This window comes from Euwallacea fornicatus, chromosome 27 (genome assembly GCF_040115645.1).
Source record: "Euwallacea fornicatus isolate EFF26 chromosome 27, ASM4011564v1, whole genome shotgun sequence".
Lineage (NCBI taxonomy): Eukaryota > Metazoa > Arthropoda > Insecta > Coleoptera > Curculionidae > Euwallacea > Euwallacea fornicatus.
Window position 1 is genome coordinate 1,863,961 of NC_089567.1, and position 230,968 is coordinate 2,094,928.

General features: G+C 35.2%; 8 protein-coding genes across 30 annotated transcripts; 5 read left to right on the forward strand and 3 right to left on the reverse strand.

The window, feature by feature from the left end:
• The first annotated feature begins 2,529 nt into the window (after nt 1–2,529).
• On the forward strand, nt 2,530–4,015 carry LOC136347262 (uncharacterized). The gene is made up of 4 exons (XM_066297111.1): nt 2,530–2,651; nt 2,713–3,065; nt 3,117–3,353; nt 3,417–4,015. Exons 1-4 carry the CDS (start codon nt 2,588–2,590, stop codon nt 3,984–3,986), a joined length of 1,224 nt encoding a protein of 407 aa, XP_066153208.1. The 5' UTR covers nt 2,530–2,587; the 3' UTR covers nt 3,987–4,015.
• Nucleotides 4,016–11,372: 7,357 nt separating this feature from the next.
• REPTOR (repressed by TOR) lies at nt 11,373–26,333 on the forward strand. 2 transcript variants are annotated; one of them, XM_066297104.1, is made up of 12 exons: nt 11,374–11,528; nt 11,914–12,101; nt 12,628–12,783; nt 12,841–13,026; nt 13,082–13,177; nt 13,289–13,435; nt 13,494–13,653; nt 13,714–13,853; nt 16,348–16,542; nt 16,785–17,033; nt 17,582–17,704; nt 18,672–26,333. In XM_066297104.1, the coding sequence occupies exons 1-12, from the start codon at nt 11,512–11,514 to the stop codon at nt 18,782–18,784; spliced, it is 1,770 nt and encodes a 589-aa protein (XP_066153201.1). In that variant the 5' UTR covers nt 11,374–11,511; the 3' UTR covers nt 18,785–26,333. The 2 variants fall into 2 exon arrangements, with proteins under 2 accessions (XP_066153202.1, XP_066153201.1); XM_066297105.1 differs by lacking the exon at nt 18,672–26,333 and having other exon boundaries at nt 11,373–11,528; nt 17,371–17,594.
• Nucleotides 26,334–26,598: 265 nt separating this feature from the next.
• Nucleotides 26,599–37,914, reverse strand: sw (short wing). 15 transcript variants are annotated; one of them, XM_066297078.1, is made up of 14 exons: nt 37,758–37,914; nt 37,122–37,434; nt 36,588–36,721; nt 35,726–35,758; nt 33,402–33,422; nt 32,634–32,681; nt 29,864–30,010; nt 29,602–29,806; nt 29,351–29,551; nt 29,174–29,291; nt 28,364–28,580; nt 27,958–28,133; nt 27,635–27,901; nt 26,599–27,319 (listed from the first exon to the last, which is right to left on the reverse strand). In XM_066297078.1, the coding sequence occupies exons 2-14, from the start codon at nt 37,415–37,417 to the stop codon at nt 27,188–27,190; spliced, it is 1,995 nt and encodes a 664-aa protein (XP_066153175.1). In that variant the 5' UTR covers nt 37,418–37,434; nt 37,758–37,914; the 3' UTR covers nt 26,599–27,187. The 15 variants fall into 15 exon arrangements, with proteins under 15 accessions (XP_066153175.1, XP_066153173.1, XP_066153172.1 ...); XM_066297076.1 differs by having other exon boundaries at nt 29,864–30,034; XM_066297075.1 differs by having other exon boundaries at nt 35,726–35,791.
• Nucleotides 37,915–38,584: 670 nt separating this feature from the next.
• Lon (Lon protease) lies at nt 38,585–46,865 on the forward strand. 2 transcript variants are annotated; one of them, XM_066297058.1, is made up of 14 exons: nt 38,585–39,030; nt 39,417–39,590; nt 40,715–40,871; nt 40,939–41,293; nt 41,351–41,480; nt 41,538–41,842; nt 42,403–42,632; nt 42,729–42,921; nt 42,980–43,138; nt 43,456–43,660; nt 43,715–43,880; nt 44,340–44,526; nt 45,229–45,418; nt 46,356–46,865. In XM_066297058.1, the coding sequence occupies exons 1-14, from the start codon at nt 38,716–38,718 to the stop codon at nt 46,506–46,508; spliced, it is 2,919 nt and encodes a 972-aa protein (XP_066153155.1). In that variant the 5' UTR covers nt 38,585–38,715; the 3' UTR covers nt 46,509–46,865. The 2 variants fall into 2 exon arrangements, with proteins under 2 accessions (XP_066153155.1, XP_066153156.1); XM_066297059.1 differs by having other exon boundaries at nt 38,587–39,030; nt 41,008–41,293.
• Nucleotides 46,866–48,311: 1,446 nt separating this feature from the next.
• Nucleotides 48,312–77,597, forward strand: LOC136347249 (myogenesis-regulating glycosidase). Of its 7 annotated transcripts, XM_066297060.1 has the most exons (13): nt 48,312–48,495; nt 48,553–48,643; nt 48,727–48,981; nt 55,235–55,293; nt 64,890–65,040; nt 65,100–65,298; nt 67,977–68,217; nt 68,283–68,606; nt 68,657–68,769; nt 73,649–73,943; nt 74,006–74,594; nt 74,651–74,846; nt 74,901–77,597. In XM_066297060.1, the coding sequence occupies exons 3-13, from the start codon at nt 48,748–48,750 to the stop codon at nt 75,020–75,022; spliced, it is 2,523 nt and encodes an 840-aa protein (XP_066153157.1). In that variant the 5' UTR covers nt 48,312–48,495; nt 48,553–48,643; nt 48,727–48,747; the 3' UTR covers nt 75,023–77,597. The 7 variants fall into 7 exon arrangements, with proteins under 7 accessions (XP_066153157.1, XP_066153159.1, XP_066153161.1 ...); XM_066297062.1 differs by lacking the exon at nt 48,553–48,643; XM_066297064.1 differs by lacking the exons at nt 48,312–48,495; nt 48,553–48,643; nt 48,727–48,981 and adding an exon at nt 54,848–55,012.
• Nucleotides 77,522–218,550, reverse strand: gukh (GUK-holder). The gene is made up of 8 exons (XM_066297057.1): nt 218,005–218,550; nt 121,895–122,000; nt 117,897–118,065; nt 103,556–103,752; nt 103,341–103,496; nt 103,227–103,286; nt 100,698–103,075; nt 77,522–79,472 (listed from the first exon to the last, which is right to left on the reverse strand). Exons 1-8 carry the CDS (start codon nt 218,291–218,293, stop codon nt 78,226–78,228), a joined length of 4,602 nt encoding a protein of 1,533 aa, XP_066153154.1. The 5' UTR covers nt 218,294–218,550; the 3' UTR covers nt 77,522–78,225.
• Nucleotides 218,551–222,431: 3,881 nt separating this feature from the next.
• Nucleotides 222,432–224,054, reverse strand: snRNP-U1-C (small ribonucleoprotein particle U1 subunit C). Its single transcript, XM_066296969.1, has 3 exons — nt 223,706–224,054; nt 223,478–223,637; nt 222,432–222,705 (listed from the first exon to the last, which is right to left on the reverse strand). Exons 1-3 carry the CDS (start codon nt 223,838–223,840, stop codon nt 222,548–222,550), a joined length of 453 nt encoding a protein of 150 aa, XP_066153066.1. The 5' UTR covers nt 223,841–224,054; the 3' UTR covers nt 222,432–222,547.
• Nucleotides 224,055–224,926: 872 nt separating this feature from the next.
• Nucleotides 224,927–229,870, forward strand: LOC136347203 (ras-related protein Rab-9A-like). Its single transcript, XM_066296961.1, has 4 exons — nt 224,927–225,102; nt 226,249–226,491; nt 226,554–226,751; nt 226,804–229,870. The coding sequence occupies exons 2-4, from the start codon at nt 226,309–226,311 to the stop codon at nt 227,077–227,079; spliced, it is 657 nt and encodes a 218-aa protein (XP_066153058.1). The 5' UTR covers nt 224,927–225,102; nt 226,249–226,308; the 3' UTR covers nt 227,080–229,870.
• The last annotated feature ends 1,098 nt before the right edge of the window (nt 229,871–230,968 follow it).

The window sequence follows — 230,968 nt, forward strand, 5'->3', positions numbered from 1 at the left end:
TCATCAAAATTTCAACAGACAAAAGGTGTAAGATTAAGATGCCTTGTTCGCCTGATATACCATCTTTATGGTACACAAATAATCCAATTGAGTGAAAAAAATTAAAGATAAAACAACGAAACCCCATGCTTAGAAATCTGCAAGAAGTTTATTTAATCAAATAATTATGTACAGAGTATTCTAGTATGGAAATTGAAGTTTTATATTTAAGCTTTCTTGCTTTATATCCAGTCGTCGTTTTGAAGACATTTTTAAATTCTGTGGGGCACCAAAGCAGCTATTTTCAATTAATACGGACTGACTCAAATAAGCGTGGTGTTCAATCGTAGTTAGATCGCCCTGTACATAAAATACTTACATAACTGCTTAGGTAACGAAATATACATTTTTGTTTTTCTCAGGTGAATCTTTCAATTAGGCGCAGCATCGTTTTTCCCTTCATAATTCGCAAATCCAAATAAAACTGGAATATTGAGAAATATAAAGAAACAAGGACGAACTAGATTATAAATATATAAAAGTAAAATTCAAATTCTATGGCATCATAAGAGATCACAGACGGAGTTTTACTGCATATGTTTTATAACCTGAACTAACCTGAAAAATATGGAATATTATTGTGGTGCTGACCAGTTTACTCACTCTACGATGCTACGAGTAAGAATTACATTTTCCGCACGTATGAAAACTTTTAGTGAGGGATACTTACGTAGGTCAATAATTTTCTATTGCCTTTTGTTTTGTGGTCTTATGAAAATGTCTATACACAGGACGTTTCATTTAAAATAACACAAACGATATTATACGAAACCAAGCATAAAATTTAAAAAAGTTTTAACCAAACATGGCTTATTATGAAAAGGGACGTGCAGTGCACATAGGCAAATTTTCATTCAAGATCCCTTAAAGGGCATTTCACGACCACCTTTTTTTAATGGAATTCTCAAAATCATAGTAAAAATGTCTTTTGAATATTATCTGTCGAACAAAAAAATCATGTTTTCACTAGAGTGCACTCGTAGTTTTTTTGAGATGAGGCTAATTATTTGTTAAAATTGTTAATTTAAATGTGAAAATGGAAAACTATTCCTTTATTCTTCAAAAATTTGTACTTACCGCATAGTTTAGAAGATATTCCTGCATATTACCATAATTCCTGAAAATGAATAGGACTTTATGATCCAGTCAACAGCCACGCAGATGACCTTACTTAATGCCATTCGACTTCTTTCTTTGAGAATATCTTAAAGAAAAGTTGTACGTTCAAGTTCGAATAACACCGAATATTATGAATAACTGTATTAGAAGTATTTCAGGATCGTTTATTATGAAAATTGGAAAATGTCTCGATGTATAAGGTCAACATTTTGAGCATTTGTTCGACTGATAAATGTTTAAAAGTATTTTTACTATGATTTAGGGTTAATTTTTAGAATTTGTGTATTTTTATTTTCGATTAATAAAGTTTTTTCCGTATTTTTCGTCATGTGTTACTTCAAGTGTGACCTTCAATTTTTGTTGGCATCTAAAAATCGAGAAATTTAGAGGAAAACTTTTCCAATAGAAAATATTTAAGTTTTGAAGCTCTTTGTAAATTTACAAAAAAAAATTAATGTTTCATTAAAAAAAAAGTTGACCTTGAAATATCCTTTACATGATCTTGAGGAAGAATTGACTTATATGGGTTACACGTCCCCTTTCATAATTAGTAATGTTTCTTTGAAACTTTTTTGATTTTATATATATTTTCAGAGATAATCGTTTGCGTGGCTTTACCCTGTATATTTATGTATTTGTAAGTAAAAATTTGTTAATTAATATTGTTTAATAAGACAAGCATGTTGGGGGTATAAGTTTTTTTGTAAGTATACGTTGCGAGGTGATGGTAGAAAAGACTGATACCTGATCAGTCTACTTCCTGTACAAGTAGGAATGATCAATTTCAGAATGTATGAACATTTTCTGTAAACTTGAAATATAACCGTTGATATTATTATTTAAGACAGTAGCAGCAGTTGCTACTGTTGTAACTGTTTCCACTTGTTTGTCTTCTGTTGAACACACGTCTTAAGATTTAAAGTAGACATTTGGGTCATAATAATATACTTTAAAACCTTGATATATAATATAGTATTGCCAGCTATCAGTCCTGATGTTGCCAATAAGAAACTTCCTCAAGTTTAACTCTACACCTAATTTCACATATGCCATGAAACTGTCTTAGAAACAACTGTAAGAATTGTTCTATTCATATCATCACCTCTCTCCCGATTGGAAATTTTAAGACATATATCGAATTAGATAAGTGTATGAGACATTCTCTATAGGCAATAACTTTGACCCAAATCAAAGTATAACGATACTGATGGAAAAACGTCAATTCAAAACAACACATTCAACAACCTAATCGATATTCGTGGTGTTTATGAAAAGAAGATACTTGTCCTATAAATATCACCGAATATGTCCCACACAATGTCCTGTAGATAGGTATATCTCTATAGCAACGCCACTAATAAACAACTTCGATCTCAGACTGAAAATTATTCCAGAAACAAATCGATGGTATCCACTGTAGGAGTAAAAAATGTCTCTGGAAAGTGATTTGATTCTGAAACCAGACCAGGAAGACGAAGATGTTGGATGCTTTTGTAAGTACTAAAACAGCAGATTAGCAAAAAACATTTAGTTAACAACCAACTTTGGGCACAGTTCTTCAGCCAACATCCTCGCCCTATAACATTACAGAAAAAGTGCAGCAAGCTAACTTTTTTCTATTCAATTCCACTCCTCAAACCTCGAGGTCCACCAAAGTGAAATTTCGCGACGAGCTTGTTTCCTTTGAACCTGATTTGACCGATGATGACGTCAACAGCATAGAGAGTGATGATCATGTAGATGATTTCCCATCAAGCAATGATCCCCATCAGGTAATAAAATTGGACCAAGACAACGTCCCGTATAATACAATTTTAAGAGGAGAGGTAGACATCTTTGATATTGAAGAGGAAATTGACGAGGCAATAGTGGAGGAACTAATTTTGTCGGATGAAAATTTCACTGAGGTAAAATGGCTTAATTTCGAAGTATAGGTAAACTATACTAGCAAATTCCAGAATGAATGTCCGAATGAAACTAAAAAGCCTATCCTATCTCCTAAAGCCAACGAGTTAAATATTAAAAAATGCACGAATTCTAATTCAGGGGGCTCCAAAAAATATTGTAAAAGGAGAAGACGTCCGCACCGAGAACTTAGACAGCAGCAAGTGCGTTGCAAGGAGCATTGCATTGAGAAGCTTGATGCGCATTTACTGATGTCTATAAAGAAATTGGAAATCCACGAAAAGCCTCCAGTATGCAGTTTCTAAATCAATTTTTAATTCTTCAAACATGATTTTCAATTTATCAACTTTTAGCTCAATTTGCCACCTCTCCAACTTCATCAGCGCAAATGTTGCGACGACATCAAACTGGCGAACTCTGATAGAAATTTGCCCCATTACAATGGATCTAGATCAGAATATGGGTTGAGCTCTCGCCAAATTAAGAACAGAGACAGGTACACCGAGATGATTCGTCAGAAGGAAATTGCGAGACGAAAACTGATAGAAGATTATCGAGCTTTAAAAGTGCAACAAAACGAACAAGTCTTTTGCCAATGGTTGAGAGAGGTATCAAAAAGGAACAAAGAGAGAATTCAGGGCGTAAAACACTCAGGAATTAGTTCAAGGTTTCGTGATTTGTCTTACGGCAACAACTCAAATTTTACTGATAAGGGCATGGTGAAATACGAGAATAAAGGGCGTCCCAAAACTGCAGGATTTGTTCCGAAAACAAAAAAGAAAAAAAGACCACATTCAAGTCAATCTTGTGTTTATATAGAACTGTCCCCTAATCTTTTGAATAAGGGAGTACACATTGGCGACTTGCTCATAACCAATTCCAAGGAGTTAAGCAAAAAGTTCCATATTTTAACAATTTCATAACTACATTAGCATTTTTTCTACAACAATATGTTATTTTAATCAATGAACTCGCTCTTCCTTACCTATGAATACAACTTTATATATTACATTTATTTGTGCGAAATTTTAAAATCTCATAATAAAATCCTTATTATGTAGCAACTTGTTGTTCCCGTATTTTTCTTTTGTCTACGTTTTTAAAACTAATAAATTCTGAATTTTCCATGTCCATTTTAAAAGACACTTTGACAATGTTTCACAACAACCGATTTACCACATATCTAGAATGACTCAAATTTAAGCAAACTTCATAACACTGATAACCCTGATTAACGTGCATATACTGAGAAATTATAAACTTCTTCATGTATATCGTAAAGGACACTTTGCTCTTGCATTATTTCACAAAAATCGATTGACTGAGTATCAAAAATAACCTGAATTCAACCAAACTTGACAGAAATCATGCTCCTAATGTAATGTACATATCAAAAATTCTGTACGACCTATGTTCATTTTACAGGACACTTCCCGCTTACAATATTTCAGAAAAAACCGATTAACGAGACATCTTGTGCGACTCAAATTCAAACAAACTTGATGGTAATAATGACCTTGATGAGGTATATATACTGCTATATTATGAACTTCTCATATTCCTTCTAAAGAACACTTTTCTCTTACAGTATTTCGGAAGAATCGATTAGCAGAGCAAAAAAATTACTTAAATTAAAGCAATCTTTATGATAATGGTAAAACTGATGCGGTACATATGTTGATAAATTATGAACTTCTCATGTTCGTCTTAAAGGACAATTTCCTCTTACGATATTTCAGAAAAATGTATTAATCCGGTATCCAAAATATTCTGAAATCGACCATTCCAGCAAAAATGGTGCCTCTGATACGATATATTACTGTTAAATACTAAACTCTTAATGGCAAGGTCAATATGTAAAATGTCGGAAACGAAATATGATTTGATAATACCGTTTATAGCGTATTTAGTCTTCAAAAATAAGAACTTTTTTTCGATTTAATCCATTTTGTACCTCTCACCGTTTCGGAGATAGCAATAGTGGCTGTCTTTAAAATAAACATCTTGCAAAGATCATTAATATAGACGTTATTTCGGACAGGCAAACTAAAAGAAAACTATAATTAATTGAATGATGATACTTCGCCATCTAGTAGAGGACCTGAATGACGCTTTTAATACATAGGAAGGGTTTTGTACAGTCCTGAAACCATTCATAATACTATATCAGGATAGATGGCGCTCCAATAATGTGCGCCTCTAAAGTGCCTAGGTTGCCCACTTTAACGTATTATAAGGAATACTAATATCAGAAACAGCACAAAGATCAATCCATGAATTATGTTCACAGGAATAAATAATCACATGTATTTATATTCACCATTCACTGAAGCACATTAGCAAGCATGCAAGAATGTAATTAATCAATCAAATAACTTAAAAAATATATGTATTCAAAATACAAATCGAACGTACTGGCAACCATGTGCTGAAAAACGCGCCAAGCTCATGTGATCAAAACGACTGACGTATGTTGCCCAGTGGAACAATATCTATTTTCACAGATATAAAATAAACATATTTTTTTTCTCGCGGTATTTCCACCTTAAAATAACTGTAGGAGCTAGTTATACATTGCACAAACTTCGTATTTTATGATATTTTACTTAAAAAATTAGAGTTATTAGGATATTTTTATTTTCTATTCGAAGGATATTTGTGATTGGCTTTGATAATTTGATCCACTGCATGGCACACGGCGCCTCTGTCTGAACTTTGCATGAACTGCTCAAGGTCATTGTAGTAAGTAATTGAAATAAATAGATTATCTGGCACTGCTGCTTATGACGTCAGAAAATTAACAAGGTTTCCTCCAATAAAAATTAAAAGGCCGTTGTAAATCGAGGTGTCCATACTCTGTATACCGTTCAAGTGTGTTATTTTCGCGAATTTCGAGGTGTGTTGTCGTTTTGAAACTGATTTTACAACAAAAATATACTCTGCCACTATCGATGTTTTGGTTGCCATTTTGATCAAAACAGAGACCTCGATGCTGATTGGTGCGTGGTGCGCTATCGCGAAGGTTATTGGCTACGTATCAGTTGACAAAGTCCATGTGACCTTTCAGCTACTTCCGTGGCCTCTCGATTTTTTGGCAATTTTGCTAGGAATACCGCAGTGTCTTAAGCTTATTTTGTGCCCCAAGAGTTTCCTTCCAAAGGTAGAAAAGTGTGCAATATAACGTGTTCAGTGACAATATGGTGCAAACCTACAATCGTTGATTATTGCAGACTCATTATGGTGTCCTAACCAAATATCTAGACTATTTTTAAACAGATATTTCATCAATTTCAAGGTTTTTTCGGTAAGTATTTGATGCTTCCTTGTTCAGTTTTGTTTAATAGCTTCTAGGAATTTTTGGATGTTCAAGCGTCGGTTTTTCCGCAGAAAATTGGCCAAAGAATTTAAGCCTTGTTTACACTTTAAAATGTGTCCCTTTTCCAAGAAGTATCGATTACTGGCATGTTTTGTAAACATTGCGTTTAAAAGGGACTCGGGCTACACACGGAATCAACTGAATTGTTTTGTTTACCTATAGAGCAGTTGAATGAGGTATGAATTCTTTCTTGTTTTCGTTTCGTATGTTATTATGAACGTTGTTATTCATTTCATTTGGCTTACTGCCTTCCTTAATGTATGACTAACAACTGTGATAATTGGTAGTAAACAATTCTTGGAGGTGTGTCCAATCTGAATTATTGGTAAATTAATAGTCAAAGGCATCTCTTTTATTGAACCTGAATCCCCCATTTCTTGCATGTTTTTCATTTAGTTTTCTTGGAATTAAGTATGGGAACTAAACAGGGATCTTCTCTGAAATCAATATTAAGACTCCGTGAAAAACTCCTCTGATAACTGCAACAAAGAGGTATGATGCCAATCCAGGAAATTACATACATATGTGGGTAGTGGATTTTATTTTTGTTGGGAATCGAAAGTTGCTAGAATTGGCCAAAACTTTACTCTGCGTTCATTATTTCTATTGAAATAGAAAAACATCTCTGTTCTCACTGTTGTCATATCTGTAAAAATTGTTTCTCTGGTGATGTTATTAGGAATTAAAAACCTGGCCTTATTCTCCTCAAGTAGATTGTCGGTAATAGACACTTTGCATCTCAATTCCTCTAATAAAACTACTGTTTTGTAGCTTTTTTTTTAAAGTCTTATTCTTTATCCTATTTGAAACTTAGGTTGACACTGTTTATTTTACATTTTTATTTGAATTTTTTTCACAAGTTGACACTTATCTGGATCTTGCTGTAAATAAATTCCTCTTTTAAGTGTAAGAACATTTTATAAATTTTTTATATTGAAAAAAGTTGATATTTCTGTATGTTTACTAGTCCCGTCACAACGTCCTTGTGTTTCTTGATGGTTATTATGCCATAAATTACTGTTCTGTTAGGTAATATGTGGTTTGGCTGTGATCTAAAAGAAATGAGGCTATTATTTAAATGAAATGCATACCACATCAATTCATTTGTTCATAGTGGTTTGGTGTTCTCGATGAGAAAGAATTTTTATATAATAACACCAGGCATCTTGTCTAGTTGTTCTACTGGATACTGTTGACTGCATTTCAAGATTAGCAATTTGGTGATTTAAGACTACTTTTGAGATAACTTTTCACAGAATTTCTTCGAGTACAAGTTTGTAATATCCCATGTATTTCTATAGCAGTATATTAATTTAATTTTAATCGTTTTTATCAAAGTTATTCTTAGCAATCATTAACAGTAATGTAAATCATTACAGAATTCACACATTAAACAGAATAACATTGACAATAACTAGGTTCTGAAATTGTTTTGCTACTGTCAAGACTACATTGGGAATGAAGTGGAATTATATGTAAAAAAGTTTCATAGAGAAAAGTAAACTTATAACTTTCAAAAATCAAAACCAACAACATGAAAGCCATAGTAACTCGGGTTAAACACTCGGGCAATTGCCTATTAATGCAGGTTTTCTTGAATTAATTAATAATTCCTTTAACATTGACAATATACAGTTGTGGTCATAATTATAGCAACTTTAAAAAATTTTACATAGTTTAGCCATAATGGCCTAAATTCAAAACATATTTTTAGAATATGTTTAATACACGACTGATGGTGTTTAAAATGAATAAAAACAAAACAACATTTCGTATATAAAAATATAAAAAAACATTTCTTTAACGCTGGACAAAAATATAGCAACTTTTGGAATGTATTACATTTTATTTATTACAAAAACTAATCAGATAATAATTGTTTTTAAGTTAATATTTTGTGTAATATCCTTTCTGTTGAATAACTTCTATATATCTTCGTGGCATTGATTCTATTAATTTGTTAATATAATTGATGTCAATACTTCGCTAGGCTTTTTGAACTGTTTGAAATAAATCCTTCAAATTTGAATATCTTTTATGACATAATTGATTATCATTAGAATCCCATAAGTTTTCTATAGGATTAAGGTCTGGAGATTGCGATAGTTAAGGAAAAAACTTCAATCTTTTGCTGTCTAAACCATTCTGACACAAGTTTCGATTTGTGCTTAGGGTCGTTGTCTTGTTGGAAAATATTTATTATTGGTATTATTTCATCAAGATAAGGTTGTAGATGATTCCTTAATATATCTCTGTACATAAAACGATCCACACGACCTTTTATTTGATGAATCAGACTCATCCCAAAACTAGAGAAATATCCCCAAACCACAATCGAGCCCTCACTACATTTTACAATTGGTAAAATAAACTTTTTGTTTAAACTTGTACCTTTGGAACGTCTAACATACGATGGTCTATTACTTTTAAGTAAATTGAATTTGAACTCATCGCTGAACACTACCAATTTCCACTGCTCAGGTGTCCAGTTATGATGATTTCACGCGAAAGCTAAGCGAACCTTTACATTTTTATTTGACAACAATGGTTTTTTCATAGGTCTTGTACCATATAATTCACTCTTGACCAACCTTCTTCTCACCGTTTTGGAATTGATATTCTCAAATATCATTTCTTCTAAATTTGATTTTTTTTGTGTGGATGAGAGAAATGTATTATTTTTGGACATTCTTATTATACATCTATCAGTGTGTGGTGTTGTTTTCCTCACGCGTCTTGAATTTGTTGAGGCTGCTACATCTCCTGTTTGTTTAAATTTTCTAATAATTCGCGACACAACTGGTGTATTCAAGCAGAAACTCTTTGCGATATCAATTTGCTTTTCTCCATTTTCATAGCATTAAATTATAATATTTCTAAGTTCTAAGGAAACTGTTTTGTCCATGACCCACGGTGAAAATCACAATATAAATGTACTAAAATGAAAAAATATTCTTTCAAGTGCCCTTGGGTCAATTCAATGCATCAAATTCTAAAAGTTGCTATATTTTTGTCCAGCGCTAAAGAAATGTTTCTTATATTTTTATGTACGAAATGTTGTTGTTTGGTTTTCATGCATTTTAAACATCAACAGTCGTGTATTAAACATATTCTAAAAAGATGTTTTGACTTTAGGTCATTATGGCTAAAATATGTAAAATTTTTAAAAGTTGCCGCAATTAAAACCGCTACTGGACATATATGGCATCATTTTATACAAAAATGAAGAAAACTGAATTTTCTTTCGTGCTACGTTATAAAAAAAAAACACCATTCTATTTGAAAATATTTAAAAAATTCAAGTTGAAAAGGTGAAAATTTAAGTTGTTATTGTGAATACCCTGTATGTATTTTTGCCTCAATAAATAATACCGCCTGCCAAGGTGATCTTACATGAAAATTTATCCTAAATTTATCAAAAGCCAAATTAAGCTAACGGCGGCATTAATGTTTTTATGAGGCACTGTAAATGTCTAATATTTCTTTAAAAACGTCATAGCCTTGAGCCGTTGCATCCCACGGTGAAAAAATCTAGGAACTAACACAGAATAAAAAGAAGGTTCTGTTACATGAAAAAATGCAGAACACCCTGTAGGGTTGTCACTAATTTTATCAATTACCTCCGTTAGCCCCATATACGTCCCCATAATAAATTTTTTATGAAATCGCAGCGAAGCTCAGGATTTCGAGGGGCTTTTAAATGGACACGAGGTATATCATTTCACATTTCATATCGAATTTAAATCTAAAACCGAACCAAAAAATATTGCTTATCATCATCAAGTTTTAGACCCCAATTGTCCTTACTTAATGTATCATTCTCAAATCGTTTATTGATAAGTTTCCCGCCTTAGGAATGCATCAAACTTAGTTTTCAATAGAATATAAAGCCGGTAATATTAGAAGTTGCTCATGTAGATAAGTTATAAAAATAGATAAGGTTGATAAAAGGAGAAACTTTATTTAGACACAAAGCATTTTTAGTTAGAAATAGTTAGAAATATGTTTAATCTACTCGTGTTAAATTATAATTAACTTAAAAGATTAGATTGATTCAAATTCGGGTTTCCATATAATGAGTGAAATGAGGAATCTTATTATGTTAGGATCTATTTATAGCGTTCTTTTTTCAAAGTATGTAAAATTCAAGTACGTAGAGAGAATAAAGGGCAGACTTCATAAATGTAACATTTCTTTTTTCTGAGATTTTCATTCAGTGCCTATACCCTGCCTCTGTCAATTTCTTAATCTGGTTTCGATTCATTATTTTTTCGTCGTAAGAAAACACTCTTAATCGATTTTTAGAGACATTGTAACTAGATTTTTACCAAATTTCGTTGTTGTGTCGCGTGTATGATCTGGGATGTGCTAGATCAGTTAATCACCTACTTGAAAATCTAAGTATGCGCTTAAATCCGAACAATCTCCCATTTCACTAGCTACTTTCAAGGTTTGTTTCATTGCAGCTTGCCAACTGAATCCATCTGCAATAATTAAAATATTAATACTACATAGTATCATACAATATAGTATTCTGTTTGTCATTAAGGAAATGATAGGTGAAATCAATTAGCAACATTGTCTTGAACTTGACACTGATCTTATATTCATGTCTTATTCCCACAAGTTTAGTATTATTATTTTTATTAGCCACGTGCTTGCACTATGATATCGCCTCTGTATATAAAAAAGGAAGATTTATCCCAAATGAATTTTGAGCAGTGTTTAAATAGGTCTTGTCAACATCTGCTTTATCTCAATTATTAAATAAATATATGATAAATATTGATATGATAATTATTTTTATAGCAAAGTACCGTAATGTCTGCCTTATATTTAGCTTAAGCTGAAATTCTGAGGCCCTTTATATTAATTACAGATTACCCACAGGTGACTTGTTTATGTGTAGCAGAAAATAATAGAAGTGCATTTAGATAATTGCTTGCTGGTATATTACAACAATTCGGGATATACTAGGGACTTAATTATTGTTCTATTAAAAACTTTGTTCCTTTCTGCTAATTTGCAATAAAAGCTATGTTGAAAACCGGTTTAAAGTGTCGAGAAAATTAATGGAATTCCACGTAAGGTATGCAGAACTCAAGCCATAGGCATTACGTTCATTACTCTACTCAACTTTATTAAAATATATGCGATATGCTATTATAATATTATTGTAACAAACACTACATAATGCTAATGGTTCAATATCTTCAGGCGAAACAATAACACAAGTTGTTTTGGCTGCGATCAATGATAATTCAACTATTTTCTTATAGTAAATAAGACATTTTCGGCGCTAACATGCTTTTTTACTTATAAACAAAATTATTCTCAAAATTAAAGTCACCTTTGAGCTTAAAAATAATTTTAAATGACGCTTAGTGATTAATTCTGAGAAGAAAGATCGTAAGATCACAAACCACTGCATATTAAACAATAAGCGGCGAAATAAATAAATAATATTTTTATAGAACTATGGGTGATTTTCACGACTATAACTTGGATCCAGGAATTACAGTGAAGCAGGAACCAATCAACGAAACCAACGTCATGATTACCTCAGCCTCAGTCCCTATTCCGGTTCGTAGGGATCTCCCAGACTATAGAGATTATATTTTTGAATTGGAGAATTCACAAAGTCCTTTGTATGGAACTATAGGTAAATCCCACCTTAATTCTACACTTCAAATAGTGATGCGTAGCGCATTTTAGTGTTCTGGCAAGAATGGCGCCGTAATGATATTTACCTAATTTTGGCGCCTATACTAATAGTTTTTATAATTAAAACGACTATATTTCATATTTAAAAGGGTATTTGTGGTAAAATGAATTTCAATTCGCAATAAGTTATGAAGTGAAAAGAGATACCTCTACTAAACGATTCAGTTAATTGATGGAACCAACAACAATGGTTGCTATAGTTCTACAGACACGAGGTATAGTTTGGATTTGTTCCAAATTTCTGTCATTTGGCTCAATTTTTGTTAATAAAATACTTGCGAGCCATGAATTGAGAAAGAAAAACAAGGCGCTTTCAATTGGTCCTCTAAAACTACACTTCTTCACCTATTTAACCGGCTTCATAACTCCGCTAATTATCCAAATCCTTGTTGCGAGTAACAAAGAAGACTCGTCTCGTAAACAATTCTTCTAGAAAAACTCCACAAGTTAATATGATGTTTCAGGATTTTCATCGGACCAAACTCTATCACCAACAAACACATATGACACTTACTGGGAGAATCGTATCATAACTAATGAAGAAATGCTCAAGTCTGAAGCGCTTATACACATGGATGAAGACGATATCTTTCAAGTTGATAAAGCTGATCTTATACAAGGTAGTGATTTGGTTTTATATATCAGCATTTCAGTGGTGTGAAACATTGCTATTATAGGCCCCACATTAGCAGAATTGAACGCAAATGATGATAATTTCCTGGGAGACTTGAACTTTGATGATTTATTATTGCCTAATGACTCCAATTACACAACTCTGGAATCTACTTCGAGTCCCTATAGTTTCAACATTGGGAATATGACTAATAATAATCAGTTTATTGGGGCCTCCTCTTGTCCTCAAGGTAAGTACTTATGTTTTTTTTATCAGTACCTTAAATGTATTTCATTCTTAAATAGGTTTGATGGTTTATAAAGATTTAGACGCAGCTTCGGGAACTACCAGTGGGAATTTTGATGTCAGTCCTAAGACTCCTGTTTCTGCTTTGTCTCCAGGTATTTATACATTTAAATTTAGTGGTGTCTTTGGCACAGTTCCAGACGGTTTGTTTTATTTGAAGTTTGCACTCAATTAGCCTGTACTGAGTTCAAAATTGGAATTTCCAGGAAGCCCTGCAAGTTCCAGTTCTTCTATTTTAACGTCGCAATCATCCCCCATGCGGTCGCATAATGCGCAACCCAAACAAAGTACTCTTCATGATCTACTTATGCGGAAGGACAAATGTGAATCTTCACCTGAAAGATCACTATTGGGTAGCTCATACATGACAAATATTTATTCAAATTTTCTATCTACTTTTTTCGGTTACAGGCCAATCTGTACCCTCCACAAGAAATACCTCTCTCCACTCACCTAACTTGAAAATCTCTCGAGGCCAAGCATCGAGATTGTCCTCCTCTGCTCCCACGCATCTTGGCCTTGAACAAATATGGCAGAGGCGGGAACCCCGAAAGCATTTGTTATCAACTAGGTATGAACAACGGTTTGGCAGGCATTTTGATGGGTATTTGAATGCCAATGTCTGTATTAGTTCGTTAGCCGAATGTGGTTCAACTTCGTCTCTGTCAACTGGTGGCATTCTCAGTCCGGATCTTCACGATTATTCACACGATGAATATGAAAGCGATGAAGACAGTGATGGACATTATGAAGATTATTCGTCTGACAATAGTAAGTTCAGCATTCGTTTTGGGCGAAAAGTGATGTTTACCTATATCGCTTTGCGTACTGAATATTCTTATGAATAAATTATGCATTATTAATTACCACTTTCAGGTTTAAGAAAAATTTGAAGTTTACTGAAATATCCTTTAAATAGCGGAAATCAGTAATATTTCAAGGCTAAATGTATCGTACATTATTTCCTGTATGAAAAAAGTAAAAACGGTTATAGATAGACGATTTTACCCAGAATACGATAGTATTCTTTAAACAAATTATTATTCGTCATTTCGATGATGGTGACTTCTAATTTTTGAAAAGAAAATATTACACACAGTATAGGGTGTTTCATTTAAAAAAATTCACTCGAGATCGAGGATTTTTGTGTGAAATTCACGTGCAGATGATATAATCCGAGTAAACTAACTTACATCGTATTTTTACAAGTAATGAGATCATCAGCTTAGGAGCAAACTACTATTGTTGGCGTTACTGCGGTTTGTTGCGATGAAAAAATCATGAAATGATGTTAGAATGTCAATTTCCGTGCCACTTTGCATTCGGCAGTGGTTTTTCTTGCTGAATGTAATTATATTAGATTTTGCAAAGCGAACGAATATTCTCTATGTATTATTTAAAGTGTCAAACTTCGAGGTAATCGTCAAGTTTATCAAAACACCTAATTTGTTCTAATATTTTGAAATTGTAGATCTATTTTAATACTAAATCGTCTTTGTACTAATAGTGATGTAGTTTTACAAACGTATGATAGATTCCAGCACGTTTGGGGAATAACAGGCACTTAAATTACATGATAATGGCTGATATAATTTATTTTTAAAAAAGCTTTAGCTATTGATGTAAATCAATGTTTATGTACTATGTATAGTGGCAGCCATAAAATTAAGAATACCCACTTGTTTTTCTGAAATTGAAATACATTGATAAAATTTGGCAACATAATAACTATGTTCTTTTTGTATATGGGAATCTTGAAGCTCTATTGTATAAGAAGTTACGGAATTCCCATGTTTTATGAAAATACTATAGCAGTTAGCGTATTTCAAGTATCGATAGATAGCCTACACTAAATTAAAAATGCTGCTGCGTTCAGCACACCTATTGGTGATAATTTGTGAAAGTTTTTGTAAAATTGAAATTTTGAGTACTAATTAAATGTAGAAAATAGTAGGAAAATAAACAAGTTGCACATCAGAGCTTAGAGAATTAATTATTAGTTCAAAGTCTTTTGGGATGTCGTATAAGAATATTGCAATATTACTATAAAATGCACTAAAACAATCATTTTTCATATGATTAAACCTTTTAAGGAGCATTAAACAACATAAAACCTGCCATATAAAAAAATAATTCTAGCAAATCGGAACCTGGAATAAATTGACAAATTGTGAGACTTTCTTGTTAAAATCCCATGTTGACGGTGGTTAATATGCAGAAAGAATTTTCCCAAAAAGTGTGAAAATGAAATAAAAACTCTGTATCATTCGTTCAAACAACTAAACGTCGTCTGAATGAAGTCAATTTATACGGACGAGTCGCGTGTCAAAAACCGATGATTTGGAAAAAATCGCACGACTACAATACAGTATGTTGAAGATCATAAAGCATGGCCTTTGTACTAGCGAAAATACGTTCTTTGATCTGATGATCATACAAAAATCCATCAGACGGAATCAGATGGAAAACAGTATATGTTGTATCTTTCAAACCAAGATTTATAATTCCAAGTACACCACAACCACAGTGAAATATGAACGTGGATTAATTAAAATTTGCGGATGTTTTTTCTTGAATAAGTCTTATTCATAAAATTGAGAGTATAATGAATCAATTCCAATATACGAACATTATGGAGATTATTGCTACCGTATGTCGAAGAGAACTGACCTGTAATTTGGACATTTTAACAAGACAACAATAAAAAACATACGGAAGCTAGATTCGTGCTTGGTTCAACGAAAATCCCGTCCCTTCTAAAATAACCTTCCTGTAGTCTGGATTTTAATAAGACTGAAAATTTTTAGAACCTTGTAAATAAGGCTATGAGATCACAAAACGTCTAAAATATTCCAAATTTATTCGACGCTGTTAAGCAAGTGCGGTACTCTATTCTTAGGGAATTTGTCAGACACTAATAGTCTATGCCGAAAAGTATTTTTTTTAGTTTTGATTATTGCAATATTCTTAAAATTGGCATTATTGACTTCTCTTACGATCAAATAAAAGTCGTTAAAAAAATTAGGGATTTTTTAAGGTTTACTTCCAAGGAGTTATTTTTTCTATTTTTTTTATATGTCGTTCTCAGTTTTATGACCGCTGCTATTTATATTTTATTTCATATCGAATAACTAGGCGACAAGAAAAAACGCTTTTGTGAATGCGGGTCCTTTGCGTATTATATGTAACTTACTATGCAATAAATATTTAATTTTTCCATATACTTTCATTTGGATGGCTCTTCAGATCTATATTTATGTCATAGATTCTGATGACGACGATGACAGTCCTAAGAGTTCCAAGAAGGAAAAATATTTCTGGCAGTACAATATCCAATCCAAAGGACCGAAAGGCCAAAGATTAGTCATGAAGTGCAAAATGGAGGATCCGCACGTGCTCAATGAAGTTACCGATCCAGTGTTTAGTCCAAATTGTTCGGTTAGAGGCATAAAACACAGTGGTAAGTTATTTATTACCGAGTCAGAAACGTAATAAAAATTGAACAATTTTAGAAAAAGAAATTTCTCTGATTATTCACATATTTAACATCGAGTAAACATTCAGTAAAACATATAGTCAAGAAAGTTGTGAAACATCAGCGTAATTGTTTTATGAAATAAAACTATAATCTTACAACTTTCTTAACCTCATCTTTTGTTAAACGGTTTATGCAAACTAACTCATTGAAATACCAAACGTCAGGTAAGGCACGTAAAGGTGACGGAAACGATCTGACGCCAAATCCACGTAAACTCTTTAACATCGGCAAAGAACTCGATAAACTTGGGCGGACAATCAACGACATGACGCCGGTGAGTGAGTTACCCTTCAACGTCCGGCCGAACTCTCGAAAAGAGAAAAATAAATTGGCCTCGAGAGCCTGCCGACTGAAGAAGAAAGCTCAACACGAAGCGAATAAGATTAAGCTGAGCGGACTTGAACATGAACATAGTAAGTACCAATCCATAAAAGTTTTTAATGGTTTGAATGTTATTGTAAATTTACCTAGAGGACATAATTTTCATAATAACTTTGTCGTGGGGACTCGATTTCGCTTATGTTCTTCTTTTCTGTTAAACTTACTCTATACAGGCATCCCGTATTTTTATGGGAGTCATCTCTTTTATTTTGTGAACCTCCGTATGGTCCACTATGGATGTGTGTATTGAGTATGGATCATTTTGGTATTTTGGACATGTTAACAGTAGCCCAAAATGTCGAAATAACAGCTAGGCGCCATTTTATTTAGTTCGATAAGGCTACTTCATTTAAAATATTTTCAATATAGGGACACTTCAGTTTATACCGGAACTACACCCCAAAGTTGCAATCACATAAGTGAAACACCTTAAAGTAACACTCGTATAAATTTAACTTTGGGATTGGAAGGATGATTGTGATTCTCATCTGAAGTGATGATTCTCATATCTACTTTGCTCAGATGGAGAAACTTCGCAGATTGGTAAATTAATAGATTAGTTAATAATTTCTGTTTTCAGGACGGTATATGAATACCATACAGCAATTAAAGCAGCTTATCGCCGTCAAAGTGAAAGAACATAACCCTGAAAGGCGAGAAGAAATGGCTAGAACAATAGACAAAATTAGTAAATCATGTATAAGTAAGTATTACACAAGTTATCTATATAGATACATGTATGCATAATATACACTCGAACTCTGTTATAAAAAACACGAGACCAGAAATTTTATTCGTTATAGCGGGGCGTTCGTTATATCTGATTCTAGTTAATATGTATATGTACATACATATTATGTTCGCATTAAAAATCCTTATATGTTGTTTTTTTTTTGTATTTGTCTATACATAGTTAAGACTTGTATACCAGTTGAAACGAAAAGAAAGGAAAAAAGAACTCATCTCTTTTATCTATACCTATTTAATACAGTGTAATACATCATATTACAACTACATACAATCATACTATTTATTTTATACTGTAAAATAAGCAGTTATTTTATTTTGCATTTTGTTTTTAATAAGAGAATGTCTTTCTATATAGCCATATAATTTGTTAAAAATCGGTTGTTAGCAAATCGTTATCCATTTTGATATATTCTTCTAGATCACATTATTATGCTTTCTAACCCACTCTGTCAATGGAACATCTCCTTCGTCATCTTGATCCATGAGTTCCTCTTGCTCTCGAAAATCCAAAATGGCGAAAAAACAATAACAATTTAATACATGGGGATTCACTTGTGTCGAAATCATTCCGACAAAAAAAATCCCTAAAACTAGCCTAATAAATTCTTCAGGATGGTCTTTTCAATAGATATTAGTTCGTCATGATCGATTGAACTTACGAATTATTCTTCAAAAAGCGTTCGCTAAAATCGATTTTCGTTATAACTGTGTTCGTTATTCCGAAAGAATAATATGTAATTAAATAGACACTCTGTGCATTCCTGACATTTAGTTTGTTAAAGGTGACCGTTCGTTATATTCCAGGTCTGCGATAACCGAGTTTGAGTGTACAAATTTAATTTTATAATTTAAAAAAATTGCATTTGTTTCTCTAATACTAATTCTGATATTATCTCACTAGAAATGTAATTTATTTTTAGGAGGAAAAGTGGCAGGCTGTTCCACCGATTACGTAAACAGGGTCCTCGACAAAATCAAAGCAGGTAGCAGCGGTAACACCGCTCTGGCCACTAGTTTTACTGACGACTTATAGACTGTGCTCACTCCTGTGAGTACATCTGAATCTCTTCGAGATAACTGAATTCGTAGGTTACATTATTACTCAATTCCTTCAGTTTCGTTTTAAGTCATTGGTGATCTCGATGATTCGCATTGGCGTATGTTCTGGCAAAACAAACTGAAGGAATTTGAAAACATGCGAAACAGAAATCCACTTGTACAAATCACAAACTAGTCAATATAGAAAAGGTCTTGGTAAGGTGCATTGTTCTCAGAATGAATTTTTAATGCGAACTTGTTGGTCACGCCTTAAAGACTGACATTGGTGAGTTTAAACGCCGATTTGAATCGTCATAATATTCAACAAAACACTGCAGTTCCTTGGTTTAAAGAAATAGTAATTTGCCACAGCTCGTAAATATGAAGACTGCGTTATAGATGACGCTGCATGGACCGTACTGCGTACCTTATTTTGGCCATAATATTTTTATACACTACAGGTTAAGTGCAAAACTATTTTAATAATGTTAAGCGCGCTATATCAACGGATGGTTACGTATTAACTTTTAATGTGTCTTGTTGTGATGAGCGCTTTGACACTGATTAATAAAGGAAAATGGACCAATTTTCACAATAAAAAATTGGTGTGATTTTGTATCTCCAGCCGCTTTTCTGCTTTAAAGTATATTTGTATATATTTTCTTACTTTATTCTTGAAGCGTTTGAAAAATAACTTAGTTGGGATTACATGAAATAGAGATATAATTCATAAATAGTGGCATTTCTACTTGAGCCTTTTAAAAGTCGCGTCTAAGAGAAAGTATTTTTTTTAAACTTGATTTGAAGTTAATTTATTCGTTTTTATAATACTTGTTCTATCTGTATATTGTACTAGAGCAGGTTTCTTAGTAGCAGAAAAAAACTATATAGGGAGTTTTGCAGTAAGGATTCAATTTGAACTTAAAGTATCGAGATCATTATTTCACTATAATCAATTATTTTTACCCAAAAAAAGCATGACTATTAAACAAACAGTCAAGTAGTTTAAATATCAGAGGCTGGTCTTGCATAATCTCGTGTGTTAATCTGTTCAGTCAGATATCTGATGGTAAATAATTAACGACTTAATCAATGCCCTACATTTAGGGTTTACTATCTACTGCCAGGTTTTTTTTAATGATAACCCGTTACAATATCTTGGCAGCAGATACCATTAAAATACTTTCCGCAAATGTGCGCTTGTAAAAAAAAGTTGAGGGTTACTAGAACATAATGTTTCAACTTTCTAAAAATATGCTACGAGTAAGCCTTTGCTTCTTAGGAATCAAAGTAAATACGGCATCAATAAAATATAAACGATTAATCGATTTTGGATATTATTTTAATGTAAAACTTTATTTAATTAATTTTAAGAGCATTTCTGCCAAAAAAATTTCAAACTTGCCCCTTTGTGTCTCTATTAAATTAAGGCAAATTTGCTCAATTAACTTCTTAACAAACGGTGTCTGGGGAATAAAAAAAGTCTCACAGGTTCCAGGTTTTTTTTATATAAAAATTTGCAAACTCTTTTTTATTACTTTAATGCTTCGACCTCCTACCACCGAATCTAACTTTTATTAAAATAGATACGTGTAGCAATAACATAAATTTCTACTTAAAATCGTATGCGGTTTCTTTGACACATTTACATTTAGAGTGAAAAGAAGCAAATACGATTTTGCAAATTTTCATTTTTTGTTTCTTTCGGATATTTTTGGAACAATGACGAGTTTATTTTTTTCATGCAATTTTCTTATAATTGAACCGGAACTGAATTTTAGCTATTTCTCGATGCATTAACAATTGCTCAATTATCGCCATGATTAATTTTTACTTTGTTCGTGTCTTTATCATAATCAACTTTTAGTTAATTCCGAAGAGAAAACGTTAGGAGGCGAAGGACCCGGTCGGGAAATCCAAATATTTGTACATAATAATTTAAAAGTGACTTACTTTTGGCTTACTATTTCCAACATTTTTTAGCATGTTTGTGGTTTTGTCGAAAATCAAGTATGTTTCGTATGATATGCAATATTCTGAATTTCAACTTTTTGAGATAATGATGTTTGAATTATGCAGAAAATGGGGAAGGGAGGTCACACGGGGTAAAAAAAGAGGCCCCAAGACTCTAACCGTAGATATGTAGTACTTCCCCCCTACCCCCTCTATACTATTATTACTATTTTGGTGAAATAGTTTTTACATCTAGATTTTGACTTTTCTAATTTGATTTTTTTATCGAATTTTTAATTGAGAATCTTATTTAAATTTTTTTCCGAGCTAATTCGGAAGTGGCGAATCTCGAAAGTGAAGTGCAAAAATTGTCATTTTTCAAATGTGTCGAAAACGTTCAAAAATTGAAATAACGATATATAGTATACGAAATATAAATCCAATTTCCAGTAAAATCCAAAATTACTATAGTTTACAGGATTTTTTCAAATGTTCACGTTGCCAATGAATTTGGTTAGAATTAGCAACTCTGCACTCATGTTTGTTATTGCAGAACTGAGACCTCATTCATATTGGCACCGTTCAAGCGATTCGTTACCACGACACGTTTTTCGAATTTTTTTCCACAATATATTTTTTATCGAGCTATAGATCAGAGAAATATGAAAACACCTACATTTAAAATTGATTGTATGATTTTTGTCGTGCGGTGACGCTTCACTTAAGTACTGCCAATATGTTCGAGGACTTAGAACAGAGTTTCGCATTGATGTTAACTGTTTTTATCACTATTATCTTTCCTTTATTAGTCATTGCTATAACGGAACAAATCATATTTTAATGTTTTATGATTATATCTTGAACCTTTTAGAATTAAGAAACCAGCGAATGAATTTATGGCTTCATACACCCTGTAAGCATGTTATAGAAAGACGTATTTTACTTGGCCAATGTCAAGCAAATTATTGCTAAAACTTAAGAAGTCGGTAGAGCTTAGAGTTAAGGGTAAAATGTGATTGATGTGGTGAAGTCAATTTTGGCATTTTTCTAAAAAAAGCAACAAAAAGAACAGGGATTCAGCTTTAATGCGTAAGTAGATGTAGATTTAGAAACTACTTATCAAAGGAAAACACCTGAATTTAATTTGTAATTAATAAGTCTAAAAAAATTAAGTCGTTGTGTTCATTTTGTGATAAAAGTCGTAACATAAGATGATTACAAAACAACTGGGAGCCGGCCTCACGAGACTTGTACAAGTTTTGCTCCTTAATGAAATAATAACGATTATTACATATTTACTTTCTACGATGCATAATCTTATATTAAGCCAAATTAGGTAACAAAATTATTAAAAGGTGCATTATATTAAAGTAAAACAAAGTTGGTGTTGCTCTCCAGCAGTACCGGTGATCATATTTGAGTGGTTCCACATCACCCCTATGAAGGCCGGCTAAATGTGAAAAAAAAAATCGTTTTCGGAGCATTTAATATGTCGTAAACGAAGCTGCCATATTATTTTCATATCGAGGTATTATGAAAAAAATGTAAATTGGTTAAAATTATAAATCAGGAATGTTAACAAAAATGGCCGTGTTAAAGGTGGCAATAACCAAACAACTCAAATAAGAGAGTTCTGGACGTTGTCAAAATCACTGTGTCAATGATTGCGGAAAAGGCTGAGATAGTTATTCTCAAACAAACTGAAAACAATTCTAACATTAAAGCTCTTCTGGGCTTCCGCACTTCTTTTCAATACGCTCATTTAGTAAATACGTTTTTATCCCTATAGTTCTACAGCGTTTTAAGTTTCTAAAAATTTAAAATGAACACAGAAAGAGAAAAATAACAAAGCTCAAACCGTTACGAAGTTGCAGATCCTTTAATAGTAAAAGAATTGAATTTCTATTCACCATTACCTCGAATTCCACAATGCCATTTAGGCGCGTATTGCGTTTACCTCCTCCTCGCCACCTGACGACGTATACCAACTGAACGTATTAATTTACAAAATTGAACCAGATTAAGTTGTCGCCAAAAGACAAAACGGCTGATATCCAACGTTAAGCAGTGATCCATCGGGATGGTCAAAATTTTCTCGTGGTTGTTACACTTTTTAAAGTTTTCCTGCTTGTATATCGCTATGGAGCGTGATCGGATATTTCGAAATAGGACTTAGACCACGTAACCTACGCTTAAAAATTTTACTGATTTGTTGTATAAATTATATGCAAGAAAATGTCGCGTTAAGGAAATACAGTTGAGATTCCCGTATCCGAACCAATTGGGAGACAAAAGTATACGGTTAGCAGAATATTCGGATAACAGAAAAATGTCTTTTTTTTGCATTAAACGTCATTTATTTAAATAAAAACGAACGAAATTAACAGTTTCTCTTAACATTTAAGTATCCAATATCTTTTTAACCACTAAATAACACACATTTTTTTTATTACAAGTAGTTGTGTAGAATTACATTCCTGTTGTGTCTCAAACCGTTGAAGTCATTTTTTAAATGACTAATGATTCAATATGAGTAGGTGTATTCTCATCATTACTATTGTGTTTATCGCACTGAAACTATCGCATTAAATTATTATTGTCGCAATCTCATACTGGTAAATTATGCAACGTTTTGACAGTTTCTTGAACTTCTACTTTTACTGTTCCTTCTTGTTCGCCAATTTCTTCAATTTCATGCATCAAAGTTCTCTCCATGCTCTTTTAATGTGGTGCTTTGAACATTGCTCCACGCATTTGCCACCATGTAACACCATGTAAAAACAGTCTTTAATATATTTTTTTTATTGCTTTATCACCCCCTCTCCATTCGAAGAAAATCTAAACAGATTTTTTTTTAGCAACTTCTTTATAGTCGTTTGGAGATTATCCCTTGATCTAATGACTGCACGAGTGAAGTTACATTAGGTGGAAGAAACATAACTTTTATAAATTCTATTTTTCTGTTTAAGAACGTCACATGTAAAATGCGATTTAGCATTGTCCGTCAGCAAAACAGTTTTCTCGTTGTTACCTTTTTTCATTGGTGTTCTTTAGCCTTTGATATGAAATCCTTTTCAAACTGTTTAACAAAAAAGTTGCTGTCCATCTAAGCATTTGTCTAATTTTTTATAAGTAACAGGCATTCCACCCATATTGACATGTTTAAAACAGGGCGGATGGCTACTTCTTCCAATGATCACAATTGGGAGTTGATGGCGTCCGGTAGCATTTGCACAAAGAAGTGCGGTGATGCATTATTTACTAATTTTGCGACCGGGAGCCGATCGTTCACTATAAGAAACTAACGTTTTCTGTGGTAGTGCTTTTCAATGTATTCCCATTACATCAACATTGTAGATATTTGTTAATTCATATCTTCCATCATTTAAACATTTGTAAAAGTCTGTTTTGAAGGTTTTTGCAGCAGTACTATCCACCAAAAGTTGTTCTTCACAGATATCCAGCTGTCGAATTCCATGACGTGCTCTGAATTTTACTAACAATTAGTGACTAACTAAATGGTTTTCCTTGTAAGTCATCGTTGAATTGTAGAGCTTTTTCACATAACATGGTCCAGGGATCGGCATTCCTTTGTCTCTTTGTTGACGAAATCATTGGAAGACGGCAGCGTCTACAATTTTATTTTTAGGTTTTGTTAAGGTTTTTCTATTGGTACTAGCATCCTTTGAAATCTACATTTTGTGTTTATAATTTTCAATATCCTGTTTCTATTTTTTAATATATGTTATTGTAGATTTCCCAACACCACGTATCCTTGTTAATTTCATGGCGCTTACCCCATTTTCAAGATCTTTAATTATTTTGTTTTTATAGTTAAAACTGCACGTTTCCCTTTATTTGCCATTGTGTTCTGCTTCCGACTATATATGTTTACATTTAGCCAGTGGGATACAAAAAAGTACGTTTTTATCATATAAATCTAAATACGCCACGAAATAACAGAACATACCGATAATAGGAAGTGCGTATATTAGGATATTCGGATACGCGAGTCTCCACTGTACAATATATCGAAGTTACTTTTTTCTCAACTTTTCCTTTATAGATTACAACCTAATAAAGGAGATTGTGCAAGATGAGTTAATTATCTCAAAAACCCTATAAAGTTTTTGAGATAATTAGCTCATTTTGAGCATGGGTTAGTTCTTATCTTCAGAATTGGGCTTGCCCGGTGGTGAGAACAAACAGGGTCATGGTTTTCTTGAGGTTACAGCCCCTGTATCTCTCTGGATGTGTTCGTGAGGCACCACAGAGAATTCAATTTTTAAATCGTTCAATTTAGGAACTTATTTGTTTTGTTTCTTTTTTGTATCTAACATCGTTTTCGAGTTATTTACAAAATTATCACATAAAGCATGTTTCGTTTGATTTGTTATTTGTTTCATGTTTCAATTACTTTAAATCAAATTTTGTACTTTCTTGAGTTGACCACATATTATAAGATTGAAACTAGTTCAACGGTTTTTTTTTCAAATTTCTGCTAGGAAAAAATTAATTAAAATTCAAAACCCTGTATTTCCTCATGGGCGCATTCTGCGAATGTAGTTTGTATAGAAAATCGGTACTACTTTTCGGAGTAGAATACGTAGGTTAAAGTCCTGGTGCAAGAAAAACCGGATACTCTGTATGCGACTTTCGAAAAATTAAAGGTCATTCAAATTAGTTGAAGCTGCATGTTTAGATTCAAACAAATTTATCATCAAATCGAGGAAAATTCCCTCGATTTCGAAACAATGTTTATTTGCACGTGTTTTCATGTTATTTTAATTCCTGTATCATCTCAACCATTGGCATATCGACTTTGAGTGCATTTCAAGGCATACAATAGTGACAGCGACTTGGAATCAACCAATTTGTCGCAATTCCGTCAAAATTCTCCTTACCAAAAAAAAAATAGTTTTGTGAAAAACTGGCTGTGCGAAAGATAGTGATAGGTTTTTAGGTTTTAAGAGTTACGGTTAAGGTTTAAGAATCGTTATATTTTATAACTTAGGCGCCAAGTAAAATACAGTAACGGTGGTTTCGTAGAGTAGCGCATGTGTATCTAATCGTACATCTTATTAAAAAACAAATATGAAATGTTAATGTGTCGTTGCAACGTCCAAGAAGAATCAAAAGTTTGATAAGTTTTTTTTTGTAATAAGTATCAAACTATGTACTTGAATCATTAGATTTTAGTAAATTACCGTCACTCAGCGACCACTTTGGATCACAATCTGCTACCGTTTTCCATGATATCTTGCTTAGGTTATTTCCGGCCTTACTATCAACTTTTGATATTCGCGTCAGCTTTGTTTATCCAATGTGGTTGCCAATAAGGTCGAATTTTCGCTCGACTTAAACCTAGCGACGATAGCTACTACGACATGAAGTTGTTAAACAGTTTTAATGCTCCTTTTTTTTTATTGAATGAAAGAAGTTACTGTTATTTTCGTTCATAAGAATAATCTTTAAATAGGCTTCCTGTAAGCTTTTAATTATGTCGGTGTGTTTTTTAAGTTTATATTATTATACTTATATAATTTTTGTCCGAATATTATCCATTATTAAAAAATATGTTTTAATGACTACCTAAATTGTTTTCTTCAACCTTAACTACCCAACTATACAGCTTCTGAACCTTCCGCGGTTGTGTGTATCATAGTGTCATCAGTGGAGTTAATCAATGTGGACATACGTACGCTCACAGATTCACGCTTAACCACTGGAAAAATAGTAAATCGATGTGATTGTCTAGTTTTAAAAAAACAAATGGCTTCTTGTGCTTTGGGGCGATGCATAATTGGTAATGCAACTTTGGCACGAGGAATAGGGCGTGTAATAAGATTCCACCACTCATAATCAATGCCGGTTTAATTTAAATAAGATATGTACACGGAGGCACAAAATGCATTATAAAACAAACATAAGTATCAAAAAAATCACTAAATTTTACTTGTTAATAATAAAAATAAATTAGCTATATACAAGCACATTTAACAAGGAAGGAAACAGTAAGTAAATATGTAACAAAAACGTTTGAAAAACAAGCTCTTTATTTTTTTTTGGATAGGTAGGTATTTCTCTTTTCCGGGTTATAATATAGGTACGTTTAGATATATATTTTCTGAATTAATGTTAGAGACGAAGCACATTAGTAACTAGGTACTTGGATGGAAACAAAACGTAATTTAGAGCCTAAAATAATGAATGAGTAAAAAAATGACTTTTTGATTCTTAACAAACGATAAATCCTTGGAACAACACGTGATCACAATGCCCTACGGTCCTCGTTTATTTCAGTACAAACCGTAAAGAAAGGCATTAATCTAATGATTGATGAGTTTATGTCTACGAAAGGGACGTCGAAGAAAGCCCGTTGAGAATTAATTTTAATACGTCACTAGAGTGAGTTAACGGGTGATTTCCTAAAAGCATTCAAGCATTAAAACGAGGTGTTTATGTTGGACACCGAAAAATTCAATTTCTCCAACTCCTCGTCCACTTGGTTGTTCCACAATTCCTGCGTCGTGTAGAGAAATTTGTTCCATTCATCGTGCCTTGGATGGGCAAAGTTCTGTAAAAAAATTAAATTGATTAGCGCCTAATACTATTACACAGGGTGCCTGAATACCCCGTGTACCATGCTCTACCGGATATAGTACAACTCATAGTAAGTCGATTTAAGTAAACTTGCTTTAAGACAAAAGTTGGTAATAATGGAGCTATAGGATATCGAAGTTGAAGAAAGGAATCCGATTTTCTTTAATATATTTCGACTTTTTATTACCCTTAGACACACGAGCTCTCTCCCAATTCTCTATTAATCGCACGAAAGGAATTTCGGTTCACATTTGATTCACTCTTGTAGAACTTATTTATCGGTAATTACCTCTGCAACATCGTACACATGAATTCGACCCAAGTTATCCCCAACGGTGACGTGCAATCCAGATGGCGTCCAGGACACCTTGTTTAAAGCCGGCATTCCTTCCACTGTAACGCTGGCCGCCGGTACTTCGGTGTCCTGATTCAAGTTCCATAGATCTAAACGACCGCTGCAATCAACAGCGGCGAAAAGGGCAGGATGCACCGGCGACCATTTCACGTCCAGCACGTAATCGCCGTTATCATCGAAGGAATAGATTGGTTTGGAGTCCTAAGGATATATTTTGTTTCAAGTTTGTGTAGGCCTGAAGTCGTCACTCCACATACCTTTAAGCTCCATAACTTAATAGTCCAATCCAACGAGGAGGTAAGAAACATGTGAGAAAAATCGATTCCCCCTTGGACCGCGTTTACACTAACCCCAGTAATGGGCCCTTGATGACCATCGTAGGTTTCTGTTATGCCTGCCTTTGTTCCGTGCCGGCAAGCTGAATATGCCGCCCCTAATTACAAGATTAAAATTTAAACCAATGACCACTATGAATCGCAGATTTTTTTCTGATGTATCTAATGAAATATAAAATAACAAAATTATCAAATGTAATAGAAATAAATAGAGAACGGAATTGAACATTTTACTTAAACTATGTAATAATGTTGTATCTAGCTGAAGTCAATGATTAAACTCGCCATATCAACTATTCCACTAAGCGCAAATTTCAGCACAACAAACCTTCCTCAGATCCCACCACGAAATTATTGACGTCCGAACTAGGAAAGTCCAGACAGGTCACAGCCACGGGTTTGCCCTGCATCCGGTGTAAGTCGAGAATTTCTTGAGGTTGGCCCAACATATCCAAAGACCACGAACACATCCTACCATCAGTGGAGATGCTGATCAGATTGTGCGCGTTTTGGGTCCCCACCACCGACAGACAGTACACTGGATGCTAGCAGGTAAGAAAAACAAAACTAGACACCTTTAGGGGATTTTGATTCATGTTTTCAACTAAGCGATAATTTAAACGTTCCAAACGAAACTTTCAGACAGATTTTTCAAATATGGCTTAACTGATTTTGTGAAACGAAACAGAGTTAGATAGGTCCATCCCAGGGCTATTATACAAGGGTAGTTCATGTATCATACTTTACTTAGCGTAAGACAACCACTATTAAGGTTGACAAGATCCTGCATTTTGATGAAGTTTTACGCAACTTTTGATAATAAATTTTATGCGACAGAACATGTACGACCCCATTGAAGTTGTCAATCTTGTCCCAGGACCTTTTTTTGTTCCTCCTAATGTTGTTAGTGGAAAAACACTTCATGCAACATTTCCAAAAGTCCGAAATTTCCAAAAAAACGACATTTTGATTACAACGTACTGATTCCTGATTCTTGGCTATGAAACTTTCACAAACTGAAGAATTTAAAATTGAATGTATGACGAAATAGTTTTCAGTATAATTATGTGTTTCGCTTTAAAAATGCAGTTGAGCCGTTTATCATCAATTTCGTTTTAACGCTTTTATTAAATTATACCGTATGCGCACTAGCCGATAATGGAGTTCTTTGTATGGGCGTCCTCTTTTGCACTCTATTGTCCCACAATACAATTTGTCCAGAATAGGTACCGCCCAAAATAAGATTCGGATGAAACCTACGAAATTCCGAATACAAAAGGCTAATGAATGCTACGAAATGCCAGAGGTAACTAACCTTGCAAATGTAGCTGATAGCACGGCACTTTGACAATGGAAAATATACTCAGGAGTAGTTTTCTTAAATTTGGTGTTCCAAACTAGAACTACACCGTCCGGATCGTTTGGTGATTCTTCGTTATTATTATATGACGCCAAAAGTAGCTCTGGAAACTGCGGCGACCAGTCTAAAGATGTTATCGTTCGGTTTTTGGACCATCTGAAGCCAAGATTCAAGAAAAAAGATTTTGCGAAAGCCGAGTGAAATACCTCTCATCGAAAAACGTTCTATTGAAAGAAATCCTTTGATGGCACTTCTCGTCTAAAGCCTCTTCTCCAATGCCCGAATAGTCGGTATAAATGTCCACAGTCTCGCACAATGCCCTCTCCATTATTTGACCGGCTCGGTCCACGAAACGCTGGAACTCCTCGGAGAGAATAATCATTTGTTTCTCTTCTTCACTGAGTTCCCTAACTAATAGCAAACTCATTGGATACACAACAATTTTAACACTAACGGCTCACAACTCACTTTCTTTAACTTCCTCTTTTTTCGCTTCTTGCTCCAACTGGGTGACTGCCGGCTGAACCTCTTTGACCTGGGGTAGCCCATGGGGGAGGATGCCTGGGGGCAGTTTGCTGGCCCCGAGGTGTGGCAGCGAACTTTCCTCGTCCTCTCCTTGTGGGTCGCCATACGTCAGAACTATAGGTGAATATTGGGCGGGCTCTTGGGCGCATTGGCGCCAATTTGTAACATTCACACTTGAGGTCAACTATCCAGAACGGTTTAATAAAAATGCGAATATTGAGGATTGAACCAACCGAAATAATAAGGTTAGTTACGATCCAACCGGAATGGCCAAAATACAAAAATTTCGTGAAAAAAATTAAGGGTTCGTTTCATTTAAGAGACTCAATTAAAGATTAAAGAAGAAATAGAGTTTCAACAATCTATTTTAACATGCTAAAATTGTTAGAAATAGTCATACTAGCTGTCTCATAAAAAAAAATGAGGAAAGCTGTAATTCGGTTATTTATGGACGAACTTTGACGAACTAAAAACCAAATAGAGTGATTGTTTTGTTCAGATTAGCAAATAACGTCAAAATTTATTTTTTTAAACTCAACTTCTGCTTCAGGCATCAATTTTAGAATTGTAACTAGAACTCTGTATTTTTCTGAATTTGATGATGTGAGACAAGTTAATGTTAAAATAGTTTTAAACTAAAAAAATAGAAATATCTGCATGGTCATGGGGCTCTTTGTGTTATCCTGTGGCCATCTACATTTCATTCCATTTTATTCCATTATAATTCCTTGTGCAACGGTGCCTAGCGCCATTAGAACCCAGCGAGAAGGAACAAGATAAAACCACCGGCTCTTTCACCGGACTTTTGTCCGTCTGATTTTTAGCTATGGGGTTACCCTCAAGATAAAGTCGATATTACACAGCCAAAAAGTCGATATTTTCAGATAAAAATTATAAATGCTTGCTAGAGAATTGTAGCCAATTCTATCATAAATGCTGCGCATGATATAATAAGATGGAAATCATGTGGTCAATGTGGTAGTAGTCAATTGCGCAATATGTTTAGAAATAATAATTTGTTAAAACTACAGATAAATACGTTGGTAAAGACAAAACAAAAATCCAATTTGTAACATTCAAGACAATGTATTAGATACATGTTTTCAATGTTTTTTTAAATTTAAATATAGTTTTAACACTAACTTGTCATACGTTGTTAAATTCACAAAAATACTTTCTATCAAAAAACGTAAAAAAATAGAAAGTTCTATTTAAAATTCGGAAGTTGCCCCCTGAAGCAAAAGTTGAGTTCAGAAAAAACATTTTGACGTTATTTGGTTGTGCGAACAACATAATTTTATTTGGTTTTTAGTTCATCAAAGTTCGTTGATAAATAACTGAGATAGGTTTACTAGTTTTTATGGAACAGCCTGTATATAAGGACTTGTATAAAATTTTAGAAAAACCAAAATTATTATGAGTAAAGCGTTCTCGCACCGGTGTCACGTCACACAATCCAGATGTGACCAGGCAGCGACTTGTAATAAATTGGAGACAAAAGGAGAAAGTTGGCTTTCACCCGTCTTTAGCGTCTTTATATTACCTAAAATAACCATATTCTGCCCCATATGCCTATCGTTGCAGATAATAAAATGCGCCGTATGACGTCATAACGGTAGCCTTCCCGTAACATATCGTTTGCTTGCTCGTTTTAACATTTAGTGCGTGATTGTGTGAACTCTGAAATACAGTTTTCTAAAATAAGTAAAAAACGGTGGATTTACTATTGAGATAAACAAATTAAGTGTTAAAACTTAAACCAGCAACTTGGCAAAATTTAATTAGTTGTTTTTATCGACACTTAGTGGATTTTAAATGTGGTATTTTGCAATAATGCCTCATGCGACACCGATCTAAAAACGAACAGCATCCGTCGATTGCTACTTTGTACTCTTGCTACTAATTCTTATTACGAAGTAAATAAAGGTATTCCGCTGTGGAAGGTTACAGTAAATCGGCCGTAAAAGTCCTTCCTAGATAGTTGACCTTTAAATTTAAAAAAAAAACATGCAGCACAGACTACCTTACAGAAAGCTGTACATTCGCTTATAATTAATTATGCATTTATAATGATGAGAACAAAAATTATGGCCAAAGAATGGGAACCACTCGACATATTCCTGAAACTTCGCTATCTCTTCAACCCGATCATACTAAATTGTATTTTGAAAGGAGATCAAGAGAATAGCGTGCTGGACTTAATCATTCCGCTCAGCGATTCATTTAGTGTCGATCTTATGAATAAACATAAATAATTTTGAATCAAATAAAACATACATTCCGTCTCAAACTCACACAAACCGCACATTAAAAAACAGCATTTCAAGCAAGTGTAAAAGGATATCGAAAGTCGGGATTGACTTAAAAGTACGGGACTGTAAAACAAGGCAAGAGGAAACATTGACCCTTTGCAAGCAACCTTACTACAATTACGGAAGGGCCCTTGTATTAGTCAATACAGTGTTAATAGTAATGATACTAATGGGTGAATTTAAGACATTGAACATTAAGCAAAAGTCTATAAGCGAATTTAATTTGGAAGGAATGATTGTTTTTGAAGGAAATTCTTTGAACAAGTCTTCAGAATGCATGGACATGTTTTGTTAGCATATGCCGCAACTACGCAGGCGAATAGAAAAGTTTATTAAATAGATAATTACCAAGTAAACAAACACCAAATTGACGTAACCTTAAGCTATGCGTAGCCACCTACCTGTGAACTCATCTTCCCACTCTAAACCTGGGTTTAGGTTGTATTCGTCTGCCGTAGGTGGGAGTAAAAAGAAATAGTTAAAATTAGGGCTCAAAAATCAAATCTCTGATTGGAATAATGTTTGTTGTATTGAAAAAAATAATGCTCGACTTACTGCACAAATAAAAATAAGTTATTTCACTGGAAGGTATCAAGCGAGACATCATTGGTGCACGTATTGACTAACTTATTTTTTCTTGTACTTCAGCCTCGTAAATATGTCCACAAATGATGGCTTTAATCAATATAAAAGTGGTGCCTTAGAAGCCATAATGACTACAATGTTTACTCCAACATCTTAATAAAATAATCCACATGCAGTTAGTCGGTTAATAGATTAACTTGTACAATTCTTGCAAATTGAATGGACCGAATCATCAAAAAAATCGTCAGGACAACTGCGTTCGTTCAATTTGCAAAATCACCGAGTATAAACTTAAAATGTACAAGCTTTTAATTACGCAATCAGATCTCCCAAACACAAGAAACACAACACAACCCTGTTTATAAAACATTCGGCATTATGCACGTGTAACTAGGAAGGAGCTACGGAATTTAGAGCTGATGGGGACTGACACAGGAGTGGATCTTCACATAACGAAGACACAAGTGGCATTTGAATGATTGCCAAAATAGGTGGTAAATAGAGAGTATGGTGTCTTAAACGTAAAACTGGCAAAAAGCGAAATCTGGCTCGACAAGCAAGCTGTCCAAAATCTAGAAACTTACCGTAGTAGTCTGTGGCATGAGCTATAGGATTTAAAAAAAAAGAAACTTCAGTTAGAACATTGCGGAACATAATTAACTACTTATCTCTAAAATAATACATTTTTGTTGGTAATTCTAGGAGATGTTATTAGTTTCCTCGCTAATTTACAAGTCAGACTAAGTAGGTTTTCTTAATTGGCAATTTCTGTTTATAAAAAGGAAATCTACCTACATCTACAAATCTATTGTAGGGAATAAGGCAAGCTAAAGTGAGCAGCAAAAAGTGGGAACCTACAACAGACTACTTCTAAGCTAGTTAAAAAAATGCAAATTTTCGCAATTCTTCAGTTCAAATCTACCATTTGACAAAACATTTGAAAATGATTGCCACTCAAAGTCCACGTTTCTAACCGATGATTTCCTAATAGAATTGGAAATCAAACAAATGTTTACTTATTAACGCTAATGGACGAGGCGCCAAAACCACAAATATCTCTTCAATCATAAGCCCATAGGAATTAATGTACTGCAACATTATCACGGTAACAATAATTTTGGAAAAGTAAGATGGTTTTTACTCCCTAAGGTGTAAAACTATCATCTTATACCTGCAAATGGAGGTATAAAATTGTATATTATGCCCGGCCATACAAAAACGAACTTGAATGCTAAAGTAAAGAAGAAAATTACTGTAATTCGTTACTGTTAATCATTAAATATATATTTTTGGATTTATCCCATGAGATAATTAAAAATAATTAAAACTTTATCAAAGCAATTTACTGCTCTCGATGACATAGTGTCTTTAGATCTAAAATCTGCTGTTTGTTTTGAGCAACTACCGTCAAAAAATTCTTAAATCTTATTCTAAAGCATCTTTTTATAACTTGAATCAGTTTAAATATAGGGACAATACCTTGTACCAATTTGACTTCAAAACGTCTCTGTGGGGTATATAATACAGATTCAAGGACCAAAAATTGAATGTCTTTTATACGGTACCAGTATTACCAGTCCGGCACCAATGAAAAGTGCGAAATCAGTTAAAATCAGTCAGTGATCACTTTAAAAATATTAAAATGCCAATTTTCCTAACCAATAAAATTATCAAATTAACTTAATCAAATCAAATTCGTAGGAAAAAGTTGAGATAAAATACGTATTAACAAAGCGCTGTTTTAGAGTGGTATTGGACATTGCAATTATTAATTTTACAACTAATTTTTAGCTTTGGAAAAGGAATAAGTGAGTTACAAAATAATAATTTGGCAATGCTCACGTTGTCTATATGAACAGTGCGTTCAAGATTTAGTAACTGGAATCTCAGAAAATAGACGAATGATGATAAAGATGTTGCAGGTAATTATGTTAGTAACAATGATTTAATTATCAAAATGAAGCGACTCTAGATACTTAAATTTTTGGAGAAATTTTGAGGCAACCAATATGATAGATTTTCAAAAATGGTTATATATCGTTTAAATAAAAAGATGATCGAATTCTATAAAAACTCGCTTTAAGGATCTCTGAGCGAAACACTCTTAGAAAATAAGAAATTTCAAAACAACGTCTGTTTTCGAAGTTTCATAAAGAATAAACATAAACCTCTCTAGCTATAAATACTCGTTACACGAGATATTTATTACCTTATTTTCCGTTAAAAATTAATCATTTTCGAATTGTAGTTCATCAAGTATCACACACCTAAACAGAAGCTGTGTCGTTATTCTGGTTTGTAAATATTTCGTGTGTATATTCAATTAATTCGTGCAATTGTCTGTAAGCAGTTTATAATTTCTGAAATATGACCTCTCCACATCCTTAACGGTACACCCTATACAGAGCGTTTTAGTTTTAATCTGTGCTCTTTTTCGGACTGTTATTGTACAATTTCCTTATGAGAACCCTGTATGTTGACTTCATAAACATTTCTTTTAGTTATATTAAAATTGTAACGGTGCTTTTTTATTTGTTATCACGTTAAAAGCCAAAAAATCTAACACAAAATTATTTGCAGCCATGCATTTACAATAAGAAAGACAATGCTCCTAATTTCATGTTTACATCGCATGCTGCATGACTACCTGCTCAGTTTGACGTTGACAAATGGACATAATAGTTTTATCACACCTACACTTTTTCCACTAGCTTGAATAGTAGCAATGTGGTCATTGTTTAAACTATCAATTATATCCCGATCCCTATTTGTTTTTTAAATACATTTTTTGTATGAATGATTTTAGGAACTTTAGTTAAATATTTAGGTGAAAGGGAAATTGTTTTAATATATACAGCGCGATACATATAAAAAGCTATATACAATGCTGTGCAGGGTGAGGGCGTACCTTTACGTGGTCTCCACCAATCCTCCATATAGCCTTTAAGGGGTGATGACGATGCAGAAGAAAATCCTTGTTAGCAATTACGATATAAAACAGTAATATCGCTACTATATTAGTTGTTCATAATTATTATTGTTTAAAAACTTTATAGTGTGTTTCAGAGAACAACAAGTTTCATTTCTTTATTGAATGTGTTTCCTTGTCTTTTAACTTAATAATTGAGGTTTAGTCCTGCTTTTGCTAGACTTATGTTTAACTTTGGATTTTTCCTTTTTCTAATATGACAGTTTCATGAACTATGAAATGACAGAATATGAACAGTACTACTTACAAGATCCTTTTTCAGAAAAATCCATATGAAACTATGTAATCCTAATATTATAAAAAGCTTTAACACCTCATGATTTAAACCTTTTTAAAGAAAATTGAATAGAACAAAAATTTAAAACTAGGGACCAAAGATAAAAGAAAAATGAAGATAACTGAGTTAGTGACAAATGACAAGCCATTTTTTTACAAATAATTATTGAGTTAGTAGTAGCAAGGAGTATCTCAAAATAAAACTAGTCACCAAAATATCAAAATATGTAATGCATAAAAAAAGAATTACCAACAAACAAAATTTAATAAAATTAGGTAGATAACCCAATATATATATTATTCGCAAAATAATAGGAAATGAAAGTTTAGTTTTGACATCTTTTACATATTTATCTGACATGTAAGAGCTATGGACAGAAAAAAATTAAGATTCCATGACCTACTACTTTGCCAATAAAAAAAAACTGGATAAGATTTGAAAACTCTCAAACTGGACTAGAAAAAAAGAGTACTTAAGTATAAGAAATATGTAAACAAAACTTACCATCACGTAGTTCATGGCCAGTTGCAGTAGTTTGGGTTTGTTTGGTATAAAGGACAACTTCTTTAGGAGGAATGCTTGTTGTTTGAACTGGAACCACGGTAAGATGTGGGGTTTTCTTCTTTGCAGCAATAACACTTTAAAACAAAAATGAAATTGAAATTCTCTTTGGTGTGATGATATCAATGACGAAAGTTACGCTGAAATGATCCAATTTATTAATTCCTTATTATTAATTTATAATGCTTATTTTTAATTTATAATTCATGAAATGATTTAATCAAAGTCTTAATATGTAAAAATATCATATTGACAATTGACTAATTGGCAATTTTCTGGCAAAATGACTATTTACCTTGTTGCTCTGTGCATGTATTAAGAAGTATTTTGCTAATTCTTAATTCCTAAAGGTCAAAATTAAAAAACATTCTTGGGAACTTTACAAAAATTAGGAATTAAGGATGGTATAACATATTATAAGTCATTAAGGTTTTGCAACTAAGAATAAAGAATTAAATTAGATAGACCTGGCCTTACTTATTTGGTAAACTATTCATTTGCAAGGATGCATCGGGTGTATGGTTTCTGCTTTGCTCAGGGGTCAGTGAATTTAAAGTTGAAATGCTGGAGTAAATTTCTGATAGTGGAGCTACTCCAACTTCGCTAAGCATCTCATCAATGTCTCTTCTATCACCGCCAACCCCCAGATGGGCACGATCCAATGTCTCCTTAACATCTTTGGATTCCTTTTCTCTCCTTCTTCTTTCTTTTTCATCTCGAATAGCCTGAAGCTTAGCTTTTTTACGCTCTAACTCAGCTCTTCGATCTGCCATGCTTGGTTTTGGTCTATCTGTAAGTAATTCCATATTTCCAACACTAATTTCAACCAACTTTATCAGGGAAACCCTGTAGAGTAGGGAGTGAAACCTCTGAGTCACCCAGAAACAGGAAAAACAATTAAAATGGTACTGAGCTTGCGTTATCCAGAAAATCAATGAAAAGTGGAGTGAGGCAAAAGTTCAGTGCCGGATTTAGCTGGAAAATCGTGACTAAAGAAAGAGGTTTTACAAAAATTAGTGAAGAGTAGTCAGTACGTCATTTACGATACCGTTATTTCAACTTCCAGTGGAAACAGCAAGTAGTCATGTAATGAGAGCTTGTTAAGTTACTTACCGTTTAAAAAAGGATACTAGTTAAGTAATGGTTGCTCTGTAACTTGCGTATGCAAGCCAAATATTAAAATTTTAGAACCAATTTTTTTTATTTTCCAACGCCCGACACATCGTCCACCATCTTCGTTTTTCGATGACGCAATGTTAGAATCGTTAGATGACAGAATGACAGTGCAAATCAATGTCAAAAGTCAAGGAAAAAAAAACAAATTTTTAAAAATTGATGAAAGGCAAATTCGGTTATCCAAATAAGGCGCACTGAGTGCGGCGGTATCTTTGGCGGATGTACTGATATTTTCTGCATGAGTCCGTCTCTTTGTAAGAAGTGAGGTGTAGTAAACAATCTGAGCGATTTTCTTTCACACGTGATTATAATTATATAAGAGACAAAAATTATCTATAACTGTATAAAAAGACGGCCATATTGCCGCTGTGGGGATGCCTGAATTTGCCATCTGTCAAATCTTACGAGAATCACATGCGAAAAAAGAACCCTTTATTCAGTCTGTAGCTTGCGTATCTATGTGTGAGAGTGAGATCGAAATTAGAATCCAATGAAATGCGAAGTCAATAAGATTTTTTTAATGCTTGCTCTTAAAAACACATATGCTCCTAGGGCTCGGCTTAATGTCATTTTTAAACTGTAATGATATGGTAATAATAATGACAAGAGTGGGTATTTCGGCAGACCGACAAAAAAAGATCGATAAAAAAATTTAAGAAACAGAAATAGAAAAAGAGTAAAGAAAAGGTATAGAAATGTTTTACTACAGGTGTTTACTCGTACTACTCTACCTACTCTAAAACGGAACATACATTGAGACATTTGAATTTCCTAATCTTTAAAAATTTGAGGTTATGTTGGCAAATTTTCTAAATCAATCTCGAATTTTAGTTGTGACTGATTTCTGCTATTTAGAAATGATTTTCTAGTTTCAAAATACATACGTAAATACATAATGAATTTTCTTAAACTTGGGCGAAATCCTAGGCTTACGGGCATAACCACAAACTTGATGCATTACACTAGTAATTTCCCTACAGCGGTTTTCAAATCCAGACAACTTATGACTGGAAATGTTTTGCCTTTCCGTGGAGTCAAGAGGACAGTGTTTGAGCTTCCCAGGAGTAGAATATTCAATAGACATTTATTCCATAGTAGGTCAATTACATGTGTGCGATACTTTGCTTCCAAGCCTGATGGAACTGAAGATGTATCTCCTGAAGAAGAGCCTTATAATTCCCAGTTGCCAGCAACTGTAGCTGTGCCTGAGGTATGAGTTGCCACTAGCTTTGTTCTCTATTGTGAAACTTTTACTATCATTTATTAGTTAAGAATGCATATGAAAGCCACTTTATTGATTGCTTTGGTCTTTCAGCTTTTAATATTATTTAAATTTGAACTGGTATAATTTAGATGCATTTAAGAATAAATATCTGAGACTGTAAGGCAAGATACAGGATGTAGTTCATGAGTTATCGTGATAATTGTACACAGTGTAAACCTTTTTTATTACAACAGTGCACTACCCTTTAAAAGAAAAAACATAGTTTAATTCTATGAATTATTGCAGAAAACTGAAAATTTAGTTTGACAATAAAAATTAAACTTATTATAATGCAAGTGTTTTTAATACAAATTTATTGTTGCCTTCTGTAGGTATGGCCTCACGTGCCAGTAATTGCAATCAGTAAGAACATAGTCTTTCCACGTTTTATTAAGCTTATTGAGTTAACTAATCCCCAGCTTATTGAGCTTATTAGAAGAAAAGTGAAATTAAATCAACCTTATTGTGGAATTTTTTTAAAGAAAAATGAGGAAAATGAAACTGAGGTGAGTAACAAAATAATCTAAAGTAAGTAAATGTTTAATTGACAAACTGCTAACTGAAATGTTATTTAACAATAATTGCAATATGTTGCATCATATTTGCACTCATTTTACACCTCTTTATTATTAAGGGGATAACTGGATTTAGCTGCAATTTATCTAGATGGTATGGTTTATCTAGGTGAAATATGGTTTACAAATGGATTGGTACAACCAGAGGTCCCAAACTTTTTATGAAATATAGACATAATTGATTTTTCATAAAATGTTTTATTGCTTGGCATCATCAGTTTCTCCCATAGCATGTTGTAGATGTTTTCCTAACTTCTACCTGATGTGATTTGAAATTATAATTCACATTTTTGCCTATTGTGATTTTGTGCCTGCCTAAATTAGTTTTGTGTCATTATTGTGGGGTAAACCACAGTTTACAATCCTCTATATTAATACCTACTAATTTCTTGACCAGTAATTGTTTATATCTACTAATATGCACCAATATGTATTTATTAATAATTACTAATACATATTAAGACTTCTTCAATACTGACTAATGCATTGACTAATCGCGAAAACGACCTCCCATTTATCCTGATAATTACGTTCAAAGTATATCCAATTTGTCCTTATGAAAAAAAAATGACAAAATTACGAAAAATTATTAGTTATTGGCATAAAGGTTATAAAGATAAAGATTGGTGATGTTACAATTCCTGACAATATGGCGAGGAGATTCTCTTCTAAGCATGTTTGACTACCTTTTCATTTTGGGTACAATTTAATTATGGCCTGGAAAAAGTTTCTTTTAACGGGTGAATATACAAGTCGCTCCATACGACTTCTTCCACAAGGGGCCAATAATTTGGTAATTTGTAATTTACTATAAAAGACGCTAGACTTCAACTTAAGGTTGAAGTCTGACTGAGGTTCTAAATTTTTTTATCTATACCGAAAAACCGTCAAATTTTGTTTACAATAATATATTACAAGCAAATATTTTGATATTGATTGAAACTAGTGTTAACAAAGGTTATAAAGAGTAATTGTGTTGTATCAGATTCATGATCAATTAGCACTTTGCTATTCTGACATTTGATTCTTTGGTTTCTTTATTAATATTTCCTTAGGTTGTTAACAATACTGACGAGGTATATAAAATAGGAGTATTTGCCCAAATTCATGAGATGCAAGATTTAGGTGACCGGTTGCGGCTTGTTGTAATGGCACATAGGCGAATTAAAATTACTGGCCAGATATTTGATAATATCGACGAGGAGCCTAAAGGTAGGCACACCTCTAAGTTACTCTACATAGGAGTTTGAGAATATTGATTTTATAATTTCCATTGTAGATGTCGGGAAGTCAATGAAAGTTCACTTCCCAGCATTCAACACAACAGTTAATGTCCCCAAAATTTCAGAGGAAACAGACTCTCGAGGGCGTAGAAAGAACCGTGCCAATCGTATTAAGAAATCGTATCCTGAAATAAGAAGCCTAGACGAAAAAAACAAAACAGAAAAAGTCCCACAGGAAACTGACGAAACTTCCAAGGATGGCACTACGATTCCTGGGGTGGAGCCCCTTTTGATGGCAGAAGTAGAGAATGTGGTACATAATAAGTTCAGGCAAACAGAGGAAGTTAAGGCGTTGACTCAAGAAGTTATCAAAACAATTAGGGATATTATAAGTCTAAATCCTTTATATCGGTAAGAGTATTTTTGGAGGTTATAACAAATTCCCTAAAGTCTTGGTTACGCTTTCAGGGATAGTTTGCAGCAAATGATGCACCAAGGACAGAGAGTGGTAGATAACCCTGTATATTTATCCGACTTAGGCGCCGCTTTAACCGCAGCTGACAGTAAAGAGCTGCAAGAAGTCCTTGAAGAAATGGATGTGAGATCATTTAGTTCTTTCAATATCTCAATATTAGCTAATATCATATTTTTGCAGATTGCAAAGAGATTAATGTTGTCTTTGTCCCTTCTTAAAAAAGAATATGAGCTCTCAAAATTGCAGCAAAAAATCGGTAGAGAGGTGGAAGAAAAAGTGAAGCTGCATCATCGAAAATATATTCTGCAAGAGCAGCTAAAAGTCATAAAGAAAGAATTGGGGTTAGAAAAAGAGGATAAAGATGCGATTGGGGAGAAGTTTCGGGAGCGAATTAAAGATAAAATTTTACCTCAAGCTGTTAGTGCTGTGATAGAGGAAGAACTGAATAAACTTAACTTCTTGGAAAGTCACAGTTCAGAGTTTAAGTAAGTAAGGAGCTCATATCGGAAAAGTTGTTAATATTTGATTGATTATAAATACTCATAATCCGTTAAATCAGAAAAAAGTTTCCCATTCCGTAAAAAGCACTGTTATCGCTTTAATTTAAAGGCACAATACAGATGCTTACATAACTCATATATATTGTCTAAACATTTTAATTTTTTCGATTTGAAATTGTTTCAAAATTAACTCGTTCATATATAATTAAATTCAGTAAAATATTTTGTATAAGAAAATGGTGTTCTATCTAAAATTATGCAGTTGACACCTAAAGCAGATATAGAGTTAAGAAAAAATAAATTTAGAAGTTATTTAGTAGGCTAAAAAATATCATTTTAGTTTAGTTTTATTAACTAAACTAAAAATGTTAATAAAGTGTTATATATTAAAATCCATTCATAAATTACTGAGTTATAGCTTTGTCGGTTTTTTTAGGCACTCTATATATAAAATTATGGATGAATTGTACATATAAATAAAATTAACATACCGGGTGAATAGAGTGTCATTAAATTCTAAACTGTGCGTGTTACTTTTTTTTCAGTGTAACAAGAAATTATTTAGATTGGCTGATGTCTCTACCTTGGGGTATTCAAAGCGAGGAAAACTTAAACATTCAAACCGCCTCGGAAATATTGGATCAAGATCATTATGGAATGGAAGATATTAAACGGAGAATACTCGAGTTTATTGCAGTTAGCCAACTTAAAGGAAGTACGCAGGGGAAGATTTTGTGCTTTCATGGTCCGCCTGGAGTCGGAAAAACGAGTATAGGTGAGTTTGTATGATCTTTTCAATTTATTTGTGTTTTAATTCATTAATTTCGCGTGGCAACCTTTCGTACTTTATCTAATTTTTAATATTTAATAGCCAGATCTATTGCACGTGCGTTAAATCGAGAGTACTTCAGATTCTCAGTTGGCGGCATGACCGATGTAGCTGAAATCAAAGGTCATAGGCGAACTTACGTGGGTGCCATGCCTGGTAAAGTTATACAGTGTCTCAAAAAAACTCGTACTGAAAACCCTCTCGTTTTAATTGATGAGGTCGACAAAATTGGAAAGTACGTAATAAACTCTTTTCATTTCAATATGTTATTTTATCACAGTATCGTTATTCAGGGGCTATTCGGGCGATCCCAGTTCGGCATTACTAGAACTGCTCGATCCGGAACAAAATTCCAACTTTTTGGACCATTATTTAGATGTGCCCGTTGACTTATCGAAAGTGCTGTTTATTTGCACTGCCAATGTGGTTGATACCATTCCTGAACCATTGAGGTAAGTATGTGCTCTTGCACAGATACATGTGCAAGTTTATTTTGCAGATTTTTTTACTAAATTCGCTTTTGCATGAAAAAAATTCATAAGAAATTATGGTTGAAAATTTTAACGTTTTTGTAGAAAAATAATCAGTGTCATAACAGTAATGTTTAACAAATACAGTTTCTCGTTGAAAATAAAACTTATTCATTTAGATAATAAATGAAAGTATTAGAAGTTTTTGTTAGTCAACATTTATATCTGACGATACGAAAATTAATTTAACATTTAAAAGTAAACTAGTAGGGCGAAACGTGATAAACAACAAATTTTAGGGACCGTATGGAAATGATAGATATGTCGGGCTATGTGGCCGAAGAGAAATTGGCAATTGCAAAGCAGTACTTACTTCCTCAAGCCATGCGGGACAGTGGTCTCAAAGATGACCAAATTAAAGTGGAAGATGATTCCTTGAATATTCTCATACGAAATTATTGTAGAGAGAGTGGTGTTAGAAACCTTCAGAAACATATTGAAAAGGTTAAGGATTCGCATCAATCCGTTTAATAGTCAATGTTTTATTTTATTGTGCAGGTGGTTCGGAAAGTTGCCTACAAGATTGTAAAGGAAGAAGCTCAATTCATCGATGTGGGGTCTAATAACTTACAAGAATTTGTAGGAAAACCTGTATTCACACACGATCGGATGTATTCCACGACACCACCTGGAGTTGTGATGGGTTTAGCATGGACTGCTATGGGTAAGTATTTCAGTCAATTGCAAATATAAAAGGTTGGTAAATAGAACAAGAATGACCCAATATTTATTGAGTCATTATTCAAGAACGAAATAATGATTTTTTCAACGAGTGCGGAGTGTGATCTATTCCCATAAAAAATTGCCATTGCACGTACGACGCGAAACAGAATCCATATAGTAATGGTTAAAGCTCACTTCCCCGTACGCATTTAAGTGTGTGCAATGTAGCTGTAATCTATATTCAAAGACTTGCTAAATCTATTTAATAATTCGTTCCCTTAACATATAGTTTTAACAGGCACTGATAACTAGTGTAGCTTGGATGAATCATGAATTGCATATTATCATATCCTACTATCGTACTATTATAGTACTTTTAACTTGTTGCGTCAACTTTTTTAAAAGTGTATTTGAAGATTTAGATTTCTGAAATGAAGCATTTATGAGTGTATGTTTACAGGGGGCTCTACTTTATATATAGAGACTACTACTCGAAGACAACCGTCCTCTGACAAGGACTCTGAAGGGAGTCTAGAATTAACTGGGCATTTAGGTGATGTCATGAAAGAATCAGCTAAAATAGCTTTAACTGTAGCCAGAAACTTCTTAACTAAACATGACGCTGGAAATAAATTTTTGATAAACGGGTAAGTACTAAATGCGAACAACAGAGATACTATAAAGTGATCATAAGGTTGTCAGGAAACAGTTGGGGAGATCCAGTAGCACCGTGAACAGATCGCAACTTAAATGCAACGAAACATATCCATTCTTTTGCAACTTTCAACTACAACAGTTTTGTAACTAATGGAATTTCGGCCGAATCACACTTGACTTCATTAAAATGTGTAGCTAGTGTCGTCCTATCTCACCATGAGCATATTGTGATACAAGTTACTTATCGTGAATCACCCTGTGTACTACATTGGATTGTCGTTGTAAAGTCATAATCTTTTATGTAACTTTTATAGTTTTTAGGGGCATTTGTCGAATTCGGAAACTTTAACTGTTATTATATATACAGGAAAAACATTGCATTTCGTTGAAACCCAAGCTATTTAATAAGATAAGAAACATATAAAACAGCGTACTTAATTGAAAACTAACAATTGATTTATTTGGTAACAATATGAAGGCTTTAGTACATGTGTAACGTGCCTCGTTGGAAATCATTGCTGGTTTTAGCCTGGTTGATCCTGTTGCACTTATCGTATAATGACGAGTTATGTTGACTTAGACCTACTGCGCACTTAATTTTACTTTTATTGTGTGCAGCATTTCGTCATTTTATCTATCAACATAATTAGCTAATTTTTATTTTATTTTTCTGATAATGTTGACATTTTCAGTCATTTGCATTTGCATGTCCCTGAAGGAGCCACTCCTAAAGACGGCCCAAGTGCAGGATGTACGATAGTGACCGCCCTTTTGTCACTGGCAAAAAATAAACCGATTAGGCAAGACTTGGCTATGACAGGAGAAATTTCGCTAATGGGGAAAGTATTACCTGTTGGAGGCATTAAGGAAAAGACTATAGCTGTAAGTTTTAAATATAGGGTTTTATCAGAACACAGCGATTACAAGAGATTTATGTTACTTTCGCCGCAGAACGATTGAAATTGAAGAAAAGCAGGTATCCATTACAGATTTTTCAAGAATTATGTTTCTAATGTGCAGTGTCCTAAGAAAAATGAGACACAGAGTAAGGGTCTTAAGTAAAATGTTGCAAGAATTGAGAACAGTGTGTTTGTGAAGAAAAATTCATCGTGATGTTATTTTCACCATTGTGAAAGGTAAAAAATGTATACCTCAATTATTTCAGTCAAGCCTATAAAGTCTTGCCCCAAATCAAAAACAGAAGTAAATCCTTTATCAATATTGAAAAGGATATTTGAGAAATTGAGTGTTCCATGAGACGAAAATCATAATTTGATTTGATGAGACACGACGGTTCTAAATATCTAATAATTTATAGGGTATCAAATATATGTATATGTGTCCTAAGAAAATCATAATTACAGTTAATAGCGGTTTAATTATATGCAGAAAAAACCTAAATTATCCTACTAGATTCTAAAGTAAAACACTGAGAATTATTACATCTGTACGATATATGTATGTTATAATGTATAATTTTAGTAGTACATTTTAAGCTTACATTAAAGAAACGAAAAATCAAAATTTAAAGTAATATATTTATTTCTTACAGTTCAGTCAGGGGCGATTTGAAAAGCTATTATGTTTTGATAGTTTCGTTTTTTAAAAAAGGTTCTCAACACAACGTGGTCATGATCAACTTTGAATTTACTGCATCAACCTATTCTTTTTGGGACGCTTCACATATGTATATATTGTCACATATGAAAATATGCCACTGAGATTCTTATCGAGTGAACTTAAAGCTGTAAGCTGTGTCCTGACCAGACTCCTTGTGCTTATCTCGTGTTCGAGTATAGCATAAATTTATGGTTTCTAGGCGAAAAGGTCTGGTGTAAAATGTATAATTCTTCCCGACGAAAATAAAAAGGATTTTAATGATTTGCCAACATTCATCACTGAAGGCTTGGAGGTGCATTTCGTCAATCACGTGGATGAAGTTTTTGAGATCGCTTTCCAGGAACCAGTTTAATTATCCAAAGATAAGTTTGTTATGTATAATAAATAAAATGTCTATCGGATCCATTAATTTGTTCACAACATTTGTATTTTTTGGAAGATTGGAGGCATAAAATCGTAAACGAAATTCAGATCTGTCTCTGGACAAGTTGTTTTTATTAAGTTGCATCTTTAAGATTTATTCCTCCGAGTTAGGTAAGGTTTACGATTGATTAATAAATAAAAAGAGAAAGGCATATGTCGTTTTGTAATTACATAAAGACTGTTCCTAAGATTGAAATATGTTTTTTATGAATTTTTGTACATAATGTACGTAAGGTGATAATTGTTATTATGTGAGCATGAAGATAAATGAGTTTTTTTAAAATAATTTGCCTTTATTTTCATTTAATGGAATTTTATGTATATATCCCAAATCGCATGTTTCCTTCAATTTTTTCAGTATCCAGTCCAAAATTTGTTAGCACTAAAAAATGACCCTATAATAAGATTTAACCACGAACAAATAATAATAATAAAAAGTTTTCCTTCCCATATGTTCACGTGTATTCAAAAGAGCAAAAAGGTATTAATGTGGAAAACATACATTCGACGGAACCAAAATCCGCGTAATCGGCCATTGTAGATGCAATCATATGCACTTAAATAGACAAACATGAATAGCGTTGTTGATAACACAGGTTCGATGCCCAGTTGGGTATTTTTTTGTATAGAGAGTGTAGAAAAAATACTAGCTAGAAAACATTTTAACATGCTCCGGTTGGGGCTCGAATACAATATTTCACGCTCGTGTATTAAGAATAACTTTCTTTGCTTGTTAAGTAATATGTTGTTTTTATGGGTGTCTAGTAATATGTAAAACATGATATCTTAATTGAGATTGACGATTTACAGAGTGATCGTTGTTTTTCAGTCAGTACCCGATTTATTTTTCCCAACATGTTATATTGTGGATTGGTAGTTATATTGCAGCTATAGTGACTTAGGTACTTTTAGACAAATCTGTAGGTATTAACTCACATTTATTATATATAATTTAGTAAAAAATCTTTCATCTAACGTAATAGTAGTATGGTGTAATTTACTGGCAAGAAAATGTGTAGTTTCTAATATTTGGTAGTTACTGGTAGCTTTGATATGCAATTGTACTTATTCGCAGCAAAATATTACCAGATTTTTTTTAGGCATTTGGCGGTCTTTGTATACATAATCCCATAAAATTTGATAAGAAAAGAATAGGTAACTGTTTTTTCAAATGTAAATTAGTTAATAATTTTTATCATTAGTGGGTTTATGTACTTTTGCAAGAGTTGCACCAGTATTAATAAGAACAAAAATGCATTTTAAATAGATGGCTCTCAATAAAGCGTAGAATGCTAGTAGAACAAATTACCGTAAAACAAAGAATCGTAGAGCGACAATTAAATATGTAGATTAATACTCATTGATATTCGTATTTAGAAATGCAGAGTCGTGTGAAGTCGGACACCTCTGGTTAATAATTTCTATATAGGCGTTACAAATTCTTATTTAAGCGGGAAACACTTATTTAATAAAGGCAAAATTGCCCATCTTTCGGTGTAACTTAAAATCCTTGAATTTTTCTCAAGTTTTGTGTAAAAATTATAAAGTGTGTTATAATATGTGTGCGTGTTGCGTTCTATATTGGTACCGAAGGAACTTTATTTGTTGCTCAAACACAAATATCTTCGTATCTTACGCAGATTAATACCAATAAAACAATAAAATCGTTCAAGGAATTAAAGGCTTTGCAAATATTTGAACGTAGGTAATATTAAATTGTAATTTAATACATTTACACAGTCTATATTCCAATCGTAAACGATATCGAAATGTTGTAGATCCGTTTTTGGTTAGAGATTTAATTCAAAACCTCTTTCGAGTTGAACTTAAAACTTGTAAAGTTTATTTGCAACCACGTGATATCACCCGTGGAATACATTCGAACCTCGTTAACACATTAACAGAAAATATAACAGGTATGTACACACCTTTGAATATTGTCACATATTTAGCATTCTTCCTTTAAACCTCAGTAGCTAAAAACGCCAATCATATTGAATCTTCCAAATTGTTACCATGAACAATTCGCAATATATGGTGCAATAAAAATAGATAATTCACCAGGTTAGTTCAAATTTAGGTAATTAACAAACTAAAATTAATTAATAATAAATTAAAAATTAGTTGATACTTTTGTTTCGATGTAGGCGTATAAGTAAGCAAGAACTATGTCGAATTCTGACAAAAAAATCATGGAAGACGGGACGAAGACGCCCCTGATTATGGTCGAGGGACCTTCCCGTGAAAATTTACGGGATATTCCGTATGCAGATGGTGAAAGAGAGTTTGAAGACGGAGATGACGCTTCGCGAAGAGGAAGTTTGACTGTTAGTCACAGAAGAAACAGCGTGTCTTTGCCTAATTTAGAAGATCTAAAAGTTTTCACTCAATTACATCAGGAGGTAAGTTTTCTGAGATAATTAAGGTAAACATTGTTATGCATATTGATATGAAGCGGAGGGACTCCAGTCCAAAAAATGTTCATCATAAAGTCCATGCGTAATGAATTTGGATCCATTCTACCCATGAGATTAGTTTGGTTATTAACGATTGTTGATCATCCCTTGGGTAATAAACCATTTTTGTTTATATGTATAATTACATTGGAATAAAAAAGGTTCCAATTAAGTTGCACTTAGTTACAGGGCAACATTTATTGCAATATTTGACTTTTCAATGAAAAAAAAAAAATTCGACATGACAAAGTTTAATAGATAGAGTCGATCTAAAAATATCGTAAATGGATAATATGAACCGGGTTTTAGATGAAAATAACCGTGAATACCATACGTTTTGATATGAGCATTTTATACATTTTCACTTCATGTTTTTCATAATTTTTCGATAATTTTTGGAAATTTTTACACTTAAAGAAAAATACGGCTTCCATTCTAACATAGCTGGACCGAATCGTACTTTCAAATTTTTTAAAACAACTTCAAACAGCTATTTTAAACGCCTTCAATATTATATTTTAAGTCGAAAGTGTTCTTTCTTTATATCCAAAATCTTGAAAAAAAGTTGTGGGTAACGATATATTTACTAAATCACCGTATAAGGGCTGAAGTGGAAATCTGTAAATTTGCAGTAAATACAAAGTGAAGAAAACTAATATATATTTAGTTTTTGAGGCCATTTAATAAACAAAATTTTTAGATTTTTTTCTTTATTTTTTTCTGGCGTTAATACTTAACACGGAGAAAATATTAAAAATAAAAAGAAAAATTAATTGAAATTTGTAGCGTTTAAAACTTCGTTGTGCATGTGTTACACTTTCAATATTTCTTTTGTTTTTTGTTAACACTTACTACAGTTTTTAAGGAATTCATGTCCAATTTTTAATGTATGCATACCTGCAGGTTTTCTGAGTCATGTGCAAAATCTATTGGGTAAAAATTCTTTGGTGTCCGGTTCCTATTTACCACTCCAACATTTTCGTGTGGCAGGACACTGATCAATCATTTCTTGATATCTGGAATTCAAGTTCAATTTAGCATTCGGCTTGGCCATTTTGTTTCTTTGGTATATCTATCAGTTTTTTCTTTGAGAAAATAAGAAGAATGGAAGAGAAAATAATGAACAATGGAGAATATTTTCCTCATGTTGCTTTTAAGTTGATATATTAGGATTGAATTGTGTTTTCTATCTTATTTTCACACGTAATGTCATGCTAAGAAGATAGGATGGTATTGAACCCGGGGAATCATCTAGATATAACTTACAAAAAGAAAATAGCTGAAGAAACAATATTTAGAAAGTTTTATAAGGGTTTCTTGAAACAGCAATTTCCTCACTCTAAATTTTACTCTAAAAATATTTATTTACCTCTCTACTAATGTTATTCGCAATAACTCGAATAAATAGGTACAATGGAATTTTTTTTTGTTAAAACTTCTCAGTCTCTATTAGTATATTGGATTTTTAAGAACTTTTCTATCAAATGACTCCACTCTGGCACCTGATACTTTCTTTTCGAGTTTTCTGCAAATTGGCATCAACAGTTTTAGCGCCTGCGCTTTGCACCCCTATTATTCAACGTTGTCTGTGATCCCCCGTATCCGCAAACATTCAATTTAAGGCTCCTACAAAAATTCTAAAACGAACGAAGTGTCCTTGAGAGTATTTGCGAAACTATGTAATGATCGATCTATTATTTAACAATCTGAATTTATTTATGTTGCAATGTGGAAAATTCCGTTCTTTGCGTTTTTAGTGGCAAGAGCTCAGAAACGGCTATAGATATGGAAATATTGCCATCGACAAAAAAGTGTCTAAATTCAGTGAAAAGTTCAATTTTCGTGTAACTCACATGGTTGATGGAGTGGTACAAAGAAGTTTGAGATAGTAGCAAGGCCGTCCTTTTTTTACTTCAATTTTCAAGATAATGAATTCGTGGTGGAATTTTACCACAATAACTTTAACTTCACCTCAAAAACTGCACCATCAAGTTTGTATTTAAATTGGACCTTTGAGTGACCATCATCAGTTTTTAAAACAGATCCATGATTTTTTCATAACTATTTAGATGAACCGTTTTCATTGTGAGTTCAACCGGCACAAGTTATCGTTGAATTACATTTTTAGTTGTTAGTCTAAAAAATATTTTATATGAACCTGTATTTCTCAGAATTTAATACTTAATGAAATTTTCAACTGGATACATGCTCGTTCGATTTTAGTCTCTAAATGTTTTTTTGTCCATTTATTATTAAACTAACTAGAGGTAGATAGTTGGTAGTTTAATGTTACTTTGTAATTCAGAGATTTTGCAGTGAGTTTAAATAATTTCTTTATTTCGGTACATTGCGCTTTGCGTTATTTGACCAATGGTGTTTTTGCGTGTGGAAAAGTATCGCTTTCCACATTTAAAACAACTGTTAAATTTGCTAGGGATTTCAAAACAGAAATTTATACTGTTTTATTAATAACAGGGTGCAATTAGTGCATTGGAAATAACTGGATACCTTTATAAATTATTTTATTAAAAAATTATTGGCTGATTTGCATGCAATTTTTTGCAAAATACTAGCACATCAAAAAATGTCTCAGATTTTTGGCACTGCTCAATCAAGAATTTCTTTTTGCTATTTTCACTTTTTGCAACAATGCATTGCTCGATGAAAGTAATTTGACATTTTAAAAGGAGAATAGTTGGATCAAAAAGGGTGAATGATTAAAGCTCCTGCTCCGATTCTGGAGTCGTTTTCTCTCAAATTAAAATTTCAATAGAATCAACCCATTCAGAGTGGTTCGTGTTGTCATGAAATGTCTATAATATACAGTGTGTCCGGGTTAAGGATTTAACACTTTCGTAAAACCTTTATTTCTTAATCGATTTTGACGTTTTTTTTTGTTAATTAGATATTCAAAATGCGCATTCGTCTAATGGATACGATCCCTCTTTACCCATAATCATAACCAATTGCGTGCATTTTTATAGGATTAAACTTCGGAAAATACTATTAGGGCTTTTTTGGGATAAAAACGAAAACAGATTCTTAATTAGAATGACCTGAAACTTACCTGTTCCGATTTTCATTTTTCTACTGTACAGGATTTTCGAGAAAATCAATAAAACATGTTTTTTACGTAAACAAATTTTAAAATTGGCAAAAAAATTTATTTTAACAATAATTAACTAAATTTTTCTACGTTTACGACAAATGGTGCAGTATCGACACAAAATTGTAGAATATGGAGTAATCAGAACCCGAATTGGATAATCGAATGTAAACGACAGTACTCCTTAAAAGTAAACGTTTTCTGTGATATCTTAAATCAAAAGATTATTGGGCCATATTTTTCCAACGAAAATTTGAATGCAGCTCGTTTCCTGAGGTTCTTACAAAATGAGTTTAGTGACGTACTTGATGAGCTTCCCCTGGGTTATCACTACAATTTACATTTACAACTTGATGGAGCGCCCATTCATAATGCGGTTAATGTGAGAAATTGGTTAAATGATAATTGATAATTTTCCCAATCGCTGGATCGGACGAAATAGTCCTCTTATTCGTTGGCCACCACGATCTCCGGATATCACACCCATGGATTTTTTCGTTTGGGGAACAATAAAAAATCAAGTTTATGGCACAAGACCCCGCACCCGAGAAGAGCTTTGTGCGCGTATTAGAGAGACTTGTCAGAGCATAACTCCACAACAACTAAGTAAAGTACTGAGAAATAATCGTCGACGTATTGAAAAATGTATACGAGAATTTGGGGGGTTGATTGAAAATATCAAAATTTAGTTAATTATTGTTAAAATAATGTTTTTTGCCAATTTTAAAATTTGTTTACGTAAAAAACATGTTTTATTGATTTTCTCGAAAATCTTGTACAGTAGAAAAATGAAAATCGGAACAGGTAAGTTTCAGGTCATTCTAATTAAGAATCTGTTTTCGTTTTTATCCGAAAAAAAGCCCTAATAGTATTTTCCGAAATTTGATCCCATAAAAATGCACGCAATTGGTTATGATTATGGGTAAAGAGGGATCGTATCCATTAGACGAATGCGCATTTTGAATATCTAATTAACAAAAAAAAAATGTCAAAATCGATTAAGAAATAAAGGTTTTACGAAAGTGTTAAATTGTAATGTACCCTTAGGCTACGCCTATGAATTTTCACTACCTTAGTGGTATGTCCAGGATGGTCATATGTCGGGAACCCATTATCTTCCAATAAGGGTTACCCTTTATAAAAACTTTCACTCCTCTTCCTCGTCAAGACGAAAGTCTAAAGTATCCACATTTTGATAAAATCAGACTACAGCTGCAACACCCTCGTAAATTATCCTTTCTTACCATTGTCTTGACTTTACGTGTTAAGAATTTCGAAATTTACCATCTGTGGGTTATCTTGCTTATTGCCTAAAACCGGAGCACGCCCATGGGTACTGACCTCCATTTTTTTTAGTACTTAAGATACCCCCAAGCTTGTAACAACCCCCATTTTTTAATTATGACGATACGAATGATATAGCTCGACGCTCCCGGAATCTTGTAAAATCCCTCATCCTTAACTCTGGACTCTCTCCATTGAAATGCCTGTTAAAGCCCAAGATCTTTAGTTTTGAAACGATTCAGGGTTGTGTGTGTCATAACGAGTGGAATAAAATCTACTAAAGTGTTCCCGAGTTTTGTTTCACGAGTTCCATTACAAAATCCTTAACCCGGACACACTGTTTATACAAGTTTTCCATTATTTTCATTGCCAATATAAGGAAGTTCGGTCAATGTTCAGTAAACTCCCCGTATAAGAGAACCTATGATTGAGATGGGATAGTCTAGTTTAGATAGTTGTGCGATAAGACACACGCTGCGTTCGTAGAAGATCTAAGGTGTAGAAAAAGCTTGAAATCGTTAATAGTGAAGTAGTAGAGAGTCAATTCAGTATACCGGAATTCATTGAATCCATGCACGCAACAGTATATTTTTAAGGATGATCCCGGTTCATTCTACAAAATAATTTTCTTATAAAGTTTATCTCTATCTGGAGCTGTATCATCACCACCGCCCAGTTCTTGAATCATCTAATTAAAAAAAAATTAATATTTATATGATAATATGTGTAAAAAATGTAGCAAACAATAGAACTTAAACAGACGTTAATTTAATGATTTCCTCAACATTTTAGTTAACAAACTGATTATATTACACGTCATTGAGATTACAAATACAGGTACCGACAAAATATTTATCGATTTTATCAAAATTGTAGAGAAAAGCTGATTCATCTTGTAATTAGAAACAGCTTTGTGCAGAACGAAAGATGGGTTGAAGATTATTTTCTTTTCATTACCGTTAATTACGGATATTAATTATTTATTTTTCAACGACTAAGAGTTTTTTACAATCGCATCAATATCAGATTGAGCCTTTTGGATTGCAGGACATATCACATTTACTTTTCGGGAATGCGTTGAGCTGAAAGGTCAATGTTGAAACGGCTCGTTTGGGGATCAACATAAAACGTTTGGTACTCAAAAGGGTTTTGTTGCTCATATTCGAGCAATAATTTTTGTTGTTAATAATAATTCGTTTCGTCTGACCCCATATACGAAAACACTTGTGTATTATTAATATCTGTTGGAAGTCACTTGAATCATAGTTTGAAATGAAAACGTCGTTTATCTTTACGGGTTAATGACGGTCAAACCGCTATAATCAAAATATCACTCAATGGTTTTATTTGTTTTCATAAACAAGACCTTTATATTTATGCATACATAAATGAAATGCTTTGCTCGCTCTCTCTCTTCATGAAACGTGTCTTCATATGAAATGAATTCTCAAATACGACCAGTCGTTTCTTCTCCGAGACTCCTCCGTGGGATTAATATCTCTCGAAAAACCGGTAATTATGAGGAAATCCCGGTCGGTCAGTTTTAGTGGCGTAGTTGGGCTCAATGGTTATGAAACACCAATTAAGGTAACACGTACCTAAGTATCAAATACTAGTCGAGTTGTGACGATTCAAAAATAATCATAATAATAGGTCAATTATAAAGAGATTTACTTAAATACAGGCAAAATCAACACCGTTGTGTACGTTCGAGAGTGAATTCAAGTGACCATCATACGTTTGGGTTTTCTTAAATGAATTCAGAAGAAGAGGACTTAATTTTGAGGTAATTTTTTTATCTCCTTTCAGGTCACTATTTTGAATTCTCAGAGTGACTTAGACACTGACGATGAGTACGGAGGCGGACGGTGAGTACTTGCTATAGGGGACCAACTTATTAAACCACATTTGGCCTTCAAAACAATTTTTTTCGACCAAAAACGTAGTTTCGAAATTAGCTCATCGTCTAAAAAGTATTAGGTCGTGTAGTATGAAATGAGTAGAATTGAATTGAAGCTTTAGTCATTTTTTCTTCATATGAAATGTTTTTATTGTCAATCGAAATATGCACCGCCATTATCGATACACTTCTGCCATTTAACGGGAAGTTCATTGATTCCCCTGCTGTAAAAGCCCGCAGGCCGGGAGTCGATAAACTCGTGGAAGGCAGCTTTGACAGCCTCGTCGGAGTTGAATGTTTTTCCTACCCCCAAGAAGTTATCCAAATTTTGAAAGAAGTGGTAATCAGTGGGTGCTAAGTCGGGTGAATACGGTGGATGACGAGGAGTTTCCAATTCCAACTCCTGTAGCTTAGCCGAGGTGACTTGTGCGATGTGTGGCCGAATGCAACAATAGCGGTGCGCTTCGATTGACTAATCTTGGCTGCTTAACCGTCAGTTGCCTCATCATTTCGGTCAGTTGTCGGCAGTAGGCATCAGCCGTAATCGATTCACCAGGTTTCATGAAGCTGTGATCAATGACACCAAACGGACACCATAAGCTTCTTTTGATGAAGATTTTTTTTCGCACAATGTTTTGGTGGTTCATCTTGATCCAACCACTGCGATGAACGTCTGGTATTGTCTTATAGGATCCATTTCTCATCACAAGCAACAATCCGATTCAAAAATGGATCGTTATTGTACCGGCACAACAAAGAAACACAAGCTTCGAGACGTCGTTCTTCCTGTATGTCGCTCAACTCATGCGGTACCAACTTGTCCAGCTTCTTCACCTCACCAATTTCAGCCAAATGAGTCAACATTGTTTTTGTGGTTACACTGAATATTAACGAAAATTCGAACGCACTTTGACGTGGATTCGCTTCCCTCATGGCTTTCAGATGATCGTTATCCACCTGAGTTTGAGGTCGTCCACGTGGTTCATTTGTTAGGTCAAAATTGCCAGAACGAAATTTCATGAACCAACGAGATGCTGTTTGCTGTGAAGTGACTTCAGTACCAAACACATCATTAACATTGCGAGCCGTCTGAGCTGTTGTGGTTCCACGGTGGAACTCATATTTCATTAACGCACGAATTTCACTTTTTTGCATGGCTGCACAGAAATTTTTATTAAAAAAAAAGTTTTCAATAATTTTTAACGCTTTAAACTCTGATCGAAAGAGGAAGAATGTGCCTTTTCCACATAATAAAGTCAAGTCAAAATATGGATTTAGAGTGAAGTTATTCGCAGTTGAATGTGGCATTTGGAGAATCTGCTCATTTCATACTACACGACCTAATAACTTGCTTGATCATATGTACCATTGTTTTCGTTCGTTCTGTTTGAGGATAATGCCTCACATACGGGTAGGTTTTGTTGCAGTGGTAGAATTGCACACTGTTCTTAGTTGAAACTACACTGGATCGCAAAATCTTGGTGCCTGTCTATCAAATGTATACAGGGCGTCCCAAATAAAGTGAGTTCCATGGGGATTATGGAAGCGGTGAGAGGTACAAGGTGACTCAAATTGGAAAAAAGAAGCGCATTTTTGTGCCCATTCAGAAAATGTCCTAAATTTAAATATATGGGCAGGGGTTGTCAAAATATGAGCAAAAAACTGAAAACTGTGATTTTCGAAAATCATAAATTATGAGTACACTGTTTGAGTAACTTGTACCAAACTTGGCAGTTCGTCATTATCGACAACTGTCAATTGAATGGCGTTTTCAGATTTTTTCCAGGCTTTCTAGATTTCGAGAAATTAAATTCAACTTTTTTATTTCTTATGGCCGCCATATTGGATTTTGGGGCCATCGAATAGACAATAAAAAAAGTTTTTTAACGCCCTTGGACCTGCCAAAATAAGAAAAATAAATAAAAACATTTTTCACCTTAGTAGGCTTAGAAACAAGTACTTTAGTGTTGCTATGGATACTTTCGTTACATTGCAATGTCAACAAAAATTTTAGGTCAATTTGATTCAAATTTATTTTTTTAATTTTATATTTACTTTAACAAAAAAAAACGCTAATACATGTCAGCTTTGATAGGGAGGGAGGCATCATTTGGTGAAAAAGTCGTTTCCGAGATGTCATCCCTCTATTCCTGGGAAGCACCTCATTGATATCTTCAAATTGGAAGAGGGGTTGTGTTTGAAAGATAACTTTATTCTGCATATGGCGAAGCTTTTATTTTTTATTTTGGTGCGTCGGTTTTGTCGAAAATAAACAAGAACCAAACCACTGGGCTGTAACTGTGGACGTTATTGTAATGAATGTTGAAAGTGTCCAATTAGATCAATCAAAATGTCTCGACGTTCCAATTTTTCCAATAACAATGATATTTCTAAGATTTCATTTAAAATTGACAAATCCTATTTTTTTTAGATATAATTTATTGATGTTTTCCTCCGCATTTAGTAGTTTCAGTATGTATTTCTTGGCAGAACATCATTTTGCAGTTAATTCAATTTTGAATTCGATCAATATGGTTTACACATTATAAAAGAGAATCGAGATTGTGAGTCTACATTAGAAAAACGATAATTCTGCAAGAGCGGCAGCTAGTGTCTTCCACTTGGATCATCCCAATGAAATAATATAACAACCTTATGTGTATAAGCTGTTAATGAAATGCAATGAAACTAGTTTCGTCCAAAATCAAAAACGCGAAGCTGAGCACTCGATGAAAAATGATGAAGTCCGAATTGCGGTTCTGAGACGTTTTTAAATAGACAAAAAACCATCTATACGAAAAATTGCTGAGGAATCCGGCGATCCAAAGAATATTATCCATATAATTTTAAAAGAAGTAAAATTCCATCTTCATATCATAAAAACTAGTGCAGGAATCGTATGAGGATGATCGAGTGTCTATCCGAATTTTGCGACTCCCTTAGTAATATGTGAGCTTTAAATAGACATTTGTTATATGATGCAATATATTCCGACGAAGCTTCGTTTTATTTAAATGGTGAAGCAAGCATATATAACTGTCGTTATTGCAGTGACGTCAAGCCTCATTTGTTGCTAGAGACCTATATTCAACAACCTCAAAAATTAAACATTTGGGCACAGATCTTGGATGACCACATTGTTGGACCATTTTTCATTCCAGGAAACCTATATGGAGAAAACTATCTACAACTTCTACAAGACGCCATATTGTTCATAATAAGTGAAATACTTGGACAAGATCCCTGCTTCTTACAACAAGAATTCATGTGTCGACAAGATGAAGCGCGTTAACACTACAATACTGCTGTTCGACAATTTCTAGATGAAGATTCCCCTGGAAGGTAGATCGGCAGAAGAGGTCCAGTGGAGTAGCCCGCGAAATCTCCTGAGATTAGTCCCCTGGATTTTTCCTTATGGGGACATTTGAAGAACAAAGTCTACGACACAGTCTGATTTCCTCGGGAAGTTATGTGCCCGCATTGTCGAAGAGTGCAGGTTAGAATGTCAACAGAAGTGTTAGTTAATGTGCGAGGATATTTTGAGGATCAACTGTACATGTGCATGGAAGTCAATGGACATTCAACATTTCTTATGATGCAATAAATAAAATACCAATAAAAATCGTTAAAATCAAGTTATTTGGTTTTTGTTTAATTGCTTCAAGAGGACAAAAATAAAAATCAAAAGCTTGATCATGTAGAGAAAACAATTACTCTTCAAGCAAAGTATAACCCAACCCTTCTTCCAATTGGAAATTTTCAAAAGGGTGATTCGCAGGGATAGAGGGATGATATTTGGAAAATAACTTTTTCATCTAATGATGTGTCCCTTCTTATCAAAGTTGACAAGTTTTACGTTTTTTTTTAACAAAAAACAGACAAGATATTCAAGGTGGATACTTTTCCTTGGGACCCCTTGTATTGAGAAATGTATGATGTCAAGCTGGATTTATACAGTGCGTAGGAAATACAAAACATGGAAACATCATATTTTTTTAACTCTCTGTACCACTCTTACGCATCCATTTGAGTTAAACCACAAAAGCCAAGTCAAGAGTGAAACTCTGAGGAAAGGGGATTGTCGGGAGTCCGTTCTTTTCTTGCATCAAAATGTACAAGATTGTCTTTGTTGTGGTCAACACTGGACATGATGCGTTTTCCAGAAATCGCATTGAACACTGCATTGACTTCTGATTTGCAAAATAAATTAAAAAATCTTCAATTTTTTAAAATAAAAAGACACTATTTATTAACCCATTAGCGCCCAGTGATCTATATATAGATCGCAGAAAATAAACAATCTTTATGACATAAATTTGTTTATGAAAACAATTTTTATTGGGACATAAAGTTAGCTTATGCAGGTGGTTAAGTATGCAGCGAGAACTGCATTCGTACGATGGTCTTCAGTTAACATTTTGTGACAAATGTAATGTTACCTCGTGTACTCTTTGCTTTCCTAATTGGCACAATGAGTAGACCTGTACTTACAGTTTATTTAGTTTTTGTATTTTTTTTATTAAATAGTTTTTGTATTTTTTTTTTATTAAATAGTTTTTGTAAAAAATAAAATTTATTAATTTAACGCCTGAATAATTTAACCAAAAATAAAATTAAAAAGTATCACCTTTTTTCTTAAAAATCGCTGAAAAAAAAGATACATTTCAAGATGAATTTTCAAATATGATGCTAAAAGACTAATTCGTGAAGAAAGCAGGACTTTTTTCCACAATCAAAATAATTTGGGCGCTAATGGGTTAATTTCGCAACTAGGTAGGATATGAAAGCAGCGATTTCCATTTCGTAACAAAGATGAGAAATGGAACTAGTTACGTCGATTATCGTCCGACAAAATGATAAAATCGTATGAATCTCGGTAATTTGGTTGTGCGACGGCTAATAACGAAATGTTACCAATTTGTTTAATTTCATTATTAATTGATTTTTCATTTTGTTATTATTTTGTTTTATTATTGTTGTTGATGGGAATAATGTGATTTGAAAAGCGGCTCCTGAAGTTAAGTGAGTGGAAAATATTTGCTGAGATAATAAAATCGGCGTCAGAGCTAAACAAACACTTAAAACAAAAAAGCGATAATCAAATTAAACAACACATTCCTTGGACGAAATAATTCTGAAGCTAATAGTAATTCGAAGGCAAATAGACACTACCATGCGTGATTGCTTTAGTAATGTCGATTTGAATAATATTCGGGAAAAATCAATTATTCAGTAGCCATGTCAACAGTAGAGCACCTCCAATTTGGTCTGGACAGCGGCACAACTCTGTCAACAGCTCATATTTAATTTTTTTTTTTTAATTCTCTCCTAAGTCCTATTGATTTGTTAAAGCACATGACCGCTATTCTTGTCACCTGGCATGGTCTAGTGTAAGAACCCTTATCTTACACATTCTTACTTATCTTGACACACTGATGTGTATGTGTCTCGTATGCATACAGAGAAATCACTACCTACTGTCGTATTTTCTGATAAAACTAATCCATTAAGTTTTGATCAAATACACGCATGTATAACCAATAAAAATTATGTAGATGTGCACCCTATAAACATCTGTGGTTTTTGGGTCGAATTACCATTTTTAACACGTAAGTGCAGGATGCGGCAATAAGCGTTTTCAAGTTTTCGTGACTGACTTTTATTAAAAAATATATTGTTGATAATCAGAGGTAGAAATAGTACTCTAGTGATACAACCGCAATAGTTCATTTTCGTGGCGGATTTTTCGTGAATAAAAGTAGTACAAGGAGATATGGCCTTGCAGACGCCGTACACTTTGCCCAAATTGGTAATACCTCAGGAGGAAGAGGATGCACTTTTAAGGTAATTGTGAGTATTTCACGAAAGAGCACTTCTTTAGCTTTGTTCCAATCAAAATTATTTAAGGCGGTTAAAGGGCAGCATTGCTGCACTCGTCCGTCTTGTCATTGCCGTGCGATTAAGGTCTTAGTTAAATATACATAGTCAGTCATATGTACATGTATAAGGTGTCTAGCCGAGTGCTCATTAGAAGTATTTAGATAACCGCGAATGGTAGAAAATAACAATTTAGCGTAACACGGTGGGACGTCCGGAACTACCGGAAATCGATTACGACTTCGTCGTTTCACGTAGAACGACTGCGTTTTTAATTTTTTCCATGATTCCATGTTGAATTTCAGGTCGATTTTATGGAACACACTGCCAACCTAAAACGTCATCTTCCGGAAAAAAAATTATATGAAAATTGACAAAAAAATTGTGTAAAAAAAATTGTTACAGTGGAAATCAAAAACATAGGACAACAAAGCTTTGTCAGTAGGAAGGCCACATATTGCACTTAATTCTTTTCAATTTCGGTTTTGATTATTATCTACAGGGTGGTCTGCAAATAAATGGAACTAAATCTCTATAAAAATGGTAAAAAGTCATTTTCTTCAAATGGGACACCCCCTATTTTATTACGTGGGTTGGAAGTCAAACTGGTTCTGCCCTCAATTGTGTAACACATTTCCACTCTTATATCGGAATCGTTTTGAGTTATTTCCGTTATGATCAGGTATACTCAAGGACAGAAGTATATTTGGAAACAAATTGAACAATCATTAAATTTTTCTATCGCTGTTCGAGATATGACGTCATTGGTCATTTTTTTAAAATGACAACCTCTGTTTTTTATTCAAAACATTGAAGAAAATATGTTTTAAAGTACGAATCGTGCTAAAATGAGGGGGAGACATTTTTAAAGAAAAACAGCATTAATTTGATTTATAAAATTTACAAAAAAAATTATCAATTGCGATATTCACACTGAGCTCCTTTCCTTGCCTAACAATAAGCAAGACGGTAAATAAACTCTATTTTGGGTATATATCTTTTTTTGGTAAATAACCTTTGAACCTTATCGACGAGGTCTGAGGTTATAAGTCCCATTTCTTCACAAAGCAGTCTTTTCAAATCGTCCAAATTTAAGACCTTCGTGGAATATACTTTGTTTTTAAAATATGTTCAAAAAAAAAAAGTCGAATTGCGTCAGATCAGGAGAATCAGCTGGCCACTTTATTGTTCCTCTTCATCATCCAAACGGACGATTTGGGAAACGTTCGGTTAAGTACGCGTGCACAGGTGCTGCATAGTGGGAAGGCGCTCCGTCTTGATGAAACAATAAATTGATATTTCGCAGATCGGCTTATAAAATAACTAACACTGGGTATAAGTCTTCTTGAAGAAAACTTAAATACCGTTTTCCAGTTGAAGCACCGTTGGGAAATTAAGGATTCAGAATTCTATCGCGTATTACGGCACACCAAACATTTACTATTTGAGGGTGTTGCTCATGAAAACAATGTCGGTTTTGCTTGTCCACGTGGCTGTTTAGTAATGCGACTTCATCGGAAAAAATTACTCTTTTTACGAAGGTTTCATTTTTTTTAGGAATTTGTTCGCAGAACTAATTCCGATGATAGAAATCACCTTCAGAGACCTCATGAATTAATTACACTTTGTACGGATGATATTTATGAATTTTCAATGTTTTCTTCGCAGCGGAAGCGGCCTTATTAAACGAAGATGAAACTACCACTGTAAACGGAAAAATGTTTATTGTGGAATGTCGATCTTCTTGCACTTCCATCAAAATATTAAATTTTTCGTTTTCCCATATTGAAAATCGACCAGTTTAAGGTAGTTCTTGGACATGTCCAAGTTTTCTAATCTTTTTTCCAATTAAAAAAAAAAATGCTTTGTTTAACTAGCTGTGAATCAGGATGTTAAATATTTCTACAGCACGCATTTTGTCTCGAATATCGATCATATACCATAATATGGACAAATTTGTCGAAGAATAATTCATTAGTCCATCAAGGGATTGCGGTTGACTTGAAGTCAAATTACGAACATTCTTGTTACGTTACCTAAAGGCGAATTTACACGAAAATTAATTATGAACTTATGGAAGCGACTGCTCCGAGATCAAAGTATTCCATATATTAAAAATGCACACCACATTTAAATAAACACATATTGATCCATAATATTAATGGAAATCCTTCAAAGCTACTAAGCTCGAAGCACTTGATGACGTTACTTAATGGTAAACGAAAATCACATCGAACAGCTTCTTAATATGAGTTGTTTGGGTCATCTTGTGATCTTCCGAAGCGTGACTTTCGTATTACTGAGACCGATGATTGAGCGGACGTTCCTACCCCAATGGACAACTTCCGCTAGGATGCAGTAGGTCAACTAACAAATAGCGGGACGAAACGCTAGACGGGAAACGAAGTCCAGAAGGAGGGACATGAGGATGGTAGCTGGCTTATTGATTAGCCACTATTACGTCCTACGATGTAGATATCTGATAGGGCTCGCCGAGCACCATGGGTGCAGGAGTTGTCTTGCAGATGACAAGACATCCGGGCAGGTCTTGGCAAAGTGTCCATCTTCAATGCGAGCCCGAATAGTAATCGTAACAAGTAATCTATTTATCCAATGAGATTGAGGAGTTGATTCTTAATACACCAGCCAGTTTCATCAAGTCGATGGAGCTACTCGAACTTCACTTAGGCGGGGCAATTGATGATCTGATGATTGTGCAAATACGCTTTTTTGTTATTTTATAACTGAGAAGGTTCGGACTTTAGCATTATTCAACTACAGAAACTAATTGTGAAAATACTATTGGAATTATTCCAGATTATCGCGATCATTAGTATGCCAGCCCATGTATGATTAAGAAAAGTGTGACTTGTGGCTAGCGGAGATGGACACACAAAAATTTTTAATGTACCTATTGAAACCTTTTTACAACTGTATTTAACCAAACAATTAACATAATTAGCAGAAAAAGGTGATAATCATGATACCTCATGTGAATTTTACCATTTTTCAGTTGCAGTTCGGTTCTATACTTACATCCGTACTTACAATCTGGTCAAAATTGTTTACAGAAATGTATTCCCAAATTCAGTATTTAAAAGTAGACAATTCTACCATTTGGAATATTCCTAAAACCTACATTTACGGAGATTCCAATGACGAGAATACTGATACGGAGAGTATAATTAAGTAAGGTTTGAATCTTTTTCTTCTGGAAAAGTGATTACCAATAATTACCCTGTATATGATTACTCGCGGCCACTTACCTTACTAGACGTTCGTTTCTTCTTCTCTTAACAAGGTAATAGCCAAAATTACGTTATTTATTAATGTTCTTATTGCATTCAATAAGGCTTATCTTGATAGTTTCCGGACATTGCTCTTAAGAGCCCATTAGGTCGGTTTGGACGTTGGCCGCGTCCTTCCTCACTAATTAAGCCGGAGAAAGTGGTAATTTCTCTATTCATCACTGCACCAACTATTCATTTGATCAATAAAAAAACATTCACAATTTACATTTACAGTGTCGTTGTTGTGCGATTTTAAACTTCTAGGGTTGAGACTCTTAAGCAATTTTCTTATCATATATAAGTGGTCTCGTCTGAAATGGAAAAGAAAAATCAGTTTGTCCATAGAGAAATTCTGTAATCATTTGGGACTGTGTTAATACCTACACTTATATTTCAGTGGGCCCTCGAGAAATGTCAGAAGAAAATCAGTGTTAAGTCCGAAAATGCTGACGCCTCCCGACCCTAGTGACTTCGTAGGGGGAAATTCTTCAGGAAATTCCATCACCTCTGTCAACTCTTTGGCGAGTTTACTTAAAGAAAAAATACAAGTAAGTTGTTAGGAAAGCTCATTCTTCGTGTATGTACTTAATGCGATCTCGTTTTGCAGAACTTACCTCAGACGATACGAAAAAAGAAGTCGAACGACTACAAAATTAAGGTTTTCGTCATGTTGCTGTTCATCACTATTGTAGTCTTAATATGTTGCGCGTATTTCCTCTACAATCAAAAAGTATTGGCAAAAGCTTACTTCGAAAGGATTAAGTTTAACAAAAACAAACGTCTTATGAAGATTTACAATAAGGATGGTAAGCAGATCTAATTAATTACGAAAACACGTCGACTTTTCATTTCTGCCAGGCTAACCAGGCAATAATTCCTAATACATTCCACCAGGATTTTGCACCTTATTGCAACGTTAATGTTAAAAGTTTGAAATATTGATAAGTTTATATTAGAGAGATAATTTTATAGATTGCCATTTCCTCCTTAAAGCATAACAACAAAAGGGGATCAAAGCACCGAGCCATATTAGTTGACATTTTGGTAGTCGCGATCGCAATCGTTAACATTTTGACATTCACTGTCGCCATAGTTAACATTGAAGTGTTCATGATCACAAACTATTTGGAATCTTTCAGGAAAAAATTGGGTTAATAATTGAATTATCCAATGCTAAATGAAAATAGAATTTCGCCAAAATCGTTTAATCATTACGTCCCCTAATAAAACAATGTTCGGCATAAACATATGGCTCATGTGCAAAGCAAAATTGTGATGTTTAAATCCTATCTATTTGTATTGGGTTAAACGCACAAATTAGTCTAAAAGTATGGTGTATTACCGACGAGATAATTATATCGATGTGATACGAGGATAGTCCCAGAAGTATTCGACCTGACCTATACCAGGTTCCGGAAAGGTTGAAAAAAAAGCAGAATTTCCCATTTAAGTCCGAAAAGTTAGGGTCCAGAAGTGACAATGGTGAAAATTATCCAGAAAATTCGCGAAATGCGAAATTTTTTAAGCTCTACAACAACACACCAGGGTTCTAAAAATTAAAAAAAAAACGCTGTACATTTGCTTCACCCGGTATGTCACGACAATAGGTTACCGGTAAATAAGTAAAGTTGGAGATTGTGGAGGGTCTGGCCCGAAAACAGCTATCACTCTGTCTACCAGATTGTCGACGTTAGTTCGCTCGTTATATTGTGGAAAAGATCGAAAGCCATTATCAAACTTCCTATTTTCTGTTCGAGTATCGAAACATTTCTCAATGTCCATCGGATATTTTTTTCATTTTTATTGCGTATAACGTTTATGTCCTGAAATGATCTAAATTTCTTGCAATTCCCTGTATATTATTAGATACTTAAAAATGTCGCCTCAATTTTTTTCAACCACATAAATAATTTTTCCCTTTTGCTTATTATACAGGGTGTCCGGATACTCCCTGCACAACGCTCTATCAGATATAGTACAACTCATAATAAGTCGATTTAATTAGATTTGCCTTAATACAAAAGTTGATAATAACGGAGTTACAGGGTGTCAAAGTTGAAAAAGGAAATCAGATTTTCTCTAACATATCTTTTGACTTCTTCAAACTAAATTCACGAAATTTTGTATTCAGGGGTTTTTTGGGATGAGAAATTCAAATTTATAAACGATTTTGATGTATCTTCTAGAGGGCACCACAAGCGACCATTGGGACACTTTTAAATCGTCAAAACTTTTTTCTGCTACAGTGTATGTAATATTATTCTCGAGCCTGTTGTGACGCCAAATCGATTAAATGGACAAAGTTATTTGCACTTTCTTCAAGAAACTTTACCGGACTTGTTGGAGAACATACCGTTATTAATTCGTGATGGCATGTGGTTCATGCTAAATGGGGCGCCTCCACATTATACCCTTAATGTTAGACAATATTTAAATAATGCATTTCCTGCGAGATGGATCGGAAGGGGAAATGACGCTCCACTACAATGGCCTCCACGATCTCCAGACTTGACGCCATGTGACTTTTTTTGTGGGGTTTTTTGAAATCAAAAGTTTGTTCGACATCAATTGGTCATATTCAAAAGTTTCGTAATAGAATTTTCAACGCAGTTAACGATGTGAGAAATAGGCCAGAAGTTATGCAGAGAAAGCACTTTATTTTTTTGAAAAGAATTAATTTGTGTATGCAAGAAAATGGTGCGCATTTCGAGCATTTGCTATGAAATTTTTGTAATAAAATGCTTTGAAATAAAAATTGCATCTATTGATAAAATTGCAAATATCCTTTAAACAGTTGGCCTTAGCGACATTTTCACAAGTATACCTTTTTTAAGCAGAAAAGAAGGGTAAAAGATTTTTCTATTCGAAATTGACATACACTGTGGCAGAAAAAGTTTTGACGATTTAAAAGTGGTCGCTTGTGGTGCCCTCTAGAAGATACATCAAAATCGTTTATACATTTTGAATTTCTCATCCCAAAAAACCACTGAAAACAAAATTTCGTGAAATTAGTTTGAAGAAGTCAAAAAATATTAAAGAAAATCTGATTTCCTTTTTCAACTTTGACACCCTGTAGCTCCGTTATTAGCAACTTTTGTACTAAGGCAAATCTAGTTAAATCGACTTATTACGAGCTGTATTATATCTGATAGAGCGTTGTACAGGGAGTATCCGGACACCCTGTATATAGACGATAAACCCTGCGATACAGAAGAACATGAATGATGCTAATGAAGTTTAAATAATAAAATCTTCTGGAGAGCTTTTTGTATTTTCGAAGATTAGACGTTCCGAAAATGTTAAATTTTAAAATTGCACCGTATAACGAAAATCAAAACGTAATACAAAAATCTATATAATATGTACAATATGATACAGTCGTTCGATTAATAAAAAGGTAGCGACATGTCCAAGATAACGAAAATGGGGCCTCCTACGGAACTATACACCCTGTACAATATCTGTAACGTCACAAAAATTCCAGGAACCGAACTTCTGAACGCCCGTTTGGGCACCACGATAAACTACGATAGAGTTTTACCGTGCTTACCTCAAGATGAAAGGCATGATGGCTCAATTTGTCTCGAATGGATGGATCGAGCAAGACTGTATCTCGGATACTACGTTCTGCGAGACAATGTCAAGTGCTACAATCTAAACTGGATCTCCCTTAACGAGCTTCTCTCTCCTACCGACTGTATCGAAATGACTCCCGGGGTGCATTGGTAAGCCAAGTAAGCAATGCGTTGATTGATCAAGATACGTCTTAACTCTGAATTCGTTTTTCTAGGTATGGAGGAGGTCAAACCCGAGAGTCAGCCTGGCCGCTGGAAAAAGCTAATCACGACTTTCACCCTTTCGTAACTGGTGATGAAGAACGTACCGAATGGGGCAACGTCTTGAAACGTTATTTTATCAACTCCAAAGGGGCTGCCGTAATCGTAGACGAGAAGACTCCTTTGTATGTCTCAGTTAAGAATAGCACCAAGAAGGAGTTGTGCCTTAGTGCCCGATACGATGATTTTACCTTCGTGAATAAGTTTACATTGACCCCAGAGCTGAATTACAGCATCTGTACTGCGGGCAATATCACCCATCTACATTCTCAATTAAGGTGAGTGAGTTGAGATTAACTTTGAGTTGAGCTGAAATCGTTTATCTTAGTAAGAACACTTTGTGGGACGGAGTGAAAAAAGAAGATTTCGATGTCATTGAAATTTTACTGAGCGAGCCTGTTTGGGAAATTACCACTGATGAAAAAGAAGCTTTTACCGAAGGTAAATGAACATAAAGGACATTTTCGAGATAATGTGTTCTGTAAAGTATACAGAGTGCTAACGAATACGTTTTAAGCACTTACAGGACAAACAGGGGGATTGAAAATTTACCAACTTCTATTAATGAATTCATATGCGGAAACTTTGGATCACCTTAATTTTTTTTTTAAGTAAACGTCATTTTTTTTAATATCTGTTGTCAATTTTGACGTACAAAACTTGTCAGATTGACTAAATTTTTGTAGCTTAATTTAATTGTGGACGCATTATGAATGAGCGCACACTCAGCGATTCCGCGAACATGATGTTAGTTTGCGGCCAAGCTCACTGTAGTGGCCAAAGAGCGCAACAGGTCTATTTAGCTCAATTTCCTAATAGGTCAAGGCCATCGCATAGAGCGTTTGACAGAGTATTTCAGCGATTGCAGGGAACGGGAACGGCACCGGTAAACAGGGCGAACTAGTTTAGAGAAATCGTAGAATCATAGAATTTGACGAAAAGGTGCTTCATAGAATTGACCAAGATCCATCAAGTAGCGCTCGAACTATTGCAAGGGACGTGTCAGTTAATCATGTAAGCGTCTGGCAAGTTTTGAGATAACAACAGTTGCACCATCATCAACCTCAACTAGTTCAAGCACCAAGTCCAACCGATTATGCAACACGTACCATATTTCTTGGTTGTTCGCGCAACGTTGTCAGAACCTGAATTTGCAGAATATCTTTTTCTGACGAAACAATCTTCATCAAGGAGGGTATTTTTAATTCTCGCGAGAGTCATATTTGGGCTAACGAGAATTCTCATGGTATTTGGTCCGTCAACTTTCAACGCAATTTCGGAGTCAACATGCAGGACCAATATTGTTGATGGCCATTTAATTGGATTGTACCTTCTTCTACCTTATCGCCCTCATTTACTTGAACTTTCTGCAAGAGATCTTGCCCGAATTGCTGGAAGAAGTGCTTCTGGAGATTCGTCGCCAGATGTGGCTACAACAAGGTGAAGCACCAGCACGCTATTCGCTGGCCGTTCGAGAATACTTCAATGAAAAATTCAGTGAAAAATAAGTTGGAAGAGGGGGACCAGTTGCATAGCCACCATGCTCTCCCGATCTAATTCCACTCGATTTTTGGCCGTATGAAGAATCCTGTTTATGAGACTGCTGTCGGACCGGAGGAAGATCTATTGCCGCGTGCAAGACCTGGCATCTTAGAAAAAATGTATTAAAATATGATACGTGATGTAATGAGTGAATTGAGGTTGGTGGCCGCAATGTTGACCAATTATTCTAGTCTTTGACAGATTAATAAGTTGTTGTGAGCATTACCTGCCGAGTTTGATTGATATGAGCATCATTAATAAATCTAGCCATGGCTCGAAAACGGTGCGTTTCCGCATATGAGTTTATTAATAAAAATGAGTAAATTTTTATTCCTTTGTATGCCCATACACTTATTCATTAACTACTTGTAAAGAATGCTTGTATGGAAAATAGGTGGAGCATTTTAAATTTTCGTTCGAAGATTTTACCATGAATCATGTTAAAAATATCGCACTTTTCAGAGAATTGGGACGAGGAATTCTTAGTCTTTCAATATTTTTCATACTGACATTTCCCATACTTTAGATCTGTTTATTTTCTGAAGAAGGTGACTAATTTGTCACCGAGACGTTAAAGAGAGTTTTCGTCCGAGACCTCAGTAAGAAATGAATTTTATTCTCAATTAGGTTTAATTGAGAGTACTGTGTAATTTCACCATGACAAAACCCATTTAAGTGCGTGCGATGGTCAAAAAAATGCATTTGTTGGGCAACTTTCGGAACTACTGGTGTGCAGGGTCATTCAAACTCGACATTTTACACAAAAACGTATGGGTTTAGTAAAGTCATTTTCTCACCCCATTTAATAAGGGGACATCAGCTAAAATAGATGCTAAAGATATTAAAATATGGAAAGGGACGGTCGGTGTCGCGACGCCGACGGTATGTTTTTTTCAAAAACATACCTATTTGGCAAAAACGCGAACATGGATACATTCTAAACAAGTTTTGCATAAAAACTTTTTATTCACTTAACAAATCAATATATATGCATTTGTTATCAAGTACCTGATATGTTAATATGTATTTGTTTATTTGTAATTTGAAAATATTTCTTTTCACGGCTAATTAGTTAAGTTCATTGTTATTTTTTTTATTTGAATAAAATGTTTATTTAATAAATAAGTTTTAAAGGCCTATCTATATTCTCACATTTTCTAATAAGCGGACACCTCCTACAAGCGGACAAATTGGAGACGACTGCTGGTGTCCGCGTATGGGAGAATTCACTGTGTTTGTTTCTGCTGTCGCTTTAGAATGATCAGAATTTTCAAAAGCCTTTATATAAAAAACTAGTTGACAACATTTTTGAAAAAAAAGTGCTTCTGAAAAAACTTAACGTCAGCGTCGCGACGTCGTGGTTGCTTTCCATATATTGATGTTTTTAGCATTTATTTTAGCTTACATCTTCTTATTTAATGCCGTGAAAAAATTGCTTTGCGGACTTACACCTGTTCTTGTATAAAAATGGATGAAGGGTCGAGTTTCAATGATTTTCTCTCCAATTTGAGACACTCTAATTGGAGGCTCATCATTGGAATCTCGAAATCTACACTCACTTTCACATGAAATGCACCACCCAGTAATGCTAATAATTAAGTCTTGTAACTTGGGCAAGATAATGCTTCATAATGGAGTATCAAATGATCAGACTTTCAGTAAAAAGGTACAACATTTGTTAATTAAGAAATTAATAATGAGCGACATCGCCTCGTACGGCAATGCAAGCACGTACTCTTCGCGGCATGCTTTGCGACAAATGATCAATATCCTCTTGGGGTATTTCATTCCATTCTACCTCAAGATGATGTCGTAGGTCATCCACATTGTTTGGAGGCCTTGGTAAATTTCGAAGACGGCGACTCATCATGTCCCAAAGATGTTCGATGGGCGATAGGTCCGGTGACCGTGCAGGCCAAGGCAGTATTTCCAATTGTGCTTCTTCCAGGTATTGTCGAGTAATGTTCGCACCATGTGGTCTTGCATTATCCTGTTGGAAAATGCCATTTGGTAATGTTTGCACGAAGCGTACTAATACTGGCCTCAGAACATTGTTAATGTAGCGACGTGCGTTTAGGGTGCTTGGAATGAACACAAGAGAAGATCTTCGACCGACACATATCGCACCCCAGACCATAACATCAGGTGTTAAAGCTGTGTGGCGCCTTTCACAAAATTGCAAATTTCTTCTTTCATCTCGATATCGTCTGACTCTTCTACGACCATCATTGATCCATAAACAAAATCGCGACTCGTCACTGAAGACGATATTGTTCCACTGATGACTCCAATCAACTCGTTCTTGACACCAGGCCAATCTGGAAGCTTGGTGTTGGGCGGTTAGTAGCAGTCGTAGATTTGGGCGATATGAATGCAGGCCAAAAGACGAAACTCTTCTGTAAACTGTTGCTATCGACACCCGACGATTTAGAGCTCCCATCCAATCTACTGCAACAGACAATGTTGTTTGAAATCGATCACCAATGGCCATCCGTCTACGAAGTCGATCTTCACGTGAATTGCTGCTACGGGGAGAACGTCCAGCTGGACGATGTTGCTGAACCCTTTCTTCAGACCATGAAGACCATATTCTCGCAATCGTGGTGCGGTTCTGATTCGTTCTTCGGGCAATCTCACGGAAAGAAAGTCCACCCTCCTTCATGCCGATAATTCGCCCTTTATCAAAATCCGAAACGTGGGAAAAATTTCGACGCTGTCTCACTGGGGGCATCTTGAGGTGTCTTGTTCACAGTTCAACAACAAAATAAACTGATATTTCCATGTAAATATTACTTTATTTATTTACAATTGAATAAAAAATCTAAAAGATCAATGACAAAAAAACCACCAGCATTCTTTCTTTTTTACTGAAAGTCTGATCATCTGATACTCCATTATGAAGCATTATTTTGCCAAAGATACAAGACTTAATTATTAGTATTACTGGATGGTGCATTTCATGTGAAAGTGAGTGTATAAAAGACACAGTGTTTTATTGAAGCAAGATCGCTTTTTTGCTTATCAAAAAGTTCCCTGATGATAAGACAAATTCCAAGTATTTAGTGTATTTCTGCTCCTCAGTATTGGAATTTGTGGGACGACACTGGTTTTAACCCCAACTGACGACTTGAAAAATCGTTTTTATTGGTTCCTGATGTTGAAAATATATTTTTAAATAATGACTTCCTCTATAAAATGGCCTAGTGAATTTTTTATCTCATGTTGAAAATTTTCGTCCCTTTGTTCCTAAACGATCTGCACAAATAGCGAATTTCGACTTTAAAAGAACACCCTGTGATGGTGCTTTATAAAGAACAGTTAACTTCGGCTGAACCATATGTTGGACGAGGGTCTGAAAATGGCAAGTTTCGAAAGTCAATCGATAACAAGATGGTTCGAATTCGTAGCTCACTGTTGAGATCTCGAAAACTGGAAGAGATAGGTACTCCTTTAAATTAGGGCGAACTTGGAAATTTTGCGGTCGTGAACTCATCTCTAGATGCATAATTGAAATAATCGGCAAAACCATCGAAAATGGTCTAGAGCAAAAGTTAGGATAGTTAGGTTTCATTTATGTTCAAGAAATTAAAACAGGAGTAGATACGAAGACCACGTGACGTGGTGATCTTTAAACACATTTAAATGGGAACTGATACCATTCTTGTTGTGAATCTTTATCAGATGTTACTTCTGTCGAATACGGTAATTATTACGCAAATCCAGTAAGGCAAAAAATGACCATCACCTTTACCGGTAAACGTGTTCTTCGTGCTTTCAGAAATGGTGTCCAATTTCACGAATGGTATAATTGGATTATTAGACCTGCAATTCAAATTAGGCCATGTACTTTTGAACAGTTTCTGGCAAAATCACGCTGGTGATTTTGAAGTGGACATCGAACGATTTCCTTCAATAGATAAAATTATGAAAGTGGTGACGAGGCGAGGCTTCCGCACGGCTTTCACCGTACAGCCCTTCATATCTACCGAAAGCATTAACTTTGCTGAAGCTGTGGAGCGGCGCCTGTTGGTCTTGGAGAGGTTCAGTGGAAGGGGCGTTCCAGCACTCACCAGGTGAGCTCTCGCTTTTGCATCATAACTTGGAAACGAGAACCGTTTGTCCCTGAATTATGTAGCTTTAAAACGACGCAGAGCGCCGGCGTTTTGGATATCACAAATAATAGAACAGTTCCTTGGTTGATAGACAAGCTGAACTCGATAATAAACAAATACAAAATCAATGCGTTCTACTTGGAATTAGGAACTGCTTACGATATGCCACATTACTACCAATGTGAGAAGCCCTTGGCAAACCCCGATCAGTATAAAACCCTATTCGTCAATAGCATTCAAAATTCTATCAGTTTGTTTGGAGTCAGTGATGCAGTTGAACTTCCCCGACCACCTGCATTTGTTTCGCTTCCTAAGGTAGAATCAAGTTGGGATGGGTTGCGAAGGGTTGTGCCCACCATACTGACTTATGGGATCATTGGGTATCCGTTTGTTATGCCTGGTGCCGTGGGCGGCGATTACAACTCCATAGAGTCGCAATTGGCGCAGCTAAATGGAACATTTACGGAATTGGAAGATCCGGAGTTGTATATAAGGTGGATGCAACTAGCATCTTTCCTTCCCATTGTCAGGTTCAACAGACTGCCTAATAGTTACGGAGATAAGAGAGTTCTGGATATCGTCATAAGTCTGACATTTCTAAGGCAAAAAACGGTTTGAAGCATCTCTCCCTTTGTCTAAAAGAATCTTTAGTCAGCGAAATGTTTCAGGTGAAGCCAGTGCTGAGGAAATACGCACGAGAATCCCTTAACTTGGGTCTTCCGATAATTAGGCCTTTGTGGATGCTCGACCCGGATGACCCTTTTTGTCAAACTGTGGTAGATCAATTTTCTATTGGAAAGGACATCATAGTGGCGCCGATTCTTTATCCAGGAGTTAGGGTGCGCGAAGTCTATCTTCCGGCAGGTATGTTCAACCACTTGCTTTAGGAGGAGGGTTGAAAACAAGATAGAATTTTAGGAGTTTGGAAAGAAGGGATCCGGGGGAGCTTGAGGAAAGGCAACAGTTGGCAACACGATTACAAAGTTGAGGTGGATCAGGTTGCCTATTTTGAACGAATGCCGGATGATACGCGTTTTTAGGTTTAAACCGTCGTATTTGGATCAAATACCGTGCGGCTCAAATACCAACCTGTTAACTTTTTAGTAAATTATTATTTCTTAAAAACCCGAAATTTGCATTAAATACGACAAAAAATACTATCTTTTGACATTAAAAAAAAATTTATCTCGAGTTAAGTTACACCGCAAGCTAAAGGTATATTAAAACCATGTTTAATCGTGTAATTCGATATCAAATCGATCAATTAGTAATTGAGAAAATAAGCTATAAATAAACGCAAAAAATGTAATACAAATTCAGTTTCATAGTACATAACAAATTTAAGAAACTTGTTTGTTGATAGTAAATTAAGTAAATGAAACGTTCAAAATTGGCGCCATTTTGCTCCTTACAAAAATGTAACCTGCCTTACATTAACGAAGGTTTGTGAGTTAATGGATCTGCAAACTTGTAATTCGACGTTGCAATCGTGCCAAATTCTCTGGTGGCGTAACCGGGGTCTTTGATTTAACGTAGCTCTATAAAAAGTCCAGAGGTGTCAAATCAGGAGATCTTTTCCTTCTGACGAATGCATACCTAACAAATTATTAGTACTTTTGAACACTAGTTGAATTAAACTAATTTATTGTGCACAATAGGCGTCAAAAACTATTTTTGTCGCACTTAAGAACTACTTCACAACGATCAGACTTCCAACTGCTCACTGGAAGTTGTGAGGAAAATTATGTATTTCTAACGGGTAAGGGCGGCTTTATCTTAAGGTCCTAATAGGTTTCACTTGTCCATAGCGCCAGGCGTCTTTGTACAAGGATAATACAATGGCATAACATGGAATGAAATGCAGATGAGCACAAGATAACGCGGATGACCCCGCGACGATACAGGGGGCTACGTAAGTCCTGAAATTTTATAAAAACAACCGAAAATTTATTTGAATTACATTTTTGCGACATTTATTTTTTTATTTATGGCTCTTTTCTTCAAAAAAGAACACAACGATTCTAAATCGCATTACACCATTAAATGTTGTTTCGAAATACCTTGAATTTTGTAAATGCGTAATTTAACTCATGTTTCAATTTAAAAAAATCGGCAATTTTGACCTACTGCTGAGGTAAGTAAAATTTTGAAAAATAACGAACTTGAAAAGATTTTTTTTTTAAATTCTATTTAATACTGCTTTTGAGTTTTTTCGAAAATAATAATTTGTAAAAGAGCTAACAGGGGGGTGGTAACAATTTAGAACCGCACGGTATATTCAGTTGGTTAAATCAATAGCCATAACAACGTAAAACAATGTTCCATCATATGGAGCACTTCAGAGCCAGACGATTAAACATGTGATAGTGTCCCGATAATGGATGGTGTGTAATGTGAAATAGCATATTATCTGTCTAATAGAGGGAATAGTGTTTTCATTCAGAATCCTATTATATTTGACGATTCTATTATAAATATCTAGTAACTATATAGAAGGGGAGTAAATCTGGCTCTGGAGCCATCTCTGGTGAAATCGCTTCTCAACCGTGTAGCATGTACCTGTTGTTTCGCTTGTATGCTTGAATTCCGCAGCTTAATATTATATTTCAGTTATGAAAATTAGAACGTGATTAATGGGTATCACGGAAAAATATGTAAATTATCGTTAGATAATCTTGCCTAGAGGCTATCTGCTACTGATAGTAATAGAAGATACTCAATAGGATCAATAGGGAGAAATATGGACATAATCCCTTCATTATCCTAAAACTTAAACATTAACTTTGTTGTTAAATTGAAAAGTTTACATTGTAACACGTTTATATCATGTTTGAATGTAACCAAAATTGGGCACTTTGTAAGACAGTCGAGGAGTAGGAATTGCAACGCAAAGAAATTCCTAGATGGTTTCGGAGCGCAGGCGCGGCTGATCTGATTGAGTCCGTTTTTCATTAAAATTAAAGCCCAAAACTGTTGCAGATCTTTAAGCGACGTTTTGAGATGACAATTTTTTTTGTTCAATTGCTGCCACCAGCTAAAGTGCATAGAAGCAGTTTTCTTCTAAATGGCTGCCGAGCTCTTTCGAAAACACCAGGGTTGTGTTTAACGTACGGTACTTCGGAAGAGAAGCGATTCCAAGCACCAACGCATACACCACATGTTTGATGGTCAATGGGTCGAATCTCTCATTTACTCAACGATTCATTTTCGCGATGTAAACTAGATCAAAAGTGTTTAAAGCGCTCCATCGTGGTCTTGATGGTTGGCGGGCCGGATCCCCATCCACTTGATGGTTGACCTTTCCAGTTTCAACTGGACCAAAAGCACGAGAAGCGCGCTGCTACGTGCTCGATTGTCACGTAGGTACTTCTTTCTTATTTCGACTCGAGCAATGTTCCTTTAGATTTGCGCCCTGTGTTTAGGAAACTCACCCCGTATAAAAGTTTTTTCAATAAGTAAATGCAGATTTACTTGTTGAAATGTCTCTTTAAACACTTTTATTAAGACAGAGAATACCTGATTAAATATTTAAACTATGATAATATTCAAACAAATTTTTATTGTTTTCTATGTACAAAGATGCAATATATTAACCTTTATGGTAAATAATACTAGTTTACAATATAATTCCCATCTGAAGAAAGTAATGGCAATCCGTTTTAGATTAAAAATTATGTAGGGGAAGCTATAACTTTATACATTGTTAACGTGACCAAGATCACGTGAAGGCGAAATGAATGCTGATGGTAAGTACAGTACACACAGACTAGAAATTTCCTTTTGACAGTAGGCCTGAAAATCCTAGGAATACTTAAGTAAAGTAAAGTCATATTATTTGATTATATAAAATACTTATATAAATAAAACTTATTTACAAGGCTATATGAAAATACTGCAACAGTCGATTTCTCTTAAAATATAACTACACACCTGCTATGACGAATCACAAGAGTGGCACCGATAGAACTCCTGGTAAGCAAGGGAATGACAAAGATTTTGTTATTGACAAACGTGTCTCTTCTGAACTGAAACCATTTAGTCAAATCAGCTTTCTAAACGCATAGCTGCTAATTTAATTAATTATCTAAAATTAAAACTTAAACAACTAAGTCGGTACGCAATTAAAGAAATTTGTGTCCTTGACCAGGAATTTTACTGGACACCGTTACCTATGATCAAAAAAAAGACATCAAAATATATAAAAGGAATATGTAGGAGATTTTATTTGAAGCTTTTTCCTATCTTAAAACGCAGTTTCTAAAGTAGGAGGGCTTTTTTTAGCTGTCGAACCTTCTTCATTGCCAAAAAACCTGGCCCTTTGGACAGATATCCTTTCGCTTACAGAGGCAATCCTCGTATCCTTATTTTCTACAATTGGTTTAACTTCACCACTTTGGCTTTTCAAACTACGTTTCTCCAGAGAACTCTTAGAGGCGTTGCTACTATTGTCATCTTCTCTGCAATCCTCCAAGATAGTCGAAGAGAGAACATTACTCCTTGGATTTGCGAACCGCCACTGAGACCTGGGACTCAGAATTTTATTCGCTGGCTTCACAGTTCCTCTTTCGGGACTTCCCGGAGGATTGTAGATTTTGCGATTCACTAAACTTCTGGGCGAAGCACTTAGGTCTAAAATTGTCATGTCTTTACTGGGATGAGGATGGCTTTCTTTTTGTTTCTCCATTTGCTCTTTGGAGAGCTTGAGTTGCTCTACTGCAGATAATTTCTTGTTTCCCGACAGGGAACTGCTTTTTTGCAATAGCAGTCTCTTGAAGTCTAAAGTCGAGGTTTTCTTCATGCCCTTGCGATCGTTGCACGTTTTAGGCTCGTTGATCGGGGATAATTTATCGATATTAGCAGTGAAGTCGATATACTCTCCCCTGGAAGGTGACGCATTGGCTCTCGATCCTATATATCCAGTTTCAACGCTCATTTTTTTCGGAGTGCTCGTTTCAACTTCCATCACAGGGGGCGAAGCCCTATTTACGTTATCCTCAATATTCAACTTCTTTTTGGTTTTATGAATAACTGCATATAGTTCATCATTAGACCTCGTGCTTCGTTTCGGAGATAAGAGCCTGCTCTCTAGGTTCTCTGCAGCTCGAATTTGGGAAGGCGTTGAAGATTTAAAACTTCCAACATTTCGAGGATCAATTGGAGATACTTTGAAAGACTCCTCCTGGGTAGAGTGTTCTGGGCTACCATACTGGCGTGCATTAACAGGAATGCCTATTCGGTGAATCAAGCTTTCGTCACTCATCTTGGATAGGCCTCGAGTTATGTCGGGAGTCACGCTCCGTTCTGGGGGAGGATCATAGGGGAAGTACTGTGTCTTTTTAGAAGGCAGTGTTGAGTAAAACGGGGTCCCTCCTTGTCGATAGTCCGGTTGTTGGTAGTAAGACTGGGGGTGGTAGTAGTAAGGTTCGTTGTCAGCGTACCCAAACATGGTAAGTGTTGCGTCTTTGGGGGAGGATGGAGGTAGTACGCCTTCTGCAAATAAAAGTTCCATTTAGCACGTGCGGAAGTTGTCATTGAAGAAGTTATAAGTAACTACCTCGCACTCTACCTTGAAAAAAATCATGCTTCTATCGTGCTTAGAACAATACGTTTTTGGGGGTGAGGATGTTTTCGAGAAACGTAAAAATTTTGCATTGGAGCAAAATGTATTTTTTTACTGTTACATTAGGGTGATTCGTAAATATTGGAAATACATCATATTATATTGCATGAAAGTAAGGCAAAAATTTAGTGTGTAGGGTAGAACAGCCAAATGGAATAAATTCATATCTCGACATGTGTGAAAAAATATCGAGAAACGTCAATTTTAGATGCTTAAATTACATCCTGTAACATAAAAATTTCTCCCCTCAATTTAACTCCCTTTGCGTGAGAGTTGCAACCCCCAAATTTATAAATTTCAAGTATGGGCTTGTGATACCTCAATTCAAATATTTTTCACTCTTTATATAAAACTCCTACGGTGATAAACTTTATTGCAAAGAAGTATAAAAAGAAAAATCATGTACCTGGCAACATTCTCTACAATGAACAAAAATCAATCTCACTCTTCTATGAAATGTTCAAAATGCATGGTTCGAACCTGTTTGTAGTATCTTAACCGTAAATAACAACGTCTTCAACACATGCTCTTTACATATTCCCACAAGACAAACTCCGATGGAGTAAGATCAGGTGATCGTGCTGGCCATTCTAGGGAATCCTCGCTTCCCTAACCACCGATTTCGAAAAATTAAGTCGAGCTACGTTGAGACTGATTGGTTTTGTTATTTTATTACATTATCACCAACAAAGTGGTACTAATTAATAAGTTTTTGTTTTTTGTAGCGATTTTCGTCAATTACACGAGTTTTTTTTTCTATTATTCTTTCAAATTAAATTTTAAATAGAGAACGAGAAAACGTTCCAAAGAACATATCACAAACTCAAATTTTTAATTTAAAAATTGGGAAGTAGCAATTGGCACACAAAGGGGGTCGAATTTAAGAATGAAACTTTTACGTCACAGGAGGTGATTTCAGATTTTAAAATGTCGAAAAATGCAGATATTGAATTTATTCCATGTGACTGGTCCACCCTGTGGATACAGTTTCGTAAATGTTTCACTTTAAACATGGGCAGCTCAGAATACATAATTAATTATTGTGAAATATTCCATCATGAATATGCGATGGGGACGATGATGACCAATTTTGATGGTAATTTTTTTGTCATAGTGCAGGCTGGATAAACAAGTACGATAATAACTAAAAAAAAATGGTATATTTTGTTGTTTTTTTGTGATAGTAAGTTCAAGAATGTTATACCTGCGATAGATCTTGCAGTTTCTTGGGGCCTGTTTATTACGAAATTAGCAGCTATTTATTTTAAATCATAAAATTAATTTAATTAAAATTTAAATTAATTTTATGGTTATTAAATTAATTAAAAATTAAAAAAATTTAACATTTTTAGTACTTTTTCAGTTAAATCAATTTAAAGTAAAGATCGATGGAAAAATACGCTTCTCAAAGTTCTCAATAAATTTACAAAGTATTAATTAAATCGATTGAAATCTTGTCCGATTAAAAACAAAGAATGGTTCTATTAGAATATATTTTTTTTTATTTTAAAGGAATTTTATACAAGGTGTGAAAAAGGGTCAAACTTTTCATATATAAAGTCCCCCAAACTAGATTTTTTTTTTAATAAGACACCCTATTTCTTTCACTTCTCCTTCTTCCATTAAATTTGTCGAAGATTAAAAGTATACTCCAGTTGAACCATCCTTTGTTTTAATTGAATAAGTTTTCAAACGATTCAATTAATACTTTGTGAATTTATTGAATGTTTTGAGAAGCATATTTTTCTTTCGCTTTTTACTTTAATGAACTCAAAAGCTGCTAAAAAAAGCATATTTCCTACACTATTAAATATTTATAATTACAAGGGGAATTAGTATCCGCAAAAAAATACAGTGCATTTAATTTTAAAAAATGTATTTTTATCACACCACGGTTTTCTGAACTACTATGTCACTTCGAAAATAAATAAAAAAATTTAAATTCGTGAAAAATTGAATAATTTTTATATACAACTTTTTTTTCTAAACGGCTTTTCACATACAGTAGTGAACCACCTTGCACGGACCCCTCTTGTACACTTTTTTGTTCTTTCTGAGGGACAAGGAATTCCGTTAACTCAGTATTTTTAATAAACGTAATTGTGTTTATGCCTAAAGAGCGAGAACATTTTTCAGAAATATATCCAGCCTAATATGACTCGACCTCATGTTTTACCAGATAAATTTTGCCTTCGTGCTAATTTAATCATCATTAATACCAATGAAGGAAAGCATTCAACATCAGCAATAAAAAACTTATGGCTTTTGTTGTTTTGCTGATTTTTCGTGTTTTAAAATTTAAAAAAAAATCACGTTATTTAAATACAGGGTGACTCTTTAGCAATTAGTTTGGTACCTTATTCTTGTCTCGCTCTATAGCGCTCTAAATTGTAACAGTCCCTTATTAACTTTTTGACATTTTATTTTTACAAACGGCATTAAATCGAATAAAAAATACAATTTTTGACGTGTTTTTGCAAAAAATGCATTACAAACTCAGTTAAATATTACTTAAACAGTGAAAAAAGTTGTTAATAGAAAATTGGTTGATTTTTGATTTTGTGTTCGATGCTGCATCGCGCAACCAAGCGATGCAGATGAAATTCAACACATACGTTGAATAGGCTCGTTTCAACCAGCCAGGAGAAACCGTTCAATAACGGTTCAAAAACGCTTTTGGGTAACTCGTGTTATAGATTAGAACTTGAAACGATCAATACGTTTGTCGAAAAGGGTTCTAGAACCTTTGGGAGAGAGGTTCCTGGCGGGTTGGAAGAAGTTTAAAGCTCGTTTTGTACTGTAGCTCTCCACTCAAGCAAATCTTAGAATTTAATACGTTGAAAAGTATCATGCCCCTGATTTTAGAAGAACATGTGCGAGTGAATTTCACGTTTTGGCCGATCAACGTAGAAAAAAATCCATTTTCACTCTCACATATTCCTATAGTATCAGGGTCCAATGAGTTAACACTAAAATTAATTGACGCCACGGTCTTAAGCATTCAAGTCGGTGTTGTGCTCATTTTACTGAGCGTGAACGTCGCTTGACCTAGTATCTAGTATTAAATGAGCTTTATTGTAGGTAGATTTGATGTATGAATTTACGATTGACTAAATCACGTCGTACGTCTAACGGAGTACAACATAAATGAACATTTTTGTAGGCAAAAATTTTGAAGTCAATATCTCAAAAACTACTAGAGTTGTGGGCAAAATACGAAGAATTTGATTACATTATAAAAATTTAATTGATAAATTTAGCCAAACGGGGACCACTATGTATAAAAGGCATATAGAAAAATTCTAAAATCTCTCAACGTTTTTCAAAATTAGAAAAAAAATTTTCTTTACTCGAACCGTTATGGAGCTACTGATTACGAAACATTTAAGATTGCGAGCATCATCATCTCAAAAACTATTGGAGGCAGGGACAGTACATGCTTCAGAAAATAATTTAGAATCATCAACATATAGAAGAAATGGAACAAAATAGTATGTATCTCACATGGTAAGAAAGTTCTGGCCTTTAAACGAGGAAACATACTTAACCAAGGAAGCATTATCGTTATCATCATTGAATTGAGAGGTACACATAACCACCCTGTATTATATATATGTCTTAGTTTTTCTTAATTAAATTCTGGATTATTTGATCGTTCCCACGCTTTTAAAACCATGCATGCACTTTTTGGCTACCCGTGAAATATTTTTCAACATTTAGGAATCACCTTGTAAATTGCATGCTTAAGCACGATATATATAGAGTGAGTTTTTTAAGTGAGTCTCGTAAATATCTCTAAAGTTATCAGTTTTAAAAGAGAAAGCTTCAAACAACGGAGGGGTTGCATGAAAGGGAAAAATTTTAGCATTATCACTGTTTCGATGCAAGGGCACCTTCAGGCACGAATCAAGGTCAATTTTGTTTTTTCGAATGAAAACCCCACATTTTTTGACAGATTCTGATTTATTGTTGAAAACAAACGTGTTTTTCCTTGAAAAATGTGTTTTTTTTTTTATATTGACAATTGTAGAGCAAATAGATATTTTATCATTTTGTTATTTTACAGTTCTACTTGCTAAAAGGTTCAAATAAATTTTAGAGCAATAGACATTTTAAAATGGCAGTGCGCTTTTCAAAAGATGAAAAATTTGAAAACGTTTTTGCTTAGGACGAATCAGGTCGAAGTTTTGCTGCAACTATGTAACTTTATACCGAGCGTTTCCTACAACACATAGTTCCATCTTGGACTTTTGTCAGTAAAATTGTGAGTTCCTTTCGAGAGATAGGAAGAGTCGAAACACAAACATGAAAAAGAGCACACTCAAAGACTGTTGTTGGAAATGAAAACAATTAAATTGATACTTTAGCTACAGTTGCACTTGATCCTACTCGCTACCTGGCTGAAGATTCTGGTGTATCAAAGCAGGATTTGCGAAATTTTGAAAAATCATAAGCTTTATCTTTATCACTTCTTTTTTCATGAAGAACTATGATATGATAACGATTTTCAAAATAATTCAAAATCGAGTTGCCTTTTGTACTCGGGCTTAAAGGAAAATCAGACAAAATGATTTTTTTTTCTCGAATGTACCGTTTTCGGACGAATCTTGATTTACAAACCATGAGCAAGTCCACGGACATACCATGCATTACTGGGTTTTTGAAGATGCCTGTTGGTTGCGAGAGGTGGAAAGTCAGCGTTCATGGACGGTAAACATTCGGTGTAACATTGTGAATAAACATTTAATTGACCCTTTTTTTCAAAAAATAAAATAAAATTGACAAATTACCACGTGGTATTAGCATGACGGGTGCAAGCCCATTACGCAAGTGGTCGAAAAATTTGGATGAAATATTTCTCCAAAAGCGGATTGGTTGTGGTGGTAATGTTAATTGGTCACCGTTAGTGGCCAGATTTAAAATTTCCAGATTCCTTCCTTTGGGGATATATAAAAGAAGTTGTCTATGTCGAAGAGTCAACAACTGCTTAACATGAAAAAAAGAATAAGAGGGGCTTATCGTAACATTCCACCAGAAATGTTTTTCAATATCCAATAGTCGTGTAAAATGAGACTCGCTAAATGCATTGAAGTAGAAAGACATCATTTTGAACGTCTATTTTATTGTATTGGTGAAATATTATCTTTTTTAAAATTCTTTCTGTTGAATGTATTGATCTAAGTATTTTTCGTTGAAAGAAAAATTCTTTAAACAGTGCAATTGGTTCAAAACTATCAATTGAATAAAAAAATGTGAAAAGTAAAAAAAATATTTTTTTTCAACAATAAATCAGAATCTGTCAAAAAATGTGGGGTGTTCATTTGAAAAAAAAAAAAAAAAAAAAAAAAAAAAAAAGAAAGAAAGAAAAAAAAACAAAGTTGACCTCAATTAGAGCCTGAAGGTGACCCTAAATCAAAACAGTGATAATGCCAAAAATTTCCCTCCTTCATACAACCCCTCTTTTATTTAAAACTTTTCTTTTAAAACTGATAACTCCCGAGATACTTACGTGACACGCGTAAAAAACTCACCCTATATAAATTAATGCGGTTATTCTTAATACCAATAACATACAAAGAAAATTGTGGCTCACCTTCATTCTAGCGATGTGTCAAGTCAAGGAACTTCCCATCTTCTTACATGCAAAATACACTCAGAATGCAGTGTGAGAATGGTTAAACACTAAACTCCAAAAGCTTACCCTGTGCCTTTTGTGACGAAAATCGATGGTGTGCTTTTGCAGATGAAAAGAGACGTGCACTGTGCTGGTTTTCGTTTTATTCAATTGAGTGCATTTTTGAAATTAATTTGAAATTGTTACGTATTAATTTTATGGGTTATTTTGTTAGTGAACAGTAAGAATGTTAAAATAGTTCAAAAACAAATATAAGGAATGTTTTTATTTAAAAAAATACAAATCAAATGGATGTATGGAAAATTGGTAAAGACAATAATCATGCTACGTAAGGTATTTAAAGCTTGAGTGTGCATTGTGCCCCTAAAATTACAAACACACAAAAAGCATGTAACAGGAGCAAATTTCGATGTTTGTAAGGGATATCTCGGTACCTGCAGGAGCAGGTGAAAAGCGAATAAGGTATTCTCTATACGTTTTTTTTTGGAAATGATTCTAGTAGAGTGATTACAAATTTCCTGTCGTTTTTGGTTTTCGAGCTAAGTAATAACTCGATTTTGGCAATATTAGATAATCCATGGTTATTAAGTTATGATGGTATTTTTAAATCCGATCTTAAATTTCCATTATTTAGTAAATTTGAGACATAATCGGATAAGGGCATTTTTTCTTTACAAAATGAAATGTGATTGGTTTGAAAAAAAAAATTATTGCATTTTAGGTATAGCGATTTACTTATTCGTAACGCATTTGATCGGTTGTTTTTTTTTTTTTAATTAAAAAACCGTTGAAAAGTCTGTGCTGACGATTCGGCCTCATTAATCTCAAAATTGTCTTATAAAAGCCAAACAAAATATCATATGCTGATATTTATTCGAACGAATCGTATCTCAAACATTGCATCCAAAACATATTCAAAATCGGCATCCTAAGAGAAAAATCGATAACATCATGAAATATTCCAAGGAAACGAAGACCGACAACTTGCAATACGGGAAATGGTGAGTTCGTTCACATTAAGATTTTCAATATTGAAAAATTCCAGTCCTGCTTTAAATGATTCATGATCGGACAAACTTTCTTTTAGATTAAAAAAAAAAAAAAAAATCTACGAAATTGTCTTCTTTCCGGATCCTGATTGAAATATATTCGGAAAGCAATGTCAAAGTTACTGCTACTGGGCATAAAATACCTCAACTTATCATATTTTTCCAAGTTTTCACAAGACTTTTTGAGGATGTACGAGATCGAGTACCAGCAGAGAATTTTAGGTAATTTCTTAACTGAGCAAACAAGCAAAGAAGTGCATTATGGATAGGTAAACCGCTATATCTATTGTATATGAAGCTTATTTTCGTTCAAAAGGGAGCATTGGCCTACATTTTCGACATTTTAGGCAACTTTTAACGAATCAAGCATTTTTAACCGCTTTTAACTGTTAAACTTATTAAAAAAAAATTGGGGATGCTCTATTTCATGTGCCCACTCTATCTCCTGTAATTACCAAGATATTCTACATAAACATCGAAATTGACCCACTTTGTACATAATGTAAAACCATGCAACACACAAACAATTATGTACACACAAATATTTACATATACATCAGTCACTATTAGCTAAACTAAAAACTTTTATTTAACACTAAATATTGGCTCATTGTTTATGGGAGTATATAAATATTAAACTATTTGAACCTAAATATTGAATGAAACTTACAATCTATTGTGCTAAACAGATATAAACATCTAAACCTATTCGTATTGCACCCATAACGTTAAATTATAACCCCTCAATATACCTAATTAAAAGCACACCTTATAATGAGGTAATCTTGTCCACACCCAGTTTGTGTTGTCCAAAACCAAAGTCTGACTTTTAGTATTTCTTATAAGAGAATTAGTTAAAATGAAAAAATTTTGGAGGGAGAAATGTGCACTTTTGGACCATGTGAGAAGTGAAAGCACATCGTGCCCTTCTTGTAAGATAAATGGACCAGAACATGAGAGAGCTGTACTAGGTTGCAGGTAATTTTGTACTACATCGATTTCTTTTGAATTCCTCTTTGAATCAAAAAGCTGATTTGCTAAAATTCCATAAATCTCTCGAACATCGTTGTATTTTTACTTAAACTTACTCAACAATGTAAAGATACTAAGGTAAAGAATGTAGAATATTCAGTACAAATATGTACAATTTGAGAATTTCCCAACCCTGCGCAATTCCAAGGAAGAATTTGGGGATGGAGGGGTGTAATTTCATCGATTTGGCAGAAACAGTATTTCCCTCTTTACGTTGCATCAGAGCCGTATTCCATTTTATTTGCAAATTATAATGGTCAAATCAGCAATGTCATGCACTGAGGACAGCAATGGTACGAAATACGGGGTGTCTGCAGCGGAAACAAGTTTTTTTAAATTCTATTATACATTTTTCGACCCAGATTCTCTGTGGTTCTGCTAACGCTCAGGTCTTCATGTTTGATTTGGTTCTGTTTTTAAGATTGGCAGTTCTTCTTCAGAATTGGCAGAATTATAACTCGGAGGCCCTATCGTTATACCTACAGTCATTAAAAAAAGCATTCATACAGCCGGAAAAAAATTCTGTAAACCGTAACTTTTGACTGATTTTGTTCAAATTTTGTATAATGAAAATTCAAACCGAAACCCAATTTGCGTAATTGAGCAACTTTTGAAAATTTAACTTTTAGGGTGCTTTCCAGCGTTTAAAAAAAACTCTTGCAGAGAGGATTTTTTTTCATATATCCTGAAAATTTGATCAAAATCGAACCGCAAATAAGGGAGTTGCAGCTTTTTAAAGTCGTCAAAAATGTCAAAGTTTCGTCATTTTGCGCGAAAATCGTCACTCTTTGGCGTTTTTGAAAGGCTGCAACTCCCTTATTTGTTGTTCGATTTTGATCAAATTTTCAGGATATATGAAGAAAAATCCCCTCTATAAGAATGTTAAAACCACATTGAAAAATTTCCACCGCACAAGAAGTTTTCAAAACGGAGTTTTTTTTAAATGCTGGAAAGCACTCTAAAAGTTAAATTTTCAAAAGTTGCTCAATTACGCAAATTGAGTTTCGGTTTGAATTTTCATTATACAAAATTTGAACAAAATCAGTCAAAAGTTACGGTTTACAGAATTTTTTCCCGGCTGTATGAATACTTTTTTTACGTGACTGTATATAGTTGGCTAGGCATGAACATTTGGGAGACCCTGTATTGAAAGCAGTAAATCTTGAGGGTGGATCGATAAGTTTAAAATGTCGCAAAAAATGCGCTTTTCGATTATTATTGTCTTTTCCTGTAATCTCACAAGCACCAAAACAAATTTGTCGTCGACTGCTAGAAAATTGACCTTTTAATAACATCGAACAGGCTGTAAAGTGTCTGTTTTATGTCCAAGCTGTAGAGTAACACTTTTACTGTTTCCCTGTCTAGACATTCAATTATTTTCAATACTGGCGTATTTGGCTGATAAACAACAGTAAAAGGTTTTTTTTGCAAGTAAAAAATTAAGTACTAGTAAAAAAGTAAGTAATTTCAAACACAAGAATTATGCAAAAATGAAATACAAATGAATTTTAATGATATTAGTCAAAGAATGAAATGATGCGTTTTACTTGGAAGAAACGCACATTGAATGCCTTCGCTCATCTCGTACTTTCGTTTTGAACTCAAAAATTAACATCACTCCGGTAGTGAATTTCCTACTTTTTTCCCTTGGTAAACGAATAAAAGATGGCTGTGAGAGTGTTAGAGAATGTACCAAACATCTAAATGCACTTTTTATGGGGCATTCAGGATTTGGAAGCCTTCCTCATACCCTTAAAGTTCGTCGCTTTACATACAGGGTGTCCCAAATGTTTTTGTCCAACCAACTCTGCATCAACAACGAAATCAGAGCGTGGAATTGGTTAATTTCTGCATTTCTATGGAAATTACATTATCGACGAAGTTACGAGGAATTTGAATAACTGGGCTCAGATCGTTTCCATAGAACCGACGAAGTCAAAGCAGAGCACGGCTCAATTACTTACTTTCACCAGAAATTATTTTGGTGGCAAAGTTGTCGAGAACTAAAAAAACAAGCTTCAACTTTGTTACTTTAAAATATTTGGGTGCTTTTTGGGCTTTAAAATATAAATTAAAAGCTAAACACGTAAAACACACTTTCCGCAAGAAATTAGTCAGTAAATAAGTGAAATTGTACGTTAAAACTGCATTTTTTTCAGATATGATCGGTTTTACTTGACCCTTAAATACAGGGGCGGAAAAAAGTTTAGAAACTTTTTAATTTGAAATTTTTGTTGAAATGTGTTTTTTAAGAGATCCTCGTGTGCATAAAAGGCTTGTTCGCTAGTGCCATTCTTGTACAAGTTGTTTAATGTATTGGATTGGTGTATGTTTATCATTGAGGCAACACAATTTTCTTTTCGTTGGCGAAAATTTGAAACTTTTCATTCACGTTACTTTTCTCAGTATATAAAAATATTTTGGGTGAATTGACAATATTAATACTACAAGACATGGGTACAACTAGCCTTATTTCAAATTATTTAAAAGTTCATTAATTTGATTGAAAATGGCCAAAAACAAGTTTTTATTGCCAAAAATCTGAAAATTAGTAAAAGTATCATATCGAAAATTATAGCTGCTTTTGGTAATGAGCGCAGAAATCTTATAAGGCACAAAAGTACAGGGCGTCTGCAGAAAACTACCTCTGTAATTATAGAGCGATAAAAAGAATTTCCCAAAAAGACCCTAGTAAGACAGCTCGGGAGATTAATAGCGAAATTTATCTCCAATAGATCGAAAAGACTGTAAGATGTCGACCATGCAGTAAGGGCTTATTTGGAAGGGTTGTTGTTAAGAAACCCGTATTATCGAATAAGAACATTAAGGCTCATTTAGAGTTTGCTCAGAATCACTTGGACTGAACCTCTGAAAAATGGCGTACCGTCTTATGCAGTGACGAAAGTCAATTTAACATACATATTCGAATGCAATACTGTGCAAAATGACTTACAAGTAAAAGATACGTCAAGTACCAAGTACTAACACTTAAGCATGAAGACGGCAGTGTTATAATCTGAGGCTGTTTTAGTCGGTCAGGTACTAGAGCCATTGTAGAATACAAGGACTGGACATAATTTAATAACGGGATGTACAGGGTAACCCATATGTAGGATCTACTAGGCAAATCGACCACCCTGTACATAGTTTTTAATTGTATTGCATTGTATATTTTGATTAGGTCAAGACTCTATCGGAAAGATGGTAGATTGTCAATAGAGTTAGGGTTGGTGCGCGAGAATTCCCGCAGAGTTACTTTGTCGGCATCGGTATTACGTATGATAAGCTTTGTCGGCCCTAATGATGCAGACACAATTACCGCCGACGAAGGACTTCTTATCAGGTTCAGCACCACGATCCAATGTGGCGGGCAGTGCACGTGGTGTCGATGGCACCCCTAAGCAGGGTACGCCCATGGTGCGCCGTCAGAGGGTTTAGTATTTAAGACTTTCCCGAAGACGGGGAATTCCTATTCTATTCCAACTCCGATTCCTGCTGATATTTCGATATTCGATCGATTTTAAGGTGAAGACAAAAGCCGCGACCACCCTCATAAGCACAGCTTTAAATTATACCCAAGACTAACGAAATAAACATATACATATATGTATGGAATAATATATACAGGGTGTTTCAGAATTATGGTGACAAATCGATAGAGGTAACAGATTATCGAAAAATAAATATAGTTTACTTAATAAAAGATCGTCTTAAGACCTGTCATTTCTGAGATACAGGGTATTAAAATTCTACTGAGACTGTTAAAATGAAAATTGGTGTAGGTATCTGTGTTTCGTAATCCGATAAATTTGATGGGCATAATTAAATTTTTTACATAATAGAGAGCGCTAGTTATACAAGTATCATTACAGATTTTCATTCAAAATTTTTTTAAACTTAGATTTATCGGTAAAAAGAGTTCAAGAATATTAAAGAACTGTAAATTCTGCATAAAAAAGTTATTCTTATTAAAACACTCTAAAGTGAACGGTTGTCCAGGAATATGACAATTATTGTCATATCGACTTTAATTAACCATCGTGCGTTAGAAGCTACTTTAAAATGGAGTACACTTTTCCGGAGTTGACTGATATGGTGCTTATTCATGGTGAAACTCAAGGTAACGCAAGAGAAGCGTAGTAGGATGGCCTCCTCGCTCCCTTGATTTGACCCCCCTGGATTATTTCCTTTGGGGTCACTTGAAGGGTTTAGTGTACACGAAACCAGTAATAAATATTGAAGAATTAAGTGAAAGAATTTTCAGTGCTTTTAATGTGATTCGGAATACCCCAGGAGATTTCCAAAGGGTACAACAAAACTTGTTACGACGGTGCAATTTATGTATTGACCAACGCGGTCATCTCTTCGAACATTTACTGTATTATTAGGGTTTATTTCATTGTAGTATTAAAACCAATGATAGAAAAACCTTTTCTTCTCAAATAGAAACCTATTATTTTTTGTCTTCTTCTGGACTGGCCATCTCTTTTCACATACCACTGTATAAAAATGTGGGGAGAGAGGGGTTGAATTAGGGAAATTTTGAAATAAAACGTAATTATGTTCGTAATATTAGAATTCTTTATTTTACGTGCACCTATGGCTATCGGTCTCATTTTTTGCTGATTATTGAAAAATTGTTTATGTTTATTGACAACGTGCAGTTAAAATGGTATAAGATGGTACACTTAACCAAAAAAGAACGTGTCAATATTTTATTAATGGTCGGTTTTGGACACAGAAGAAGAACGCAACAGACGGTGCAGGTGCTTTTTAATTATGCTTATCCGAACCGAGATTCTACTGTCCAATCTTGTGTTTCCAAAGTAATAAAAAAATACAAGGAGACAGACAGGGCTAAACTTAAGACAGGTCGATCGAAATCAGTGACTGATGATAATAAAGCCTTAGAATTACTATTGAAAGTTTAAGACAACCCAACAGTATCTACCAGAAGAGCTCGAAAGGGATTATAACGTGTTTCAAACTTGTGCTTATAGACTTCTAAAACTGGAAAAATTTCATTCGTACGAGGTACACGTATTACAAGAACTTTCCGAAGACCATTTGGATGAGAAGTTACAGTTTTGCGAAACTTTAAGTAATTTGCGTCAACAAAATCCACATTTTTTGCCCAAAATTTTGTTTCCTGCTGAAGTAACTTTTATGTTGAATGGATCAATCAATAGACATAATTGCCGATATTGGTTGCAAAGGAACCCTTATCGGATGATATAAAATCAAATGCAATGTCCTCGAAAAGTAAACGTTTGGACAGGCATTCTTGGTAATATTATAATTTTTCTTAGAAGAAATTTTAACAGCGGAGCGGTATTTAAATCCGTCATTCCAGAATGTTATTCCAGCAGTAAAAGTCTCTTATCGAAATCAAAATGATATTTGGTTTCAACAAGATGGGACCTTGCCCCACTATACATTAGAAGCGAGAAATTCCTTAAATAATGTTTTCTAATAGATGGATTGGGAGGAGAGGAGCAGTCGAATGGCCTGCTCGATCACTTAACTTAACCCCCAGTGATTTTTTTATGGGGCGACGTAAAGAACAGAGTGTATATAGACGAAACAATTTAGACGACCTGAGGGCTCGAATAAATAATGCATTTCGGGGAAATAAGTGATGAAACGTTGGTAAATGTAAAGTAACATTTTTTGCAATGACACAATTTATGTGTCACAGGTAATGGTCAACATTTTGAGCATTTACTGTAAATTTCAATAACTAGCAAGAAATAAAACCGATAGTCATAGGCGCACGTAAAATAATGAGTTCTAATGTTACAAACATAATTGCATTTTATTTAACAGTTTTCCTAATAGAACCCCCTCACATTTCTTGTAATGGTATGGAAAAAGAAATTTCCATTCCAAAAAAAGACCAAAAAATAATAGGTTGCCATTTGGAAAAAAAGTTGGACATTCCAGACGTGCGATTATGAGATATAGATAAATTTCATGATCATCAATAAATGCGAAAGCAATAGTCCCAAAAATGTTGTTTAAATGTTTTTTTTTCTATCTCAAATATTTCAAAAGACGTAATTATTCCACTCAAATGGCTCACCCTGTGTTAGAGAATATGCGAAGTATGAAATGCCTCTTTGTTGGAAATTCCAACAAAATAATGACCCAAAACATACAGTAGTGTACAAAGTTATAGCAACTTTTAAAAATAGCAAATATTTTTCTTAACTTTACAAATTATGAGCAGTTTATAATGTGTTTTATATACGACCGGTCAAAAAAGTATTCGTCCAAGCAGCTGCTTATCTGATTTGGATCGAAACAAATCAAAGGAAAAATTATATATATTTTTTTGCCTACAAATACTTGTAGGTACGTGGACAATATGTTTTTTAGACCTTTGTTGGTAGCATTAAAAATGAGCCGTAAAGGGCAAGAGTGTCTCCAAGATATTCGAAATTTAATAATAAAGTTACAGAGAGGAAAAAAATTGATAAATCAGTAAAATAATTGATAAAAGTCGTTCTACAGTGCAATATGTTATTAAACATTACAAAAAACTGGAAGTGTCATTAAAAAAAAACGAGGAAAAGGCGAAAAAAGAACTTAACTCTGCGAAAAGAACGCGTTTTTATTTAGAAAGTTAAAAAAAACGAAACAGAGAGCTCCTACCTGGATAATACACATGGCGATGGAAACAAGGAAGAAAGTACACTCAGAAAACGTACGAAGAGATTTGCGATCTTCTGGATTCCACAGAAAGATACCCCGGAGGAAACCGTTTATATCAAAAATAATAAGCAGAAACGGTGGATTTTGTCAAGAGATATGTAGAAAAAGATGAAAGTTTTTGGAAAAATTTTCTATCCACCGACGAGAGCAAATTTAATTTATATGGATCTGATGGCAAAAGCAAAGTTTGGTGTAAAAAGAACACTGCATTCGATCCAGAAAATATATGCCCTACAGTTAAACACGGTGGCGGCTACGTTATGGTTTGTGGTGAGGGTGGTGAGGGTGGTGAGGAGGGGGGGGGGGGACAATGTCGGCGGCCGGGGTTGGATCTTTAGCATTTATTGAGGGCAATATATTGACAATTTGTGTGCTAACACACCATTATGTGTGCAGAACTTGGGGCTAAATAAGTGGACTTAACAATAGGACGACGATTCGAAGTATCATGCACATAATATAAAAATGTGGATTGCTTATAATGTGCCAAAACTTCTTGATCGTCCACCAGAATCCCCAGACCTGAATCCAATCGAATATTTGCGAGATGAGTTGGACGGGAAATTCCACTCTCCTGAGGTTCAAAAAAAGATTACAAGTCGGGAATCTTCAGAAATTGTTTTTACAAGAACAATGGGAACAAATTTCCTTTAAAACCACAGCTAATTTGGTATATTCAATGCCTAGACGACCGAAATAAGTTATTTTAGCCAAGGGAGGGTTCTACAAAGTGTTAAATAATCCATTACTTTTAGCATTAATGCGTTGTATTGGCAGTGCACGAATACTTTTGTGATCCGTTAGAAAACGATATTTTGTTGATTGATGTGAATTCTTATTTTATGTTTTGTAATTTAGTAATACTAAAAGAGATAATTTGAGCCATTTCACACGTTAGATATGTCAGTTTTCAGGTAAAATTTCTAAAAACCTTCAAATGAAAAAATTGGATAGTGTATGAATTCTTTTGTGCCTGACTGCAAGTCTACGTACACCTAGCAAACTCGTATAATTTTATAGTTAGAATCACAATCCAAAGAACATTTTTAAACGTAGTGAAACCTTTTCATAATTGATCACTATTGGTGATCAAAAATTTCGATTTCGATTGATAGGTTGAAAAAAGAATTAATATCAAAATTTCCGATCTCACTACAGGGATTAAAATCAAGGGAGGGGGAGGGGAGATGGGGGGTGGAGATGGGGATGTGGAGATGGTGTGGAGGGGGGATGTGGTTGGAGAGGGGAGATGTAGATGGTGAGGGGAGATGTGGATGAGGAGGGGAGATGTGGATGAGGAGGAGAGATGTGGATGAGGAGGGGAGATGGGGAGGATGTGAGGGTGAGGGGAGACGGGGAGGGGAGGGGCGAGGGGAAGGGGTTAAATTCAACTGTTTTTACTACGTTTATCTACTTTTGTCCAGGTGAATTCCAAAGATTTATTTTTTTATTGACAATAAAGTAACTTTACCAACATTTGTTTATTATTTCTTATAACGTGTTTTGCGACAAATAACATGCATGCATAGGAAACCGATCAATTAACATATGCGCGATTTAATCGAAACATTCGGTTTGTCTATCTACTTTTGGCCACTACTGTATGTATTTGCCCTTAGATGAAGATTTATCCACATCAACAATATCTAAAGCCACATAGAGAAATCGTCCCTACAATACAAGACAATTTATTCATTTTGCTGATAACTCACGCCTGAACAAAAATAATAAAATGGTCAAAATAAGACCCGTGTTGACTGTTCGCAACAAAAGCTTCCAGCAATTCGGAATTGGTCACTCACGTGTGTCTATCGATGAGGCAGTGGTGAGGTACTTCGGACACCATTTGTCGAAGCAATTTATTAGGGAGATGCCAGTAAGATCCAGCTACAAAGAACGGACGCTTTGTGGTTTTACGGGGTAATGCTGCAGTTTTGACGTTTACTGCAGTGTTAAACCCTCTAACACTTCAGGCCGAGTCCAGAAAAAAAGTGAGAACCACCCCTTGGATCTAGATTTGTGTTGCAGCTACTAGAAACCGTTGAACATTCCGTAGACCGCATAGTGCTTTTTGATAATTATTTAAAGCGCCATAGCTTACTGAAAATGCTACGAGAAAAAAGCTTCGGAGCACCAGGAACTATTAGGGAAAAAAGGGACAAAGCACTGCCATTGGTTCTATAAAAATGCAATGAACAAGAAGGAGTGAGGATATTTTCATCACATTTTTTACAAAACCAATAATCCATTATTTGTCAAATGGAAAGATGACAGTGTCGTAACCACTGCAGCCAATTAAGACGGTATCGAACCATTGTCAAAAGCAAAGGGTTGATCTTCGGTAAAAAAAGAAAAGATCGATGTATCGCAATTCCACCTCTATTCGAAGTATAATGCTTCTATTTGGGGGTGTCGACTTACTAGATCAAGCAGTGAACAATTATTGAATCGCTATCCAGGGTACAAAATGGTGATGGCCTATTTTTACCCATGTGGTGACTACGACACTTGCAAGTGCATTGAAAATTCATAGTTTCAACTCAGAAAATTGAGTTGATCTGTTAGGTTTTATTCGGAGCTTTATAAGACACTATCTCAGGTGCTACACTAAATCGGGTTATTCAAAAGCAAAATCATCTACGTGTATTGTTAAGAGTATCGGAGATCATGACAACGGTCACTTTCTAGGAATATTAGAAGAACAGTCATGCTGTGCTCAATGTCGTCTAAGATCATGGTGGAAATCCATTAAATGTAATGTATTGGATTATTCTGTATTGGAAGTAATTGGTATAACCCGCTTCTGGGAGGCTAACACATGTTCATATACATACATACATATGTTGTTTCTTAAAATACCTAAAATGAATCTCACTTATTATCCATTGGCTCGAGCATTCCAAATTCATCAGCTAGAGACGACAATAAATGTTTTTTAACGTTATTTCGATTTTCAATTTTTAGTAAGTTGATATCACACACGTGCCCACTGTATCCACACCAGAACGCCTACAGTGGTGGAAAAAAGTATGGAAACTATTCATAAACAGGTTTATTTTTCCCTTAATTGTGTACGATCTTCCAAAAGTGCGGTTTGTTTCAATTGAATCTTGTTTCAACAATGCCCAAAAGAACATATTTCTCGTTTAACTTGAAACAAAAAGTTGGAGATTTATATCAAATGAAAGAGAAGAAAAGTGAAATTGCAAGATCTCTTCTGATTAGTAAAAGTGCTGTGACGAAGACAATAGCCAAATTTAAGAAGCAGGGCAGTGTAGAAAACTTGCCCAAGACTGGTCGTCCCCGTAAAACCACCCCAGAAATTGATAAGGCGGTATTAAGGATTTCAAAACAAGATCCAAGGAAATCTGCTAGACGAATTACTGCTGAAATTTCGGAACAGTTTGATGTTCAAGTAACCAGCAGAACGATACTAAATAGATTAATTAGTGAAGGACTTCATGGACGTGTTGCAGTAAAAAAACCATCATTATCCAACAAGAATCGAAAGGCTCGAAGACTGTTTGCGAGGAGTCATCTGCATTGGAGCAAACAACAATGGGATACGGTCTTTTGGGAGCGATGAGAGCAAGTTCTGCTTATTCGGATCCGATGGAAGACAATATGTAAGGCGTCCCACAGGTGCTAGATTTAAAGCAAAATATCAAATTTCCACCCTGAAGCATGGAGGTGGTAATGTCCAAGTTTGGGGTTGTTTTTCGAGATCCGGCGTTGGGCCGATCGTTCTAATTGAAGGGCGTATAGATCGATTTCAATATAAAGACATTCTAGAGAACAAAATGTTACCGTTTGCAGAAGAAGAAATGCCGATTAGATGGGTTTTTCAGCAGGACAATGATCCCAAGCATTCTACGAAGATAGTAAAAGAATGGTTTTTGCAGAAAAATATTACCAAACTTGAATGGCCATCTCAGTCTCCAGATCTGAACCCAATTGAACATTTGTGGAATATTTTGGATCAACGGATTCGAACCCATTCAAATATCAAAAATTTGAAAGAACTCTTCGAAATAATTAAATTGGATTGGTCTAAAATACCAAACGAGACGCTTCAAAAATTAATAGATTCTATGCCCAAACGATGCCAAGCAGTTCTAGATGCTAATGGTTACTCTACAAAATATTAATCACTTTTTTGTCGTAAAATGTGTTCCTAAAACGTAAAAGTTTCCATACTTTTTTCCATGTAAATTTTGAATTTATTTTCTACAGGGCGTACTTGCGAATGAAAATTTTAATGTTATTGTTTAAATAAATGAGCAATATATCTAGTTTATATTTCAAGTAATGGTTCTTGCCTATATTCCTCAATGTCTAGTTTAAACGCAAAATTCAAAAGTTTCCAAACTTTTTTCCACCACTGTATATATTTTCTTTGGGTTTAAAAAATATATTTGATATATTTTTTTATTATTTAAGTTTTGAGCAACCTTTACATTACAAATACCGAATATACGACAATTACTTAAACAATTTTTTTTAGGCACAAATGGGTTAATTTCTCGAATCAGATAGAGGATCTTATTATTAAAAAATATCGCCAGGGAGTGAAGCAGATCGATATTGCGAAGCAGTTAAATTGAAACAAAAGCGTTGTTCGCAAACAAATAAAACTGTGCCAAGAAAGGGGATCAATCGCAAGCAAGCCCAAACCAAGATGTGCCAGAAATTCGAGTGCTGCTCCAGGTAAATTAATTAAAAGGTGTTGTTTGAAAAATTCATTTTTAACTGCATTAAAAATGAGTATCTGTATGTTTAATGGGGTCTATTACCAGCTGTACAATTGGAAAATAAATACATGCTAGAAGCCCTACGAAAAAGCCTTTTATAAAAAAAAAATCGTCGTTCTCGTGTGGTTATTACCATAGAACGTTTAAATCGATTTTACAATCAATGGAAACAAGTGCTATGGTCAGATTAAAGTAAATCTAACATTTTGGGCTTTGATGGCGTAAAGTGATTAGAAATCCCTAATAGTAAGAGACACAACTCCAACTATACTATACCAACTCTTAAACATGGGGATGTTGCGTGGGGATGCTTCTCTGTCCATGGGATAAATAATAAAAATAGAACGAAATATGGATCGACATCAGTATATGGACATTAAAACAACAAAACGTTACCATTAGCCGAGGAATCCCCATCTTTAGTTTGGAAGTTGCAGCACGGTAACTACCCAAAGCATACTGCAAAAGTGGTCAAAGAGTCTCTCGAAGCAGAACAAGTGCTTGTTATAAAATGGCCAGCTCACAGACCGGATTTAAAAGCCATTGAATACAAATGGGAACAATTGGAATGCGAAGTCAGGCACAAACGCCCGGAAAAATATGCAAATAAAGATCAGTTATTTGTTGCTCTGTTACAAGCTCGGTGTGAAATTTCCGAAAACAAAATCAAATCTATGTTGATCTCAATGTCCCGAAGATAAGCGGAGATGACAAAGAACAGAGGATTTGCTACCAGATATTAAAAGAAATATATGTTTCGTTAATTTTCATAAAAGTTTCTCCAGTTATGTACTCTAAAAGAATAAATTTCTCTATTTTGTATGATAAAACCCTCATTCGCTTATTCATTTGTGCGTTATTTAATTTAAAGATTAACCGACATACTCATAAGAAATTCCGATTAAGGAATGTTATACACAATCGTAAGTAGGAATGAAAATTAAAAAGTTTCTCCACTTTTGGCCGGCACTGTATCGATGAGTTTAATAAATTTGACCGACTTAGATGCATTTTGCATTCTTTTCATGATTCTTGGCAATATTGCGGCCATATGGCACTTTTGAAACAGTTACACAGAATTTTCACTGCTTTAACCTACATGAAACTCAATTTGACCGATTTGGTCGAATCGCGGCCGTTCGGGTCCGGCTGGATGACCCCGCCCGTCCAGATTTGAAATTGGGGCACCGATCTTACAGGTCGAAAAGGAAACGATCTAACTTCACTAACAATGGAAAATGAGACACGTTACTGATCTAAGAGAAGTCGCACAGGTAACCCAAACATAGATCAAGCAACATAGATAAGAGCAGAATATCTCTTTTGCATGAAGACTGCACTCGCAGCACACGGAGGATCGAGGGGGTGCAAATATAACCACAATCGTAAAGCGCATGATTTTTTAAAAAGGGGGGAGGGGTGCATGAAGGAAGGTGCCTAGGGATGTTTCATGATAATTATTTTTTTTATTTTGTAACCTGATCTACCAAATCTCCGTATCGGCCACAGAGGCGTTTAGTACTCTCAAACAAGTCTCGTCATTGCCTCTGGGAATGGATACCGGCTTAGGAGAGTGCAACAGCATCTTCTGCGCATGCGCTTGACTATACATGATGTGCTTATGGCACATTTTAGGTGATACAGTAGGAGGGTAATTGATCTCTTGTTGAAGAAGCTCTTCTTCAAGCTCCCTTTCAAAACTATCCTGCTCGTCACCATCCCCAGCATTACTCGAGGCTATTTTCTCGTACTTGATTATTTTTTTTGGAGTGATAATAGCAGTATTCGCTAACCTGTAGCTCTCGCGTCTTCTGATCACCTTATCCGACTTATTACCCACCATTGCCGCTTTATTATTACTACTTAAACTATTTACAGACATTTTGTTTGGCAGTAAAATATGGCCTCTCTTACCTCTAAAATCTTTCGGCGACAATGGGCCTCCTGGGGCTTGGACGTGTACGTAGGCACCCTTAGGACTCAAAGGGCGCATTTTGGGACAGGCTGGTTGCACTACTGCGGAAGGTGTTCGGACTATTTCAGGCTGGTTTCCTGATGCTTTGATAATCACTTTATTCCCTGAGGTCGGCGACATTGGACGATTAAATTCTGTTTGAGGAATTAGCAGCTTCATTTGCGATTGAGTGTTGGTTACTGGACGGATTGGTTTCGTAGTTCGAGACATTTGAGGGCTTTGCTGGGCTATGGGTTTAACAAATGGACCTGGTTCAAAGGATGTGGGTGGCTTGCGGCGGCGCAGACTATCGGAGCTGTATACTACTTTGCCTTCTGCGTCTAACATAACGCGGGCCCCTTGACGACGTTTTCTTTCCAGTGAAGAATCTGCTGAAGTACTGGTGCTAGACACGATGTTATTATTGTCCACTACCGGGAGTTCGTTCAACGACACGTATTCGGTGTCCTTTATCTTCCCACTCAGGATGTTTTTCAGGTTCATGTTCACTAGATCGTCAGGGGTATACTTCTCGTTGTTGTTGCGCACATCTGCAAGAGTAACGTACTCGCCCAACATATCCAGTGGCTCCTCTGGCGGCTTGGGGCTCTTGCTGCGTTCCCTCCTCGACGCAAAACTCGTTTTCAATCTACCCAACATGTTGTTTAAGGGCAGAAGGCTGGATTTAATCACTGGTTTATTATTTGAAGGATTTTCATTTACATTGTCGGCTTTAACAATCACACTGCCTCCACTTGGTGAAGGAGCTCGTATTGGTTTCATGGTATGTTCACCATCGCGCTCATCTACATGCTCTACGGTCACGTAACCCGTCTGGTTGTTAATATTCACTTTAACGCTAGTACTAATAAAGCGCTCATTATTCTCACTGGGAAACGCGTTTTTCAAGTTATTGACCTCAATGTGTTTTTTATACGACGAGTTACTGGAGCTCTCGTCATCGCTCTGCGAAGGAGTTATAGCGCACATTGAAGGTATTCTACTAGAATTAATTGTGGTTTTCACTCGAATTCTCTCAATCCTTTCGGGCCCTTCCATGTCGGAACTCTCAGAAAATTCAAAGTCTGATCCGCTTCGTAACCCATTAGGACTAGAGACGCTCTCGATGGGAGAGCTGGAGGTATTGTGCCCGCTATCAGGAGACACATCTCCCCCATTATTGGAAGCCTTGTGTATCACAGCTACCACGGTGGGTTTGTTCGAAGGAGCTGGGCTTCTCTTTACAGTACCAGTCTTTTCGCTGTTATCCCGTTCTAGAGAGCTTTCCGAACTCTTCGGTTTATTTGTAGAAAGTTTAGACAGAGAGCTCTTCCTTTCAGGTACTGCAGGTCCTATAATTAGGCTCCTATTACTCTCTGCTGCTCTCAAAGTGGTGCACACGGTACCTGCAGAACTTGTGGTGGTAGAGGTAGATCCTTTCCCGAACAATTCGTATTCGTTTTCTGCAGAGAGCACAGTGTTGTTTGAGCCTGAATTGGAAAAGGCGCTAGTGCTCTGCAAAGGGGTCGATGGCAAGTCTTCTTCTTTTAAAGTCTTTAGTCCACTGTCCATGTGGAATGAGGTGTAGTATCCTTCGGTATCACACGAGTAAACCGAATCGCCATCCTCGTGCAAATCGTGTATTATATCGGGAGTAAGAGTACTTCCTTCACTGGTTACACTGCTGGAAGTATCAAAGTTGAATCTTCTTCGGGAGTTTACAGAGCTCGGCGGATGATTTAGAGAATTGCTGCTGGTAGCTGCTGAAGTGGTGCTTCTGGGATGAACAGTAGACGCAGTGATTTCTGAGCCTATGGATGCTCTACCACTTTCAGAGCTTGCGCTCCAGTTGCCACTTGAAGAATGCGGCTCGTCTTTGTTGCCTTGACGTCTCTGTCTACGTTGCAAAGAACTATCCCTTAATTTCACCGCTATACTCATCATCGAAGATAAAGCACCACTCGTTACTTGCAACGACTTTTCAGAGCTAGAAACAGACGAATTTCTCTCGTGTGATTTCCTATCTTTATCCAAATCCCTCCTTCTCTTCATAGTCACTGTTTCGTACAAGTTAAAGTCATCCAACCCATCCTCAGACATTTTACTCTTATTACTTCCAGAACTAATTTCGTTTTTATCTCCGCTTTTGTTGCGGAACTTTTCATACTGGCTTTTGCCCCACTGCTTAAGACTGTTAAATCTGGATATTTTCATTTCTGGATAGTCCTTCTTGCTGGCAGAGCGCAAAAGATCGCTACTCTTACTTCGAGGCACGGTCGCGGGTTTAGAGGTGCGCGTTTCCGTGAGGTCTGCAGTGTCGGCCAATTGAGGATCATCCCTAAGAAAGTGATTCGTAGTCAAAATGTTTGTGATTTGTTAATTAGTGTGAAATATGTACACGGACCAGAGCTGCATGCTGATGGCTGATGATATGACCGTATTATTCACACTATACAAGTTTTAGTAATGTCAAGATTAGTAACACTTACCCAGCTGTTAGTGCATTTTGAATCTCTTTCTGGTCAGTACCTGCTAAAGTGTTGCGTCTCCTGAAAAGAAAGTTTATAAACAACCCTGTAGCTTTCTGAAATCTCAGAACAAACCTGTTTCTAGGTCTCCTTGTCCTCCCTCTTCTTCTGATGGTGTCTATATCCACAGTTCTATTAGGGACTTCCCCGGTCATCAAAGATCGCCGTTGTAGGGACATCCTATCAAAACTTCTACCAGACACGTCAACGGCCACAAGTTCAGCAGGAAACCTGTTGATCAAATTCCCTCATTAATAAGTTCAGTTTCTTTCAGTCGTTTTTGTATATACCTTAAAGCTACAACTTGAAGTTGTTCTTCTGGGGATGGAAGCTTATGGTCAATACCTTCGTCATCGGACCCGATAGTACCGTCCCGCTCGTCGTCACTTAATGCGCTGGTGATTCTGGTAGCGCAATTGAGTCCTACAGTGATGTCTCCCACGGCTTCGTCTGATGTCCATCTGCGAAGGTCCTCGACAACTGCTGGCTGCGAGACAGAAGGAAATTATATTGATTATCAACGTCATTTTATTCGCGATTTACTTTTTATATAATTTTATAATTGTTAACGTGACTTGGAAACTATCCGAAGAAGGAAAGCTGACCGTAACCTTCAGTAAATAAGGGTACATCCCAGGCTTTGTATAAAAGTGCAAGATGTATTATAGTAAGCATAGGTAACATCTAATGCTAAATTGTATGTTTAAGTTCAAGAGGATTTAAGTATTATGCGCAGGTATCTGCCAAGCATCCAACTCGTAATAGGTGATAAGTCTATGTACATTCAAATGAGAGTTCATAGGAATTTTTATCTTAATTTATTCTATAGCTCGATGAAATTGTAACTGTGCTAAGATAACCCAAATATTTAGTTTTGCACATCATTTCGCTTTAACAGCAGATGTCTCACCGAGCAGATACTGCAACACGGGCAAATTTCACGTTTTTGTAATTGTTGGTTGCTTTATTAGATTTAGCACATTTAATACTTAAGTTCAGTCGTTCAAATGGCCAAATATTAAGTTTGAGTAGAATTGTATATAATAAAGAAAAAAATCAGACACCCACACTGCAGGTCCACAGAAAGGACGCAATGTCTCGGTCCAAGGGAAGAAAATCACTTCTCAAAATACGTAAATTTAATTATAGATGATCGCTTCCTCTCCTCTACGAGATGATTGGAATGACATTCTGGAATACTAATTATCTTTCAAAGTTATATTCGGAGTATACTTTCCAACATTTCTCAGTGCATCCTTATCTTGAAAACACTATATAGGAAATGACCAAAAGGAAAGTGTCTACCTTGAATATCTTTTCCGTTCCTTGCTAATGAAAAACCACGTGAACTTTGATAAGGAGTAGAACATCATTTGATAAAGAGTTGTTTTTGGAACATCATCCTTCCGCCCCTAAAAACTACACCCTTCAAATTTTCAAATTCGAGGAGGGTTGTGTTACACCTCGTTTAAAAGGTAATTTTATTCTCTACATAATCGACGTTTTATTTTCGATTTTTGTGCGTCAGACTTGAAGAAATGAGGCAAAAACCAAAAAACCTCGATTTTACCCATGAATGTTATTGTAGTGAATTTTGAAAGTGTACAGTTACATCGAAAACGTCTCTACATCACAAATTTCACAAAAACAGCGACATTTCTAACATTCCATTTTAAATTGATAAACCCTAGTTCTTGGAAATTTATAATTTATTGATGTTTTCCCCCTCGTGTAGTGGTTTTAGTGCTTCGTTGCAAGACATCGCTTTGGACCTTGTTCAATTTTCAACTTGGTTAAAATGGCTGACACGGTGCAAGAAAGAATCAAGATTGTGCGTCTGCATTACAAAAATGATAATTCTGCTACAACAGCTGCTCGTATCTTTAATTTAAATCATCCTGACAAACTGGTATGCCACCCCTATGCATCTAAGTTGCTAATGAAATTCAATGGAACTGGTTCTGTCCAGAATAAGAAATACGAAGTTGACCGCTCAATGATAGGGAATGAAGAAGTCCAAATCGCGATTCACGTTCAAATGGACAATAGAATATGTGGACGAAAGATCACGGAGGAGTCCGACGTTACAAAAAGTACTGTCCATGGAACTTTAAAAGAAGTAAAATTCCATCCTCATAATATATGTTATGTCTGTGTATATTGAAATAATATACTTATAAAACTAGTACGGGAATTAAATGAGAATTATTTCGATCCTTTAGTTCTATGTCACTTTTAAACAGAGATTTGTTCTATAATACAAAAGAACATTTTCTCATGAATGTTCATTTTGTTCAAAAAGGTGAAGTTAACAGAAATAACTGTTGTTACTGGAATGACATCAATCCTCTTTTCTTATGAGAGATCCATACCCAACAACCTCAAAAACTTATCGTTTGAGAAGTGATTTTGAATGGTCACACTGTTGGACCATTTTTCATTCCTGATAACTTAAATGGATGAACTATCTACAACTTCCATAAAACGCTCTATCCCCCGGAATAATTGGAATACCTGAACAATATCGTCCTCTCTTAGAACAAAAATTGCTTTTTCAACAGCATGGAGCGCCTCCACACTACACCGTTATTGCTAGACAATGTCTAGATTCAGAATTCTCGCGAAGATGTATTGGAAGAAGAGGTATAGTGGAGTGGCCTGCGAGATCTCCTGACCTTAGTTCTTTGGATTTTTTCTTGTGGGAACATTTGAAGACTAAAATCTGTGACACACAATCTGATTGCCTCGAGGAGTTACGTGCCCGAATCGTCAGAGTGCAGGTCAATAATATCAGAAATGTTAAACAATGGGCCACGATGTTTTGAGGATAAGGTATACATGTGCATGGAAGTCGATGGAGGTGACTTTCTACATTTCTTAGGATGCAATAAATAAAATATCAGTAAAAATCAAGTTATTTGGTTTTGGTATTTCCACAAAACGGAAGCACATAAATAAAAAATAAAAGATTGACCATATATAGATTAAAATCACCTTTGGAAGCGAGGTGTAATGCAACCCTTCTTCCAACTTGAAAATTTCAAAGGGGCGGTTTCGAAGGGTAGGGGAATGAATTTCTAAAACAACTCTTTCACCAAATGATGTCTCCCTCCCCATTAAAGTCGACGAGTCTTTGAATGTATTTTTTTTTAACAAATAACAGAAAATTTATTCAAGGTGGACAATTGTCCCTGAGTCACCCTGTATTGCAATTAAAAATATGCATTAAAGATTATAGTTTTCGAACGTGTTATGAAGTAAATGTATGTTAACTGAACATAAGTAATCGAATAGAGTGGCTAGCCGAATTAGGATGACGGAACTTGATGTCATACGCAAGATGGAACAACTTGTTGGTACGTCTGGTACTTTTATTAAGTTTATAGTTTTCGTATGTCTTAATTAACAAGAATTTAGAATATCCCAAATTTTTCTATGCCAGTCCTCGAAATCATCAAACTTTTATTTCATTTTTTTAAAATAATTAAATTATAAATTATTCAAATTTAATTTTAAATAACTTATTAACTTCTAGAAAAATTTTGATAATTTTCTATCTTGATGTCTCATAACATGGTCCCCATATGATGGTCCACTACCTTAACTCAAAAACGGTAAGGTTTAGAAAAAAAAAATTCATATAAAAATTGTTCAATTTTTCATAAATTTTGATGTTTTAATATTTTCGAAGTTACAGGATGGCCCAAAAAACAGTAACATAACAAAAATACCATTTTTTAGTGGAATACTCCATATTTTACTAAAGATACTAATTTTGCTTGTAATTACAAGTGTTTTTTGCAAATTTGCAATATGTTTAGCAGTTTTTAAGTTAATTCAAGTTCAAGATTGAAAGAAAAATGAGCTTCTGACAATTCTTAATAAATTCATAAAAATTATTTTAATCGTTTGAAAATTTGTCCAGTTAGAAATCAAAAGCTCTTCTACTAGTAAATTTTTAATTTTAAAGAAATTTTATACAGAGTGTCCAATATCAAAATTTCCACATTTCACGTGCCTCACACTAGACTGTTTTAATCAGACGCCCTGTATTTTTTAATGAATTCTTCAGGAGTGTAATGAATGCTCTTAATAAATAAAGTAAAAAATGCTTAGAAGTCAGTGACGGTATCTTTGAACGTTTGTTAATACAATGCTATAATTAACATGTTAATTAATGAAATTTCATATGAAATTTACGAATTTTTTATAACTTGTAAACAAATAAAAATCATATAACAAAATTTGAGTTTTCTAATAATACATTTATTTTTGATGTACAATATGTTCCTGAAGTTGGCACGATCCTCTCGAGTCACGCTGAATATGTTATTCACTACAGCTTAAAAGGATTTGGGTATCCTCATTTTGCAGTATTGTTTAACTAAAAAAATAGTGTATATATTCACTTTTAATACATTTAATTACTTCTCTCCAGCACAGTATTTTTTACACAAAAATTTAGTGCAATTAATATTATCTTGAGGAGGCTATTATCTACGAAATCATAAATTTAAATAAAATCGTTAAGGGGCATTAAAAAAAATCAGTTGCAACTGAAATTAAAAATGATTTGGAGGGAATATTTGTTTTTTTTACTATTATTCCGGATAGTAATAATAACGTTGCATTGTTGACGATTTGGCATGACACATTGAAATTAAAGTTAATATACTTAAGTTTTCATAGTAATTAAGTCGTGCGAGAAATAAAGTGTTAAAAAATTAAAAATAATGTCTAAAAGAGAATAGACATCAAAACATGTGCGCTTCTAGTGGTTTACCACACGAGTGGCAAAAGCAACCGACAAATTGCCAGAGAATTGTATTTTATTCTCTCTATCGTTTACTATTTTGTAAAAAAAAACAAAAAATTAACAATTTTCTAATCAAAGAACGGAGTGAGAGACCAAGAGCGAGTACATCTGCAGATGATCGTGCAATGGCAGTGATTAGAAAGAGAAAAAGACATAAAACAGCTCCAGAAATTTCTGCAGAAATAACGATTAAGCGGTCAATGTCGGTTAGTGTTTCTGCGATAAAATGTAGCCTAAAGGAATGTGGCTTTCATGGACGAAAATCTATGAAGAAACTCTTCTTACGCAATCGGAACAAACAGAATCCATAACAATGGATCTGGGAACGCCAACATTGGACTGGAACAAAATGCTATGGACAGATGAGTCTAAATTTGAATTGTTTAGTTCAAGAGGATGTGTGTTTGTTCGTATGCAGACCAATTTTTGCACGTGCAAGAGAGGAGTGTCTCCTGCCTACTGTTAAACGTGGAGGTGATTCAATCATGGTATGGAGCTGTTCTGGTTGCCCAGCTGTAGGTGGCATCGCGAGAATCGAAGGGATTTTGAGAAAAAAAGGATGCCGCGACATTTTAGAAAGTCACGCTATACCTTCTGGACTAATTCTTTTAGATAAGAATTTTGTGTTACAACAATATAATGACCCAAAAGAAAAATGCAAATTATGCGAAGAACATTTACACGATTTAGAAAAGAAAGGTATTGTTAAATTAATGGTTTGGCGTCCTCAGGGCCCAGATTTAAATCCAATTGAATTATTGTAGGACAAATTACAGAGAAAGGTCCGCCAATTGGCCTCCACATCAACCAATGACTTGTTCAATAATTTAAAAGCGGCTTAGGACGGAATAACACTTAATTCTTGAAAAAACTTGTAGCATAGATACGCCGATTGTGCGCTGTAATAGTTCAGTCATGAAGAGGACATATAGATGAAGCGTCCATTCAATATATACAGGATTTTCCTCAATTTTTTTAATATGTTTCGAATTAGTTAACTTATGAACAAGATTAATCAATAGAAAATTATGTACTTTTATGAATTTGGGTGTCAATTCTGATGAAACAATAGATGCCCAAATACTTTTGAGCGGTGGTGTGGATATAGTATACCTAAACCGGAGAGATCTTACATACTTAGCCGATTATTATTATAAATCGCAATTTTTTCTATTTAAATTACCCGCTACATATTTATCTGGTAACTTGTTAGTAATGTGTAAATTTAAAATGTAATTAGAGAATAGAATTTCATAATTGCAAGTTGATTAAATGATAAAAAAGAAAATAAAAAATATAAATATAAATATTATCCTTGGTTTTGCAAGTTACGCAAATTGAAAACTTGATAAAAGTATTGAAAATGTCATAAATAAAAAATTATCCGAAACAAAAACGTATAAAAATTATTTTTTTATTCACATTTTAGATATAACTGATATAAAAAGTAACAGGATTTTCTATTTTTTTTTTATTTTAATTTTCGAAGAAAACATGTACATTTAATTAGCAGGTGTACAAAAAGAAACTGAGCATCTTTCGGTGAAATTAAGCTTCATTAAAAACGTAGTTATTGAAATATTAGTAATCGAAATAATTTCCATAACTGTCTATGGTCTTTTGCCATTTACTGGGTAGATGATGGATATCCTCGTGATAGAAGCTTAGTGCTTTCGACGAAAAATAGTTATCGAGCCATTTTCGAATATCTTCAACGTTAAAGAATCGTTGGTCAGCTAAATGAGACTGCATGGATCTGAACGAGTGGAAGTCGGAAGGAGCCAAGTCTGGAGAATACGCCGCGTGCTGGAGTATTTCCCAGCCTAACGAGAAGACGAGTTCCTCGGTCGGTTGAGCTGTATGCGGACGAGCATTATCACTTTCCGACTTCCTTGGCCCGTAAATGGGCTTTTTTCCTCCAAATTATCGCTTAATTTGATCATTTGGGCCTGATAACGGTCAGCTGTAACAGTTTGACCGGGTTCCGGAAATTCCAAATTTCTCGAAAACTACTGAATAAAAGTTAGTTAATTTGGATATCATTATAACGAGAATCGAAAGACCTTTCAAACAAGGTGCTACTCGACCATACTTTCCATTTAAGATTTTAAGGGTTTAACTCACCCCGGCTAGAGTGTTGAAGTGAAAGGAGCGAGTATTCGTTTATAATGTGTCCCCCTCGAATATAAAGTTTACGTATCCGAGCATTTTTCAAATATACATTTCTAAATACCCGCAAATGCCTATGTTTCGTTTTTAATGGGCCACCCTGTATATCGAAATTTTACAACGTTTTCAATCTAAGACGTTACGGATGCTTGTTAATGCACCATGGTATGTTAGCAACAGTACAATTCACTCCGACCTCTCAATCAAAACACTCCGAGAAGAAATAGAGAGCTACTCAAATAACTACATGCGAAGATCAGATCACCACCCAAATCACTCAGCCATAAATTAACTGGACACAGCGACATACAGGGTGTCCTCGAATTACGTGGCCAAAATAATACCGCAGATTTTTTGAGTGAAAATAAGTCGATTTAACCTAACTCCCCTCAGTCCAAAAGTTGATAATTATGGAGCTACAGGGTGTTAAAGTTGAAAAAAAAATCACATTTTCTTTAATATCTTTCGATTTCTTTGAGTTAATTTCACGAAATTTCATATTTGAGGGTGTTTTAGGATACGAAACTCAAATTTATTAACGATTTAGTTGTTTCTTCTAGGGGGCGCCACAAGCGACCATTAGGACACATTTAAATCTCTGTAACTTTTTCGTGCCACGGTGTATATTATTTTGGTATTTAAAAACCTTTTTCCCTACCTTTTATACTTAGAAAAGGTATACTTTATTGACGTCGCTAGAAGCAACGGTTTTGGAGAAAAATGCATCTAAGCCTGATGATGCACGCAAATTACCTTAAAATTATTTTCCGTTAAAAAAAATTAAGTTTTTCAAAAATAATTATTAGTAAAGGTATAAAAATAAGTTTTCAAAATCAGATATTATTTTGACTATTACAACGGCAAAGTCCATAAACTAACAGCATATCCACCATTTCAGAATAAGTGAATTTATTGGCCATACTTATGGATATTTACAGGAACAAGAAGCGAAACTGACAAGAAAAACTGAGGGCTAAATAAAAAAACTGACATTTGAGAAACAAATTCAAGTGTCAAAATGTCAATTAAAAACATAGCCAACTGAGTTATTTACTTAAAAGCGCCAACGCAAATATGCAGCGCATTAGAATTATGCGTTTTTCTCCAAAACCGTTGCTTCTAGCGACGTCAATAAAGTATACCTTTTCTAAGTATAAAAGGTAGGGAAAAAGGTTTTTAAATACCAAAATAATATACACCATGGCACGAAAAAGTTACAGAGATTTAAATGTGTCCTAATGGTCGCTTGTGGCGCCCCCTAGAAGAAACAACTAAATCGTTAATAAATTTGAATTTCGTATCCTAAAACACCCTCAAATATGAAATTTCGTGAAATTAACTCAAAGAAATCGAAAGATATTAAAGAAAATGTGATTTTTTTTTCAACTTTAACACCCTGTAGCTCCATAATTATCAACTTTTGGACTGAGGGAAGTTTAGTTAAATCGACTTATTTTCACTCAAAAAATCTGCGATATTATTTTGGCTACGTAATTCGAGGACACTCTGTATACAACCAGGTTGAAGAGATTCAACCCTCTAGATTTGCCACGTGGATTCAACCAAGTAAGGGACTGAAATGTTGGTCCTTTTACTACACCACTTAGTACTATAATCTGTAATTGCCAGCATAGATATTGAATGTCCAATATATTTTTACCTTTATTGTGACAGATTGTATCTCTACAAGTAATTTAAAAAAAAAAAAAAAAAAAAGACTTCAAGTGAAAAGCACTGTATTTCAGGTGGACTGTTGGTGGGCCACCCTGCATATGGCCAACAGTTGATAATCCACCAAGTTTTGTGAGCAGAAAGCCGCCATGTGTTAGTGTCCTTATGACTGCATTTCAGCGGGAACGTACTCGTCAAGTGTTATTTTCATGAAGGCGCTTTGTGAATTTACAATTTAATGACCAGGTCAACAGAGCTAATGATCTGTGAATAAGTGCATTGAAGGAAGTTGGTGAAGATCTTCAAAAAGTTACAATTTTCTGTATCCTCAAACGTATTGCCCGCTCCATCAACGAGAACCTCATTAAAAAAAAATCCATAAATATCAATTTAAAATTCTAATCTGAAGGCAAGCGTGCTTCATTAACACGAAATGGTAATTAAACGAAAAATGTCTTTCATAAAGACGGTTCTGTTCTACGTCATTTATCTAGAGCGACCCAAAAAGATAGAAATTTCATTAAAATAATGGACTGAATTTTGATATGTAATTCCCGATTCTCATAAACAGAACAGAATTGTAAACAATTTTTCGTGTAATTGAACCAATTTACACGGATTCGCTTCTCCTCGCGGCGCACTTCCAAGGCTCAGGTTTATTTGAAGAGGTTTATTTACGAAGAGTAAGCGGCTCCGAAAATAGCCTTTTTGAACTTATAACATTTCAGATGCAGGTTCAAGATCATTGACACCTTGATACGCCTTTGGGGATTTCATTGGCTCTAAATTAACGAAGTAACAAATCAATTATCTACATGAGCTCTTACATCTCTGTTCGTATCGTTGAAGACCAATCGCGCTTGCCGGGCATCGGCAAGTGGATACATGTGTTAAAGTTTGCCGGATTACAAATGGGCCTCATAAGCAAGTGCTAAATCATCGCTTATATTCTCAGAAAAATTCGGACCCAAATGAAAATAGATCGACTGAAATTGCGAACTGCTTTAAGGCGAACAAGGAAGGAACAACTCATCTATTTTTGCGCTCTGTGGCGCCTGACTATCGGCTGGAAATAATGGCCCTCGATTTCCGGTTCGGTTTTTAACAAAAATACCCAGCAGAAAACCACTTTAAATCCATAGGTGGAATTTGCACGAAGCATTTTACACTGTACAGGGTGTCCGGACACTCCGTGTACAACGCTCCATCAGATACAGTACCGAGCAAAAGTGGAGAAACATTTAAATTTTTGTAATATTTTAAATAAGTATTAAAAATAAAAACATATTTTATTTTTTTAAACAAGTACTAGATAAATGTAACTTAAAAGTGAAACAAAAGAATTTTTCCTACTCACAATAACATTATACTGAGTGATATTTGAAAAAACGACGAGCAAAAGTAAAGAAACATTATGAAGGAAAATAGATAACTATAAAACTAGTTAACATTTAGTAGAGTGGCCTTTATTTTTGATAACCTCTAAACATCTTCTTCTCATGGAACCAACAAGTTTCTCAATAGTTTCCTTCGGTACAGTGTTCCAAGCTATTTTAATGGCCTCAAAGAGTTCAGCACTATTTTTGAATTTTTCAGGATGTTGGACGCGGATTTTTTGATCGATTAAATCCCACAAGTTTTCTATGGGGTTCAAATCGGGGCTCTGTGCCGGCCACTTCATGACTGTAACTCCTTCGTCTTCAAAAAATTTTTTTACAATTTTTGCCGTACGCTTCGGATCATCGTCGTGTTGGAAACACCAACGTAAAGGCATGTTGTCTTCTGCATACGGCAGCATTGTGTCAGCTAAAATCTCCAAGTATTTGTATCGATCCATGATTCCGCTAATTTTGATAATAGGTCCCATTTCCCAACCAGAAAAACACCCCCATATTTGAACATTTCCTCCACCGTGCTTGATGGTGCCCAAAGTATACTTCGGATCGGAACGTTTGTTAGCAGGACGTCTCACCCATAAAATACCATCCGAGGAATGCAAATTAAATTTCTCTTTCATCGGAAAATAATATGGTATTCCACTTTGATTGGGACCAGTTTCAATGATCATGTGCAAATTGAAGTCGGGCGGTCCGATTTTTCTTTGAAATAAAGGGTTTTTTAGAAGGGTTTCTTGCCGGAAGGCCACCCTCCTTCAGACATCTTCGAATTGTGTGAACACCAACATCAATATCGTCTAGTTCAGATCTAATACGTACTGCGGTAAGAAATGGACTTTGCTTTACACGATTTATAATTTTCTTATCAGTCTTGGGTGTTGTTTTTCTTGGTCTTCCAGTTTTTGGTGGACTTAATAGAGATTTTCGTAGACGATACAACTTAACAGTTTTAGATATAACCGATCGATTTAAGTTGAACTGCTCGGCAATGGTCTTTCGTTTTATACCGGCTTGGAACATCGATATTATTAATTGTTTTATATCTAACGACAAATTGACACCTTTGGGCATTGTCACAACATTTACTTTTCGGCAGTAACACTGAAACATCAATTGGTCACTTTAGCACCTAAAGGTTAAAAGGGAATTTCAGATTTGTTTCTTTATTTTTGCTCGTCGCCAAATTGAAAAGAAAAAGTTTATCAGTAATAAAAAAAAAAGAGAACAAAAATAAACGATCTATTTGCTTTTTGGTGCTGGTAGTAAACAACCATCGTAGTCATATTTGGAAAATAAATAATAAGAATATATTTTTTATAATTCAATAAACAGTTTCTCCACTTTTGCTCGGTACTGTATATGTAGTACAACTCATAATAAGTCGATTTAACTAGATTTGCCTTAGTACAAAAGTTGCTAATAACGGAGCTACAGGGTGTCAAAGTTGAAAAAGGAAATGAGATTTTTTTTAATATCTTTTGACTTCTTCAAACTAATTTCACGAAATTTTTTATTCAGAGGTTTTTTGGGATGAGAAATTCAAAATGTATAAACGATTTTGATGTATCTTCCAGAGGGCACCACAAGCGACCACTTTTAAACCGTCAAAACATTTTTCTGCCACAGTGTATGTCAATTTCGAATGGAAAAATCTTTTTTCCTATCTCTTCTGCTTAAAAAAGGTATACTTGTTAAATGTCGCTAAAGCCAACTGTTTAAAAGATATTTGCAATTTCATTAACAGATGAAATTTCTATTTCAAAGCATTTTACTACAAAAATTTCATAGCAAATGCTCAAAATGCGCACCATTTCATTTGTATTGTAACTTAGGTTTCTTGTTGTTTCCATGAAGTCGAATCCGGACAACTAGGACAATAGGTAATGACGAAGCTATTTTAAATGGAGTCGAAGAAGATCCGAGAATTAGTACCAGACGGTTATAAGACAACTTAGCAGTTCCCAAAAGTACAATTCACGAAGTTTTGAAAGAACAATTATTATACCCTTCCCATGCCCAAAAGGCACACGATCTTTTACCGATCGATCTTGGAAGGCGTTTAGCTTTTTGTCATTTTATTCAAAATCTGCAGGTCCATAATCCGAATTTCAGTAAAAAAATTCTCTTCACCTACGAAGCTTGCTTTACTAGATCCGGCATAACTACCACTCACAATGAACATGCTTACAGTAATGAAAATCCGCACGCCCTCAAGTAGTTCATCATCAACATACATTCAAAGTTACTGTATGGACCGGAATAATGGGCAATATTATTCTCGGGCCTGTTGTGACGCCAAATCGATTAAATTGACAAAGTTATTTGCCCTTTCTTCAAGAAACTTGTTGGACTTGTTGGAGAACATACCGTTATTAATTCCTGATGGCATGTGGTTCATGCAAGATGGGGCGCCTCCACATTATACCCTCAACGTTAGACAATATTTAAATAATGCATTTCCTGGGAGATGGATCGGAAGGGGAAATGACGCTCCACTACAATGGCCTCCACGATCTCCAGACTTGACGCCATGTGACTTTTTTTTGTGGGGTTTTTTGAAATCAAAAGTTTATTCGACATCAATTGATTATATTCAAGAGTTGCATAATAGAATTTTCAATGCAGTTAGCGATGTGAGAAATAGGCCAGAAGTTATGCAGAGAATGCACTTTAATTTTTTTGAAAATAATTAATTTTTGTATGCAAGAAAATGGTGCGCATTTCGAGCATTTGCTATGAAATTTTTGTAGTAAAATGCTTTGAAATAGAAATTTCATCTGTTAATAAAATTGCAAATATCTTTTAAACAGTTGGCCTTAGCGACATTTAACAAGTATATCTTTTTTAAGCAGAAAAGAAGGGTACAAGATTTTTCTATTCGAAATTGACATACACTGTGGCAGAAAAAAGTTTTGACGATTTAAAAGTGGTCGCTTGTGGTGCCCTCTAGAAAATACATCAAAATCGTTTATGCATTTTGAATTTCTCATCCCAAAAAACTTCTGAATAAAAAATTTCGTGAAATTAATTTGAAGAAGTCAAAAGATATTAAAGAAAATCTGATTTCCTTTTTCAACTTTGACACCCTGTAGCTCCGTTAATCATCAACTTTTGTACTAAGGCAAATCTAGTTAAATCGACTTATTATGAGTTGTACTATATCTGATAGAGCGTTGTACACGGAGTATCCGGACACCCTGTATATTGGGTTGTTCGATAATTAATGTCGTTTTACTCTCATAGATGAATCAATTTATACATATCGAGTAATAGTGATCTCGTCGCTTTTATGCCATTTTAAAGGTTATGTTTTAGACTTTTTTCGATCGAAAATTGAACGTGATCAGTAAACACGAAGTTGTTTAAAATTTAAGTTGAAGATGGACGATCAAAGTGAACATTATCGACACATTTTACTTTCGAAAGGGCAAAAATGCAGTACAAGCTCAGAAGAAATTGTGTGAAGTTTATGGTGAGAACTGCATTACCGAACGCCAGCGCCAGCGTTGGTTTACTCGCTTTCGTTCCGGAAATTTTAATGTCCAAGATGCGCCACACACTGGACGCCCAATCGCCATTGATGACGATAAAATAAAGGCCTTAATCGAAGCTAATCGGCGTATGACAACTCGGGAGATGGCAGAAAAGATGAACATATCGAATTCAACCGTTTCTCTGCATTTAAAACAGCTTGGGTACGTTAGCAAATTGGACATTTGGGTTCCTCACGAATTGAAGGAAATTCACCTCCACCAACGAATTAACATATGCGATTCTTTGCTGAATCCTAACCAAAACGACCCACTTCTAAGAAGAGTCATAACGGGTGATGAAAAATGGATTATCTACGATAACGTAGTCCGAAAACGATTATGGACCAAACAAGATAAACCTGCGCAATCGACGTCCAAAGTCAATATTCATCAAAAGAAGATTTTGCTGTCTGTGTGGTGGGACTACCAGGGTATTCTTTATTTGGAACTGCTTCCGAGAAACCAAAGTATTGATTCGAATGTTTACTGTCGTCAGCTATCGGAATTGAACGAAGAAATCAAAAGAAAACTTCCTGAACTTGCCAATCGCAAAGGGGTACTGTTCCATCATGATAACGCTAGACCCCATACGTCTTTAATAACGCGTCAAAAAATTATTGAAACTAAATTGGGAACTGATACCTCATCCACCATACAGCCCTGACTTGACCCCATCAGATTATTATTTGTTTCGTTCTCTTCAAAATCATTTGAGTGGTAAAATTTTCGATTCTGATCAAGCCGTTAAAGATGAGTCAAATCAATTTTTTACTTCTAAAAATCAGGGCTTTTTCGAACGCGGAATTTTCCAACTTGCCGAAAGATGGCGAAAGGTCGCCCACCAAGATGGCCACCACATCATTGATTAATATTTATTATTAATATAAGTATATTCACTTTGAGAAAACATTAAAAATATGACATTAATTATCGAACAACCCAATATTTTTTTATGTGGAATTTACGAGAAAATGTTTAAAAATCCAAAGCTTCATTATGTCGTAGATCAGCCACATTGCCCTGCAACACTTTAATAAACGCTTACCATTCTCGTTTCAATGTCGATATCCACCTTCCCTCGGATTCTTCTGCGTTTGGCTCCCAAAATAGGAGTACAAACAAAGAATCTGGAGGATCGGTGGCCATCTCTTCTCCACCGGTCAAGTTGTCGCATGGCGTGAACCGGAGTTTTGTTAGCTGCCTCATAGAGTGACCTGAAGAACCAATAAAAATTAATATCTGTGTGAACGTACGGTCCGTTATTGCACTTGCAAATATTACACCCTTCTGTTTCAGAGTCTTAAACTCAATTTCACTGTAGCTAATGTGACTGGGCTTAAAGATTCACACCTCGATTGACCCCAGCAAGGCGAAGCTAATGGTCGAAAGCAGAGGCGATAATCCAATCACGAAAATTTATAGCAATGGGGTGGAGAATTGACGAATATCCAGATTCTAATAGTTTCAAAAATAAACAAAAATCCGGGATCATGTCATCAGAGATGAAGTACAGACCAGACATTTAATGCCGACGACCGTACTCAGTAAAGCTTTCAGCTGAGTAACGCTTTAAAAGCCCCAATCTTATGTTGCCTTCTGTATGTTCAATTGAATATTAATATGTGATAGAAAAAAGTACGAGCACACTTAAGAGTAAAACATTTTACTTTACGCATGTCAACGGCTACGGGAGTTGCAAAAATTCCTCCCGCGCATGCTCGGTAAATCACTATTTGGCCCTCAAAAGCGTGCGGTAAGGCAATTTTATCGCACGTCCGTAAAAAATCGTTAACAATTAATTAATAATCCTGCGCAAGACTAAAAGGAGTCAGACCCAATCAAGTTCATTCCAAAGGGATCGGTTTTGTGTTTCTTACCACTAGATTGGCCCATTTTTGAGATTGTGAAGCTGATCTATGCACCAGGATAGGCCCACAAGTACCTAACCTAATGCTTAAAAAAACAATGGAAATTATTGTATTTTTTTCCAACATAGCCCCTTTTGAGATTGACACACTCCTCCCAGCGATGTTCTAGACCTCGTTTATAGCAAGGAATTTGGAACTTTTCAAAATAGGCATCGACCTCATTCTTCGCAAATCTCTTTCGTCCGAACCATTTTTTCGAAAACAGAAAATAATCTGAAGGGGCTAAATCCGATGAATAGGGTAGATGAAGAAGTTCGAAACCGTTTTTGATTTTCGCTATCAGAATGATGGAAGTGTGGACTGGTGCGTTGCCTTGATGAAAGAAGCCTTTCTTCATCGTCTTTTTCCTCGATTCTTCGCTCAAATGCTTCAATAAATTTGTATGACGTTCTCCGTGTATTGGTTTTCCTTCGGGGAGACAGTCAAATGAAAATTAGCCCACGTGTATCCTAAAAAACTGATGTCATCACCTTTCCTGCAGATGGAGGATTTTTGTCTCCTTTAGAGCCGATTCTCCCTTATAAGTCCATTCTTTTAGCTGCTCTTTCGTCTCGAGTATGAAATGATGAACCCATATTTCATTCATGGTTATGAATCGACGTAAAAACTGGGCTTTGTTGCTGTCAAACTGTGCCAAAAACTCCGTTGAAACATCTTAAGGCGCGATTTTTGTTCATCTTGCATATAGCTTTCTCATGTCCAGCTGTTCAGTCTACATGCGATGTACAGTACTTTTCGAAATGCCCATCTTCCAGTACAGTTTTATGGAGTTTTGCAGATCGGACACAATCTCTGGAGTGGTCAGACCTGGAGTGTCGTTGAGCCGACCACTGCGGAGCTCATCTTGGCAGCTGGTTCCCGATATTTTATAATTGTTATGCTGGGTGTCCCAGATCAAAGTGCAAATATTTTAACCATGGTTTCTACTGATGAAATTAACAAACACGTATTTTTCCTTTTTGTCCAAAAGTCTTTCGTTTAAGTTCTAGGGCTCTTTGAATATGGGGCCCCATTTGGGTAAAATAATTTATGTTGGAAGAGCCCTTCGACAGATTGTCATGAAATTTGCTGTACAAACATTTTTCGATCGCAGCAGTTCACGAATAAAAAAATGAAATATACAGCTTTGCCATGACATAGATATAAGGGCCGGACTATGAATATAAGGGCCCATATTTATTTAACCGTTAAATATTTCGATCAAGTGGTTACATTACTCAATTGTAGCTTTCATTTAGAAACTTTTTTGTCTCTTGGAGATTTTTCGCAGAATGCGTCGTTTTCTCTTAGTAACGATTGCAAATTTTACGTCTTTTTATTGGAGGAATTTCTTGATATTAAGTAGACCATGGCTCAAATAGCCACATCATTCTCCCTGTCAAAAAACCATTCTGATTTTCATTTTCTGGTATATTGTGGTCAACTAGCAGTAGGTATTACTCGTTAATGCTATTATTGCCATATTTAATTATAAAATGACATAAAAATTATGTTTATTTGTTTTATGATGGCTCTTCCGTTTAGCGATCCCGAGTATGCTGATATTCACTTGATTCATAGTGAGTGCAGACAAAATGCTCATAGAGCTAGAGTTCTCTGCCATCAGCGATTTCCTAATTGACGACTTCCACATGCAAGAACGTTAACAAACGTTCATAACAGGTTGAGGGAATTTGGTAGTTCGCTCCTCAACGAGGAGAAAATTATAATATTAAGCATCATGGGGTAGATGATGAGCAAGAAATAATCAATTACTTTGAGGATAATAAAATTAGTAGTTTAAGAACTGCTGAGCATGACGTAATGATCTCAAAAAGTAGTATTCAAAGGGTGTTACCTCAAGATCACCCTTATCGTTAAAAAAAAATCCAGGACCTCGTGGTCACTTTGAACAATTTTTAGTGTGCAATTTCATTCTTCTTTGTTATTTTGTTTCAAATAATTCAATAAATAACTTTAGGCAGACGCGGCCTAATCCGAGGAAGGTATGAATTGCTTTAAAATAACTACTATGAGAAAACGACCCATTCTGTGAAAAATCTCCAAATGACAACAAAGTTTTTCAATGAAAGGTATAATCATGTAGTGTAATCACTTAAGCGAAATATTTAACGGTTAAATAAACAGGGGCCACTATATTCATAGTCCGGCCCTTATATCTGTGTCATGGCAAGGCTGTATATTTCATTTTTTTATTTGCGAATTGCTACGATCGAAAAGTATTTGTACACTAAATTTAACGAAAATGCTTTGAAGGGCTCTTTCAACACAAATTATTTTATCCAAATGGGGCCCCACATTCAAGGATCTCTAGAACTTAAACGACCGACTTTTGAACAAAAAGAAAAAATACGTGTTTGTTAGTTTTATTAGTAGAAACCATGGTTGAAATATTTGCACTTTGATGTGGGACACCCTGTATAAGGACAGATTTCCAGGGAACTCCAAGGACAGATAGTAGAATCTAAACCCGTTTTTATGTTAAATGGACTAAGATTTTAAATGAAAGAGGCGAATCACGTGTTGATGACCAGTTTTTCCCATTTTCGAAAAATCTCTGAAAGCGTTCGCAAAACGCGGTTCCAAAACAAACACAAATCAACGGAGCTTCCTTAATCTTCCTACACAAGCTTTTTGAGATTAGGTCTTTGTAAAACGGGCAAATTTTTAATAAAAAATCATCATCTATACGTCAGGTCGGATACTTCTGGGGCTGTATTTTTGGAGAAAGATGAGGCTCTCAAAGACGTGAGGTAAAAATTGATATGAACATCATATAACGTGAATTTGAATGCGGCCACACTGTTGAACACTCATCCGACCCCCGTGAGGGTTTCCGATTAAATTCGATGAGAAAAATCCGTAACAGAACCTACCTCTATTGAATTTTGAAAGTTTTCCCTCAGTGATCACTTTTTAGTTGATTCCGAATAGTTACGACGAACTAAAAAAATGTGTTTGTGCCATTGAAATTTTCTCAGGAAAGGGGGACGAGGTGCTTTTACCGTCACTATTAGCGCAGACACAGGACAATCAATTCGGGACACCCTTTACATATTCAGGGTCAATGCAGGTACAAACGTGCGTTACAAACACAATTGTAAAATAAACTTACTTAAGGGCATTAGGTCTTGTTTCCACGCCGAATAGATTAATGTCCAAAGGGTGCTTGGCAGCATAGTGTTCCTTAGTCTGAGCAAAGGAGCAGATGTCGCCGACGGCTGTAAAAAAAAGGTTCAATCAGATCTTCCACGCTCCTCCATTATTATCAATTACTATGATTATTCCAAAATCATTCTTGATCGACAAGTTAAACGCAGTCTAATTGATTCGAGAGATCTTGCAGCAGCAGTTATTCCTAACAATTAATAAATTATTATTGCAATAGAGGAGATCGACAAGGTAAAGATGTCCTGACAACAGATTGCAAGTACAAAAGGCTTGAAGTAATTTACAGAAAGTTTCATTGAAGAGGCATCCTGTTACTAGTCAAGCTATTGCTGTCTATCATTAACAGAATTTTTTATCTAAACTTGATAAGGGTGTGGACTTTCGGTCCGTAGGAAGTTCCTCAAAGAAAAGCTTTCTTCTGTTAATTTTCCATCTTATGCACTCTTTAACAGCATGTCGGCCAACGTTGTACCGCCACTAATTAAATTTATTCAGTGGTAAATCCGAGGGGGGTCATGTATGAGTCGCTGCACCTATAAATAATAGCACTCCTATGGCTTATTTTATTGCATTTTAATAATTGAGACTGATGCTACTCGAATGGTACTGTTAGGTAATTAGTCGGGTGATTGCACAACTATGTAACACACCTGTAAGCTTTTCTCTTCAAAATTTAGGAAATGCACATGTACCAAGTTTTTCGATGGTTTTATGGCGAATGCGCGAAAGAGTTAGAGATAGAAGAAAAACCAATAAGGCATTCCCGATATCTTTTTTGAGGCAACTTCAGTGCCGGTTTCAAAGTTTGTTTCATCGCTTTTCGTTCTCACTTTACAGGTAAAAGTTCGATTTTTGGCATTTTCAAAAAAAACTTGATTTTTTTTCAAAAAAATCCTGATTTTTTTTCAAAAAAAATTTGATTTTTTTTTCACGAAAATCCTGATTTTTTCATTTTACTACTTGCAAGAAAATTACTTTTGCGTTATTAAAACACTTTTTTGAGTAGATTGTGGTGATAAGGATAAAAACATTTTACCTCCATGGCCCTTTGCGTTAAGACATAAAGTTCTATTTTTTAACATATAAGTCATATTGGTTTTTGGCGTCATCAGCGTACCGTGTTGTCATTTTATCTTCATAAAATTAATTTCGCAACGTCTTTTTGGTTTTTAAATATACAGTGGTGGAAAAAAGTATGGAATACTTAGTATCTTGCTATTTATTATCGCTAAAGGTTGTATATCATTTGATTCAAAGATGCCTGAAATATACACTGACTTCCAAAAAAAACCGCAACCTCAAGGAGAACGTATTGTATGTATTTGAAATTTTGGTATGATTTTAGACTTGGAAAGAGAAAAAAATGATAAAAATTTCAAGTTCGTATGTTAATGCGATATGAAGTTTTTCTTTACTTTTTTTATCTGTGACGATCGTTCTTTTTGCAAATTTTTTTACAGGTGGATAGCGATAAAGGTATTATTGTTAGTACCATATGGAATGTGTGGTAGTGCAAAATGCCTCGTGTGCGCCAAAATGCAGTTTATCGGCAGTTAACTCCCATTGAAAGGGGAAGAACTGTTGGTGTGCATGAGGCAGGTTTACCTTTCCGCGAAATTGCACGTGGATTGGATCGAAACGCCTCAACAGTGCTAAGAGCTTGGAAAGATTGGTCTAACGAAGGGTCAGCAAATCGTCATCGTGGTAGTGGCCGTCCAAGAATGACGAACCAACGCGAAGACCGGCGACTTCGTCGTTCAGCGACAGGCGCCTCGTTTGGAACAATTCCGTCTCTTAGTGCTAACTGGGTAGCCACCCTAAATCGAAGGGTCTCCCTTAGTACCATGTATCGCAGAATTCGAAGTTTTGGACTAAATTCATATCGTCCTATGCGTTGGCTTCCATTATCACGAAACCACAGGGTGGCCCGACTGGAGTGGTGTCGTCTGAGAGTGCAATGGGTGGATGGGTGGATGAGAGCCGATTTTGTTTATGGCGATCTGATGGAAGATTACGTGTTAGAAGGCGCAGAGGAGAGCGATTAAATTTGGACTTTTTGGAAAGACGTCATTCTGGTTTAACACCAGGTGTCATGGTTTGGGGTGTCATCCAGGTATGGTAGTCGGTCTCCTCTTGTTTTCATTTATGATAGATTAAATGCTCAGAGGTACATTAATAGTGTCTTAGAACCGGTTCTTGTACCATACATGCACTGGTGGGAAAAAACCCAACATAAATCAGCGGCATCGCTGGGCTCCAATTAGGCCCTAAAGACGTTGGAACAACCCCAATACACATCTGCTGCATCGCACCCCGCGATGCAGCACTTATCCTTACGGGCTTAAACCCGGCCACGGTGATAGCACTGGTTCCTTGATTTATCGCTGCCCCGATTTATGGGGGGCACCAAATAAATCTGTTAAAGGAACCAGAGAGCCACATCTGGGCTTTGACCGTGGAGATTCTTGGGAAAAAACTTTCCACGAACTAGGGGGCGGTGTCGGTTGGGATTGGTCAAGATCTTATCGTGGTGATCTCCCTCCAGCCCCACCATCCCTGGGACGTAAAAAATATAAGACTTTTCAGAACATTATCTCCAAGACAGTACTCGCGAACGCTCTCTTTTCCGTTTCTCGGACACTTCTCGATCTCTGAACGCGGAACTCCATCCCAAATCTCTCTCATCACATTATCTCTAAAACAGTGCTCGCAAACTCTCTCTCTCTCTCTCTCTCTCCTGTTTCTCGGACACTTCTCAATCCCTGAACGCGGAACTTTATCTCAAACCTCTCTCACAACATTAGCTCAAATCTCTACTCAGTAACTCTTTTGCAAGTCACCCCTCAAACTTTATACGTGAACTTTCTCAGATCTCGGGCAACACAGTACCGACTCTGTAAAAATTGAAGTGTATATAAAGTTGTAGATCCGTAGTGTAAATTAGAATGATATGTGTAGTGTAAAGTAAATTCCTTAATTCGTGCTATGGAGTTTGTCTTCCCCGACCCCTTGAACCCCATTTACATCAATTGACGCATCAGCGTCTGGTCCTTCGAATCGCAACAACTCACACCAGCAAAATAGGAGATACCTCTTCGGGTGCCTTGTGAGGCAGTCGATTCTGTTAGGCAGTGACTAAAAGCCCCTGGCCTAAACATGCACGACCATCCTGGAAGCACGTTTCAACAGGATAATGCGCGACCACATGTAGCCAACGATACTTTGAGGTATTTGGAAGCTGAAAATGTGGATACTTTGATTTGGCCAGCTCGGTCTCCAGATTTGTCCCCTATAGAGCATGTATGGAATATAATGGGTTGGAAACTTCAAGGTTTAGCTCGCCCTCCAGGGACCATAGATGAACTCCGCGAGCAGGTGCAGATTGCCTGGGATACAATACCACAGGAAGATATTGACAATTTAATTTTAAGCACGCCACGTCGCTTACAGGAATGTATTAATTTAAGAGGATTATTATTAAATTATTGTTAAATTTTTTCACTTATTAACAATAACTTTCTTTTGATATTTTGATCGTTTTTATCTATTACCCGACCCAACGTAATGCCAGAATTTCAAACGTGTGCGATGTGTTCTTCTTAGTGTTGCGGTTTGTCTGAAAGTCAGTCTATTTAAAAAATTATTGTTATTTCACAAAATACTTTACCACAAGAGTTTGTGATTAAGAACGTCTTATCCGTGACCATTCTTCACGAAATACACAAATTTAACGTTTAAAAGATATTTATTTAAGAAAAAACACAAGATATTAGAAAATTTTGAGTTGTACGAGCTTCAATGTGACATTCTGTAGTTCTGTTCCATTTTCGTTAATAGTGCTGCTAGTGATGTTTTTCTTGCATCGTGAGAGTTTTTTCATTTTCTCCCAGTGTGTCTGTCCTTGGTCCTGTTCGATTTCTTGGCATGTTTCTAGCCATTTATCTTGTTTGTACTGTGCCATCATCGTTCTGACGTTTCTGTTGAGTTTGTTCGGTTTTCTTGTCTTGCGTGAGCGTGTACGTTCTGCATAATTCCCTTTTACGTTTGATCAGTCTTAGTGGAGAATGTTGGTAGAAGCGATTTTTTGTGAGATATAAAAATTTGTCGGTTGCCTTTATCAGTTGGTGTTAAAGATTTCCGACAGAGCACATACCTGCATGCGTTTCGAAACGGTCGTGTATGTGCAGCTTTAATTCGTCGATGTCTGTTTTATTAAGGTTTGGTTTTGGCGCCGCTTTTGACGCGTCCGCATTTTGTGTCTGTCCGAGATTTATGTCCAACGTTATTGCTAAGTGGTCTGATCCAAGTTAATTTGTAAGCTTGACATTGTTTACAACATTTCTTAGGTTGGCTCTGTAAAGCAATAGGTCAGGGGCCGAGTCCCGATTTCTAGACATCAAAAATGTGGGCGGGGGTATTGTGTTTTGTAAAATCTGAATTGTCCAGGAATCTATTTACTTGTATTGTCGTGTTTTTGCCTAGATTGAAGTCTCCCACGATAATCGCATATCTGTAGAGGCCCGCTTTATTTAGGATGTTCTGTTCTACGTGAGAGTGAGAATGAATGTACACTAGGAATATGTGGATGAGCTCGTTTGAGCCCTTCTTAAACGGTCTCATCGGGTATCGTGAAATGGAGGCGATCATTTAAACGAAAATTTAAAGTGTTTAAAGCGGGGGGATTAGCCTTTTCTAGCTTAATTTCTGGATTAAGAACGGCTGTCCCTCCCTCTCTGGCATTATCAGTTGCGTTGCCATGTCTACAAATATACCACCAGTTTCTGTAGGTCGGTGTCTGTACCAGTTTAGCTTTCGTTTCTACAAATACGCAGCAGTCTGTATAGTTACGTTCTATGTAGTTACATATCAAATGCTTTTTGTGATTTAGTCCGTTGATGTTGGCATATATAAATTTTATGTTGAATATTCTATATATTTTTTTATTCTATGTTTAAGTTGATTTTAAGGTTTTCTCGGGGGTATTCTGTTGGGGAGGAGCATGTCAAACATTAGTATGTATGTACGATTATCGAAAACCGCCGAGGTATCGATAAAATAACCATATTTTCCAATGAATTAGAATTTTTTTTTAAGTTCTCTGCGTTTTTTTCTGTATTTTTTGTATAGTTTAGCGAGAAATAATTATTTTTTTAGTGATGTACGCTTCAGAACTGTAATTTTTTTTTAGCAATTTCGTATAGTTGGCATCTTCCATGGTGGCAATTTCATTGTAGTGATTCTCACTTATATGTTTTTTTTATGTATTCTGTGAGACAGTCGTAACCTAAAATTTAATAAACAAATTTATCGTCCTTGCTTTTTTGCTCTCCTTTGTCAATTAGCAACTTTGTAGGCACGTCCGCAGGTTTCTTTCAGCACAAAAACTATCTTCATTACAGAATGTGACAATCGCTACAATGAAACTGCTACCATAAAACATGCCTAATATGAAAATTTTTAAAAATGTTGCCGGTCTGAGTCATACATTATTTAAAAAATAATTACATGTAACTAAACTATGCGAAATTGGAAAAAAAACTAGAGAAGTGTTGTCCTCAAAATAGTTCAATTCATAAAAAAAAATACTATTTCCAAAATAATTTAAATGAAGAAAAAATTGAAAAATTTCTGTTAAGGGTGGTTATAAAAGCCCCCTTGTTTATAATCGATTCTAATGAAGCTTGTGATAGTTAGAGCACCTTACGGTATCATTTTTATCTACAATTTTCATTTTATTATCTTAATAAGAAAAAAGTTATTTTTAAAAATGTTCAAATAATAGTAACCCTTTGAAAGGCCATATCTTATTAACGATGCTCCGGCAAATCAATTTTTATAAGAAATTCTTTACCTATTTTTGGCTCTGCTTTTACCCCCTTAAACTTTATACCAACTTTTCAAAACGCACTGTATATATTTCAGACAGGACGTGAACACGAATCTTTGATTGTATGAACTTTACTTCTTATTTCGGTCACAGGAAGCTAGGGAAAGAAGTCGGTAGGCTTATTCTGAGACATCTTGCATAACGGTTAACAATTTGGTGTATGTCTTCACAACACCTTCTATATGTACGTTCCAAGGAATTTCCTAAATGCTGGTCTAAATTAAAAACTACCCTCCAATGAACGTCTTACAAAAATAAGAAAACAACACCTGTTTCATCTCATTTCCAACATTTACCCCCTTCAGATTCCGTTATCCAGACGTGCCGCGAAAGTGGAAAAACAAAACACCGTAAATTTACGACTTCTACGTGACTGTCCGGGCTAATATCGGGAGGGACATCTATGCGATAAACCACGTAATTACGGTAAACCTGTTCAATGGACACACGATACACAAATGGATTGGCGAATGTTTTTTACTGGTTTTGCTTAATTGATATCGAGAATTCTAATTGATTAAACGCGAGGCGGTTTTGATTAAAGTCCTTGTTTGTAAATGGTCCTAAAAAACCTGATAGGCAAATATGATAGATATTATACCAGAGAGGACCAAGACTTCAGTATAAATTCGTTTAAAATTGAAGAAAAAAAAATATATATATAAAATCTTTATTTCCACAAGGAAAAAGGCTATCGACCGTTGATGGTCTTTCTGCCCATGATACAAATTACTAAACTTAGCGTTTCATACTGTCCAAGAGAGAAAAGAAGAAAGAACAGAAGTATTTTGAATCAGTTGCACTATTTACATTTACAGGCTGTAGTGCTCTATCAGGGTTGTAATGGGGAATTGGAGATTTGACTGTCTTGTTTGTCTTGTCAGACACAGTGGGGTTATTATTGCCCCATTGTCAGGATTGTCCTTCCATTTCGTTTGCATGTCCAGAATTCTTTTCGTTATTCTTGTCATGTTGGTGTGCTTTGGTATAGTAGTTGGTTGGATGGGTTATGTAGAGGGTTGTTGAAGAAAATACTTTTCGCCAAAAGGCGGGAACAATTCAAATATTATTTTTTATTGAACCACACGTATATTATGACGTTTTTGAGTTCTTTTTAGAAATTCTGAACGTATTTCGTGTGACGTATCCATCTTTAAATTCAACAGTTATTGATATATTTGCCAACGTAGCTATTAGAATGACCTGCTAGGCCGTCTAAGTTCATCCATATGGACTCTTTTATGGGGTTTTCTGAAACATGGAGGTGTATTTATTTTTTATAAGCCTAATAATATAGAAGAGTTAAAAAATCAAATTACTCAAAAAGTTCATCAAATACCTCCTCAAATGACAAGAAACGTTTTTGACAAAGTTGACTAGCAGTTTGCCTACTGTCGGGGCATAGTTCGAACATTTAATACATCAAATTGTACTAGTTTTTATCGTTATTTTTTAAGCATTAATAGTTGTATCATTATTTCCATTTTTTGATTTTTTTTTAATTGTTGAATTTAGATATGAGTATGTTACACATAACACATTCAGAATTTCTTACAGAACTCAAAAACATTATAAGGTACATGGGGTTCCATAAGAAAAAAATAAAAAAGTACATTTATATACTACGTGGGTAACCCTATATACCTGTCTGTTATAGGGTTACCCACGTTTAAAAATGCACAACTAAAAACAATATTTAACGCGTTTCAGCATTTTCATGAATTTTTTTTTTCAATTTTTAACAAATTTATGCGAGACTTTTGGTTTTCTATGTACAAGGTGTCTCGAAAATCTGTGTCAAAAATAGTTTCGTAAGATTACTTTAATCCACACGTTAAAACTTAGTTCAAAATGTATTTGAAACAAAGAACATGTTTTTGCTATATTTGGAGAATGCTTCAATGAATTTTATCAATGGGACAGGGATTATTTCATGTAACTTTCATGTCTATTCGCAATGTGCAAGTAGTAAGTTCGTAGCTATTTTCGTACAAAAATTACCAAAAGTTTTCATTGGGCAGCTGTCTGGTAGTAATCGTTTTCCTTGTAATACATGAGACCTTTCTCCAACTTTTCTATTTCTTGAAAATTTCCACACGGTTAACATTACACGCTGAAAAAAAATTTTCCGTACAGAACACTAACTTGCCATCACTTCAATGATTATTGATAATAGCCGATGTGAACGCTGATGTCACTTATCGAAAATGTTAAAAATGTTTCAAACATTTTTTTAAAAGTATTTTTGATATCAATAATGGCGTTCTTTAATGAACAAATTACCGATATAGTTCAAATTTGTTAAAATTTGTTTTTTGAAGATAATTTTACAGTTGATTTATATAAATTGAATGGCTGACCAGACCTCCAGATTTTATCAAAAAAAAAAATAAAAGAATTATGAAAAACCATTAACTTTAACCATATCAGCCATTTCTTCCTTGAAGAACGCCGTTCTTGATTAAAAAAAAAAATTCAAAATATTTTTATGACATTTTAATCCACATCAGCGTTCATGCCGGCAATTATCGATAATTATTGCAGTAATGCCAAATTGGTGTTTTGTATGAAAAAAGGGGAAAAAAAAATTTCGAGTGAAATATTAACCGTCCGAGAAGTTTCCAAGAGATAGAAAAGTTGGAGAAAAGGCTAATGTATCATCATTAAAAAAATCAATACGTTGCAGATACTCAGTGAAAAGTTCTAAGAACCTACCACTTGCACATTGCGAATGGACATGAATGATAAATGACAATAATCCCTGTATTAATGAATAAATGCACAATGGGTTTTAGAGAAATCCATAGGAGGATTTTTCAGATATAGCAAAAAAAAATATTTTTCCAAGAACTTTGACTGCCAATAGCGTCGAAACGAGACACTTTTTTCCATAATAATTTTCAACTCAAATCTTAATATACCGACCCAAATAATACCATTTTTGATATGCATTTTCGGGACATCCTGTATAGCATTTCAGCAAATTCCGCACTTTCAACTATATCCCAAAGACGTTAACTACATTTTTCCTTACACATGGGCCAGCTGGCATCTATTTAGAAGAAACACAAAGAAACCGGCAATGTCGTATTTTTAGCCTTTGACCGGAAGAACTGTATGATTTGTTCAATCAACGTTATAGCTAACATACGAACACGCATTTGATAAATGATGGTTTTATGTCCATTACCGAGACCATGCATTTGTTAAGACATGACCACCCATGTGCGATTCAAATTTCGTAACAAGTGACCAAACTCGGCACTTTTCACAACTAAAAGAACGCTCTAAAAGCGATCGGTTGCCCTTTTGACACGGCCCATGCAAATGGTATTTCAATCCTGTTTCGACGCCCATGCAAGGTCGCCCACATAAAATTTTGGATACCTACGGTGTAGTCTGAATGGGCTTTAAGAAAACTCGTTATACAATATGTATGTGTGTGTGTGTGTGTGTGTGTGTGAACATAACGGTCTGTGGCCTAGACTCAGATTATACTATATCGTTTTTGAGATACAGGACATGGCGTATAATAAGTCTGGTGCTTGACGCCACTACATGCGAGACATCCTGTACAATTAAGACTAATTGAATATCATATTCAGCAGCCTGTTGAGTGGTTTAATCGAATTATAACCCGATTATCGTGGAGGGTACTCACTTACGTTTTGATTAAATTAAAAAAAAAGAGCAAGTGATTATTAGTCGAGTCGTGTTTTAAGTTGTAAATACTTAACCATTGGAGACGACCAACACCGAATTCCTCACAGCCTTCCTCATGGACGGTCCCAAGGGGAATGTCAAGACCGAGAGAGCTAAATATACAGTGGGTGAATAATTGCGGGGCACAGCAGCTGTTCTATGTCTTATCGTAATGTGTCTTATTCCTACCATGGGTAATTAGTCTTTTTCAACGCGGCTACTAAGGTGAAGGGTACAAAGACAATTTCTTGGATAATACTTGGCAACAAACATTGAAGAGGTGTTTTAGATCTTTATTTTTATCATTCTAATACGTGCTCATTTACAATATTGCAGATGTACTTACTCAAGCAAGAAGGCAAATATTTCATGATATGGAAAATAACGGACTAATCAAAAGACGTCCCACGAGTGAACTGGAAAATTTATCGGAAAAATCCGATGACGTCAATGTGAATGGACGTTAATTTTTTATTAGCCCTCAACCCTTAAGTGTATCGAAGTGGTTTGGTCGTTGCGTGAGACGTAGTAGGTTTTGAACCATTCCGTGATAATACAAAGTTAGTTACAGTGGCTTTGCCAGTGCTCTATTTATTGCATGAAAATTAAATTTGCAAAGCTCACGTTGCAGAAGCCCTAAACAGATCTCAATAATTACAAACAAATTGGTTTTTGTTTACGTGAAGACGAACAAACACTGAAGCAGCGTAGGTAGGTACAGGAGTGGCCGAAAGTATGGAAGCTTTCTATTTTTTAAGTGATATGGCAACAACGCTTTTATTTGAAATCTTCCTCTATTAAAACTTCACATGTTATAGATGAACAATCTACTTCTTAAGACCTAAATTTGGTCGGTTAAAGGTGTGGAAACTAAAAACAAAATGGGTTGCATTTTCTTCTCCTTTGACTTGAGTAGATCTGCTGCAGACCTTTAAGTGGGCAATAAAACAAATTTTCCACGGACTTAAAAAAATGAAATGAAAATCTGCATAAGGTGGGAGTTAAGCAAATTACCATGAGTGAGGAGTTCCATGTTTGAAAAGACACTGGTTCAAAAACATTTCAAAAGTACGGTCAAAGAGGCGGAACTGCAACTGCTTTAAAGTCAGGAAGCCCTGCGGTGTTGAGCAAAAGGGCAGAAGAAAATTATGAAACAAATTTCATTAGCAGATCCAAGAAAATTTTCTACCGAAATCGCCAAAGAAAAGAGCGAAATGGGCATTTTGGCGTCGTCACGAACTGTCTGACGACGTCTAAATGTTCAGGAATTGCTGGGAAGAGTTGCAGTACTAGAACTTTTATTTCCAAAAAGAAACGGAAGATTCTTCGATTTACACGTGAACCTCTATGCCGGTCACCAACGCAATGGAACACTCTCCTTTTTGGTGACGAAAGTAAGTTTCAGCCCTTTGGAAGTGATGGAAAAAATGTGTCAAAAGACCAAAAGCTAAACGATGTGATTATAAATATCAATTATGCTACGAAACACGGAGAGAGCAGCGTGATGGCGTGGGGCTGCTTTTCTAAATCCGGTATTGGGCTGTTAACTCAAACCGAAGGTATTATAGGTCGTTTGGTCTATCGAGACAAGTTGAAAAATAATATGTTGCCTTATGCTGAAGAAAAATGCCGTTACTGTGGGGTTTTCAGCAAGACAATGACCTCAAACATAAATCGTATTTGGTTAAAAATTTGTTAAACGAAACCGGGGGGGCCGGCCCAGTCACCAGATCTAAATCCCACAGAGAACCTTTGGGAGCACTTAGGCCGACAAGTTCATCAAAACGGGATTACTAGCGCTGATGAATCATTCAATTTATTAAATGGAGAATGCAAAAAGATTTCTACGCATTATTGTTCCTCTGGCGGACTTTATGTCACGAGAATGTGCAACAGTCGTTAACGCAAAGGGTTGTGCAAGAAAGTAACATATACTAATGGACAAAACTAAGGAAACTTTTCAAATATATAAAAATAAATTTAATTTCACCCTGTACATCATTTCTGTGTATCTTATTTACTTCTGAGGAAATATTTATTTAATACGTACCATATGCATTTTTTTAATTCTCAGTGATAAGAATAATTTTTCGTTATTTGTTTATTTATTGGGACAAATCTGAAGAAACTTTTTGGCAAAACGCATTATCAGTTGAATTCTATTTTGCAAAATATATTCATATTCACCACAGTGTTTGAGTGCTACAGTGTCTGCTATGATATTTTGAGAATGCCTACTGGAAGGTATTTATTTCAAGATTTACAATCAAAAATTGCTGAAGCTTTTCAAAATGGAACGAAGCAAGCTGATATTGCAAAACATTTTTCTATTCATAAATCTGTGCTATCCAAAGTTTTAAGTAGATACAAGACTCGAGGAAACGTGGTTATTTGTAGACGTGCTGGTGGTAGGTCAAGAAAAACCAACAAAAATCTACACAGACGGATAAAACGTATAGCCATGAAACAACCGAATATGTCTGCAAGAGGAATTTTAAACGAATTGGGTGTAGACAATCTAAGTTATAAGACTATGTAATGAAGTTGGCATAGTAAGCATACGACCAGCTAAAACCCTCTTTATTTCTTCAAAAAACAGAAAGGCCCGACTTGAATTTGCACAGAAGTATTTACATTGTAATCAGACATTTTGGAAAAAAGTTTTATTTAGCGATGAGACAAAGGTCAATTTATTTGGATCTGATGGGATTTCACGGATAAGGCGACCAGTGGGCAAAAGATATGACCCAAAGTATACACTACCTACCATAAAACATGGTGGAGGTTCAGTTCTTCTCTGGGGGTGTTTTTCGGGTTTTAAAACGGGTCCAATTTATTTTATTGATGAAAGAATGGACAGACTTCTTCATCTAGACATTCTTAAAAATACAATGGAACCATTTTGTGACGAAAATCTGCCCGTTTCTTGGATACTCCAGCATGACAACGACCCGAAACACAAAGCGGCAATAGTTACTTCCTGGCTTAAAGAAGCAAAGATTGCTGTTTCGGACTGGCCAGCGCAAAGTCCGGATCTGAATCCCATTGAAAACTTATGGAGCCAATTAAAAGTTCAGGTTCGGAAAAAAATATATCAAATAAAGCAGATTTAAAGCAAGCCATTCAAGAAGCATGGAGGGACATGGATATGTTGAAAATCAACACCCTTCTTGAATCAGTGCCAAAAAGATGCGCAGAAGCCATTGCAAATAAGGATACCATTTGCAATAATTCTACCCATTATTAATTTATTTTGTTTTTTTTTTTTGTGATGTGTTCAAATATTTGTTGTTTTTGAAATAGTTTCTCTAGTTTTGTCCAACCTATTTTCGCTTTTTTTTTGTTCCTTTCTTCTTGGAGATATTCAACACGTTATTATGTTAAAAACTTTTGTTATTTGTTAATTAAATACTTTTATAAAAATATATGATTTGTTTCCAAGGTACTAAAAATGTATGTGCATATTGAAAAGTTTCCTTAGTTTTGTCCATTAGTGTATGTTTGACGAAAGTTATTAAAAAGTTAGTGCAACTATTTTAGTTTCCATACTTTCGACCAGCAGTTTTTCATTAAAATTTAATAGAGTCAATGTAGATTTTTTTAAATTTCCATTTTTAATTAGTGTTACTTAATGTTATCTTGTCCATTAAATATTTATTACTTTCTTACGATGGTACAAAACCGTATAATAATTAAAAAAAAAATGGTTCCATACTTTTGGGCATCACTGTATGTAGTATTAGTAAAAACGAAAAATAGTCTTACACAAATCATTTATAAGCGATACATTGTATAGCTAAATACAAATAAATTACATAGCACCAACGCAAGCTGTTAGCGACAAAATAATATAGGAAGTATCCTCGGCTGTTCGCTGAAGCAAACTGTATCCTAAAGCGATTATTTCGTAATTTACGTTTTAGTAGCTTTAATTTCACTTGGAAGATAAATTTGAGATTATTATGCGTGAGGTATTTTAGTGCTTATTGACGTAGATGAGTTTTGCTAAATTGCTTTCTCATTCACCGAGGATAAATCGTCCAATTAAGAATTCCCAATGTATCAAATGCGAATAAATGTATAGCTGATGTAAATAAAAGTATCATTATCTTCCAGTAACCTGAGCTGACGTGAAACTCTTAGGCAATTTGCACACTTTTTGCCTCTTATATTTTTCTTTATCTATACACTTTTTCCAGGTATTTCATCATAATATCATAGGAAACATTACTTTCGGCCGCACTTCTAGTAGTTAACTTTGAGATCATGTGGAAAACTACACGAAAAATGCAATCAAATTAAAAGAAAAAAGTCGTTGATAACTCCTACCTTAGCCAATGGCATTTGAACAATTTAAACGGCAAATTTCAGGAAATCGGTAAGGTGGTGCCAAAAAGGCTGTGGCGCAAGCAGGAGGCCTGACCTCTGAAAAGTATCGCCCTATAGATTTTCACAGCGACCTTGGCGGCCCACTGAGTTAGGAGAAATGAACACCCTGAAAATCGACTAAATAAATGAGTTTCTTGGAAATTGGAAGAGCTGCAGAGACAGGTAAAATCTAAATCTTTAACAACGCATCCATATTTTAAGTCGAATCCTTCTTATGCCATGTTGCCCGGTTTTTCAATTTTTTATCACCCTCGAAATTTTCGCAGATTCAAACTAAATCATCTTAGACTATATAGGGTGTACGGAACTAACGTCGAAATATTTTTCGAGGCGATTCTAGAGATTAAAATAATTTTTTTAAAGTTCTTATGAATACCAGGTGTACCGGTATGAAATGAGCGCTATTTTGTAAAAAAATAAAACACCGATTTTAACAAGGAAAAAGAAATTATTCAAAATATTGACCATTGCTTTCAACGCATTTTGACCACCTTTCTGGCAATTTATGGATGCCACGCCAATAGAAATGCGCCTCTTTGACATCAAACCAATTAGACACCCAATTTTCCACTTCTTCGTAGGAATCGAAGTGCTGCTCAGCCAGCGCGTGTCCCATCGATGGAAACAAATAGTAGTCCGAAGGAGCCAAGTCTGGTGAATACGGCGGATGTGGAAGCAACTCCCAGCCAAGTGTTTTGATGGTGTCCTGAACCGGTGTTGCTTAGTGCGTTGTCATAGAGCAAAATTACCATCCCGTCTCTTCTGGCCCATTCTGATCGTTATTCGATCAATGCATTGTTTAAATTAATCAATTGTTGTCGGTAGCGAACAGTATTAACGGTTTCACCAGGTTTTCAAAGCTCGTGGTGCACCACACCTCTCTGATCCCACCAAACACTCAGCATTGCCTTCTTGCCGAATCGATCAGGTTTTGCAGTCGATGTCGATGGTTGTCCCGAGTCAACCCATGAATTTTTCCGTTTAGGATTTTGAAAATAAATCCATTTTTCATCTCCAGTAACGACTCGATGCAAAACTGATTTTCTTTCGTGCCTTTGAGGCCAAATTTCACAGGTGTTTTTCCGGTTCTCCATCTGTCTTTCATTCAATTCGTGCGGCACCTATTTTCCACTCTTTTGGATCTTTCCCATAGCTTTTAAACGATCAGAAATTGTTCGTTGTGCAACATTTCTGCCATTTGCTTTTGACTTGGAGTGTCATCTTCAATCAATATTGATCGCAGTTCGGCGTCTTCAAACTTCTTTGGTGGTCTGCCACGTTCTTCATTTTGCACATCACAATTGTTATTTCTGAATCGTTGAAACCATCTTCTGCATGTTGCTTCTGATAAAGCATAATCACCACATGCCTCGACAAGCATTCGATGCGACTCTGCAGCAGTTTTCTTCAAACGAAGGCAAAAAACTAATGCTTTCCGCAAATCATCATTTTGTGGTACGAAATTCGACATTTTCGACACAATGAAATAATTTATTGTTATTTGTTCAAGGACTTGATTTGTACTAAATATGTTTGTCAGTTTACACACCAACCAAGCAGATAAAAAAAAAGGTTTGTTTACAAGAAATGTCCTATATATCGAGACATTTATATCCTGACGCTCTCTTCATACCGGTATACCTGGCATACCCTAAAATGGCTTAACGTAGCGGGAACTCCTTAAAGGGAGAACCCAGAAAATGGTTTTTTTCCGATATTTTTGAAACGATTTGCGCTAAAATTCTTAATCTCTGTACTGTAATAAGTCCGAACAGGAAATTTTTTTTTTTAATTAATAATTGCAGATTTTAGTCAGGGGTGTCACAAACAGGGAGTCTCCTATGAAAATGTTGCCCCAGCTTTTTTGTTTGTGAAATTTCTTCTTTTTTAAAATCAAATTACTAAATCGCAAATACAAGGGCGAACCAAATACGAGCCAGAATTTCTCTCGTGCGGCTAGTAGAGCATCGGAAGGGGTTCGGGTGCCTAGGGGTAACAGATAGGGATATTACAAGACCATGTCCACTCTAATTAGCCTCTGAAAGCCACGTTTTTAGTAGGCATCACCTCAAAGGCACATAGGCATCAGTAAGCACGAAGTACACCTTCATGTCGCGCAAAGCAATGTTATAAAATTTATTATATGCGAAGGTCTAAAACTGGGGAAAATCCTTCAAAGACATGGCTCGGAAAGACTTGGGTAAAGAAAACCGAAGTGTACGAATTTCATAAGAATTTTACGACAGGATGAGAAACAGTTGAGAACAAACCCCATGCTCTTTACTATCGGACCAATGTGTCTTTTGGAATTTCAAACGGTGTTTGCACATTCACTTTTTCCATGAACGTCGCACAGTTAACGCAACCTCCTACTGCCAGCTACTGGCTGGGGGAAAATCGGCATGTCGCCAGAAAGACGAGAATTTTCGATCAAAAACGTGATTTTGCGTCACGACAATGCTCGTCCTCGCACAGTCAAACTGACTAGGGAAAAATTTGAAGAAATTCACTGGGCAACATTGGAACACCCTGTCTACGATCCGAATTTATTCCCTTGTAATTATCACGTGCGTATTCCATTGGAAGAAGCACTGGGAGGGAAAAATCCGACAACGATGGAAACGTTGAGAGTGTCATGCGCAATTGGGTGGGAACAGGCCCCCCTTCTTTCTACGATAACAGCATTGAAAAATTGCATGATGGAATCCAATATCGTGAAAAAAATTTATTCTTAAATTACGAGATTATGTAGGAAAATAACATGTATCTTTGACTTTTGATATTGCTCCAATACATTTAAAAAAATTATTTCGGTTCCCATTTAATTCACCCTGGTATTTTTCAGGAAAAAATGTCCTCGGATCTCATCCCGTTAAGATTGGCGGTTTTCCAGAAATGTGGATTTTTATGAATCAATACACGATCGCATGAACGTGGAAATGCATCTTAATGAACATACTAAGCATCCTTAAAATTTAAAAAAATTATTAGCCAGCAGTAACAAGACTAATGTTACTAAAAATGTGTTACTTATTCCTCTAATTCTCTTTTTTTATGGATTTTTCATTTTTGTCATTTTAATTAAACAGTCTATCCCAACGAGATAAAATAAGAGCACCTTTTTTTGTTTAAAAATTTGATTTCGAAAATTAAGAAATGTCACGCACAAAGAAGTTAAGGTAGCAATTGTGCAGAAGACCCCTGTATGCGACGCCCCTGATTAAAGCCTGCAGCTATTAACACGAAGATTTTACCACTTCAACTTATTGTAGTGTACTGATTTTCATAATTTTAGTCCGAACCGTTTAGAAAATATTGCGAAAAAACCATCTTCCCCCCTTAAGGGGTCCTAACCCCGTTGAAACGTAATTTCTGGGTATATTTATAAGAACTTTTTTTTAATAGTTTAACCTCTAGAATCAGCTCCCTAAATACTTCAACGTTATTTCCGGACACTCTACATAGAGCAAATCCGTCGTCGTGCGATTGTTAGTTTAAATGAGGTTCAATAACACTTCCAGATTTATGCCAGGTAGTTCAAGCTACGCGTAAGGTGCTGTAAAATTGAGGTCCCAAAAGTGCTTTCCCAAAGCTCCAAGACCTCAACTGAGATGTCCAGAACGAACAGAGGGTCTGCATTAACCCAACCGTTCAAATTTGACTCTTACACGGATTGACTTTTTGGGCCCCTTCTCAAAAGTTTCATAGTTCCCAGGTTGATTAAATTCGAAAGTGATCGTTTGTGGAACTGCTGTCGGTCTTCCCGCTGTAAATTCTACTAAAATTCTATGTAATGTTCTATGCAATGTGTACGGAAGGAATCTGAAACGGAAATGGAAGATAGAGTGAAAATCACCCTTAAAAAAAATTTTTTTTGCCTTTGTGCCTTTACGAAGCTAATTGCGCGAAAAAAATGTTCCAAGCACGAAAAGCATGTTTCTCTGCGAGGAGAAACAGGAAAAAGGGCAAATATGCCTTTCTCGATTTAAGCTAAAAAAATAAATTGAAGGCAGTCAAACAAACTGTTCAAATTACATCAGCTTCATATTGTTTTCCTTGATGGCTCTGAATTATGAATCCCTTCATTTTCATGAGACCCGCTCGACTGAGATAAGGCGAAGCTTTATGTTCGAGCCATAATAATTTCTCCCCTTTCCTCCGAATTTTTTTCCTTTATTCCGCTTAATTTCATCGTCATTTTATGATCGACTTGAGGACTGAAGAAACGCAATATTTTTTTAAGATTTTTTTTCATTTGCACACAAGCAGTTATCGCCGGTGTTCCCACATTCTCTCAGAAGCCTATAAGTAAACAAGAAGCAGTACCACCATATTAGGTCGTAATGTCCATTTTGCCGTAGAGATGCTGACGACAATTTATCGACTATCTGCGGGTGAAAGACCTCGGGAAAGTGCCGCATCTGATTGTGTAATATTTTAAATTCTTTAGTTTTAGTTTTTCTGTTTCTTGTTGTTCTTGCCTTGCTAGTCCGCAGGCGGACACACACGCATGAGAACGCTCCACGTTCAATGAGGTATTCGACCAGAATTCGATATTGAGAAAATACGCTGCCCCTCAACAGGTTCTCTAAAAGCTCCGATCTGATTTTGTCCACTCTTTCGATGCTTGAAAGACTGTTTGATTACCGCACTAGGTCCGTTTAAGCACTGCACTGGATCAATTGCGAGCTTCAAGATTGTAACACAGTGCTTCACCATTACGCAGGATAGTCGCTTGTACAGTGGCGAACAAAAGTACGGAAACATTATCTAATTTTTAATGCAATTTAACCCATTAGCGCCCAATGATCTATATATAGATCGCAGAAAATAAACAACCTTTATGACATAAATTTGTTTATTAAAACAATTTTTATCGGGACATAAGGTTGGCTTATGCAGGTGGTTAAGTATGCAGCGAGAACTGCATTCGTACGATGGTCTTCAGTTAACATTTTGTGACAAATGTAATGTTACCTCGTGTACTCTTTGCTTTCCTAATTGTCACAATGAGTAGACCTGTACTTACAGTTTATTTAGTTTTTGTATTTTTTTTATTAAATAGTTTTTGTATTTTTTTTTATTAAATAGTTTTTGTAAAAAATAAAATTTATGAATTTAACGCCTGAATAATTTAACCAAAAATAAAATTAAAAAGTATCACCTTTTTTTTTTAAATCGCTGAAAAAAAAGATACATTTCAAGATGAATTTTCAAATATGATGCTAAAAGACTAATTCGTGAAGAAAGCAGGACTTTTTTCCACAATCAAAATAATTTGGGCGCTAACGGGTTAATTCCTATACGTAGCAACAAACATCAGTCAAGAAAAAAGTTGTTTTTTGGAATATCAACTTTTTCTAAAATATGTACAGTCAGTCGCAAAAGTCTACATACAGCGCCATAATTGGTTATAAGTAATGAATGATTAAGTATAACTTTTTTGCTTAATTATGGACGAAAAGTACTTTTTAACAATGTATTATCGTAACAAAAAAAAGTATTATTGCAACATTCCAATTCGAGATAATAATTAAATAAAAAAATTTTTACTCCACTAAAGTCCACATACGCTTGGGATTATTGTTTGTTTTCCTCTTTCTTATGCACCTTTATCAGTTAGCCGGAACTAAAATAAGCATAAAGTGGGCATTTTGTGTTAGAAATAAATCCAAATAAAGCCATATTGTACCATACGTGCCAACATCTTAACGCTAAAATCATGGAGAGAAGAGAAACTTCAGCATCCATCCGAAGTTTAGTGGTTAAATTGCGAAATGAAAAAGAATCCTTCGGAGGAGTAGCAACTGTCGTAAGTTTACCTCGAAGTACTAGTCCAAACCATAGTTAGGAACTATGAAAATCGGGGAACCATTCTTAATAAAGCAAGATCAGGACGCCCAAAGAAACTAAGTAAAAGAGATATTCGAGTGCTCATACGAAAAATTAGTTCAGAACCCCAATCAAGTGCCCCAAAGCTCGCAGCAGCTATCGAAAGTACCACCGGGAAAATCGTGCATAGTGAAACGGTGAGACGAGTATTACATTCACATGGCTATCATGGAAGAATTCCGAGAAAAAAACCATTCATATCCGAGGCCAATAGGAAGAAAAAACTGGAGTACGCCAATGAACATTTAAACAAGGATTTAGAATTTTTGGAAAACAGTTTTATTTACGGATGAGAGTAAGTTCGATATTTTCGGATGTGATAGTAAGGGCAAAGTGGGGCGAAAAGTGAACCAAGAACTGAACCCTAAAAATTAGGTGCCAACGATAAAACATGGAGGGGGCAGCGTAATGGTTTGGGGCTCAATGGCGGCGGTCGGGGTAGGAAAATTGGTTTTTATTGAAGGCACAATGAACCACAGACATTATCTGAATATACTTCAAGGCGATTTGATGCCGTCAGTAAGACAACTGGGGTTTGGCGATCGATGGATTTTCCAACAGGATAATGATCCCAAGCACACAGCTATAGTTGTGCGAGAATGGACTTTATGTAATGTCCCGAAACAACTGAATTGACCACCTCAGTCGCCGGACTTGAACCCTATCGAGCATCTGCGGGATGAGTTGGAGAGAAGAATGAGAAAATTCAATATTAGCAATAGAGAATCGTTAAAGACGGCGTTAGAAACATCCTGGTCAGAAATACCGCCGGAAGTGACGCAAAACCTGGTCTTTTCAATGCCAAGATGTCTTAAGCAGTCCTTGATGTCAATGGTGGACCCACGAAATATTAGCCAAAAAATATTAATTATTATTGATAATAAATACAAATGTATGTAGACTTTTGTGAAGTATACATTTTTAGTTTTTAATTATATTTCGGACAAGGAGGGTTGTACATTGATTTAATTGTTATAATGTTGTATTGTGAATTAAATGCTATAATTGCATAATTAAACGAAGAATATAAACTTTTTCATTCACGAGTTATAGTAAAATTTGTAGGTGTATGTAGACTTTTGCGACTGACTGTACATGGAAAAAAATAAATATATTAATGTATTTATCAGTCTTAAAAAAAACAATATTGTAAAAAATGTATGAACTGACCGAACAAAAGTATGGAAACATTTTCTTAATTTTAGTCAAATCTCAAAATTTGTTGATTAAAGTGACTATATTAAGTTTTCTGCTTCTAAGATTTTGTTGAAAATGCCGAAGTGTAAATATTACAGTGCTGAGTTCATGCGAAGAATAGTGACCATGTTCACAAACGGAACAAAACAAATTAATATTGCAAATGCATTAACTATACCTCGTGGAACTGTTCACAAAATAATTAAGAGGTATTTGCACAGAGGAACAGTAGATCCAGCAATGAAATGTGGAAGACCTCGAAAAACACCCCGTAGAGTGGATGGTGCAATCGTTAGAAAAGCTAGAGTCGATCCAAAAAAATCTACTGTGGCGATAAATAAGGAGTTAAAAGAGGAATTTGAAGATGTTGATGTATCGGATATGACAATGAGGCGTCGGCTTATAAGCGAAAATCTTCATGGTAGACGTGCAGTCAAAAAGTCACTTCTTACAAAGCGACACAGACCAACGAGATTAAAATCCGCCAGAGAACATAAGAATTGGACCGAACACCAATGGTCATTAGTAGTTTTCAGCGATGAAAGTAAGTTTAATTTGTTCGGCAGTGATTCTACAGGATACGTTCGAAGACCTCCAGGACAAAGATATGACCCAAAACATTTAATTCCCACCCTCAAACATGGCGGTGGAAATGTGATGGTTTGGGGTTGTTTTACACGATCTGGTACTGGACCACTGGTGAAAATAAATGGCAAAATGGACTCCAAGATGTACTGCGGCATCTTACAAAATCACCTCCTGACATTTGAAGAAGATCTACCGTTGGCATGGATTTATCAACAGGATAATGATCCAAAGCACGCCTCGCGATTAACTAAAAATTGGTTTTTAGAAAACAAAATACGGGCGTTGGAATGGCCGTCACGATCGCCTGATATAAACCCGATTGAAAATCTGTGGTACTATTTCGATAAGAAGGTCAGATCCGAAAACGTTAAAAATCGCGATGAATTTCGGGCAGTATTGGAGGAAGAGTGGAAGGCGATTCCCAGGGACCTCTGTGCAAAGCTTGTTGACTCTATGGGACGAAGATGTCAAGCGGTAATTGATGCCAAAGGGCATCCAACGAAATACTAAAACTTTTGAAAAACCTTTTAATAAAATAGTACATAATATAATTTATTTTCAACAATTTGTAAGTAATGTTTCCATACTTATGTTCGGTCAATTTATAGATTTTTCACAAAATTGTTTTTTTTGAGACTGATAAATATATTTATTATTAGTTATGTACGTATTCTAGATATAGCAGATATTCCAAAAAGGGCTTTTTTCTTGACGGATATTTATTGTTGCGTGTTGAATAAAATTGCTTTAAAAAATAGAAAATGCTTCCATACTTTTGTTCGCCCCTGTAAGTCTGAAGATATCTCAATAATTGCCTCTTGTGGTAAATATCTTTAGGCGTGTTTAGCAGCTTGTTTGTCCACAATCGTTATTGGAATACGTTGCAATTATCCAGAAAATATGGTCAAATTACCACGTTGTTCATTTTTGTTTTTCCTCGCCCCATATTGTCGCTTTAACCCGACACGTCTCGAACTAGACGCGATACGCGGCTCTTGACGGATGGCGGCCGTTAAAATTCCTTAAGGGACGCAAACCGTTAAGGCAGATTAGTCGCTAAACAGCGAAAAAAAGGTCTTGCAAATCTCATTTTCTTCCGTCCCCGAAACGGCCCGAAATTCTCTCATTCCCAAGAATGCACTTCGCTATTCGGTTGATACTTGGAATGTCGTATTTCGTGAAATCAGAAACAAATTTCTCAAGCTCGTCGAACTGTATTTGTGATTGTCTCGATGCTGGTTGTGCAGCGAATGCTAAAATTTTGATAGATCGACTAAAGTAAATTTAACGTTCAGCTCCGATTTTCTGAAAATGCCGATCGGCATCGAAACGTCTTGTAAAGCTCAAAAGTTCTAATTGATTTATATGGCCAAGCACCGCACCCCAAGTACCCCCCGTGCGACCTTAACTGCCCAAAAATGTAGCTACGTGTGAACGTAGCCATCATATTTCACAGGGGAATTTCGTCGAGGGGCTAATCGCATCAGCACTGCGACAATGAAATATTTCACTTTTACACGTAGTCATCTCGCTACAGATGATAATAAGGAATTTCACATCTGCTTGAGTAACTTTCGTTAGTGCAATCATCCCCTTAAAGGTTTTTGGGGTTCGCTTTCGATTGGTGAAGCCTGGAGGTCTGATTTGAAGACATTAACGTTCGCTCCCAAGCTAAGCAAAAGTAAGCTCAACAGCTTCGAAGCAGAATTGCCATGCAGCTTTTTATATTCGCACAATGGTTAATTTGATTCACTGCACTCTTCTGCGGTAACAAGTTATCCTTGTAGGGAACTTAAAAGGCATAACTATGCTCTTTCTTCTATGTCCATATCACCTTACTGTTGTGAAGCATTTCCCTTGCAATTGGGAGCATTTCTTAGTCCGGGAAAAGTCTATATTGAAAGACATTTTTTCCGCACTGAGGTCGGTAAACAGGCAGGAATTCGGGGAAAGGATAAATGTGTGGCCAGCATGGAATTTAAAAATACTTTCATCGATGTATTGGTGATTATTATTAACTGAGAGAGTGTAAAAATAATAAACAAAAGGCTCGATTGCAAAATGTGGAATGTCGATTTACGCGTGCTTCGGCTGTGGAGAAGTGAGCACCCATCCAGAACTGATTCCAGATGCGCGTGCACGTTACACCCAGTAGATTTGCAATCGTGCCATTTGGATGTACGGGGTGTTTCTCGATGGATGGAAGGAAATTATTAAATGAGTGGATCGTGGGCTAGTTTCAAGATAAAAACTTTAAGTAAAGGCATGCCCCGAATTGCTTCCATTTTGATTTACAGGGTGCTGCAGTTTAATTTTCTTTCCGATTTCATGAACTTCTCTGTTGCCAGTAATTAACTCAAAATCGGTAGCAACCATCACTTTAGCATTAGGAAAAAACTCGAAAAGCGATTATTTAAAACACTCTATAGGGTGTTACCTTTTTCGCAGCCGATCTCAAAATTTCACATCGGAGCTCCTTTTATGGGAGTTTTAGATTCTACTCATTAACTTCATTTAATTAATAATTTATGATTTTCATTAACGTTTTTCACTTTAGCTTCTCTTCATTTTTTTTTTAATCAGAAACGACATTTTAAGTGATATTTGCAAAAATATCTAGGCATGTTCGCCCCAATGAACCTAAGAATGTAATAAAAAAGCAAGGTAGTGAAATTATGAAGTATTTTACATGCTTGGCGAACTATGGAAAATACATCTGGAAGTTTTCATAGAGTCGCGCAGTGCATGAGAAGAAGGGTAGAATCTTGTATTTTAGTAATGTCCAGTAATTGCTTTAATAATGCGTAATTCAAATTAGTAATTTAAATTTTTGTAAATATTTTTTAAAGTTATTGTTCCGCATAAAAAATTGAAGAGACCAAAAAGTTAATAAAAGCCATAAGGGATTATATCAAGTTAACGAATAAAATCTAAAAATATCATTAAAAAAGTTCTGATGTAAAGTATTGGGAGCGGCCACGGAAACAATAGCGACCTGTAGAGTATTGTAAATAGCTGTTACAGTGTTGGCCATAAGTATGGAATATTTTTTGAGACTTAGCTAAAGGGCCTTTACTTTTTTTCCTCCATTCTGGTACATTTCAATTGGGATAGGTCAATTCTCCATTTTAAACCATACAGCATTTATGGAATGTTGCTATTGCACCGATGAACAAATTTTTTTAGATAGACAAAATTATGGAATATCATAGATTTAAATTCATTTTGCATTTGGTATTCAGTACTGACTGTTACAGTTCGATAACATTTGAAGCCGAAATGGTTAAAAAAAAATATCTTTCGGAAGATCTTCGATCACGAATAGTGGAGATGTCAAATGACGGAGCCGATCAGAAGGACATCGCAAAGACATTTAATGTGAGCCAGGAGCGTGTATCGAAATTTTGAGGAAGTTTAGGGTGCTCAACGCAGTAGAAAACCACCCGAAAATAGGACGTCCCAGAAAAACAACAGCCCATACAGACCAACGTATTAAAACTATATATCCTCCAAAGATCCTGAAAAATCATCGCGCCTAATAAAGGAAGAAATTACAATTAATAGTGATATTGAAATTAGTGATCGTACTGTGAGGAGTCGTCTATGTGATACTGGATTGTTTGGACGATTGGCAGTGAAGAAACCATTAATTTCCAAAAAAAACCGGAAGGCCAGAAGTAAATTTGCACGCTCACATCTGTTTTGGACACCTGAAACATGGAATACTGTCCCTTTCAGATTTCAGTTTGATTCGGATGGAAAAACTTATGTTCGACGACCAATACGGAAGAGATTTGATCCCAAGTACCAAAAGCTCACTGTTAAACTTGGCGGTCAGAGCTTAATGGTGTGGGGATCTATTTCGAGATCTGGAGTTTCTGGAGCTCTAATTAAATAATTGTAATATTAGTTATTTTTGAAGAATGTGCTATTATTTTGTCGCGTTAACTTTTCACGATTTTGATTGTATTATTTATTAATACCTCTTTTCCATAAAAATTGTAAAGCAATCATTCTCCTTCGTTATGTATTACATAAGTTAACAAAAAATTATTAAATAAAATGCATTACAAATGACTTTTGACATAAATTTCACTGTGCGCTATTTTATTGTCGCGTACTGTATGTATAGATTTAAATGTTTTATTTAGTCCAATATGTAATTTTTTTTTAACCAAATATTTGTATGTGTAATGCAATAAATATTATTTATTTTATTATCCACTCTTTTCTCTTTAATTCGAAATCTCTTTATGTCCCTAGGGACGGTACCGGGTCTTGGCAGTTAACAAGAGAGAACGGGGTTTTTTTAGTGGGTAGGCGCTCGGGGACCGTCGGTTAGCGCCGGAGAGTGTCCCTTTGGTGAATCCCACACTACCCGGCCGCCAGAACAACAGGCCGGGTGTCTTTTGAAGATTTTTTCTTCGGCAAAAAAAAAAAAAAAAAAAAAAAAAATTCGAAATCTCTTTAAGTCGAAGTTATTTTGCGGTCCCTTAAAATTCGAGTTATGGAGGTTCGACTTTAATAAATATTTTATCAATTTAAAATAATGTTCCATACTTATGGCCACCACTGTGTACGAGCGTGTTTGCAGTGCTGAAATGATTGTTACTGCCCATGTTGCGTTAATCCTCGTCGCAAACAACGGAAAATCCAATGAAAATCGAAAACGAAATTAAACTTACGCCCCCCGTACATCAAGGCGGAAACGATTTTGTTTCAGTTTTTATCTTAAAGTAAGCTCGTGATTCGTCTATTTCAGTTTTTACCGTCCATTAAGAAGCACCCTGTATATAAATTAACTTCCTCGAGCAGAGCACACACCTTCAACGACAAGAACCTGAACCAACTATTTTTAGACGATGCTGTTTCGTAACAGCCAAGATGAATACCAACATTTAAAGTTTGCAGAGGTGGGAAGACCCTGATTAAATAATAAGGAACATGGGAACCGGCACGCCAACTATTTATCATTAAACGAGCAAAAAAACAATAATTTTTTTAATGTACTTAATAACAATGACCTTCCCATTTGGACACAACGCTATTTCATTATGATACATCAAATAGTCGGGCTTCGGCTTGGTCAAGAATCCGAGCCCTAAAAAAATAACGTATTCGAGGAATGAATAAATTCCAAAACTTGTATGTATGCTGATGGGGTTATTCGTGATGTGATATCTCGTAAACGGCTGGCCCACCTATGGGATGGCTCATATAAGTTTTATGAACGTCCACATCAGCATCTTGAATGAAGAATTTCCCTCGGCAAGACCGTCGTTCGGTATAACGGCGAGGATTCGATACAATCGTGAATAACACGGATTTTTAAAACTTGTTATGAAAAAAGATTTTTCAGACACAAGAGGAGATAATCTTGGCCAATGTCACTGGGCCAGTGGGATAATTAGCGTTTAAGTAAAAAACACACACATGTTTGGGAATTTGCGAATGAGTAATGTGGTCTTAGCGAGGACACTTATGGTTCAACGGTTGAACGAAGTATCGCCGTATTTTACATCATCTCCGTGTAGAACTTCATTTGGCAAAAACAAAATTCCCAACTATTCTTAGCTGTGGAAAACCGAGTCCCGGATATAATTATAGTCCGGCAGATGATTTTCGGTTATAATTTCACTCAAGTTGCCTTTCCAGAGGCTTAACAATGCGTCACTTCTAATTATGAAAATGGACTTTTTAGAGAGAAAGCGCGGTCTCGAGCGCCCTCTCTTCTCGGGGCCCTGGCGAATTTTAGAGGACTTAAGCTCCCATCGAAAAAGACATTTCATTTTAATTTGGGTGTAAACCATAATTAACAAAGGAAAGCGATACCTTTTTATCCTTTTCTCAGTTTTTGTAACAAAAACGTTCATTCCCTTTGTTGGTTGCCGATTAGGAAACGCAGAAAAAGTTTCGTAAACTTGGATTTTCCCTTAACTGGCGAATGGTACGAGAAGAGTGTTAAAACGCATCGGTTATCTTCATACCACTAGGGATATGGAATACATGGCGGCCTAGTAAGTGAGATAATACGCGAATAAATGCAGGAGTACATGGCATCGGCATTAATTCAGGCTTTCGTTCCCATTATTAAAAATAATTACCAATTAACATGCCAGATCCTTTTTCGCTGTTTAAGATTGTCCTGTCTTGAAGTAGAAATTCTAATTAAATTTCAGGAGATAGTCCGGTGTGAACGTCTGAGAGGAAGCACGTTTTCTTCTTTTCTCTCAAAAATTATTGCAAATAATCGGGCAAACTACTCTTTTTGCTCGAAACGTGTGATTTAAGAGAGCAAAATTATTTCTTTTTGTAATCTGAAAACACGTATTTATTTTAAAGCTGCTTTCAAGTCGATCAAAAAAATATTAGTTCTGCTGGCGCAGGTATCCCGGGCCTCCAACACACACTCACTTTCACATGAAATGCAGCACCCAGTAATGCTAATAATTAAGTCTTGTAACTTGGGCAAGATAATGCTTCATAATGGAGTATCAAATGATCAGACTTTCAGTAAAAAGGTACAACATTTGTTAATTAAGAAATTAATAATGAGCGACATCGCCTCGTACGGCAATGCAAGCACGTACTCTTCGCGGCATGCTTTGCGACAAATGATCAATATCCTCTTGGGGTATTTCATTCCATTCTACCTCAAGATGATGTCGTAGGTCATCCACATTGTTTGGAGGCCTCGGTAAATTTCGAAGACGGCGACTCATCATGTCTCAAAGATGTTCGATGGGCGATAGGTCCGGTGACCGTGCAGGCCAAGGCAGTATTTCCAATTGTGCTTCTTCCAGGTATTGTCAAGTAATGTTCGCACTATGTGGTCTTGCATTATCCTGTTGGAAAATGCCATTTGGTAATGTTTGCACGAAGCGTACTAATACTGGCCTCAGAACATTGTTAATGTAGCGACGTGCGTTTAGGGTGCTTGGAATGAACACAAGAGAAGATCTTCGACCGACACATATCGCACCCCAGACCATAACATCAGGTATTAAAGCTGTGTGGCGCCTTTCACAAAATTGCAAATTTCTTCTTTCACCTCGATATCGTCTGACTCTTCTACGACCATCATTGATCCATAAACAAAATCGCGACTCGTCACTGAAGACGATATTGTTCCACTGATGACTCCAATCAACTCGTTCTCGACACCAGGCCAATCTGGAAGCTTGGTGTTGGGCGGTTAGTGGCAGTCAAAGATTTGGGCGGTATGAATGCAGGCCAAAAGACGAAATTCTTCTGTAAACTGTTACCATCGACACCCAACGATTTAGAGCTCCCATCCAATCTACTGCAACAGACAATGTTGTTTGAAATCGATCACCAATGGCCATCCGTCTACGAAGTCGATCTTCACGTGAATTGCTGCTACGGGGAGAACGTCCAGCTGGACGATGTTGCTGAACCCTTTCTTCAGACCATGAAGACCATATTCTCGCAATCGTGGTGCGGTTCTGATTCGTTCTTCGGGCAATCTCACGGAAAGAAAGTCCACCCTCCTTCGTGCCGATAACTCGCCCTTTATCAAAATCCGAAACGTGGGAAAAATTTCGACGCTGTCTCACTGGGGGCATCTTGAGATGTCTTGTTCACAATTCAACAACAAAATAAACTGATATTTCCATGTAAATATTATTTTATTTATTTACAATTGAATAAAAAATCTAAAAGGTCAATGACAAAAAAACCACCAGCATTCTTTCTTTTTTACTGAAAGTCTGATCATCTGATACTCCATTATGAAGCATTATTTTGCCAAATTACAAGACTTAATTACTAGTATTTCTGGGTGGTGCATTTCATGTGAAAGTGAGTGTTGTATTCAATAACATAAATTAAAAAATCTAAAAATATCCTTAATCTATATCGCCGTGGCTATCGTCCGCATCAAAAATTTTCGATTTCAGTGTAAACCAACGAAATGGCGGCGTTTTTTTTCAAAATTAAAGGAAACGCGTTTTCGCGCGCTATACAGGGTGTCCCATAAGTGTTTCATTACATTTTAGTAGGTAATAATGTGACTCCCCACATAAACCATGTTCCAATAATGTTTCATTAAGAAGATGGAGGGTGTTAAACTTTACTTAAAAAATCCAACTTTGGTTGATATATTCAAAAACGCTCGACATATGTAAGTGAAATTTGGCCGTTTTGAGAGTTGATGTAGATGCATTTATTTATGCAAAAAGGTCATTTTCAATTTCACCAGTGGCGTGGGTACGGACACCTCTCAGCACATTAAAAAAATGGTGCGCCACTGCTTATTAACAAAATAAAAATTATTTTTAGAAGTTTAATATCACTTTGAAGAAAAATGCTCCCTCGATTCTTTTTCGTCCGATGTAGCGTTTTCTAGTAAAAAATTGAAAACCGTCTACATGCACGATATCATCCTCTAAATGGTTTGAATAACATTAAATATGTTAAAGTAACAATGCCAGGACTGTAAGTCCCTCTCTGCATCGTTAAAACTACCTTCGGCTGGTTTGGTCGATTTTTTTACCACGTGAGTGTCTTTCGAGGCATTGCAGCTGCGCTGGTCTGCTCGGTGAACGCGATCGTGATCTCACTCAAGAGCAAACGTGACCTTTCTGAACCAAGTGCTCATCCATTGACTCGAAACTCTTCGAATTGGATGCGTGGCCTTCGTTAAATATTTTCAGTATCACAGGTGGTAATTTCTAAGATTTCCTTGCCTCACGGTTCGTGTTTAGGTGCCAAACACCAAACGCAAGGGTTGAAGATCTCATTATTGTTTTATGTGTTGGAATCCAAAGCATCTTTCGAGGAAATCGTGTTGGCTCAAATCTTCGTACATTGGCACTAAAAGTTGTCGAATTTCTTCATCGGAAGCAGGTGGATGATATTACGTAGTTCTTGTGATTTTATGCAGTTGCCGCTTACATCACGAGTCTTCACCTTCAGGACGAAGATGACGCCGAGGCCTTTCGTCCGTAGACGTTTTACGATAATGAGTATGTCCTCGACCAGATCAGGATCTCGTTGAATTGCTAATACGTATTAAAGTGATGAATCTTACATTACTTTGTTAATTAAAGTCCCAATTTTCGGTTCAGATTTTAATTACGCGACACGGTGTGTTCGAAATTCCAGCGGCGTTCGTCCATGTCTACATTTGTACAAATAGTTGAAAAATATAACGTTTCAAATAAACGTACCGTAGAAGAATATTCAAACAGACATTTGCAGGAAAAACCTTAATGTATGCCCTATCTGTCTGCTCCGAATCCATAGCGCGTACTCTTAGTCCCTGCTTTGAAGCGTTATTATTAGTCAAAAAGAAAGGAAGCGCCTGAAACGACTGTGGAATATTAATTTTACAACTATAAACTATCGAAAAACGCAAAAAATCACTTTTTTTACCCGACACACTAAACTACTCCGTTAAAGTCAATCACACAGAGCGTATGGGAAGAAATTTTGTTCTATGAGCACCCAAGTCTCCTTGGAGCCCTAAGAGGCAAACTTGAAATTTTACAGCGTTTAGGGTACAGCACGGATCCGTGAGAGCTGGCAGCTATTAAAATTTTCGAATTCTCCCGTATAACTCGAAAACGGCAATTTTTGACCTAAAATCCCTTACATAAACTGACCTTAAGAGTAAATCTGAAAATGAAAAAAATAAGGGGGAGTTCTATTAAAAAAAAAAGAAAAAAAAAAGAAAAAAAAAGAAAAAAAGAAAAAAAAAAGTATAAAAGAAAAAAAAGAAAAAAAAAGGAAAAAAAGAAAAAAAGAAAAAAAGAAAAAAGAAAAAAAGAAAAAAAAGAAAAAAAAAGAAAAAAATTGGTCCTGCCACGCTCTTATGACGGATGCTACATGCATATTTGAAAATAATTTTTAAAAATGCACCTCTGAATCTTCAAAAACTTTGATCGCAACCATTTACTTCTGAAACTCATAACTACTAAGACATACCATTTTGATGGACTGACGAACAAACATGTATAAGAAAATATTCTGTAACGCATAATGATCAAAATAGTGAAGTTGAAACTAAACAATAAAGTGGCGCAGTAAACTCATTTAAAAAAATCCTCTAAACCAAAGGGAAGCCAGAAAAAGGGCAATAACATACAAGGTCAGAGTGACCGTTGGTCCTATGACAGGGGACTCGCAAAGGGCCATATTATTCTTGCTTGTTGGATGACGGGAGACGTGTAACCGGTTATGCAAATTATGAAAGGTTTTTCTAAACAAAAAAAAATTTAGGGTTGACACCCCTGAAAGTCTGAAGAGTGGATGCAAACGCGTTAGCTAGATTTATGAAAAATACGACAGTTAGTGAAAGGACCGTTTTGTAGGTATATTTTAGTCATTTAAATGTTTCTCATCGCATTGTGATGCTGTGTAAAGCTCCCTCGTCATTTCCATTTAAATTACGAATTTAAACAAAATTTCTCCCATTATACTTGCCGGAGTCGACATCAAAGAGTATTTTGACATCATTGAGTTCTTGTGAAGTATTTACAGCACGTTAAATATTTGCTCACTTTGCATTTAGAAGGTTTTGCCTCTAGGCTTAAATAAACAATCTGATAACTTAAATGTTTCATTTACAGGGTGACCGAAGATTAGTATAAAAGATTTTTAGTAATATATTCCATATCGAAAAATATGGCAAAAGAAGCCTCACAAACGGGACATCCCAACGAGCCCAAGACAGGAAAATATGAATTATTGGCACATTTTCTACTCTCATCCCTTTTTAATAATTTATAATTTTTAAGGTAATAAATTACGGAACAAAATGCGGTTTTCGTTCAACGGCAAGTTTGCTAATACATACTGTATGTATGTATACACATTGTGCGAAAATTTACTACCACTAGCTCTCACAAGACAGGCCATATTGGCTTTTATACCATTATGAGAAAAAATAAGGTGAATTTATTTATAAAATGAAATATCGTGGTTTATTTCTTCAAGTAAAATTGACCGACTTCAAAGTACTCCCCGTCCGACACAATGTACTTATGCCATCGCTTTTTTCAATCATCGGAACAGCTAAAGAAGTCTTTTTCCGAGATGACCCTCGTTCCTTTCTTTGATTCGGCTTTTATCCCTTGAGTCGAGTTGAAACGGCGTCCCCGGAGCGGTCTTTTGAGCTTGTCGAACAGCCAGAAGTCCAACGGTGCTAAATCAGATGAATACGGTGGTTTTGGAACGACATGGGTCGAACTTTTGGCAAAATGGTCTATAAGAACGAATACAATATGGGACAAAGCATTAACGTGGTGCAAAAATGTAGAATTGACTGTTCATAATTATGAAGTCTTGACGCGAACGACTTTATGCAAAATGACGCATAACGCTCAAATAACATTCTTCATTAACAGTTTGGCCTGACGGAAGAAATTCACAATGGACAACATGGCAACAATCGAAGAAAACCGTCCGACAAGACCTTTTTGATTTTTGATGACAAAATTTTGAGAGACGTTTGCGCAGTTTCTTTGGTCTTGGTTCAACTTTTGCACGACGTTGGCTCGATTGGTCGGTTGTTTCTGGGTCGTATGCTCAAAACCAGGACTGATCTGACGTATGATGTGTTTCATGCCGTTCTGGCAGTCAGAAATCATTATTTGACACACTTAAAGGCGACATTTTCTTTTCAAAAAATGAACTGTTCTTGGAACTAATGGAGATTTGACGGGTTTCAGGCACAAAACACTTATTTAAAGTGGTTAGGGTTTTTTCAAATGAAATTGCCCGTGGCGAGGTCTTTAATTCTCAATCGACGATTTTGGAGCATCAAATCTGTGATCTCTTTGACATTACTTTCATCGATAGATGTTGATGGCCTTTCGGGGTGCCGTTGATCTTGAACTACTTCTCGGCCTTTTTCGAAGTCTTCGTTCTGCTAGTAAAAATTTGTTTACGTCACAGCCGTACAAGGTCTGTAGTATCCGCAAAGTTTTCGCGGCAGAATATCCATTCCGCAAACAAAATCTTATGCAAATTCTCTTCTCGACAAAATCAGACATGGTAAAAATGAAAAAGTTTCTTTTTTACGTTTCGAAATAGACGCGTAGTTTTACAGCAATTTCATATACTCGCATGACACTTGACGTAAATGTCACATGCAGTACTACCAACCAACAAAAAAAAAATGAATGATTTTATATTACCCGCGAAGTTTAAATGAAAAGTTCACCTTATTTTTTTTTATTAGAGTGATACATCACGCCAACGTTTAAGCCCGTCCGTACTTAGCCCCATTAAAAATCACTTCAAGAAATGGATTGGTACAGTTCGAAAACTCCAAAACGTAATTTTATAACGCTGGTTCTTTAAATTCTTTTCATGTCCGGAATCATTGCCAATTTTAAACACCACATTTGTGGAATCCTCCCAAATCAGAACAATATACAACGGAAACCCGAGAACGATAAAATCCAACGGGGACAAATTGCGCTTTATGATAATCAAAGAGGGAAACAGAGATAAAACGCACCTGTTTTCATTTTTGCTAACGTCTCATCGTGATAACTTCTTCAATTTAACGATTTAATACGTTAAATGCGTCCATTTAGTATCCTGTCACATATCGAAGCTAATAAAGTCTTCCCAAGTTATTCAGCCTAGGAAGTACTCACTTATTTGCACCCCTTTCGACGGAAGAGGAAGTACTTGTGTATAACAAAAAGACCCTTCAAGGGCTGTCTATAGACCGCATCGGATTTTCCCCTGTAGTTCTTTTAGATTAAAACTTCGCCAAGTCTGCGTGTTTTTTATAAGAATTTTGCGGCGCATCCATCCAGCAGCCCTCCATTCGTCCAACTTTTTGTCCCAAAAACATAACGATTTTCAATTTAAACTTTTGCCATGTAGCCATATTGCACTAATAAAACAACCCCAAAAACGGTCTTTATATGCATTATCCTATCAGGGTGCCAATTTATTGGCATGAGGGGCTTTTGCAGAGCTTTTGACACTGTTCTAAATACCTCAAACGGTTCATTGATACGGTGAATATAAAAAGAATAATGGCGGATTTTGAAATAAAATTACGCACATTGAAAGCCGCCGTTTGTAGATACCTCAGTTTTGTACAGGGTGTCTCACAGCTAGGTGCCAATCCTTAAATAGGGTAATTTACGTGTGAAAATGCCTTGGATTGGTTGCTATGGTTATTAAAGAAAGCTAATTACAGAGGACGAATTTTAAAAGTATTTATTACAGTTTAAAAGTTTCCCAAAAAAATTTTTAATTTGCCAAGGCATAACCCGACAATAATTTGTATTATTTAATGTTATTATTGGAAATTGGATTAAATTTCATATTAAGGGAAAACGGTAAAAGATAGGTATAGGACACTAGAGTACCAATTGAAAGGGAATTAATTAGTGATTCTAAGTAATACACAAAAATGTATACAGGGTTATTCAGATTCGACGCTCATCATTGAGATCTCAGTAACCATAAGAGACACGAAGTGGGTTAAATTGGGGCGAAGTTGTATAATTTGGAGCTCGATAAAACGCCCTTTTAAAATTTGGAAAATTCCGATTACTTCCGGAGATATCCGTAAAAAACCGAAATTTTGAAAAAGCGTTTCTTTTTTTTTCTGATGTTATTTGAAGAGATAAAAAACAATTTCAGGTCAACGCCCATCCGAGAAAATCTACAAATGAAATAGCATTTGAACTACATTTACCACAAACTAAATTTTGGAAAATACTGAATAGAAATAACTACAAGCCTTACAAAATACATGTTTTACATAGATTGTTACTTGGTGATTTTGAACGGCGATTAGCTTGGTGTAATTGGCTTAGACAACAAATTAATGTAAATTGTAGTTATCTGAATTCTATAATTTGGGCAGACGAAAGCAAGTTCACGAATTGTGGAATGTTCAATAGGAATAATGAGCACATCTGGGCCGTACAGAACCCACACCAAAACAGACCAATTAGACACCAAGTACGTTTTGGTTTAAATGTATGGGCGGGTATTTTAATCGGTAACACAGTAGGCCCCTTTGTTTACGAATATAATTTAAATGGGGCTGCCTATTTGAATATTTTACAAAATTACTTGGCGAATTACTTAGGAAATTTGTCACTTGGGCAACTTCGCGCTATTTGGTTTCAACAAGATGAAGCACCTCCCCACAACCTAAAGAGGGTAAGGAATTTCCTTAACAACGAATTTCCTGGTCGATGGATTGGAAATCGTGGCGTAATAGAGTGGCCCGCGAGATCACCTGACCTATCGCCCCTTGATTTTTACTTATGGGGAACGTTAAAAAATAAAATTTACTACGAGCCCATGCAAGATTTAGAAGACTTGCGGACAAAAATTATAAATGCGGGACATCAGTCGTGCTATTAATAATATTGAACGACGTATTCATTTGTGTATTGAACAAGAGGGAGGCATATTTGAACATTTGTTGTGACGTTTTATTTATTTATACGTTTAAGATTATTTTTAGGTTAATAAATTTAAGAAAATATTTATGTTTGATACATGATTTCATTAAAATTCAAAAAAAGTGGCAATTATAATGCGCCATTCGTTTTTAATTATCTTTTCAAATAACATCATAAAAAAAAGAAACGCTTTTTCAAAATTTAGGTTTTCACGGATATCTCCGGAAGTAATCGGAATTTTCCAAATTTTGAAAGGGCATTTTATCGAGCTCCAAATTGTACAACTTCGCCCCAATTTAACCCGCCTCGTATCTCTTATCGTTACTGAGATCTCGATGATGAGCGTCGAATCTGAATAATCCTGTATATTCTGTTTGAAATAACAAAGTTATGCTAAATTATAAGGGAGTAAAATTTGGCCACTCTTTTTGCTTACCCTAAATATCAGTTTAGTAAATAATTCATTCTAGTTTGTACTTAAGAAGTAATAGTAAAAAAATAATAGCCAAGTAACTCATTTCACCTAGCAAAGAAAAATTTTCCTAACTCTTGCATTTTCATATTTTCTAAAATTTTTCGAGAAGCGATTGTTTTAGACCCAATGTGCGTCATACAAACTTGCACTATTTTCCTCTTATAATTCCAAATATGTAACAAAATATAGGGTGTTCCATTAAAAAAAAACATATGTTTGAGATGTATTTTTTTTATATGCACCCTGTATAAATGAAAATATTTTTAAAATGTACCTTGTAAGGTCCTACATACACCTCTAAAAACAATCTTCGATCAAATTATTAATAAGGACGTAATACTCCGAGGCGCTCTTTGATATACAGGGTGGTGCCCCACCCTGTATATCTGAATGCCACAAAATGGGAGAATCCTTGAACTCCTTTAATTTTTACTCATACTGGTATTGTCATAAGGTATTGTTTAATAAGCTGTGTACGTTTCGAGATATCTGAGGGCTTCCGGAATTCTTGTACACAGTGTAGAATAGTCGATGCGTACGTTCAGCAACTGCTGAAGTCATCGACGCATCACCATTTTCATTCTAGGTCAGTTTCGGGGCCCTCTTTAATTTTCAAAAAAAGCCAGCCCCGTTGCGACCCGTTCAGGTATAACGTGTGTATTATAAACCAGTTACATCTTTATCCAAAATAGGACTTTTTTATCAGGCCTTACTTAACGCTCTCAATAGCGCATCTGTCTGAATATCCGTTATTTTAATGGTGGCTCGTTATGGCTGGCAGTGTTTAAAATGTGTTGATTTCGAAAAAAGTGTGAGGCACCAGGAAACGCCATTATTACCTCGCAACAGTTTGCATTTTTGACATGGTGCAATTACGAGATAACGATAACTATGTTGGTTGTTCGCGGGTGTGCGTGTTTGCTGCCCATAGATCAAATATCGATACTGTTTGAATGACATCGTGCAGCAGCAGCGATAAGAGTTGTTCCATTGCAGGCTGCAGGTTGTTCAAGCTTATCACCCCAATGAACAATGCCATCAGATAAAATTCCTAAAGATGTAAAAAAAAAAAAAAGAAGCTGCATCTGCGAAGGTGAAGGCCCTTTTAATCCCTGATATGAGATATCGGACCATTCTGCGCTACGGAGCTTTAACAAAAAGCACATACCACATCAATAAATTTACTTGATATAAACTCTGGGCGCAGTAACATATTATGATGTCGCTGGACCCAACGAAGTTCTGCGCCTTAATAAATCAAAAATTTAAGGAGAATGTTGTTTATGGGTTGTAAGTAAATGTTCTTCTCGTTGCTCACATTTTAATTTTCTTTTTTCTTTGCATAACTCGAAACTCGGAAACCTACCTAACCGATCCAAGGTGTAGCAAGGAGAACCCTTAAAAATTGGCAAACCTACACTGGGTTTCTATGACGTCATTCATTGTGTTACCAGAAAAAAGAGGCGTCTGAAATTCCATCTCTTGACTTTCATTATCGGAAAGCTATCGTTTACTTCTCACGTATTTGGAATGGGTTACACTATACACTGGGATCTTTTCACTGTTAGATGGCGAAATTCGATATACCTACACATAGGAATATTACGTTTGGAATAATTGGTTACTCCATGGGCATATGCTTAACCGATCTACAGGATGTCCAAAATTCGACTCTCCATACGGAATTTATAAATGAGGATGGGAAGCGGGCTTCATGCAAGTCGAGTCTGGGACGCTCCGTACGTACCTGGAAGGTGTTCCAAGTTCGATCCTCGAGAATCGATTAAATGGAGCAGCCAAGCTGCGTTTATGCAATACGGAAGGAGTATTTTGCTTTCTTAGTTAAAAGAAAAAAAAAATCGTATCACTCAATACATTATACAGAAGCGTGAAAATTGATATCATTAGCTTTGGGTAATTTTACAGACCGCAACACGAAAATCATTTTCTCAACAGAGGCCTGACCTCTTTTACGTATTCTACGAGCTGTAACTAGACAAGAAAAACACGTTACACTGCGAACTATGCTTAAGGCCTCTCGATCAAAAATGCCTTATCCTCAAGTCTTTTGAAAACATTTAAATAACCTTTCGCAGCCACTTTCTTTCCACTTAAGATTTCGAATCAAAACACGTCATGATTTGAGAATCACGTTTCTTCGCTCTTTTGAAAGTCCTAATCGTTACTCATATGTGCCAAAACAAGGATGCGGATCTGTGATCCCCCTGTCCCCCGGAAAAAATCCTTGCAAGGGGGCTGATTTTGTGATCACAACGTCCGTTCTTCCCCCCTCAAACTTTCTTTTTTGGATCTGTTCGGAATCATCATTTCTTGATGATGATTTCACAAGTATCGAAAGAAAGAGACTGCGGATGTAACTCGGCATTATCAAATATTTAAGTATTTCAGCCGTTTAGATGTTACAGTCGCTCAAAAAAGTATTCGTACAGCGGAAAAAAAATTCTGTCACCCATAATTTTCGACTGATTTTGTTCAAAATTTGTATAGTGAAAAATCAAACCTAAACTCAGTTTAGGTGTTCGAGCAAGTTTTGAAAATTAAATTTTTAAAGTGCTTTTCATGGTCTTAAAAAAAAACTCCATTTCGAAAACTTCTTGTGCGGTGGAAATTTTTCAGTAGGATTTTAATGACCCTGTAGAGGTGATTTTTCTACGTATATCCTGAAAATTTGATCAAAGTCCAGCCACAAATAAAGGAGTTGCAGTCTTTTGAAATCGTCAAAAATGTTTAAATTTTATTATTTTGCGTGAGATCGTCACTTTTTGGCGAATTTAAAAAGCTGCAACTCCCTTATTTGTAGTCTGACTTTGATCAAATTTTCAGGATATACGTAGAAAAATCCCCTCTACAGGATCATTAAAATCCTACTGAAATATTTCCACCGCATAAGAAGTTGTCAAAACGCAATTTTTTTAAGACCTTGAAAAACACTCTTAAAATTAAATTTTCAAAACTTGCTCGAATACCTAATCTGAGTTTAGGTTTGATTTTTCATTATATAAATTTTGAACAAAATCAGTCGAAAATTATGGGTCACAGAATTTTTTTCCCGCTGTACGAATACTTTTTTGAGCGACTGTATATGGATTTAAAAGTAACAAAATTCTTTTTCACTCGTCTGTATAAGGAGCCGCCAAATCATTGTATCGATTTAGAACATCCTGATGTAGCTTTATTCTCTACAGTTTTAAAGCTTCTTCTTGGTGAATGAGTCACTAATCCATGACAACGATATTGGAGGAAGTGACATTACCGCGAGTCCGTACATGTTATATACGCCGATTTCATCGGCACATGACGGATTTTTGACTATAAAATGACATCACAGAGACTAATGCATGACGAGATACGGCATGCTTTAGTTATATACAGGGTGCCAATTTAGTACCTTACCACTCCTATTATCTCAAAACGAGATAGATTTTTAAAATCGCCGGAAAGTGTTGATTTTATCATCAAGGGGAACAACTTTTAGGTAGAATTTACTGCGACTCTTTCAACGTCTGACCCTCCACAGTCCCTGTCTCAAATATCTTAAATTGTACAGAGGGTTAAGTGATACACAGTTTTAAAGGGTTTTTCATTCTTTATATTTGGGAATCTCATTTGTTATATTTGACCATTATGTTATCAGATTGGGCGTCTATGATAATTCTAATTTCATTTTCCCTATTAGTGTTTTGATAACTTCGAAACTAAGATTTTTTTATTCAAATATGTGTACGATTGAATAGTGGTTGTAATAAATCTATTTACTAAGCTGTTGATTTATTGTTTGTTGAGACGACCATTAACAGAAAAGATGCTTTAATCGCTCAAGTAAAAGTTTATCAATGTAATAAATTCCCTCCGTCCTAGAAAAGAGACATAATCTGGCGATTAAAAAAAACCCATTTCGAAACAATAGGGGTAAGAAATTATCAAATTGACATCCTATATATACAGGGTGTTTCCTAACTACGTGTAAAAAATGTAAAGGCGTAATCCTCGACTGATTTTGAGTCAAAAATGTCTAATAAACATATATCCGCAAATGCCTTGTTTCCAAGATACAGGGTGTTGAAATGTGACAAGAAAAAGAGATTTTATTTCCAAAATGACTCAATTTGGGTGTTTGAATTTTAGAAAAACACTTACCATCAGCAAGGCCGTAAACAAAAACCATATTGGCCATTTCTTGATTAGTGTAATTAGGCATTTGAAAAATTTTCAAAACTGAGGTATAATCTGATTTTTGGGACACAGAACTAAATTCTTTCACTTTAGAGAGTAAAACACCAAAATAACACTGACTATCTTGTTTATAGTAGTGGAAGTAGCAAAAAAAACTAACAATAAACAAGTTAGTAAATACCACCAAACCTTTAGAAATCTTTAAAACCTTTTTCAAGGTCTTTCAGTCAACACCCTGTATCTTGGAAACAAGGCATTTGCGGACATATGTTTATTAGACATTTTTGACTCAAAATCAGTCGAGGATTACGCCTTTAAATTTTTTTACACATAGTTGGGAAACACCCTGTATATATTTTACACATACATATACAGGGTGATCCATAAATATATCGACAAACTTTCAGTACCGGATGTAGAGCTTAAAAAACAAATATTTAAATCTAATAAAGTTAGGTCTAAAACTGCTTCGTTTCTAAGATACTGAATGTTTAATTTCTTAATTTTTGAAATATGTTTTAAATATTATACTTAATAAACGGTTTGGAATGAGGACATGAAATTAGGGACATGCCATAGCAGGATAAATGGGCATGTTTTAAAGTAGGCAGAATGTTTCCACCTACACCAGTGACGACCATGCGGCCATCCGACGTTTTTACATGTGTAAACGCCTCAGAATTTAACGAAAGCATACTTTGGAAGAATAGTATGATTTTGCGATGAGGCATGTGTCTATTCATATCCTCTACCTATACTAAAAGAAGATGAAATTAATTTCTGATAAAGAATTTTTTTTAAATCGCACTTTGATATATCTATACCAATTTCTTGGTAGACACAGAAATGAGAAATTATTTTTTATATTGAAAACGGCTACGTGAGCAACAAAACATTAAGAGACCTTTTATAATAAGAATTAAAAGAATATAAAAAAGATATATATTCACATTAAAAAATGTCAGTGACGTACCAGTTTGTTCATTAAAAGCATTCTATTGAACGGCAGCACAGACGCCACTGGTGTAGGTAGAAAATTCTGTCTACACAATGCACATTTACCCCGCCAGAGCGTGTTCCTAATTTCGTGTCTTAATCCCCAAACCGTTTTTGAAATATTGGGTTGTTCGATAATTAATGTCGTATTTTTAATGTTTTTTCAAAGTGAATATACTTATATTAATAATAAATATTAATCAATGATGTGGTGGCCATCTTGGTGGACGACCTTTCGCCATCTTTCGGCAAGTTGGAAAATTCCGCGTTCGAAAAAGCCCTGATTTTTAGAAGTAAAAAATTGATTTGACTCATCTTTAACGGCTCGATCAGAATCGAAATTTTTACCATTCAAATGATTTTGAAGAGAACGAAACAAATAATAATCTGATGGGGTCAAGTCAGGGCTGTATGGTGGATGAGGTATCAGTTCCCAATTTAGTTTCAATAATTTTTGACGCGTTATTAAAGACGTATGGGGTCTAGCGTTATCATGATGGAACAGTACTCCTTTGCGATTGGCAAGTTCAGGAGGTTTTCTTTTGATTTCTTCGTTCAATTCCGATAGCTGACGACAGTAAACATTCGAATCAATACTTTGGTTTCTCGGAAGCAGTTCCAAATAAAGAATACCCTGGTAGTCCCACCACACAGACAGCAAAATCTTCTTTTGATGAATATTGGCTTTGGACGTCGATTGCGCAGGTTTATCTAGTTTGATCCATGATCGTTTTCGGACTACGTTATCGTAGACAATCCATTTTTCATCACCCGTTATGAGTCTTCTTAGAAGTGGGTCGTTTTGGTTAGGATTCAGCAAAGAATCGCATATGTTAATGCGTTGGGTGAGGTGAATTTCCTTCAATTCGTGAGGAACCCAAACGTCCAATTTGCTAACGTACCCAAGTTGTTTTAAATGCAGAGAAACGGTTGAATTCGATATGTTCATTTTTTCTGCTATCTCCCGAGTTGTCATACGCCGATTAGCTTTGATTAAGGCCTTTATTTGATCGTTATCAATGGCGATTGGGCGTCCAGTGTGTGGTGCATCTTGGATGTTAAAATTTCCGGAACGAAAGCGAGAAAACCAACGCTGGCGCTGGCGTTCGGTAAGGCAAGTCTCACCATAAACTTCACACAATTTCTTCTGAGCTTGTACTGCATTTTTGCCCTTTCGAAAGTAAAATGATGAAATGTGTCGATAATGCTCACTTTGATCGTTCATCTTCAACTTAAATTTCAAACAAATTCTTGTTTACTGATCACGTTCAATTTTCGATCGAAAAAAGTCTAAAACATAACCTTTAAAATGGCATAAAAGCGACGAGATCACTATTACTCGACATGTATAAATTAAGCCATCTATGAGAATAAAACGACATTAATCATCGAACAACCCAATATAAACCAAATTATACACTGTATGTTGGAAACGAAGCGACTTCGAATCCAATTTAATTTGATCTAACTGTTTCTTTTTATAAGCTCTACGTCCCCTGAAAATTTATCGGCATGTTTATGAAACACCCAGTATATACAGGATGACCTATATGTATGGAATATTGTTCGTATCTTTTGAAACATTTAAGATCGAACAAAGAAGTTTAAACGGAAGTTTTGGGACTGATTCTTTCGCATATAATGATGACTTTGACATTTTTCTATATCTCGTAGTCTCACGTCTGGAGTGTGTAACTTTTTTCCAAATGGTAACCTATTATATATAGTTATGTACATTCCTAAATACCCTTGCAAATAACGGTAAAACGGTGACAAATACGCAAAGGAAATCAAAGTGTAAAAATATTCTAAATTGAATAAGAACTTCAAGCTTCGGAATCAGGGACAACTTATCCTGACCTCCGATATAGTACCATCCGTACGACCCAGAAAAAGTGAATACTTGGTTTGAAGATGTAATTTCAGAAGTGCTTTTCTTGCAAATGAATTAAAATCGAGAATATAGGACGAACGAAAGTAATAGAATTCTTATTTGAAAAAAAGATCAATTGAAACAGTGCCTATTTACATTAAATATTTTCTTACCTTAAATGTGCTATACTAGTATTTACTCAACGTGGGAAATTGGCATTCTTAAGTGAATAAAAGAATTACTTTAAGCAAGATGAAGTTTTAATTCAATAACATATTTACTTAATAGAAATGTAGACAAAACTACAGCGAAGAAACTGACTTTCTCAATTCAAAGAAATGTATCATCTGCAGAAATGTAATGCTAGGGATGCTTAATATATGATATATTAATATTTGACGGAATAATTTACTTTTTACTATAAAAGTACGAATTGCTCATATAAGTTCTCTCTACCTACAAAATTTCAACTTGATAACTCAAAAACTGAAGGAACTATCAAATACAATTTTTTAAGAATCTCAAACTTCAACCCCCTGTATATCGATTCCTAACGAATGGTTTTAGTTCGTGCAGGTAACTAGTAAATTTCAGTTGAAATTTACGATAGTTAACCTTAGACATTCAATTTGAAGAAGACGCCCTATGTAGGATGCACAGGAGGCAGAAGTGTTGAGCCCTTGCATCGAAGACAGAAGGGGACTTTCTACCAAATTCTAAATTTGCTCTTTCCCACCCAGTCGATGCCTCACGTTCATCCTGCAAATTGTAGATTTGTTTACTTAAGAAAAATTATAATTTTCTTGAGGAAATCCGATTCGATATTTTGTTTCTCTCTCCAATCACTCAATTACACCGTTACAATTTTTTTGTACGAAATTTGCCGGTGTGCGGGCAATGAACACAATTTATACTCACTGAATAATTAATTAATTCCTAATTAGAACCTCTCCACACATCAATGAACAATAATAAGCCTTTGACCATTAGCTATTAACTGAACCGCTTTTTAGTTTAAAACTTTACAGCGTGCAACCGCCTTGTTATCTCTTTCGGTTTTAGAACAATAAAGTAACAAATTTAATTATGAAATTCTATTCCTGTCACAGGTCACAACCCCACAATCCCCTGATATCGGTGCCAACTTGAACTTTAAAGTATAAATCCGACAAAATATACAGATTCCACAGTATTGCGTGTAATGCCCATTACGTTACAACTTACGACCTGTGTCGAGCTTTTTAGCGAGACCATTCTTTTGAATTATTCATGAATGAAAATGGGCGTGGATTTCGGCTTCATTTTGATATTATTCACAGGCACACTGCAACTATTAACTCTGAACCTACGGTAATTCATTGTCTTTTGTCTGCAATGATTAGACAGGGACACGATGGTTTCAGTTCTAAGGACAAGAACTTGCTCCATTGTTTTTCCTTCAGACTATACAATACTTATTACCTCTTTTTACGCGGAATCAGTCTAACTTCCAATGGCAGCTTGGTAGGATACTTACCTGGAACAAGAAGACAAAATAATTAATATGTGTTAAAAATTATAACATTTTGTAGTTAATATAATAGGTGGACAAAAAGAAACTGAGCAATGAAGTTATATACGATAAACAAACATGCAGTTACTCACACAATTGAGTATACACCTCTGATTTTATCAAATAAAGGTCTACTTTTTCAATTTAAACAGCCTTCGGAATAACATATCTCTCTCTATATAATTGATACAACTTCAACAAGAGTATATTAAAAGAAGAAATTGCAAAAAATCAATTTAACATCGTATTTTATATTGTTAATTCGGCTTGGGGAGATAATTCTGTTGGTGCTTCAACTGTTGGGAGATGGTTTAAGAGGTTTCGTGGGGAAAACTTTTGTCTTGAGGACGATCCACGAGCGGGTGTCACGAAGAAAAAGTCTCAAGACGAAGAACTGCAAACTTTACTGGATGAAGATCCATGCCAAACTGAAAAACAGCTTGCAGAGCAGTTAGGAGTAACTCAACCAGCAGTTTCAGGTCGATTGCATGGAATGGGAAAAATTCAAAAAGCAGGAGAATGGGTTCCTCATGAGCTAACCGAAGACAATAAAAATCGAAGAGTTGACATCTGCACGAACTTGCTTTCTCGGTATAAAAGAGAGAATTTTCTGCATAATATTATTACGGGAGATGAAAAGTGGATTTTGTATAACATTCCTAAGCGCAGAAAAACATGGGCTGACCCAGGCCGGCCATCCACATCAGTTGCAAAACCAAACATTCATGCCAAGAAAGTCTTACTGTGTGTCTGGTGGGATTGTAAAGGAGTCATTTACTATGAACTTCCGGAACCCGGTCAAACTGTTACAGCTGACCGTTATCAGGCCCAAATGATCAAATTAAGCGATAATTTGGAGGAAAAAAGACCATTTACGGGCCAAGGAAGTCGGAAAGTGATAATGCTCGTCCGCATACAGCTCAACCGACCCAGGAACTCGTCTTCTCGTTAGGCTGGGAAATACTCCAGCATGCGGCGTATTCTCCAGACTTGGCTCCTTCCGACTTCCACTCGTTCAGATCCATGCAGTCTCATTTAGCTGACCAACGATTCTTTAACGTTGAAGATATTCGAAAATGGCTCGATAACTATTTTTCGTCGAAAGCACTAAGCTTCTATCACGAGGACATCCATCATCTACCCAGTAAATGGCAAAAGACCATAGACAGTTATGGAAATTATTTCGATTACTAATATTTTCAATAACTACGTTTTTAATGAAGCTTAATTTCACCGAAAGATGCTCAGTTTCTTTTTGTACACCTATTACTTCACGCGATAACTTCACACTCTGGGTTGGCCTCTATACGTAACAGAGCTGAGCAATTAATTTATTTTCTTCTCTGCAGGAAGGCTTTACAAATGCAGTATTTATTACTTCGTTTTATTAATTAATACGTATCGTTCATCAAGAGATCTCTTGGAAGACTCCTCTATCCGTTTGAAAGAGAAAAGCCGGCGATGTTAAGAAGGTCGCCGCGATGCCGCATCCCTTATGGTCGGGAAAATCCCCACGCACTCCCGTAAATAACTGAATAAAGTACGAATGATGAATTCGAAATATTCGATAGTGAACCGGATGTTGAGAAATGAGATCTAGAAGCAACCTCCAAATGGTCCAAATAAAATTATTCGGTAATTATACCGTAAACGGTTTTCGCTCCGATCGTTCTGATTTTTTAACATGTTATTCTAAAGGTCATTTTGAACGACTTTTCTAAAGGGACAAGGGCGCGCAAATGCCTCTTTCACACTTTTTTTTAGGTTGAACATTTTTCCAAATCCAACTGTTTTACGAGATCGTGGAGCGAACAGGGGTGCTGGGTGGGGTAAGGTAAGGTAAGATAAGGTAAGGTGAGGTAAGGTAAGGTAAGATAAAGTAAGGTAAGATAAGGTAAGGTGAGGTAAGGTGAGGTAACACATTTCCATTTTTCATCTAAATAATCATTTTTGAATCCATATTATTAAAAAATGGATACATCCTGGAACCACTATTGTATCGGATTGTTGGAGAGCATGTGATGTTTTAAAAAATGAAGAATATCAGCACTTGCAAATTAATCACTCCCTTCATTATGTTGATTCTAATGATCCGCAAATTCACACTCAGAATGTAGAGCGTATATGGAGAGATATCCGTAGTGGAATTCCCAGATATGGAAGAAAAGAGCCCCGTTTTGTTGGATATCTAGCAGAATTTTTGTTTAAACGTTCATTTCCTTTATTAAGCGACATTCATTATTTCTCTATTGAAATTGCAAAGTTACATCCACCTCAGTAAGAAAATTTATTTCATTTAGTTCAGGTTAGTTCGGATCACCTCAGTAAAGGAAATTTATTTCATTTAGTTTCAATTCTTATCAAGCAATACGTTTTTCATTTGCTTATTTTGATCAGAATTTATATTTTTTTTCAATTGCGATTGCAATTGAAATAAAATCGTAAAATTTTCGTGTATCTTTCTTGCGCAGGGGCCACGCTAGTATTTTAGTCGATCAAGTGAAGTGTCTTTCGGGATTCATGGAGTGAATTGGAGTGCTGAGTGAGGTAATTATCAACAACGTTTCAGATCTTTAAAGCAACAACAAAATATTACATACCCATGGTGAGGCAGTTTACCCCACCCAGCACCCCTATTCGCTCCACGATCCCGTTTGGAAAAATGTTCAACCTAAAAAAAAGTGTGAAAGAGGCATTTGCGCGCCCTTGTCCCTTTAGAAAAGTCGTTCAAAATGACCTTTAGAATAACATGTTAAAAAATCAGAACGATCGGAGCGAAAACCGTTTACGGTACTGTTACCAATTATTCAATGGACGTCGGTAATTTACAAATTTCTGATCTAGTAACGTATAGCTCAATGTTTTTATCTTTTGTCACTTAATCTTAGATGCCGAAGGCAAGTTTTTGCCTCCGATTGCAATAAGAATTTCATAACAGCTTGAATACTGAAATCGTGTCAAATTGGCAGTATGACGATTCGTCTTGATCGGTTACTTTAAATCTTACTGTTATCTTTATTATCTCATCCATTTCGGTGCTAGATACAAATTAATTCTAGACGAGAAGGGCGAAGAGACTGGTGACTACATTGTTCGTCTACTCGCTCGGTCTTGAATAGGAAATCACACCCATTGCACCTTTAAGGAACACATGTCTTTTCAAAAATGCTGATTAAAGCCCCAGCTTCACCAAAAACAGCTGTCGACTAGTAATTTCGTGGAGCACACGCCGTATGCGTTTTTAATTAAGAATCTATTAATAATTCCCTTTATGCCCTTTTTGGGGCGTCTGGTGTCTATTTGACGTCCTGCGGGCGCACGCACAATAACACTTTATTAACCTCCACAGACACCATTATTGTTTAGAAGCAGTTAGTAAAAAAAAGGGGAAAGATGCCACGTTTCCGAAGCCACAAGTCAAGTATTGACTTTATTACTTCAATGATCATATAAATGATACGAGAAGGAAAATGTTATTAGTAATTGGTCGTCCAACAATATTGGTTCAAGATAAGATTAAATATGTCGAGGAAATTCTACATTGAACAGTGTGAAGTCCCTGTCACATATTCATACGTATTTATCTTGGATCCTAAGCACACACTGTGGACAAGCTAGTAATACGGGTCGCAATGAATCTGTCTACCCTAGTGTTCTAGGCTAACCCCTAGTGTTAAGCCTACCGCAAAATTCAAAGCGTAACACTATATTTATACATATTTATCCATCATCATGTGAATTTCAGTGGCATTCGTCGCAGGGGGGCTACTCCTATAGCCAATACCTGACGAAATTTACGATTTTTTAACAGAACCAGGCAGACGGCGTTAACTGCCTTTATGGCAGATTTACATAGCAATTAAGCATGCATGTTCACAAACAAAATAGATAACAGAGGTTATAGTTTTATTAATGGATGTATTTACAATATACAGGGTGGTCATTTAGTGCGGTCTCGGAAGATTACGGCTAAACAATTGAATATTTTGAATTTCTTTTTTCTGCGTTATATAGAACTCGATTATGGGTACGTTCTAAAATTGTTTTCGTTTTATACAGGGTGTTCTAAATAAGTGAAAAATATCGAAATTATGTTTTTTTTTTAATAGGACGCCCCATATATTAATATCGTTAAATCGTTTAGCCGTAATCTTCCGAGGCCGCACTAAATGACCACCCTGTATAGCGCATGCCACTGGCGATGGCAAGTTGTAGAACTCGAAAACTATAATTTCTCAATATTTTCGTTTGCAATTTCCGGAGATTTTTATGGCGAATGTAAATCTCCCGGCCCAAAGCACGGAACGCCCTTACTTTACCAGTTTGTCAGGCCTCACATATTTGAATAAACCCCTAATACAAACAGGGAATTTATATGGAGCTTAGGACCACATCAGGGGCAACAATAAATAAAATTAGACGAAAACGTCCCTACCCTTGCCCTTTTGAACTCCTTGTTACCAAAGTAACGCATGTTACCGTAAAACACACACTACCTGATTATGCCACGAGTTAAAGCATGAACTCAAATTGTCTTTCGTTATAATTTATAATTTGACGCGATGTAACAATGTGCATTGAAAATTATTCATAAAATTCGGGGCAGACTCCATAAATTTTGTTCAAGACGTATTTTTTTCTAATTCGGATGGCACCACTGAGCATTATGTTAAAATGTATTAATAACTTTTAATGCACAAGTTACATTCGAAGAATAATTTCCCGAACCAAATACCACGTACAGTATCGGACAAAATTAAATTGACTTTAATATTTTTTTTAAAAGTGTCTCAAATCGAACTAAAAATTAAATATTTTTTGTGTGTTAGGACGCGTTTATACACTGACTTTCAAAAAAACCGAAACATTTTGGAAAAATTTGAAATTTTGATATGATTTTAGACTTGTAAAGAGAAAAAAATGATAAAAATTTCAAGTTTGTATTTTAATGCGATATGAAGTTTTTCTTTACTTTTTTATCTGTGACGATCGATTTTTTGCAAATTTTTTTACAGGCGGATATCGATAAAGGTATTATTGTTAGTACCATATGGAATGTGTGGTAGTGCAAAATGCCTCGTGTGCGCCAAAATGCAGTTTATCGGCAGTTAACTCCCATTGAAAGGGGAAGAACTGTTGGTGTGCATGAGGCAGGTTTACCTTTCCGCGAAATTGCACGTGGATTGGATCGAAACGCATCAACAGTGCTAAAAGCTTGGAGAGATTGGTCTAACGAAGGGTCAGCAAATCGTCATCGTGGTAGTGGCCGTCCAAGAATGACGAACCAACGCGAAGACCGGCGACTTCGTCGTTCAGCGACAGGCGCCCGTTTGGAACAATTCCGTCTCTTGGTGCTAACTGGGTAGCCACCCTAAATCGAAGGGTTTCCCTTAGTACGATGTATCGCAGAATTCGAAGTTTTGGACTAAATTCATATCGTCCTATGCGTCGGCTTCCATTATCACGAAACCACAGGATGGCCCGGCTGGAATGGTGTCGTTTGAGAGAGCAATGGGTGGATGAGTAGAGAAGAATCGTGTTCAGTGATGAGAGCCGATTTTGTTTATGGTGATCTGATGGACGGTTACGTGTTAGAAGGCGCAGAGGAGAGCGATTAAATTTGGACTTTTTGGAAAGGCGGCATTCTGGTTTAACACCAGGTGTCATGGTTTGGGGTGCCATCCAGTATGGTAGTCGATCTCCTCTTGTTTTCATTTATGATAGATTAAATGCTCAGAGATACCTTAATAGTGTCTTAGAACCGAGTCTTGTACCATACATGCACGACCATCCTGGAAGCACATTTCAACAGGATAATGCGCGACCACATGTAGCCAACGATACTTTGAGGTATTTGGAAGCTGAAAATTTGGATACTTTGACTTGGCCAGCTCGGTCTCCAGATTTGTCCCCTATAGAGCATGTATGGGATATAATGGGTCGGAAATTTCAAAGTTTAACTCGCCCTCCAAAGACCATAGATGAACTCCGCGAGCAGGTGCAGATTGCCCGGGATACAATACCACAGGAAGATATTGACAATTTAATTTTAAGCATGCCACGTCGCTTACAGGAATGTATCAACTTAAGAGGAGATACCACCCATTATTAAATTATTATTAAATTTTTTCACTTATTCACAATAATTTTCTTTTGATATTTTGATCGTTTTTATCTATTACCCGACCCAACGTAATGCCAGAATTTCAAACGTGTACGATGTGTTCTTCTTGGTGTTGCGGTTTGTTTGAAAGTCAGTGTACCTAAGTTATTGCTACTTCTGGTCTTTGTCCATATTAACAAAATATTTACTTTTTTACGCAAAAATGGAATTTTTGACCGTTAAGAATGGCGACAAAATCAAATTGACCATATTAGTTTTAGTGTGTAGAAGCGCTTTAATAAAATTTATACATTATAATATTGCAATATTAGTCGTGCCTAATACCATCGGGAAAACGTTTATCGACAGATTTAAAAAAGAAAGTTGTGGAGGCCTATGAAAGGAAACAGGCACAAAAGGTAATAAGTCAGCAGTTTGGTTTATCGAAACGAGTAGTTTGTTCAATAATAAAAAATAATCGTCTTCGTGGCACTGTGATAAATTTAAAACGAGGGGGTAGACGGGGAAAAACGTCGCAGAAATTAGATAAAAAAATAAAAATATTAATTAAAAAGCATCCTTGGATGTCTGCAGCCGATATCTGTGGCGAAATAGGCGATATTGGCATTTGTTCCAGAACTGTCCAAAGACGTCTTGTTGATTACCTCATCGACCAGCTCGAAAACCCCTTTCGTTGAAGAAGAATAATGAAGCTCGACTAATGTTTGCAACACTGCATCTGCATTGGACCCCAAGGGATTGGAAAAAAGTGATGAAAGCAAATTCAATTTAATTCGTACTGAAGGATCTCAATATGTTCATCGACCAAGTGGAAAAAGACTTGATCCTAGATTCGTTTCTAGGACGGTGAAACATGGAGGCGAAAATATAATGGTTTGGGGTGCTTTCTCCGGCTGGGGTATAGGTCCTATTCACTGGATTAAGGGAAAAATGGATCGTTTCGTTTATTGCAATATATTGGAATCAGTGATGTTACCACATTGCGAGTGGGAAACGCCACTATCTTTTATATTCCAGCACGATAACGATCCAAAACACACGTCCAAGATCGTTAAGGAATGGTTAAAGAACAGAAAAATAGATGTTCTCACGTGGCCGGCACAGTCTCCAGACTTAAATCCCATAGAGAATCCATGGGAAATAGTTGAAAAGCAGATTCGAACCAAAAAGTTCAACAATAACGAAGAACTTTTTCAGAAAGTTGTGAAAACTTGGAAAGCAATTGATCCGCAAATCATAGTAAATTTAATGGAATCCATGCCTAAAGGATGTCGCAGCGTTATAGACAATAATGGAAATTGGACCAAATATTAATAAAATGTGCCAATATTATTAAATATTTTTTTTTAGCATGTCAATTTAATTTTGTCGCATTAAATTTTGGTTGTTTTCTTATTCTTTCCATTTTGGGCAAATCATTTAAATATTTTGAATTTTTTTTTTCTTTGTTTAAAAAAAATATAATTAGAGTATTTAATGATACTGTTTTTTTTTTTAATTTTCAAAATAAATATTTAAAAAATGACATTAGTCGCTAGTAAATTTAATTTTGTCCAATACTGTATTTGGTGCCCCTTTGTAGAATTTTTGACAGAAATACGATCGCGACCAAATTCGTTTTTATCTGTTGGCAGACAAGGTTTTACTCATTCGAAATGGAGAGGAATAAATTATTCTTAAAATCACACGATTTGGGTAAACGTGCGTTAAGCGAACAACTTCCAATAATTTTTTTCGTAACGGCCACTAAATCAATGTACTGGTAACATTGCCTGGAAGAGTAACTTCCATGGAAACTTCTGTTTTTACTTCAAGGTTTTCGTGCACATTAGTTCGAGTAAAATTATAAGATTATTCCACTGGGCCTTAAATAAATTAGGAACAGCAAAAACACCTTAATTCCAGTTCAACAAAATGAAGTTATTAAGGGGTACATTTCAAGTTTCAATTAATTCCCATTACAAGGAACAACTATATTAAACGTTTCCCCTGATGCTTTAACAAACGTATTTTTAGTCTATGGCTAAATTTCTTTAGGAACGAAAATGTAGAGTAGAAAGCGAACAGATTTATGTAATTTGGAAAAAACTGTACAGGGCGGTCCGATTTCGATTAGCTTGAAGTTTTTTAGATTTTATGGAAGATATGAGAAAATAACATACACCCAATTTAAAAAGAATAATGATTGGTTCTATCCACATTAATTAATGGTTTTTAGTTCCCTCTGTATGGAGAGTTGCGGATCCCTGACATTTGCAGGACGTAATGAGGATTCGCAACTCCTGCAGCTCGACACTGCCTCGCTCCGCCCATTCCACAAAATCCCACTCGTTAGCTAAAGTAAGACGATCAACGATGATCACACAAAAGATCAACAAGTTCTTGAAAAAGTATAATAGGAATATACAGGGTGTAACATAAGTGATGACTTTAATTTTAAGGAGTGATTCCTTGTCATATTTTAATCAAAAATGTTCATGTAAACATATGTCCTAACTTGCATCACTTTCGAGATACAGGGTGTTAAAGTTGAAAAAATAAATTGCGTTTTCTTTAATAGTTTTCGACTGCTTTGAATAATTTCATGAAATTTCGTATACAGGGGTTTATAGGGATAAAAAATTCAAATTCATAGTCGATTTAGCTGTATTTTCTAGAGGGCACCACCAGCAACGATTTCGACCCCCTGAAACCGTTGCAACTTTTTTCTGCTTCCCTGTGTGCCATTTTGGAATAGAAAAGTCGATTCTCTCATCTTTTCTGCTTAAAAAAGGTATACTTTATTGAAGTCGCTACGAGCAACGATTTATGAGAAAAATGCATTTAAAGTTGATGATGATTTTCAACTGACAGTATCTTGTAAATTTTAATTTGAAAAATTATCGGAATTTCCTTATCACAGGATTTTTTTTTATTCCACAAAAAAAAAACTTGTTTTCATTTTAAATCTTAAAAATACCAATAAGAATTTCTTAGATGTCCTAAACCTTTTATTTATTTTCATAAAAATTAAGCGAGTTGCAAAAAGAAGTCAAAGGACAAGAAAGTTGTATTTTTAATAATTAAAAATTGCATTGTAACAATTATTGTTTAATTTGGTAAGGCAGAAAAGCTATTTTGACCCTTCGAAAATGTGCATGCATCATCAACTTTAAATGCATTTTTGATTAAAATATGACAAGGAATCACTCCTTAAAATTAAAGTCATCACTTATGTTACACCCTGTATAGGTTCCTTCTGTTGCGTGCAAGATATTTCCTTGAAAAGTTTTTCTTTTTTGATACCCCCGTAATAACGCACGTGAGAAAGAATTGTTTGTCCATTACATGTCGCTTCTCGAATAAAGCAAAGAAACCATTAAGGAACGTGCCGCTTATCTCACCAGTTGTTCCAGAATAATTAACGAACGGATCTTATTGCCTTAATTTAATAGTTCAGTTTTCATGGGAAGCAAAGCATTCGGTGACAAAAATAATGACTCAATAAAAAAGATTTTGCCTTTCGGGGCCCCTTTTTAAATTCAACACTCCATTGTATTAGAAGCGAATTTGGCGGCTTTGTGTATAAAATACTACTTATTCATCATAGCTTTTAGAGGTCGGTGACAATAGAAGGATTTCGAAATATTTTTAGCCGTGACGAGCAAAGGGGCCCCTTAATGTAGATTATTTTCCTTCAAGAATGCCAACTTCGATTTGCGAATAATTTGTATCGATTTTGTGTACCTAAAGCCCTCCAGGTGTTCTTACCTTACCTAATAGGTTTGACGTAACCCCCGATGGTTTATATTATAAGCACCGAGGGGTTTCTTATCCTGTGACTGTTGGGAAATAATTATTGGAGGAATGGGAAATAGAAGGGAGCTTTTTAAAATTAGATCTAAAAGCAAAGCATAGTCGTAAAAGCTTCGTAGGAACATGATTGCTCTTTTTTAGATCTAGCGTTACATCAAGTATACCGGGTGGTCCGTTTAACCTGACAAATCGGGATGTCTCGAAAATTACGCATCAGATTGAAAAAAGTTTCAAGTGAAAGTCGAATGGATCCACGATATAACACCAACCATGACTTCCCAACTCTTTCACTTGGGGTTGGGGCGGGGGTAACTTTGAAATCTCAAATGGCAACCCTCATTTTTTATCGCAGATTTGAATTTTACGATAAAAATTACTCGGAGTTTGTCTGAAACTTTTTTTCCGATTTGTCACAGATGGCGCTATAATCGGAAAAAAATTTTTAAATTTTTATTCTGAAAGAAAGCATCGCGTCTTTCATATTTTTAATGGAAACTTGTTGGTTTTTTTGGGTACCTCCGATAGTTCAAAGAAATAAAACCGTCTGTGACGAAAAGTAAATTTCATATCGTTTACAAAGAGAGTGGAAGAAATTGTAATTTTTTTTTTGATGATATTTTTATCTAGGCAGTACCGATAAATAAAACGAAAAACCTCAGTTTTACTTCTGAAATGGTGTAAAAGTAGTACTTGTTAAATTGCTTATTGTGTTATTTTGAATCTCAGTTTTCATCATAATGACGTAAGAATTGATATGATTTTTGCATATGGGGCGTCTTTGGATTATCAGACTGCTGTCGAAACTTCGAGGAATCGCTTTCCTAATAGAGAAACACCATCCCTGTCCACATTTTATCGCGTTGTAAAGGTTTTTAAAGAAATTGGTTGTGTTAAACCTCGAAAAAAACAGCAGTTACTCACGAAAACAACGAAATCGCTATTTTAGCTGCTGTGAATGTAGATCCACATTTAAGTACAAGAAGATTATCGTTAGATTCAGGGATATCGCGAGCAAGTGTATTAAGAATTCTCCACAATTTTAAATATCATCCTTACCACATTTCGTTACATCAAAAACTGAACCAAAACGATTGTGAATCTCGTATACAATTTTGTGAATGGACATTGCAAAAATTGAACGAAAACCAAAATTTTTTCAAATGTGTCCTCTTTACGGATGAAGCCAGCTTGACGAGTCATGGACAAGTAAATTTAAGAAATATGCACTACTGGTCTGCGAAAAATCCTCACTGGATACAACAAGTAGCTAATCAACGACCGTGGTCTGTAAATGTTTGGTGTGGAATACCTGGCAATAAAATGATTGGTCCATATTTCATTGATGGCTCATTAAATGGAATAAAGTATCAAAACTTCTTGAATGAAGATTTGCCCTTATTATTGGAAGACATTAATTTGGAAACTCGACGTTCGATGTGGTTTCAGCATGATGGTTGCCCAGCTCGTTGGGTTTTAATATCCCGAGAAATTTTACGTCATAAATATCGCAATCGATGGATTGGACGAGGTGGACCTATTCGTTGGCCAGCACGATCGCCTGATCTTACCCCACTCGACTTTTTTTTATGGGGTTATCTCAAAGAAAAAGCGTATTCAAGAGAGTACCCACAACGCCCGAAAACATGATGGAAAGAATTAGAGATGCTTGTGTTTCTGTCGTTCCCGAAGTGTTAGTGTCTACTCAACAAGCATTACAGATGCGCTTAAGAAAATGTATTGATGAAGGTGGTGGACATTTTGAACATTTGCTTCGTCATTAATTTAATGTTCGAACGGTTGTGTTTAATGGAATGAAAATTCAATGTGGAACTAAGTTTATTTAGAAATTTAATAATAAATAAAGTTTTTTTGTCACAGACGGTTTTATTTCTTTGAACTATCGGAGGTACCCAAAAAAACCAACAAGTTTCCATTAAAAATATGAAAGACGCGATGCTTTCTTTCAGACTCAGAATAAAACAAATTTTTCCGATTACAGCGCCATCTGTGGCGAATCGGAAAAAAAGTTTCAGACAAACTCCGAGTAATTTTTATCGTAAAATTCAAATCTGCAATTAAAAATGAGGGTTGCCGTTTGAGATTTCAAAGTTACCCCCGCCCCAACCCCAAGTGAAAGAGTTGGGAAGTCATGGTTGGTGTTATATCGTGGATCCATTCGACTTTCACTTGAAACTTTTTTCAATCTGATGCGTAATTTTCGAGATATCCCGATTTGTCAGGTTAAATGGACCACCCGGTATATCAACTTTGGCTGAGAGCGGTATCACATTTCACACGAACCATGGCATTATTCGGTTCTTTATATGAATTTATGAAAATGTTTTTTTCGATTACGACACCGGATTATAAACTCCGAACCGGTGTTACGTAACTTCGTTTACGTAGTATGCACACCATACCAAACCGCTAAGCAGACTCGCATGTGAATACATAACCGTAGGGGTATAGTGTAATTTTTTAAATTAGCGAACATTTAGAATACATTATGAAAAGAAACACGAGATATTCAAACAATCAGTGAAACCATTCTGAATACATAAATAAAACCAGCGTAAAATTTAATACTGCACATTCAATATTAATGAGCTGTAAAGTGTAGACTATAGTAAAGGTGTCAATGTGTCTACCCACGCGTATACCTCTGTAGTCAGTCTGTGTTTTCGAGCTTATTATAACACTGAATGGCAGCTTGAGTTCAATGACAGTCCTCTATAAGGTCGAGTGTAATGAAGTCAAGTAAATCAGTAATCTTAGTAAACAAACCTGACCAAATAGTTTACATGACAGAGAGGTGGACTCATGTAGAAAAATATAAAGAGAAGAAAGCTTATTCTTCCACAAGAGCTAATGTGTTATTGCTCGTGTTCGCTTAGCGTTAACGTTAGCGTAACGGCTATGTTCGCTGGATCCGTGGTCTTTGGTGGAGTTGTCAGCTGCTTCCGCTTGGATAATAATTAATAATTTCATTCACTTTCGCCTTAACGATGTCATCTGCGTTCGAACAAAATTTCCTTGAATTTGGAACCATAATTACGTTCTCTATTCAACTATTTCCATTTGAAATCTAAATAGTAATTTTGGACCATGGATCAAGTTGTGGCCTTATTTTAATCGACAAAAGTAAATGGATTTCGCAATTCCTGACCATTTTGTCCTCAGGAAAAGGGCGCGTCCACCGTTTTAGCTACTGGTAAGCAACTAAGGAGAGTCATTAAATTTTCACAGCTGACACCATATAACTAGAGAAGCTACACAAGTAACTTCCTTTAATTACTTCCAGCAGTAGCTAAACAAAACTATGAGAGCTTTGTACTGGGGGATTTTTGGACAACATTATACATCAGCGTAAAGCTGTCTATGTACCGGGTGCGCAAATTTCTATGTTTTTATAAGGAATCTACGAAACAGTAAGAGATAGAAAAAAAACTAATAAGGCATGCTCGATGTCTTTTTTCTAGACAAATTCAATACCGGTTTCAAAAATTTTTTTATCGTTTTTCCTTCTCACCTTTTAAAAAAGTTCAGTTTTTGGCGTTTTCGAAAAATCTTCGCATTTTTTTAAATTTTCGTAGTTACATAACAACAATGTTTACACTATTAGGACACTTTTTTGAGTAGATTAGGGTTATAAAGATATAAAATTTTAAATTTCCTGGTTTTTAGAGCTTTGACATAAAGTTGAACTTTTTTAAATATAAATCATATTTGTCGTTGGCATCATTAAAGAGACATTTTTTCCCCTTTAAAATAGATAATATAATTATGTATAATAAATCTCGATATAATTTGTAGTCTAGTATTTATTTTACATACCTATTTTTACAAAAAAAGGCTTTTTGCGATAGTTGACTGTAATATTGACGTAGAGAAACAAATAACGTGCCTGATTAAAATTGGCATTTAGCGATTATTTATTTTTAAAAAACTCTTCTAAATTAGTTCTAAATCTTAACAATAATGAAACATTTACAAGTCAAGACCGAAAACTAACAACATTAAAAATATCTAATTAAAACCTATTTTTTAACAGTATGAGCTATGTAGCTATCCATTATTTCTAATACGTAAGATAGAATGCTTCACATCATTTTGCGTAGCATTAAATATGCGAATATTAGAGATTTTCTCATTAAGTCACTGAATAAAAATGTGTCTAAGTTCCTGCATATTTTCCCTAGCGGTATTATATAAATTATCTTTTGTCTCCTTAGAAAAAAAAATCAAGCGAAGTCAAGTCGAGATAACGTAATGGCCACCTCACTGGTCCGTTACACGCTATACAGTTATGTCCAAAATTCACATTTAATAACTCTGAGCCGGCTGTAATGTTATGAGATGGATGGCGATTAGCATAAAATTGTAGATAATTTAAAAACTACTTTAATGACTACCATTTTGGCAACTTGTTAATTGCAGAATTTGCCTGCGCGTAGTAGTTACGCGCGTCATTCGTTTCTCTACGTCAAGTTCTTAATCACTTATCGCAAAAAGCGTTTTTTGTAAAAATTGGTATGTCAAATTAATACGAGACTCTACAAATTATTGTTCATTTTAAACAGAAAAAATAAATGTCTTTTTAGTGATGTCAGAGAGAAATGTGATTTATATTTAAAAACATTCAATTTTATGCTAAAACTCCATAAACCATGGACTTTAAATTTTACATCTTTATCACCATGATCTACTCAAAAAAGTATCCTAATAATGTAAACGTCATTTTTATGTAACTAACGTAATAAAAAAAATTGCAGGATTTTTCAAAAATGTCAAAATTCCAATTTTCGTTTATAACGCAAATTAAAAAAAATTGAACCCGGCATTGAATTTGTCTGAAAAAAGCACATCCATAATGCCTTATTAGTTTTTTCCATCTCTTGCCGTTTCCCAGATTCGCTATAAAAATATCGAAATTTGCCCACCCTGTACACTCACTTTCATGTGAAAAGCACCATCCAGAAATAATAACAATTAAGACTTGTAATTTTTGGCAAAATAATACCTCAGAACAGAGTTCATATGATTAGAGCTTCAGTAAAAAAAAAATATTTATTAATTAAAACGTTACTAATGAGTGACATTGCCTCGCACGGCAATGCAAGCACGTACTCTTCGCGGCATGCTTTGCAACAAATGATCAGTAGCCCCCTGGGGCACTTCACTCCATGCTACCTCAACATGATGTAGGTCATCCACATTGTTTGGAGGCCTCGGTAAATTTTGAACGTGGCGACTTATGATGTCTCAAACATGTTCTATTGGTGATAGGTCCGGTGGCCGTGCAGGCCAAGCAGCATTTCCAATCGTGCTTGCTCCAGATACCTTCGAGTAATGTTCGCAATATGCGACCTTGCATTATCCTGTTGGGAAATACTGTTTGGTAAAGTCTGCATAAAAGGTACTACTACTGTACTACTATTGTTTTTTTATTTCCATGCTGTATAGTTAGGAGCATTTTGAGATGTTTTGTTGATAGTTCAGGAGCAAAATAAATTGATGTTTCCATGTAAATTTAACCATTAAAAGTTAATAAAAATATATTGGCGCTGTTTCTTTTTTAATGAAAATCTGATAACTTGATACTCTATTAGAAAGCATTATTTTGCTAAAATTAAAAGACTGTAATTATTATTAATACTGGGTGGTGTTTCACATGAAACTGACTATATGTATACATATAGTTGTGGACGAAGATATGGAACATTTTTTGAAACAACATTTTCTTGGTGATCGTTTTTGCCATCGTCTTCAAAATTTATTGATACGGTAAAGGTATGTTCCTAAGTTCCCCGTACAATATTTAACTTAGGAATGTTCTTTTTAAAGAAGTTATGGTTAAAAATAATTTTTTTGCTGGACGAAAGTATGGAATACTCTGTAGTGTTATTGTTTATCGGGGCACATCAGTCATTCAATCCGATTGCGTGGTGAGTTTTATAGGAAATATGCCAAAGAAAAAGTATTTTTCATAAGATTTTCGAAATTCAATAGTGCAAATGTCACGTGATGGCAAGAACCAAAAAGAGAATTCAAAGACGTTAAAAATCAGCCAAGGAGCCATCTTCAAAATTTTAGCAAAATATGGCACTTACGGGAATGTAAAAGGTGGTCTAAAACCTGGACCTACACGAAGAAAAAGGAATGCCCGCTACCGATCGGCGGATTAAAAAAATATCATCTGCAGATCCTAGCAAGTCCTCTAGGATTACAAAGCAAGATATCGTTAACAATAGTGACATCAATATAAGCGATCGCACTGTACGTCGTCGACTGTGAGAAATAGGATTAGCAGGAAGGATTGCAGTGAATAATCCCCTTAATTTTTAAGAAGAACAGAAGAGCCAGAAGTGACATTTGTTTTGGTCACCTTCAAAATGGAGCAGTGTTTTTTCAGTGATGAAACTAGAATTAATACTTTTAATTATGATGGGAAAAGTTATGTTCGTCGACCTATAGGGACTAAGTTTGATCTCATTTATCAAAAATCAACAGCGAAACATGGTGGTGGCAGCACAATCGTATGGGGATATTTTTCACGGTCCGGCGTTAGACCATTGGTCAAAATTAAGATAATTATGGATCCGTTTCAATACAAAGCCATAAGATATGCCTTTATTTTAGCGTTTTCAGCAGAACAACGACCCTAAAAATTCATCCCAATTAGTAAAAAATTGGCTGAATGATGATAACATCCCCGTTTTAGAGTGGCCGTCTCAGTCGCCGCATCTCAATCCAATTGAGCATCTCTGAGAACACTTAAAACGAAAAATTCGAGACAGGAATGTGTCCAATCGGGATGAGTCCTGGAGAATCCTGCAGGAAGAATGGGTGAATATTCATATTTCCATTTGCGAAAACTTAATCGATTCTGTGATCTTGCCGCCTCGAAAGGATATGTCGCGAAATATTAGTTTATTTAAAGTTTTGTATTCATTTTTGTCCAGCAAAATTTGTTTTTTTTTTAAATATTTATAGAAATTAACTTATTTGTTTTTGTTAAAATTAACGTTGTTATATACAGTAGTGGTCATAATTATAGCAAATTTTAAAAATTTTAAATAAAATGCACCTATTCGGCTAAACCAAATAAAAAAGTTTTTATATTATTTATCTTCCACAACCGCTGATGTTTAAAATAAAAATAAAATATCAACAATTCCTTTAAGAAACTATCAAAACATATTTTTTCAATACCGGACAAATATATAGAAACTCTTGGAATTTTAAAATTTCATTTGATTTACAGACTTGTGTGTTTAAAGACGTTTTATACTCTAAATTAAATAGACGATTTTCATTATGGGTCGAGGTGAAACAATCTCATTAGAGATCAGGAAAATTATCATTCAGCGGTGTAAAAGTGGCAAACGGCAAAGCGAAATTGCAAAGAGTTTGAGCGTGCATAAGTCAATTGTATTGTGAATTATTTACAAATTCAGACAAACAAGGAGTGAAGCAGCTGTGGAAAATTCAGGACGCACAAGGAAAACTACAAAAAGAACTGATGATTCGAATGTGTCAAAAAAATCCATTTCTCTCACCCACTCATATAAAATCACATTTAGAGGAAACGGGCCGAGCTCATATCAGTTCCAAGACCATAAGAAGAATATTAGTGGAAAATTGATTATTTGGTAGGCGACCAACGAAAAAACCATCGCTGCCTCAGAAGAAAGTGAAAGCCCGACTTCAGTTTACGAAGAATTACCAACACTGGACATCTGAACAGTGGAAAATGATAGTTTTCAGCGATGAGTCCAAATTTAACTTATTTAAAAGTGACCATCATACGTCAGACGACCCAAAGGCGCAAGGTTGCAAAAAAAGTTTGTTTTACCAACCGTAAAACATGGAGGAGGTTCGATTATGGTTTGGGGTTGTTTCTCTGGTTTCGGTATGGGTCCGCTCCACAAAGTAGAAGGTCGCATGGATCGGTTCGTGTACCGAGATATCCTCAGGGACCATTTACAACCATATCTTGAAGAAACCATGCCACTAAGAAGCATTTTCCAACAAGATAACGACCCCAAACATAAATCGAAACTTGTTTCAGAATGGTTAAGAGAGGAAAGGATAGAAGTTCTTGCTTGCCCGTCGCAATCTCCCGATCTCAATCCCATAGAAAATTTGTGGGAACATGTGGATAATAAAATTCGAAATAATACATATTCCAATTTACAGGATTTATTTCAGGCACTTCAAGAAGCCTGGAAGAGTATTGATAACAATTACATCAACAATTTAACAAATTCAAAGCCACGAAGACGGGCAGAAGTTATTCAGCAGCGAGGGTATTATGCAAAATATTAATTATTGAACAATTCTTTTGGAATTTGTTGAAGTTTTATTACTCTTTATAATTATTTTGGAGAAGTTGCTATATTTTTGTCCAGGTCGAAATGAATGTATTTTTTATTTTTGTATACAAATTATTATTGTTTTATTGTTATATACTTCTATCACCAACAGTCATTGTAGAATCATACTTTCAAAACCTATTTTGAATTTAGGCCGTTAAGTCCAAATTATTTGAAATTTTAAAAAGTCGCTATAATTTTGACCACTACTGTATATTCTTGAGTTTTTGTATAATATGTTTTTTTTAATAATCAACTGTTTTGGTAGAAAACTATAATGGATTTTAAATATTCCATACTTTTGTCCACAACTGTACTCGAAGTTGCGAAGCAGTACAGTGATAGCAACGCGATTTGATACTTTTTAAAAGAATCAGCTCTCTGTCGTGTCTGTTATTAAACAGTTTCACTCACATTGTATGAACTAGCAGACTCGGCATCTTCTTTATTCTAAGACATCTATTGCTACATGAAATGTCTCGCAACAGTCAAAGCTGTTCACCGAGAACCTGTCAAGTACCTACAGTCACTCAAAAAAGTATCCGTACATCTGGAAAAAAATTCTGTAAACCGTAACTTTTGACTGATTTTGTTCAAATTTTGTATAATGAAAATTCAAACCGAAACTCAATTTGCGTAATTGAGCAATTTTGAAAATTTAACTTTTAGAGTGCTTTCCAGCGTTTAAAAAAAACTCCGTTTTGAAAAATTCTTGTGCGGTGGAAATTTTTCAATGTGGTTTTAACATTCTTGCAGAGAGGATTTTTCTTCATATATCCTGAAAATTTGATCAAAATCGAACCGCAAATAAGGGAGTTGCAGCTTTTTAAAGTCGTCAAAAATGTCAAAGTTTCGTCATTTTGCGCGAAAATCGTCACTCTTTGGCGTTTTTGAAAGGCTGCAACTCCCTTATTTGTTGTTCGATTTTGATCAAATTTTCAGGATATATGAAAAAAAACCCTCTCTACAAGAGTTTTTTTTAAACGCTGGAAAACTCTCAAAAGTTGCTTAATTACGCAAATTGAGTTTCGGTTTGAATTTTCATTATACAAAATTTGAACAAAATCAGTCAAAAGTTACGGTTTACAGAATTTTTTTTTAGGCTGTACGGATACTTTTTTTAGTGACTGTATATCATCAAATACCTTATTCTATGCACTTGTGAAATCATTGCATCTGTCAAAAGCCTGTTTCTTGTAGAATGGGCGAGAGTGTAATGTTTTTAACGTACAATTTTTGGGTTTTGTAGGGGATGAGAAAATGAGCGCTACAAAAATATTAAAATTCAACTGAAACATTCCTGTTCTTCATCTCTTTCAAATTAAATCAGGAACGTCTGCTAATAATGAATGTATAGAGCTCTCGACACCTGGCACAAGATAACACTGATATACACCATCAGGCTACACAGTGGCATTAAAAAATAACAAACCCAAGGGTGTATTTTTTGAAGGTAAACTCGAACAGCTGCAACGTGTAACTCACCCCTGATTATTCAGTATATTTTGGGAGCACTGGGAGTAGATAATTGTGCTAAGACCTAAAGCCGAACACTTTTACAGGGTATTTATTTTCAGTTTATATCTGCAGTGCTTGTTCAATTCTATTTAAAATATTGAACCTAAGGTTTTACATTTCCAATTTTATTGCAAACTCCTCACCGATATTATCACACTCAAAAAAAAAAAAAAAAAAAAAAAAAAAAAAAAAAAAAAAAATGCAATAAAGCTCCCTGTGCCCCACGTCGCCTTTATCCTCGAACTACTTCAGAGAAAAACACGCCGTTGCGAGGGCGTTTATGAGAAAGTTTTCTAATTTGAATGCTAAAAAGGGACCTGGTCAATTATTGTATGGCGATCAGTTAGAATCGATGATAGTGCCGAACTTTCTCTACTGGTTTCATCACTGAACAATCGCGAAACGCAAAAATTGTGCGTTTTAACAAATGGGTCACCCCATAATGGGTGCATTGAAGTTTAGGATTGCACAATGGAAGCCTTAACGAACTGGCATTCAACAATGCCCTCACGAAAATAAAGGAGTTCCATTGCATCTCATTTTTCATGCCCGCTAAATAATACTTGATAGGGCAAAACGACATGTAAAGCACCTTAGATTGCGGCATTGTAAAGAGTTCCCGAAGGCAGGGACTGTATAATGAAATCTCTCTTGGTGAAGTTAGGAGCAATTCCATTACGACATAGGGATCCATCAGTAAATCACAAACTCACCGTGTCAAATTTTTAAGTGAAAATCGTAGCGTTGTTTCATTCACACATCGGCACACACGCGCAGGAAGTAGCAAGCAAAGGAGTGTTTAGAAAAGTGCTATTATTACATCATCGTTTCATCGGTTTTCATTGTTTTTATTTGATTAAGTAACGGTAATGGGCTGGATTAAATACTGATGAAGGTTTTGACCAGTTAGTGTCGACTTTAATTGTATTTTATGGGAATGGAGGTCCAGGTGCCACCCATGGGCAGGACGACCTCTAGAATGTATTTAATCGCCTTTTTTGGTACTTTTCCTTTTGGACCTACGCTTGGTTTTTAATTTTCCTCCAATAGAATGCAAGCTTCTGTGTTCTGCATCAAAGGAACGGCGTACCATTGGCATTTGGTCTTCAGATTCACGCTCCCTGATAAAATTATGGCCACCCCAATTTTTTACGATGATTGTTAATTCTAATAGGTAAGACTTTCTAAAATTGTTTTAGATCTTACAACATTGCAAAATATTGGGTTGTTCGATAATTAGTGTCGTTTTACTCTCACTGATGGCTCAATTCATACATATCGAGTAATAGTGATCTCGTCGCTTACCAGGTCTGTAAATATGAAACCGGAATCTTTTAATAAAAAGTATAACTCGGCTGCGCAATAATTATAAAAAATATTTCATTTGAAATATTTCCCATCGTTCCATATACATTTTCCCATCTCTCTGGCAATTTGTGGATGCCACGCCAAAAGAACTGTCGTTCTTTTGAAGCAAACCGTTCATCGACCATTTTTGAACTGTTTCATAAGAGGTGAAGTGCTGTTCTGCAAGAGCGTGTCCCGTCGATGCAAATAAGTGATAATCGGATGGTGCTAAGTCGGGTGAATAAGCCGCATGCGATGGTACTTCCCAATGAAACGTCCCGATCGTTTCCTTCACCAGTTTTGCAGTGTGTGATGGTGCATTATCATGGAGCAATATCACCTTGTGTTGCCGTTCTTGATATTCTGGTCGTCTTTCACGCAAAGCTCGATTCAAGTCCATCATTTGTTGTCGGTAACGTTCAGTATTAACTGCTTCTCCAGGTTTTAGCAGCTCATCATAAATTACGCCTTTTTGATCCCAGAGCATTGTTTTTCGTCCTTAACGATTTGGTCTTGCTGACGATGCTGATGGTTCGCCTGGAGTTACCCATGATTTTTTACCTTTGGGATTCTCAAAGTAGATCCATTTTTCGTCACCAGTCACGATTCGATGAAGAAATGACTTTCTGTTATACCTGGTAAGCAACAATTGGCAAGTGGTTTTTCGATTTTCTTGCTGTCTTTCACTGAGTTCATGTGGAACCCATTTTCCTATCTTCTGAATTTTCCCCGTAGCTTTCAAACGAATGGAAATGGCTTCTCGTGTCACATTTAATTGGTTCGCTAATTGTTGTTGCGTTTGAGTATCGTCCTCATCTAACAAAGCTTGCAACTCGCCGTCTTCAAACTTTTTCGGTGGTTTTGCACGCTCTTCATTATTGACGTTAAAATTGCCACTTTTGAATTTTTTACACCGCTCATAGCACTGTGATTTTTCAAGGGCATGTTCACCGTAAGCTTCAACAAGCATGCGATGTGAATCTGCAACCGCTTTTTTTCAAGTGGTAACAGAAAATCAATGCTGTCCGCAAATCGTAATTTGTAGGCACAAAATTGGACATACTCAAAGCTATTGCGAACTGTACTGCAGTATTGAACCTGTATTGTTATGATTTGAAAATCATTCTCAGATGTAAATAAGAGATGTAGTACCCTAATAATAAACGATAAGGTAGTACCCATATTGACCACTAGGGATATTTGGAGGCAAATTCAGGTTTCATATTTACATACCTGGTATATTATCATATGCCACATTAAAGGTTATGTTTTAGACTTTTTTCGATCGAAAATTGAACGCGATCAGTAAACAAGAAGTTGTTTAAAATTTAAGTTGAAGATGGACGATCAAAGTGAACATTATCGACACATTTTACTTTCGAAAGGGCAAAAATGCAGTACAAGCTCAGAAGAAATTGTGTGAAGTTTATGGTGAGAACTGCTTTACCGAACGCCAGCGCCAGCGTTGGTTTTCTCGCTTTCGTACCGGAAATTTTAATGTCCAAGATGCGCCACACACTGGACGCCCAATCGCCATTGATGACAATAAAATAAAGGCCTTAATCGAAGCTAATCGGCGTATGACAACTCGGGAGATAGCAGAAAAGATGAACATATCGAATTCAACCGTTTCTCTGCATTTAAAATAGCTTGGGTACGTTAGCAAATTGGACATTTGGGTTCCTCACGAATTGAAGGAAATTCACCTCCACCAACGCATTAACATATGCGATTCTTTGCTGAATCCTAACCAAAACGACCCACTTCTAAGAAGACTCATAACGGGTGATGAAAAATGGATTGTCTACGATAACGTAGTCCGAAAAAAATCATGCACCAAACAAGATAAACCCGCGCAATCGACGTCCAAAGCCAATATTCATCAAAAGAAGATTTTGCTATCTGTGTGGTGGGACTACCAGGGTATTCTTTATTTGGAACTGCTTCCGAGAAACCAAAGTATTGATTCGAATGTTTACTGTCGTCAGCCATCGGAATTGAACGAAGAAATCAAAAGAAAACCTCCTGAACTTGCCAATCGCAAAGGGGTACTGTTCCATCATGATAACGCTAGACCCCATACGTCTTTAATAACGCGTCAAAAAATTATTGAAACTAAATTGGGAACTGATACCTCATCCACCATACAGCCCTGACTTGACGCCATCAGATTATTATTTGTTTCGTTCTCTTCAAAATCATTTGAGTGGTAAAATTTTCGATTCTGATCAAGCCGTTAAAGATGAGTCAAATCAATTTTTTACTTCTAAAAATCAGGGCTTTTTCGAACGCGGAATTTTCCAACTTGCCGAAAGATGGCGAAAGGTCGCCCACCAAGATGGCCACCACATCATTGATTAATATTTATTATCAATATAAGTATATTCACTTTGAAAAAACATTAAAAATACGACATTAACTATCGAACAACCCAATAATAAACAAAATACACCTTTTTGATTACACAAATTTATTTCTGGTTCAAAAACTGAAATAAAATAAAGTTCTAAAGCGACAAAAACACAGGCCAGCTTTTCTGTATCATCTGATTACCTCAATAACTTTTCTACTTAATAGTGTGTTGATTCCCCGTTGTTTTTTAAGACTTCTACCAATCGATTTGGAAGCGATCTGAAAAAAGTTTGTATGTTTTTATTGAATTTTGGCCCACTTTTCAATGATGCAAGTCTTAACTTCCTCTATGAAGTTAGACTGTTTTCCTTGTGAATAAACTGCCTGAGAAAGTTCTCCCCAACAATTCTCAATAATGTTGAAATCTGGTCTGGCCGGCCAGGGTAAAACTGAAATATTTTTGGCTGAAAATTTGTTCCTCTGTTCGCGCTATGTGAAGAGGTGTATTATCTCATTGAACAATGAACTCCTCTCCTCTTTCAACGGTCCGTTCTTGAATAGCTCTATATTTTTTTTGTACTCAATTTTTGCGACAAACATATTAATTCAGTCTTTCCATAGTATCCTATCCCAGCCCAAACCATGATGTCTCCTACCCTCAGTTGACGTTTGCTTAAAAATATTTTTTCTTTGAATAAATCATGAAATTAACATCAATATCCAGTAGAGTCACCTAAAGTGAAATGGCTTTCATCACTGAAAATAACTTGTCTCCACTTCTTTTTCCATGAGACGTGTTCAGTTGCGAATTCCTTCCTGTTGGCTTCGTGAGCTTTTGAAAGAGGTGCTTTTGTTTTCAGTTTTAATCGCTATAAATTTCTGAGTTTTTACAAAACGTGTGGGACAATTCTAATGTTTGTTCATACTCCCACTTGTTCACAAATTTCCCTTACAGTGCCTGCAGAGTTGGATGCTTAGCGTAGAATTGCTCTCCATTCCAAGACAGTCGTTGCCATGGGCCTGCCTGCCCTTTTCTTTCGGTCATACCCATCACCCACCCTAACCAAATTCCTTACAACGTACCTAATCCGATTTAAAATTCGAGTAATTTTTCAAATTTTCCATTTTTTTGTATGTTAAATTCGAATAATTTTCTTCTCGGTCCCTGTCAACACTTTTCCTCTTGGCATTGTTTAGTTGAATTTAATTAAGTGAAATAATAACAAATAACCAATAACAAAAGGGATTTAATGTTTCAAAGCTAAATTATTACCGCATTTTCAACAAGATTAAGATTAAATGGCCTATGTGTTGTCGCCATGGAAATTTATTTCAATTTCGCATTTGAACCAGAAATGAATTTGCGCTACCAAAATGTTGTTTTTTGTTTGTTATTTATAATGTTGTGGAACGTAAAATAATTTTAAAGTGTTGTCTACAGGAATTAACAATTATCGTAAAAAATTGGGGTGATCTACAATTTTGTCAAAGGGTGCATTTTGGACGGGCGGTACAATGCTCTTTCATATTCCCATATCCATGGATACTCTGGAACGACCATGTGGATGTGAGTGCCAAGTTTAAAGTTTATGTCATTTTAATGGCATAATCGTTTCGTTTTTGACCAGAGTTTTTAACTTTGGTGCCACACTTGACGCTGGAGTACTGTACTGAGATATTTCTACTTCATGCAATCCCGATTTTGTATACAGGGTGTCTGGTTTACCGATACACATCCGAAAGAGGGTGGTAGGTAAGATGATCGTGAACGTATTTGACCACATATACTATTATACAAAGTGTCACGCTTTTCCAGATATCGCCATTTTTCCGAATTTTACCAAATTCGCTGTTTACTTCCGTGTAATTTACAATAAAAATTTAATAGAACATTTGTTGTGACTCTGCCGGTTTTCGCATAAACTTGAATATGCATTTTATCGATATCGAACATGTAGTAATATCTGCATATGAAAAAAGAAAATTGTGATGCTTTAAAATTCCAAAAATGAATTTCTCTAATGTCAAACCTTGACTTTGTAAGTAAATAAAGAGAAAGAGGCAAATGGAAGAGTCGTTCGAATATCTTTAAAAACTCCTTTGACCATTGGTCTTTCGAATGATGTATTGAAAGGCGCAGACTTAATGCTCCATAAGGTATTTAATTAAAAATGAAAAAAAATTGCAGAAAAAATGCAAAGGGCAATTTAACAAACTGAATAAAAACTTAATTAGTAATTATTATTTATGTAAATTATACTATTTACTTATAACTAATTATTATTTTCAAAATGGGAGCCACCGTTTCTGATACAACATCGACCTCTTCGTCTTTCCTGTGTGGTGATCACTCCTATCCCCATTTCAGCCTTCGTTAATTTTGCTGCCCCATTAATCCTTTGAATGATACGGTGAGATGGTCTCGATCATGAATTTCCCCATTGTATACCAGTTCTTTCGTTCGTCCCCCAATATGATAGTCGACTGGGGTGAGATCTGGAGATCTGGCAGGCCACAATATCGGTCCATTTCGTCCTATCCATCTTTCAGGAAACTGATTATTTAAAAACTCTTTTATTGTTCTCCGATAATGGGCCGGACATCCGTCGTTTCGAAATATGATTTTCGCTCTTACATCCGAAGGCACCTCGTCCAAAACATCTGGTAGATTATTTTTTTAAAATTCGACATAATTTTCGCCCTTTCAATGGTCTGACAGAAAATACGGACCCGCCGATTATACCAGCCCACAAGTTCACGCTAAATTTATGTTGAAACGAAATTTCTTTCTTCATGTGCGGATTTTCTTCAGTCCAATGATGCAGGTTATGAAAGTTGGTAACTCCTTCACGGGAAAACTTGGATCATCCGTCCGTAAAATCCTGCGAAGAAATCTTCCATCTTATATAATAGTATATATGGTCAAATACGTTTACGGTTATCTTTCGGATGTGTATCGGTAAACCAAACACCCTGTATACTGGACTTTTTGAGCCACTGCGTTAGTGTCGACTTCTTTGAATTCATATTACCTTTGGAAGGATATACAGTGGTGGCCATAGAAATAGGACCACTACTGGTTCAATTTTAAATATGGAGAAAAGTTTATTGAAAATTATTCTATCTCGTTCGAAATAGGGTTCTAAATTTCTACAAGGTTGGTAATTATGTGTGTCAATAGAAACCAGGGGAATTACCTCATACTAGAATTGTACTTCCCCTGTTTCGTTCAGACAGTCAAAACTAAGGTGGTCATAATAATAGGACCGGTGTATTGAAAGCTCGTTATTTTTTTAATAACTTTCATAATTCCTCATTCATTAGAATAGCAACTGAAAGGTAAGTCTAATTAATTATTTCGAAGCATTTTGATGCATTTTAATAATTAATATACAAACAGATGATGCGTAAAAACCACTGTTCTTTAACTGAAAGAATTAGAATACAAACACTTAGAGATGAGGGCAATTCCCTGCGTCAAATTTCTCAAGAACTAGGAAGATCGAAAACGTTAATAGTAAATGCTCTCAAACACGAAGAACAACAAGAAAATCGCGGTCGTAAGAGGAAAACAACCATTTTGATCGGCCTCCGAATAAAGCGAGAATCCCAAAAAAACCCTTTTTTAAGTTCCAAAGAACTTCAAAAGGACCTAAAATTGGAAATAAGTTCCAGAACTATCCGAAGACGATTGCAGGAAGTTCATTTACATGGCCGAGTGGCTCGAAAGGTACCGTTGTTATCAAAAACAAACAAATTAAAATGAATAAAATGTGCGAAAAATCATCTTCGCTTTGAAAACGAAGATGATAACATAAAATTGTGGAAAAATGTTCTTTTTTCCGATGAAATAAAACTTAATTTGTTTGGTTCGGATGGTCGACGGTACGTGAGGCGGCCACCAAAACAGGAATTGCTTCCAAAACATACTCTAAAAACCCTTAAACATGGAGGTGGTAATATAAAATTGTGGGGTTGCTTCTCTTGGTTCGGTGTTGGTCCTATTTATTGGATAAAAGGAATCCTGAACCAAGAGGAATACCTTAAAATAATGAAAAATGTTATGCTATCATATGCTTCGGAAGAAATGCCATTAATTTGGAAATATCAACAAGATAATGATCCGAAACATACGGCTAGGCGAGTGAAACAATTTTTTCAAAATGGAGCAATTTCTGTTGTGCCATGGCCTTCACAATCGCCGGATCTGAATCCCATCGAAAATCTTTGGGTACACCTTAAGGCTGCTGTGAGGAGTCATCAGGTCAAAAATAAAGAAGAACTGTGGTCCATAGTCCAACGGGAATGGGAAGCTATTCCTGTTGAGCTCTGCCAGCGTTTAATAAGATCAATGCCCAAAAGATTGAAGGCAGTGATTGCCCAAAAGGGAGAAGCAACTAAATATTAAACATTAGGCCATATTCAATTGCTAATTTCGTTTTTTTTCCTTTTTTTTTGATAATGTTTTACCGGTCCTATTTTTATGACCACATATTTATTTTCTTTTTTTTTGTTTTATTGAAGACTTTTATTTATTTTTCGTTAAATTATATTTTTGTATATTGTTTTCTTTATTATTAAATGTATTCTAGTTTTTTTTTGTTCTAATTTTTTTTCTCTTTACTGATAAAAATAAAAAATTGAAATTTTTGAAGTGGTCCTATTTTTATGGCCACCACTGTATATGATAAACGAAGATATTTTGGGACGATGATTCGTGCGTTTAAATCTATCGCAATTATTACTCGACTCCTGGAACACCCTTGAGGCTTGAAGCGTTCCTTCATTATGCGAAAGCGACTACTTTTGGAGAAATTACTGTTGTTCATATCATTAGCTTGATAATACCCGTCGCTTAATTAAAACTTCGCAAACGGAACAGTTCGAATACTATCTGCTTTAGCAACTTCATCATACATACATTTAACGTTCCCCAACCCATAGATATGTCTTAAAATAATGTTGTACAATCCAATGGCTTTTGCAGATTATTAATATCTAGGGCGGACAAGTAAATTAATACACGATGATTACAAAGATCGCAACACATACTCAAACACGGAAGTATCGATTAACTCGAGAGTGTCAAACTTATCAACTGAATGCAATTAGTAAACCACATTAGACTGCATCTTAATGAATGGATAACTACATCTATTCAGATTAGTTCTGTCCCAATAAATTACAAGTTTCTCAATAACCCTTATACATAGTAACTTTTATGTTAAAAACCAGTTTGGCCTGATCTTCAAGATTGTTTCCGGATTGATGTGGCAATGAGTCACATTATCCAATGTTGTACTACACGATAGAAAGGTTAATTGATGTCCTGAACTGCAATTAGACCTAATGCTAATTTTAGATGTTAATTAGTCCGAACTAAGTAAATTTTCATTATAGTATCACGGGATGTCGTGATGTTCTTTCTCTGTCTACAGTGTGTTACAAGTCGCTGCGACATGGGTCATGGGCTGAAAATCTATTCATTAACGTCTTGTAAATGAACCAGGAAATTAAGGCTTGTGCTTGGAGGCGTAAGCTATGGCATGAATTTCAAGTCTGTCGTAATTATATGCATTCGGTTTTTTATGGATTCTATGGTTTAAGCATGAAATTTGTGTGGTAGATTTGGTGATAAGCATATGGCTTTGATGCATGCTTTTTACTTATACATATTTTTTATGCCGCGCAGCTTTCAATTGCAACACGTGAACTTTTTAAGAAATTATTATTAAAAAAATAAAAATTTGTTTTTCTACGTTGGTTTCGATTTTTAATGTTGCTCAAGTCACCGACGGTACAAAAAGGCCAATGTTTTTAGATTGAGACATGCATTAGGTGACACCTCAACTCACAGGTCTTTCAAAACTCCTTCCAATGGTGTATTACCATGCAAAATCTATCGACTAGTTTTTAGGAAAAATTTTATAAAATTTCAGGAAAAATAGGTATAAATTTGGTAAAAAATGCAATACAAACTCAGTTAAATACTACATAAACAATAAAAAAAACTTGTTTGTTGATTTAAAATGGTTTGTTTTAGAGTTTGTGCTCATAGTCTTTGGTCACTTTCATTTATATTGTTTTTTTAACTAAATACAATTTAGACCTGCGCAGTATATGCATGCAGCATTATCGAGTCCAATTATCCAACAAACATAGAAACCATCTAATAACGCAAAAAACCGTGTTCACTTTTCTCTTATTTTAAGACATTAGTTTACTTGAGGAAATAATATCTAATAATTTGAAATCACATTAATAAATTAGACTTCGGTGTTCATAGGACGAACCTGGCCTTTGCCTAGGGCTTCCAATATTCTAAAAGCATTCTGCCATGAAACCAGGATTAGTCCGAAGTTTTTCTATATTTGTTACAACGGGGGTCAATATATCTGGTGGATTTTTGCACCCAATGGTTATTGAACATGAAACAGAGAAAGCTAGACATTCTGAGTTAAATCATTTCAAAAGATTAGAAAAGCTTCGGTTTAAGCTCCACGTAGAATTTAGATGGACAGAAATGCGCGTTTAACACTGACGGATTTTCAAAAAACGCGAATCTTGATGAAAAATAAACATTTCTCTTAAGTTCTGCTACCTTTGATTATTTCCATGTCTGGCATTAAGAAAACAATCAAATTGCTATTAAATGAGCAACATCTTGAAGCTCAACCTCCATCTGATAATTCACGTTTGATATTAACCTTAGAGCATTTTACATATGAAATGTAAGCTCGAGGCTTGCACTCTTCAGAGTACTCCTCCTATATGGAAATTGAATTTAATTAAGAACTGTTGCACTTGGTATTGTGAAATTTACTTCAAGCATTTCGTAACTGTCATGCGCAGGTTCAAATCCCAACCTGGAAATTGGTCGTTAACGTATAAATGAGAAATGAAGAGCATGAGCCTGAATGTAAGACCTGGATGTAAGTCTGCAGGCCTGGACACATATATTTTTAATTTAAACAATGAGTTTCTTTGATTTGGAACAAAATATTTTAATACAAATTTATGCTTTGCATATATTCGAGAAAAACGCATTGTAAGACTCAAATCCGAATGCTATTCTACGCATTCGAGCACTAATCCATGATCAACTTAAATAGTTAACTTTTTAAAGTTGAAATTCCAGGTAGAAACTCATCTTTTCGCTCAGTCGCACACCAAAAAGTGCATGAGACATGGGACAAAACTGTGTTACATTTGAACATAAACCCATTTTCCACATGACCAATGGCCGTTTTTGGACCAGGAGCGGAACTTCGTTAATCAGATATTCAAAATTTTCGACCCCGAATTAGGTACATGGAAATTTACGATATTTATGACGTCTTGATGATAGCTCGAATGCCAGCTGTGAATTCAATATCCAATTTAAACAAAAATTTTTGTCGGAATGGGCGGTGACTAACTATTTCACTTCAAACTGTTCACAAAATGTGAAGTTTACGATCAAATTCAGGACCAAAATTTGTACTTTTTCGGAGTAAGTCTTCTTCGATACTTAGCATGTAAGGATCTCGATTACTGATGGAATTAAAAAGTCGATAAAATGGGCAATCATTGGCAATTTTAGGGACGCAATTACTTAAATAAACTTTTTTCTCATGTTGCAAAAATTTATAGCTATTCATTATATCAATTTGAGACGTTTTGGTATGTAATAAGATTCATTATCACATCAGTCGGGACTATTATTACGTAACTCAAATGACGCCAAATTATGGTTTTAAAAAAACCCATAAAATGGAGAGTGTTATGTTATTATTATTAATTAAAATTAATTGAATTTGTCTCGAATTTTGAGTTAATGGCTCCCAAATTTTCAGCTTCACGTTAAATACGAAAAAATTGTGGAGCTTCTGTTGTTTAGTGCCATATAATCCTAACCATAACAATGTATCAACTCGAGTGTATCCCCATCGGCAATATGACCCCAATTTTCAGTTACCTTTTAATAGCTTGACAATCGAGTTACAAAGTAATAAAGAGGGCCCTAAACCAAAAAAGCCTCTCCATCACTGAGATGCGCACATCTGCTCCGATTGCAAAGTGCCCGTATTTCAGTTTTAGTCTTTTATAATCCCTACATGAAGTGCCATCCTTGTAACTGATAACTGTTATTTCTTTCGGTTTTATAGGGACAGATAGAAAAGTAAAAACTAATTATTGAGTATCTTGCCGTCTTTGATTTATAGGAGGGATCCACTTTTATGTAGGAATCGGGGAAAAGTAACATTAGTTTACTATACTTTGTATTACATCCCAAAAATGCTTCGCCACAGACATGTGGAATGAAGTGTTAAACTTTTAGATTTTTTAATTCATGGTTTTTTCATATCTGAGATATGAAGTTCAAATTTGGTACACACATTAATCTTCACAAAAGAAGTCTACGAACTGTTACGGAAATGTACTCGGTGATATGATTTCGGTGGTTAGGACCTTTTGATACCCTGAAATTCACGTGTGGTGCATCACAGATGATTTTAAGAAACACACCTTTTTTTTTCTTTTTTTTTTCTTTTTTTTTCTTTTTTTTTTTCTTTTTTTTTATAGAGGAGGGAAACCTTCCAAAGGTACCCGGTCTGATGTTATAGCGACCGGGTTATGTGGGATTCGTCCCAGAGTGAGACGCCTACCCACTAAAACCCTCCCCTCTTCACCCTGAATCCCCCCCGGAACCGCCGTTAGGCATTACTTCAGGGGGATTAAAAAAAAAAAACACATCTAGAAACTTGAGATTACTTCATTTTTTTTATATGTAGCCCTAATGCTGAAGTGTTTATGTAATTGTGATTCAATGCATATTACTTCTCACTTAATTTAACTCAGATTTTTTTTTGATAACGAGTCCGAATACTAAGAAATTATGGTAGATATTAATTTCAAAAATAATTCCTCAGAACCGAACGCGACAAAGTGAAAATGATGAAAAGTTTATAAATGAAGCAAGAAATTAAAATGTAATAATATACTTATTATGTATTATGTATGTTATCGGTCGTACCACCGGAAAGTTTGGAGGAATAAAAAGTATCCCGATCACCAAAAAGTACCACCCTGTACACTTTCAAAACAACCTGTAGGCTCCAGTCAATTAAATTTCATAGAATAATGTGTGTACGAAATTTCAACATAATATCTCAAAAACTAAAAGAACTACATAAAACTGAAATGTCAAACACCGTGTATAATACACCGTAATGAAAAGATTTAGGATATAAAAAGTGAACCATCCTGTATATGTTTTTAGTCCAAGATATAGCCTCCGTCAATTTTCTATTGATGAATCAGCAAGAATCAGAATAAAGTAATAGACAAACTTTTTGAAAATCTGAGACAGAAAAACGAATGCGCTGTGAGGATTGTTGGGGAGCAAAAAGTGAACATAGAACACGCGATCATTGTTTTCATTAAACAGCAAACGCTGATTTCTAGATTATAATTAAATTTGATTTACATTTAAGGCAGTGCAATGGTGGTATTGTTCAACAAGTGATGAAAACAACCTGTTTTGTTACTACAAAAACACTTTACTGGCTAAAGCGAAGTCGAGGCGTTAACACTCACGAATTACAGAAATTACTTTCCGACAAGTAAAATGGTACACTTTTTCTACGACCATACATGACGCAAGCGGTTATTAAGCTAATAAACAATTTAATTATAATTAACATCGCCGACCGCACTCGCACACGCTCTGCTCCGATAGAGCACGATTTTATTACAGGCAGCCGAGTATGCACAAAATCAACAAGAGAGGGTAATATTTAATAATATCATGCCTAATTACAGCACCACTGCTTTATTGTTTCACTCGACACTTATCGCACAGAGTGACTTTGCTTCGTGTCATACTTCAATCACTGTCATCGGGTTTGAATTTTTGACGCGGGCCCAAATTTCAAACAATACACCCAAGAATGACGGGCTGCGTTCTTGCGTCATTGTCAAACATTCATCTCTACAGATATAAGTTAACATCATGGGACATTCTACCTCTATAGATGAAACGATATTTTCGAGTATGATAAAAAAAAGTTTACACGTTCATGGGAAAAATAAATTTACAGCTACCATGGCATTAATTATCGCAATTGCAAACGTCCTTCCTATTCCATAACAATATGGATTTGATTGAATATGATTGATTCAATATAGATTAGATACGTAACATCGGTATTTGTATAGTCATAAGTGTTGAATGTAACGCTTCCCGACTGCTCAAAATTTTAATGAGGGTTTCCACCATTGAATTTTTATGAGTCTTTTTATTTGCTTTTCGGTTGTTCAGTGCCGGTACGCCGCCTCTCTTGCCCTGTGTGTTCAAGCGAATCAACAAAGTCGCTGAGACATGATATTTTTTCATTATTGACTTTAAATGCGTGACTCATATTTCTCGTTATTGTTTATGGCTTTGACCCGTCAGTCAGTGTATGTGTAGTACCCTTTCCATGAATCCCACATATTTATGCACTGTCGATGTATTTACTTTTTGCTTGTCCCATATTTTCGCAAATATACAGTGGTGGCCATAAAAATAGGACCACTTCAAAAATTTCAATTTTTTATTTTTATCAGTAAAGAGAAAAAAAATTAGAACAAAAAAAAACTAGAATACGTTTAATAATAAAGAAAACAATATACAAAAATATAATTTAACGAAAAATAAATAAGTCTTCAATAAAACAAAAAAAAAAGAAAATAAATATGTGGTCATAAAAATAGGACCGGTAAAACATTATCAAAAAAAAAGGAAAAAAAACGAAATTAGCAATTGAATATGGCCTAATGTTTAATATTTAGTTGCTTCTCCCTTTTGGGCAATCACTGCCTTCAATCTTTTGGGCATTGATCTTATTAAACGCTGGCAGAGCTCAACAGGAATAGCTTCCCATTCCCGTTGGACTACGGACCACAGTTCTTCTTTATTTTTGACCTGATGACTCCTCACAGCAGCCTTAAGGTGTACCCAAAGATTTTCGATGGGATTCAGATCCGGCGATTGTGAAGGCCATGGCACAACAGAAATTGCTCCATTTTGAAAAAATTGTTTCACTCGCCTAGCCGTATGTTTCGGATCATTATCTTGTTGATATTTCCAAATTAATGGCATTTCTTCCGAAGCATATGATAGCATAACATTTTTCATTATTTTAAGGTATTCCTCTTGGTTCAGGATTCCTTTTATCCAATAAATAGGACCAACACCGAACCAAGAGAAGCAACCCCACAATTTTATATTACCACCTCCATGTTTAAGGGTTTTTAGAGTATGTTTTGGAAGCAATTCCTGTTTTGGTGGCCGCCTCACGTACCGTCGACCATCTGAACCAAACAAATTAAGTTTTATTTCATCGAAAAAAAGAACATTTTTCCACAATTTTATGTTATCATCTTCGTTTTCAAAGCGAAGATGATTTTTCGCACATTTTATTCTTTTTAATTTGTTTGTTTTTGATAACAACGGTACCTTTCGAGCCACTCGGCCATGTAAATGAACTTCCTGCAATCGTCTTCGGATAGTTCTGGAACTTATTTCCAATTTTAGGTCCTTTTGAAGTTCTCTGGAACTTAAAAAAGAGTTTTTTTGGGATTCTCGCTTTATTCGGCGGCCGGTCAAAATGGTTGTTTTCCTCTTACGACCGCGATTTTCTTGTTGTTCTTCGTGTTTGAGAGCATTTACTATTAACGTTTTCGATATTCCTAGTTTTTGAGAAATTTGACGCAGGGAATTGCCCTCATCTCTAAGTGTTTGTATTCTAATTCTTTCAGTTAAAGAACAGTGGTTTTTACGCATCATCTGTTTGTATATTAATTATTAAAATGCATCAAAATGCTTCGAAATAATTAATTAGACTTACCTTTCAATTGCTATTCTAATGAATGAGGAATTATGAAAGTTATTAAAAAAATAACGAGCTTTTAATACACCGGTCCTATTATTATGACCACCTTAGTTTTGACTGTCTGAACGAAACAGGGGAAGTACAATTCTAGTATGAGGTAATTCCCCTGGTGTCTATTGACACACATAATTACCAACCTTGTAGAAATTTAGAACCCTATTTCGAACGAGATAGAATAATTTTCAATAAACTTTTCTCCATATTTAAAATTGAACCAGTAGTGGTCCTATTTCTATGGCCACCACTGTATATTCATTTATCTGGTTCCCGCGAAATTTACTTTTGAAGTGCGCATCGCTCTTCATATAAATATCATGTGAATGAATAAGGCAGCCCTGCCGATAAAGAAAATAAAGAGAGGGTGTCTGCTGTCTAGAGAAAATGGACCGTGTGATCTCTCCCGAGAAATCGGTAAGGTAAAAGTGAACGAAATACCAGCCTGAGATAAATTCCCACACGTCTAAGAGGGCCTGCAACCCGTACAGGTCCGTACTCTACTTAACGCAGATACCTACTCACTGGTTATGACGTCCTCCCGTAAAAGTTCCCACATCACTATTTCATTTGGGTTAAGTATAAGTGTTGTGAAAGTGCCGGCATGCAAAGTGATCAAAACGTGCAACGAACACCTTTTAAATCCCAAGTCCGAAAACATTTAGATCCTTGCGTTCTACCCACATATCACTTATCAGATTTGAAATGAGAATATGGTATTTACGCAACTCATTATCGTACAACCTAGTTTTTGTCTATTTCTTAATTTTAATATTAACAATTTCTAAACACACGAATTATTTTACGATCTGCAATGGGCACACAACACTGACAGTTTTTGCTGCCTAGGTGATAGATTTCGTTATTTAGATGTCATTTTATGTGAACGAAATGTAATTTTTAACGAAAATCGACGAAAAACCATAAAAACTTCTTGACATTGGAGCTTACATTTTGAAAGAAAATTAAAATACGAAGAAATGAGTTTTGATGAGACCCCCCATCGAGTGGCACAACATTGCAAGCGGGATTCGATTTGCCATGTACCTGTACCAACAAAAGTGAAATCCGTTAATGGAGTCGGGAGTTAGAAGGAAAAATGCGTACTTGTGGAAATGGATCATTGAAATTAAATAATTCATTTTATTAAGCGCTCAAAATGCGAACCGTTACTAGTGAGACAATAATGAAGTACGTTCTGAGAGTGGCTCAACAAACAACTTCCGGAAAATTGGATTGACAGAACAGCGAGCACAGTCTCCAGGTCTCAGTCCACCAGGCTTTCTCTTGGAGGGTTATTTTAAAAATAAAGCGTTTAGAATTTCACTTGAAAGTGTTCAAGAATGAAAAGAAACAATTTTTATGGAATGTCTAGGTATTACTGGACAAAATTTGGAAAATATTCGCGAAGAATCCGAAAAGTGACTTCGTTATCGCCGCCCTAATAACGGTTCATATTTTGACTATTTAAACCAATAAATTACAATATTTATTCACAATAGTCTATTTTCACTGGTACGCATTATTCCTTCTAACTCTCGACTTCATCAATCGATTTCAGTTTTCTTGGTACAGTCACATAGCAAAGTGAATTCCGCCTGCGATCATATGGGAGGTACATGGGAGATGTCAAAAATTGAAAATTTTTTTTTTTAAATCAAAGTAAAAATAGCTGGAGGTGAGTGATACCATTCGCTCTATGCCAAATTAAACTTTGCCCTCGATACATAAATAAATGTTTTTTTTTTAATTATTATTATTTAACGTTTTTCTCCCATTCAACAGATATTTCGACTAACCCGTTTTGAAATGAACACCCTGAATAATAAAAAGAATAGTAGAAATGTATGACGTTTTCCTTAGCAGTAGGTATTGCCAACATCAAAGACAAAAAAAAAACAAAAAACATGTAAAAAAAAAATTAGTTTAATTTCGATACGAATTTCACAAAAAAATAGTGCGGTAAAACTCGTAGGGATTACGAAACAGAAAATGCTTGTTTTGACCCTTTTTTCCAAATTGCTACCCGTTTCCATCCACTCTACAAATTTATCGTGTAGGTATTTGATAGTAAATAAGATATGCAGGTCCATTAATAATTTTACACCGTATCTATGCTTTCGAAAGAGAAGCAAACAACCTGATCATAGATTATGATTGGACGTGCAAAACAACAACTTCTTTCTAATTTAATCTTTCTCGTATGTCCAACAATTTCGAGTACCACCAACCAGAGTAAGCTTTTTCGATGAATTTTTTGAGTATTAACAAAATCATAGCAGACAAATGAAAACTGATTGCGCATTCTCCGGTTTGGTTTTGGAACAGAATTTAATAGTGTCGCTGTGTTGGCACATAGCTGATTCTATTCATATCTGACATAGAGGGTGTATTTGAAAAATATTCAATTTGGGTTATGTGCCTCGACTATTATAGAAAATAGAAGAATAATTAGAAATTCAAACGGCAATATTTTAGACATTTTAAGGTCAAATTCAGTGGCGTGCTTGATAGTTTTTCTAACCGAAGTGGCTTTAACTTCTGACATAAAACTGCATTTTTTTTTAAACGGAACATTTAAAAGCAACGTTTACTTTTCTTCAATCTGGCCCTTTCCTTTAAGAACATTATTAGAACTAGAAGTATTGTATTTGTGACTTATTGATATTTTTATAAATAAGCCCGGAAGTGCATCACGTTACTGAACACGCTGTATTTGTCGGAGAATTGAGCGATAATCCTGCGTAATCGAGCTATCAAGTCCAATAGAATTTGTAACATGAATACCTATGTATGTTCGTATGTGCATGTAGCTTATGCAATCCACGTATGTTCATAAATCTAGAGGTAGAAATTCAAATCTTTAGCAAGAGATGATAATACCTTCTCTAATTATTCGAAGAGTAGCGTGCAATTCTCGTTTCAAATGCCACATTATCAGCATCTTTAACACATAGAACAACAAATCTGCACATTGTTTTATGGTTATTTCATCAACAGGTGCATTAATGAATGCAATTAATCATTTACGCGGTTTATCGAACTGTTGGGCTCGGTTGCGCATTAATATAATTAGAATAAAGTTAGGCACATTTTCGTTTGAATTATAACTTATTTAATTACAGTGATAAAATGGAGATTGAACGATCAGTTTTAAGAGATGCGGTGCTATAAAGTGTTTATCGTTGGAATTTATCAAAAAATGGCATAACGTCCATAGATTTTTACAAAAATCCGGAGAATGTACGTGCGGTCGGTATCACACCACGCTTGTAAGCAAAATAAATGATTATGAAAGAGTCAAAAATGAAACTTATAAAATTTTATTATACAACTGAGTTCGGTAAAAATTAGCAACAAACATGTCGTAGGTTTAAGTAAATTAATTGTTTTCGTCAGTGTATATCCAGTAAAGATCGTTCATTGGATTGTACACTTTGGTTATTATCGGGGAAGGACACTGTCCCTTCCTCAAAAACTCTCCACAGAACTCAGACCATTCGCAGATTACGGATGGTCCGTTTGTTTAACTAACCTTATGTCGTATCCGTTTCAGGATTCTACACAATCCCAACCAACTTAGAGATCAATTTTCAAGGATTCTCGACCTTAGAATTTATTTCCAGGAGAAATCGATTACCCCAAATATCGTGGGACTGTATTTTCGTGTTTTATTTTTTATTTTTTTTAAATTGGAACAATCTTAGATCATACACTTTGGCACTAAACCAAAACCCGCAATTTCAACTAACCTGAACAAACCGAGTTAAAGTGTTATTTTTAGGATTTATGACTAATCTGGATCAATTTTAAGACCAATTTCCAGGATTTCCTTTTCAATTCCAAATAAGTTTAGAGGGCGAGTTTCAAGATATTTCATTATGTGAAACTGACTTCGAGGGTTATTTTTTAACGACCTTTATTTATTCACTTGGTAGGGACTTTATGCTCTCTGTAAACATGGATATATAATTGAATCCTTAGTTCAGATAGCTGATCTTAGCTTCATGCTGAGATTACTTCGGTGTCGATATGTGGAATTATCGTTCTTCGATAATTTCAAATAAACTTGCCGGTACTTTGGTATTATTGGCCTTTCGTTCCCATTACTTAGTAAAGCTGCTTTAACATACATAAACATATCTGCGGTAGGTACTGCAAAACCCAAACACGAAATGACATTGTTGCGGTACTGCCCTGTAAGGAGCAACCACGGGCGGGCTTCCAGCGAGGCCACAGAGCCGGTCTTAACGGCCTGAGGCTACTTTAAAGGCCCACCATGCATTTTGCGACAATGCCGAGCCTTCCTCTATTTCCCTTCTATGTTTCACCTACATACATCTTCTTACATTACTTATCCCTGTCGTATTCCTATCAATGTTACATATTAAACATTGGCCACATGATTGATTGCGTTTTTATGTAAAATCAAACAGTACTTCGATTGAAATATGATTTTTAATTTTTTTACAAATTTTGAGGGGGGCATTTGGCAACATTGCGACATACCTTCAGATGCACGGGTGAATTCATCATTACCCAACAGCCTTACAGAAAACGAGAGGAAGTCAAAGGTCTTCAGTTAAGTATATCATTATGTAAGATTTTTGTATGTGGCTATTCTTAGAGAGAACCAAATTAGCAATGTTATTCGTTTTGCTCGGGTAATATTGTTTAAATTTTGACTAGGAAATTAAGTTCCGGCTATACCTACGTACATATGAATGAACCATTATAAACCAACTCAAAAGTTTGAACATTTTTTTAGGGAAAACAGGTTGGGGCCCGTTTCTCAGTCACAGCCGGATCTTGTAGGTTTATGGCGTCAGGGAACGCATAGGAAACGTACAAAATATTATGCGTTGTCTGCAGGATCTCCATTTCTGGAACTCAACCTTAAGGGTCTCGATAACCATTAAAGATTCGAGGTCGGTTGAATTGGAGCAGAATTGGGCATTTTGCAGTTCAAAAATATATTTCAAAATTTAAAAAATTCTTATGAGTTTCGAAGATATTTGAAAAATATTGAAATTTTGAAAAAACGTTTTTCATTTTTCATCAGTCTATTTGGCGAGGCAATTTAAAATGATTGATCTTTCACCATTGCAACTTTTCTCTTCTGAAAGTTAGTAATGTTACGTTTGAAAATCGGCGTTTCGATTCACAGCAGAAAAAGCGAAGAGAACCGAAATATGTTATAAATTTATTACACATTTGTCGCATCAAAATTCGCAAGTTACTTCGTAAATATATCTACAAAGGCATCAAGAAAGACGAGGACCAGCCCAAAATTATTATCTATTCTATCATAGAAATTTAACCGACTGTGATACATTCTGCAAGCCTAAAAGACGTGCTCATACACCAAAAATGTTAAAAAAAACTTATTAAAAAATAATAAACTGAAATAAATTGATTTCTCCATTAAGTTCGAGACAATCCTTCAACTTTGAGAAGGGTTTTAGCAAAACAAATTAACGTATATCATCGGGCAGCGAAAGGTCTTAAAAAACATAAATATCGCCTGTTTAAAATTCATATCATCCAAATCTGTGATGTTTCCCGGTAGGTTCAATTCAAACAATGGAGACGTACATTGGCCAGCACGTCCACCAGATCTTTCTCCATCCGATTAGTATTTATGAGGTACCATGAAGAACTTCATTTATAAAACTGAACCCACGGACATTAATATGTTGCGCAGAAAGGTCATCACGATTTTAAGGACCAAACTTAAAAAAGTGAACCTTGCCAGAACCCCTTATAATTTTTATATTCACTTGTTTCCTATTTTCTTATTTTAACGGAATTCTTTGCAGAAGCAAAATTTTTTATTTTGTTTTCTGTGCAAAATTGAACGTCAGTATCACCGTAATCAGAATATAAAACCGAATTAAAAAATTTTTAAATTGAAAATGGCGCCCATTAGAAAAAATACGGTTGTTGATGGTTGTCGAAAATCGAAACTTGGGATTTCAAATATGACATGGCCACGTTGTGGAAGAAGAAAAATTGAAATGACGAAGTGTCGATCATTTTGAAATATCTCCACAAATAAATTCTGAGAGAAAAATAAAAACGTTTCTTCAAGTTTTTAAACGCCACACTTAACTCCAAAATGCGCAATGTTGCTCGAATTTCACCGATCTCGCATTTTCTATGATTACCCAAATCCCCATATTGGAGATGCAGAAACGGACACACTGTATGGTTCCTTAATTAGTTATATGCGAAGAAGCCCGGATCAGTTAACAACATTCCTCAATGAATAAATGTTATAAATCAAATGTTTATTCCCCTTAGGCCTACTTTCCTACTTTACGTGGTGACAGGAAGCAATAAAAATAGTGAAGTTTTAGCCTTAGCACTATTCTAATTTCGGGTTCCTTTAACAAATTAGGGAGTGCAAACAGTGGTATTCACGACCGAAATTTCCGCACCATCCGTCGGCCACCCGATGTATTTACCAAACTTTTCCAGCCAATACAATGGTATCTTTCGTAACGTCGTCGACATGTAGTACTCGACTACCATTGTCCCTATTTGGACACGACCAGATACAAGGAAAGGCAAAATTGCTCTTGAGTGGAAAGACCATATGTTTATAAGGAATGGGCACGCATTTTAACGGACATTGCATGCTACGTTGCGTAACGGTTTTGTTTTTTCCCACATGAGAGTTGCAGGGCTGAACGCAAAAATTAAATATCAAAATAATAGTAGAATCCAAAGTAATTAGAAGTTTATTTCTTCCGCAGAACCCCATTCAATTCATAATGTGATGATTTATTACAAACGCGTAGGCAGGCGCCATGTATAAAACTTAAAAGCCTCGGCACTTTATCAGACTTGAAAGTACCGACCATCGTTTTAAATTAAATTTCTAATAGGTTATGGCAGTACTACGTCAACCTTAAATTTGATGCTATAGTTCAAGGGGAAAAGGAAGCTGAACGTCATTCTTTCATTGGTTTAAAAACTTGTGCAAGCAACAGGCATTTTCTAAAGTCAATATTGAAGTATGCCATTAAAGGCCCACTACCTCTCCCAACCCTTCCACTCGGTTTGGTTCGAGAGTCAATGCTCAATATTTACTCAAATCAGTAAACAAGTAATGTTTATCAGTGCAAGATGAACATATGAGCTTTATAGGACTTTAGGGAGTTATGTAGTGCAAAGTGGAATTATGTACCACTGAAATCTTCTTATGTAAACCAATGCGTTATAAAGACATAAAAATGTGAAACTGGGTTAACAAGGTCTTATGAACGGGTAGTGTACGGCCAACACAGACTTATTTAATTTGCCTTGTTCCTATGGCCGTATGTGTTTCCTGTGAGTAAGTAATTAACTTGAAAGTTGTTCTGTGTTCGCGTAAAAAGTTAAGCAATGTCCTAATTAGGATTCATTAATTAAAACTGGAACGGGCTAATTGAAATGAATTAAATTTATTTAATACGCTAGAGGAGTGATGTTTTGCGGGATGCCCATCGGCATTCTTTTGCATTTTCAGAATGGGAATCTTTTGAATGAATTGAAAAACTACTGACCGCGGTAACTTCTAATTATATCGCTCAAAGAGGGATAAATCGCAAAATGTACATTTTGAGTTAATTCCCTAACACAGTCTTAGGCTTATACAGTCAGTCACGTAAGTCGACGTACACCTAGCAAATTCGTATTATTTCATAGTTAGAATCATGATCCAAAAAATATTTTTAAATATATTGAAATCCTCTCATAAATGATTATTATTGGTAATTAAAAATTTGGGTTTCGATTAATAGGGTGGAAGAAAAAAATTCAAATCAAAATTTCCGATCTCACAAAGTGAACATACAGGTAAAAACACCACAAATATTACAATTTTTTTGGGGCTTCATAGATTTTATCGCAAAAATATGCGCAAATAATATTTTAGTTTAGTGTAAAATGTTCAATAAAACATCGAATTTTGAATCTCTAGCATCATAACGCGAAGAGAAATTGCAAAAGAAATTAGAGAGCTAATAGTTTCATTACGAAACGAAGGAAAATTTGTAGAACGAAAACTGTCAAGTCAGCTCGTTCTACAGTGCACACCATCATAAAAAAACTTTAATTTATTAAATTCAACTAATAACAAACCCCGATCTGGAAGCCCTAAAAAAATGAGCCTCCGCGAAATTCGTACTATTGTTGGAAAAGTTGCATTAAAGCCGAAAATTAGTGCTCAGAAATTGGCTGAGCAAGTTCGAAGAGAAACTGGTAAACGTGTCAGTGCCGAAACTATAAGAAGAGTTCTGAGATCAGAGGGATTTCATGGGAGGGTTCCTAGGAAAAAGCCCCTAATCTCACAGCAAAATAGAAGAAAACGCCTAGAATTTGCAAAAAAGTATTTAGAAAAGGGTCTTCAGTTTTGGAGTTCGGTCTTGTTTACTGATGAAAGTAAGTACAATATTTTTGGTTCCGATGATAAAGGAAAAATATGGCGAAAAGCTAATGAAGAGCTGAAACCTGAAAACTTGGTACCCACAGTCAAGCATGGCGGAGGCAATATAATGGTATGGGGCTCAATGTCTGCGGCTGGTGTGGGAAATTTGGTTTTGATTGAAGGTGTAATGGATCATCGGAAGTATCTCCAAATTTTGCGTTATAATTTATTGCCTTCAGTTGAACGTTTGGGATTAGGAAACCAATGGATATTCCAACAAGACAACGATCCCAAACATACCGCCCTGGTTGTCAAAGAATCGCTCCTTTACAACGTGCCCAAGCAATTTCATTCTCCTCCGCAGTCGCCAGACATGAACCCCATAGAACACCTATGGGACGAATTAGAGCGAAGGGTGCGAAATTACGAAATTTCAGGGAAAGAATCACTAAAAAGAGCATTAACTTCGACTTGGGGTGAAATTACCTCAGACGTCACAAGAAATTTGGTCTCATCCATGCCCAGAAGATTGCAAGCAGTTGTAGATGCAGAAGGGCGACCAACAAAATATTAATTTTTTGTTTTCTTTAAGTATAATAAAATTTATCCGCTGTACGTTCACTTTTGTGAGATCGGAAATTTTGATTTGAATTTTTTTTCTTCCAACCTATTAATCGAAACCCAAATTTTTAATTACCAATAATAATCATTTATGAGAGGATTTCAATATATTTAAAAATATTTTTTGGATCATGATTCTAACTATGAAATAATACGAATTTGCTAGGTGTACGTAGACTTATGTGACTGACTGTACATTATAATTTAGCTTAAGTCTAACTTAGTCCGTGGAGTTAATTTTCGAAATCACAAAAAAATATACCATTTTTAAACAATTCTCATGTGATCTATGGCCTTAACGACCATTTTGCAATTTGTCTCTCTTTGCGCACGCTTGAGCGATATGTCCGGGTTAAGGACTTACAGCCATGAAAAAAAACATTTATATTTTAACGATATTTCACTTGAACCCGCCAAAAATTGATAGTTTCCTCTTTCAAAAAAATGACTTCTTTAATATTGCAACACGTGATTCTTTACAAAAAATTGCAACTTTTTAAATTTATTTTCCATATAAATATCTGCAAGTTTTCGGGACGGTGAAATGAACAGTGGCACTGGGTAGGGTAAAACGAAATTAAAAAACAGTTGAAAAATATAATAAATAACATAATGAAATCTAACTTAGCCCAACCGTAGTCCGACCCATCTTATGTACATATGTTAACGGTTTTAAAATTATGTTATATTTTTATTTTAATTTGGATAAGATTGGTTTATTTGAATTAGTGCAGGTTTTGGTGGGTTTGGCTATAGTTAGGTTAAGTTAATTTTCATCATATTATCTATCATATTTTCCAACTGTATTTTTGTTTTAAATATTTTACCCCACTCATTATCACTATTCGCTCCACGATTCCGACAGCTTGCAGATGCTTATATGGAAAATAAACAAAAAATTCATAATTTTTTGTAAAGAATCCCGCATTATAATAACGTAGAAGTCATTTTTTCAAAGAAAAAACCATAATTTTTGGTGAATTAAAGTAACATGAACCCTATTTTTTTACCGCTTTTTGATTAATTAGATATTGAAAATGCGCATCCATTGGTGAGTACGTTTATTCTTGACCCGCAGTCATGGCTAACTATATACGCTCTCATGAAGTTAAATTTGAAAAAGAACCATTAGGGCAATTATTGAGAAAAAAACTGCGACGGATTGCGACTGATCTAAAACTCATCCGTATCAATTTTTAATGTTCTCTGATTTAATTTAAAATAATTTCTGATTCGGTTAATTTTAAACTCACGTTTTTCTCTGGCGTGATTTTATGGAATTTAGAATAACTCAGACCGAACTGACTTTCGAGTATGATTCACTCAGGCGCAAAAAAGTTATAACAAATCTTAAAATTGGAAATTTGGAATATGCTAAACCAATCTCCTCGCTCTTCTTTTCTATAATGACAAAAAGAGTATTTTGTTTTTCAATATTTAATTAATAATAGAGTTGAGCAGTTTTTGCACCCAGCCCTTTAACTGCAATTTTTTGCGAACGTTAACGGGAAGCTTAGAGAGAATTTCTGGTCTAAATGCATTATCTTTTAACTACTCCAGGATGATTTTAACGTGGGATTATCAAGTTACGGCTTTTTTGTTACTGGATTCTTTATTGAAAACAATTCCCACCACTGCTCTTGATCCTTTTAATCCTCGACATTGACTTTTACCTGAGCTATTCAGACCGAACAAGACACTTCCTCCCTTCTATTAAGTTTCGAGAAATTAAGTGCAAGAAAACACACAAGGGGTGCATTTATTCATCTGAACAAAGCTGCTTAAAAAGGCCACATCCACCGGTAAAGACATACAGTGGGTAGGGAAAAAGTGACAATACGTTTAGTTAAGGAAACTGGGGAAGGTGTTTTGTGGATTTGTCACGCTAACTTATTTATATCTCGTTTTTGACTTCCTGGGACATCCTGTCTGCTGGGAAAAACGAAGTCGTGTGGAGGCATATAGTTGATTAACTTCTCGAAATAATTCACTCTCATTCATAAAAATTTTACTGCTTGAGGCCCTATGCCCGAACTTGGCTCCCTGGGAATAATGTGCCCAAGAACAGCCTAGATTGACGGACAAACTAGGACGGGATTATTACGAACTGGATCAAAGACTTATATTTTCCCGCGAACACCATAGGAAAGACCAAACCCACAAGAAGGCTTAATTAAAGCATTTCATGTGTTATAGACAATCGTCCATTAAGTCAATAGGTACATCATTTTTAAACAATAGAAATTACTTTCATGCCTTTAAAAGTACAGGATTACGGTTACGAAAATGCCGACCGTAAACCACATTCTAAGGTCAGAGTCATTAAAAGCATCTTTTATTGCATGATGAATATAATTAAACAAGTAAGGAAGACCGTTCGGTTACAGTCACTTGATATAAATGTTTAGTTTTAAGGAAAGCGATTCGAAGACAAATTTGACCCACTTGCTCAAAAAATATCAGTTTTTGAGGCTTTCGTGGTTTAATATTACGATATGGTCCATTGATTTAGAAAGAGTAATGCTCCGTCTGGTGAGAGTTGACTGCGGTTACGAACGAAAGTCGCGGTTTAGACGTACATTCCACCATATCCCAGAAAGTACCTATAGGATTTGCCTACTTTGAATATCTACATGCAACGTAGTTAGATAAAGTTCGTTGGGTCCCAGCGGACCAATTTCTTGGTCAGTTAGGCACAGCCCACATGCAAATTACAATTTGTTCAGGCCCTGCTCGACAAAAAAATGGCGGTCTTGTTCCTGTTCAATGGCCTCACAATACCTTCATATCCGCTTTTTTAAAACCCCTATTCATTTCCTATCAGCTGTTACTACGTTACTCAAGGTAAGATGGTATCAGTATGTATACCTATTGGACAAAGACAATGGAGACTGAGAACCGAAAAAAACCAATCGAAAACTAGATAATATTACGATTGGAGGTGCCAAATTTAGTTTGCCGGAAGTCGTATCTGATAGCTTATTGAATGATGTGTTTAAAGTTTTTAAAAGCATCACTCAAGAGTGCCAGATATAGGCTCAGAGAAGCCCCGTTAGGAGTCTTTATCTGCTGCGACTGAGTGCCCAGAAAACAAATTATACAATTAAAATTTGTCACATCACGTTCAAACCGCGATTTTGCAATTTTTCCACATAAATTCCGTCATAACTTTGTATGTATAGATGACAACTACCACTAAATAAAAAATAAGTTTATCTCATTAACAGAGATGCAGCTAACGTAACAGCATAAGAAGTCACAGGCAGCTATTTACTCATTTTATATACCAGGTATCCCAAAAGTTATGAGACAGAGCAACGGCATATTCCTGCCAACAAAATGTTAAGATCCAGCACTAATTTTATATTTGGAAAGTTAATATTAACCAAGATACAGAGTGTTAAAGTTGTTAAAGACGTGCCAAACAAGCTACTGCTGCCCGTTTTATTACAGTTAATAGAAGACGTCACGTGAACCCGTCTTGCTAGTTAAAAGGGCTCAAATTTTTTTTTACGCAACTCCAGTAGCCCTATTAAAAACATATTATTCTGTTTAACATTCTAGATTTAAAAAAAACGTATACCTGTTAGGAGCCTCAAAATTTTACTGTTCTCGAGATATTCACCAGATTAATGCCTTATGAATTTTCGAACAAAGGCGAGAGCTCGATAAGTCAAACGGAGTAAATAGGCGTTTTTTGGGTTTTCACGCGCGCCATTTTTGAATTAAATACCGATTTGATAAATATCTCGAAAACGGCAAAGTTTTGAGACTACTGACTGACATAAATTTTTATCTAAAATATTAAACAAAATAATATCTTTTATTAATAGGACTATTGGAGATGTCTAGAAAAAAAAATTAAAGCCAAGACAATTTCAAATGGTCTCCGTATTAGCCACAATAAAACCGACAGTATTAACTTGTTTCCAACCTCTGAAAACCTCTGTATACCAAATTTCAGCACCACAAGTCAAAAAATTGTAAAGATATAAAATTAAATCAACAGTAAAATTTAAATTTTAACACCCCGTATCTCTGTTAATATTAACTTTGCAAATAAAACACTTACGCTTGATTTTAAATTTTGATAACAGAAATCTGCCGTTGCTCTTTGTCCCATTAATTTTGGGACACCCTGTATAGAATGTTCTAAAAAGTGGTTAATCCGCTAACAACAGATTCTTTGAGCATAAAGAATTTTACCTTTAGATTTACCACCTTTGCTAAATTGGATCCCTATTTCTCAATTCTTTAAGATATACAGAGTGTAGCAACGTGCAGGTTACAAACTGTCATCGTGAAGTCTAAAAAAATTTGCAATAGGACGGTAAGAAATTGAAAAATTTCCGCATTTTTCAAATACCTTAAAAACCAAAAATAATTTTACAATTTTGCTTGTTTCGTGCAATTACCCCCTTTTCTCCCGATTAACCAAATTTATAAACATATGTATGTATATTACCATTTATAAGATTCCCATGCTGGGATTCCTATCTTGGACAAATTGTTTATGCACATACAACGATATAACTTGCAGACTGTGTATGTTACAATATTTAAAAAATTCTTGCACATAACTAAAATACACTGCAGCATATCCACCAAATGCCGTTTTCGCTTGAAATCGTAATTAATAATAATTTTGCTTTTATAGGAATTGAATCTTCATTGACGTAAACACGGGTTGAAAAGATGATAAAAACCATTTTTATTTGCTTGAAAAAAACTAGAAAAAATATACAAAAATATGGCCATAACTGCATTACCACATATTCTGTCACCAATTCAGAGTCCAGAAGATTCTAATAAACGAAATATATTATGTTCTTGCCAAATCAATTGGTTAACATAATTGTTACCAAAAATACAGTAACAGTCACTAATATTGAATGATCTTTCGAGTAGACCTAAACTGATGACTGGCAAGTTGCCGGAGGCCTAAACACACTTTTTTACTGAATTTTGAAAAATTATAGTAAAAACGTGTGCGTTCTAATATTTTTGCGGAAAGAATATTTGGATAAAGATTAGCCCATTAAGTAAAGACCACCCTGCATGCAGAGGAAATTCGTTACTCAGGCCCTTATTCTTACCGTGGACTATAGATTATTTCTCAAACCTGAAATAAAGTATCAAATTATAGAGCTGCAGGCAGCATTGTTTCCCAAAATTTATGGGGTCACTACGACCCCGATTTTTTCACATCGCCTTTCAAATTTCGGCTTTTGTAGACAATTATTTGAACTTTCAAATCCTTTGCGTTTAAATGATAATGGCGTTCCTCAGGCCACCAAGAATTTCAAATAATGCCACAGACAGAGATTTCACTCTCAATTTTTTTGTTTTTTTAGCCTGCAAACGGCACTTTCAAAAATAGGCAGATACTACTACACTTTTCGAATATGCTACGATGCTCTTTTAAATTTGAAGTGATTCCGTTGATTTTTAAATGGTCTGAAATTAAATTCCTTATAGATTATAGACTTCTCAAGAATTTCCACGTTATACTGGGAAAGATTTTTAGTGTTACAACGCGATATCTCAAAAACGGTTTAAGGTATTTTCATCAAATTTTGGAAAAATCATAGGATGAAGAAACATGTTTAAATTTTTTCCATCTTTCTGCACTATTGAATTTTTAACGATATAATTGTAGTGATACTACACTTTCTAAAACTTCAATCCATGTGAAAAACTGGCTTATCGGCATAAAAAATAACCACTGTACTTTTTAATGACTTTCTATTAGGATAACTAAATTGTTCATTACTGCACCTGTAGGTCTACGCTTGAATACTTTTATCCCAGGCTTTATCTCATGTGTACCTATACCATATACTGATAAGATAACATTAAATTGTAAAAACTTCAACAAGTGTTATTTTAGCACTATTTGCAAGCATAAACACATATAGGTGTGTCAATGTGAAAGGGTTATTAAGTATTAGATCCTCTATTTTTTAAAAACAAATTTAATTAATCGCCCAACAACCGGATTATTAGACTTTAACGTGGTACTGCCACCATTAATACATCCTCAGGATCTCTAACAATCCCCAATTTCAAAGGTATCCCTTCTCATATAGTCTGTACCTGTGCAGGTTTTTGTAACCATTCATGGTAGTTATTCGTTCGTATCTGATTCTCAAGGCCGCCGCTGAAGAGAAATCGAATCGAATGGTTTATGACGGTACATATTTTTATTTTCCAACTTGGAACCTGCATCCTATTCTAATGGGCGTTTAATGTTGTGGCATGTCATGGTCAATGGTTCATCGTGACGGAATATAGGCGATTTGGCAAGGAATTACGCAAAACTTTTGTTTCTGTTTATGTTTTGTTGAGTGTTTGTAGTTTAATCTACAGGATGTCATATGCAAATTCTAATTCTGATCTTCATTCAACACTAAAGGCTAAAGCAACAAACGAGATACTTACGCACAGGAACCTTCTTCGGATCAAATCGCGCGATTTTCTCCTCAACTAGCGCAATCCTGGATTTGGCATCTTCAGATCTCTTGTACACATCCCTCAACTGACCACCCAGTTCTTTGAAAATATCATCGGCCACCAATGCTATAGAAGCGAGCTGCCGAAGAGCATTGCATAGCGTCGAATTGGTGACAGCTTCCAATTCGTCGTCCGCAACTCGCAGGGTACCGTCTTCGTTGAAGAGCGTTACCCTCGACAGGTACTTGGGCTCTATGACTCTTTGTACGAAGGGCATGGTGGTGCGGCGGTGCGGTACCACAACTTTCCATCACTTTTTTAACGTTCACTCACGATGGTGATCATCTCACTAAATCCACATGCCGGGTACCACGTTTGGTTCGAGACATTTTTTTATTTGGCGAGTAAGTTCTCGTAACGGAAAACGAGATTTTACAGGCAGACCGGCCGGAGTCTCTCGTTCGCGGCACGAGTGCCGGTAAACAAGTGAAGAACGCGAAGCGGCAATGCCTGTTCCGCTTGGTAGATGTGCACTGAATTTGAGACGGCGCAGTACACACAGGTAACTACTTTAAGGTAGACAACTGCCGGCTGAATAATTTAAAAGTTTAAATGTAAATACACAATTTTTGAGAGGATTAACTGATTGTAAAGTGCATATTTTGGCCTTATTTCTAAAATAGTTGAATAACAGATTAATCATGGCAGGTATGTAGCTCATTACCTACTTAGTAAGCTAATCGACCACAATTTCATAACTCACATTGCTGTTTTATTTATGGTTACCATGGAAATGAATGTCAAATGAAATGTCATCTTTGACGTTATGAATCAACACGCGTTGTTTTTTTGTGTTTCGTATTTGAGTTATGCTTAATTTAGGTAAGTTTATTGTAATTTTATACAGATCAGCAATGGAAAAAATCATATATACAGCGTGTCCAAGATAATAATATCCAACATGGACATCTCGTAGACGGTAATACATAAAGCACACTTCTATGTTATCCATTATGCGCTGTACAAATCCCGCACTAATTCCAATATTTTATATTCATGTTTAATGTTCTATTGAGAACTGAAATTAGGCTATGAAAATTCTTTTGGATGGTGATTTGGATCATCCATACCAAATACGAAAAGTTATCGAGAATTGTCCAAGTTATTTTTACTCTATGCAACTTTTTTGATCAACAAATTAAAGAAAGTTTTAAGACCTATTATCATTTATCACCCACTACGTTTGGGTAAAATATATGTGCATTTGCGTTTTATATGTTATGCATCTTTAAATTTAAAATGATAGCATATTATACATCAAGGTTATAATGTACATCGTGATGGCCAGAACGTCAAGCCGTGAGGTCGTCTAAGGCGTGAGGGTCATAAGTAAGTACTTCATAGTGGTGGTATATACATAATGTGTCCAAGATAAGGATGCCCAGCATGGAGATCTCGTAAACAATAATAGATACAGAGTTGGTTAAGTGGTAGAAATGTTGCGCATTCAAGCAAGTGATTTCACGGTGAAATAAGATTTACAAAATTATTTTAAGTTTTCAGACAATTCGAAAAAAACGAAATTTTCGAACTTCTTTTTTATTTCTTTCGCAAATAATGGTAAAAAATAGATGTGCAAAATACGTTTATAAACTTGCTATTTGAATGCTTTCACAAAATCCATACCTTTCGGATCAAAGTGAAATATGGTCTTAAAAATCAACATCTTGCATAAGAAAAATCTTTTTAATCTCTAAGTTTCTAAAGGATAATATCCGAAAGATATTTCAATAAAGCTAATTGCTCTTATTAGGAAGGAAAAATCCATTTATTGTTAATAGAAATGAAACATATGTAGTTCAATCCCAACAAAAGTTTTTTTATTGAAATTTTATGATACAATTTGACAATACATATCAAATGTATATGGAGGACTTATAATCTGTATCTAAAACAACATAAAAATCATAGCATTTCATAACTTTCCAAGTCCTAGAAAAGATTAAATATACTACATAACCGTCAAGATAAATTGTTTAAAGATTATTCCTAGGTATTTTGCGCCCCAAAGTGCAATCATTCAAAATTCATGAATTTAAAACTATTAATGAAAAGTCTAAACGCAGTACACAGAACATATGGCTGTAACAATAACAACTAAGTTAAACTTTCTACGAAGTTCTAATAAGAAATATTACATTTATTGAGCAATTTACAACGAACAAGATTCTATAGAAAACCCTTTAGATATTGTTTCGGGAAGTTCTAGAATGGCTCTCAAATATATCTAAAAAATCATTATGACAGTACCGGCGCCCTTCTTACACTACTGACATTTGTTTGCGTACTACCAAGTTGTGAATTATAATAAAGCTGACTGGTAGTATTTTCAGGATCTGACTAGGACTAAGTCGAAAAACTTAAATAGAAATGCTTCATTTAATTATCATATTGAGGATATAAATAATGCAAAAGAAAAAGGTATTCTCAAAAAATGTCTAAAACATATGGAACGAAATATCGTCAATTTTTGGTTGGATAAAATTTTTTACTAAATAACTAATCTTTCTTCTTCTGAAATTAAAAATAAACTGTTTCAAAAAAGTTGTAGATATCATGATATTTTGGATATTACTTAGAGCTAGCAATAGTTGTTTTTTGTTCTCAAAAAAAAAGTAAAAAATGATTGATGATATTTTTTAATTTATTTAAGAAAATTAAAAAAAAAGTATGCTTGCAAAATCGAAAATAACATAAAAACTATATCTCGAAAATTCAACATGTCATATGTTCTTCCCTATCGTGTCGAACTGTTTCACACAGTATTGTCATACTTTCAATGAGGTGGTTTATCTTATCTTGTAAATTTTCTAATAACGTGGAAGAAGTTTTCGAAGCTGTGGCATTATTTGGGGGCGTGGTTGATATTCTTCAATACTTCTTTGTACCATGTCCTACACAAGTTCAATGGGGTTAAAGTCAGGCGATCTTGACGGAAAGGATAAATGTTAGGTACCTATATTTTCAATCATGTGTATAACGATTGTTACACGATGAGGTCTTTCATTACGATTAAAAAATCGGAAATTTTCTTCTATAGCAGTTTGAAAATTTGGTAGAAAGTTGTTCATGATGTCCTCTTCGTAGATTGGTCCATTCATGTTCGTTTCACCAACCTACACTCACTTTTCCGACCACAGCAAATTCCGTTCCGAACCACTATTGGGCTCTCCTTAAAAGGATGTACTTCTTGTATAGTTCTTAAGTTTCTGTGTACTGCAGACTTTGCCCATACACAAACACGCCAACTATTAGAAAAATGGTCAAATGTGGACTCATCCGTGAAAAATACAGAATACCACTCTTCACCCCGATTAACCTAAACTAATGGGCAACATCCTGCTGTTTTGGTCCAGACTGCAGTGTACCTATGGCCGTTTTGTTCTCTTGAACTTATCTTACTCCGAACCATTATAAAAATGTTTGAACACCTTTGTACAACCAAGTAGAGTAACATGAACCATCCAAATCGCATTACATCCGACATCAATGTTTTGATTAGATTTAAAGAAAAAATTAAAAATAATAATAAACCAATTTTTAATCTATATTATTTGCTATCGCTTTAAGATTTATACGACAAAAATTTATTTACTAGCATGTTATTTGTTATTTATTGAGATTTGATTATAATTGTATCTTTTATGGAGTACTTTATATTGTTACATAGCTATAACAACCTTTGACAGAGAGAAATTTTCGGATGAATACAGAATATATAACATATGTAAGCGCCTTACGTTAACTCAACAGGAATCCGATTTGATTGTATATATTTTAAAACCATTGGAAATAATTGTAAAAAAATAGATCTGAATGGTGTTGGAAAATAAATTAGTCTTTATATGCTTTCAAACTGCTTTAAAAAAGGGACAATATATAACTACCATATACGAATTATGTGAGAAAATATGTCATCTTAGTGTTATATTAGATCTTATAGTTATATACGCAAAAAGAAATATAATAGTAATAGTGGAAAATTATTGGGACAAATGATTTTCAATTAGAGAATCTACAAAGATATCGTCGTCGCATATTTCTAACACATTTAAATTTACACCGAAAATTTAGTTAAATCTTTTTACAATAATACTAATATAAGACAGATAGAGCATTGAGATGATTTTGTTGACATGTTATTTTCAATAAAACATACTTCTAATTTTTCTTGTGACAGTTCTTATTTGTAAGATATAACATAAACTTGCTTTTTTTAATGAGAAGTATATTAAGCTATGGATTGTTTAAAAACTTTGTAGTTCTGCTAGTTTTTAAGATCCCTTCACTAAGAATTGAAAAAAACTCACCCTGTATTTATACTTAACTCTATGTCAAATACAAAATTAAAACGATTTTCTCTTTTTCAATAATTATTTATTATTATGTCTCAAATTTACATAGGTATTAATTAGTCAGAAACGTACTACCAAATACAAAAACTTAAAAGATATTCCACACACTGCTAGTACTATTTGGAAGTTGCCATAGGCGGCCGTACTTGCGGCAAAGGGGCCATAGGACCCATGGGCATCATTCCCATCATTGGCGGCCTCATACCCATCATTGGAGGCATAGGTCCATGGGGACCCATTACCATCGGCGGCATTGGTCCTCCGGGACCCATAGCTAAAAGTTTAAATAATTGAACATCCATTGATAAGAAATTCCTTAAAAAAGTTTCATAAATCAAAACAAGAGAATGCAGGCCATTCAGGGTATCCCAAACAAAGTTAAAATTAGTAAGTGTACTGTATTATGTTGTATGTTAAATTGCCACTGTTGACAAAAAGTGAGCTAGAAAATGGCATTGGATAGAACAAAATCTAAGCAGTTAAGATAAGAATGTTGAACATGAGGATAGATCTTATAAATAGTAATAAATACACACTTGATAAAATGGGAGAAAGGTAAGCATTTAAGGGAGTAGTTTTAGGGTGAAAACAAATCTACAAAATTATATTTGGCTTTTCAATAATTCAAAAAGAAATTGAAACTTTTGAATTTTTTTTGCTTGAGTTATATTAAAAAAAAAACTAAAACCACTTTTCTGTCTCCCTAGCACAGTAAAGCAAATTGTGTTTAGAGAAAATTACATGATTTCTTTTAGAGTATCTTCAAAATGCTTCATAATATGTAGTACCCAAAGGGTATCAAGCTCATAAAGTGGTTGCATGTAATATATAATGAAAGAAGGTACTGTATATCACTCAATAATCAATTTAGATGGGACACTAAACAGATCAAATGTGGGAGTAAATGATAGCACCCCTTTCTAAATTTAGCACATTTTGTTCTCTCAAACTTTTGAAGCTTTTTGTATATCTCTGTAAGTACCCTTATGAGAATGACATACTATCTCAGAAACTACATATAGCAAAACCCATATACAATCACATACTTGGAGGCATCATGCCAGGTCCTGGTGGACCCCCTGGTCTCTGTGCTAAGAGTTGGGTAGGGGGTGGAATTGCCACACCTTTGCCAGGGGTGGCAAATGGATTGCTGGCAATTTTTCCTGCTTTGAATGCTGCAGTCGTAGCATCTATCAAATGTTGGGCCTGAAATTTCCAGTTTACTTTGTTAGCAAAACCCAAGGAGTTAATTCTGACGTTTCTGGCTGACTTACCTGTTCTTCCATCCACTTCTGATAGTAAAATTTAACATTATCTTTGTGCTTGCGTCCAGTACAGTGCGTCTTCCGCACACTGGGTGAGTCGTGAGTTAAATACGTATCACAATAATCACAGTAGTACTTGGGCATGTTGGATGCTTTTACCTAAAATCTTTGGATTAAATGGTAAAAGAAAAACTTAAATCAGCCCCAAAATGTTTTAGAATATATGGCGTTTTATATTGTTAATAATATTTTATTTAATTATTTAAGTTAATTAAAGTACAATCATAAGTTTTTAAAGTGAAAAACATTAAATCGAAGTCAAAACCAATAACAAACATGTACGACGTAAACAGCAAAAAGCGTTTTCCATTCGCTTGTCATTCTGCGACCATGTGAAAGAAATCGGTTATCCAATGAAATTAGCCAATTGAATTTTTTGACCAATCACCGTCGTCGAAAATTTTATTACCGCTCGTCCTCACACGTTCCTGTACGATCAGGGCTAGGAGATATTAGCTTATGAAATGACATTCACTAATGCCGATCAACCACTTCGAACGATCAGTGTGCTCGTTTGTTGTGCTTCCGAGCACTCCATGTTCCGTAGTAACTCGCTTTGAATTGAACTGAAAATTGGTAAAACTACGCAGCATGATATTTGCTTCTCAAACGAAATAAGCAAAATATGCAATCAAAATTTGAAGTAAATTCGCAAGCAATACTATAGAAAATTTAAATTAGAATTTAAATTTTTGATAATTAAAACATATCATCTTAAGTAAATTCTATTAAATTTCAAATCTTTTCTGGTTTGTTTCCTTCCTCATCATTATTTTCAAAGACCAGATTTGTCCGAGCTTTAGTACATGTCAAGAAAGCTCATTAGAATCATTATTAGTATTTAATTTTTATGTTCCACCAGAGCTTATGGGACAATTCTGTAATATCCGATTTAACTTTACTGCTGCAAATCACTGTAACTTTCATGTCTTTAATTCAAAGTTTCAGCTATATATAATTAATTTTGATTGTAACTAGTCACAGAGTTCAAGTAATAACTTTAATATAACACTTTTAATATCGAAACTGATGCAAAGCGTTCATTAAATGAATATCTGGTCCAATAGTTCAATTTACAGTTCTGTTTGCTCCACGGAGTGAATATCTCAACAAGAACAGTGTATAGGGGTTTACGGAAAGACAAATCTAAATCAGCTGACAAGGACAGTTCGTTATGTTTGAGTTTATTGTTTGATTTTTCAGTAATAATGGACTAGAGTATGTATTGAATTGGTTGATTCGATTTTTATTCTACTTCAGATATTTCTAAAATATTACGTTAATACGGTTTTTTTAATCAAAATAACGTAGTGTCCAATTATACATCTGTCACAGGATGCAGATAGGTAAAGTACTATATAGCAGTTTCAAAATAAAATATTAAATTGAGCCTTGAAGGACAGTACCCATTGTTTAAGCAATTATTAGATCCTAATTATCCTTAACATATAATCACATATTTTTATTTTCAATGATGAATCATCTAGTTTTAGTAATATTTTACTTCCAGAGAACTAAAAACATAAGGCTCTGTTTAATTTTAGAATAAGGAAAGGAACAGTTAATTAAGTTCATTAATCATAACTTAAGCTTAGTTCTGCTAGACTTGACGCTCATAAATAAACAAAATCATTTTGCTAGGTAGATAGGCAAATTAACAGCTCAACCTTTTAAAATGAATGTGAATTGGACTTCAAAAAATTATAATCTAACAATAAAATGGTTTATGGTGAAATTTTAAACAAAGATTTAAAGAAACTTCCAGTTACATTTTAAGTATCAACCTATTCTATGTGAAGATATATTGAAGTAATATATTTCACAAAAAGTGTTACAGGTCAATTTCCCTTGGTCATTGTATCCACCAAGTGTTATGATTTTATATGTAAAATATTTTTAGAGCTAATTTTTTTTATTAAAAAACGGATTGGAATTCTAATATACTGACATTATATAATATTAAACAGGGCAACTGGGAGACCCTGACCATTTAAGGTTAACCAGGGTACCATGATTGTCAAGGTCTAATCAGTGTATCTTAGTGTCCAGGTCCCACAGAGTTCTCTGAATTTTTCAAGATATTACAGATTTAAACCAAACTTTCAACTTTGAATGGTTGCAATAACATCAAAATGGGATAAAAGCTCTTATGAACATCGGTACTTTCTTTAAACTAAATTACCAGATTTTGGAAAAGAAACAAAGATGAACTTTTTAACAAGATAATATACAACCTGGTTCCACAGGGAAGGACACCGAAAACTTAATCTAAAACTGAAAAAATCACAAATGTACACAGTGCACAAGCATCGCTTACCTTGCATTCCTAAAAATTTTTCAAAAAGTTTAGATAATTTTCCTTGCAACAATTAAGTTACGTTTCAAACATTTTGCCTAATTATTACCCTATTACTGTGTATCTTATATAGTAGCAACATTTATGTATTTTATGTAGAAAAAATACTATTGTTTATGTATCACTCTTTTTTTAGATATTCCCTCCTTAATACCATTTACCATAACCTATTAAAACTCCAAACAAACCAAGAACTATGAGATCTGCAAACAAGAATCCTTTACTGAAAGTGGTGATATTAGGAGATGGTGGGGTGGGTAAAAGCTGCCTCATGAATCGTTTTGTTTCCAATCAATTCGACGACCATTCATTTCATACAATTGGTGTAGAGTTTTTAAATAAAGACTTAGAGATTGACAGACAAACTTACACCTTACAAGTATGGGCTTCAGTAAAATTCAAATTTCCACAATATCCTATATTAATCAAGTAATGTTTCAGATTTGGGATACTGCTGGCCAGGAACGGTTTAAGACGCTTAGGACACCATTCTATCGCGGTAGCGATATTTGTATGTTAACCTATGCCATTGACGATAAGACAAGTTTTAAGAATTTAGAAGTTTGGAGAAAAGAATTTGCTTATTATGCCGATCTGAAGGAAACCAGTCAAATTCCTTTCATTGTAGTAGGAAATAAGGTAAAAGGTTCTCCATAGGACTAAAACAAAAAACAAGGAAAAACAATTTTAGTCTGATATTTCTATGGAACAAAGAGAGGTATCTCAATTAGAAATGGAAACTTGGTGCAATGAAAACAGTATAACGTCCTGTATAGAAACGTCGGCAAAAAATGCTAGCAACGTTCAAGAAGCATTTAAAATGGCTGTGCAACATTGGTTAAGGTTGGAATCACGGGCAGACAATAATGAAACTATTCTTAATGACACAGTTGATTTGTCAAAGAAGCAAGGAGAGAGTCGTATGTCTTGCTGTGTTGGAAGCGGGGATGAAACCATCAGTAATTAACATTATATGGCTTTGCTAGGGCAGGTAAACGTGTATTTATGTAGGTACCGGGATTTCTCAATCAAACACTAAACCCTTTTTTTAAATACTCCCTATATAAATTAGAACATTAAAAATGGCCTGATCTTATAGTTTTAGACATAGAATACGATCTAAAACAAAAAAGCTACTATACACAGTTATTCACGCTATACGGCACGGAATATTGTGGTCAAAATACGAAGCTTCCAAAAAGTTTTACTTTTGGGTTCTATAAGGGTCTATTATAGGTCCTTTTTTAAATTATTTTTATGTTACACACGGTATTCCTAATGTCCTACAATCATTAAAGTTATGTTTCTTTACTTTTTGTTATTTTTTTAAATTTTATCAAAATTTAACGGAATTTTCATGATTTAAATATTTAAGAAGTGTTTAAGTTACTTAAGGATAATTTACAGTAATGTTTCTTTTCGACGCAAATTACGTTTATACAGTATTGTGCAAAAAGATAGCAACTTTTATAATTTTTAGCCATCATTTAAGGACATGAATTTAGAACAAAATTAATATACTTAATAGGAAATATCTATGCTTATTTTGAATATTTGACATAGAAACTTCCCATCAAAATTATAATATTGACGAAAACTGACAATTTTTCAAAGGGTTGTGCAAAAAGATAGCAACTATTTTGATAATGTAATATATTATTTAATAGAGATGTTATAATCAATTATTAGTGTAATAGCCCTTTTGTTTTATTACTGCTGCACATTTTTTCAGCATAGATTGAATTAATTTCTTGATGTAGTCTCCATCCAATTCGTTCCAAGCAGTCTCGATTGCGACAAACAAATAATTGGTATTACTGTAATTTTGAGTTCGAATTTTACTGTTAACGTAGTGCCATAGGTTCTCAATTGGATTTAAATCCGGGGATTGAGACGGCCAAATCATTACAATAATATTTTCTTTTTAAATCCATTCTTTGACAAACCTAGACGCATGCTTCAGATCGTTATCATGTTCAAAGTTTGCTGTTAATAGCATAAGTTCGTTCATGTAAGGCACTAAATGTGTTTGGAGAATGTCCTTGTATATGAAACAATCCTTTATTCCACTGATTCTAACAATAGGACCCATTCCAAATGAAGAGAAACAGCCCCATACTATGACGTTTCCTCCTCCATGTTTAATAGTACGGCAAACATATCTTTTGTCCAGTCTTTTTCCAGTAGGTCTTCTTACGTGAACTATCCCATAACTATTAAATAAATTGTATTTGGATTCATAGCTGAAAACCACTTTTTCCTAATCATCTATTGACCAATTACAATAATCTTGTGCAAATCGATATCGGGCCTTTACATTTTTTTTGGACAGCAATGGTTTCTTCGCAGAACGACGTGCTGGTGAAGCAGCATCTAGTAACCTGCTTCTCACCGTACTTGAGCTAACACTTGTCGCACCCGTTTCTTCTCACTTGGCCAAAATTTGAGAAGATGATAAAAACGGATTTGCTTTGGAGATTCGTAGTAGTAATCTGTTCGTTCTGGGAGTAATTTTTCTGAGTCTTCCTGGTATGGATTCTGGACTAGCTTCACCAGAAATTCTAAACTTTTTAATTATTCAGCTAACAATAGACTTATGAAGTTTTAAACTTGTTGCAATTTCACTTTGCTTTGCGCCGTCTTGAAACTGCTTTATCACTAATTTTCTAACTTCCGGAGATATAGTTTTGACTCGAACCATTTTGAATGTACTAAATATTAATATATTCTTGGTTCACCAAGCAATAGAACCGAATAAAATGAAGAAAATAACATATCTAGTAGTTGCTATTTTATGCACAAATAGATTTAAAAAAATAAAATATTTTAGATTCAGTTCGTCCTTTTTTTGAAATGAGCATATATTAGCAATTGTAAGTAAACAATATTTATAAATAAATAAAATAAAAATAGATATCCACAAAAAAAACATCATTGCCATCATATTATTAAAAGTTGCTATCTTTTTGCACAATACTGTATATCTAAAATACCTATTAAATATTTAAAACATGAAAATTACGTTAAATATTGATAAAATTAAAATTATTTAAAAAACCTTAAGTTTTAGATGTTTAAACCTTATTAAAACAGACAGTTTTGATCAGAGAATTAAAAATCCAATAATATGCAGGAGGTTTCATTAAAAAAAAACGTAACTTCAACATTTTTAAGACTTATGGAACACGTATGGTATAAAACTAATTTTAGAAAGTGGCTATAATAAACCCCCATATAGCTCAAAAGTAAAACTTTTTGAAAGGCGCCTTTTTGTTTGGCCACAATATTGGGTGCAGGATAGCGTGAATAATCTTGTATAAAATTTCAATTTTTTTACTAGAACATCCTGTTTTTTCTGTTATTTCAATGGAAGTTTATATTCTGACTTCTTTGTTCTATGTTCAATTTGTTTTTTAACAATATTTATAAGATATACATATGTCTAAAAGTATACCAAATACAAGAATATAAAAAAAAATTGCGTCGGCTTTATAACTGCTATCCGCTTTAAATGTGATTCGAACATGATCTCTTCACTACAAATATATCCCTTATTTCAACCACAATGTGATGTTAATTTGATGATAAACAATAATTAAAACAATTTTTAGTGCAACTATTGTAAGCATTTTGTGATGATTCCATATCAAAAACATATTTAAGTACATTTTGTAATGACGTTGTAATAGTGTACAAAGTGATATTTGTAAGTGTCCTATTAAAAGTCTTAAAGAATAAAAAGGTAATGTTAGATTGAACACTTGTGCTGGTTGAAAAATCAACTATGTTAAGATGCTAAGATCAAAAGATAAACTATGGACACTATGGAATAAAGTGTGCAAACGGGCAGTCATTATAAATATATTCAAAGCTCATGTCTCCAATAAACAATTTGCAAGCAATTTCCAAACCGCTGCAATAGTTATCAAACTAAATGAGCTTTTTAGCAATTGGCTCAAAAAAAGATAGATTAGTTAGCGAATTCTTGAAATCTTTGAACATGTAAGAATTTCTTTTCCGAAAGCCTATTAAAGGGTTTTTCAATTGAGATGGATCGATGATGTTGCTTTGGCGGCGTCTGTCTAACCTGTTATTTATTATTTAATGATTGATACCAAATCACCATGACAAGTTACACAATTGAGCAACACGTCCAAATGATAAAACTTTATTATCAAAATGAGTGTTCGTTAGTTCAAACGTTGCGCTCATTTTACGGCAGTCGCGGTGGTCTTTCAAAGTTGACTCCAATATTTAGTAACTAAATTCGAGACGGGCGGTTCTGTAAACAGACAACCAATACTCAAACGTCAAAGGAACGCCAGATCGGTTGAGAATATCGCTGCTGTCCATGAAAGTGTGCAGGAGAATCCGAACCAGTCGTTTCCTCTCATACAAGGCTACCCGTTGGACGTGTACAAAATCCAACTCACCCAGGAGCTCAAAGTTTATTACCGTAGACAAAGCCGTTTTTTCGCTGACAAGGCTTTGGTGTGTTTGAGAGAGGACCCCAATTTTAGCCGAAAAATCATTTTTACGGATAAGGCGCATTTTTGGATGAATGGCTATACAAATAAGCTTGTCGTATATGGGACGACGCTAACCCACACAAGATTCGCCAGGGTTCACAAGGTATCAATCATCCACAAAAAGTACCTGTTTGGTGTGAATTTTAGATCGGCGACATCATTGGCGCGTACTCTTTCGAAAGCGACGTTAGTGAGAATATCACCTTCAACGGTGGAGAAGAAAAAAAGATGACAACCGACTCCTTTTGGTCCAAATTGTACGATATGGAGGTGGACGACATGTGGTTCCAGCAAGGCGACGCTACGAGTCACCCAGCAGACACCACG

Excerpts from the sequence above, each read along its gene's own strand:
- LOC136347262 (XM_066297111.1), top strand. The coding sequence starts at position 2,588 with ATGTCTCTGGAAAGTGATTTGATTCTGAAACCAGACCAGGAAGACGAA. Across the intron at positions 2,652-2,712 it reads CGAAGATGTTGGATGCTTTT|TTCTTCAGCCAACATCCTCG; the intron begins GTAAGTACTAAA and ends CTTTGGGCACAG. Across the intron at positions 3,066-3,116 it reads CGGATGAAAATTTCACTGAG|AATGAATGTCCGAATGAAAC; the intron begins GTAAAATGGCTT and ends AGCAAATTCCAG.
- REPTOR (XM_066297104.1), top strand. Across the intron at positions 13,027-13,081 it reads GGCCTCCTCTTGTCCTCAAG|GTTTGATGGTTTATAAAGAT; the intron begins GTAAGTACTTAT and ends ATTCTTAAATAG. Across the intron at positions 16,543-16,784 it reads TAGAGGCATAAAACACAGTG|GTAAGGCACGTAAAGGTGAC; the intron begins GTAAGTTATTTA and ends ACCAAACGTCAG.
- sw (XM_066297074.1), bottom strand. The coding sequence starts at position 37,417 with ATGGCAGATCGAAGAGCTGAGTTAGAGCGTAAAAAAGCTAAGCTTCAG. Across the intron at positions 29,807-29,863 it reads AAAAGAGGAAGTTAAAGAAA|TTAGGGAACTCAGTGAAGAA; the intron begins GTGAGTTGTGAG and ends GTTTGCTATTAG. Across the intron at positions 27,902-27,957 it reads TTAAGTTATGGAGCTTAAAG|GACTCCAAACCAATCTATTC; the intron begins GTATGTGGAGTG and ends ATATATCCTTAG.
- Lon (XM_066297058.1), top strand. The coding sequence starts at position 38,716 with ATGAATTTTCTTAAACTTGGGCGAAATCCTAGGCTTACGGGCATAACC. Across the intron at positions 42,633-42,728 it reads AGTCGGAAAAACGAGTATAG|CCAGATCTATTGCACGTGCG; the intron begins GTGAGTTTGTAT and ends AATATTTAATAG. Across the intron at positions 43,661-43,714 it reads TTCAGAAACATATTGAAAAG|GTGGTTCGGAAAGTTGCCTA; the intron begins GTTAAGGATTCG and ends TTTATTGTGCAG.
- LOC136347249 (XM_066297060.1), top strand. The coding sequence starts at position 48,748 with ATGTCGAATTCTGACAAAAAAATCATGGAAGACGGGACGAAGACGCCC. Across the intron at positions 65,041-65,099 it reads TACTTAAAGAAAAAATACAA|AACTTACCTCAGACGATACG; the intron begins GTAAGTTGTTAG and ends CTCGTTTTGCAG. Across the intron at positions 68,218-68,282 it reads ATGACTCCCGGGGTGCATTG|GTATGGAGGAGGTCAAACCC; the intron begins GTAAGCCAAGTA and ends TCGTTTTTCTAG.
- gukh (XM_066297057.1), bottom strand. The coding sequence starts at position 218,293 with ATGCCCTTCGTACAAAGAGTCATAGAGCCCAAGTACCTGTCGAGGGTA. Across the intron at positions 118,066-121,894 it reads ACAAGACCTAATGCCCTTAA|GTCACTCTATGAGGCAGCTA; the intron begins GTAAGTTTATTT and ends TTGGTTCTTCAG. Across the intron at positions 103,753-117,896 it reads TCGACATTGAAACGAGAATG|CCAGCAGTTGTCGAGGACCT; the intron begins GTAAGCGTTTAT and ends TCTGTCTCGCAG.
- snRNP-U1-C (XM_066296969.1), bottom strand. The coding sequence starts at position 223,840 with ATGCCCAAGTACTACTGTGATTATTGTGATACGTATTTAACTCACGAC. Across the intron at positions 223,638-223,705 it reads AGAAGTGGATGGAAGAACAG|GCCCAACATTTGATAGATGC; the intron begins GTAAGTCAGCCA and ends TGGAAATTTCAG. Across the intron at positions 222,706-223,477 it reads ACCTGGCATGATGCCTCCAA|CTATGGGTCCCGGAGGACCA; the intron begins GTATGTGATTGT and ends TTAAACTTTTAG.
- LOC136347203 (XM_066296961.1), top strand. The coding sequence starts at position 226,309 with ATGAGATCTGCAAACAAGAATCCTTTACTGAAAGTGGTGATATTAGGA. Across the intron at positions 226,492-226,553 it reads GACAAACTTACACCTTACAA|ATTTGGGATACTGCTGGCCA; the intron begins GTATGGGCTTCA and ends GTAATGTTTCAG. Across the intron at positions 226,752-226,803 it reads TCATTGTAGTAGGAAATAAG|TCTGATATTTCTATGGAACA; the intron begins GTAAAAGGTTCT and ends AAACAATTTTAG.